Source organism: Mastigoproctus giganteus, chromosome 12 (genome assembly GCF_048544385.1).
Source record: "Mastigoproctus giganteus isolate SK-2022 chromosome 12, ASM4854438v1, whole genome shotgun sequence".
NCBI classification, from domain to species: domain Eukaryota; kingdom Metazoa; phylum Arthropoda; class Arachnida; order Uropygi; family Thelyphonidae; genus Mastigoproctus; species Mastigoproctus giganteus.
Window position 1 is genome coordinate 13,501,815 of NC_143586.1, and position 288,358 is coordinate 13,790,172.

A 288,358-nucleotide genomic window follows, 5' to 3' on the forward strand; every position below is an offset into this window, starting at 1 on the left:
AGGATGACCCAATAGAGGAGTTAAAGGAATAAGAAGAATGAATGAGGAAGATATTTTCATACTGGCAGATGAAACAAGAACAAGGGGACACAAATATAAAATTTTCAGAAGTAAAGAGATTAGATCTCATGAAGTTTACCTATGGGAAGCACATTGTTGATCGTTGGAATCAGTTGCCTCCCAAGATAGCTTGAGTAGAGAGGCTGATGAAGTTTAAGGCAGAATTGAATTGTTATTTTTTATAAATGAGAAAATGGAATGGGGATTGACTTAGGTTTTTTTGGCTGGTGTAGAATAAGTTGTGCAGTCAGATATGAAGTTTTCTGAGCAATGCAAAAAGGCTGCAAGAGTAGCTCATGGTTTCTTGTCAATGATATACAGGAATTTTTGTTAGCAGGGATAAGGAGGTGATTGTCCCCTTGTATAAGGAAATGGTCAGGCCTTGAGTACTTATACAGGTCTGGAGGGCTCATTTTAGGAAAGATATAGAGCTGCTGGAACGAGTTCACAGAGATTGGTGAGTGGAACAAAGGGTTGGTGTTACCAAGAAAGGCTTAATTTCTGCAAATTGCAGCTTCTGAGACTAGGCACCTGCGAGGTGATCTAAATGAGGTGTATAAGGCCTTGATTGGATTGAGCAAGCTCAGTGCTAATGAGATTCTTTCTCTTGCTCAGATTACCCACCTGAGGGGCATAAATTCAAATTGAGGAAAGACAATTGTAGAATAGATGTGTGGAAATTCTGACCCTTAATGAATAAAATAGCCAGTGGGTGGTTAATAATTGGAACAAACTTCCATATGTTGTAGTGGAGGTCAGCAACTTAAATAAGTTCAAGTCAGAACTAGACAAACATTTGGAATGAATGGATGGGTGAAATGGGAAGGGGTTTTTTTTGGCTGATGCTATATAAGCTTGCCTCTTTGCATCATATGCCTCTACTAATGCTAAGTTTGTTTCCTTGCAGCATTTGACCTCATTATTACTATTACTATATTTAATGATTATTGGCAAACATGATAGCTTTTTGAGAGCAGTCTAACAGCTAGTACAAAAACACTAATAATATTAACAATCTTATTAGTATGCAAAGCTAAATTTATTAGAAATGAGGACTTAATCACCTAAAAATATTATTTTCACAGGCTCCACTGATTGAAATAAAGATGGAATTGTATGATGATATAGTGTTTATTCCACCCATTTATATTGATGAAAATGGTAATCTTCTCAGTGAGTTTAAAGCAATAATTGAGGATATTTTCAAAATGGCTGCTCACATGAATCAACTGATTGTAAGTAAGGAAGAGGAGTCTCCTAGAGGTGAACAAGAAACAAAGCTTAATGTAGATATTCAAGATAGTAATGCAGGTCATCAGGATGATGAAAATAATGAAACGGCAAATAAAGAAGGTACTATAAGTTCTTCAGAAGAAACTGAAATGAAAGGAAATGCAAGTTCTGATATCAGTGATAAAGGAGAAAATGAAGGTGAACCTCCAAAAACTGATCTTCAGAATGCAGAAGAGCAACTGCCAGAAGAGATAATCACAGAAATAAGTGATTACCTGGTAAGTTTTCCATTTTTCCATATTATCTAAACAAGTATCAGCTCCTCTCTCTCACTCACATACAGAGTGAGAGAGAGAGAAGAGCACCATGCACATTAATCAATTTACCTGTAAATAATACTATAAATTGCTTCAATGTGTATATGTGTATTTATACAGGTGTAGCAGCTATATAATACACCTTAAAGATGCAAGCTTCTCTGGCAGTATGGCCATCCTTTCCCCAGAGTACAAATGGAAGAATAAAAATAACCCTTAATCTGACCCTTAATGAATAAAATAGCTTTACATGTCACAATTTAATAAGAAGGATTTCATTTGGTAATTGACTTACATTCAGGAGTGAGCAGGGTCACTCCAAAATGAACTGAGCCAGCACACTAAATTATTTGTAAATTTTTTAGAGGTTTATAGACCGATTGCTAAATATTACAGCATATTTCTAATTATCACAAAATAATCTCAACACAAAATTATAGGTAATGAACTTTGTTCTTTCACCCTTTATTTATCTGTCCTTCACTTGGAAAGGAGGTCTGCATCACAGCTGTTCTTTTTATTCAATGAGATGATGTAGAATTCCCCAGGGCTATTCCAGATTTATCAAACATGTTTTCTTACTTTTTAGCGTATATAAACTATGAACAATAAATTATTTTATACTTGTTTAGAAAAATTTTTTAATGCTTACTTTATAAAAATCCATTGATGTTGGTCATTTTTATGGTTTTACTGATTTCTCAAACAGGTGATTTGCCGAGTGGTGTCTGAATGGTGACTAACCCTAGGTACCCTTTTCCGAGAGTCAGACTACTTATTATACTTCCCTATGCAAAGAGGAAAACCCATGATTACTATATTTTCTTACCTGTCTTTTTTATATTTTATTTTATTGTTTACATCTTTCTTTATACTTTTTATTGTTATTTTTTATTTATTTATTATATATTTTTTATATATAATTATTATTATTTTATTTATTCTTTTATTAGTATTGCATTTGTCACTATTATTTTTTTTAAAAATATATTCTTGTTTTTTTTTTTTTTTTTTGGCTGTTGCAGTGAAAGCTTGCAGTTTCCTTGCACTATTATTACTAATACTACAAGCATGGTATCTGCATTTTAAAAACTGAATCAGTGTGGCTTTCTTCCTGGTATGCTGGAGCTGTCTCATGTGAGCCATTTGTTAATGATTTGCCAGCACACACAAAGTTCCAGAAAACAAAACATTCCAATTCTATTTTCTGGAACAGCCTTCTTTACATGCATTTCCTCACATCTGGTGAGTATGGGCTTGTCACACTCAGGATCCTGAGCTGGATATCATCATTCTTCTCTTTCTTGGTGATTCCCTTCTAGTTCTCTTTTTCTCTCTCTCAGGGTAACTCGGGAATTTTTTTTTTTTTTTTTGGCTGGTGCAGCATATAAGCCTCAGGCTTCCTTGCACCATATAGCTAATAATAATAATAATAATAAAAAATTCAGACCTATAGAAATTTAAATCTAATGTCAACAAGTGTCTTCTATCTTCTCAGCCTTCAATCCATGCTTGGTAGAAAGTACTACCAAGTATGTAACGGACATGGGATAGTATTAGATACCCCCAGCTGAAGTTGCAAATGAACTCAACAGTTACTTTGCATCAATATTTACAGAAGAAAAACCCTTTGTGTCAATAAGAAATTATGGGAGTGAAGTTGAAAAAAAATTTAATTAATGATGTTGAAATTTCACATGTTTATTTAATGAAAAAACTTTCAAGCCTACAGGCTAGTAACGTTCCAGGGATTGATGACATATACCCTATGTAGCCAAGTGGTCAGGAGCGGGAGTGCAGTAGCACGCATTCTTTGAGTAGATCAGGTTCAAGCCCCCTTACTGCTCAATATGGTCGATCTGCCAACCCGCACTGGACCAGCTTGGCAGATTATGGTCCATTTCCCTCAGCATGTATTGTTGAGGAGGCTTCCATCCTTCAATGGGTTGATAATGGCTGCAGTTTAACTTTTTTTTTTTTATCCCATAATTTTAAAGAAGGTGGCAAGTGAGTACATTAAACCATTGAAGCTAATTATGGGAGCATCATCTGGAATCCAGAGTTAGATTTTCCAATCTAACTCTGGATTCTGTTAGATTGGAAAAGTGCCAACATATCTCCAATACATAAGGGCAGTTCTAAGAGTGAAGTGGGAAATTACCAGCCAGTCAGTCTAACTTCAGTAGTAGGGAAAATCATGGAGACAATGATCAAGGGTGGAATTCAGGATCATTTAGATAGAAATAGAATTCTGAAGAATACTCAGCATGGCTTTGTAAAGGGAAAATCATGTTTAACTAATCTGGTTAGCTATTTTGACAGGGTCACTCAAGAGCTGGACTGAGGGAATAATTTCAACTTTGTTTATTTGGATTTCAGCAAAGCATTTGACTCAATCCCACATGAGCAGTTTCTTTATAAGTTGGAACAGGTTGGAATCACAGAGAAAATCCTTTGATGGATAACTGGATGGCTTCAGGGCAGGAGGCAGAGAGTTACGATAAATGGTTATTCCTCAGATTGGGTTGATGTAAGAAGTGGAGTTCCACAGTATTAGGACCACTGTTGTTTTTGATTTTCATAAATGATATCGATGAAGGAATAGAAGGCACGATGTTTAAATTTGCAGATGATGTAAAGATTAGTACAGTAGTTAATGATCACCACCAAGCAGAGCTTCTTCTGAATGACCTAGATAGACTTCAGGGATGGTCAGAAAAATGGCAGTAAGTGTAAGGTATTATATCTGGGGAACAGTAACCCCAAAATAACTTATACCACACTTGGAATACTGTGTTCAAGTATAGAGACCGCACCTAAGCAATGACATTGTGCTTCTTTAAAGGGTACAAATACGGGTAACTCGGCCGGTGAGATTGGCAAAAGGGCATCCTTGTGAGGAAAGACTTCGAATATGTGGTTTGCAGAGCTTGGAAACTCGACACCTTAGAGGGGATTTGACTGAGGTGTTAAAGGCTCTGAGAGGCATAAATAAAATGAATGAGGGCAAAATTTTCACAGTTATAAATTATTCTAGAACTAGGGGACATAATTTTAAGTTACGGTAGGAGATGTTTAGACTGGATTGCAAGAAGTTTCTTTTAGCCAGTGAGTTATAAATTACTGGAATAAATTACCTACATGGGTGGTAGAGGCTCACAGTTTGGGGAAATTCAAAGGTCAGCTGGATAATTACCTATGGGAAGAGAGAAACGCATAGGTTGTCTATTTCCTTTTCTCTTATTAATTATATATATTTTTTTAATTTTCTTATTATTATTATTTATTATATTATTTTATTTATTTTTTTTTTCTTGGATGGTGCAGCATAAGCTTCCTTGCACCATGTGGCCATTGCTAATACTAATACTATTTGGGAAATTTAAAAAAAAAGTTAGTGCAAAAATTAGATTTATACATAGCCATATAAAACCATATAAAAGCAGGTTTGCATGAAATGGCATCATTATATACAACAGTTCTATCTGGGTTGGTGCACATACTTTGCTACTTGGGAGGGGCTACTAATTCAAAATGCATGAATAGGCAATTTGTTGTGAAGAGGTGCACATATAAGATGTTGTATAATCATGCCTAAATAGAGAATTCTAAGGGAATTCTCTAAGCTTCAGAAGGGACCCAAGGTAGAGCCTGAAATGTCAGGCAATTTCCCTCCTCCACATTATCTTTTCTATGTAATTTGCTAATTCTTAGAAAATTTCACATGTGATAATGTATGCAGTTTGGTATTATTTTCTATGCTATTTCTACTCCTGTGAAACATGCATGCCCTTCCTGTGATACATATTGAACTTCAAGTTATTTGTTACTGAGTTTCATTATTCCAGTACACCACTTAGTTTGTTTTTTTTGACCGAATTTAGTACCCACTTTTCTTATAAACCCAAGAAAAACAGATGTTGACAGCTCACTGATAATTAATATAATATCTCTTATTAAAATTTGTATGCTATGTGCAGTGATAAATGGTTTTCTGTACCTTTAGTTAACTGACAAATCAACAAGTGCACCAAACCCCAGCAAAATTGTACTCCCACATTAAACAATGATTATATTAGCTGGTATGAATCAGAGGGTATAATTCATCAGTTTGAAAAAGGAAAAAAAGGTTACTTACATCCATGTACAGGGTCCAGTCACATCATTATGACCACCTACCTAGTATCCAGAATATGTGCTTTTTGCAGCATGTACCGCAGCCAGCCGCCATGGGAGGGACTCAATAAGTCCACAGAAGGTTGCTACTGGTATCTGTGACCATACAGACTGCAGTGCACCCTGGAGTTCCTGTAGTTTCCTTGGTGGAGGATCCGTCTGTCTGTCTGATTTGTCGATTGAGGTGGTCCCATAGATTTTCAATTGGGTTAAGATCCAAGGAATTTGGTGGGCAAGGGAGTAGCTTGAAGTCTTCATCGTTCTCCTCAAACCACTCGTGGACAATTCTGGTGTCATGGCATGGCACATTGTCTTGCTGATAAATACCTTCACCCCCAGGGAGCATGGTCAACATGTACGGGTGTACCAGATCGGTGACGATCGATAGGTAACCATTTGCATTCAGGGTATCAATGGATCCATCGATACCCTTCAGAGGTATCAATGGATCCAAGCCATGCCATGAAAACATTCCCCAGACCATAACGGCGTCCCCACCAGCCTGTCTTCAGCCAACAATCATGTCTGTTGTCAGAGGTTTCTCGCCTAATATGCCACTGTCAATCCACCCAGTAGAGCAGAAACCGTGACTCATCGGAGAAGGCCACTCGGCCGGGGTCCAGTGTCGATATTGCTGTGCAAACTGACGCCGTTGTTTGCAATAAATGGCCATCAGCATGGGTGCTGTCACCAAGCATCTGCTCCAGAGCTCAATGCACAACAGGGTTTGCTGCACTGTCATGTTGGAGACCTTTCTGGTGGCCCCATGGTTCATTTGGACAGCCAGTTGAGCAACAGTAGCACATTGATCGGTCCTGACCAACCGTTTCAGCTGACGCTCACCTCTGGGATCAATGGTACATGGGGCTCCACAATTGGCATGTTGGGTCGTCAAAACTATCCCATTCGTCCAGTCTTGATACACTTTCACCACTGCAGCACATGAGCATTTCACAAAGTCTGCTGTTTCGGAAATGCTGGCACCCCTGGCCCAATAAAAATTTTTTTTAATTTTTTTTATTTATTAATTATTATTATTTAGTTATTTATTTTATTTATTTATTTATTTTTTGTTTTTATCATTGTTTTGTTCGGATTTTTTTTTTTTTTTTTTTTTGGCTGGTATAAGCCATAGGCTTTCTTGCACCATGCAGCCGTTACTAATACTAATACTAATAGCCAGTGATCATGCCTTTTTCCAGGTCTGATAGGTCGCGTGCTTTGCCCATGCCAAAGGCTGTTACTGTGTTCACTGATGCCGAACGTCAAGCTTTATATGCTTGCAGTGTGTGAACTTGGCACATGCACTGTATGATTTGTTAGGGGTGTGTGTGTGTGTGTGATGTCTGCATTGGGAGGTGGTCATAATATTGTGACTGGACCTTATATTACTTAGCATTAGCATTAGTAGAGGCATATGATGCAAGAAAGCAAGCTTATGCAGCATCAGCCAAAAAAAAAAAAAAAACCTCCAATTTCACCCCTCCATTCATGCCTATCCAGCTCAGCCTTAAATTTATTTAGGCTATTAGCTTCCACAACAAAAGATGGAAGCCTGTTCCACCAATGAACTACCCGCTGGCTAAAGGCAAATTTCTGCACATCTATTCTATAACTATTTTTCCTCAATTTGAAACTGTTCCCCCTCAGGTTCTTACTCTGAGCAAGAGGAAGAATTCCATCAGCATTCAGCTTGCTCAACCCATTCAAGGCCTTATCCACCTCAATCAGATCACCTCGCAGGTGCCTACTCTCCAGGCGCTGAAATTTGCAGAACTTAAGCCTTTCTTGGTAAGAGCACACCTTTGTTTTCCTCACCAATCTTGTTGCCCTTCTTTGTACTCGTAGCAACTCTACATCCTACCTAAAATGAGGCCTCCAGACCTGTACACAGTATTCTAGGTATGGCCTCACCATTGCCTTATATAACAGGATAATCACTTCCCTGTTCCCGCTAGAAAAATTCCTATATATCATTGACAAGACTCCATGACCTGCCCTGGCAGCCCGTCTGCACTGTCAGCAAACTTCATATTTGACTGCACAGTTACCCCAGGTCTTTTTCACTTTCCACTTCCCTGAGTGTAGTACCACAGAGTTGGTATATTTCACTTTGGTTATCGCTATCCATATGCAGTACTTTGCATTTGTCAATGTTAAACTTCAGTTGCCACTTCTCAGCCCATTTTTCCAACTTATCTAGATCCAGGTGGAGTAGCATACTGTCTTTACTGTCGTTAACAACCATGCCAACCTTTGTATCATCCGCAAACTTGGACATTAAACCTGATATACCTTCATCAACATCACTGATAAATGTACAAAACAACAATGTGCCCAACACCAAACCCTGGGGAACTACACTAAGCTGTTGTCCATTGATTACCACTCTCTGTCATCTCCCACTCAACCATCCCTTTATCCATTGTAGCAACTTACCCTTAATGCTTCTCCAATTTGTACAGCAGTCTTCCAGCTTTGTGCAGCAGTATTAAAAGCTTTCCTGAAATCCAAGTATATGATATCAACATTATTTTTGGCAATCAGTTCCTTTGTAACCACATCATAGTATTCAATCAAATTGGTCAGACAAGACCTCCCTTTAACAAACTCATGTGTCTCAACTATTACTGCAGTCTTAGATGATCCTGCAGTGCTTCTTTAACCAGTGATTCCATTATTTTCCCCGGAACACAAGTTAAACTAACAGGTCTGTAGTTACTTTTGTCACCTTTTGAACCCCTTTGTGAATTGGTGATACATTTGCACACCTCCAGTCCATGGGAACCTTCCCTGAGTTCAAGGAAGCTCTTATAATTATGACTAAGGGTTTGCTTACTTCCTTTGCTGCCTCCTTTAATATAACTGGATAGATCCCATCCACCCCAGGTGCCTTCCTTATATTTAACTTCAACAATTTCTCCTCCACTTTGCGCTCAGTTATTATAAAATCACTCAGTTCCCTGTTAGCGTTTGATAAACTTCTGGCACTCCCCTCATTGAATGACTCCTCATGTATGAATGTAGATGCAAAATACTCATTCAGTTTATCAGCTACCTGAGCATGATCATCAACAGTCAACCCATCTATGTTAATTGTTCCAATCTGATTCATCCCTTTCCTTCTAGAGTCTACATAAGTAAATAACTCTTTGCTGTTTTTCTTTGCATCCTTTGCCAAAGATTTCTCATAATCTGCCTTCGCCTGCCTAACCTCCTTTTTGACTTGATTACAGACTAGTTTATACCTGCCATAGTCTTCTGTGTCACCTGATACTTTATATGCATCCAATACATTCTTCTTCTCTGCCCATGAGCCTCATTAATTCAGCTGACATGCATTTAGGCCTAAACCTTGAACAGTATTTCTTAGTTGGAATGAAAAGCCTAGTAGCCTCCAAAATTAAGTCCCTGAAGGCTTCCCATTTAGAATTTAATGTTGGTATCAGTTGATCCCACTGTTCAGAATTTAAAAACTCTCTGAGACCTCACCTTTACGAAAGCAAAAGCCCTTCCCTTTAGTCTTGATGGTAGTTACATCTTTAAGTAATTCTCACATCAGTACATTGTGATCACTGTCACCCAGTGGTTCCTTTTTCTGCAAATTCTTAATGCATGAATAATCACTGCTGATAATCAGATCAAGAGTATTACTCCCTCTGGTTGCCTCTCGAACATGTTGCTGTAGAAAACAGTCATTCAATAAATCCACAAAAGTCTTGCTAGTGTGTGAGTGACCATCCCACAAGTTCCAGTCAATATCTGGAAAGTTAAAATGTCCCATTATAATAAGACATTCTGATTTACTGGCCCACTCTATTTCTCTGCACAATTGCTCATTATACTCATCAGATTCATTAGGCCTGTAACATACATCTACTCTCATTTTTCCTTTCCCAGTGCTTATTTCACACTAAACAGACCCAACACTGCATTGTCCACCAACATCAATACAATGCACTTCCTTAGCTTAGATTTTATGTGTTTCTTATCTGACAGCATAACCCCTCCAACTTTCCTGTCCTGCCTATCCTTTCTGTCATTGTGTACAGAAAGGATAGACAGGACTTCCCAAATTCCAATTCTGCACTGCTTATTAGCATTAGCATTAGCATTAGTAGAGGCATATGATGCAAGAAAGCAAGCTTATTCAGCATCAGCCAAAAAAAAAAAAAAAAAAACACACCACTCCCATTTCACCCGTCCGTTCGTTCGAAATACCTGTCCAGTTGAGCCTTAAATTTGTTTAGGCTATCAACTTCAACAACAAATGATGGAAGTCGGTTCCACCAACCAACCACCCGCTGGCCAAAGGCAAATTTCTGCACATCTATCCGACATCCGTCCTTCCTCAATTTGAATTTATGCCCTCTGAGGTGATTATTCTGAGCAAGAGGAAGAATCCCATTGACATTGAGCATGCTCAAACCATTCAAAGCCTTATACACCTCTATCAGATCACCTCGCCGGTGCCTAGTCTCCAGACTCTGTAATTTGCAAAACTTAAGCCTTTCTTCTTAAGAGCAACCCTTTGTTCCATTCACTAATCTTGTTGCCCTTCTCTGTACCCGTTCCAGCAACTCTACATCCTTCTTGAAATGAGGCTTCCAGACCTGTATACAGTACTCAAGATGTGGCCTAACCATTGCCTTATACAAGGGAATAATCACCTCCTTATGCCTGCTAGAAAAATTCCTGTATATCATTGACAAGACACCATAAGCTACTCTTGCAGCTCGTCTGCACTGCTCAGAGAACTTCATATCTGCCTGCACAATTACCCCCAGGTCCTTTTCATTCTCCACCACTGTCAGTGTAGTACCGCAGAGTTGATACGTTGCTCTGGGGTTACTGTTTCCCATATGTAGTACTTTACATTTGTCAATGTTAAACTTCATTTGCCACCTCTCAGCCCATCTGTTCAACCTTTCCAGATCCTGTTGCAGCAGCATAGCGTCAGTAGTGTCCTTAACAACCCTGCCAACCTTTGTATCATCTGCAAACTTGGACATTAAACTTGATATCCCATCATCAATATCATTCATAAACACCGAAAACAACAACGGACCCAACACTGAACCCTGAGGAACTCCACTAATAACATTAGTCCACGTTGAGCAGTGTCCATTGATTACCACTCTCTGTCTTCTGCCACTCAACCATCCCCTTATCCATAGCAGCAATTTGCCTCCAATGCCACACTGCTCCAATTTGTGCAGCAGTCTTCCATGTGCAACAGTATCAAAAGCCTTTCTAAGATCCAAATATATAATATCAAAGTTATTCCCTGCATCCAGTTCTTTTGTGACTACATCATAGTATCCAATCAAATTGGTCAGGCAAGACTTCCCCTTAACAAAACCATGCTGCGTCTGAGCTATAACTGAATTCTTGTCTAGATGATCCTGCAGTGCTTCTTTAACCAGTGCCTCCATTAATTTTCCTGGAACAGAAGTTAAACTAACAGGTCTATAATTACTTGTGTCAGCCTTTGATCCTCCTTTGTCAATTAGGGTTACATTTGCACATCTCCAGTGTCTGTGTGACACTGGAGATATCTGTGGTTATATCTGTGTGACACCACATTTCTGATATCCTAACAATATCTGCCTTTGATGTCTTGACTAGCACTTCAAGCTCATCAAATTTATTAACTATACTACTAGTATTGGTGTACATGCAAGTATACATTCACCTGTTCCTACCCTAACACAGCCCATGTATTTACTTGTTCCACTATGACTCCCAGCAGTACTGGAAATCTCCATTACCTTGCTTTCCAGGCTGCTATTCATTATAATAGAAGCAGTGCAAGAATCACTTTTGCCTCTGCCTGCGGCCACTGTTAACCTTTTAGTCTGTGTATCCCCCAAAGCTAGCAGTTTTCCGACCCCCCAACACTGCCTTGATAGCATCAGCAAATATTCTGGCCCCCGTTTCTATTTAAGTGTACCCCATCCCTATAGAAGCAATCTCTCCTGTCAACACTTAATCTTGCTTCCTTTTATTTTGCATGTAAATTAGGTAATTATTTCCATGAGTGACCAAAGGGAGAAACACTTCATTATCATACTGAATGAATATTAGAAACTATTAAAAAATGATGTAAGTCGGTTCCAGTTTATGCTTACATCATGAAAAACAGTAGTTCTGATTTTTTGAGGAAATAACACTTACACATTACTATAATTATTTTGCAGAGGCAATTTTTAAAACTTTTAAAGTTTAGCAAACCAACTTTTTTAAGCTGCTACTAAGGAATATTTTTGGATTAACCCCAGGGGCACACATTTGGTGGGCACACATTTGGTGGGCTTGGCACACCCAGCGTCCTGTGCTGGATATCATCATTCTTCTCCTTCTTGGTGATTCCCTTTTTACTCACTCACTCTCTCTCTCTCTCTCTCAGGGTAACTTTGGCTGGTACAGCATAAGCCTCAGGCTTCCTTGTATCATATAGCTAGTAATAATAATAATAATAATAATAAAAATAATAACCTTAAGGTTAGTGGTATATATATTATTTCAAGTGTAGTGGTGTAGTTCAATAGTTTTGCTATTGTGGATACCTACCTATGTACAAAGTACTAAAATACAAACATGGCATCAGCTCATCACAAGTAAAAGTTTATTATCTGTAGAATGCAGTCTGAACAGTTTTTTCCTACAACATCTTTAGAAGAGCATTGCTAGGCAAAAAAAATAAATAAATAAAATTAATGGAAAATTTGTCAATCAACTTAGTGAAACTACAAATTCTGGGCACTCCCTCCAGATTGTTGAATGGTCCTCCATATAATCTTTAACAACCATAACAAACCAGTCATCCCCCCCCCCATAGTGGCAGACCTAGTAGTATGTTAGTTTTGCCACTGTTAAAGATTCAGTGGATTTGTTACAAAAAAAAAGTTGTTCCTTTGAAATTTGGTACAAGGAAAATAAGATTTTTATGGATTTTAAATTTTTGAATTTAAAAGTAAAATTTGAATTACCTTTTGAATATAAAAGCTAACTAAAATTGTTGTCAATTATTAGAAATGAGAAATTGTACTGAACAAAGCAACCAGTCACACAGTTGAAGAAAAAGAATATGATGAAACTCTTGCCATTTATTCCCCCTGTGTGCTACACCAACTGAGGAAGCAGATGAGAGGGGTCCCCTTTAGGTTTACATGATGAAGAATAGGTTTAAAAGACATCAGACAGAATTTAGTTATATTGTGTTTACCTTTCTGTTTTATTCAAAAATATTTTTCACTATTTCAGTGTTGTCTAATATGTTTTGCTTATCATCATATGTCACACAAAAATGAATATAAAATGTTATATTTTATTCATTGCTTTTTTTTATAAATTTAAACATGTAGTGGTGTAAGCCATAAAGATATAAAAAAACACATTTTTTAAATGTTTTTAATTTTAATCATAAGCTTCTATGATATTTTAGTCTTTTACTATAACAATGACAATTATTAAAAGATTTATCTTGTTTTTGATTTTGCTATGATGAGGTATTAAGAGAGTGTAAGAGTGGTACTTGAAAGAGTGTAAACTTGACTTGCATCACTCTGATTCTCACTTGCTCATATAGAAAGTATCAATTGGTATCTAAAACATGGTAGGATTAAACCTAAAGCTTCCATGTAGTGATGTTGGCAATAAATGTGTTAAATTGCCAATATTATGTGTGGAAATTATATAGTGAAAAATTTTGTTTTTATATCATATATCCTCTCCAACTAGGATGAAATGGAGAATGATTCTGAATTAATTCAACTGAAAAAAATATTACTCAATAGAGTTGAACAAGGAATTCATGAAATCGTAGAGTATTCTGAGAAATTCGATAAATATGCTGATTTGTGGACTACTGATAGAGATGAAGCAATTGAGGATTTTGTGTTGAATGGACCACCACCATCAACAGCAGATCAACCAGTAGTAGAAGAAGAAGATGATGACTTTTTGGCCATCAAACCAACAGTTGCTGAAAAAAAAACAGAACCAGCTACAGAAACTGATTTCAAAGATGCAGTAAGCTTGCATATGATATTATATATCCAAATAAATAAATTATGTACATATTTTTACTCATTTTAATGAAATCTGAAGCTTACCAAAATTTTTGTAAAACATCATATCTAACTTCGTATATTACATCTATTAACAGATTACACTAACCTCCAGCTTTTAATGGGGGAATGAGAGAAATGGAGACTGAGTTTAGAAAAACAAAATTTATTACCTGAGCGGCAAATATTCATTTTAATGATGCAGCAATTCTGTGGAATAAAAAGTTTTAAGTAAAAAGTTTTTTCTCTATATATATAGATCAAAATTTTGCTCCACTTATCTCTAATGGCAGTGAATTGTTTATTCACAGAAGTTGAGTATCTCAAGGTGCTTCAGTTGTTTACATAATAAAGATTATTTAATTGAATTAATATTAAAGATTATTTAATTGAATTAATATTAAAGATTATTTAATTGAATTAATCTTTGGAGACTGGTGGAGCAGCTCTTCTGTGGCATTGTCTTCAAACCCATCATTTACAGAATTCTCATAATGCAGTTATGCCAGAATGTCAGTATATGCACCAGAATTCATAGGTGCATTTACAAAATCCAATGAGCATAGGCTAAAACACATGAAACAGGCCAATGTCTATCATGTTATTATCTATCATGTTATAGTAGGGCACCCTGCATAAAATTGGCCTTTAGACTTATCTCAAGGTGCTTCAGTTGTTTACATATTAAAGATTATTTAATTGAATTAATATTAAAGATTATTTAATTTAAGATAATGTGAAGTGGTGAATCTGTTTGGACTGATTCACCACTTCACATTATCTTCTACTACTTCTACTAACCTTGGTGATTTCATTTGTTTAAAACTAGGATAAAACTCCCTTTTCAAGAGGAACTCACAGTTAAGGGATTTTGTCTTAAGTATTAAAACTATAGCATTGACATCACCAAGTTGGTTCTGTCTTCAGATAATAAAACAAATGCATTTATTCACCAAGTTTGTATCTTGAATATTAAGATTATAATGTTTAATCATGACAAATGAAAACCTGTTAGCTGCAAAATACATATGACTGTTGTTTAAAATCTAATGCAATGAATATTTTTTTAGAGAGAGCATACCCTCCCAAGTAGCAAAAAAACATCACATGAATAAACGCACATATGAGGTGTGGCTATTAAACAACAAGACTGTTACAAAAAAATAAATATAATGAAATATTTCAAACATTACAAGTTTTTGCCTTCAAAATAATTTCCTTGGGCTTGCACACACACACACACACACACACACCCACCCACCCACCCACCCACCCACCGGTGAAATACCACCACTTTGCTTATTGGAGACTTGAAGTGGTGAAACCCATGTTTAGTCTCTAGAGCAAAGTTTCCGGCATCCCTCTCCCCATACTTCTCCTTCAACCCATGCACGGTACTAAGTACTATAGGTTTTGATACCTTTCGTGTTTGGAGTTCCCATAAAAAAAAAAAAAAAAAAAAAACACACACACACACACACAGTTCATACATTTCTTCCAAGCACAGAAACATTTCTGTAAGCCCTTTTAACACTTTTTATTTTGTTTATGAATGTCTTCAATGGACTGAAAATGGATTCCCTTAAGTACACTTTTCAGTTTAGGGAAGAGAAAGTGACAAGGGGCTATATCTGACAAGTATGATGCCAGTATAGGGATTTGTTTCTTTAGCCAGAAACTAGCCAACAGAGAGTATGTTTTGTGCTGGAACATCCTTCTTTCCTTACGCAATTCAACTCTCTTCCTTCAAATTTTTTCAAGCATCCTTGCCAGAACTGTTATGGGCCTATATGACAGCTTGAAGGACAGGGTGGATGCCCTCAAAGGATCTAAATTGAGGGGCCCATCAAGCTCTCAGCTCCCAACTTCAACACCAGAGCTTGCACTTGATCATCATGCAACACAGTGGCAACCCCCAAGGCAGAATATGCTAGTCCCACAGGATCTAGTAGTTGTTGATGACTTTATTGTCAGGGAAATGGGGAACATGGGATGTAAAAAGGATAGGTGGAACAGGACTAGGGTATGTCTGCCAGGGGCAAAGGTTGATGATGATGTAGAGCGGATATCATCTTTTAAGTGCACAAAAAAAGGTGATATTGTTGTACACGTTGGCATTAATGATATTAAGAGTAGGATACCAGCGGAAGTACTTAACAAGTACAGGTCACTGTTGAAAAAAAGCCGTGAATTAGGGTTGAATTTGAAAGTATCTGCAATTCTGCCCAGACATGATAGGAGGGAGTATATGAAGAGAGCCTTGTTGATCAAGTCGGCCCTGGAAACATTGTGCAAGGCTCAAGGGGTAGAATTTTTTTCAGGCTGGTCTCTACTTGTTAACAGGAGAGACTGCTTCTACAGGGATGGGATACACTTAAATAGAAAGGGTGCAAGAATATTTGCTGATACTATTGAGGCAGTGTTAGGTGGGTCAGAAAACTGCTAGCTTGGAGGGATACATGGACTAATAGATTAACAGTAGCCACTGGCAGAGGTGAATGTGATTCTTGCACTGCTTCTATTGGAATGAGCAGCAGCCTGGAAAACAAGATGCAGGGTATTTCAGAGACCGTTGGGCGTCATTACAGTACAAGTAAACACATGGGTTGTGTTGGGTAGCTAAGAATAGGAACAGGTGCATGTATACTTGCGTATACACCAATGATAGGAATTTGGTAAATAAACTTGAAGAATTTGAGGTATTGCTCAAAACATCAAAGGCAGATATTATTGGGATCAGAGACGTGGGGTCACACAGATATAAGGAATGCAGAACTGGAATTTGGGGAGTACAATGTGTACAAGAAGGATAGGAAGGGAGGAGGGGTTATGCTATTAGTTAAGAAACACATAAAATCCAAGGAAGTGAAGCCAGTTGACATCGCTAGACAGTGCAATGTCGAGTCAGTTTGGTGTGACATAAACATTGGGACATCAAAATTGAGAGTAGAAGTGTATTATAGACCTAACGACTCTGATGAGTATAATAAGAAACTGTACAGGGAAATAGATTGGGCCAGTAAATCAGAGAGTCTTATAATAGGGAATTTTAATTTCCCAGATATTTACTGGGAAATTTGTGGGTTGGTCACTCACAAACTAGCATGGCTTTTGTGGATTTATTGGATGATTGTTTTCTACCTCAGCATGTTCGGGAGGCAATTAGAGGGAGTAATACTCTTGATCTGATTATCAGTAGTGATTAAGAATCTGCAGATAAAGGAACCACTAGGTGGCAGTGATAACACTATGCTGAAGTGGGATTTACTCAAAGAGGTAACTACAATCAGGGGTAAAGGGAAGGGTTTTTGCTTTCGTAAAGGCAACTATGGTGGTCTGAGACAGTATTTAAATTCTATACGGTGGGACCAACTGATGATGTTACCACCAGAATTCAAAATGGGAAGCATTCAAAGAATTTATCTTGGAAACTACCAGGCTTTACGTACCAACTAAAAAATATTGTTCAAGGTTTAAGCCTGAATAAATATCAGAAGAACTAATGAGACATATGGCAGAGAAGAAAAATGCATGGGATACATGTAAATAATGGGTTACATGGAAGCCTATGATAGATATAAGCTGGTCTGTAACCAAGTCACAAAGGGGATTAAGCAGGCAAAGGAAAATTATGAGAAATCTTTGGCAAAGGATGCAAAGAAAAACAGCAAAGAGTTGTTTCCCTATGTAAACTCTAGGAGGAAAGGGAAGAATCAGATTCATCCACTGAATATTGATAGTTCAACTGTTGATGATCCTGCTCCAGTGGCTAACAAACTAAATGAGTATTTTGCATCTACATTCACACATGAGGAGTTATTCAGGGAGGGGAATGTCAGAGGCGAGTTAAACTCTGGCAGTGAGCTAGATGATTTTGTAATAACTGAGAGGAAAGTGGAGGAGAAATTGTTGAACATAAATATAAAAAAGGCACCCGGGGTACATGGGATCCATCCAGTTATATTAAAGGAGGCAGCAATGAATAAGCAAACCCTTAGCCATAATTATTTGGACTCAGGGAAGGACCCAGTACCCATGGACTGGAGATATGCAAATATGACCCCAATTCACAAAGGAGGATCAAAGGGCGACACAAATAATTACAGACTTATTAGTTTAACATCTATTCCAGGGAAATTAATTGAGTCACTGGTTAAAGAAGCACTGCAGGGTCATCTAGACAAGACTTCAGTTATAGCTCTACACAGCATGGTTTTGTTAAGGGAAAGCCTTGCCTGACCAATTTGATTGGATACTATGATGTGGTCACAAAGGAACTGGATGCAGGGAATAACTTTGCTATCATATATTTGGATCTTAGAAATGCTTTTGATAATGTTGCACATGGAAGACTGCTGAACAAATTGAACTCATTGTGGACTAATGTTATTAGTGGAGTCTCTCAGGGTTCAGTGTTGGGTCCGTTTTTGTTATTTGGTTTTTTTTTTTTTAGGAGCATTAGCAACTAAGGCAATATTGCTCCAGGGATATGCGGTGGTCATTCCCTGACCTTTCCGCATCCTCCATATTTGGTGGTCACGGGCTCGAACCTCGGTGTAATCAAGAAGTGTGTGCTACGCACTGCTGCTCCTGCCCACCTGGCTACGGAGGCACCTCCATTTTTGTTTTCTGTATTTATAAATGATACTGATGATGGTATATCAATCTTAATGTCCAAGTTTGCAGACGATATGAAGGTTGTCAGAGTTGTTAAGGACACTAATGACAGCAGTACGCTGCTGCAACAGGATCTAGAAAAGTTCAGCACATGGACTGAGAGGTGGAAAATGAAGTTTAACATTGACAAATGTGAAATACTACATATGGGAAGCAGTAACGTATCAACTCTGGTACTACACTGACAGTAGTAGAGAAAGAAAAGGACTTGTGGGAAATTGTGCAGGCAGATATGAAGTTTTGTGAGCAGTGCAGATGGTCTGCAAGAGTAGCTCATGGTGTCTTGTCAATGATATACAGGAATTTTTCTATCAAGGATAAGGAGGTGATTATCCTCTTGTATAAAGCAATGGTCAGGCCACACCTTGAGTACTGTATACAGGTCTGGAGGCCTCATTTTAAGAAGGATGTAGAGCTGTTGGAACGAGTACAGAGAAGGGCAACAAGGTTAGCGAATGGAGCAAAGGGTTGCTCTTATGAAGAAAGGATTAAGGTTTGCAAATTACAGTGTCTGGAGACTAGGCACCTTCGAGGTGATCTGATTGAAGTGTATAAAGTCTTGAATGGTTTGTTCATGCTCAATTCTGATGGGATTCTTCCTCTTGCTCAGAATAATCACCCGAGAGGGCATAAATTCAAATTGAGGAAAGACAGATGTAGGATAAGTGTGCGGAAGTTTGCCTTTAGCCAGTGGGTAGTTGGTTGGTGGAACAGACTTCCTTTCTTTGTCGTGGAAGTTGATAGTCTAAATAAATTTAAGGTTGAGCTGGACAAGTATTTGGAACGAACGTAGAGGTGAAATCGGAAATGAGAGCTTTTATTTTTTCTGGCTAATGCTGCATAAGCTTGCTTTCTTGCATCATATACCTATGCTAATGCTAACTTCAGTGTTGTATGTTTGATTGATGATTTGGTGGGACGTATTCAGCCATAATAATTCCTTTAATATCAAAGAAAACAAGAAGCATGGTTTTCATTTTTGATTTTGACATTCTTGATGTTTTTTGGCCTGTTGGATTGTTTTGTCATCCATTGCACTGACTGTCAAAATTTTTTAGTACCATCTTGGCATACACTTTTTTCATGCCTAAATTGTCAAGTAAGGACTCTGAGACAAATTGTCTCAGAGTCCTTACTTGGTTCATATATTCATCAGTTTTCATGGATACCAGAAGACTTGGTCATTCATCCATTTTCTTCCACATTCTCTCTTTTTTCTAAAAATCTTTCATGCATTCAAACATGTGAGCTGTTGACATAGTATTTTCCCTATAAACTTGATGTAACAATTCATAACTTTCAGTTGGTGTTCTCTTTAGTTTTGTTAAAAATTTGAGGTTGATTCATTGTTTGATTCTTTTGTTTGTCATTTTTCCGGCAAACAACAAAAACACATGGTAATGAAACCCTCTCTCGTTGCAAAGTGAGTGAGCGTGTTGGAACATGACTTAGCAGACAACTAGGGACCTGCTCAAGATCAACTGCATGTGCTAAGATCAGCCACTAAACATCAAGCAGATGGTGCTTGGTGTTTAGTGGCTGCACATGCAGTCTCGTTAATAGCCACACCTTATATATAATGTTTCTTTTCTCGTTACAAAATGCTGTACACTTTTGTGACACTAGGTGATCATACCAAAATGGCTGCCCCACTTGAACTGTGGAAAAATGAAAAAATGCACACAGTTATCTAATTTCTCCATGCAAAAGGGCTAAGCTTACAGAAATTCATCAGAAACCGTGAGTTATATATGGCCCAAGGGAAAAAGGTCCATCTTTTGTGTAATCAGCAATGCAGCACCCCACAGTACAGTCTTCACTTGGAGTGAAGACTGTACAATTTTATTCAAACCCTTCATATTGGTCCCTCCATGAGGCTCTCCCATAAACTCAGGAAATAACTGATATTAAATAATAATTTTTAAAAACTTAACAAAAAAATTAATAACAAAACTGGCTAGTACAGAGTTTACTGAGAGGTCTGTTTTAACATAATTCCTTTTGTTTTTCTACTTCCTAGACTTCCTGCTCTTGGAAGTTTGGGAAATGGCAAAAAACAAAGAACATGGGGTAATTGAGTGGTGGGAGGTAAAGAAAACTCATCATCAGCTGTGAAAGATATGCTATAATCTGTTATAAATTTGCTCTCATAGCAGATACCTTTGAGGAATGAGGGTTTCCTGTAACTGGAGAGAAATGGAAGTGAAGCTTCAGGTCTGAAAAGAATTAGCTATTTAGAGGAGGTGGGGGAGAACTACTCTTATTGTGAAAATACAACAGAAATACCAGGCTGGGAAAGTGAAGTTGCCTCTCACACCTTCTTTGAAGGGTCACATTGTTGACTCTTAAAGGTGCAAGAAGCACCATCAATATTCCCAACCTTGTATTTCTGTTGTAGTTTCCTGTATTGTCTCAGTTTATTGTGCAGTTAACGTATTAAGTTTTATGGCACTCACATGTCAGCTTATAGATGGAATCCCTCATTTTTTTTTCAAGGGCAGAGGAAAGAAAGTGCCAAATCCTTCCTTGGGATTTATTTTAGTATTTGTAGTGGCATATGATGCAAGAAAGCAAGCTTATGCAACAGCCCAAAAAAAAAAAAAAAAAACCAGATAGGGGTCTATTCCAACAATCAGATACTTTCTGGCTGAAAGCAAAATTTCACACACACACATATGGCAACGATCCTTATTTATTTTCTCATTATGCGCATCATCACAAAGAATTGATCATGTCAATTCTCACCTATTTCTAGTAAAATATGTGAGAGTTTTGTCATCAGTACTGGCACAATAAGACACAGGTGATTTTCCCTATAAAGTATCTTCCCTATAAACTTCCCTATATGCAGGGTTATGAAACTCGATTAGAATTTTATTATAATAGGTATCTTAAAATGGTTTGCTGCAGTTATCAAAGCAACTCAATGAGTTTTTTCTCATGCAGTTGGAAAGCCTTGATCCCATCAAGCGTTGTGACAGTACGGCATTAAAATGGCAACGGTGCAGGAGAAGGCAGTGTGTGTGTGTGTGTTATGGCTATGGGGTACCAAATCTCCAGTGATTGTAAAGAGATGTTGTCAATGGGAATTCCAAAAAGATCCACCTACGGAACAATCAATGAGGTGAAAACAGTTTCGAGAAACTTCCAGTGTTCTGCACCAGAAAAGAGCAGGCTGGCCTAGGGTGCCTGCAGATAAAGTTTCAGCAATTCAGGAAGTGTCTACAAAATCTTTGAAGTGCTACAAAATCTACTTGCTGGGAAAGTCTGCAGCTGCAAATACTGCAAGCAACATTCCACAGGATGGTTCCCAAGAGATTGTTTACAAAGTGCAAATCGTCCAGGAAATTTTATATATTCAGGGTTTCAAAAGCGATGGTCAATAATTTAAAGGTGAACTGTACAGACTACAATATGCAAAAAAAAACCTAGTAAACATGGGTCCTTTAAGTGAATCGTTTTCAAGATATTGCACATTTCTGGTTGGGATCCACCACTGATAGGGTGAACTGTGCAGAGTTGGGATCCACCACTGACTTGTTTGTTTAGGTTAGGTTATGCTCATTCTCTTCCTTTTCCCTTTATCAATACTCTGAGACGTAGCAGGCATACTAGTACTTGTCAAAGGATAGTCAACCTGGAAAGAGGTTACAGCAACGAAGAGTATGCAGACATGCACTTCATGTATGGTAAAGCCAACAACAGTGCACTCGAGGCTTCACGTTTGTACAAAGAAGCATTTTCCTGCTAAAGACAGCTGAACAGGTGCACATTCATCAGGATACATCAGTGCCTTAGAGAACATGGGCACTTTGCACATGGAGTACAAACAGGTAGGTCCAGAAGCATAACACCTGATGTTGAGGAAAGGGTATTAGAAAGAATAGAACAAAATCCAGGAATTTCGACAAGGAGGGTTGCTCTGCAAGAATGTGTACTGAGTCATAGCAGTGTGTGGCAAATTTTACATTGGCAATTACTGTACCCCTACCATATCCAGCATGTACAAGGTCTCAGCACTACAGACTACTCTCCCAGAGTGCTCCCATAGTCAGTGGCAGATCTTAACAGAAAATGTCCATTATCCCCAAAATGGTTCATTTGCAGCACGATGTTCACTCAGACTTTTTTGCTTATTTTAGTTTGTACTTTTCGCCTTTAAATTATTGACCATCATTTTTGAAATTATTGACCATCATTTTTGAAACATCCTGTATATATGAAATTTCCTGGACATTTTACATCTATTTTATACATGTACATTGTAATTTTATAAATATACTGCTGAATAAATCCTTTTTTTAAATTATTATCATGTGATTATGCATAAAAGTTTTATTCAAATGCTGTTTGGAGTATTATATTAATGAATTTCTAAAGTGCTTACCATTTTTTTAAATGATGAAAGTTTTAATTACTGCTTTTTATTACTATTTGTAATTTATTTCATTATTTTGCATTGCAGTTTCTATAACTTTTGTAATTTTAAATTTAATACAGATCCAAGCACTCGACGGATTGATGCTAGATGTTGACGACATACCATCAGTTTATGTGATACAAAGATGGATTAAATTAGACTTGCTTATGTTTAAAGTAGCATTACGTAACTTGGTAAAAACATGGAGCAATGCATATAAACAGAAATATGGTGAGCTGAAACTTTTGGGTACATTTGATGTAATCAAAGAAGAGGAGTTTGACTAAATATCAATAAATACTATAATTTTATAAGTTAACAATTACCAAAACTTTTTCACTTAATTATTTTTTATGTGTGCTGTGTCATTATATAGTATCATATATATTAAATTTGGTATTTTTTGCTTTAAACATACAAAACTATTCTAAATAAAGTATTTTCATTACTTTTAAAGTATTTTAGATTTCTTTAATTATATTTTTTTTATTTATTTTTTTTCTTTATGAAAACTTCAAACATGAGAGGAATTAGAACTTATAGTACTCAGTATCTTCTGTAGACTGTAATTTTCAGGAAATGCAAATGAAGGAAGGTTGTTCCAGAAAACAGCAGTTGAATGAATAAATGAGGAAGATGAAAAGTTTTTGTTTTGTTTTTTTGTTATTTGGTTTTTAGGAGCATTAGCAACTAAGGCCATATTGCTCCGGGGATATGCGGTGGTCATTTCCTGACCTTTCCGCCTCCTCTGTATTTGGTGGTGACGGGCTCAAACCCCGGTCTGATCAAGAAGTGTGTGCTACGCACTGCTGCTCTTGCCCACCTGGCTACGGAGAAGATGAAAAGTGAAATCAGTATTATGAATGCATGTGGGCAAGCAAAATATATTCATTATAATGAAATTTTATTGCAGTGAAATCCAATAAAAGAAAATGTCAGACCAATAACGTACTCTTACAAAAAAGGTTTGTTTTCAACAGGAAGTAGTTGTGATAAAAAGTTGAAACAAGCACCATGCATTACTCTTTTTCAACAGTTGCTGGACAAAGAACTCAGGGGAGGTACTCATGGACTGGAAATGTGAAATTTTCACTCCGTGGCTGAGTTAGTCGGTCTCGGGCATAGATAGCAAGATTTTTTCCCAAGATACTGGGGTTTTTCGTCAAGCAAACAGAAATATCGACCATCGAACACACGCAATTAAAAGACATAAGACACAGCATCGCAGATGAATTTAATTATTCGAGTGGCCTAAATATATTAGTAGTATTCAACATTTGTCTGCGTGGGTAGCACAGTGGTATCGTCACCGTCCTCCCCACACCGGGTGGAAAAGGCCCGGGTTCGAATCCCGTCGATGATGCGAGGAACTTTAATGGGGTTTTTCCACTCAGTGGCTGAGTTAGTCGGTCTCAGATTAGAAATAGCATTTCTAATCTGCTCAGTTAATGATTCATTTGGGAAAATATTCTAAAAAAACATAGCTAGACCGAATAAAGCAATTCAAGAACCTGGAATTGAGTTATGTGTAATTGTGAAATTATATGTAATGCTCTTCTGGATTATTTGATTGATGTTCGAGACGAAGACAAATTTGATGATTTTGAAAAAATGGCAAAAGAATTCATTCCAAATTCTGATTACAAACAATATGAAGACTGAAAGTGGAAAAGGAAGAAACCATTTGATGAAACACCAGAGGAATTGGTACCAGCAGAACTGAGTGCAAAAGATACATTTCAAATTCAAGTTTTTTTATTAAAATTCCGTTTATTAGCCCTCGGCCATGAGTTTCTACAATGCAGAGAGGCAATACTCCAGACAAGCCAGTGGTTGCAGCTTTGTCCAAAAGGTATTCTTGACAAAGTGCCGGACCAGCGTGGCCGTATAGAGAAGTATCATCTATCTATACAGTATAGACAGAGCCGCCGTAATTGGGTAGGCGAGGTATGCGTTGCAATTCAAGAGGGCGGCGAAATTTTTTTTTGATATTCTTTTCTGATTGGTTAACACTTATCAGTATTCAACATTTGTCTGCGCATGTAGCACAGTGGTATCGTCACCGTCCTCCCCACACCAGGTGGAAAAGGTCCGGGTTCGAATCCCGTCGATGACGCGAGGAACTTTAATGGGTTTTTTCACTCCATGGCTGAGTTAGTCGGTCTCAGGCATAGATAGCAAGGTTTTTTCCCATGATACTGGGGTTTTTCGTCAAGCAAACAGAAAAATTTACCATCGCACACGCAATTAATAGACATAAGACACAGCATGGCAGATGAATTTAATTATTCAAGTGGCCTAAATATAATAGTAGTATTCAACATTTGTCTGTGTGGGTAGCACAGTGGTATCGTCACCGTCCTCCCCACACCAAGTGGAAAAGGCCCGGGTTTGAATCCTGTCAATGACGCGAGGAACTTTAATGGGCTTTTTTCATTCTGTGGCTGAGTTAGTCGGTCTCAGGCGTAGATAGCAAATTTTTCCACCAGAAACTAGGGTTTTTCGTCCAGCAAAACAGACATATCGACCGTAGAATACACACAATTAACAGACATAAGACACACAGCACAGCAGATGAATTTTATTATTCGGGTGGCCTAAATATAATAGTTTGGTTTTTTTAGTATTCAACATTTGCTCCTTCGCTGAGTTTGTCGGTTTCAGGTGTTGATAGCCTGGGGTTTTTTGTCCAGCAAAACAGACAAATCTGCCATAGAACACACGCAATTAACAGACATAAGACACACAGCATGGCAGATGAATTTAGTTATTTGAGTGGCCTAAAAATAATAGTAGTTAGTTTAGTATTCAATATTTAGGATGTCAAATTTTATTTTGCTTACTGGCGGCACATAGGAAGGCAGCGCTACTGAGTACAAGAAACATACTGACAATGCTGAGTTTGTCCAGGGACAACTAATGCAACAGCTATAGGGGCTTACAGTAAAGCATAAAGACACATGTTTAGAATAGAATACAATACAATTTTTGAATAGAATACAATACAATTTTTGAATAGAATAGAATAGAATACAATACAATTTTTGAATAGAATAGAATAGAATACAATACAATTAATAGGAAAGACAAAATTATTGACACCTGTAGTTTAAATTAAATATACATAACTGGTGTGACTTGGCTATCATTAAATTATCGAGATTAGCTAATGCATGAGAAACTGCAGTTCAATATATAAAGATTGGAGTTACCTGATGAGGTATGTGCTCCCCTAGACATCTAGACTCTAAAGTCATGGTGAAAGAAGAGGAAGGATGTAACATTGTGGTTATATTTTGTTAGGTGGAGATTCGTTAGTATGAGTTTAGCTGCGTGTGACAAGGGAGCTCTGTTATGGACTATTAAGACCGGGTCTATGTTCAAACAGTTGACAAAGAACAGAGTGTTGAATATGAAGTGCCTTTCGATTAAACAGAGTCGAGTTAGAAAAGGGGCTGGTGCACTAGCGTAGCTACCCTTTTTCGGGCCTGGAGGCAAAGAACATGTTGGGGCCCCTACTTAATTAATGAAAATTGCAAAAATAGGAGTCAGCCAAAGACGCCGGGCCCCTCAAGGCCCCGGAGGCAATTTCCATGCCTGCCTACACGGTAGTTATGCCACTGGGTTGGCATTGGTTTGGATCTTACTGCTTTCCTGTGGATTCTCCAAGCTATGACTTCCGAAATTTCCGGGAAATCAATGTCGGCGTTGTACAGCTTGGTAAAGAAAGAAAGGTTGTTGTACCAGATTGAAAGTGAGAAGTCAGAGTAGTTTAGGCAGTCGACCATGAAAGCTCGGGAAGAGACAGGTTCATAGCTAGACTTAAAGAAAGTCCATTTAAGAAACCGGTATTCAAGGGAAGAGATCCTTTTGAAGTTTGCATTGGCCACGCCGGCCCAGACAGGGGAAGAATAGAAAATTTTGGGTTTGATGATTTTTGTTTTGTCAGCCAAATGGCTCTTGTGAGTTTTTTGGACAGGTAGTTTAAATGAGTAGCGAAGTTGAATTTTGAATTGTAGAAAATTCCCAGATATTTATAGTCAGTTACTTACTTTTACGATAGGAATTGTTTGTGCATTCAGCGAGGTGGTTATCAGAAAGATGCTCTTTTTAAGTAAGATTTGGAGATGACTTGATTTTGACGGTTTGAGTGCTAGATTGAAGGAGTTGAGGTAGAAAAGGAACTCTTGGAGGGTGTTGCAGAGCAGCTCTTCAGTGCAGTTAGCTGATTGACTTGAGTCTGTGGTGGCAATGATTTTAACATCGCCTGCATAAGACATTACATGCTTATGGATTACTAAAAATGGTCGGAGGATTGAAGAGAACATTATTTCCGATAGCGTCTACCCTGTTGGGGGAGGGGATTCCAGATGAGCAAATGGCACAATAGAATTTATTTTTTGACCTTTACTGTTAGGACCATTTCTTTGTGGAGGTTGGCAAAGAGCTATAATAGATTACCGTTGAAGAGGTAAAACTGTTCGAGGAGGTTCTGGAGAGTGTGTGGAGACCGCATCGAACGCAGAGCTGATGGCTGTGTAAATTATGTCGATTTGATTTTTAGAATCAAGAGCTTTCAGTTTATTTGGTTTGTTGCGAAAAGATTGGTCGATGTGGATCTTCCGATAATTCCGTAGTGAATCTGATTATGATATATTGGGAAGAGTTGCTTCCTCACTGTTGGTAGCATATATCTTTCTAGGAGATTTAATACAGAAGATGAGATTGATATTGGCCTAATGTCTTTGCATTTCGGTAGTGGGAAAATTTTGTCATGAGCCCATTCTGAGGGAAAAATTTGTTATTTACGGCCAGATTGAAAAAATTGTGTTATTTAGCATTAGCATTAGTAGCGGCATTTGATGCAAGAAAGCAAGCTTATGCAGCATCAGCCAAAAAAAAAAAAAAAAAACCACTCCCACTTCACCCCTCTCTTCGTTCAAAATACCTGTCCAGCTGAGTCTTAAACTTATTTAGGCTATCAACTTCCACGACAAGGGATGGAAGTCTGTTTCACCAACCAACCACTCGCTGGCTAAAGGCAAATATCCGCACGTCTATCCTACATCTGTCTTTCCTCAATTTGAATTTGTGCTCTCTCAGGTGATTATTCTGAGCGAGAGGAAGAATCCCATCAGCATTGACCATGCTCAAACCATTCAATGCTTTATACACCTCTATCAGATCACCTCGATGGTGCCTAGTCTCCAGACACTGTAATTTGCAAAACTTAAGCCTTTCTTCGTAAGAGCACCCCTTTGTTCCATTCACTAATCTTGTTGCCCTTCTCTGTACTCGTTCCAGAAGCTCTACATCCTTCTTGAAATGAGGCCTCCAGGCCTGTATACAGTACTCTAGGTGTGGCCTGACCATTGCCTTATACAAGGGAATAATCACCTCCTTATCCCTGCTAGAAAAATTCCTATATATCATTGACAATACACCATGAGCTACTCTTGCAGCCCGTCTGCACTGCTCAGAGAACTTCATATCTGCCTGCACAACCACCCCCAGGTCCCTTTCATTCTCTAACACTGTCATCGAGAATGAGAAGCTAAAAGCTGTCAATGAAGAAATCAAGACAAGGTCTACAATACTGGAAAAGGCCTTAGACATCTGCGCTAAGCTTCCGCAGTCTTCACTCGAGCGGGAACTGGGCCTAACCAAAGAACCTGAATCAACTACAGTGCCCTCTTATGCCGGTGCTGTATTTAAGAACCTTCCAACCTCTAAACTGGGTGCCTCCATCCAAGGGCATCCACCAGAGACCAGTCAACAAAACCCCCAGCATATAAGAAAGAGAACCCTGATAAAACAGCAGAATCTGGTCGTTATCAGACCCATTAACTCCAAAGAATCACATACAAGTGAACAAATCAAGACCAAAATAATGACAGAGTTGAAAGATGATCTCAAAACTACGAAAATAAAAGCAATAAGAAAAACTAGAAATACAGGCATAGTGATCGAAACGGAAACTAAAAAAGAAGCTAACAAAATTATGACCAATGCAAAAATAATGACAATGGGTCTAAAGGCAGAGCCGCCAAAAAAGTTGGGGCCCTCTATCATCATTTTTGACCTCAGTGACAACCTGACCCCACAGCAACTCACTGAGGAACTATACTGTAGGAACTTGCAGGAGTACTTCCCAGACTTAGAGGCAGATGCCTTAATCACACCTAAATACTCAAAAAAAGTCAAAGGAGGAGGAGGCAAAAACTGGATTGTTCAAATCAACCCAATCGCCTGGAAGGTCCTTAACAATCAAGCAAGGGTCTACATAAACTGGGGCAGCCACCGCTTTCGCGAACATGTGGCTGTGCCTAAATGCTTCAAGTGTTGTAGGTTCGGCCACACCTCACACACTTGTATCCAGACAGTGCCAACGTGCGGCCATTGTGCTGAAAAAGGCCACGAATTTAGCAGCTGTCCTAACAAAACCAAAGATCCTATTTGTGTGAACTGTAAAAGTTTCAAAATCGACTCATAACATTCAATCAGAGACAGAATATGTCCAACATATATAAAAGCCAAGGGTCAGCACCAACAACGGATCGATTATGGGGAGACATCTTAAAAAATTTAACTTCGAAGAGGTAAAAATAATGCAAATTAACGCACAGCGGGCCCGGGCTGTGGTCGGCCAAATCAGGATTCGGGCAGAAGAGGACAACACGGATGTAATTATCCTGCAAGAGCCGTACACCCATAAGAACCAGGTCAGAGGCTATCCCTTGACCTACAAAGTCATCCAGGTGGAAGGGGAAACCCCCTGGGCAGCAATAGCTGTAAGAAACCCTGACATCACAGCCACAAAGATAACACAACTTTGCACAGCCTGGGCCGTATGTGCCCACATTATTACAGCGCTTGGAAACTTTTACGTCGTTGCCGTATACTGCCGTCCAGGAGAAGATATTATCAGGGCTATAAGATACCTTCAAAGTGTACTAAATACTCTTCCTGAAGGGAGAATTATCGTTGGGGCAGATGTAAACTGCAGGTCTCCCGCGTGGTACAGCACAACACCAGACCGTCGAGGAGCAACAAACGGCCAAAGACTGGAGAACTACCTGGGTAACTCCCCTTTCGGAATCCTCAATCAGCCAAACAACCTCCCCACTTTCAGCAGCACCCTTTGGGAAGCCACCATTGACATTTCTCTTGCTACAAGAACCACAGCCAGCTATATCTCCGACTGGAAGGTCCAAGATGATTGGACGACCTCGGACCACCGAGCCATTACATTCAGGATCACAAAAAACTGTAATAGACAACCAATTTCCAGAGTAATGCAACATAGATATGCAATAGAAAAAACAAACTGGGACACGTTCAGGGGTGCCCTGCTGGAAATGGTGGGAAAACAGCAGCAGAAACTCAGGCAAACTCAAAATCCAAACCTTCTTCAAAAAGAGATTACCACCCTATTAACACAAGTCTGCAATGCCACAATTAAAAGGAAAAAACCTTCTCCGGGAGCGGTGCCCTGGTGGAATGAGGAGCTTCGAAGGATGAGAAAGGAGGTACAAGCCAAACGAAAAGCGTTCCAAAGGGCGAGAAGATCTTGGCCTGATGTGGAGGTCGAAGAACTTAAACAAGTATATCGAACAGCAAGAAATGTGTATACGGAAAGAATAAAGAAATCAAAGCAGCAATCCTGGGAGCAACTTGTCTCTTACACGGGAAATTCTGATCCCTGGGGGGTGGTGTACAAAATCACCACGAACAAACTCCCCAGGGGGGAAGTGAACACCGCTACAGAAACCCCGCAGGGAAACCTAACCACCACCTGGAGGGACTCAGTCTCAAACATCTTAAACAACGTTTTTCCTCCAAACATTAATCCAACAACAACTGAGCAGCATGAGATCTGCAGAGAAAATGAAACCTATTGGACTGGACAAGTTGAACCGCAGTTCACACATGAAGAACTCCTAGCCGCAGCAGCTCTTATCAAAGGGAAAAAATGTCCAGGGCCTGACTTGTTCGAGCCTGAGATTGTGAAGAAGGTTGTGGAGCTTTCCCCGGAGCTATTGCTGCACCTATTCAATCTCTGCCTACACACTGGCACCTTCCCTGATGACTGGAAAGTTGCAAATATGAAACTTATCCTTAAAAATCCGACAAAACCACCACATCTACCAAGTTCGTACAGGCCCATAGCCCTATTGTCCGTATGCAGCAAGCTCCTAGAGCGTCTCCTCCATGTACGGATCCAAAGCCACTATGAGAAAGCAAACCTAATATCTCCAAACCAATATGGTTTCAGACCAGGGCGTTCCACACTTGATGCTCTACAGGCACTGCTCACTGAGGCCCACCAAGCAGACAGAAAATACTTCCTGATGATTACAATTGATTTCGCGGGAGCGTTCAACACCCTTTGGTGGCCGAGCGTCCTCCGCAGACTCAGGCAAGCAAATGTACCGCACAATTTGTTCAATATCATGAAAAGCTACCTCTCAAATAGGGTAATCACAGTAAATGCACCTTATCAGAAATTCACAAGACGGATACACCGTGGCTGCCCCCAGGGCTCGGTCCTGGGGCCGACCTTATGGAACATGGTGATGGACGAATTTCTATGCCTTGACCTCGGGGAGGTTCGTTCACAAGCCTTTGCTGATGATCTCATCCTGATGGTGACTGCAAATTCCAGGGCCCAGCTTGAGACATTGGCAAACCATGCACTCCAAATCCTCCAGGACTGGGCAAAAACACACTGCTTGACCATATCACCATCAAAAACAAACTCTCTGCTTCTTAAAGGAACTCTCTGTATTACAAGACCACCACAGATTAAAATTGGAAACAAGACCATAAAGTTGTCAGAGCAACTGAAATATCTTGGCATAGTACTAGATAGAAAACTCTCCTTCCAAGCTCATCTCAAATACATCAGAACCAAAGTGAGAAACTATACTGCCATGGTTGCTAGGATATCCCGTCGGGACTGGGGTCTCAGCAAGCGAACCCTCTCGTTGTACTACAAGGCTATCTTCATCCCTGTGATTACGTATGCAGCCGGAATTTGGTTTGGCAAGGCTACGACTGCAGTAAACAGACGAATCCTGGATTCCACTCAACGCACGGTCCTGCTCTCCATCTCTCGTGCCTGCTGCACTGTGAGTACTCACGCCCTCCAGGTCCTGGTGGGGGCCCTCCCCCTCGACCTGGAGGTGGTGAGAAATGGAATGTTGTATCATCTGTCTAAGGGCGTGTCTCAGACCTGCTTGGGATTCGAGCTGAATCTTACCAACAACCAAAAATTTGAGAAGAGGAGACTTCAAGCACACATGCAGTGGGTGTGGCAGGACCGCTGGACAAATTCAACCAAGGGGGAAATCACCAGGAGATTCATCCCAGATGTTAGCAGAATCTATCCAAAATCCCCATTATGGTTTTCTCCAGGCTTGTATGCCACGTATTTGCTTACTGGCCATGGTTCAATAAAGGCAAAACTAACAACCTTTGGCCTAGAAGAGGACTCAACATGCGCCTGTGGAGGAATTGAGGACTGGGATCACCTCATGCACGAGTGCCCCCTCTACGATGACCTCCGCTGCCAGCTTATCACAAAGTTGACTTATATACCAAAAGGCAAAGAAAACCACTTACTGGATACTAAGGAAGAGTATCAAGCTCTCACCAACTATGCACAGCAGCTTTTCTTGAGGAGAAGACAACTAATTGCAGCAACATGATAACCCTCTACTAAATGAACCCAGGGACCCTGATGGTACTGGAACCAGGCAGCTAAACTTAACCAGCATTACCATCATTGGTGTGAACTACTATACATTCTCCAAAATGTCACCCATCAAAGATAACTACCAAATAACTACCTTTGAATAGAGACAACCCACAAATTAAGACAATCTAAGAAAGACAAAAGGTTCTTATTCTTCTGGACTTGTCTCTCATGGATGTGACCAATAAGACAATCTCCTAGATAAAGACTGACAATGCCACCGGCATGCCATTGGATGTCAACTTCTTTTCTTGGCCAACTAGCATTCCGAACCATGTACCCTAACTTGTTTCACTTTAATACCCCCTCCCCTGGTAGGGAGAGGGAGGGGACGGGTTTCTGTCTCCTCCCCCTCCCTGCTACACCCTTTTTTTTTCTCCTGGTGGGGCCAGTCTCCACTGACCTTTCTGGGGTTGCCTTCCCTATCATCCCCATATTTCTATCTGTCCCCCCCCCTCCTCAGTCTTCACCCCTACTCTAACTAAATATGCATTTTATTCTATTTTATTTTTATTTTATTATAATTTTTTTTATTTATTTATTATTATTATTATTACTTTTTTTTTATTTATTTATTTTATTTTTTTATTTATTATTATTATTTTTTTATTTATTGATTTTTTTTTATTATTATTTTTATTTATTTTTTTTATTTATTTATTTATTATTATTATTATTATTTTTTTTTTTTTTATTTTTTATTTTATTTATTTTTTTTTTTATTTATTTATTTATTTTTTTTTTTTTTAGGCCCTTGCCACTGAAATCTTAGGAAATTAGGTGGCAGGGCCTGCCAGAGTAATTACTTCTAATGCGATCCCTCTATGCCTGACCTGCCTCCTCGGGGTTAAGTGTGGGCAACGGGGGGTCCCACTAGGGGCCCAACGGCTAAAAGGTCAGAGGAACAACACAACATGACACTACACAACATAAACATGTACCTTACACTTTTTAAAATCTCTGGCCTTCACAGTGTTCTGTGTTTCACAAACAGAGTACACAACACGGAGATGGGGGAAACCCCTTGGGCCGTTAGACAATGAACACTTTACACTTTACACTTTTGTCAGTGCAATACCACAGAGTTGATACGTTGCTCTGGGGTTGCTGTTTCCCATGTGTAGTACTTTACATTTGTCAATGTTAAACTTCATTTGCCACCTCCCAGCCCATCTGCTCAACCTTTCCAGATCCTGTTGCAGCAGCATAGTGTCAGTAGTGTCCTTTACAACCCTGTCAACCATTGTATCTTCTGCAAACTTGGACATTAAGCTTGATATACCATCATCAATATCATTTATGAATACAGAAAACAATAATGGACCCAACACTGAGCCCTGAGGGACTCAACTAATAACATTAGTCCACGACGAGCAGTGTCATTGATTACCACTCTCTGTCTTCTCCCCCTCAGCCACCCCTTTACCCACAGCAGCAATTTGCCTCCAATGTTACACTGCTCCAATTTGTGCAGCAGTCTTTTATGTGCAACAGTATCAAAAGCCTCTCTAAGATCCAAATATATAATATCAAAGTTATTCCCTGCATCCACATCCAGTTCCTTTGTGACTGCATCATAGTATCCAATCACATTGGTCAGGCAGGACTTTCCCTTAACAAAAGTGTCCGAGCTATAACTGAAGTCTTGTCTAAATGATCCTGCAGTGCTTCTTTAACTAGTGCCTCCATTAATTTTCCTGGAACAGAAGTTAAACTCACAGGTCTATAATTGCTTGTGTCAGCTTTTGATCCTCCTTTGTGAATTGGGGTCACATTTGCACATCTCCAGTCTATGGGTACCTCCCCTGAGTCCAAGGAAGCTCTCATAATTATGGCTAAGGGTTTGCTTACTTCCTTTGATGCCTCCTTTAATATAACTGGATAGATCCCATCCACCCCAGGTGCCTTTCTTGTGTTTATCTTCAACAATTTCTCCTCCACTTTACTCTCAGTTATTACAAGATTCTCTAGCTTACTGCTAGAGTTGAATACACCTCTGGCTTTCCCCTCGCTAAATAACTCCTCATGTGTGAATGTCGATGCAAAATATTCATTTAGTTTGTTAGCTACCTGAGCAGGATCATCAACAGTTGACCCATCGATATCAAGTGGACCAATCTGATTTAAGAGCAGAAGGTCTAAAATGTAGACATAGAAATTTTGATCATAAAGATCGATATGTTGTCGTGTCCTGCGGTACCTTTAGATGAGTGCAAAAGATAATTATTAGTATCTTTTGCACTAATCGGAAAACAAATTTGATCATTTTGTAAAAAATTACAGAAGAATTTCTTCCAAATTCTGATTACCGACAATATGAAAACCGAAAGCGGAAAAGGAAGAAACGATTCGACGAAGCACCAGAGCAATTGGTACCAGCAGAACTGAGTGCCAAAGATACTTTTAGAATTCAAGTTTTTTTATCATATTAGCATTATCATTAGTAGAGGCATTTGATGCAAGAAGCAAGCTTATGCAGCATCAGCCAAAAAAAAAAAAAAAACACTTCCACTTCACCCCTCTGTTCGTTCAAAATACCTGTCCAGCTGAGCCTTAAACTTATTTAGGCTATCAACTTCCACGACAACGAATGGAAGTCTGTTCCGCCAGCCAACCACCCGCTGGCTAAAGCAAATTTCCGCACGTCTATCCTACATCTATCTTTCCTCAGTTTGAATTTATGCCCTCTCGGGTGATTATTCTGAGCGAGAGGAAGAATCCCATCAGCATTGACCATGCTCAAACCATTCAAGGCTTTATACACCTCTATCAGATCACCTCGCTGGTGCCTAGTCTCCAGACACTGTAATTTGCAAAACTTAAGCCTTTCTTCGTAAGAGCACCCCTTTGTTCCATTCACTAATCTTGTTGCCCTTCTCTGTACTCATTCCAGCAGCTCTACATCCTTCTTGAAATGAGGCCTCCAGACCTGTATACAGTACTCTAGGTGTGGCCTGACCATTGCCTTATACAAGGGAATAATCACCTCCCTATCCCTGCTAGAAAAAGTCCTATATATCATTGACAATACACCATGAGCTACTCTTGCCGCACGTCTGCACTGCTCAGAAAACTTCATATCTGCCTACACAACCACCCACAGGTCCCTTTCATTCTCTACCACTGTCAGTGTAGTACCACAGAGTTGATACGTTGCTCTGGGATTGCTGTTTCCCATGTGTAGTACTTTACATTTGTCAATGTTAAACTTCATTTGCCACCTCTCAGCCCATCTGCTCAACCTTTCCAGATCCTGTTGCAGAAGCATAGTGTCCGTAGTACCCTTGACAACCCTGCCTACTTTTGTATCGTCTGCAAACTTGGACATTAAGCTTGATATACCATCATCAATATCATTTATGAATACAGAAAACAATAATGGACCCAACACTGAGCCCTGAGCGACTCCACTAATAACATTAGTCCACGAGGAGCAGTGTCCATTGATTAGCACTCTGTCTTCTCCCCCTCAGCCACCCGTTTATCCACAGCAGCAATTTGCCTCCAATGTCACACTGCTCGAAATTGTGCAGCAGTCTTCCATGTGCAACAGTATCAAAAGCCTTTCTAAGATCCAAGTATACAATATCAAAGTTATTCCCTGCATCCAGTTCCTTTGTGACTGCATCATAGTATCCAATCAAATTGGTCAGGCAAGACTTCCCCTTAACAAACCCATGCTGTGTCCGAGCTATAACTGAAGTCTTGTCTAAATGATTCTGCAGTGCTTCTTGAGCTAGTGCCTCTATTAATTTTCCTGGAACAGAAGTTAGCATTAGCATTAGCATTAGCATTAGTAGAGGCATTTGATGCAAGAAAGCAAGCTTATGCAGCATCAGCCAAAAAAAAAAAAAAAAACCCACTTCCACTTCACCCCTCTGTTCGTTCAAAATACCTGTTCAGCTGAGCCTTGAACTTATTGAGGCTATCAACCTCCACCACAAGGGATGGAAGTCTGTTCCACCAACCAACCACCCGCTGGCTAAAGGCAAATTTCCGCACGTCTATCCTACATCTGTCTTTCCTCAATTTGAATTTATGCCCTCTCTGGTGATCTTTCTGAGCTAGAGGAAGAATCCCATCAGCATTGAGCATGCTCAAACCATTCAAGACTTTACACACCTCTATCAGATCACCTCGCTGGTGCCTAGTCTCCAGACACTGTAATTTGCAAAACTTAAGCCTTTCTTCGTAAGAGCACCCCTTTGTTCCATTCACTAATCTTGTTGCCCTTCTCTGTACTCGTTCCAGCAGCTCTACATCCTTCTTGAAATGAGGCCTCCAGACCTGTATACAGTACTCTAGGTGTGGCCTGACCATTGCCTTATACAAGGGAATAATCACCTCCTTATCCCTGCTAGAAAAATTCCTATATATCATTGACATTACACCATGAGCTACTCTTGCAGCCCGTCTGCACTGCTCAGAAAACTTCATATCTGCCTGCACAACCACCGACAGTTCCCTTTCTTTCTCTACCACTGTCAGTGTAGTACCACAGAGTTGATACGTTGCTCTGGGATTGCTGTTTCCCATGTGTAGTACTTTACATTTGTCAATGTTAAACTTCATTTGCCACCTCTCAGCCCATCTGCTCTACCTTTCCAGTTGCAGCCGCATAGTGTCAGTAGTGTCCTTGACAACCCTGCCAATCTTTGTATCGTCTGCAAACTTGGACATTAAGCTTGATATACCATCATCAATATCATTTATAAATACAGAAACAATAATGGACCCAAAACTAAGCCCTGAGGGACTCCACTAATAACATTAGTCCACGATGAGCAGTGTCCATTGATTACCACTCTCTGTCTTCTCCCCCTCAACCACCCCTTTATCCATAGCAGCAATTTGCCTCCCATGTCACACTGCTCCAATTTGTGTAGCAGTCTTCCATGTGCAACAGTATCAAAAGCCTTTCTAAGATCCAAGTATATAATATCAAAGTTATTCCCTGCATCCAGTTCTTTTGTGACTGCATCATAGTATCCAATCAAGTTGGACAAGCAAGACTTCCCCTTAAGAAAACCATGCTGTGTCCGAGCTATAACTGAAGTCTTGTCTAAATGATCCTGCAGTGCTTCTTTAACCAGTGCCTCCATTAATTTTCCTGGAACAGAAGTGAAGCTCACAGGTCTATAATTACTTGTGTCAGCCTTTGATCCTCCTTTGTGAATTGGGGTCACATTTGCACATTTCCAGTCTATGGGTACCTCCCCTGAGTACAAGGAAGCTCTCATAATTATGGCTAAGGGTTTGTTTACTTCCTTTGCTGCCTCCTTTAATATAAATGGATAGATCCCATCCACCCTGGGTGCCTTTCTTGTGTTTATCTTCAACAGTTTCTCCTCCTCTTTACTCCCAGTTATTTCAAGATTCTGTAGCTTACTGCTAGAGTTGAATACACCTCTGGCATTCCCCTTGCTGAATAACTCCTCATGTGTGAATGTCGATGCAAAATATTCATTTAGTTTGTTAGCTACCTGAGCAGGATCATCAACAGTTGAACCATCAATATCAAGTGGACCAATCTGATTCATCCCCTTCCTTCTAGAGTTTACATAAGTAAAGAACTCTTTGCTGTTTTTCTTTGCATCCCTTGCCAAGGATTTCTCGTAATCTGCCTTCGCCTGCCCAACCTCCTTTGTAACTTGGTTGCATATCAACTTGTATCTATCATAGGCTTCTGTGTCATGTGTTAATTTGTAAGTATCCCATGCATTTTTCTTCTCTGCCATATGCCTCATTAGTTCATCTGACATCCATTTTGGCCTAAACCTTGAACAATATTTCTTAGTTGGTATGTAAAGCCTAGTAGCTTCCAAGATAAGTTCTTTGAATTCTTCCCATTTTGAATTTCCTGTTGGTAACATCATCAGTTGGTCCCACTGTATAGAATTTAAATACTGTCTCAGTCCATCGTAGTTGCCTTTACGAAAGCAATAACCCTTCCCTTTACCCTAATGGTAGTTACCTCTTTGAGTAAATCCCACTTCAGCACACTGTGATCACTGCCACCTAGTGGTTCATTTATCTGCAGATTCTTAATGCATGAAGAATCACTGCTGATAATCAAATCAAGAGTATTACCCTCTAGTTGCCTCCCGAACATGCTGATGTAGAAAACAATCATCCAATAAATCCACAAAAGCCTTGCTAGTGTGTGAGTGACCAGCCCCCAAATTCCAGTCAATATCTGGGAAATTAAAATCTCCCATTATAAGACTCTCTGATTTACTGACCCACTCTATTTCCCTGTACAGTTTCTTATTATACTCATCAGAGTCATTAGTGCTATCGCACACTCCTGCTCTCAATTTTGATCTTCCAATGCTTATGTCACGCCAAACTGACTCGACACTGCACTGTCCAGCGATGTCCACTGGCTTCACTTCCTTGGATTTTATGTATTTCTTAACTAATAGCATAACCCCTCATCCCTTCCTATCCAGTCTATCCTTTCTGTAGATGTTGTATTCCCCAAATTCCAGTTCTGCATTCCTTATATCTGTGTGACACCACGTCTCTGATATCCCAACAATATCTGCCTTTGATGTTTTGAGCAATACCTCAAATTCATCAAATTTATTTAATAAACTCCTAGCATTGGTGTATACGCAAGTATACATTCACCTTTTTCTATTCTTAGCTACCCTAACACAATCCATGTGTTTACTTGTACCGCAATGACTCCCAGCAGTCTCTGAAATATCCTGCATCTCATTTTTAGTCTGAAATATCCTGCATCTTGCATATTGTAGACTACTCACAAAAATGACCAAACGACCTGCTGCATACAGTGCATTGCATAATACCTTCAGTTTTCTTATATTGTAAATGTCAAAAGAAGAAACTCGATCCAAAGCCACAGCATTAGTCAACACCTACTCCGACTTAGAAATAGACTTCGTTGATGAATTCCTATTGTTTTCGGCACTATTCAAGGACAAAATGTCTGTGGCAGAATCAATAAAGGCACAAATAAAAGATAAACTGATTACTAGTTTCCCAAACATACACATAGCTTTAAGAATTTATCCATCCGTAATTGGATAGGAATGAACAAATATGCCACGGAAAGGGAAATAATGATTGAAGGAGCAGTAATTGAAAAGTTGGAGTCATATACTTATCTGGGACAAGTTATTAGCTGTAATAATGATAAATGGCTGGAAGTCAAGAGAAGAATAAATTTTGGATGGATAGCATTCAGGAAATATAGTCACATACTGAAGAGCAATATCCCAGTTTGTCTGAAACGTAAAATAATGAATCAATGTATACTCCCCACCATGACTTATGGAAGTGAAACTTGGGCACTCACCAAAAGAATGGAAGAGAAGCTAAGAACTACACAGCGAAGAATGGAACGAATTATATTGGGAATCAGACTGTTAGATAAGAAGAGAAACACATGGATTAGGCAGCAAACTCAAGTAAAGGACATTCTTATCAAAACTAAAGAACTAAAATGGTCTTGGGCAGGACACATAGCTCGAAGACATGATGACAGATGGACTAAGAAAATAACAGAATGGTACCCAAGAGGAGCTAGAAGAAAACCTGGAAGACAAAGGCGGAGATGGATAGATGAAATTCATGAGTTTTTGAGTAGTAAATGGATGGCCAGTGCTCAAAACAGAAGGAAATGGAAAGTTACTGGAGAGGCCTTCATCCTGCAGTGGATTGAAAATGACTGATGATGATGATGAATTGGATAGATAAATTATGATAAACTTTGAAAATCGCTTATCGTCGTCTATGTATCGAGAACGATATTACTCGTCATATGGACTTCGAGGACGTTATTACAGATTTTGCTACAACGAGAAACCAAAGCAAGAAACTTTTGTGATCTTTAGAAATGTTACAAGTAATCTAGATATTGACGATATTGTACAATTTGTTTCCTTTTAATTTCAAGTATAATGTTGAAGTTTTATAGTTACATTATTTTTAAATCTGAAACCTTTTCCTTCCTATTTTTTTTTTTTTTTTTTTTTTTTATACTTCTTTTCCTTCTTTCTTAAGCCCTAGGCACAGTGCCTAATGGGAAATGCGCTCCTGACAATCATTGTCACACACGTACATATGTCATTGTTCCTGTTAATCCATAACAGTTATCACGTCTTCCAGGCCAAACGTGCGACACTGTTTGAAGACATAAATTGCATATCCCTCCCCAGTTTTCTTCACTTGAATTTCCTCACCTCTAAGACCGCCCTTAATCTAGCGTTCGTAGAACTTTTTGCACACCTCATGACTTGGATGTTACACCGTTTTTCAGCATCTTTAGGGATGCCCATCACCAGGCTATCGCCATACATACTACCGTTTGATAGCCCTTTCGGCAGACACTCCTCAAACGTGTAAATCCACTACCCTAAAATGTGAGACAATTATGGGCTGCTTTAGAGATTGCCAGGGGCCAATTCCAGATTTCGATAACATATCTTCTCGGGCATAAATATTAAAAGTTAAAAAATTTACTTCTCTTAGACTGTTGGTTTAGTGGCTCTTATTATTATTATTAGCTATATGGTGCAAGGAAGCCTGAGGCTTATGCTGCACCAGCCAAAAAAGTTATCCTGAGAGAGAGAGAGAGAGAGAGAACTAGAAGGGAATCACCAAGAAAGAGAAGAATGATGATATCCAGCTCAGGACTTCCATGACTTTAGGTCAGCGTTTCCCAAGCAGATCCCTGGGGGTATATATATAGGGGTCCGCAAACATGTTTTCATTTTTGAAGGGGTCTGCAAACTGGTTTTTGATTTTTGAAGGGGTCCATAAATCTCAGTAGTTTGGGAACCGCTGCTTTAGGTCATCGAGCAACTATGCCCTCATAAATACAACTTTGTAAAGTGCACGGAATCAGACCCACTTTCTCTTAATTCCTCTGCAGATAATATGGCAATGGGTATGCCTAGATGAGCTTAAGGACTTTGTAACATCGATGTCATGACGTGCGTAAGCCATTCAACAACCCCCAGATTAAGGACAGTCTTAGAGGTCAGGGAGCAGCATGTAGGAATTAATATTATTTTGTTTTTGGATTTTGATCCTTTTCAGTCGAAAGCCAAGCCAAGTCTAAGTCTAAGTGGTTTTACTTAATATGTTTCAACATCAGCTTCTGACAGTAATCGGACCAAGGCCAGTTATGCAACAGCAGCGACGTTAACCGCTGAGCTATTCATGGGGAACGGATGAAGATTGTTCTTCGAATAGGTTGAAAACTAAAGAGAAATTACAAACAAAAAAAAATTAACTAAACTGCATAGTTAATCAGTATCAAAAATCTAAAGTAGAGATTAAAAAAAAAAAAAAAAAAAAAAGAAATAACGTACAGTACCGTCTCCAAAGTTTTGTCCCTAATAAACCTAGTGTTGCATTTCTTTGTTAGAGGGCGGCTGTTATACATTGATGGATTTGGGTTCAAGAATAGAATATAGGAAGAAGTCTTCATATGAAATAAGTATAGTACGGTGTGTCATTTTGTGTTTAATTTCGAATGTAAGCAAGCGTGTAACACCTAAAATGGCTCTTGCATCAGCACAAGCGCTTTTGGATGAGTTAATGGGACGTGATCGAAATCTTGATGCTAAAGAAAGAAAACAAGATATTGGATGGGATGAACCTGAAGTAAATTAAAACTTACTTGTCGTAGTGTTGCAGTATATTAGCATTGTTTGCGTGATGTCTAATTTTATTGGTTTGTCATAAGGCGAACAGATATTCTGAAGTATAAAATGTGACAACACTCTGTCTGCAAGTGCGTTTGCTTTATATCTTTATACGAATAATGACATAAAAATGAGATAACGTTCACATTCGTACTCGGTCATGTTAAATCCGTTGCAACTGAATTCCAATATTTGTTTTTCATTATATAACAAAGCTGTGTTATGGGGTCTGCGAACCTTTTTTATAACGATATCCCGTTATAAGGAATATACTTGTATTTCTAGTTTTTTTTTTTTTTTTTTTGAAGTGTGTTAATAATTGTTGTTTTCATTATTAAAATTTGAGAAGTTAGGCAAAATGGTTAATGATTAATATAACCTAAAAATAAAGATAAACCTTACTATAAATTACATACTGCTATATATATATATATATATATATTATAATAAATGACACTTATGCTATGTAATGCCCTTCCATTACTATATTATAAAATACACCTGTTACTGACAAATTATTTTCATTGCAAGTAAGCCCTCTGTAAAAAGTTTTGATTAAACTTTAAAATACAGGGTGCAATCCCCTGGACTTTTGCGATGAAAACTGATTAGCAAGTCTAACTTCACACCCTCTTTCATAGGGTGCTAATCACTGCAGTTGAAATATGATGCACAGGCTGGTGAACTGTGGTTAATATTCAGCTAGTGAAAAAAAGGTTAGTTTATGCCACTAATTCGGGACAGATTCAAGCAAAAAAGTCTGTCTGTATTATCTATGTTCATATTCCACAAGTGAAAAAAGGTCAGGTTGGTTTGTGCCCTAATTTTGGATAGAATTGAGCAAAAAACTGGCCGTACATGATACCACACACTAAACAGTTACTGACACTGTTTTTTTTTTCTTGAATCCAGCTCCCAAATTAATGGTGTAAACTAACATAACCTTTTTTCACTAGCTGAATATTAGAAATCCATTTAAAAAAAAACCACAGTTCATGGCCTGTAGATCATATATATATCTGCTGGCTCTAGTCCCCTATGTTGGAATGTGGTGTTTGATTCATGGCTTGTCAAGAAATTTCAAGCAACGAAGATGATTGCCTATGGAGACGATCTTACCATCCTTATCTGTGGCAATTCAAGGAAGAATATGTAAGACATAGCTAATTCCATCATACAAGAAGTTTCAACTTTGTCTGCAGTTCACAAACTGCAGGTTCAGCAGCTAAAATATTGCAGATGCTGTTTAAAGGAAAATTATATAGAGAACATCCACTGCTCGTAAAATGTACAGGACAGAAATGTACTGCCATAACAAAATATTTAGTTATTCAACTTGATGATGCCTTCTGCCACATGCAAGGTATGTGAAAGAGAAGTGTAAGTCTTTCTTATCCCAAATGAGACAGGTAACAAGGCAGGAATGGGGCCTGAGAGGTCATTCTCTCAGTTTATACTATAATTGTGTTTTTTTTTTACCTGCCATTATGCAGCTGGAGTGTGGGGGGCATAGGGCCAACAAGTCTGCAATTTTGAAACAGCTTCTGCAGGCCCAGTGTGCTGCCCTACATGTTACGGGCATGTAGAACCACTTCTACTATGGCTTTGCAGGTGTTGATGGAAAAATTACCTCTGCACTATGAAATACAGTATAGGTATATGATGTATCACCCGAAGAAATCAATAACTGTTACTTTGGATGATGTGCTTCTTTAACATCTGAGAAGAGAAGGCTTCGTTCTATTTATGTAGATGAATGGCAAAGAGACTGGTCAGCCTCGGAACTTCCCTTCTAACATCTGAATGTTACCTGCACTTCTAGCACGCAGTTCACCCTACACGACATTCTCTATATTTGTGCATTAATGGTCACAACTGATGAGGGATGCTCTCATGTCCAAAAGCTTTCCTGTGATGATGATGGCCTCTCCAGCAACTTTCCAGTTTCTTCTGTTTTGAGCACTGGCCATCTATTTACTACCCACAAACTCATGAATTTCATCTATCCATCTCTGCCTTTGTCTTCCATGTTTTCTTCTAGCTTCTCTTGGGTACCATTCTGTTATTTTCTTAGTCCATCTGTCATCATGTCTTTGAGCTATGTGTCCTGCCCAAGACCATTTTAGTTCTTTAGTTTTAATAGTTTTTGTTCATAGTAAGTAGTTTTTAGTTTTTTTTTTAGTTAATAGTTTTTGTTCATAGTAAGCACTAAGTGTGTTTTTACCTGCAGCCTGTTATTTTCTTTTTTTTCTGTTTTGCTCTGTGGCACAATACTTTATTGAATATGAATCCATAGCACATAGGCCTTTTTGCTTATATTGACCATATTATTTTTGACTGTCAATATTATCAAGACTTACAGGTATGAACTCCAGATTGTTTCAGATACCTTCACAATGGGAAATAAACCTGTACTTATTTGATCTCAAGCAGCATTTATAGCACTGGACACATTTGCTCCCATATGCTTTTAAATGAAGAAAGGAGCTTAGACTTGCTCATTTATGATAATTTTATCTGGAGTTGATGATGATTGGATACCATTGTAACCAAATATACCCTGCTGGACATTGATTCTGTTCTTGTATATAGTGCAAATTCTTGGTGTCTTCTGAAGATGCAGAACCTGTTTATAGTGTGATTGGAGTAAGAAAAAAAAAAAAAAAAAAAAAGTTACTTGTTTCAACGAGGAAGTGCCTGGAGCAATGTCTCATGAAATCTTGCTGATCCTAACTTCTAGGATGGGATCTTTCATGGGATTATTTCCCATTGCACCAGAAGTCAGTCCACTTCTATTTACTTTATTCTTGCTTTATTTCTTCTAGTTCTAACTATTGGAGGGTTCCTCTGTTTGATCTTGATCCCAAACTTCTCCTTCTGTAGCCTTTTCATTTCATCCTTATTTGGGCTCTCCTGGGTCCTTTGCCCTGAGTTAGGCCAGCAGGTGATAGTACAGGAGTTGGCAACCTTGTTTGAGTGAAGAGCCAAATTTGATCTAATTTTTAAAAAAAAAAGAGAATCCGAAGCTCAAGGTGGGGGGGGGGGTTAAGAAATGGAATAGAGTTGAGAAGGTGTTTTATTAAAAGTATATATATTTTGAAATATTATTTATTAATACTGAAAAAATGTAACAAACGATCCAATTAGGTACGAATTAATGTGACTTTTGCTTAATTAACGATCCAGTTAGGTATGAATTAATGTGACTTTTGCTGCTGAACTCCTTGAGCGAGTCTCTCAACATCAGACGAGTATGCCTTAATTTTCATCTTTAAAGATGCTGAGAGGCTCGCATTGTTCAGACGGTTTCTTGATTTATCTTTAATATAGTTCATGTTCGAAAATATTTGCGTGCAGAAATATGTTGAACAAAAAACTGAGAGAAGTCCAAATGCAAATATTTTCAAATTTATATACTTCTCCATGCATCGAACACAATCTGGTTTTGCTTTTAAACTTGTCTATCGCCGCCCATTTGTGTAGAATTGCAAGGGCAGCCTTTTGCCTTTCCAAATTCTTAGTTTCAGTTTTAAGGCATTTTAGTCTTGCACTCAGTGTTCTTGATTTTTAAGTCCTCTAACTCCATTTTAAATTGTGCTTCATGTGGGCTAAAAGTTAGAACCCTGCAGTTCTAACTTTTAGCCCATGTTCAAAGAGCCATGGGTTGCCGACCCCTGTGATAGTAGATCCTGGCTGCCTGCACATAGCAATAATGGGGGGGAATGTGGTGACCTGGTGTTGCTGCTTCCCATCTGCTAAGAGCCAGGTATCGGCCGACAGCATAACAACACGCTACATACAAATGGCCCGTTTTGGCGTAAGCTTCTACACAAGATGTACAGTGGTGGCTAATGTGGGAAACCCTTGAGTCTGCCACAACAACACATGAATATCCCCTGAATATAAATCCCTCAAACTCAAGTCATAAAAATAGCATCCAGTCTAACAAAAAACTGTGGTGATTACAAGTCTATAAGAGCAATCGGTGAGTGGAGCTAGACCCGCCAATTAGTTCGCATTGCAAAGATCCATGAAATTGCACCCTGTATTTTAAAAATTCTAAAGTTATGTACTTGTTTAATCTATATAGACATCAGTTGTTCTTTTATGTTTAGGGTGATTTCTCTGCATACTGTTATTCATGCTGCATGGCATCACTGTGCAAAAGGGACACTTTTATTCTAACTGGAAAAAAAGAACTCTGTCCAGAAAACTGGATGTTTGTCCATAGTATTATACACTTCACACATTGACTTATTTATTTTACCGTGACAAAAGTATGACTTCTGCCCCTCCCCGTGATGTGCCACATTATAACTGAAAAAAAATCCAACCAATTCCCCTCCACCCAAGAGGTTGCCAAACTGTTCCCATATGACTCTTATAATCATATTGTCATAAGAATGCAAAGTTACCATCAGACTCAGTCTACCTTAACAGTAAAGGGGTGATGGAGTGATTATAATTAATCTAAAAATCAAAGTACCATAATATTAAACTAAAGTAATCATTTATATATATGCATAACAAAATGTATAGAATCAATTCTGTTTCCATTTCAGTCTTTGTCTATGATAGAAATCTAATATCTGCATTCATCCCCCCCCCTTTTCCTGCTTGACTGACCCTTCCACTTCTTAAATAGACTGGACAATGGTGGCCTTGAGTTTATTCTGGTAATAGGAGTATAACAACCATACCAAGTCAGCCTGGTAGCAAACTTGGCAGTATGGTAGATTCACCACTGGAGTTTTATAATGTATTATGTATTTTCATCTTTAAATTCACCGCTGGAGTTTTATAGTGTATATGTAATTTTTGGGATCCTATTAATGCCCACATGGATTCATAGTTTGTATGTCATTGGTTTTGTTTCTGTTTTGTTTTTTGTTTAAAAGAAATATTGAAATAATAGCATTCTCTAAATATAAAATAACGATGTAAGCAAGAAATATCATAGAACATGATAGGGACTTTTTTTGAAGTGCTGGAAAGTTTGTACATGCTGTAATATCAGTCAATATAGTGCAACGAAGCCATGTGATTTTTCTGCACTAGCCAGAAAAAAAAATAATAATAGATAAATTAAAATAATTAAATAAAAATAAATTTATATTTTTTATAAATTTATAAAAAATATAAAAGAAAATAACCCGTTTCCTTTCTTACATCCAGCTAGCATTTAAATTTGACCAAGCTGTCAGCTTAAACTACACATGGAGATAACTTATTCCCATGTGGTCCATAATGATGAAAGGATTGGACTAATTTAAGGAACATTTAGGTGGCACATATAGTATATTGGTGTAGAATTTATTCAAAGAAATAACTCCTGTCAAGGGTAAAGTGAAGGGATTTTGTTTTGCAAAGGTGATTATAATGGATCTATACATTTTTAAAACTCTTCATTGTGATCAATTAATTTTACTAAACAGTATAAATGCTGACTGAGAAGTGGTCAGAAATGTAATTATAGAAGCTACTAAGTGTTTCATATCAATTAAGAGATAAGTGTTCAAGGTTTAGAATGAACTGGTTACCAGGTGAGCTTAGTGGCAGAGAAGAATGTATTGAATGATTGTCAGGTGATATAGAGTCCAATAGTAAAGGTAAACTAATAGTCTGTAATTACTCCAAGAAATCTTTGGCTTGGAATGAAATTAAAATATAAATTCTTTATAGGCATGCTAGAAAGAAATGGTTGAATCTCATTGGTCCATTGGATATATAATGGCAGAGCTATTGATGTTCTTATATAGCTTGCTGATAAACTGAATAAATATTTTGTCTACATTTATATATGAAGTTTTTAGAGACAGATTTAGCAGAATTTTAATATGGATTAGGAATAAATGATTTTATAACAGTGGAAAGGAAGTTGGAAACAAAACTATATAGTTAAATGTGAATAAAGCACCTGGGGCCAGTTGAATCTATCCAGTTATATTAAAATAGGTAGTTAAATCTTTAGAATGCTCTCATAATAATGAGAGCATTCTCAGATTCAGGAGAAATCCCTATAGATTGGAGATGTACAAATGTACATCTTATTCAAATGGGTGGCTCAAAGAGGGAACTACAGACCTATAAGTTTGACCACTGTGCCAGTGAAAATAACTAAAAGCATGGATTTGTTAAAGGTAGATTATGCCTGACCAATGTGATTAGTTATTACATATTTTAATTTATGAGGCCTGTGATATCACAATAACTGGATGAAAAGAATAATTTTGTCATCACATATTTAGATGTCAGTAAAGCCTCTTATACATGTATCACCTGTGATTGTTGTAAATTGGAGCAATGTGGCATTACGAGCAAATTACTACTATGAAAAATGGGATGGTTAAATAAGAGACAGAGGGGTTGTAAATGGTGCTAGTCATATAGGTTAGTGCAAAAGCATCATTTTAACGTAGCCATCTACCAAAGTAGTTAAATTAATTAAGTTGGCATCGTTTTGGTTATATCTCATATTGTGAATGCCTTCACAATGAGTTGCCATGGTATTGTACTACCTCGAATAAGTAACACTTCACCAGTGGAGAAGATTACTGTTACTTATTCTCAGCGGATACCACCACCCAGGCACCGTTTCAAAGCTTGTTGGCTTCTCCTCAGTGGGTGGGCAGGTACCCTGGTGTTGTAATAGTGACAACTCAGTTACGAAGTATAACTTTACAATATGAGAGATGCCTGATGGTGTGCAGTGATATAGACTATAAAATATTGTGAAGTTATACTTCATAACTGTTGTGAAACAAATGAAGCAAATCAACACCACAACCAGGTTACACTGTAAGGTGCTGGGAAAAAAATACCAATACTCAAAATAAAATCACAAAAATAAGAAACTTAAAACAGTGCCCACCCTCAGCAGTGCAAAAGTATGACTCAATAAGTAGAGGCACTCACACATCCACTGAAACATGAGTGCCACTCCACACAATAAAAATAGAATTAAACAGTCACAGGAAAAACAGGATCATATTTTAGCATTTGACTGACATTCATCCAGATGTCAATGTCCTAATATGACCAAACCACAGAAAGATAAGTATTCCAGATGTTGTCTGATCATTGTACAGGGCAATGGTTGGGACATATCTGAAATACTGTATATATGATTTTAAATGCTGTTCTGTCAGCCTTTAAATGGTAACAGAATAGCCAGCTGTTTCAATGCAAGCTGGCAGTTTCAGTCTAGTAAAAGCTGCTCTTCATGGACTAATGTTATTACTTCATGATTTGGTGTTTAGTCCTTAAATAAAGGACCCAAAGGGTGAAAGTAATCAGGGTATATTACTCCAACAAGACCTTGATAAATTAGATGGATGGAAAGGTAGCAAACAAGCTTTGATAAATGTAAGGTGCATCATTTGGGTAGCAATAATTCCAGAATAACGTAAAAGTTGTGTGGTACCAAACTCAAGGTAGTGGAGAATGAAAAAGAGCTGAGGGAGGTGTAATGGTAGAGCCCAACGTGAAGTTCTCTGAGCAATGCATGTAGGCAGCTAGGCCAGCTCGTGGGATTCTGTCAATGATATACAGGAATTTTGCCAGTAGAAAAAAGCAGTGATCATCTAGTTGGGTAAGGCAGTGGTTAGGCTACATTGTCAGTATTGCATATAGGTCTGAAACTGCATTTTAACAAGAATATTGGTCTTATGTGTACAAAGAAGAGCAGTGATATTAGTCGGGGGTACTGTTATCAAGAAAGACTTCAGCTCTGTAAATTGCAGCAGGTGGACACCTGATCGAATTTATTCACATGCTTTAAAGCATGCGAATAAGTTAATAAATTCAAATTGGAGGAAGAATGGTTGCAGGACAGATGTGCGGAGGTTTGTCTTCAGTCAACCGGGTGATTGATTGTTGGAAAAAAACTTGCATATTATTGGAGGAGATGGGAGGGTGGTTTTTTTTTTTTTGTTGGCTGATGCTTTATAAGCTTTTTTTTCTTACATCATATGCCATTACTACTAGTAATAAATAAATAAATTTTACAGCTTCAAAAGGATTGAGTAAATTAAATTCAGATAGCATCTGTACAATTTCTAATCTGATACATAGAAGGGGACATAAATTTGAAAAAGTTGACTGGAGGATAGATTTCAGAAATTCTCTTTCAGCCAGAGAGTACTAGTAGTGTAGATGGTCTGCAAGAAAGCAAACTTATACAGCATCAGCTAAAGTTAGTTGGTTCTCACATACACACACTTCTCACATCACCTGCCCATTACCTCTAATAATTTGTGTAGTTCTTTCCTAAATTTATTCAAACTACTCACTTCCACAAAACCAGAAGGAAGTTTGTTCACAAAGTCAACTAACTGCTGGTTGAATACAAATGTCTGCACATCCATTTCCTCAATTTAAAACTTATGTCTCAATCTGCTCAAAGCCTTATACATCTTAATCAGATCTATTCACATGTGCCTAGTTTCCAGATACTGCAATCAGTAGAACTGAAGCTCCTCCAAAGTGTACATTTTTGTTCTTGATAAGCTCATTGCCCTTCTCTGTACCTGTTCCAACAGATCAACTTCCTTACTAAAATGGGCTTTTCATACTTGTACGCAATACTCAAGATGTGGCCTAACCATTGCCTTATACAATGGGATAATCACCTTATCCCTGTTGGCAAAATTTCTGTATATTATTGACAGAACTCCATGGGCTGTCTTGGCAGCCTCTCTTCACAACTGGCCCCGAGTGCCAAGCGAATGTGATCGAGCGTTTTCTCTGTGCTGAAAAAGTGATTATCTAAAAGCGATTTAAAGTTATATTAAGTTCCTGTCCTTAATAAATTTATTTTTTATATCAGCTACTGTCACAAAAAGTACTTGTACAGAGCAAGAAAGAAAAGCTACCTTTCTTTATTTTTCATATTTCTTTTACTAACACTTAATACTCTACGCTTGGTCACACCGGGCACTGCTCCTGCCTCCCCGTGGCGGGGCCGGAAGTCTTGGCAGAAAAGCTCATCTGCCAAGGACTAAAAGGAGCAAACATGGATCAACATGCCTTTCCGCCTCTCGAGCCGACAAGCTCTCGGCCAGAGTTAGAAAATGAGCATAACACGTCGCAACCCAAGAGGATGAAAACCACTTCCTCAGCGACAAATTGTCCTGCATTTCTAATAATGCACTCTCTTGGAGATCAGCCTCTCAGTAAGCTCTCTCCATTTGTTATCCAAAAACACCTGGAAAGTCTGACAGGATTGCCTAAGACAGTCAAGAGACTGCAATCAGGCGACCTACTAGTGGAGACAATAAACCATGGACATTCGCAGAAACTACTAAACCTTGCCAACTTTGCTGGAATTCCAGTAAAGGTTTCTCCCCATGCTACCCTAAATACATCCAAAGGGATTATGTCCAGCTGGGATCTTTTGAATGTCACAGAGGAGGAGATAATGCAAGAACTTCAAGACCAAAATGTCATTGCAGTCAAAAGGATTATGACTAAAAAAGACAATATACTTGCACCGACAAGGAACATTATCCTCACTTTCAATACGCCAAATCTACCAACATCGATAAAAGCAGGCTATCTACATTGTCACATTAGGCCCTACATCCCTAATCCTTTGAGATGTTTTAAGTGCCAAAAGTATGGTCACTCTCAAATGGCATGCAGAGGAAATCAAGTTTGCCCCCATTGTGGGTCCACTGAGCACACTCAAAGTGATTGCTCAGCAAAAGAAATGGCCTGCCCCAACTGTAAAGGCAACCATCCTGCTTATTCCAGGTCATGCGAGAAATGGAAAACTGAAAAGAAAATTGTGACATATAAGATTGAAAATAAAGTAAGTTTTCAAGAAGCAAGGAAAGTAATTGCTCCCAGTATGACTAAGCGTACATACGCCAGTATTGCGCAAAAGTATCAATCAGTGGGCACCCAAACCGATGTTACAGTACCTACAAACACTTCAATCTCTGACTGGGCTCGGGCTGTTCTCTCCCAGCAACAGTCCAATACCCCTAAGCAGATGAACCAGGCAAATAATACTGCAATTACAGTACCAGCAACATCTCCTTCTCCTCCCACAGTGATTGCTTCTACATCAAATAATCGAAGCTCACATTTAAAAAAGAATATCCAAGAAACATCTATGGATACATTCGACTCATCTAGACAAGAAACTATATTAGAATTACATGCGGAAGAAGAAATGGACATCGGTCGACCATTCTTCTCAAAAAAAGACAAACCAAAGCCTGAACGTCACAAGCCAACCACATTAAAAAAGCAGTCAGATACAGCTTCTTCTACTAAACACCAATAATGCCTTATATTCTACAATGGAATTGCAGAGGATATTGTAGCAACCTTAATGATATTCAAGTCCTAATTCAGCTCTATTCTCCAGTTGGTTTCTGTCTACAGGAAACCTACCTAACTCCACAAATTTCCACCAACATAAAGAACTATGTCATCTATCGACAAGATCGTAATACTTCAAATGCTGCCCGTGGAGGTGTGGCCATCTTCATCAGCTCAAAGATCCCGACCAAACAAATTGTTTTGCAAACTGATATTGAAGTTGTTGCTGTACGTTTGATAACCCAGGTTGCGTTAACACTAGCATCAGTCTATCTCCCACCAAGTCATACTTTCTCTTACCAAGATCTTGAAAACTTGCTAATGCAATTGCCACCCCCGGTCTGTCTGTTGGGTGATTTCAATAGCCACCGTCCCTTATGGGGATCAACAAAAGTAGATGCACATGGCCGACTAATTGAAACTTTTCTAGACAAACAAAACCTTACTGTTCTTAATACTGGTGCACCCACTTACATACAATTACCAACTGGACAAACTTCTGCAATTGATCTATCAGTATGTTCCCCGATTCTGTTTCCAATCATAGAATGGTCTGTTTTAGATGATCCCTTGGGCAGTGATCATTTTCCGATTATTTGTGATCTGCTCACTGCACAACCACCATTATCCAATCCCTGCAGGAAATGGAAGTTCTCTCAAGCCAGCTGGATCAAATTTCAATCTTTTGTCACCCTGGACGAGCAATATATACGTACACAGTCGATAGATGAAGCCACATATTATATCACTTCACACATACTATCTGCAGCTAAGTGTTCAATTCCATTGTCGAATCCTCGGCCCCGATGGCACCATAACTATTGGTGGAATGAAGACTGCACTTAAGCAAAGAAGTTAAAAAATAAAGCATGGAATTTATTTCGCAGATCACCAACCACGACCAATCTTATCAATTACAAGAAGCTAAGAGCGAAAGCACGTCTCATTCAAAGGCAAGCCAAGAAGAATTCTTGGATTCATTTTGCATCTACCATAAACAGAAACACTAACTCCAGGTTAATATGGAAGAAAATCAGACAAATTTCTGGAAAATTCCCAACAACCCCCTCACCAATTCTTTCATGGAATGGGCAGGAACTCTCTGCTCCTGAGGACATAGCAAATGCTTTGGGCAAAACGTTTGCTAAAGTTTCAGTGGCCTCAAATTATTCTGCGGATTTTCAGAAAATAAAGACCAAGACCGAAGAACGAGCTATAAACTTTCAAACCTCAGTCTTCCTTCCGTATAACCAGCCTCTTCAATATCACGAACTTCTACATGCTATGAAAATGACACACAACGGTGCTGCTGGGCCAGATGGAATATCTTATATCATGTTACAAAACCTTGGAGACAAAAATTTACAAATACTACTGGTCTATTATAACAGAATATTTATGGAAAACATTTATCCCATCTCTTGGCATCATGCCACAGTTCTTGCCTTTTTGAAACCTGGAAAAGACCCTACAAGGCCATACAATTACCGACCAATTTCCCTCTCCAGTTGCCTCGGTAAATTACTTGAAAACATTATTCATAATCGACTTGTTTGGACCATCGAAACACAACACCTAATGAGTAATAATCAGCATGGCTTTCGTAAGAACAGGTCCGCCTTAGATCTCATGATTAAGGCAGAGTCTGCAATTCGCAATGCCTTCGTAAAAAATGAACATCTCGTTTTAGTCTCCATTGACATAGAGAAGGCATTTGACACCACCTGGCGTCATGGCATTCTCAGCGACCTCCATGCCCTTGGTCTACGAGGCAACCTTCCTATATTCATCAGAAACTTTTTCCAGAATCGTTCGTTCCAAGTTCGATACCACAACTCGCTTTCTATGACATTTTTACAGGAAGAAGGAGTGCCACAAGGTTCTGTATTGAGTGCAACCCTCTTCGCTCTTAGAATTGATTCTATAACAAAAGAACTCCCAAATACAGTTGAGACCTATCTTTATGCAGATGATCTATCCATTTCTTGCCATTCTCAGAATATGAGATCCATTGAACGGCAACTGCAGTTATCCTTGAATAAGGTGCAAAGGTGGGCAGGACTCAATGGCTATCGTCTATCTCAGCAGAAAACTGTTGCAGTCCACTTTTGTAATCAACGAAAAATGCATACAGATCCTGAACTTCAGATGTCAAATTTTACCATTCCAGTGACCAACAATATCAGATTCTTGGGATTAATCCTTGACAGAAAATTAAATTTCTTTGAGCACATTAAATCGCTACGTACTTCCTGCCTTAAAAAACTGAACATATTGAGAGCTTTATCTGCAATGTCTTGGGGAGCAGACCGTACATCTTTGCTTCTGCTATATAGAGCATTGATCAGATCCCGTTTGGACTACGGTGCTCCAATCTACGATTCTGCCCGAAAGAGTACACTACGCTGGTTAGACCCTATACAGCATAGTGCACTGCGGATTGCCCTTGGCGCATTCAGGACATCCCCTACCCAAAGTTTATATATTGAAGCGCATGAGCCCCCTCTTTGTCTCCGCAGGAAAACACTACTTCTTAAGTATGCAGCCCGAATACAAAACTGCTGTCAGCATCCTATTGAGCCGTATCTCTTTAATCCACCACTGCAAAACCTTTATAGAAACAAACCCAGTAAAATAAGACCGGCAGGCTTACGCCTAATTGAAATAACGCAGAGTTGGAATATTCCTAATGTCAACAGGCTAGACGTAGTGAAATGCCTTCGCCCACCTTGGACACCTCGTCCACAATTAACTTGTGATACTTATCTTAAAAAATGGGGAAAGAATCTTCTACCGTCACTCACCATGAAACAACTCCATGCAAGCCATATTCAGAAATATGCTAGTTTATTGCCAATATATACTGATGGGTCCAAATCACACTCAGCTGTTGGAGCAGCAGCAGTATTTCCCTCTACAATCATTTCTGCTTCCCTTCCACCTGTGTATAGCAGCTTCTCTGCAGAACTTCATGCAATAAAGTTAGCTTTAGAAAACCTGAATCTCTACCCATCTCTAAAATATATTGTATACACTGACTCTCTAAGTTCAATTACAGCAATACAAAACCTTTCTTATAAGGTTCATCCTATATTAAACCAAATCAGAAGCCTATTATTAAAAATTGAGGAACGTCATCAATCGGTGACCTTTTGCTGGATCCCAGCCCATTCGGGGATAAAAGGGAATGAACTCGCTGACAAAACTGCCAAAAATCCATCAACTTATGATTTAACCCTTGCTCCTATTCCAATCTATGACTATAATCATATGATACAAACAACATGTCTTGCGATGTGGAAAGAGTTATGGCACACCCAAACCAATAATAAACTTTATCAGTTGAAACAGGATCCACAGCTTTGGTGCTCTAGCACCAAAACAGTACGAAGAGAAGAAGTAGTGCTTGCATGAGCACGGATAGGACATACATATCTGATTCACCTTCACCTACTTACAGGAGAGGATCCTCCTCATTGTCCACACTATTCCTCGCACTTATCAGTCAAACACATTCTCGTTGACTGCCCTCACTATGATCAGGACAGAATATCCATCCTCCTTTCCCTAAAAAATCTTCCGGAACCGAAGACATTAAAAAATATTATAGGTGACGATGCAAACATCAACGAATTCTTCTCTTTTTTGAAAAAAATTGGATTGTATCATAAATTTTAAAACATCACTCTATTAAACCATAAATTGATTCTATCTGAAATTTGATTTTTACTATTTTCCTATGAATAGGCGCACTATAGCCTCAGCAGCTCGTGCGCCATTAAACCCCCATCACAACAACATCTTCACAACTTCATATTTGACTGCACAGTTGACTCCAACGAGTCGGTCACGATCTACCAGGCAATCGCGGATTTAATTTTGGTCGATCACGACGAATTTTAAATATACAGTCATCGCTCGATTTGTGCACCGTGTGCAATGAAATTTTTGAGATGGTAGATCGCGGCACATTTTGGAGGAAAAAAGTAGATCGCATCACAAATTAAGTTGGCCACTCCTGCTATAGAGTATTATTAAGTGTAACTGAATTATTAAGGTTTAGAGAATGAAAAACTATAGAGTATTATTAAGTGTTCTATAAAATTAATATTAATGATTAGTTGATAAGGAGATAACTATATTTGCTTTTCACATCTTTATTCACTGAAAGAAGGAAAAGAAAAATCAGTTAGATTAAGAAAAGAAATTTAACCTGCCTGAAATTTATTATGTATGTTAACTAAGTTGTTTACATTTAGCTAACTAATTTCTCTTCCACTTGTTTCTCAGTTATCAAAGATCATTTAGCTCCCTATAATTTGATATGCTTCCTAAAATATTCTCATGTGTAAACATAGATGCATCTATTGTTTGTCAGCAATCTGAGCAGGATCATCAACTGTTTTATCATTTGTCTCTGGTGGGCTAATGTGACTCAATCCTTCTTGTGTTTCATAATCTGCTGTAACTTTCCTGTTCCACTTTGTAACTCGATTTCAGACTAGTTTATTGGTCCTTGAGGCCTATCATTGACATTCTATGTAATTCTGATGGAATTGATGAAACACTTGTCAAGTGGACTGAATTTCGAAGAAGTCCAGTCATTCTGTCAACCAAATTCTCTCTGCACCTTCACATGGTGGGACTGTAAGTAACACTGAGTATAATCCCCCCCCTTCTTGTGTGACAATTCTAAAATACTGCACCTAGTATACTGGAGGTGATCACACTGGTGTGAACCAATGTATGCAGATGTTGAAGCGGGGTGTTCACACCACATATAAGAATGCCACACTTCTGTGTTACCAAGCAATATTAGGTGGTAGATGACTCATGCAGTACAGTACTACCACTTTGTTTATTGGAGTTTGAAGTAGTGAAACCCATGTTTAGTCACCAGAGAGAAGCTCCAGCTAACCACCCATTTGAGGATATGATGAGATTCTGTTCCAGCTGCCGGCCTGTGAACATTGCTACAGGCCAGCAGCTAGAGTCCACTGGACTGAACCTATTGGTAACTCTCCAGGAGGTATCCAGATCAGCCAGTGTATGATCTCGCTACCTCTACCCTGCCAGATAGTGACTGGAGGGAGTCTGAGTAGTGGATATGTGTGGGGCGGAATCATTGTTGAGGCCACGTTATGTCAAAGGAGCTGGATATATTCTTTGTGTGTATGCTATATCCAGAAATTTCATTATCTCATACATGTCCCCCTCTCCACCTTTTCTTTACTGTTGAATACATCATGAATATTGATTGTATTTAGCAGTAAAGACTTTTACAGAATAAACTTATCTGCAAAAAGATATAAACTTCCCAAATGCTTCTCATTCATTTCACAAATATACATGTCTCAGTTATAATCTGTGATTTCCATTTACAGTTCCCCAAGCCCTACTTATTTTTTCTTACTTCAACTTCTTGAATATCCACTGCCAATTTCTGAAATGCTGATCTTCAGGTAATTCTCTGGTGGGACAAATAACTTAATTAATTTCATTCCTTCTGAATCTCAGTTCTCTCTTATATTTTGCAAAAAGGATTCTTCTGCTCCTATGCTTATCTTCAGTAATGCTCAGATTTCTAGATAGACAAGATCACATATCTCTATTAGCAATTACCCTGATTTCTAATTTCTCAAATATTGCTTCCTCTGCTTCTAAAAAAAAAATTTTTTTTCCCCCTCTATTTCTTCTGGCATTACTTTTCCTCTAAACAGCCATGCCTCACCCTGTACAAATATCATTCTACCATGGAATATTTTTCCACTTGTGGGGCAGGTCCCCCATTACCCCCCCCCCTCTCTCTCTCTCTCTCAGGCCTCTAGACTCCACTTAAGAGGCCAGTTAAGTTGACTGATCACCCATCTCGCAAAGTCTCTACTCCCTGTCTCATAGACTTTGTTTCTGCTGCATGACTTTTCTATAGATACTTGGAAGTATCTGTAAAAAAAATGGACACTTCTGAATTGGCTTCTATAATTCCCCCCCTTCCAAACCATGCCAAATGTGCCACATCCTATCAGCATTCACTTCTTTCTCATTTGTCCCTTTAACGTCTTAACGATAAAGGGATAGATGTTAACGATACTTTGTACACAAAAAAAATCCTTTGTGCACATTTCCTGAAAATTATAATCTACAAAAATTCAAGTCTAATATCAACAGGTCTTTTTTCGTCTTCTCAACCTTCAACCCGCACACGGTTATGTTGTTGTTATTTGTTTTTTTAGGAGCATTAGCAACTAAGGCCATATTGCTCCGTGGATATGCGTTGGTCATTCCCTTACCTTTCCGCATCCTCCGTATTTGGTGGTGACGGGCTCGAACCCCGGTCTAATCAAGAAGCGTGTGCTACGCACTGCTGCTCCTTCCCACCTGGCTACGGAGGCGCCCCACACATGGTACTAAGTAGTATAGTTTCTAATATCTTTCCTGTTTGAAGTTTTTTATATATATATATAAAAAGAGAATAATAAGTTCTGATGCACATTTGAATTTGACATTCGAATCTGAACAACAGAAATAAAAATAAATAACCTCACATCAAATTAAAAATGAACTCCTTAACATCATTGGAGCACTAATGATGAAATGAAGCAGCTTAAAACCAGTAAATAAAGTAAAATTGGAGTTGAGAGACACTATTTAATGAAATTTTGGGATATAGTATACACAGAGCAGGAATATGTCCAGCTCTTTGACATAATGCCCACCCCACACAACTTTAATTAGTATTAGTAATGGCCACATGGTGCAAGGAAGCCTATAGCTTATGCTGCACCAGCCAAAAAAAAATAAATAAGAGAAAAGGAAATGAACAACCTATATATTTCCTTCCTCCCTTAGCTAATTATACGGCTCACCTTGGAATTTTCCCAGACTGTCAGATTATCACCCATATAGGTAACGTATTCCAGTAATTTATAACTTGCTGGCTAAAAAAAACTTCCTGCAATCCAGTCCTCCCCCATAAGTTGAAATTATGGCCCCTAGTTCTAGAATCATAACTGTGAAAATTTCAACCTTATTCATTTTGCTTATGCCTCTCAGAGCCTTAAACACCTCAATAAAGTCCCCCTCTAAGGTGCCTAGCTTCCAAGCTCTGCAACCCACATATTCGAAGTCTTTCCTAATATGGACGCCCTTTTGCTGATCTCACCTGGCGAGTTACCCATCTTTGGACCCTTTCAAGAAGAACAATGTCTTTCTTTAGGTGCGATCTCCATTCTTGGACACAGTATTCCCATTGTGATCTGACAATAGCCTTATATAATGCGATTATTAAGTCTTTATCTCTACTAGCGATTGTTCGATAAATCATCAATAGGACACCATGGGCCCTCCTTGCAACCAGTCTACAATGCATATAGAACTTCATATCTGACCATATCATAATACCCAAGTCCCTTTCCTCCACTATCGGCTTTAGTTCAACTCCGCCAAGTGTATAAGTTATTTTGGGGTTACTCTTCCCTAGGTACAATACCTTACACTTTGCTGGATTATTAAAGCATAGCTGCCATTTTTCTGACCATCTCTTAAGTCCATCATGGTCATTCTGAAGAAGCTCTGCTTGGTGGCATTCATTAACTGCTCTACCAATCTTTACATCTGGAAATTTAGACGTCACGCCCTATATCCCTTCATCGATGTCATTTATAAACATCAAAAACAATGATGGTCCCAATACTGATCCTTGGGGAACCCTACTTCTTACATCAACCCAACCTGAGGAATAACCATTTATCACAGCCCTCTGCCTCCTGCCCTGAAGCCACGCTGCTGTCCATCTAAGGATTTTCCCTGCGATTCAAACCTGTTCCAGTTTATAAAGTACCGTATTTTCCCACGTATAAGACGCACCCTTTTTTGAAAAATTTGGGGTCTAAAAACTGGGTGCGTTTTATACAGTGCTTGTAGATTTTTTTTTTCCTGCTTTTTCATGCTTGTTGTCTTTGCGCTCATTGTTTCACACTTGTTACCGGTATATTAGGTTACATTTTGCCACGTTCTGCCCAGAAATGGCTCAGAAAAGATTTTTGTACAGTGCTGAATTCAAGTTAAAAGTGATCCAGTTTGCAAAAGTGAATGGAAATCTTGCTGCTGAACATAAGTTTGGTTCTCCTCTAACTGAGAAAACAATCCGAGACTGGCTACGGGAAGAAGAAACCCTACTAAAAACGCCACGGCAGAAGAAGGCCATTAGAGGCAAGTCAGCAAAATGGCCTGATTTAGAGAGGGAATTGAAGATATGGATTAAGGAGCAAAGGGCAATTGGAATTCCTGTGTCCATAAAGATGGTTCAGCATGAGGCAAGAAGAATTGCTGATGAAAAAGAAGTTACTGATTTCAAAGGAGGACACAATTGGTGCTTCGGGTTCATGAAACGGAATGGACTAAGCATGCGTACACGCACCAGACTTGCCCAAAAGATGCCTGAAAGCTATGAGCAGAAGGTCCTTGAATTTCATCGTTTTGTCATTCAATGTCAGAAGATACATCAGTTTGAGTTGGGACAGATTGCAAATATTGATAAGAAGGGTATTGTAGTTTTAAATGTTTTTCACCAACCTTATGTAGAAATAAAACACAAAGAAAACGAAAACTGGAATCTTGATAACTATGTATTTATAATAAATAATATTTGCCTGTATTTACAATAAATTATATTTAACTTTACAACTAAAATATATGAAATATACATATAAAATATATATTAAAATATACTGGGTTAAGAACAATAAAATACATTAAAATATACTAAATTAAAAGCAATAAAACCATAGCTTTCGAAGGCTCCTGCCTTCTTCTTCGGCGGTATTTTCTTTGTTCTGCGGTGCGTCTTTAAATACCAGCAGGTTCACGGTACTCATCACGTGTTTCATTCCCACGTGTTCCGCTCTCTTGTGTTATGGAATCGGAAGTGGCTCGAGAGTGGGTCATGTGGAGCCGTTCATCCCTTCTGAGGATAGTAGCCTCAAAGAGGGGATGGATCCGCATTCCTCTATCTCTATTAATATTCACTGTGGAACAGATCCGCAAACTCTCAAGCCACTTGCGATCCCAGAACTTATTCGCTCGATCGGTGATGATATCCTCGTCCGGGGAGATCTGGTGCTGCATTCTCCCAAAAATGCTCGGCCACGCCGGACTTACCATAGTCCGAACTTCTTATTGCCTTAGTGTGCTCCCCCAGACGGTCTTTGAGACGGCATTTTGTTTCCTCTACATAACACTCCCCACAATCGGGGCATCTAATACTATATACGACCCCACTTGCATTTTCTTTTTGAATGGGTCCTTTACTTGTGACACGATTGTGTGCAGCCTTTGCCCCAGAAGCTGCACACAACGCGTCTGATAATTTCTTAGTATTCTAGTTATATGATCGGTTAGACCCGGATAGTAGGGAATATATGCAGTGGATACTGGCGTAAAAGATTCGCCTCTCCTCTGATTTCCTTTAATATATTTTTCTATAATCCTCTGGGGGTAGCCACATTTTGTAAGATCCGTCGTGACGCGTTCGTACTCTACCTTCCTATCCTCAGAGGTACTACAGTGTGATTTTGCCCTGTCAACTAATGTTCTAACCACGCTGTTCCTATGATGGTTGGCCTGAGCTGAATTGTAGTGCGAATATTGACCTTTACACATCGATTTCCTATAGACCTTAGTCTTTAGTTGTCGGTCTTCCCTACAGACCAACACATCTAGGAATGGCAAAACTCCTTCTTCTGCCTCCGAGGTAAATTGTATGAATGGGGAGAAGCCATTTAAAATATTCAACACCTGATCTTCACTCCCCTTTCGAATAATTGAAAACGTATCATCTACGTATCTTTTCCAGGGGCGCATAGGGAGAACACTAACATTAAATATTCTAGCCTCGAGCTCCTTCATAGCTAATTTAGCTATAATTGCGCTAATGGGGGAGCCCATGACTGTACCGTTAACCTGCTTATACATAGTATTATCAAACACCATAGTGGTGCTTGAGAGGCATAATTCTATACCTTTCTCAATATCCTCTAAATTTAATTGTGTTCTAGTATTTAGAGTAGTATCTCTCCGTAAGGCCATGTGTGCACAACGCACTCCATGGTCAATCGGAATACACGTAAATAGAGATTTCACGTCGAAAGATATCATAATTTCATTCTCTTCTATGCGTTGGCTTCTAATAAAATGCACAAAGTCTTTGCTGTCCTTAATACTAAATTCAGAAATGAATGCCATGGAAGAAAGTGTGTTGAATGCCGTCCAGAATAATCCTACTACCAGCACATGTGCCCGTTGCCTCTGCCTTAGGAGTGTCTTGTTGCAGTGTACAGCATGTCTGGCATGACGATTCCTTACACCCCTTTCATCTCCAAAGGGTTCAGTTACTGCTCCCCCAAGATCATCCTGCACGTGTGGCTTTTGCTCGGTGGTTTCTCCAAGAAAGTGTTCAAGATTTGAATTTTCCAGCCTATGTTTTGTTCACGGATGAGGCTTATTTCACTCTTGAAGGCTTATTCAATCAGCACAATGCTCATGTGTGGGCTTACGACAACCCACACGATGTGCGCCCCCATGCGGCACAACATCGCTTCGCAATAAATATGTGGGCAGGTATGATCAGTGATTGCTTAGTCGGTCCATTCCTGTTACCATCCCGCGCGAACTCCGCTAAATATCGGATTTTTCTTGAACAAGTTCTACCAGGGTTACTTGACGATGTTCCAGCAAATGTGAGACGCAACATTTGGTTTCAACGTGATGGGGCACCTGCCCATCATGGAAGGTGTGTTCGTGACCATTTGAACAGGCATTTTGGGCATCGATGGATTGGCCGGGGTGGACCCGTTGCCTGGCCCCCACGCTTACCTGATTTATCAAGCCTTGATTTATTTCTGTGGGGCCCTCAAATCTATCGTGTATGAATCACCTGTGGAGACGGAAATGGATCTCGTGACAAGACTCGTCTGCGCTGCTGCTGCTACTGTCAAAGAAACTCCAGGTGTGTTCGACCGTGTCCGCCAATCCATGCTGCGTCGGTGTCACGCATGCATCGTGTCTCCTGGTGGAAACTTCAAGCATCTGTTGTAACATCATGAAATGCATCCATCTCGTACTCCATTGTTAATATTATGTCAAATAAATGTTTGCCACTAATTACTGTCTTGTGTCATTTCTGCTTCTTGTGCATCTGCTACTACTTTCCCGTGACATTTCCAGTTATGGGTTGTTATGCGATTCACATTCCTTTAGATGTTACCTACCTCCCCTAAACATTTGCACCAATATTTTTGAGACACCCTGTATGTGCCAAATGGATATTTGTTATGTCAGACCCATCTGTCGAACTCTTACGTTATAATTGCAAAAAATACAGCCATTCATAAGCAACATGCCAAGGAGGTAATGCAATAGGCCTGTGGATCCAAAGAACATAACTAACAGACTGTACTACCACCTCCCCTGTCTGTGCAAACTGCAAAGGAAATCATCTGGCCTTCTCTAAGATGTAAATTATGGAAAAACCTGGTAAAAAAAATTCAAAAATATAAGGTGGAAAACGAAGTAACATATCCTGAAAGAAGAAAACAAATTGCATAAAGTATGCCTTCACTCTTGTATGCAGCTGTCAAAAGCTACAGAACAGCTTATGGCTAAAGAGATGTCTCAGTTTCTCTGAAGGTTTTAATTACTACTTGGGCCTTCAGGGACTTAAACTTGGAGGCTACTAGGCTCTTCGTGCCAACAAAGAAATACTATTCAAGGTTCAGGCCTAAATGGATGTCAGATGAATTAATGAGGCTTGTGGCACAGAAGAAAAATGTATAGGATGCATATAAATTATCAGGTGACACAGAAACCTAAGGCAAATATAAGCTAGTTTGTAATCAAGTCACAAAGGAGATTAAGCAGCCGAAGGCAGATTACAAGAAATCTTTGACATAGGATGCAAAGAGAAACAGGAAAGAGTTCTTTACTTATGTAAACTCTAGAAGGAAAGTGATGATTCAGATTGGTCCACTTAACATAGATTGTTTGACTGTTGATAATCCTGCTCAAGAAGCTGATAAACCGAATGAGTATTTTTCATCTACATTCACACATGAGGAGTTATTCAAGGTGGGGAATGTCAGAAGTTTATTAAACTGTAACAGGGAGCTAAGATATTTTGTGATAACTGGTAACAAAGTGGAGAATAAAATAGTTGAAGTTAAATATAAAAAAGGCACCTGGGGCAGATGGAATCTATCCAGTTATATTGAAGGAGGCAGTAAGGGAAGTAAGCAAATCCTTAGCCATAATTATGAGAGCATTCTTAGATTCAGGGGACGTCCCTATGGACTGGAGATGTGCAAATATATCCCCAATTCACAAGGTGGGTTCAAAGGGTGACACAAATAATTATAGACCTGTTAGTTTAACTTCTGTTTCGGGGAAATTAACGGAGTCACTGGTTAAATAGGCGATACAGGATCACTAGACAAGACAACAGCAATAGTTTAGACACAGCACGGGTTTGTTAAGGGGAAGTCTTGTCTGACCAATTTGATTGGATACTATGATGTGGTCACAAAGGAACTGGATGCAAAAAATAATTTTGATATCATATAACGTACTTTGATTTCAGGAAAACTTTTGATACTATTGCACATGGAAGGCTGCTGTACAAATTGGAGCTGTATGGCATTAAGGGAAAGTTGCTGCAATGGATAAAGGGGTGGTTGAGTGGGAGACTGCAGAGAGTGATAATAAATGGACACTGCTCTGCGTGGACTAATGTTATTAGTGGATTCTCCCAGGGTTCGGTGGTGGGCCCATTGTTGTTTTGTGTTTTTATCAGTGATATTGATGAAGGTATATCAGGCTTGATGTCCAAGTTTGCAGATGATACAAAGGTTGGCAGGGTTGTTAATGACAATGAAGACAGTATGCTACTGCAATAGGGTCTAGAAAAGTTAGGAAGATGGGCTGAGAAGTGGCAAATGAAGCTTAACATTGATAAATGCAAAGTTCTGCATATGGATAGCAATAACCCAAGGGAAACTTACCAACTGTGTGGTACTACACTCAGGGAGGTGGAGAATGAAAAAGACCTGAGAGTAATCGTGTAGTTATATATATTAAATTCTCTCTGCAGTGCTGCCAGTGCAGGTCATGGAGTTTTGTCAATGATATATAGGAATTTTGCTAGCAGAGACAAGACTTTGTATAAAGCAATGGTCAAGACACACTTTGAATACTGCCTACAGGTCTGGAGTCTGCATTTTAGGAAGGATATAGAGTTGCTGGAATGTGTACAGAGAAGGGCAACAAGATTGGTGAGAGAAAAAAACAGGGTGCGCTTACGAAGAAAGGCTTAAGTTCTATAAGTTGCAGCATCTGGAGACTTGGCACCTGTGAGGTGATCTGATCGAGGTGTATAAGGCCTTGAATGGTTGAGCAGGCTTAATGCTGACGGGATACTTCCACTTGCATAGATTAAGAACCTGGGGGGGCATAGATTCAGATTGAGGAAAGACAGTTGTAGAATAGATGTGCAGATGTTTGCCTTTAGCCAGCGGGTTGTTAATTGCCGGAACAGGTTTCCATCTGTTTGTTGTTGTGAAAGTTGATAGCTTAAATAAATTTAAGGCTGAACTAGACTAGATAAACATTTGGAGTGACCAGATGGATAAAATGGGAAGGGTTTTTTTTTAGGCTGATGCTCTATAAGCTTGCTTTCTTGCATCATATGCCTTTATTTTATTTGATGCTAACTTTCAAGAAAGTTACCTAAAACCTCAAGTGTCTCAAGTTTTTGGAATTGCGCCATTTATATTACAGTAAGTCCCCAACTTATGTAAGCCTGAGTTTCGTAACTTCAGACTTAATTTTTTTTTTCACTCAAAAAAAAATTTTTTTTTTTTTTTTTTTTTTTTTCGGATTGTAAAATTTAAAACAATAAAAAAAAAACAATCAATAACGACAAACACGGCATACATAAATTGCACAAGTGAGATACGGAGTAACAAGTTTAAGAGACCTAAATAATAGGAATTAGCATTAGCAAAGGCACATTATAGAAGAAAGCAAGCTTATATAGCATCAGCCAAAAAAAACCCACTCTTATTTCACCCATCCACTCGATCTAAATGTTTGTCGAGTTCTGCCTTGAATCTATTTAAGCTATGAACTTCTACAACAGATGGAAGTGTGTTCCAGCAATCAACCACCCGCTGGCTAAAGGCAAACTTTTCGCACATATATCCTACAACCGTCTTTCCTCAATTTGAATTTATTCCCTCTCAGGTGATTATTCTGAGCAAGAGGGAGAATCTCATCAGCATTGAGCATGCTCAAACCATTCAAGGCTTTACACACCTCAATCAGATTACCTTGCAGGTTCCTAGTCTCCAGACACTAATTTGCAAAACTTAAGCCTTTCTTCATAAGAGCAACCCTTTGTTCCATCACTAATCTTGTGTGTGGCACCTCCGTAGCCAGGTGGGCAGGAGACGCCACACACACAAGCCTCTTGATTAGACTGGGGTTTGAGCCCGTGACCACCAAATACGGATGATGCGGCAAGGTCAGGGAATGACCACCGCATATCCCCGTAGCAATATGGCCTTAATTGCTAATGCTCCTAAAAACCAAATAACAAAACAAACAAACAAACTAATCTTGTTGCCCTTCTCTGTACTCGTTCCAACAGCTCTACATCCTTCTTAAAATGAATTCTCCAGACCTGTATACAGTACTCAAGATGTGGCTTGACCATTGCTTTATACAAGGGGATAGTCACTTCCTTATCCCTGCTAGAAAAATTTCTGTATATCATTGACAAGACACCATGAGCTACTCTTGCAGATCCTCTGCACTGGTCAGAAAACTTCATATCTGCCTGCACAATTACCCCCAGGTCCTTTACATTCTCTACCTAACCTGCCTAACCTCCTTTGTGACTTGGTTACAGACCAGCTTATATCTAGCATAGGCTTCTGTGTCACCTGTTTTTTTATATGGATCCCATGCATTTTTCTTTTCTGTCACATGTCTAATTAGTTCATCTGACATCCATTTAGGCCTAAATCTTGAACAATATTTTTTTTAAATAGGAAAAATTATAGGCAACAGACATTGAAGAACTTTTTTATTTTATTTGATGCACTTGGATATACAAACTTTTATATACAGTTATAATGAAAAAAGGTTTTGTATACATAACAAACATAAATAAAATGTATTAGATATTACTTTTAGTAACAAACAAAAATGAAACAACAAATTCTCAGGTCAAGAATAAAGAGTAAGAAAAAAAACAAAAACAAAAATAATACTTATTCTTAAAAATAAAATAAATAAAACATTCTAGGAGTTATATAATGTAAGTATTTTTAATACATTAAAGACATTTAAAGAGTAACTCTTCTGCATTTTTGTGCTGCAAATTCTTTTATTTGATCATCACATTGTAATTTCTTTCGTTAAATCACAGTTTATGGAAAGAATTGATAAATAATTTAATCTTTCATTCGTCATTGTTGTCTTATGTTTGTTTTCTATATAAGACATCCTGGAGAAGGATCGCTCCGTCTCACAGCTGGTGATTGGCAACGCCAAAAAAATTAAGATTGTATAGCAATTCGAAAAACATCAACAAGTTTCTTTTCATAAATTAGCTTGAATATATCACCGCATGAGTCTGGCTTAAGTAGGATTTTAACTGAATGCATTCATTGACTAAATGTTCGTCTATGTCATCCGAATAATAATCAAAAACATTACGTGCACTTTCCAAGTCACTATTTTCGATATTAATGTCTTGCAAATCCATTAAAAATTTGAATCTTTTTCTAAATTCCCCATAGATATAGCCTCTTCTGTATAAATCCATAATCAGCTTATCTAATGCATGTTTAGCCTATCCCATTTAAATTTTTCTGCTCCATTTAGCAAAACTTTCTCTGTAGATTTATCCGAAAATTTTGAAGAAATTCATCTCTTTTTTTAAATCACTATTCTTTTTCTACACCAGTACTTAATTTTTTGGCTGTCTCCTCGTATTCATTTAGTTTCTGATCTGATTGTTCTCGTATGTTGCTCACGAACGCTTCTAATGACGTAATTAATTTCTCACTTTCACATGTCTGCACTTTTTTGTTAACTAAATTGAATCTCTAAAATTTCTTCTCAAAAAACAGTTAAAATCACAGTTTCAGATTTCGTCGAATTATTATATATATTCTGTGCCTCTCTTCGAAAATCAAGTTTCTCATTCCTATTGTGACTAAACGTTTAGTAGTGGCATGTGATGCAAGAAAGCAAGTGTATGAGCTTATGCAGCATCAGCCAAAAAAAAAAAAAAAAATCACACCATTCCCTCCAAATTCCTGTCCAGTTCCTCCTTAAATTTATTTAACCTATCAACTTCCACAACAACAGATGGAAGTCTGTTCTAGCAATTAACCACCCGCTGACTAAAGGCAAATTTCCACACATCTATTCTACATCTGTCTTTTCTTAATTTGAATTTATGCCCCCTTAGGTTCGTAATCTGAACAAGTGGAAGGATCCCATCAGAATTCAGCATGCTCAACCCATTCAAGGCCTTATACACCTCAATCAGATCACCGTGCAGGTGCCTAGTCTAGCCACTGCAATTTGCAGAAATTAAGCCTCTTTTGGTAAGAGGATCCCTTCATTCCCCTCACCAATCTTATTGCCCTTCTCTGTACACGCTCAAGCAAATCTACATCCTTTCTACAACGAGGCCTCCAGACCTGTACACAGTACTCAAGGTGTGGCCTGACCATTGCCTTATACAGAGGGACAATCACCTCCTTTTCCTTGCTAGCAAAATTCCTATGTATCATTGACAAAACCCCATGACCTGCCAAGGCAGCCTGTCTGCATTGCTCAGAGAACTTCATGTCTGCCTGCACAATTACCCCCAGGTCCTTTTCATTCTCTACCACTTTCAGTGTAGTACTACAGAGTTGATACGTTCACCTGGGGTTGCTGTTTCCCATAAGTAGTATTTTACATTTGTCAATGTTAAATTTCATTTGCCACCTCTCAGCCCATCTGCTCAATCTTTCCAGATCCTGTTGCAGCAGCATAGTGTCACTAGTGTCCTTAACAAACCTGCCAACCTTTGTATCGTCTGCAAACTTGGACATTAAGCTTGATATACCATCATCAATATTATTTATAAATGCAGAAAACAATAATGGACCCAACACTGAACCCTGAGCGACTCCACTAATAACATTAGTCCACGATGAGCAGTGTCTATTGATTACCACTCTGTCTTCTCCCCCTCAACCACCCCTTTATCCATAGCAGCAATTTGCCTCCAATGCCACGCTGCTCCAATTTGTGCAGCAGGCTTCCATGTGCAACAGTATCAAAAGCCTTTCTAAGATCCAAGTATATAATATCAAAGTTATTCCCTGCATCCAGTTCTTTTGTGACTGCATCATAGTATCCAATCAAATTGGTCAGGCAAGAGTTTCCCTTAACAAAACCATGCTGTGTCTGAGCTATAACGGAAGTCTTGTCTCGATGATCCTGCAGTGCTTCTTTAACCGGTGCCTCCATTAATTTTCCTGGAACAGAAGTTAAACTCATAGGTCTATAATTACTTGTCAGCCTTTGATCCTCCTTTGTGAAATGGGGTCACATTTGCACATCTCCAGTCTATGGGTACCTCCCCTGAGTCGAAGGAAGCTCATAATTATGGCTAAGGGTTTGCTTACTTCCTTTGCTGCTTCCTGTAATATAACTGGATAGGTCCCATCCACCCCAGGTGCCTTTCTTGTGTTTATTTTCAACAATTTCTCCTCCACTTTACTCTCAGTTATTATAAGATTATCTAGCTTACTGCCAGAGTTGAATACACCTCTGGCATTTCCCTCGCTGAATAACTCATGTGTGAATGTTGATGCAAAATATTCATTTAGTTTGTTAGCTACCTGAGCAGGATCATCAACAGTTGAACCATCAATATCAAGTCGACGAATCTGATTCATCCCCTTCCTTCTAGAGTTTACATAAGTAAAGAACTCTTTGCTGTTTTTCTTTGCATCCTTTGCCAAAGATTTCTCATAATCTGCCTAACCTCCTTTGTAACTTGGTTACAGATCAACTTATATCTGTCATAGGCTTCTGTGTCACATGTTAATTTATATTTGGAAAATTAAATGCACAGGGCATAATCCTTATGAGTTTTGATAATTAACTATATAGTATCGGTGTAAATACACCATAGTTAACCCATATGTTTGAACTACGTATGTAGCGTAGAGGGCATCATTTAAATTGTATCTCATAATGTTGGTGCTTTCACAACGAGATAGCTACTATTGCATTACTTCAAATAAATAACTCTTCTCTAGTAGAGAAGACTACTGTTATTTATTTTCAGTGGTACCACCACCCAGACGATTGTTTCGAAGCTGTGCAGCTTCATCATCAATGGGCGGGCAGGTACCCAGGTAATACAACAAGCCATCACAGTTGCGAAGTTATATCCACATTATGAGAGAAGCCAAATGGTGTGGTGGTAATGTAATGGAAAATTAAATGCACAGGGCATAATCCTTATGGGTTTTGATAATTAACTGTATAGTATCGCTGTAAATACTTCAAATAAATAGCGTTATTTATTTGAAGTAATGCAATAGTAGCTATCTCGTAAAGGCAACCACATTATGAGATACAATTTAAACGATGCTCTCTGCGCTACATAAGTAGTTCAAATATATGGCTTAACTATGGTGTATTTACACCGATACTATATATTTAATTTATATGTATCCCATGCATTTTTCTTCTCTGCCATATGTCTCATTAGTTCATGTGACATTCATTTAGGCCTAAACCTTGAACAATATTTCTTAGTTGGTATGTAAAGCCTAGTAGCTTCCAAGATAAGTTCTTTGAATGCTTCCCATTTTGAATTTGCTGTTGGTAACATCATCAGTTGGTCCCACTGTATAGAATTTAAGTACTGTCTTAGACCATCGTATTCGCTTTACGAAAGCAAAAACCCTTCCCTTTACCCCTGATGGTAGTTACCTCTTAGAGTAAATCACACTTCAGTACATTGTGATCACTGCCACCTAGTGGTTCCATTATCTGCAGATTCGTAATGCATGATGAATCACTACTGATAATCAGATCAAGAGTATTACTCCCTCTAGTTGCCTCCCAAACATGCTGATGTACAAAACAATCATCCAATAAATCCACAAAAGCCTTGCTAGTGTGTGAGTGACCAACCCACAAATTCCAGTCAATATCTGGGAAATTAAAATCCCCCATTATAAGACTCTGATTTACTGGCCCACTCTATTTCTCTGTAGAGTTGTTTATTATACTTATCAGAGTCATTAGGCTTATAGCACACTCCTACTCTCAATTTTGATCTCCCAATACTTATGTCACACCAAACTGACTCGACACTGCACTGTCCAGTGACGTTGACTGGTTTCACTTCCTCAGATTTTGTTTCTTAACTAATAGTATATCCCTTCCTGTACACATTGTACTCACCAAATTCCAGTTCTGCATTCCTTATATCTATGTGACACCATGTCTCTGATATCTCAACAATATCAAGTAGACCAATCAGATTCATCCCCTTCCTTTTGTTCATGATATCACCATAACTATTTTTTAAAGCCCTAACAGCATCATGGTGACAAGACCAAAATAGTGGGCATGAAAGGAGAGATTTTTATCAAAAACAGCTGCAAGATGTTTGTGAGCATAAACATTTAGGATTGGGACATCTGCAATTTTTGTTTCTATGTAGTTTGGGTTGTTTCTGAAGGGAATAAGTAATTTGAGAGATTTGCTTGCATTTATAGTCAGATTGAGATCTTTTCAGATACTTGATTTCACAAATCTGTGAATTCACATCATTGAATTGATAACTTTGCAAATATCATCACTGGCTTTGGAGATTATAAATAACTTTAAATCATCAGTATATGCCAGTAGATTTGGATTTTTTTGTAGAAGTGGTTGAAGAGATGCTGAAAATATAGTACTTGAGAGAACGGCTCCTTGAGGAATGCCTGTTGAGGTTGCAACAAGAATATTGTCGGTACTAGTGGGGAAGAGGAGAAATCTGCGATTTAGGCTGTACTGAAGATAGGAAATAATCATTTTGTCAACGAGAAAATGATTTTTTAGTCTGGATTAAACTTTTTATCAAAAATTTTAGTTTTGTTTCAGAAGCTCCCACCTATGGGTAGTTGCAGAAAATAAAACATTTGTTGCGCTACTCCAAAAAAGTTCACAATTTGAGTTGCAACTTTGACCGCTTCCCCACCAACTAGATTTAGGGAATGCGCAGCACAAGGCACACAATCAGCACATTTATTTTTTTTGTTTGAGATGTGCTTGCAAGCCATTGTATCGGCTGGACATATTTGCAGCGTTGTCAAAAGACTGTCCTCTACAATTATCCAGTGGCAGTCCATTTTTTTTCTAGAAATTCTTGTTAGGAATTGAATAAAGATAAGCCACTGTGACTACTAATTTTGATGAAAGATACACATATTTCATACACTTTTTCCTCAAAACAATATTGTACTATAATAGCTAGTTGGTCATTGTGGGACAAATCTGGTGTCGAGTCCATCACAATTGAGTAGTACTTTGCATTGTCACTATTTATTTCAGCTATAATTCTTTTTATTACTTGTTTTCCCATAATCTCTATTATTTGTTCATAAACTGTTTTTGATAAGTATGAAGTGAAAGGCTTTGGTTGCAGTTCTTGTTGTTGGATATGTTCGCGCATGAATGGATCGAACTCTGCTAGTAGTTCCAGAACCCCCATAAAATTACCATTGTGCGGAGAGCCAAATATTTCCTTGTGAACTCTGAATGCTAAGCTCCTTACACTTAAATATTTCACCACTGCAATAACATGTTTTAGGACATTGTGGTAATATTTCGTATCTTTTCTGAGTTGCTCCTGCAATTGCTTGTCAATAACAGACTTATTTTCTTTATGTGTTAACCATACTAACAATGACTTTTTATGTTCATTAGAATTTTCATGATTTTCTAAACAAGGTCCTATATGTTTCCAGTCAGAGAATCCGGTTGTGTATTGAGATGGGATTTTAGAGAAAAGTTTGCAGACTAGACAAAAAACACTTCCCATACTGGTAGAATAGCACAACCAAGATCTTTCCAGCAATTGACCATTTTTAATTTTTTTTGTAAAGTACTTATTTGAAAATTATCTGTTTTGTTCTTTTTAATTCCTTATTGAAACTGGATATATATTTTTTGGATCTTTTTATTTTGGAAATAAGTCATTTCATGTGAGAGACAGTGATTAATAAAATTATCATTTAACTGTGTAGGCCACAAGCCTACATCAACATATTTAGCAAGCAGCTCTGCATTTTCTAAAGCCTCTTCTGCCTCTTTATCACTATCTTCTTGCAAAACAGCAACAGAGACTTCAGAGAACTGGTCATCGTCTAGGTCTTGTGTATTTTTGTCTGGTACTGAATGTCCGTCAACATTGTTTTTAGAGGTTCTCGGTTGTGATTCTAGGTCTAGTAATTCTTCGTTATTGTTATATACATTTTGTTGTTTTTTCTGTTTCTCTTCGGTTAAGTTATTCTCTCTTTTGCTTATTACTGCACCTGTATCGTTTAAATTCTCATTTTTATTTTCCAATACAAAAAAATTTGAAATTTTGGCACATTTACTTCTTTCTTTTTCTCTGTTTAATTGTATTTTTCGTTTTTCAGCTCCACTTTTATATTTTCTACCAGATATTTTTTTAGATATTTATTTAATTTGAAAAGAAATAAAAAAAAAAAAACCTAAAAAAACAATCCACCACCATATTAGGTTAGTTGTCATTGTCAAGTAAAAAAAATAGCTAATAAGCAGGGTAAGCTTATAGCTTACGCCGCTTACTAGTGCCTACTGCTTACTTCAAATAAACTGTGTCCAGTTATTTTTATTATGGCTCATTTCGAGGAAATGCAAAAAACAATTGCATTTACATGCCGACAAAAGATTTCCGGAGAGTGATTTAGCTTATATGTATTTAGTAAACTTTGCCAATACTTACCAGTGAAGAAACGAAGCACCTGAACAGTACACTTCACCGAACGAATGACTATTTAATATTCAACTATATTGTACTATAAAAAAGTAAATTGCAGCCATTATCAACCTACTGCAGGATGGAAGCCTCCTCAACAATTCATGCTGAGGGAAAATGGACCATAATCTGCCACACTGGTCCAGTGCGGGTTGGCAGATCGATCGTATTCAGCAGTCAGGGGCATGAACCCTGGTCTACTCAAAGAGCATGTGCTACTGCACTCCCGCTCCTGACCACTCGGCTACGGATTACCTACTGTACTATACATAATCTCAAACGGTGAGAGCTACGCTATGCTAACACGCTTTAGAGGAGCTAGACTTGCACTCCCCATTCCATTGTCACATTATTTGCATAATTGGCAAATGACAAAGTATATTTTGATTTTACCGACTACTGACAGAGGCTTATTTACTGTCATTTAAAACATTGATATTTTATTCAAATCCAATAGTGTTACAAGCCGACGATTTAAACTTTATCTAGGTACGAAAAAATTTTGTATAATTTATTTTTCTTAAATTTTTTAATTTAAATTATTTTTATTTTTTTGACCGCGAAGGGGAGGCCCTTTGATTGAACGGGGCCCTGGGCTGCAGCCCATAAAGACCATGCCTAAATCCTGACTGTAGGTTACTAACAGTCCCGCTTGGGGATTTGTCCTTTATGGATGACAGTATGTATGGTAGTCTATGCTTGTTTTGCAGCTCTCAGTCACGTCCATGCTGTTGGATGCAATCAAGAGCTTATCATCGTTATTATTTATAACATTTTTCTTTGTAACCCTTTCCAAGTATAAATATAAGCTATGTATCTATAATAATTAATATTTTTTAATATCTAACTATTTGTTATCTGTTTATTATTATTATTATCCTGTGTATACAAAATATAAATGGATGCACGAGTGTGAATATATGTGCACAACTAGGTCTAAATGTAATTGTGTGTGTGAGAGAGAGAGAGAGAGAATGTCATGCGTGTGTTAGTATGTATGCAGATATATTAGTAAATGTATGTATGTCTTGTGTTGGGTGGGAAATGAGTCCAATTGACCTGCAAAAAAAAAAATCTGTGTGCTGTCCTATTCAGGGTACTGTATTGATCTATAGTCCAAGAATGGTGGCCTTTACACCAAGCTAGATGGCATCTGACATTAGTTGGAGTGGCTTGTGGAGGGCTGCATGACCATGATAACCTATATCATGCAGCATCCTGTACACTGACATGTACCCCCACTAGTCTCACTGAGGACCTCTGTTCAATAATAACATTATTGATCTCATTCTGAGCAGACAATTCTTTGCAGGGCTGTTTCGTTCTGTCAACTTTGGAGCTTTTCAGTTTGTTTCGTAACTTAGTTTCAACAACATTCTGCTTTTATTTGCACATCATATGTACCCAGGCATTGACCTAGAGATCCTTAGTACCACCAAAATTTCATTTACAGACTGATTACTTATTTGGCACCCTATTATCGCTCCTTTGCACTGGAAGAAATCTGTTAACTCCATAAGCACAACATCTTGCATTCACAATCATGTTATTGTCTACTCAAAGGCTTACAAGCATATTTATAGTTTTTTCTGACACTGGGGTATTTGGTTAAGATGTGACCGATTATTAACAGAGGTGTGTCCAGATATTAATGGTAAAGCAGTGTATGTCCAGTTATACTGAGAAAGTGGCATGTGTTTGTATAAAACTGTTAGTAATATAAAGGAGATCATCATTAGATTAAACACCAGGAAAAGACTGGAGAAGAACTGTTTCTTCATTCAGTTCCCCTTTCCTAAGGGTGAACCTAAGAGGTTTAATCGAACTGTGAACGAATTTGGCTTCTGTGGGCAATATTAAGAACATGGTATCTGTGGTTGAGAACATATGCAGGACCTGATTACAATGGAACCCTAATGGGATCAGTATCATTTTGTGATTGGGAGAGGGGGGTTTGCCTGACTAATCTGATTGACTACTGTGACACAGTCATAAAACAATTGAATGCACAAAACAAGTTTGGCATTCTATACCTAAACTGCAGTAAAAGTTTTGATAGTCCTCCATGAGAAATTGTAATGAACTAGTGCAAATTGGGAATACAGAAAAGATCCTTAGGTAGATCAGGGACTTGCTGAAGGGCAGTTTAGAATGAACTAGTGTGGTAGGTGGAGTCCTTTAAAGTTGCGGGAACTTGTATCTCTCCTGTTATTTCTAATGTAATCTTCATTAATAACATTGAAGTACAAGAGAAGCTTTGAGTTTGTTGATAATTCAAAGTTGTAGGTAGTTAATGGCCAGAATCAAGCTATGCCAGGGACTGATCTAAAAAAGTAGCAGCTAAGGTTTAACTCTACTAAATGATATGTTTTGCTTCTGTGGAACAGAAATTCTTCCACCTCTCTACTATTGCAAAGTGTGGAGAAGGAAGGAATTAAAGGCGATTAAAGGCAAAAAAAAAAAAAAAGAAAGAAAAAAAGATGAGTTACAATATAGACATGAAGACCACACATTGCAAACAGTTGGTCAGAGGAGGGCATGTGGTGATTTATTGGCCCTTTGCAAGTATGGAGAGGGACAATATTCCTCTTTATAAGAATGGTGAGATTGCATTTGGAGTATTGTATTTTTGATGTCTGGAGGCTGCACTAAAAAAAGAACTTTTGGAGATGATGCAAAGAAGGGTGGCTAGATTGGTGAGGATCACTAATTGTGTTCCTACGAAGAGCTGTAAAGCTTTGGGGGGTGGTGGGGGGGATGTGTAAGATCCTGAAAGGATAAGTAAAATGATTGAAGGAAGTACATTCTCACTGGTAAGAGAGACAAGAACCAAGGGTGTAAATATAAAATCCTAGGGAATAACAAAGGGCTGGTTCCTGGTTTCCATCAGTTTCAGGAAATTTGTTCAAAAAAATTTGAGTTGTTGTGCAAACAATTTTTTTATTTATTGTTATGAAAACTGTTGTTTATACAACAATAATTGCTCAATAGTTTGTGTCAGTAGTTAGCAGACACATTTAAACTTAATACAAATACAGAATTTGACTAAAATTAAATTCTAACCAAAACATTGAAATCACTGACTGGTGGTAGGTTTAAATTTTATAAGTAAGCCAGTTAATAAATTGGGGTGATAAGCCTGGCTGTATCTCATGTTTATCTTTGGGAAGTATATTTAAATCCCTGGAATCCCTTTCCAAAGTGTTTAAGGCAGAAAGTTTGAAGTTAGTATTCAGGGCAGAATTGGGTGGTTTCATATTTGAAAGCATGAAATGTGATTAGGAAAATTTATTTTTTTGGCAGACAGAAAAAGTTCTTCCTTCTCTCATTTGGTCATTCTAATACTGTTACTGAACCAGATTGGATAGTATCTAAATAGAAGTCTTTGAGGGCATGAGAGAATAAATTACTTTCTGGATTACTTCAGGAAATTTCTGTGTAGTTCAGGGATTTTTATCGGCCACAGTAGGTTTTCAGGCTTTCTCTTCCCCCCCCCCCCCACAGTTAGCAAGGTGGAATGATATTATTGAGAGTTATTATTATTAGCAGCCATATGGTGCAAGGAAGTCTGAGGCTTATGCTGCACCAGCCAAAAAAAAATTGTGTTACTCTGGGAGAGGACCCTGGGTGTGCCAAACCAATACCAGATGTGAGCCCCTGTGGTTAATAAGTCCTAGCATATTTGGAATTAAGAATGTTGTCCTGAAGAATTAGTGCATAAACACTTTATATTATATATTATTTAAGTATATGAAAAACTTATTCTAATATTTTATTTGTTTAGGTATGCAAACACTATCTTGTTCAATTTTGTCCACATCAGCTGTTTATCAATACCAGAGCAGATTTGGGTCCTTGTAATAAAATCCATGATGACAGACTAAAAAAGGAGTATGTATTTTAGTAACTTTATACTTGTGTTGATAGCTTTTAGTAATTATTTTTAATTTAAACAGAGCCAAAGTTAACTTTTATAGTTAGGATAAACTTCCATTTTTAACCAGTTGTTATAAAAACAGTCATGTGGAACTGACAGGTGGCCAACTTTGTTTTTTGTTTCTGGAAACAGTTTTTTTTTTTTTTTAAAATATTGCTTGCTCTGTGCCAATATTTCTTATTTTCTTAATGTTCTTATAATATGTAATTTTTAATATAAAAATTTAAATATTTAATAAAAGGTGTTTTTACACATTATTTAAAAAATTAATACTGAAAAAAATTAAAAAAACAAAAAAAAAGTTGTACTCATAAAATATAAACATGAAAGTAATTACTTCCAAAACGAGACTACACATGAGGATGCATAAATTCAAATTGAGGAAAGATTGTTGCAGGACATCTATGCAGAGGTGTGCATTCAGCCATCAGGTGCTCATTTTTGAAACAAACTTCCATCTGTTGTTGAAGTGGGTAGTTTGAATAAATTCAAGGAAGAACTAGACTAATTAATAAAGGGGATGGCCAATTGATGTGGGAGTTTTTTTTGGCACTTTTTGAGGTTACCTTCTTGCATCATATGCCACTACTAAATATCTTTGTATATATTAAAATAATTTTCCTCCTAGTGATATTTATTCAGCCAATGGGAGAAGAGGGATGTGGGTTACTTGGTAATATGTACAGTAGCTTGTTTTACTGTGGTAAAACAAGCTTCTGTTTAAGCGTGGTCATGCCTAGATAAACCTTGTGCACGTGCTTTGTTTATCTAACATGACCACGTGGACCATTCTTGATTTCCATATGTAACATACTTATGTATTCATAGCTGAGGAAGAGATATACACGGTGTCTAAAGCTTCTGTAAGTATTTTATTTTATCAAAAAAAGCGAGAGCAGCAAGCAGGGGGCAAAGCCCTAGTAATTATAATAATAATATTTTTCTGCATTTATAAATTCGCTTTCTAAAATCCGGGTGTATGTTATTTCAATTTTTGTACCCGCTGAATCTGTGCTTTTTTCTAGAAAAATATACAGGTGACTCCCACTTAACGCTGATAATTCTTCCGGAAAAACAGAGTGCTAAGTGAATCTGTGCTAAGTGAGCGCCGCATTCCCATAGGGTATAATATGTATATGTGGGTTGCAGTCGGTGCAATAGGATAATGGTAGTGAAAAGATGCACAAATGTTGGTCAAAATATTATAATATCAAATATTTGTACATATAAAATATTCTGCAGTACCTACTACATAATTGTGTTAACTACTTACTTATTAAACTTAAAATTCCAAATAAAATCACAAATTTAATTGATCTAAATTGATTTAATTTAATTGATGAATTTAATCATGAAAAATGTGTCGATTTTGGGTTGTATTTTGGCCCTCTTCCTGGTAAACTAAAAGGGGTTTTAATTTAAAATTCCCTGCAGTGTTTACCACCCAACAATAAAGTCAACCAATCCTTTGCTGCTTTGAAACCTGGCATGTTTTTTTCTTCTTTCAATATGAAACTTTTAGGCATTCGTTTCCAAAAAAGTCCTGCTTCATCTATGTTAAAAACTTTAGAAGTATAACACACAATAATTTTAATCAATAATTTGATAATTCAATAATTCATGAATAATCAATAATCATCATCAATAATTTTAACAAGTTCTTTTTTGAAAGTTTCGGCTCTGTGATCTGCACTTGCAGCTTCTCCCTGGATTTTAAATCTATTCAATTAGCCCTTACTAGTTTTAAATGGTTCCGCATTTTTCTTTTTTTAGGTGAGTTTTCTTCAGATCATCATAATCTCTCTCTCTCTCTCTTTTTTTTTTTTTTTTTTTTTGTTTATATAATATTTAACTTAACTGAATTCTGCATTGGATATTGTTAAGTCTCTCTATTTCAATCCTAATAGCCAGCCTAGCCCTAGTTGCTTGCAGTGGAACAACTGTCTTTCCTGCTGCTAAAATTAATTCTTTATTTTTATAATTGTTCTTACAGTTAAACCTGCCAGTCCTAAATTATGGCACACATTCGCTTGTCGTTGACCTGAATCGATTCGCTTCAAAACGTCTAATTTAATTTTCAAATTCAGTCTTTTTCTTACATTTGTAATCGTCATACTGCGTCCAGATGTTGTTGCTTTTTCATTCTTATCTGCCATTATTAACTTTTCGAAAATGTAAATGCATTGTTTGCATTAATTATGATTCAATGTTCGAGTAAACTGTTTGTTACGCATGATGTCTAATACTGCACTGAGTGATGACTAGACATTTGGATAAATGCATGTAATGCAAATATTATAAGCAATGTACTTGATCATTTTTTAAAATGTTGATCTCGGAACTGCGTAACTAGTCACTGTACTGTAATTAAATTAGTGTGTGAGAAAATTTTCGCTGAGTGTGGGAATATTTCTCAAGTTGGCATGAGAAACGTTTTAATGCTGTTTTGCTATTCATTTTCAAGCTATCAACTCCATCAGATAGTGAAATGTTTTTGTTAAATATGCCAAAACTGCAATCTGTACACTGGTAAAAGAGCGTTATAGTGATTTACGACAGTGTTATAGTCAGATGCTGGTTTATAATATGTGAACAGCGTTATAGCGAATCAGCATAAAGCGAACCGCATTATAATGAGGGCCTGCTGTATTACATTATAAAAACCCAAACGTGAAAAAGTATTAGAACCTTAGGTACTGCCTCTTGGTTGCAGGTTGAGAAGACAGAAGATATTTGTTGGCATTAATTTAAATTTCTCTTAGATTGTAACTTTTGGAAAACACATAAAAAGGATAGCTGTTCGAGAAGTAGAGGGATAAATGAGGATGAGAAAAGTTTATTCTCTGAGTTTGGGGTTAGAGTGAATACATGCTGACACATGTATTCACATGTTCAGACTGGTATGGAAGAGAGAAAGAGAATTAGATGCCAGTTTAGAAGAGCAGTGCTCTTAGAAATATCTATAGAAAAGGCATGCAGCAGAAATTTAACCTCTGTGAGACAAGGAGTGGAGAGACTATGAGAGACAGGTCATTAATTAATCTGATTGCCCCCTTCTGAAGCCTGTAAGCTTGAGAGGTTTGTTTGGGGGGAACTTCCCTAGATGCAGTAATAATATTGCGTGGTAGGAAATTTATTGGATGCATACAGAGTGAGTAGTTGTTTAGAAGAAAGATAAGTGAGTGCCTGGTTTTTCAATACAGAGGAAGCAGTATTTGTGATGTGCTTATGCCGAGAAAGAGTCAGTCAGTTAGTCGTGATAATTCTTATAGAGATATGTGACTGATCTTTTTTAGAAATCTGATTATCATTGAAACTAAGCATTGGGCTTTTTTTTCTCCCAAGAAGTAATACAGGGCCAAGTGTTAGAAGAGGGATTGAAGTGACTCAAATTTTGTTCCCCTGAAGAATTACCTGGAGTTTGGCATTTAAGGACTTTGTGAAGGAAATTCAAGAGGCTGAAGCTGTTAGTGCAGGAAAAGTTTCACAAATTGGAAGGTAGAATGCAGTGTCCCATTATGGATGATTTCCAGTCAGTGGAACTCCAGCATTAGCAGAGAAGTTAGAAGATAGAGCTTGTAGTGAGTGGTCAGAGAGAAACTGGATACCCAGTTGCAAAAAATAGTCACATACAAGCAGTTTATTGGCACTGAATGGAATCCATATTAGTGATTATTAATCAGATGGAAAGTTTCAAGATAATTTAAGAATGGGCAGTTGTATTTCTTCATTACTTTGAAAAAGTGTAGCGGTAAGTGCAATAGGTTGATGATTAGATGGGAGGGATTTGTCATTCTTTTTAAGGACTGGCATATGAGCAAATTTCCAAGCAGAAGGAAAAACAAGTGGAATAAGAAAGTATAAAAAGCTGACACAGAACAGGAACAGTTCAGAAACAGAGAGAAATGCCATCAGGACCTTGAACTTTCTTGGCACTAAGGTTGTTCAAAATCCTTTTGATGGAAGACCACAAGGGGCATCGAGTGCCATGTACTGGGAATGATAAGATGTGATTTACCAAGATTGTCAATGCAGGAGTTACAAGAAAAGTAGAATGTTAGTAAGTTGGCTTTTCCTTTAGCTGGGGAGGCAATAAACCATCAGGGTTTTAACAGAGGCAGGAGTACAGGTAAACAAAAGTTGTGGAAATGGCTTTGACAAGAGATCAGAATACCTGAATATCATTGAGCAAGAAGCAAGTTTTCTATTCTTGGCCTATTCAGAATACCTGAATGTCTCTGTTTATTAATAACTGTTATGAGCTTTAGTGTAAGCAGAAAATGAAACTGGAGATTTGGATCCAAGCCAATTGTGATGTGCAATTCTTGTCTTGAAGAGCCTTAGCACATTTATTGGAAAACCAAGGTTTAGATAAATGACAGAATTTAAGGTATTTATCTTTACTAAATTAATATTACTGGCGCAATCTGAGCAAACATTGGTATCAGAACATTTAAAACATTCCAACCAAGGAAAAGAAAAAATAGAAATCTTACAGATCATCCTAATTTGCATTCTTGTAATGCCAGACAACATGAGGGTGAGAATGTTCATGAGAGAAAGGCTTCACTTTGGGTTGGGTAGGGTTGTTTGTGAGAAAAAAATCAAGAGTGTAATGCTAAACAAAACAAGACTTTGAATGGCCATATGGGGGGGGCAACCTTTCTCTCATTGGAGAATGGACATCATACAAATTGTGATCTGTGGTGCCTAGATGAACATTAATGCTGAATGTGCACTTTGAAGGGTGGTTTGTGAGGAACAGATCAAGAGCATTGGCAGTGTGGTTAGACTATTCTGGTAGATAAATGAACAAGTTAAAAGAGGTAATTAGTAATGGCAGAAGCCTCGGATCTTGACTAGCTAGGTTCATGCAACTAGGAAACTGAAGCCCACTGGAGTTGTGAATGTTAAAATCATCAAGGAAAATTACATCATTGTTAAGAAGTTTAGGTTGGAGAAAGAAGGGGGAAAAAAAGTAGTTGGGATAATGATAGACACAATAAATGAATTTGTCTAAGTGGGATAGACAGATTTTAAGCCAGAGAAGATATTTTCGAAATGAAACAGAACATGGAGTGAATGATTAGGGAAATTCAGATTCTGAGTAGTAGTGGAAGCAACCTGTAATTGAGATTCTCTCAGAAAAAGCAAGTGATGCTTTGCAAACTGTAGGTGGAAGTGGACATGTGGACATCATTAAGAAGTACAGGGGTGGACAACCTTTTTTGAATAAAAGGCCATATTCATTTTCGGAATAGTGGAAAGGCCGCACCGATCCTTCGAACCACTACTTACAAAGTAAAACATACTTAATTATCAGTGTTAAATTTTATTACATATAACTATAGAAAAGGCAAATAAATTTCAATAAAACATACATATTTACAATATTCTCATTATAATACATCCACCTACATTTTATATGAACACAAAATTTAAAAATATATAATTATAAAGATAATAAATTATTTTCTAAATTGTTATTCAAATAAAAATTTATAACAATTATTTAACATTCTCTCTCTCTCTCTCTCTGTGTATTATACAAGAATAATTAGGAAAAACTGTACTATTGTAAAAAATAATTTAATGAGTTAACTAATGAGTTGGTGGTTGAATTGTTTACCAAAAAAGATGTCTTGGCTGAAACCACTTCGATTGCACATTTTTAATGAGCTAAACTCATCAGAATGCATTGGCTTCAGCCAAAACATCTTTTTTGATAATTAACTAATGAGATTTTTGGGTTTGTTTTTTTAGATAACAACTGGGTATTAGGCTCCATCTTAGTTGTACGCAACTTGAGTTGGTCTTCTAAATGAATAATCAGATATCTGAGTCTTTAAATGACTTAATTTGTGTAAGGTATGAAAAAGTTGATTCGCAACAATGTGTAGTTGCAAAGCAAGACAGCAGTCGATGAGCATGTTGACGTAAACGTGGGTATTCAACTGCATTTTTCCATATTTCAATAGGATCTTCTTTTGTATCAAAAAAAGTCTATCATATTATCTTTTCCTAATTCAATTAATTTCATCTGTAGTTCCGTGGGTGCCGTCAGGATATCGAAATCAGAAAATCTATCATTGCATTCTTCAATTATCATGTCCAATACGGTTATGTAGTCTTTGAAAGTATCACATACAACATATTTCTGCTCCTTTAACATAATTTTTTAATGAGGGAAATGGTCCCTAGATATTTCTGATTTAGAGAAAAGAGTTTTGTAAAAAATTAATTTTTTTCGAAATACCTAAATTTGTTTTTCCACATATCATATGTCTTGTTTTTCCCTGCAAATAAACATTTAATTCATTTTGCTTTTCCATAATATCACACAAAAACACAGCATTTCTACAAAATTCTTCATCTAATAAATCACATTCTTGTTATTCCTCGTAAAATTTTTAAATTTGTTCTCGCAAAGCCAAAACTTTTACTAAAATTTGTCCTTTTGATAACCAGCGCACTTTACAATAATATGGCAAGTCGACATTATATGTCTCATCATCCAATATAAGCATACTTCGAAATTGGCAATGTCTTAAAGCATTTACTCGAATAAAGTTAACAATTGCAATAATTTAGTCCAAAGTATTGCTCAATGTGGAGGATTGAGCACAAAGGTTTTGTTGGTGTAATATACAGTGGAATGAAATTAACTTTTCTAAATTGGGCTTTTCTTTTTTAACAATAAAACGAATATTTCTCGCTTTCCTCTCATAGAAGGTGCACCGTCTGTGCATACACTCACCAGGTTACCAAGGTTTAGTCCTCTCTCAAGACACATTTCTTTAAAGTTGTTAAAAATATCAATTCCACAAGTCCTTCCAATGAGCCTACCCAAAGCCAGTAGTTCCTTGTAACAATGAAAATCTTCAGTTATAACACGAATAAAATATAATATTTGAGCAGAGTCATTTCTATCAGTGGTTTCATCTAACGCTATTGAAAAATATACATCTTTAGAGTGAATTATTACCTGAAGTTGTTCTCCTACATTCTGAGCTAATTCATATTGTCTATTATATTTATAGTTTTTCTTGAGAGAGTTAATTGTTTGTATTTGTCAACTTTTTCTGGATCCAAACATCCTACTGCTTCAACAATACATTCTTTTATCATTTCAATGTCACTAAATGGTTTGCCTTTTTTTTCCAAGTACATGCACTATTTTGTATGTAAGGTGCCTCAGTAGCCAGGTGGGCAGGAGCAGCAGTGCATAGCACACGCTTCTTGATTAGACCGGGGTTCGAGCCCGTGCCCACCAAATACGGAGGATGCGGAAAGGTCAGGGAATGACCACTGCATATCCCTGGAGCAATATGGCCTTAGTTGCTAATGCTCCAAAAAAAAAAAAAAATTTGTATGTAACATCAGTTGCAGAAGTTCCTTGCTTAATAAAAGCACCAAAAGCCTTTTCCTGGTGCTGTTTTTCTTTCTTCATTTTTTGAAGTGCAGATTTTTGAGCTTCTCCTAATTTTACATATTTATGGTCCTTGTAAGATAGATAATGTTGATTTGCATTGTATTTTTTTAATGTTGTTAGTGCTGTATTACATATCAAACAAACCATTTTGTCTTTCACAGAAATAAGAAAATACTGCATCTCCCAATCTTCTTTAAATGTTCTGTTTTCTTCATTCAACTTCCTTTTAACTTTTTTGGACATGATGGACAATCTAAAGGTTAAGAAATTGTGAAATCAAACATAAGAAATTACAGGATTACAAAATTTAAGACAAGAATACATACGGTTGTCAAAATATTCAGTTACAAATATGCATGAAAGCAACAGATAAAAAATCACAATGTCACAATTTAAATTAAAAAAAAAAAAAAAAAAAACTATTTTCGTCAAATTATTAACTCTGTTAAAATATTTTTTTATTTTAACAAACTTAACAGAGGATTAGAATTTTTCTTTTATTAAATAGCTTTCGTTTTTTATCATTTGTGGTACATATAAACAATTTTTAAATAAATAGAAAAAGTTAAACATGTATTTTACTTTTTAGATCAAAAAATTTGTATTTTCCTTTTTTAATTATCTGAATAATGTTTCTATATTGTGAAAAAAAAAAAACACTTTTTATTATTAAAAAGTTTTGAATATTTAATTTTAAAAAATATTAGTTTAAAAGTAGTAGGATTATTTAATGATTTTATTTCATGTTTGTGTGATGCACATAAGATCTTAGAAGGCTGCGGGTTGCCCACCCCTGAGATATTTATTTTGCATCATCTGTCACTACTAATACTAAATAAATAAAATACTTCATATATCGTGTTTTTTTTTTTGTTTTGTTTTTGTTTTTATATATCCCCTGTAACACTTTGTCAAATTCTTTGAATTTATTCAAACTGCCCACCTCTACAACATCAGAGAAGTTTGTTCCAATAGTCAACTACCTGTTGGCTGAAAGCAAATCCCAAATCAGTAGTACAACCATCTTTCCTTTTCTTATACATAATTTATGCATGTTATCATACTGCATAAAGCAGGAGAATACACGTAAGATTTACTAGTGAACAGATTAGTGCCATTGCACAGTGTTTTGTTTGTAGTGAACTGCTGAAGTAGATAATTAGCATTGTTTTAATTGTATCTCATATTCTAAAAATATTTCTTGACTAAATGTCTAAGAGTATGAAGAGGTTGTTTATGTATGGGTAATGCACTTCCATCATTTCTACCACCCAAGTAGTATGCATGCATCATTTAATTATATCTCATATTGTGAATACCTTCACAACAAGTTGCCAAGGTATTGCACTGCTTTGAATAAGTAACCCTTCACCAGTGGAGAAGACTGTTAATTATTCTCAGTGGATGCCACCACCCAGACAGCACCGTTTCGAAGCTTGTTAGCTTACTCATCGATGGGTGGGGAGGTACCCTGTTGTTGCAATAGTGACAACCTGGTTATGAAGTGTAACTCCACAATATGAGACATGCTTGATGGTGTGCATGGTTTTATCTAAAAATATGGCAGAGTAGGAGTGTGTTATAGGCCTAATGACTGCGAGTACAACGAACAATTGTGCAGAGAAATAGTGAGCCAGTAAATCAGAATATCTTGTAATGGGAGGTTTTAACTTTCCAGATATTGACTGGAACTTGTAGGATGGTGACTCGCTCATTAGCAAGACTTTTGTGGATTTATTGGAGGATTGTTTTCTACAGCAACATGTCGAGGGGCAACCAGAGGGAGTAATACTTTTGATCTGATTATCAGCAGTGATTATTCATGCATTAAGAATTTGGCAGATAAAGGAACCACTAGATGAAAGTGATCACAGTGTACTGATGTGGAATTTACTTAAAGATGCAACTACCATCAAGGGTAAAGGGAATGGTTTTTGTTTTTGTAAAGGTGACTACAGTGGTCTCAGACAGTTTTTTTAAATTCTATAGAGTGGGATCAACTGATGATCTTAAAAACAGTGAATTCTAAATGGGAAGCCTTCAAGGAATTAATTTTGGAAGCTACTAGGGTTTTCATACCAACTAAGAAATACTGTTCAAAATTTTGACCTAAATGGACGTCAGATGAACTAATGAGACTTGTTGCAGAGAAGAAAAATGCATAAGATGCATACAAATTATTAGGTGATACAGAAGCTTATGGCAGATGTAAGCTAGTCTGTAATCAAGTCACAAAGGAGGTTAGGCAAGCAAAGGCCGATTACGAGAAATCCTTGGCAAAGGATGTAAAGGTAAACAACAACGACTTCTTTATGTAAACTCTAGAAGGAAGGGGAATCAGATTGGTCTCCTTGATGTTGGTGGTCCGACTGTTGATGCACTTGCTCAGATAGCATCAAACTGAAGAGTATTTTGCATCTACATTTACCCATGAGGAGTTATTCAAGGAGGGGAATGCCAGAAGTTTACTAAATGATTTTTAGGTAGGATTCTAACAGGTAGCTAAATGATTTTTTAATAATGGAGAGCAAAATGGAGGAGAAATTGTTGAAGTTAAACATAAAAAAGGCAACTGGGTCTGAATGAATCTATCCAGTTATATTGAAGGAGGCAATGAGGGAAGTAAGCAAACCCTTTGCCATAATTATGCAAGCATCCTTAGATTCAGGGGAGGCCCCCATGGACTGGAGATGTGTAAATGTATCCCCAATTCACAAAGGGGGTTTAAAGGGTGACACGAATAATTATAGACCTGTTAGTTTAACTTCTGTTTCGGGTAAAGTAATGGAGTCACTGGTTAAAGAGGTGATACAGGATCACCTAGACAAGACAGCAGCAATAGTTCAGACACAGCATGGGTTTGTTAAGGGGAAGTCTTGTCTCACCAATTTGATTGGATATTATGATGTGGTCACAAAGGAACTGGATGCCAAAAATAATTTTGATATCATATACTTGGATTTCAGGAAAGTTTTTGGTACTGTTGCACATGGAAGACTGCTGTACAAATTGGAGTGGTATGGCATTAAGGACTAATGTTATTGGTGGACTCCCCAGCGTTCAGTGCTGGGCCCATTGTTGTTTGTGTATTTATCAGTGATGTCGATGATGAAGGTATATCAGGCTTAATGTCCAAGTTTGCAGATGATACAAAGATTGGCATGGTTGTTACTGTATTCTACTGCAACAGGATCTAGAAAAGTTAGGCAGATGAGTTCAGAAGTGGCAACTGAAGTTTAACATTGACAAATGCGAAGTACTGCTTATGGGTAGCAGTAACTGAAGAGAAACGTACCAACTGGTACTACACTCAGGAAGGTGGAGAACGAAAAGTACTTGGAGATAATTGTACAGTCCAATATGAAGTTCTCTGAGCAGTGCAGATGGGCTGCCAGAGCAGTTTACGGAGTTTTGTAAATGATATATAGGAATTTTGCTAGTACAGACAAGCAGGTGATTATCCCTTTGTATAAGGTCAGTGATTTTCAACCTTTTTTTTTTTTAATAACGGCACCCCTAATTAATTAATTTTATTTTGTGGCAGCCCTACTCTATTTTATGCCTGATGATAGTCTCTCTCTCTCTCTCTCTCTCTCTCTCTCTCTCTCTCTCTCTCTCTCTCTCTATATATATATATATATATATATATATATATATATAGTGCTTTTTTTTGGGACGGTACAGTGTACCAGCATTTATTAACAGCGACGTGTGACATTTAGATGTAATGCACTTTGAAATTTGTAATATTCCCTAAATTTGCTATTCAAATAAGCTTAAAATTATTTAACTAAATTTGCATTTTTCATTGTTTATTGTTAAGATATTTTCAATATAAAATTGTATAATCATTTTTATAATTCTAATTACTCAGTCGCATTTCTGTTTAATGAAGTCCTTTTATAGCGAATTATTTTAAATTCCCTTTGGAAGTTACATTAAAATACTTTCCGTTGAGCGAGAAAATTTTCATATAGCGAACGGATTAGGAGAGAATTAACTCGGTATGCACTGTTCGCATTTCTGGCCTTCAGGCAATTTAGGCTATTAGTCCTGCTGCGAGAATTAAGAGAGCTAAAGCATTCTACAACTTAGTGGTATCTGGTAAAACTTATCCGACCACCTATCCCACATACTGAGAAGTCGCGCTGGTCAACAGTGAGCAGATCAAGGGGTATTCCCAATGGGCTCTGGCCCACCTTCTACTGCAGTGGTGTCCAAAGTTTTCCCCAGGGGCCATATTAAAAAAAAATTCGAAGTTAGATTTCTTTAGTGTGTTCCTTTTTTCCATATCTTGTTGCATGTAAAAGTAAAATTGAAAATATTGGAAAATTTTATTAAGTTTAATTTTTATTAAAATTACATTAACTGAACAAAACATTTAATGAGAAATTTTTTTGATAATTAACAAAATTTAAAATGCTGTTTTAGTTCACTTTCCTCACGGGTCATGATGTACAAACCATGATGGGTTTGTACATCATGATGTGGGGGGACAAAAATGTTTTCGACAACCTATAGCTTATTATACACCATTGGAAAGAGCTCAACTAGGTTTAAAATATAATTTTAAAGCATTTTTTAAATTAAAAATGGCGGCACCAAACAGGAAAATGTGAATAATTTTCGTGTCCCCTCCTTATTTACGTCGCTAATGGAGCTAAAAATTTTAAAATCACATTAGCTATGCGTTATTCAATGCTTAGCAAGGGAAAACTATTCCGATTGAAATATGTTATTTACTTTGTGTTAAAATTAAAAAAACAAAATTTTATTGCACTTTGATAGCGCGCTTCTTTGTGAAAGTAACTCTCCTTTTGGTGACAAAAAGGTTGCTAAATAGTTAGTTAATAATTCTATAAAGGTCATTTATAAATTTTGCGAAGAGAAGTATTTTTTAACAATTTTCAAAGCTGGAGTTGTCCCGGCAAGGAAGTACTCAGAGAGCCAGTGTTGAGGCGGCAGTGGTTGGGAGGAGCCGGCACGGAGTCTTGCACAGCCCTCACCTGCCAGTAGCTTTCCCTCCCCAAGACTTGAATCGCGCTTCTCCAGGAAGAAGTCAGAGTTGCTTCTCCCACCCTTGTCATTCAAAACAATTGCAAAGACTCAAATAGACAACGTTTTCATTAGGCACAATTTGAGATACTACACTAATGACCATTTGTGCCTACGGACCCCTTCATCCCGAGTGCCCGGCACTCAGTAGTTGACCGATTTATTTACTTATTTTACTCACATTTTACTTATTTTTTTTATATACTTGAATAAATCTATGCTTAATCAACTGTGTTAATATACTAAATTTATTGTTATTATTCACATTACCTCGAAAGTAACAATATCAGGAAAAAAAAACTTTCAGTACTTTTCCTGATAGTAAAAAAATGAGTACCGGCACCTATTTTTCTACAAAAAAAGGATTGTATATGTGTATATATATGTATGTATATATATATATATATATATTATTAAAAATATTTTATGATAGTTATTACAATAATATAGCTATAAACAAAATTACAATTCATAATACAAATTATATAATTATATCATTATCATCATTGGTAATTCAGTCTTGTGACTGGTCCGTCCGTTTTTCTGATGAGTTGTCGCTATCTTTGTCTCTCCTGTGCCCTTTTAGTTCCTCAAAGTTTTGAAGTCCTGCTGCATCCAGCAATGTCCAGCTGAAGGTCTTTTTTTAGTATACCCCTAGGGCATTTTCCCTCCATTGCATCCAGAAGCAAACCACCATGTCGAATCACATGGCCCACTCATTTTAGTCTAGTTGATCTTATTCTACATAATTTTCCTTTGTTCTTGGACACTCTTAATACTTCCACATTTGACACTTTTTCAGTCCGTTTAATTTTTTCTCTCCTGCACCAGCATCATATCTTGAAGGCCTCAAGTCTTTTTGTCTCTCTTTGTTAGGATCCATGTCTCTGCTGCATATAGTGCCACTGATCAGATATGTCTTTATTATCTTCCTAATTTCTTGTGACATCTGTGTAATCAAGGACAGTTTATTCTTGAAAGAGTTTTGCCATTGCAATTCTGGATTGAATCTCAGTTAGACATGAAATGTCTTGTGCAAATAACTGCCCCAGATACCTAAATTGCTCTACCTATTATATATATTTGTAAAATAATAAGAGAAGTTTACCTCAATATAGTATGTAGAACACTTCCGTATGATACTCTCCAGCGACCGGGCTAGCTGGGTGGGTAAAGTGCCTGCCTGGCAACCCAAAGGTCGCGGGTTCAATTCCTGCCTTGGGCTTGGATCAAAGTACTGCAAAAACCTTGGGAGGTGCATTATGGCCACAGAAGCCTTTGCGCCAACAACTACAAAAAAAAAAAAAAAAAGATACTCTCCACAAATTAAAACGAAAAAATCGAAAAATTTACATTAGAGTAATAAATAGTTTAACGCAATTAAAAATAAGAATTAATTTAAAGGAATTCAACAAAAAAAATTGCAAACAGATTTTCCTTCCTTTTAGCACTAAGCTGTTCAAAAAATCCCCCATAATTATGTGTATCGATAGGTTATACCTAGAGAGAAAGGAAATGAACGAAATAGTCAATAAGAGTTTAAAAAATGAATTAGTATGAACCAGAGCTGTAATGCTCAATACATTCTACGTTGATATCAATATTTGTAAAATAATAAGAGGAGTTTACCTCAATATAGTACATAGAACACTTCGGTACGATACTCTCCAGAAATTAAAATGAAATCGAAAAACTTACATTAGAGTAACAAAATAGTTTAAAAAATCAATTTAACACAATAAAACTCAATTTAACCCAATTAAAAATTAATTTAAAAGAATTTAACGAAAAAAATTTCCAACTGCCCACCGATTTTCCTTTTTTTTCGTTAAATTCTTTTAAATTAATTTTCTTATTTTTAATTCGTGTCACCGTGTGCGTGATGTGAATTAAAAGAGACAAGGTGATGTGAAAAGAAGTAAACAGTTTGAAAACATAGAAATGAAAATTGGCATTGTGTGCTATTGGTGCATAGAATCTTTGAAAATCCTAAGGACTGTATCAACTTTTGATATAAACCTATGAATCACACATCAGGTGGCAATTCAATAATTGACTTCTTTCCAGACTTGCTGGTATGTCTGCTGGAATTTAATGCTACACCTCAGTGATCTTGTATGTAACTGATCAGAAAATCATCACAAAGTCATTGAGCAAAAAGTGTCAGCTTCATTGCCTCTTTCTGTCTGTTGTCTAGTTATGATGGTTGACTTCCCCATTCAAGTGAAAAGTGGCTTCATTACTGGAAACAAACAGTGCTGCTGTTTCATTTTCTGGTGATAGTCAGCACAATTCATATCACTTGTATCTGTTATTTGTATTTAATGCTTGTGCTAACTGCATCTTGTAAACTCTCAAGAGTAAATTCTTTTAAAGAATATGTCACACTGTTGTTTAAGGCATGTTCAACTCAATACATCAGTAAGTGGACTTCTGGAGACTTGCTGAAGCTTTCTTGCATGTTGCATTAGTGGTGGTACAAGGTGACTTGGACCCTTTTCCCTTGAATATATCGTCCCCATCTTCAAATTACTTACACAAGTTGTAAATTAACTTGCATTGTGGTGGAACTTTTTTATAGTTTTTGCAAAAGTCACATCACACTATATACTGGTCACAATTTGTCTTTGCAGATTGTTTATTGTTTATTATTTGATAATTTGTCATGTGCAAGATTAATATTTGATGAAATCAAAGGTTTTACTTATTGAATCATCTTGTGTATATTACTTGTTTTGTATTTATTTTTTTTAAACAGTTTTGAGAAAGGCTGGCATGAGCAACAACAGATTTTTGAAGAAGAGTTTTTGCGTTTCTGCCAAGGAATTTTATCTGATGTTGAAAAAAAAATTAGGCGTGCTAGACATAGATTGGCTTTAGGAAGCTTGGATGGAGGGGTAGGTATTGAAGAAACTTTTTCCAATTTTATAGATATATGAATTTAATCAAGAATTACCTTATTTGAGAAAAAGCAATATACACTGCCTTTAGACAAAAAAAAAAAAGCTTTTATTGTGTCATTTAATATTTTTTGCTGAAACCTTTTGCTTTTACGACAGCCTTCAATCTTTATGGCATACTCTCAACCAGCATTTTTATAAATGTCAGATGATATGTTCCTTCACTCTGCCTTTAATGCAGCCACCACTTTGGCCTTGTTCTTTGGGCAATCTCGATGTGCATGTACCTGATGATCCAATACATCCCAAAGATGCCCGTTAGGGTTCAGATCAGCACTCCACTCTGGGCTGGCCAATCCAAGTTTTCCACACCCATGTCCTCAAATCAATCTGTTATGACTCAAGCAGTGTGACATGGCTTGTCTTGTTGATACAGGTATGGACCTTTCCCAAAGTATTGCCATAATGTTGGAAGTGCATAATTGTCTTGGATGCCCTGGTTTGCACAGCATTGATGGTTTTGTTCATAACGACTAATGGGCCCAAGCCAAACCATGAAAAGCAGCCCCATACCATGACACTGCCTCCACCAAACTTCATTGTTGGGAGGATACTATCAGGCAGGAATTGTTCCCCTGGCATTCGTCACACCCAGGAATGGCCATCTGACTGGTAGAGTGCGAACCTCAACTCGTCTGTCCATAGGACTGTTTTCCACTGCTATACAGTCCAGGATTCATGCTCATTACACCATGTTAATTGGCGTCTAGCATTTGTTGAGGTGATCAGTGACTTGTGAACAGCTGCACGACCATTGTAACCCAAATCATGGAGTGTCCTTCATAGTGTACTAGTGCTGACATTAGTCCCAATACTCTCACAGAGGGTTTGTGCGATTTGAGACAGTGACAGATAATGATTTGGCACACAGTTCTTCGCAGAATTCTCTTGTCCGGATATTAATGGTAGGGCAGTATATGTGTGAGCTTTTAATGTTATTTTGAATTTTACTAATAACAATTTAAAGTAATATTTAATATTGCACAAACCGCAATATTACTTTAAATATCTCTTTTCCCCCACTCCCAAAAAAAAATTATTTTTTTTAATTGTGCAATGTCTGTTTTTTTTTTTTTTTTTCCCAATTTTCAAATGATGGGCCATAATAATAATAAAAAAAATACTCTTAAGTTGTCATGGTCCATTAAAGAACAAGTATAATGCTTAGACTAAATGCATCTCTGAAATTCATTTGAAGAACTGTTGTCAGATATGCCATGTTAAATTAACAGATTAGCTGTTTGCTATTTATTTGATTGAAATTTAATGCAGAGACATTAGCATTAGTAGAGGCATTTGATGCAAGAAAGCAAGCTTATGCACCATCAGCCAAAAAAAAAAAAAAAAAAAAAGTAAAATAAATAAATAAAAAATAACACTTCCACTTCACCCCTCTGTTCGTTCGAAATACCTGTCCAGCTGAACCTTAAACTTATTTAGGCTATCCACGACAAGGGATGGAAGTCTGTTCCACCTACCAACCGCCCGCTGGCTAAAGGCAAATTTCCACACATCTATCCTACATCTGTCTTTCCTCAGTTTGAATTTATGCCCTCTCAGGTGATTATTCTGAGCAAGAGGCAGAATCCCATCAACACTGAGCATGCTCAAACCATTCAAGGCTTTATACACCTCTATTAGATCACCTCGCAGGTGCCTAGTCTCCAGACACTGTAATTCGCAAAACTTAAGCCTTTCTTCGTAAGAGCACCCCTTTGTTCCATTCACTAATCTTGTTGCCCTTCTCTGTACTCGTTCCAGCAGCTCTACATCCTTCTTGAAATGAGGCTTCCAGGCCTGTATACAGTACTCTAGGTGTGGTCTGACCATTGCCTTATACAAGGGAATAATCACCTCCTTATCCCTGCTAGAAAAATTCCTATATATCATTCACAATACACCATGAGCTACTCTTGCAGCCCGTCTGCACTGCTCAAAGAACTTCATATCTGCCTGCACAACCACCCCCAGGTCCCTTTCATTCTCTACCACTGTCAGTGTAGTACCACAGAGTTGATACGTTGCTCTGGGGTTGATGTTTCCCATATGTAGTACTTTACATTTGTCAATGTTAAACTTCATTTGCCACCTCTCAGCCCATTTGCTCATCCTTTCCAGATCCTGTTGCAGCAGCATAGTGTCAGTAGTGTCCTTGACAACCCTGCCAACCTTCGTATCATCTGCAAACTTGGACATTAAGCTTGATATGCCATCATCAATATCATTTATAAATACAGAACAAAGGACCCAATACTGAACCCTGAGGGACTCCACTAATAACATTAGTCCACGATGAGCAGTGTCCATTGATTACCACTCTGTGTCTTCTCCCCCTCAACCACCCCTTTATCCATAGCAGCAATTTGCCTCCAATGCCACACTGCTCCAATTTGTGCAGCAGTCTTCCATGTGCAACAGTATCAAAAGCCTTTCTAAGATCCAAGTATATAATATCAAAGTTATTCCCTGCATCCAGTTCTTTTGTGACTGCATCATAGTATCCAATCAAATTAGTCAGGCAAGACACTTCCCCTTAACAAAACCATGCTGTGTCCGAGCTATAACTGAAGTCTTGTCTAGATGATCCTGCAGTGCTTCTTTAACCAGTGCCTCCATTAATTTTCCTGGAACAGAAGTTAAATTCACAGGTCTATAATTACTTGTGTCAGCCTTTGATCCTCCTTTGTGAATTGGGGTCACATTTGCACATCTCCAGTCCATGGGTACTTCCCCTGAGTCCAAGGAAGCTCTCATAATTATGGCTAAGGGTTTGCGTACTTCCTTTGCTGCCTCCTTTAATATAACTGGATAGATCCCATCCACCCCAGGTGCCTTTCTTGTGTTTATCTTCAACAATTTCTCCTCCACTTTACTCTCAGTTATTACAAGATTCTCTAGCTTACTGCCAGAGTTGAATACACCTCTGGCATTCCCCTCGCTGAATAACTCCTCATGTGTGAATGTCAATGCAAAATATTCATTTAGTTTGTTAGCTACACGAGTAGGATCATCAACAGTTGGACCATTGATATCAAATGGACCAATCTGATTCATCCCCTTCCTTCTAGAGTTTACATAAGTAAAGAACTCTTTGCTGTTTTTTTTCGCATCCATTGCCAAGGATTTCTCGTAATCTGCCTTCGCCTGCCTAACCTCCTTTGTAACTTGGTTACAGATCAACTTGTATCTATCACAGGCTTCTGTGTCACTTGTTAATTTGTATGTATCCCGTGCATTTTTCTTCTCTGCCATATGCCTCATTAGTTCATCTGACATCCATTTAGGCCTAAACCTTGAACAATATTTCTTAGTTGGTATGTAAAGCCTAGTAGCTTCCAAGATAAGTTCTTTGAATGCTTCCCATTTTGAATTTGCTGTTGGTAACATCATCAGTTGATCCCACTGTATAGAATTTAAATACTGTCTCAGTCCATCGTAGTCGCCTTTACGAAAGCAATACCCCTTCCCTTTACCCCTAATGGTAGTTACCTCTTTGAGTAAATCCCACTTCAGAACACTGTGATCACTGCCACCTAGTGGTTCATTTATCTGCAGATTTTTAATGCATGAAGAATCACTACTGATAATCAAATCAAGAGTATTACTCCCTCTAGTTGCCTCCCGAACATGCTGATGTAGAAAACAATCATCCAGTAAATCCACAAAAGCCTTGCTAGTGTGTGAGTGACCAGCCCCCAAATTCCAGTCAATATCTGGGAAATTAAAATCCCCATTATAAGACTCTCTGATTTACTGGCCCACTGTATTTCTCTGTACAGTTTCTTATTATACTCATCAGAGTCATTAGGCCTATAGCACACTCCTACTCTCAATTTTGATCTCCCAATGCTTATGTCACACCAAACTGACTCGACACTGCACTGTCCAACGATGTCGACTGGCTTCACTTCCTTGGATTTTATGTGTTTCTTAACTAATAGCTTAACCCCTCCTTCCTTCCTATCCTGTCTATCTGTAGACATTGTACTCCCCAAATTCCAGTTCTGCATTCCTTATATCTGTGTGACACCACGTTTCTGAAATCCCCACAATATCTGCCTTTGATGTTTTGAGCAATACCTCAAATTCATCAAATTTATTTACTAAACTCCTAGCATTGGTGTACACGCAAGTATACATGCACCTGCTCTTCTTCTTAGCCACCCTAACACAACCCATGTGTTTACTTGTACCCCCATGATTCTCAGCAGTCTCTGAAATATCTTGCATCTTATTTTCCAGGCTGCTGCTCATTCCAATAGAAGCAGTGCAAGAATCACTTTCTCCTCAGCCAGTGGCTACTGTTAATCTATTAGTCCTTGTATCCCCCCAATCTAGCAGTTTTCCGACCCACCTAACACTGTCTCGATAGCATCAGCAAACATTCTTGCCCCCTTTCTATTTAAGTGTATCCCATCCCTGTAGAAGCAGTCTCTCCTGTTAACAAGTACAGACCAGGCTGAAAAAAATTCTACCCCTTGAGCCCTGCACAATCTTTCCAAGGCCGAATTGATCGACAGGGCTCTCATCATATACTCCCTCCTATCGTGTCTGGGCAGAATTGCAGACATGTTCTACATATTAACAAGGGAAACTTAAATATATGGAATTAAAGTTTTCCTATTCTGCTATACAGATACATCTGCAGAGAAAACTAATTGATGAAAATGTATCATATTTTATATACATTGTATCATGTAGTGTGCAGGTGATTCAGATGATTTATGCAACAAATGAAATTAGTTCCTAGTGTCACCTCCAGGAGAGGCCTGTTGTAAGGGTATATGTCCATTGACAGTGTTTGCAAATGGTGCGAGGAAGCAAGTTTATGTATCACCAGATCTAACTTCTCCCACTAGAATGAAGTTGAACACGTATGAAGTGTAGATCCAGGATTGAGTTTAAGTTAAAATTGAGTTTGCCAATTATTTGCTTTTGTGCACTTCAGAGTAGTTCCCTTCGGCAGCATCATACAAAACTATTCTTTTTGCCATGATTGGAAGTATATCTGGAAATTATTAAATGATATTAATTTTAGTACTTTTCAACATAATATGCTAGATTTCCTGAACAAGACAAAATGTGTCTTGTTCATGAAATAGAATTTGGAATAGAAAGAAGTCAGGTGGAGTTAAATTGGGGGGTAGAGAAGGATCTTCTATCTATGAAGGAAGGCTTAAGTTCTGCAAATTGCAGCATCTGGAGAATAGGCACCTGCAAGGTGATCTGATTGAAGTGTATAAGGCCCTGAATGGATCGAGCAGGTTCAGTGCTGATGGGATTCTTCCTCTTGCTTAGATTACAAACCTGAGGGGGCATAAAGTGAAATTGAGGAAAGACAGGGGGGGAGTTGTTGCTTCTGCAGAAAAGCTATTGTTGGTATTTTTTTGACATTCAAGGAATGGTTTACCAGCATGTTGTGCCATGTCATACAACTGTTATAGGATCTTTCATTGCAGATGATCACAACTGCATGCAATTGGGTGAAAGCTGCATTACAACAATGCAAGACCTCACATTGCTTATACTGTCATTGAGTACTTAGCTAGTAATAATATCAAATGTGTTCCTCATCTGCCCTACAGCCCTGACCTTGCAACTTGCAATTTTTTTATTTTCTAAAGTTAAAGAAGCAGCTGCAAGGAAAGCATTTGTTGTGAAAAAAAAATATATGATCATTCTTCATTGAACAGCCCTCGTACATCAAGTCTTAGATGAACTATCAAATTTAACCATCGATCTTGAGGGATGGTGCCAAAAAACTTGCCCTTAAGCAAGAACAGGTCTGCATTGACCATATGGACAAAATTCAAGCAAAACCAAACTTTCTGGATAAATTAGTCACAGATGAAACGCTGATATTCCAGGATTGCCTTGTGAAGATGGAACTTAATTTGGTATACAGCAATGGCAAGAAATAGCCATGGCAAGAATTCAATTTTAAAGTATCTAGAATTTTGTCACACACTGACATAAATAAATACCTGATGCAAACCTTGCCAATTAGTTTGGTGACAGAAAGTTTTGAGGTTCATGGGATAGAATTTTTCTGATATTGATTTGTACATGTTAACAGTAGATACTGTTTACAGTGATGGAATAACATTTAAATAAAAGAGGTTCAATAATATTTGCTAATGCTTCTGAGGTAATGATGTTGGAAATTGATAAGTTTTTTTGTGGAGGAGAGGTGCCTGTATTGAAACATTTTTATCAATCTTTGCTATCATTGCTTGACTAGATGCAACAATTGTCGTGGGTCATGTCTCTTCATAAAATTATAAATCTAATCTTTGGTGAAGTTTTCCCAATTTATCAGAAGCAGAACATCTGTGAGACAGAGAGAGGATAGAATGTTAGAGACAAGTCATTAACCTAACTTTCTTCTTTTGAATGGAATCTAGAAGCCTGAGAGGTTTCGGCGGCACCACCCGTTTTGCAATTTGTACAGAGTGAACAGTGTTTAGAAGAAAAGTAATGCTGAGAGTGAAAGAGAAAAACCTAGTTTTTTAGATGTAGAGGAAGCAATATTTGTAATGTGCTTATACCAACAGAGATTAGAAATCGGGGTAACCCCCAATAGAGTTATATCAACTTACCTAGAAATCGGAGTGTCACCAAAGATAAGCAGAGGAGCAAAAGAATCCTTTTTGCAAGATATAAGACAGGATTGAGTTTTAGAAGGATTGAAATAAACTAAGTTATCTTTTTCCCACTGGAGAATTACCTGGAGATTGGCATTTAAGGAATTGGTAGCGTATATTCGAGAAGTTGAAGCTGATTGAGCAGGGCGAGGTTTCTCAAACTGGAAAGTGAAATGCAATGTGCTATCATCAGAAAAACTATGGGTAAGATTTCTGGTCAATGGAAGAAAGTCATTAATATACAAGAGGAAAAGAATGGGAGAAGAACTGAACCTTGGGGAACACCACCATTAGTGGAGAAGTTAGAAGACAGAGCCATCTACCATAACTGGTTACCCAATTACAAAAAACAGTTGGCAAACCATAAGATGGAAGCTTATTTAGAAGACCTTTATGCCAGACACAGTCAAAAGCCTTTGAAATGTCAACAGCAATTTCTTGGGTTTCACCAAACTTTTCCATTGAAATTGTCCATAGATGGATAACATAAGCCAAAATATCACCAGTGGACATACACTGATGAAATCCATACTGGATGAGATTTTAAGGTGGAGTGTGTAATAAAGTATTTAATCCCTACAAGAATAATTTCACTGACACAATCTGAACAAACGTTGGCATCAGAATATTTGAAACAGTAATCTGACCAATGAAAAGAAATCTCACAGATTATCCCATTTTGCATTCTTGTAATGCCAAACAACACGAGATTGAGAATGGCCACAAGAGAAAGGCTCCATTGGAGAACAGACCATCAACAGGTTGTGAGGTGGCTAGTGGACCACTCACTTCAACCATGTACTTAGAAGGGCTGTTTGTGAGAAAAAGATCAAGCACGTTGGCTGCATGGTTAGGATTGTCTAGTATTCTGCTGGGTAAATGAACAATCTCTGCGAGGTCATTGGTAATTGTAAAAGCCTCAGCATCTTGACCAGCTGGATCTATGTGACTAGAAAACAGAAGCCAGCTAGAGTTGTGAACACTAAAATCACCAAGGAAAATTACCTCACTGTTAGGAAAGTTGGACTGGAGAAAGTCAGTTTTCAAGGAAATGAAGTGAAAGAGTTCCTCGTGATTAGTTGAGTTGGTAGAATGATAGAGGCAATGATGAATTTGATGGAATGCGGTAGAAAGATTTGAAGCCAGCGAAGATTGAAAAGAGGAGATTCCAAATTACTGTCTCTGACAAGAAATATCAGAACAGGCATATGCACAAGTACCACCTTCAAAGCAAAAGCAATTGTACAGCAAATAATTTGGACAACTGAAATGAGCAGTGGTTGAATCAATCTAACTGGGATTCTGTCAGAAAAAGTATGTGGGCTACTTTTTCAGACTGTAAGTGGAAATGGACATCATTGAGATTAGAACCGAGACCATGTATATTTGCAGAGCAAATGAAGTGTTTGGGAGGTTTAGATCTTTTCACAGATACGTTTGTTCTATTAGTTTGACAGTTCATGGTGTAGCAGAAGTAAGAAAAGGTGGCAAGGACATGCTGTATGAAGTAATGAAATTTTTGGATATCGTATACATGTGTTAAGAATATACCGAGCTCATTGACATAATGTGCCCTCAACAATGCCACTTGCACACACACACACACTACTCGGACTCAATTCATTGGATTGGATCTCACAATGTTCATCATAACCTCAAAAGATATCAGTCATACTGCATGATAGAAGAGATGGGTGGGGGGGGGGAGTTGCCCGAGTTTTGTTCTGGAGATTAAACATGGGTTTCACCATTTCAAGTCTCCAATAAGCAAAGTGGTGGTATTGCACCAGTTGATGAGTCATCTACCATCTAGTATTGCCTTGTAACATAGAGGGGGTAGCATTCCTTCATGTGGTGTGGGTGCCACACCCAGACCCCTGCTTACGTTGGTTCACACCTGGATCATCACCTCTAGTGCCGTATTTCAGGACTTGTACATGAGGGTTATACCCAGGTTTACTAACAGTCCCACCCATCATGAAGGTGCAAGTAGAGGATTTGGCTGTCAGACCAACTGGAATTTGCCAAAATTAGATCCACTTGACTTGAGTGTCATCCGAATATCAGTTCTGTCAGCATTTTAGACTCCCAGGTAGCAAGCACAGCTCCATGTAGTTCCATGTTCTTGTTGTCCAGGCAGAATTAATAATAATTTTGTTTTTTTGAAAATAACAAGTGCAAAAAACATGTTTTTAATTTATTGCTTGAATAAGTTATTAAATTTTTCATTTAAAAATTACTAAATGCAATTTAATAAGTAAGTTTCATTATAATGAATGAATATGTTTTGTTCATCCACATGAATTCAGACTGTAGTTGGAGGATAGTGTATGTCAGTATATATACAAAACCAAAGCAATTCAGGATTTAAAAACATAATTTGTTATTTGTGCAACTTTTGAATTTGTATGCACTGAACAAAAAGCTGTTATTGGCAGGAGCCTTGTTGTTCATGCCTTAGTGCCTTGGTTCCCAACCTGTGGGTCGCAACCCCCAAGGGGGTCACAAATTTCCTATAAAAATAATTGCAACTAAAAATAACACTTTGTGACCCCCAAGGGGGTCACAAAGCGTTATTTTTAGTTGCAATTATTTTTATAGGAAATTTCACCACAAAGGTTTTCAACACTTATTTATTTCAATATGGCATATGGCTACACTGCAATATTCTACTAGTTGTTTTTGATAAATGAAAGGAAGTGACTTAAAGTCCACTGCAGTGGATACTTAAAAAATATTAAAAGCCTGCTGCATTCATACATATTAAGCATTTTATATTTTAATAATTTGAAATGGCGGGACTTTAATATTTTTTCAAATTTCCGTCGCGGCAGACCTTGATTCACTCCCTAAAAATAAAATATACAAATGCAACATTATCATTAGAATAAAATTCTATGTTACAAGTAGTAAACTGAAAAAACATATTCACCATGATGCAAAATTCAATATCAAAATTCATTTTTAATCAGTGTCTCGATGTGTGAATAACAGACCATCGAATAAAGGTGAGTTGCTCTCTTAACGCAGTTGAAGATCACCCTCATTCCATATGTTTTGCTGATGCTGCCATGTTTGCAATGATGTAATTCAATAATGTCCGTGATGGGCTGTCTAATGCAAACTGGCACGAACCTAGTTCATCAATAGTCAACCACCTTTAGTTGGCACCATGATAGAAACCAGCCACTTGCTGTCAAGTGCGGGTTAGCTACTGCTTGCACTTTCTAAAATCTAAAGAGTGTCAGTAGGTTGTCATCAGTCTTTGCTGTCCGTGCTAAATCCATACCCATGGAGAAAAAACTTAAATATTCAGAAGACTATCTAAAATTTGGCTTTACCACCTTGATCAGCAATGGCATAGAGAAGCACCAGTGCATTTTGTGCAATGTCATTCTCAGTGCTGAATCTTTGAAACGTCACTTAGAGACAAAGCATTCAGAACATACTAAAAAGGATTTGGAGTTCTTTCGACCCCACTTGATCCCACAGGAAGTTTTCAGCAACAGAGCACAGCAGCAGTGCAAGCATCATATGAAGCTGCATTGGAAGTTGCCAAACAAAAAAACCTTACACGATTGGAGAAACGGTCATCAAACCCTGCATGTTTGAAAATGAAGTTAATTCTTGGGGAAGCCAGCGAGATAAAGATGCAACAAATATCTCTGTCCAATAACACTATTCAGAAGGCACATTTCAGATATGTCCATAGACATGAAAGAGCAGGTTTTGAATGAAATCAAAGTTTCTCCATTGTTTTCTTTTCAAGTTGATGAATCAACAGATATAAGTTCATGTTCCCAGTTGCTTGTCTTCGTGAAATATATTCATTCAGATGACATCAAAGAATAGTTCCTGTTTTGTAGTGCACTTTAAACTACTACAAAAGGTGAAGGTATTATGGAAAAGATAAATACCTTTTTTGAAACTGGGGGACTACAGTGGAAAAATGTCTGTGGGGCTTGTACAGATGGAGCACCAGCTATTCTAGGGTCAAAGTCGGGCTTTCAGACAAAAGTGAAAGATCTTGCTCCCCAAGCAAAGGGCATTCACTGCACGATTCACCAATATGCTCTTGCCAGTAAGACTCTTCCAACTCCTCTGCAAGAGGTACTTAATTCTCTGATCAAATTTGTGAATTACATCAAATCTGGATGACCACCTCAACACCCACCCACCCACCCACCCACCCACCCAAAGAAGTCTGTAAAGACATGAATTCTGATCACAAGGTTCTTCTTTTCTACGCTGCTATATGCTGGTTGTCAAAAGGAAATGTTGTCAAACATGTCTTTGAGTTTGAAAGATGAAATCAAGTTGTTCCTGAAAGTGCAAGGGAAACATGACCTTGTGGCTTTCTTTAATGATGAAGTTTGTAAGAAAAGAGTTGCTTACTTAGCAGATTTTAGACCAGCTAAATAAGCTGAACCTGAAACTTCAGGGAAAGGTAACACACATTATCTAATTTCAAGACAATCTTCAGGCATTTGTATCCAAGCTGCAAAACTGGTGTCGGAAAGTAAATCATGGAAACATTGCCATGTTTGAAAAACTCTGCAGTGTGGTAGAGGAAGCTGAAGGTGAACTGGATGAGAATCTGGAGGAGGAGATTACTGGGCACTTTGAATCCCTTGAAAAGGAATTTCGGCGCCTCCATAGCCAGGTGGGCAGGAGCAGCAGTGCATAGCACACGCTTCTTGATTAGACCGGGGTTCGAGCCCGTGCCCACCAAATACGGAGGATGCGGAAAGGTCAGGGAATGACCACCGCATATCCCCGGAGCAATATGGCCTTAGTTGCTAATGCTCCTAAAAAAAAAAAAAACCAAATAACAAATAACCAAAAAGGAATTTCAGCGGCACTTCCCCGAGCTTACAGAAGAAGCTGCACTGGTACGAAACCCATTCTCTGCTTTCCTGAATGTAGCCAGCATTCCCGATGAAGTACAGGACGAATTCTTGGATCTGCAGGACGATTCCTTGGCACGTAATTTGTTTTATGAAAAATTGCTGACTCAGTTCTGGTGTGCTATGTATCAGTCATATTCAAATGTCACCATGCTTGCCTTTCAAGTTTTACTTCCATTTGCCTCTACAGTGGATTTTCAACACTTCTTCATATCAAAATAAAGGCAAGAAATAGACTGAATGTTGAGGATGACATGAGGTTAGCTTTAACAAACACTCAGCTGCAAATTTTGAAGCTCTTTGCCCAGATGCAAGTACAACCATCGCATTAAATATTAGGTTAGAATTATATTCTGAAAAATTATTTTTAATGTTTTCTTTACCCTATTAAAAATGCCTTTTTATGCAAATGTGGTGGGAGTCGCAGGTTACTTGGCTATTATAAAAGGGGATCTCAACTCAAAAGGTTGGGAAACACTGCCTTAGTGTTTAATGTCTGGTCCAACTGTATACAGTAAAGTGCCCCATGATTCACCCAATTTTGTCTGGCTTTTGTGTTACAAAATGGTTTTGGTCATCCAATGGTTAAATAAGAAAAATTGCAACAATAGATATTATATCATTTTTTTTTTAAGATGTAAATAGAAAAAAATGGTTAGAAAAAATTTCAGATTGGTAAAAATTTATAAACTAAGAGGTAAGGAACATCAACTTTGTATATTTCTAAAGTTAGGTCCTCATCATCTGCTTTTGCGATGTAATTCCTATGAATTTATTATAGATTCCACCACCTGCTGCATTGAAAAACAATGAAGAAAAAGTTAATGTTATCACAGACAGAATCCATGACTTATTAAGCCAGGTGAGTATGAAAAGTTAGGTAAGTTGTTAGCATTATTTTCAATATATTCAGTCCTCCCTTTGGGGGGGGGGGTGAGGAAAGCTAGTGTTACTTTTCCAATATATATGAAATAATGGAGAGAGAGAGAGAGAGAGGGAGATTAAATGGATACATAATTTATAACTAATCTATGTAATACATTATAGTATAGTGTTTTCGTATTAATAATAATAATAGCAAATGGTTCTAGAAAGCAAGCTTATACAGCTTAAGCAAAAAAAAAAATTCCATTTCACATATCCATCCCCTCCAATAGTTTGTCCACCAGTTCTTTCTTAAATTTATTCAAACTATCCACTTCCACAACAACAGATGAAAGCTTGTTTCCCCAGTTGAATTTGTCCCCTTGTGTGTGCATAGTCAGAGCAAGAGGAGTCCCATCAGATTTGAGTTTGCTCGAATTTAAAAGCCTCAATCAGATCACCTCGCAGGTGCCTAGTCTCTAGATGCTATAATTTGCAGAAATGAAGCCTTTCTTGGTAAGAGCACCCCTTTGTTCTCTTTGCCAATCATATTGCCCTTCTCTGAATCTGTTTCAACAGCTCTGCATCCTTCCTAAAATGTGGCCTCCAGACCTGTATGCAGTACTCGAGGTGCGGCCTGATACAATGGGATAGTCGCCTCCTTATTCCTACTAGCAAAATTCCTGTATATCATCAACAAAACCCATTCAGCTGTCCTGGCAGCTTGTCTGTGCTGCTCAGAGAACTTCATACTGACTGCACAATTACCGGTCTTTTTCATTTTCCACTACTCTCCGTAACACCAACCTCAATTGATGCATTATTCTGGGATTGCTACTACCCAATGCAGTACCTTTCATTTGTCAGTGTTAAACTTCAACTGCCATTTCTGAGCCCATTGGCCTAATTTTCTAGATCTTGCTGTAGAAGCTTACCTTGATTACTTAATTATCTAGTCAACCTTTGTGCCATCTGCAAACTTAAACATTAAGCCTTATATACTTTCATTAATATCTTTAATAAATATTGAAAACAGCAGTGGGTCCGGTACCAAATTCTGTGGGACTCCACTACTAACATTAGCCCACAAAGAGCAGTGTTCATTATTGGCTGTAGTTCACAAATTTGCATCTCCAGGTGTAAATTTGTAAAAAAAAAAAAACTGAATTTATTTCTTTATGAATGATTCTTTTAGAAAGAAATTTGGTGGTTTGTTTTTGTATATACAATAATTTGTGTTAAAGTGATTTTTATTTTTTAAACCTCAGTAATGTAAAATTTTGCATTTGCCCTCTTTAGACTGCTGATTCCTCAATATCTATACTGTGTGTGTTTCTGGACATTAGTCGTTTAATGTCACTTAAAGTCAGGGGCCACATGGATTAAAATTAGAAACCTCTTCATGCATATGCACATGAAGAAGTTTTTAATATGTATGGCCCTGACTAAGAACTGTCTTCTTTGCCAGAAAAAAAACTATATTTTTGTCAAGCAACCTTCACCAGCAGCTGACTGATTAAGGCAGTGGTCTCCAAACTTTTTTGATAATGCACCCTTATTTTACTTAAAAGGACTAGTGTGCACCCTAGAATAAAAAAAACTTAAATATATATATGTTTAATATTTTTTTAAAATTTATAAATCATTTACATGGAAGGCATATCTAAAATCACATATAATTTTAAAAGATCACAAATAAAAAAATACAAAACAAAATTAAATTGAACTTCAAGTACATAATGATATGAAATTGTTAATGTAATGAGTGTAGCAAATGTAATGTAATACTATTTGTTTTATTTATAAATAATTTGCATGGTATGCATTGTATCTAGAATCACATATAATATGAAAAGATCACAATCTAATTCGATACAAAACAAAATTGAAATTAAAGTACAAATTAGTATAAAACAAATCAACAGCACTTTTTAGTGGGAACACAATGTGCTTGAATAATGATCAAACAAAGCCGCATATTGAAGTATTAAAAAAAGCATTTATTTATAATTTTTATTTTCAATTACTTTTCGAAAAACTAAAGTTTTCATAATTAATAAATATTGATTTATTGCAGATCATCTTGCACACCCCTAGAGGTGTGTGCACCCAACTTTGGAGATCACTGGATTAAGGCATAGTGAGCAGAAAGCCAAAAAATGGCTCTGCCCTCGCCAGTACAAATTGACTCAATCCCATAATTTTTGAATTTAGTTCATTAAGATCATAGGTCAAGCTGGCAGCAAACATGTCAGCCACACCCTTTGCTACCAGCAAATAGACAAGTGACAAAAATGCAGTTATCATTACAAAAGTACTATTTGAGGAGCAGTAGAGCATTTATTAGTGAATGCTTCATAACAGAATTTTGTTCTGAGAAGAAATCTATTTTGGTACATCATCTTTCTTCCAAGTAATTCTTGCAGTGTTAAGAGATTCATAATAAATTTCTAAACATGCCTAGCAAAGCAAAACATCAAAAACTGTATTCTCACCATTGACAAAAATATACTTTGTAGAATTTCATCAAACACCTAAAAGTCTGAGCAATACTTGTATACACAAGCAAGGTGGACACTTTCAGTACATTTTGTAACAGTTTTAATTACAGTACACTGTCGAAATAATGGCACGTTGAGATCAGATGTTTACATACAGCGCAGATGTCTTGCAGTGCTGAAAAAAGAAAATGGCAAATCACGTGATTACTGTATTTGTTTACGTTTTCCCTTTTGAAAATGAATTCTGTACTGATATCATTATACTGCTGTTTTATATTTATTTTAAATTAAAAACCTCTCACTATGGCTGCTGAAGTTAATAAACCTACAGACAAGAAAAGAAGAACAACATTAAAGCTTAGTGACAAACTTGATTTAATAAAGAATATAGAATGGGGCATAAGTATGAGTGTATTAATGGCAGAATATAACATTGGATCATCAACATTGTATGATATTAACCATTCAAAGCACAAACTTTGAGAATTAACTGCATGGTCAGAACCTAATAATAAGATAGCTGATAGAAAAAGTTTACACAAGCCAAAATTTGAAAACTTAGATAAAGTGCTGCATGAGTTGTTTTTATTAAAATGATCGGAAGGTATGACTATATCAGGGTCAATGATTATTGCCAAAGAAAAAGATTTTAAAGAAAAAATGGACATTGATACAATTGCTTTTACTGATGGATGGTTAACTAAATTTAAGATAAGACTCACAATTAGGAAATTAGACATTGCGGGAGAAAAACAGTCTGTTGACACAGAGGTGGCTAAAGAATACAGTGTGACATTTGAGAAGCTTGTTAGTGACACTAGCTAACCAAATATACAATGCTGACAAAACTGGTCTCTACTGGAAATGTTTACCACAAAAAGCATTGGCAAGGTTGCGAAGAAAAAAATGCAAGTGGTTTTAAACAAAATAAAGAAAGGGTGGACAGTTATGTGTACAGATGCATTGGGCCAACACAGAATTAAGCCTTTAGTAATTGGTAAATACCATCGTCCACGAGCCTTAAAGAGAATTATGCATTTGCCAGTGAACTTATAAAGCCCAAAAAAATGCTTGGATGGATTAGGAAATTTTTCTAGATTGGTTCACTCATGAATTCGTTCCAGCAGTTCAAAAGAATTTGTTATATGGTGAGGAATCCAAATTCTAAATGTGTCTTCTTGATAACTGTAGGGCTCATCTTCATGAATCCAAATTAACAGGAAAAATTTTTTCCTGTTATCTACCATCCAATGTCACTTCTCTCATTTAGCCCATGGATCAAGGAGTTATCCAAAATTTTAAATGCCGTTACAGAAGTGATTTTATGGAACAAATGCTAGCAAAGGGTATCTCCATTTTCAACTGGACTTCACAATTAAAGATGTAATATATTCGATAGTTTGGAATACTGTGAAACCCATCACTCATGTGAGAGTATGGAGGAAATTAGGTAAAGTGTCATGTCTACCAACTCGCCATCTGATGAAGATGATATTGATGATTTAATGTAAGGGCAAGGCAATGCAGTATTGAAGAAATAATGCAAACAATTCAGTCCATCACAACAGAAAATCCTTTACATAGCCTTGAAGTTGGAGATATTGATACATGGCTTGCTGTTGATAATGAGGTTGAATATCACAATCATTCTCAGATCAAGAAATCATTGATAGTGTCATTACTCCCAAGAAACAAGATGATGCACTTTGTTCAGATGTAGAAGAGGACATTGGCACAACTGAAAAGATAACTTGGGCTGTTACAGAATCAAGCATGGAAAATATTCCTTATTTTTTTTGAACAAAATCCAAGCTTTATTATGGAAGAAGTAATACAAGTGCACATGTTGCAAAACACCATGATAACAAAAAAAAAAAAAAAAAAGCATCAATGAAACAGAGTGATATAAGAAAAGTTTTGAAAAAAAGCAGTTACTATTCCTAAAGAAAACCATCAAGAAAATGTACCCTCTACTACAGATGAAGCATTAGAAGAAATGGCACCCTCTACATCTAAATCAGACATATTTGAAGGGGATCGGCTAGATTTATGTTTGCATATTACAGGATGTTTGTTTTTTATGTGCAATTTAATAAAATTGCATTCTTAATCTCTATTTCATATTTAGCTTCATTATTTCTGCATTAAATATATTAAAAATAAAACTTTCCAAATAATGGAAAAATCGAAATAACAGCACCTTTAATCCCAGAAGGTGCTGTTATTCTGAAAGTCTACTGTATATCTGTATTTGTTTAAAAAAAAAAAAAAAATAATAAAAAAAAAAAGATTGTATTGTAAATTGCATTCCATTGTAATTATATAAGCCTGTACTTATTTTAGGAAGGAGGGTTCCCTGAAATTTATAATCATCCAGTACATTTCTCTGCTCTTCCCCTGAGTTCATTATATCATGATTCACTTCCTGTTATCTAAAATACTTTATGTATAAAAAATAGAGAAAACCTGAAATTGAGGCCCTCGCCTTTTCAGTTATCTTTGCTTTTCTTGTGCAAACTCTCCATTTTCTCCTGATATAGTTAAAACTGAATAAAAAAAAAAAAAAAAAAAAAAAAAGAGAATAAATGTCTCTAAATTGTCTGACTTTGCATTACCCAAGGCATGATTTATGCTACTTTTTCATTTCTATGGAGTTTTAATTATTATTGACAAATGAAAACATACAAGAGGTGGTTGAATAATTTCTAGTCTCTCGTAGAAGGAATGCCGGAATGTTGTGAAAACCCATTTATTTTTCAACATAGTCCCCCCTCCCCCTAAGTGTGAACACACTTTCTGGTACGAACCATTAGTTTGAATTTCATTTGAGTGAGTTATGAAAACTAATAGTACTTGGCACTGATAGTGGTACTTTGTTCCAGGAATTTGCATCCTAGAAAACAGATGCCATGACTTTTCTAGCTGACTTCTGCTCTTAACTTTTTTTTGGGGGGGGGGGGAATAAGAGGGATACTTCCAAAACTGAACGTCATTAGCTTCAAATGCTACACCATATCATGACAACATCTCACTCTTTCCCACTTTTGATCTGCATTCAGTGCTTTAGGGACTCGCCCCTCAAAGAAACCTTCATTCCTAAAACATTTACCACTGTACATGGGAGATGTCGAATGTGTTTTAATGTTATTCTGCAGTCTACATGATCAGGTTGTGAATGGCATCCACGTTTTCAGGTGTCAATATGGTAATAGGCTTCCCACTGCTGTGTACATCTTCAACACTGTCTCCGTTGTGCTTAAATTCTGAGACCCAATTTTTGGCCATGACCTATGAATGACAAGATTCCCCCTAATGTTTGCTGTATATCTTCTTGAATTTCTTTCAGTAACATTCCCTATGAATGAAGGTGCTTGAATATGAATGAATGGTGCTTGATTCTCCCACAATTAGCATCATTCATCCACATTAGCATCCACACTTGACTCCCTCCATTAAGGAGAAGAATAGTTACAAATCTGAAATTTTCTGTGAACATGCAAGATCAGTCACAGTACAGATTGGCGATATTGTCTTTTATGAAAAATTTTGCAATCTATTTGGCTAAAATCTTTTCACCCCCCATATAATATTTGAAGTTTGAAAAGAAATATGAGTAATAACACTACTTTGCATTTTGAAAAAAATTTACTGTTGTTTTTTCAGAAAAGGGTGTTTCTGAATCATTTTCTAATGCTGATTTCAAAAATGACTTCTGTTTGTTTCCATCACATCAGGTTTCTTCAAAAATCATGAATAAAAATTTGATTTTTCACAAATTTTTATTAATTTTGGCAGAATTGTGCATTGAAATTATAACAACATGCTATTTTACCATACTTTTATATTTAAATACATCTTTAAAAATCATTTTTAACACTATTAAAGAGGGTAGTGTGATAAAAAGTCCACTAAACACTCAGCTCTCATTTTAAAAAACTGATCTACGTTGCATATCCAACAATAGCATTAGTAAAGGCATATGATGCAAGAAAGCAAGCTTATGCAGCATCAGCCAAAAAAAAAACATGCTCCCATTTCACTCCTCCGTTTGTTCTAAGTACCTGTCCAGCTCAGCATTAAATTTATTTATGCTATCAACTTCCGCACATCTATCCTACATCTGTCTTTCCTCAATTTGAATTTATGCCCTCTCAAATGATTATTCTGAGCAAGAGGAAAAATTCCATCAGCATTGAGCATGCTCAAACCATTCAAGGCTTTATACACCTCTATCAGATCACCTCGCTGGTGCCTAGTCTCCAGACAATGTAATCTGCAAAACTTAAGCCTTTCTTCGTAAGAGCAACCCATTGTTCCATTCACTAATCTTGCCCTTCTCTGTACTCGTTCCAGCAGCTCTACATCCTTCTTGAAATGAGGTCTCCAGACCTCTATACAGTACTCTAGGTGTGGCCTGACCATTGCTTTATACAGGGAATAATCACCTCCCTATCCCTGCTAGAAAAATTCCTGTATATCATTGACAAGACACTATGAGCTACTCTTGCAGACCGTCTGCACTGCTCAGAAAACTTCATATCTGCCTGCACAATTATCCTCAGGTCCTTTTCGTTCTCTACTACTGTCAGTGTAGCATAAGCTCATACACTTGCTTTCTTGCATCACATGCCACTACTACTACTACTTGTGTTGTCCTTTGATCCTCCTTTGTGAATTGGGGTCACATTTGCACATCTCCATTCCATGGGTACCTCCCCTGAGTCCAAAGAAGCTCTCATAATTATGGCTAAGGGTTTGCTTACTTCCTTTGCTGCCTCCTTTAATATAACTAGATAGATCCCGTAGAATTTTTTTCAGTCTGGTCTGTACTTGTTAACAGAAGAAACTGCTTCTACAGGGATGGGATACACTTAAATAGAAAGGGTGCAAGAATATTTCCTGATGCTATCGAGGCAGTGTTAGGTGGGTCGGAAAACTGTTAGCTTGGGGGGGGATAAAGGACTAATAGATTAACAGTAGCCACTGGCAGAGGTGAAAGTGATTCTTGCACTGCTTCTATTGGAATGAACAGCAGCCTGGAAAACAATATGCAGGTTATTTCAGAGACTGCTTGGAGTCATTGCAGTACAAGTAAACACATGGGTTGTGTTAGGATAGCTAAGAATAGGAACAGGTGCAGTACACCAATGCTAGGAGTTTGGTAAATAAATTTGAGGTATCACTCAGAACATCAAAGGCAGATATTGTTGGGATATCAGAGACATGGTGTCACACAGATATAAGGAATGCAGAACTGGAATTTAGGGAGTACAACATCTACAGAAAGAATAGACAGGATAGGAAGGGAGGAGGGGTTATGCTATTAGTTAAGAAACACATAAAATCCAATGAAGTGAAGCCAGTCGACATCGCTGGACAGTGCAGTGTCGAGTCAGTTTGGTGTGACATAAGCATTGGAAGAACAAAAATGAGAGTAGGAGTGTGCTATAGGCTTAATGACTCTGATAAGTATAATAAACAACTCTACAGGGAAATAGAGTAGACCAAGTAAATCAGAGATTCTGATAATGGGGGATTTTAATTTCCCAGATATTGACTGGAATTTGTGGGTTGGTCACTCACACACTAGCAAGGCTTTGGTGGATTTATTGGATGATTGTTTTCTACATCAGCATGTTTGGGAGGCAACTAGAGGGAGTAATACTCTTGATCTGATTATCAGTAGTGATTCTTCATGCATTACAAATCTGCAGATAAAGGAACCACTAGGTGGCAGTGATCACAATGTACGGAAGTGTGATTTACTCTAAGAGGTAACTATCATCAGGGGTAAAGGGAAGGGTTTTTGCTTTTGTAAAGGTGACTACAGTGGACTGAGACAGTATTTAAATTCTATACAGTGGGACCAACTGATGATGTTACCAACAGCAAATTCAAAATGGGAAGCATTCAAAGAACTTATCTTGGAAGCTACTAGGCTTTACATACCAACTAAGAAATATTGTTCAAGCTTTAGGCCAAAATGGATGTTAGATGAACTAATGAGACACATGGCAGAGAAGAAAAATGCATGGGATACATATAAATTAATGGGTGACACAGAAGCCTATGATAGATATAAGCTGGCCTGTAACCAAGTCACAAAGGAGATTAGGCAGGCAAAGACAGATTATGAGAAATCCTTGGCAAAGGATGCAAAGAAAAACAGAGTTCTTTACCTATGTAAACTCTAGAAGGAAAGGGATTAATCAGATTGGTCCACTGAATATTGATGGTTCAACTGTTGATGATCCTGCTCAGGTGGCTAACAAACTAAATGAGTATTTTGCATCTACATTCACCCGTGAAGGTGAATGTAGATGCGAAATACTCATTCAGGGAGGGGAATGCCAGAAGTGAGTTAAACTCTGGCAGTGGCTGGATGATTTTGTAATTGAGAGGAAAGTGGAGGAGAAATTGTTGAAGATAAACATAAAAAAGGCACCTGGGGTCAAAATAGTCAGCCATCATGTTGATATTCCACCTCCCTTGATTCTCCTCTACCCCATCTCCATGTCTTTAACTTCCTGGTGAAATCTCTCTCACCCTGTTCTTCCCTAACACCTAGATTTTCTGGAAAGTTGTCAATGTGAGAGTGTAAAAAATGTACCTTGACACTCACGTTCCAGCCAACATATTTTCAACTGTATTCTTGGAGTCTGGATCCTTGTTGTTCCCTAAGAAGTTCTCAGCAACAGATCTGAAGTTAATCTATGCCTGTTTTTCTCTTTTGTTCACATTTCCCTCAGAATCTTGGTCCCTCATCAGTTTGAAAATTTGAGGTCCAACAAAAGTACTGTTTTAGCTTCTCTTGGGTGATTGATGGGAATTTAGTACAAGCGGTAGTTGAAACAGGGACCTTCCTGAGGTAAAGCTTTCAAACTGTTTCATCAAACCCAGTTTGATGTTGAAGGAGGACAGTTTTGGGGTCTTCCAGTGGTTTATGAACTACGTTCTTTGATCAGGCAACAGGAAGACAGATGGAATATTAAGATACACAATTCCCTTCATACTCTTTGCATTGTATCCCTCTACATTAACTAAGCAAAAGTAACAGTGTAGGCTCCTGGCAAACCATTTTTTCATAATATCAATGCGTCAACACAGGTTTGGCAAACTTAGTGGAGCTCATTGTTTCTTGATTACAGACTTTCACTCCAAAATAAGCACAGTATACATTTTTTTTTTTTACAAATTCTGTAATATCTTGTCTTTGTTTGAAGATTACATAACTTCTGCAAATATAACAAAATAAGTTTGAATTGTTCAAGCACTTGTGTGAAGATATTTTACTCACTTTTCAGCACAAGTTTGAAACTCAAAAATAAACTGAGCTCACACTGATAAACACTGCTACATGGAGATCGCAAGGTCAAGAGACAAATAACTGAAACCAGTGTTGACAATATGTAAAGATTTAGTACAAATTCCCGGTATTTACTGTTATCTTAATACAGGTAGGACTCAGTTTATGCCACGGTTCCTGAGATTTCCGGCGTGAAATGAAGTGGCATAAATTGAAGCAAAAATATAATGGGAACATATGTAAATATATTAGGTTCCATTCCAAGATTTTCAGTAATCAACACAAAATACTTGAAAAATGTTTTATTTTATGAAAGTTTCATATTGAAAATTGTATAATGTTTAAGAAAAAGAAAGAAAATTTACTGCTTTAAAAATAATAGAATAGATGTCTGTTTGGTTTTCTTTTCTGATAATAAGTTATAGTATGGCTGTAGAACTGTCAATTCCTCTCTTAACAGTTGAGCTCTACTCCTAGTTGGGGTCATGCTACAGAAAATCTCACATTCCTTATTAATATAAGAGCAATAGCCCCTTGCATTGATTTCGCCATTACTGTCCTAAGCGGCATTGCAGAGTCAGCTTCACTTTCCTCTGTCTTCTTTGGACAGTTGTTCAGCTAACTGTTCTAAATCTTCCTTTGAAAGCTCTTCACTATGACTCTCAGTTAGCTCATTTATGTCACCAACTTCTACATCATCTAGTCTTTCTTTTGCTATCTCTGTCACATTCTCTGTTATTGACACAAAGGTAGTGTCGTGCTTTTCGAATCTGGAATGCAGTAAGGCCAAAGCTTACGCAAGACGCCATTCATACATGATTTTGACACTTCACTCCATGCCGCTGAAATGTTGGAGATACCTTTCTTGATGTCATATTACTTCCAGTAATCTCTCAATGTGACAGTATTGGACACTTGAATAGCCTCGGAAATTCCTTGAGTGTTGTCCATAAGTAATAAGCCTTGAAGGTGGAATTGCTCCTTGATCCATGGGCTATAAAAGTGAGGTTATGTTTTGTGGAAGGAAGACAGTTCTGATCTCTAGGCCATTTGTATTCAAATCACTCAGATCTGGAGGGTGACCAGGGGCATTGTCCAGCAGCAGCAGCAGCAGCAAAACCTTGAGGAAATCTATTTTTCGTACAGAACTTTACCGCTGGGCAAAAATACGACGTGTGCCAGTCACTAAAAATTGTCTAGTCACTAAAATTGCCAGTCACTAAAAAAACCCAAGCCTTTTTGTTGGAATGCCAGAACACAGGAAGCTGTGTTTTCATGATTCCCTTCATAGCACGTGGTGTTTCTGAATGATAAATTAACATAGGTTTTAATCTGAAAGTTCCTGAAGCATTGCCACCCAACAACAAAGTCAAACAGTCCTTGGCTGCCTTGAATCCAGGGGCAGAACATTCTTCACAAGCAGTGAAGGTACGGTTGGGCAGCTTTTTCCGGTAGTAGAGGCCCATTTCGTCTACATTAAAAACCAAGTCTGGGGTAAGCTGTTCTTCATCGACGAGTTTTTAAAAATAAATTGGAAATTCATTTGCAGCTGTAATATCAGCGCTAGCTGCTTCTCCTGACATTTTAACATTTTAGATTTTTGTTCTGTTCTTGAATCTAAAAAACCATCCTCTACTAGCAGTAAAATCATTAGAACCATCCTCTTCACCACTTAACTCATCAAATAATGATTTTGCTTAATACCTGATAAGTGATTCTGTTAGAGGAAGATGACGCTGAGTCATGTCATCAATCCACAGGGCAAGCAGCTTTTCCATTTTTTCGACTGTTTTATTCTGGTAATAGGTGTAGTAAGAGGGTCCCACACCAATATTGACCTCTGATTGGGAAGATTGCTTTGTGGTCTCAGCATTTTTCATTATAGTTGTTACAGTTGATGGTGCTAAATTGAAGGCACGATACACACATCTGACTGAGTTTCACCTTTCTCCATTTGCCGAATAACTCCCATTTTTTCTTCGATTGTCAATGATTTATGTTGTTTTTTTAGTCTCTTGTCCAGACACGTTTTGGTGGTAGATGTGTACGGTATCTATAATATTTGAAAATACATATTAATAAAAAGAAGATTGCAAGAGGACCATAAACACCTAGAAAAACTGAGAGCAACTAGGAGGGAAAAATAAATCACTTGTTAAAGGGACTGGAGAGTAAGAGTGGGAATAGAACCAATCAGACTTAACCTTTCGGCATCCTGTACTCTAGACACCAGTGCATGTTTGTTAGTTCACTTGCAGTTCTTAGTCCGTGGTTAATGTAATTTTTTTTGTTTAATTATTTAAATTTTAGGCCGTAGTTTATCATTTAGTATTATAGTTTTATTACAATGTCGGGACCATCTGTGTCTAGGAAGTCAGGCAGAGTCATGACTCATCACCCCCTCCAATTGTGATCTATGAGGTGCAAAAGTGAAGCGGGTGTAAATTGAAGCGGCATAAACAGGCCTACCTGCACATTGAATAGTACAACTCATGACATCAACTTAGCCAAGGATAAAACTGACCTGCTAGCATCCCATTTTTCTTCCAGCTCATGTATTAATGATCTTGGTAAAACACCTCCCACCATTCCTAACACGCTCCATTCAGTGCCTCCTGTGGTCTTCCATCAAAAGGATATCAGAAGGATTTTGATGAATCTTGATGCTAAGAAAGCTCCAGGTCCTGATGGTATTTCTCCACTTGTTCTCAAAACCTGTGCTCCTGAACTTACTCCTATTCTTTGCCGCCTTTTTTCACTTTCTTATTCCAAAGGTGTTTTTCCTTCTGCTTGGAAATTTGCTCATATCCAGCCAGTTCCTAAAAAGGGTGACAAATCCCTCCCATCCAATTATCGTCCCATTGCAATTACTTCTCCTCTTTCTAAAGTAATGGAGAAATCAATTAACCGCCAACTCTTAAACTACCTAGAAACCTTCTGTCTGATCAATGATCGCCAGTATGGATTCCGTCAGTGTCGATCCACTGGTGATATTCTGGCTTATGTTACCTATTTATGGACTAATTCAATGGAAAGGTTCGGCGAAACACAAGTAGTTGCTCTTGACATCTCAAAGGCTTTTGATCGTGTTTGGCATAAAGGTCTTCTAAACAAGCTTCCATCTTATGGTTTGCCAACTGTTTTTAGTAATTGGGTATCCAGTTTTCTCTCTGATCGCTCACTGAGGGTGATGGTAGATGGCTGTCTGTCTTCTAACTTCATCACTAATGCCGGTGTCCCCCAAGGTTCAGTTCTTTCCCCCACTCTTTTCCTCTTGTATATCAATGACCTTCTTCCATTGACTGGAAATCCTATCCATAGTTTTACCGATGATAGCACATTGCATTCAACTTTCCATTTTGAGAAACCTTGTCCTGCTCAATCAGCTTCAACTTCTCGAAAATCTGCTACCAATTCCTTAAATGCCGATCTCCAGTGGGGCAAAGACAACTTAGTTGATTTCAACCCTTCTGGAACTCAGTCTTGTCTTATATCTCGCAAAAAGGATTCTTCTGCTCCTATGCTTATCTTTAGTGACATTCTGATTTCCAGGCAAAATGATATATCTCTTTTGGGGATTACCCTGACTTCTAATCTCTCTTGGCACAAGCACATTACAAATATTGCTTCCTCTGCATCGAAAAAACTTGGTTTTCTCTTTCGCTCTCGGCGTTACTTTTCTTCCAAACAGCTGCTCACTCTGTATAAATCGCAAATCCACCCTGCCATGGAATATTGTTCCCACATCTGGGGTGGTGCCCCCAAAACCTCTCTCAGGCTTCTTGATTCCATTCAGAAGAGGGCAGTTAGGTTAATTAATGATTCATCTCTAACAGTCTCTCCACTCGCTTTCTCATAGACGCACTGTTTCTGCTGCATGCCTCTTCTACAGATACTTCCATGGGCACTGTTCTTCTGAATTGGCTTCTATAATTCTCTCTTTCAAAACAGTCCGAACACGTGCCGCCACCAGCCAACATCCATTTACTGTCCAACTTCAAACCCACAGAACCAACTTTTCATCTGGTTCTTTTCAACTGCCGACTTTTCAACTTTCCAACTTTTCAACTGCCGTTTTCTGGAACAACCTTCCTTCATACGCATTTCCTGAAAATTATAATCTACAGAAGTTCAAGTCCAATGTCAACAAATATCTTCTCAACCTCCAACACAAGCACGGTACTAAGTACTATAGGTTCTAATACCTCTCGTGTTTGGGGTTCACATAAAAAAAAAATAAATTAAAAAAAAAAGTGATTTATGAAAAAATGGTATGTGATTAAAAAAAAAAAAAAAAAACATTTCTGATATCAGTGTAAAAAAATTGATTAAAAACAGCTATTAGTTTACACACATTGAAAACCATGCAGAGTGGTGTAATGTTTAAACTGTTTTAAACTAGGTTGAACAACTTGGCTGTGAAGGGAAAGTTGAAGAAGCCCAGGGCATTATGAAACTTTGCGAAAAGTTGAAAGAAGATAAGGAAGCGCTTCAGAAGGCCACAGAATCAAATCATTGGCTACAGGTATGCATGCCATTTTTAAAGCTTTTTCTTTTAAAGTATGCATGTTTTAATAATTGAATTTTTAATCCATTTGTATAGTTAAGTGAGGCTGATACAGTCATTGTAGCAAAATTCTTTTCTTGTCAAAATGAAAATGAGCTCATTATGTTAAAACTACTTTCAGGAACAGTGGTGATTATGTTAATAAAATTCTACCTATAAAGGAAAAATGATGGCATTGGAATATTAATTGGATTAAATTCTTTACCAGCATGGAAAGTTTTGAAATATTTCAGTGTGGCTACCATTATCAAAAAATTTGCCAATTTTATAGATTGTAGTTTATTTTGTTTAATATAAACTTTCAAAAATAACAACACAGCATATTTATTACATTTATATTTGACCATTTTGATGCAAGCGTATCAGAACACTATCCTTACTCTTTAGCAACAAATTGCTCAATCATATTAAACAAGACACTGTATATTTAGATGGCTGAACATATTTTATTTCAGTCAGGATATACACAATACTAAGCCCATTTACTATGAGAAAGAGAAAGAGTGAAAAATTTAGTTAAAATTAACCCAATGATAAAGAGAAATTGAAAAAATACAACTTAGTGGAGAATGATAGTAAACCAGAAATATTACAGAGAAAATATCTTCAAGTCAATATACCCTTTTTAAAACTTACTATCTCGGCATACTGCCCGTGGGCGCTAGCCAAATATGCTTATAGCTAGTGGGTTGGTGTAATAGACCATGCCCAGCTGATTGGTTGTATGCTTCCGCAGAGATTGATTCTCTCTGATTCCAAACAATGTTTGAACCAGTAAAATTACGAGGACTGTTCAATAATAAAAAGGAATTAAAATCATCGTAATTTTTCATGAACAACCAAACTGCTTGCTATTTCTAGCTGAGCTGCAGAATTTAAGACCAAACCAAGCACCACACATAGCAACTGTGCAGTTGACTCGTGCACAGTGTGACCTTGGAAGTTGGTTAAGTTAATTCCAATTTTTTCTCAACATTGTTATTTAAATCCCAGTTTCCTATTCTTAATATCATTGTATACCAATGTTGTAACACTAACCACCTTTTGTGTCCTTAAAATATGTTAACTGCTCTGTCATCTTTAGCCACTGGTAAGCATATCCTAGTCTTATTCCACCTTTTCTTTTTGCACAATGTATTTCCCATTTTCCTGACAATTGAGTAGTCGCCACCTATGACTACTTCATGTGGGATCAATGATCTCTGCTGTAGATTGTCTTGATGCAGGACATGGCCTCAAGCATCAGAAAATGCAACAAGCCAAAGCAATCCCACTGTTTTGAGCACTTTGCTTTACTGCTGTAGTCTGAGACAGTTTTAGTCTATATTTAATTTAAAAAACAATACACAAAACTAAGAGATACAAAAATAATAATACTTCACTAACACTGCTTATTCGATGGCAGTATAAACTTCTCTCCCTGGCCATTCAGGCATTCCGGGAAATGAAAATGCTGACTTTGCCGCTAAACATCCCCAACCCGCTCTCTCACAACATCCTCAGGTTCCTTTCTCTGATTTTAAGTCGGTCATACGCAAAGCCTGCTATGATAAATGGTCACAGACTTGGAAAAGGGACACTAACAATAAACTTTATCAGATAAAAGAAGATCCAAAGCTGTGGCTGTCTGGCTTCCGAAGAAATAGACGAGAGGAAGTGGTACTGGCAAGACTCAGAATTGGACACACTCACTATACTCATCTCTTCCTATTATTGGGGGAAAGTCCACCACAGTGCTCATCCTGTCAGACGCAACTTACAGTCCATCATTTCCTGGTTGATTGTCCCTTACATTCAACAACCCGATCAAACCCTTTTCAGTCACTCTCTACATTGAATATATCACCTGATTTATCTCGCATCTTAGGAAATGAAGCAAATATTGAAGAACTTTTATTATATCTAAAACATATTGGTTTGTACAGAAGCATATAATTTAATCTCTCTAACAATACGCTTTTGTGAATTAACGATGAAGAGACACAATTTGGCCGTAGTAGCCCTTGTGTCGTTAAACCGAACAACAACAACAATATAAACTTCTCTTTTAGATTACATTACTTACTCTGTGACTAAATTTTAATAAAAGTCTGACTTTTATAAAAATTTATAGTCATATTTTTTTAGTAATTTTACTAAAAATACTTATTGATTACACTCCTTCAAAACTATATAGAAACCTTCCAAGTAGTGTCTATATCAATACTATAACAATGGCAGCATTAGTCAACTTTGCTTTTTTTAAGCAACTTTGTAGGCCAAATAATGAACAAATTCAAAAACTTAATCAGAGAAACAAATAATAACTACTGTAGTAATTAATTTTAAACCCAAAGTTAGAAAGAACAAAAATTTTTAAGCTATGAAGAAAATTCCACTCAGCAGCCCAGAAAGCGATTCTCTTCAAAGTAGCCTCAACAGTATGGGAAAAAAAAAAAAAAGGAACTCTTAGATTAAATGCCATTTTAATACAGTATTGTTAGCTTTGGACAAGCTGTGCATACTTCCCATATATAGTTATTTGAGGCTTATCACTCAAGGCTTATGAATATGATGTCATTGTAAAGAGATATATACACCGATGAGTGAAAATGTCATGACCACTTACCTAATATGGCGCCTCCATAGCCAGGTGGGCAGGAGCAGCAGTGCGTAGCACACGCCTCTTGATTAGACTGGGGTTCAAGCCCATGCCCACCAAATACGGAGGATGCGGAAAGGTCAGGGAATGACCACCGCGTATCTCTGGAGCAATATGGCCTGAGTTGCTAATGCTCCTAAAAACCAAATAACAAACAAACCACCTACCTAATATGATGTCGGTCCTCCAAATGTAGCCAAAACAGCTCATACCTGGTGAGGCATGGATGCTACAAGATTTCTAAATGTGTCTTGTGGTATCTGGTACCAACATGTAACCAGCAGATCCTTTAACTCCTGTAAGGTCCATGGTTGAGATGCCGCAGATCGGAATTGCTGTTCCAACACAAATTATAGATGCTCAATGATTTTTGGGGAATTTGGAGGCCAAGGCTTCCTCATGTTCCGCGAACCAGTCTCGAACAATCTGGGTGGTGTGGCATGGCACATTATCCTGCTCAAAGACTGCACTGCCAGAGGGGAAGACCATTACCACAAAAGGGTGTACCTGGTCAGCAATGATGTTTTTTAGGTAGGTGGTAGACGTTAATTACTGGTGGCACATGGATGACTGGACCCAGGGTATTCCAGTAGAACATCACCAAAAGCATGACACCACCGGCCTGTTTTTGTCCCATGGTGCATCCAGGTGCCATCACTTCCCCAGGTAAACGACGCACACTTACCCGGCCATCCACATGGCGCAACAGGAAATTGTGATTCATCGAACCAGACTACCTTCTTCCAATCACTCAAAGTCCAGTTTCGATGCTCACGTGCCCATTGTAGGCGCTGTCATCAGTGAACCGTGGTTAGCATGGGTACTCCGAGTAGCCTGCATCTACGCAGCCCCATTTTCCGCAGGGTTTGATGTACTCTATGTTACACATTACTCCCGGCACCAGCATTCCAATTACTGGTGAGTTGTCTCAGTCTCCCTTCTATTGTCACGTACCATCCGGGAGAGCATTGATGAGCCGTAGTTGTCGAACACCTTGCTGGTGGTTTCCTGGGTTTTCCCTCCTCGAACCACTTTCGGTAGGTGCTAACCACGGCTGACTGTGAGCATCCCACCAGTCATGCTGTTTCGGATATGCTCTGACCCAGTTGTCTGGCCATTACAATTTGGCCTTTGTCAAACTTGCTTAAGTCTGCTGCCTTTCACATCTGAAGAAGAAGAGTATCACTGATTAATGGAGCTCAGTATCAGGTGTTTTTTATACACTGTCCAGACCTGCCCATGTGCCATAGTTCACTTGCAGTTGCTTCAATTTGCATAACAACTCACTGGTCATAAAGTTTTGGCTCATGTGTGTGTGTAGTGAGAGAGAGGTGGGGAGGAAGAAGAGACATTAAAAAAATGTATATGGGAAAAGAGTAACATATTTTAATAAATACTAGGGGGCTTTGCTCACCCACTCTCCCGCACACTTTTCTGCGTAAATGTAGAGGTATATGGAGTAAGTCAAATCTTTTTCTATGTAAAAAAACACACCTGTCGAAATGCACTGGTTTAAATCTAATCAGAAAATGACCTATGTATTATTTACTGTGCACTATTAGTAGTGCACGGAATTCTCAAGGACAAAGAAATATCACAGTAAAACTCCAGAACGGTGTACACCCTCCAACATAGCGGCAAGCAAAACAGTGGGAAATCAAGTGATTGGCAGATGTCACTATTTTCTCTGCCCACTCTTTTCCTAGGTTGTTCTTCCCCACATTTGCTGCTGGTTTTAAATCGGAAATTCGTTTTCCCATTTTAAAACAGTGGGATGGAAGGATAAACACCCTACATAAGCTAAGCCCCCCCCCCCTTCCTTGACGGCACAAAATCAGAAAAGGGAGTTGCCTTCACCTGTCAGTTATCACCGCTGTCTTCACTTTCATCGAAGTAGAGTACCTCGATGTACAGTACAATACTTGCTGGTGTATTTTATTTTTTTTTTTTTTTATCAAAACCCCAAACACGAGAGGTATTAGAACATATAGTACTTAGTACTGTGCACGGGTTGGAGGTTGAAAAGACGAAAGAAGATATTTGTTGACATTAGACTTGAACTTCTGTAGACTGTAATTTTCAAGAAATACTTATGAAGGAAGATTGTTCCAGAAAACGGCAGTTGAATGAATAAACGATGATGAAAATTGTGTTCAATGAGTTTGAAGTTGGACAGTAACTATGAGACAGCGAGTGGAGAGACTGTGTTAGAGACCAGTCATTAATTAACCTAATTGCCTCTTCTCAATGGAATCTAGAAGCCTTAGAGAGGCTTTGGGGACACTGCCCCAGATGTGGGAACAATATTGCATGGTAGGTCAGATTTGCGATTTATACAGAGTGAACAGTTGTTTGGAAGAAAAGTAACGCCGAGAGCGAAAGAGAAAAAGTTTTTTAGATGCAGAAGAAGCAATATTTGTAATATGCTTGTGCCAAGAGAGAGAGAGAGATTAAAAGTCAGGATAATCCCCAAAAGAGATATATCATCTCGCCTAGAAATCGGAGTGTCACCAAAGAAAAGCATAGGAGCAGAAGAATCCTTTTTGAGATATATAAGACAAGACTTAGTTTTGAAAGGATTGAAATCGACTAAGTTGTCTTTGCCCCACTGGAGAATTACCTGGAGATCAGCATTTAAGGAACTGCTTAGGAGATATTCAAGAAGTTTTTTCCAAGTTTTTTCACCAAGTTTTTTAGATGCAGAGGAAGCAATATTTGTAATGTGCTTGTGCCAAGAGAGATTAGAAGTCAGGGTAATCCCCAAAAGAGATATATCATTTTGCCTAGAAATCGGAGTGTCACTAAAGATAAGCATAGGAGCAGAAGAATCCTTTTTGCGAGATATAAGACAAAATTGAGTTTTAGAAGGGTTGAAATCAACTAAGTTGTCTTTGCCCCACTGGAGAATTACCTGAAGATCAGCATTTAAGGAATTGGCAGCAGATTTTCAAGAACTTCAAGCTGATTGAGCTGGACAAGGTTTCTCAAAATAGAAAGTTGAATGCAATGTGCTATCATCGGCAAAACTATGGATAGGATTTCCAGTCAATGGAAGAAGGTCATTGATATACAAGAGGAAAAGAGTGGGGGAAAGAACTGAACCTTGGGGGACACCGGCATTAGTGGAGAAGTTAGAAGACAGAGAGCCATCTACCATCACCCTCAGTGAGCGATCAGAGAGAAAACTGGATAACCAATTACTAAAAACAGTTGGCAAACCATAAGATGGAAGCTTGTTTAGAAGACCTTTATGCCAAACACGATCAAAAGCCTTTGAGATGTCAAGAGCAACTACTTGTGTTTCACCGAACCTTTCCATTGAATTAGTCCATAAATGGGTAACATAAGCCAGAATATCACCAGTGGATCGACACTGACGGAATCCATACTGGCGATTGTTGGTCAGACGGAAGGTTTCTAGGTAGTTTAAGAGTTGGCGGTTAATTGATTTCTCCATTACTTTAGAAAGAGTAGAAGTAATTGCAATGGGACGATAATTGGATGGGAGGGAGTTGTCACCCTTTTTAGGAACTGGCTGGATATGAGCAAATTTCCAAGCAGAAGGAAAAACACCTTTGGAATAAGAAAGTGAAAAAAGGCGGCAAAGAATAGGAGTAAGTTCAGGAGCACAGGTTTTGAGAACAAGTGGAGAAATACCATCAGGACCTGGAGCTTTCTTAGCATCAAGATTCATCAAAATCCTTCTGATATCCTTTTGACGGAAGACCACAGGAGGCATTGAATGGAGCATGTTAGGAATGGTGGGAGGTGTTTTACCAAGATCATTAATACATGAGCTCAAAGAAAAATGGGATGCTAGCAGGTCAGCTTTATCCTTGGCTGAAGTGACAACAGAACTATCTGGTTTGGACAGAGGTGGGAGCAGAGCTGGGCAAAAGTTGCGGCCAATAGCTTTGGCAAGAGACCAGAAAGCTCGGCTACCATTAGGGCAAGAAGCAAGTTTTCTACTCTTAGCCTGTTCAAACTCTAGTTTGAACTGATTAATAACTGCTTTACAATTGTTGCGAGCTTTGGTGTAGGCAGAAAATGAAACTGAAGAATTAGAAACAAGCCAATCACGATATGCAACATTCTTCTCTTGGACAGCCTTAGCACATTTATTGGAAAACCAAGGTTTAGATAAAGGACAAGATTTTAAAGTGGAGTGTGGGATAAAGGATTCCATTCCTGCAAGAATAATTTCACTGACACGATCTGAGCAAACGTTGACATCAGAAGTTTTGAAACAGTAATCAGACCAAGGAAAAGAAGAAAAGAAGTCTCGCAAGTCATCCCATTTTGCATTCTTGTAATGCCAAACAATACGAGGTTGGGAACAGCCATGAGATAAAGGTTCCATTGGAGAAGAGACAATCACCAAGTTGTGATCTGAAGTGCCTAAAGGACCTCTCACTTCAACCTTGTACTTAGAAGGGTTGTTTGTGAGAAAAAGATCAAGTGTATTGGCTGTATGATTAGGATTGTCCGGTATTCTTGTAGGTAAATGAACAATCTGTGCTAGGTCATTAGTAATTGCAAAAGCCTCAGCATCTCGACCTGCTGGGTCGGTGTGACTAGAAAACGGAAGCCAGCTGGAGTTGTGAACGTTAAAATCACCAAGGAAAATTACCTCACTGTTAGGAAAGTTGGACTGGAGAAAGTCAAGTTGCAAAGAGAGGAAGTCAAAGAGCTCCAAGTGATTAGTTGAGTTGGGAGAACGGTAGAGACAACAGATGAATTTTACACAATGAGGTAGAGAGATTTTAAGCCAGAGAAGATCAAAGAGAGGAGATTCCAAATTGCCAAGTCTCTGACAGGGAATATCAGAACGGACATATGCACAAGTACCACCTTTGAGGCAAAAGGAATCATACAGCAAATAATTTGGACATCTGAGATGAGCAGTAGTTGAATCAACTGATAACTGAGATTCAGTCAGAAAAAGTACATGGGGTTTGGAAGACTGCAAGTGGAAATGGGCATCGTTGAGATTAGAATTGAGACCACGTATATTTGTGAAATGAATTAGGAAGTCCTTGGGAGGTTTAGATCTTTTCGCAGATAAGCTTGCTCTATTATTTTGACAATTCATGGTGTATTCAATAGTAAGAAAAAGTGTATGGGACATGCTGTATGAAGTAATGAAATTTTTGGAAATGGCGTACATGTGGTAAGAATATACCCAGATCCTTGACATAACGTGGCCTCGACAATGTTCCCCGCATACACACTACTCGGACTCCCTCCAGTCACTATCTGGCAGAGTAGAGGTAGCAAGATTATACACTAGCTGATCCGGAAGCCTCCTAGAGAGTTACCAATAGGTTCAGTCCGGTGTACTAACTAGCGGGCGGCCTGCGAACACCGTTTTAGAGCTGTACCCTCGAAATGTAAGGAATATTGGATCTCGCCACGACATTCATCATAACCTCAAAAATCATCAATCATACTGCATGATGGAAGAGATAGGGAAGGGTTGGCCGGAACTTAACAGTGTTAGGTGGGTCGGAAAACTGCTAGTTGGGGGGGATACAAGGACTAATAGATTAACAGTAGCCACTGGCAGAGGTGGAAGTGATTCTTGCACTGCTTCTATTGAAATGAGCAGAAGCCTGAAAAACAAGATGCAGGATATTTCAGAGACTGCTGGGAGTCACTGAGGTACAAGTAAACACATGGGTTGTGTTAGGGTAGCTAAGAATAGAAACAGGTGCATGTATGCCTGCGTGTACACCAATGCTAGGAGTTTGGTAAATAAATTTGATGAATTTGAGGTATTGCTCAAAACATCAAAGGCAGATATTGTTGGGATATCAGAGACGTGGTGTCACACAGATATAAGTAATGCGGAACTGGAATTTGGGGAATACAATGTGTATAGAAAGGATAGACAGGACAGGAGGGGAGGAGGGGTTATGCTATTAATTAAGAAACACATAAAGTCCAAGGAAGTGAAGCCAGTCGACATCGATGGACAGGGCAGTGTCGAGTCAGTTTAGTGTGACATAAGCATAGGGAAATCAAAATTGAGAGTAGGAGTGTGCTATAGGCCTAATGACTCTGATGAGTATAATAAGATATTGTACAGGGAAATAGTGGGCCAGTAAATCAGAGTCTTATAATGGGGGATTTTAATTTCCCAGATATTGACTGGAATTTGTGGGTTGGTCACTCGCACACTAGCAAGGCTTTTGTGGATTTATTGGATGATTGTTTTCTACATCAGCATGTTCGTGAGGCAACAAGAGGGAGCAATACTCTTGATCTGATTATCAGTAGTGATTCTTCATGCATTAAGAATCTGCAGATAAATGAACCACTAGGTGGCAGTAATCACAGTGTGTTGAAGTGGGATTTACTCAAGGAGGTAACTACCATCAGAGGTAAAGGGAAGGGTTTTTGTTTTCGTAAAGGTGACTATGATGGTCTGAGACAGTATTTATATTCTATACAGTGGGACCAACTGATGATGTTACCAACAGCAAACTCAAAATGGGAAGCATCAAGGAACTAATCTTGGAGGCTACCAGGCTTTACATACCAACTAAGAAATATTGTTCAAGGTTTAGGCCTAAATGGTTGTCAGATGAACTAATGAGACATGTGGCAGAGAAGAAAAATGCATGGGATACATACAAATTAATGGGTGACATGGAAGCCTATGATAGATATAAGTTGGTCTGTAACCAAGTCACAAAGGAGATTAGGCAGGCAAAGGCAGACTACGAAAAATCCTTGGCAAAGGATGCAAAGAAAAACAGAAAAGAGTTCTTTACATATTTAAACTCAAGAATGAAAGGGATGAATCAGATTGGTCCACTGGATATTGATGGTTCAACAGTATGAGGATCCTGCTCAGGTGGCTAACAATCTAAACGAGTATTTTGCATCTACATTCACGCATGAGGAGTTATTCAGGAAGGAGAATGATGTAGGTAAAGTAAACATTGGCAGTGAGCTGGATGATTTTGTAATAACTGAGAGGAAAGTGGAGGAGAGATTGTTGAGGATAAACATAAAAAAGGCACCTGGGGTGGATGGGATCTATCCAGTTATATTAAAGGAGGCAGCAAAGGAAGTAAGCAAACCCCTAGCCATAATTATGAGAGCTTCTTTGGACTCAGGGGAGGTACCCAAGGACTGGAGATGTGCAAATGTAACCCCCAATTCACAAAGGAGGATCAAAGGCTGACACAAGTAATTATAGACCTGTTAGTTTAACTTCTGTTCCAGGTAAATTAATGGAGGCACTGGTTAAAGAAGCACTGCAGGATCATCTAGACAAGAATTCAGTTATAGCTCAGACGCAGCATGGTTTTGTTAAGGGCAGGTCTTGCCTGACCAATTTGATTGGATACTATGATGTAGTCACAAAAGAACTGGATGCAGGGAATAACTTTGATATTATATATTTGGATCTTAGAAAGGCTTTTGATACTGTTGCACATGGAAGACTGCTGCACAAATTGGAGCAGTGTGGCATTGGAGGCAAATTGCTGCTATGGATAAGGGGATGGTTGAGTGGCAGAAGACAGAGAGTGGTAATCAGTGGACACTGCTCAACGTGGACTAATGTTATTAGTGGAGTTCCTCAGGGTTCAGTGTTGGGTCCGTTGTTGTTTTCGGTGTTTATGAATGATATTGATGATGGGATATCAAGTTTAATGTCCAAGTTTGCAGATGATACAAAGGTTGGCAGGGTTGTTAAGGACACTACTGACGCTATGCTGCTGCAACAGGATCTGGAAAGGTTGAACAGATGGGCTGAGACGTGGCAAATGAAGTTTAACATTGACAAATGTAAAGTACTACATATGGGAAACAGTAACCCCAGAGCAACGTATCAACTCTGCAGTACTACACTGACAGTGGTGGAGAATGAAAAGGACCTGGGGGTAATTGTGCAGGCAGATATGAAGTTCTCTGAGCAGTGCAGACGAGCTGCAAGAGTAGCTTATGGTGTCTTGTCAATGATATACAGGAATTTTTCTAGCAGGGATAAGGAGGTGATTATTCCCTTGTATAAGGCAATGGTTAGGCCACATCTTGAGTACTGTATACAGGTCTGGAAGCCTCATTTCAAGAAGGATGTAGAGCTGCTGGAACGGGTACAGAGAAGGGCAACAAGATTAGTGAATGGAACAAAGGGTTGCTCTTACGAAGAAAGGCTTAAGTTTTGCAAATTACAGAGTCTGGAGACTAGGCACCGGCGAGGTGATCTGATAGAGGTGTATAAGGCTTTGAATGGTTTGAGCATGCTCAATGCCAATGGGATTCTTCATCTTGCTCAGAATAATCAGCTCAGAGGGCATAAATTCAAATTGAGGAAGGACGGATGTCGGATAGATGTGCGGAAATTTGCCTTTGGCCAGCGGGTGGTTGGTTGGTGGAACCGACTTCCATCACTTGTTGTTGAAGTTGATAGCCTAAACAAATTTAAAGCTCAACTGGACAGGTATTTCGAACGAACGGAGGGGTGAAATGGGAGTGGTGTGTGTTTTTTTTTTTTTTTTTTTTTGGCTGATGCTGAATAAGCTTGCTTTCTTGCATCATATGCCTCTACTAATGCTAATGCTAAAGTTGAAGCTTATTGAGCAGGGCAAGATTTCTCAAACTGGAAAGTGGAATGCAATGTGCTATCATCAGCAAAACTAAGGATAGGATTTCCAGTCAATGGAAGGTCATTAATATACATGATGAAAAGAGTTGGGGAAAGAACTGAACCTTCGGGGACACTAGCATTAGTGGAGAAGTTAGAAAACAGAGAGCCATCTGCTATCACTCTCAGTGAGCGGTCAGAGAGAAAACTGGATAACCAATTATAAAAAACTGTTGACAAACCATAAGATGAAAGCTTGTTTAGAAAACCTTTATGCCAAATATAATGGGTGCCTCCGTAGCCAGGTGGGAAGGAGCAGCACTGCGTAGCACACACTTCTTGATTAGACCGGGGTTCGAGCCCGTCACCACCAAATACGGAGGATGCGGAAAGGTCAGGGAATGACCACCGCATATCCCAGAGCAATATGACCTTAGTTGCTAATGCTCCTAAAACCAAATAACAACAACAACAGCCAAATACAATCGAAAGCCTTTGAGATGTTAAGAGCAGCTGCTTGTGTTTCACCAAACTTTTCCATAAGTGGGTAATATAAGCCAGAATATCACCAGTGAATCAACACTGGCAGAACCCATACTGGCAATCGTTGATCAGGCGGAAGGTTTCTGGATAGTTTTTAAGAGTTGGCGGTTAATTGATTTCTCCATTACTTTAGAAAGAGTAGAAGTAATTGCAATGGGACGATAATTGATTAGGAGGGATTTGTCACTCTTTTTAGAAACTGGCTGGATATGAGCAAATTTCCAAGCAGAATGAAAAACGCCTTTGGAATAAGAAAGTGAAAAAAGGCAGCAAAGAATAGGAGTAAGTTCAGAAGCACAAGTTTTGAGAACAAATGGAAAAATACCATCAGGATCTGGAGCTTTCTTAGCATCAAGAAAATCCTTCTGACATCCTTTTGACAGAAACCCACAGGAGGCATTGAATGGAGCGTGTTGGGAATGGTGGGAAGTGTTTTACCAAGTTCATTAATACATGAGTTGGAAGAAAAATGGGATGCTAGCAGGTCAGCTTTATCCTTGGCTGAAGTGACAATAGAACCATCTGGTTTTGACAGAGGTGGGAGCAGAGATGGGCAAAAGTTGCAGTAAATAGCTTTGGCAAGAGACCAGAATGCTTGACTACTATTAGGGCAAGCAAGTTTTCTACTCATAGCTCATTTAAAATCTCATTTTAACTGATTAATAACTGCTTTACAATTGTTGTGAGCTCTGGTGTAGGCAGAAAATGAAACTGCAGAATTGGAAACAAGCCAATTATGATATGCAACATTCTTCTCTTGAACAGCCTTTGCACATTTATTGGAAAACCAACTTTTAGATAAAGGATGGGAATTTAAAATGGAGTGTGGAATAAAGAATTCCATTCCTACTAGAATAATTTCACTGACACGATCTGAGCAAAAGTTGACATCAGAAGTTTTGAAACAGTAATCTGACCAAGGAAAAAGAAGAAAAGAAATCTCACAGGTCATCCCATTTTGCATTCTTGTAATGCCAAACAACATAAGGTTGGGAATAGCCATGAGATAAAGGCTCCATTGGAGAAGATACACTCACCAAGTTGTGATCCGAGGTGCCTAAAGGACCACTCACTTCGACAGTGTACTTAGAAGGGTTGTTTATGAGAAAAAGATTGTGTGTTGGCTGTATGGTTAGGATTGTCTGGTATTCTGGTAGGTAAATAAACAATCTTTACAAGGTCATTAGTAATTGCAAAAGCCTTGTCATCTCGATAAGCTGGTTCTGTGTGACAAGAAAACAGAAGCCAGCTGGAGTTGTGAATGTTACAATCACCAAGTAAAATTACCTCACTGTTAGGAAAGTATGATCGTAGAAAGTCAAGTTGCAAAGCCAGAGAAGATAAAAAAAGGAGATTCCAAATTACATGTTCAAAAACCAAATGGTCATCATTGAGATTAGAACTGAGACCACGTATATTTGTGAAATGAACTAGGAAGTGTTTGGGAGGTTTAGATCTTTTCGCAGGTAAGTTTGCTCTATTAGTTTGACAATTCATGGTGTATTCAATAGAAGAAAAGGTGGGAGAGGGAAATGCCGTATGAAGTAATGAAATTTTTGGATATGGTGTACACATGGTAAAAATATACCCAGATCCTTGACATAATGTGGATCACAATGCTCCCCCACCTACACACTACTTGGACTCCCCCCCCCCCCCAGTCAGTATCTGGCAGAGTAGAGGCAGCAAGATTATACACTAGATGATCCAGAAGCCTCCCAGAGTTACCAATAGGTTCGGTCCGGTGTATTAACTAGTGGCTGGCACGCGAATACTATTTTAGAGCTGAGCTGTAACCTCAAAATGTAAATTGGTTTTTATTTCTCCATGGTGTTCCTCATAACCTCAAAAGACATCAATCATACTGCAAGATGGAATTGATGGGGGGGGGGGGTTGACCGGAACTATACTGGACTTCAGCCAATATCACTATGTAATTATTTAACTGCATTTACATAGGTAACCTAGGAAAAGGCCTTTTTCTTTGGGTTTCATAATGAATTAGGAATATTGTTGCATCCGAAAGAGCAGGACTAAAATATTTATGAAATACTAAACCACAGTATTTACAAATATACATTAGTAAAATAATTATTTTACTAATATTATTATCAATGTAGAACATATTGAGTAGTACAGCTCTGATTCATACTATCTTACAAATATACAATATTCATTAATAGACAAAAAAAAACGTTACAATGGAACATCAAATGTTAGACAGTGAATCACATGCACGAGGTTGGTGGCAGTTGTCAATAATTAATTACATTTGTAGTGATGTAATTTCCTTGCCCTTTTCTCCCATTGGCTCGAATAGTCACTAGGAGGAAAACTTTTTTAATGTATAGATAGGTATTACTATAATAAATAACATTTATTTAATTAGTTGTAGTTAACCTGAGCAGTTAATTTTAGAGAACATGTTCAATGAAGTTATAATCATAGTAATTAATTGATAAGAAGGTAAATAATTTACGTTTTACTTTTTTAATCACGAAAAAAAAAAAAGCATTGCATACCTTGCCTAACTTGTTAATATGTTAAATAAAGGATCTATACAAAACATGTTCACAGCATTGCATTGCATGACTTGAATGGTGTGTGCCACATCATGAGTCTAAACTTTGAAATGCTGTGCCTTTTGTTGTTAAACAGTGACAACTAAATGTTTTGCTTTTATGATAAAGCAATGAAACCAACTGATTTAGTCACAGTATGGGGGGGTGGGAGTCCACAAAAATTCCTACCATCTTGGAAAAGGATTCAAACTCAGGGGGTTTTTTTTTTTTTTTTTTTTTTTACAATATGAAAGGCAATGACCATCATAGTTACTATGCTACTCCTGAGGATGTGTTTACTGGAACTAGCACTAAGTAAATAAATTTATAATGAGCAGTACCAAATTTAAATGAATTGATTTTGGTACTGCTCATTCAAAGTTTTTATTTAAAAAAAATAAAGGTTCTGCTCCTAAAAAAGATTATGTACTGTATATGCCAGTGTACTTTTTTTTACTTTTATTATTATTTGTCCATATTGATTGTTTCATGCATTAAATGTTATTTTAAAGTATATGTTGCATATTATGCTAATATAGTTAAAAGTGCAGTTAAGTGAATTAAAGTAATCAAAAAATCACATAGCACTTTTATATGCACCTCCCCTAGAAACAGTGAATAGTTATATAGAAATATGCTTTTAAGGTTATTCCATAAGTGTTTTCATTTTAGCAGACTGCAGAGATTGCAGCAGCCCAGGAAAAACAAATGGAAGTTTGTGGTGTATGTGGTGCTTTTCTTATTGTGGGAGATGCTCAACAGAGAGTTGATGATCATTTAATGGGAAAGCAGCATGTTGGTTTTGCTAGGCTAAGGAGTGCAGTAGAGGAAATAATAGTATGTATATGTTTTTTTTTTTGTTATATTTCAATTGCTTTGATATTCTCATAAATTATAGTTATGATTTGTTGAGAGTGAAATTAATCTTAATGGTATGGGCTACCTGGAATAAATGGAGAGTTCCCCCGCACTTTGGGAATCACTGAGAAGAGGACCCATTTGCTTTCCATAAATCATTGGATGATCACTTTAATTTCATGGATGCTTTTTTTTTTACACTATATTTTCATCCTTAACCATCTTTAACTCATCCTCCAGTCTGTAAGTTATGTCTAGGTTTTTATTTCTTGAAAGACACTTCATTTAGAAGTGTTAAACTTAAGTTCTCTCCCCCCCCCCACAGCTGTATTTGTAAAAGGTCCAAATCTTTTTGAAGCTACATAGGAAGTGTGGGCTCTAGTGAGTATGTAGGTACGCTCGTGCCTAAAAGTTTATAATATATTTTTAAAATTTTTCTTAATTTTTAAAGTTTTGATTAAAATAGGCCAATTTGTTTATCAATTTTTATTCAAAATATTTTATTTTGAATAAAATTTTTTTTTTTTTTTATGTATAAAAAATCAAAAAACAATATTTAAGAAATTTCTGGAATATTCAAGAATGTTCCAGAAAGGTGTAGAATATTCTTGAATGTTATAGAATATTGTAGAAAATTCCTGAAGTGGGAGTTATTGTTTCAATATTATAGAAGATTGTGATGATTCTAAAGTGTTTTGCAATAATATAACTTGAAGAGTAAGAGCTGTAACTTATAAAATTGAACATCTGTCATTCAGAAAGTGTTTGGTGTAATTTGTAGAATTAGCAGTGGCAAATAATTCAAGAAAGCAAGCTTTATATAGCATCAGCCAAAAAAAAAAAAAAAAAGACTCCTCCCATTTCACCTATTCATTTTTTCCAGTAGTTTGTTTAGTTCTTCCTTGAATTTATTTAAGCTATCAACTTCCACAGCAACAACTCATGGAAGCTTGTTCCAGCAAACAATCACCTGCTGGCTAAAGGCAAACTTCTACACACCTGCAACCATCCTTTTTCTGTTTGAATTTGTGTTACCCTATATGTGCAGTCTGAATAAGAGGAAGAATTCCATCAGCATTGAGTTTCCTCAATCCATTCAAGGCCTTAAATACCTCAATCAAACACTTCCTGGTGCCTAGTCTCCAGAAGCTGCAATTTGCAGAACTTAAGCCTCTCTTGGTAACACCAACCCTTTGTTCCACTCGCCAATTTGGTTACCCTTCTCTGTACTTTGCCAGCAGCTCTACATCCTTCCTAACCACTGCCTTATACAATAGGGTAATCGCCACCTTACCCCTGCTAGCAAAATTCCTGTATATCATTGACAAAACTACATGAGCTGTCCTGGCCCCTGTGTGCACTGCTCAGAGAACTTCATATCCAATTGTAACCCCCAGGTCTTTTTCATTTTCCACTATGCTGGGTGTAGTACCACACAGTTGAGAACATTATTCTTGGATTACTGCTGTGATTATTACAAGTGAAAAGTGCTGTTCGTATGCAGTACCTTTCATTTGTCAATGTTAAACTTCAGTTGCCACTTCTCAGCCCATCTGCCTAACTTTTCTATTTCTTGATGCAGTAGCATACTGTCATTAACCACCCTGCCACCTTTGCATCGTCTAGAAACTTTAGCATTAGCATTAACTTGGATATTAAGCTTGATATAACTTCATCAATATCATTAATAATTATAGAAAACCACAATGGGCCCAACAACACCAAACCCTGGGGGACTCCACTAATGACATTAGTTCATGAAGAGCAATGTCTATTGATTACCACTCTGTCTTCTTCCATTCAGCCATCCCTTTATCCATAGCAGCAACTTATCCTTAATGCCACGCTGCCCCAATTTTTACAGCAGTCTTTATGCACAATAATATCAAAAGCTTTCCTGAAATCCAAGTATATGATATCAAAATTATTTTTCTGACCACTTCACAAAGTTCTCTGCAGGGTTAATTTGTCAAATCAAGTTGTCAGCTTTGTTGACAATTTGATTTGAAACTTTCAAGCTTTCTCACCCCTAGAATTTGAATTCTATCACTGCCTTCTGCTTGTCCACCTTCTGTGGATCAAACTGTTAACTACTTAACTGCAGAAATGAAATTGAATATTACAGTGAAAGTTATTATCATTCATATATGGCAAAAACCTAAGGGATAAAAAATAAAAAGGCATTACTCTCTGAGCCTTTGTAATTTACTGCCTTGAGTGTTTTATTTAGTGCTTATCCTATTGGCAAAAAATTCATTGAAAAATGTTGATACATGGCTCTATAAGCATCTGTGGGAATTCCCCTTGAGGCCAAATTTAAAAAAAAAAAAAAAATGAAATTCCGTATTTCTTCGATTCTAAGACGCACCTTTTCCGTCTCTAAAAATTGGAGAATAAAATGGCATGGGTGATTTCACACGCTTTCGAAATGTGAAGCGACTGTTATTTCATTATAGTGGAGTTCACTCAGCGAAAACTAGGAAGTTTTGTTTGTATCTTCGAAAGTATGTAAGAAGTGGAGTTACCGTATTTCGTTTATTTTGATCCCTTATTGCACATTAAAATGTCAAAAAGACTGCACTATGAAGCCGCATTGAAACGAAAAGTTGTGTTTGCAAAAGAACATGGAAATAGAGCTGTGGGTCGACATTTTGACATTAGTGAAGTAAATGTTCGTCGTTGGAGAGATGATCGCCATTCCATATTTTTGTGCAAAGCAACAACCAAGTGCTTTACAGGGCCTAAGAAAGGAAGATTTCCACAAGCGATGAAGCTGTGATACATTTTGTAACGGAGACAATCGCAAAAGGATTACCCATCACTCGACAAGCCATGCAATTGAAAGCCGGAGAAATTGCCAAGTCCCTCGGAATAGAGAAAATAATTTTTAAAGGCAGTCATGGCTGGTGCGACAGACTCGTAGGTCGTAGCGGATAATCGTTAAGGTGCCTATCTGTCAAAAAATTCCTGCAGACTTTCAACAGAAGCTGATTAACTTTCAGCGACAGGTAATGAAATTAAGGAAAAAAAGAAACTATGTTTATTCAAACTGGAAACTCCGGTCTTCTTTGATATGCCTCAAATTACACCATCAATGCTAAAGGTGCTAAAGAAATAAAGATTATAAGCATGGGCTACAAAAAGTAGCGTATCACTGTGGTACTATGCAGCACTGCTGATGGTCAAAAGTTGCCACCATATTTAATTTTAAATCGAAAAACCATACTGAAGAATAAAATTTTCCCCAAAGGTGTTATTGTGCGTGCACATAAAAATGGATGGATGTCGGCAGAGCTTATGGAAGACTGGCTAAATGTTGTGTGGAATAGACGTCCTGGGGAAGTCTTCGTAATCCACCTACATGCTAGTACTTGATGCATTTCATGGACATTTGTCTGAACGTGTCAAAAATAAAATTGTGCAAAAACGTGGTGACTTGATTGTGATTCCTGGTGGCATGCTAGCCAACTGCAGCCACTCGACGTTTCAGTCAACAGACCATTTAAGGATTACTTGAGAAAGGAATATGAATCCTGGTTGTTGACTGACAACCTTCTACTGACACCTTCTGTAAAAATTAAGTGCCGGCATTAAAATTGGCAGAATTGGTATCAATAGCTTGGAAGATTATCCCAGAAAGAATAGTGCAGCACTCATTTAAAAAATGCTGCATCACCAATGCTCTCAATGCCCCAGAATACAATATATTATGGGATAATGAAGATAACGATGGCTCAGAAGAATCTGACCCTGAATGCGAAGTAGATGCTGATATTGAATCAGATGCAGATATCGATGGCTCAGAAGATTCAGAAGGAAGTAATGAATAATATACCTACTGATAAATACTATTGTTAGTAAATTGAATTCTATTATAATAAAAATATTTGTTTGATTTATTTCAGTGTTTTATTTTATTTATTTATTTTTTCTTAGAATCAAAGCTTTTTTTTCTGTTGGTGGTACATCTGTTGGTTTTCTGTTGGTTAAGGTGCGTCTTACAATCGATGGCATCTTAAAATTCCCAGTTATGAATACTGTATTTCTTGAAGAAATACAGTATTCATAACTGGGAATACTGTAACCACTATAAACTATGTTTATATTAAATACTAATTTAATATTAATAGCAATAGTTGCAAATGATGCAAGAAAGCAACCTTATACATCATCAGGGGAAAAAAAATCTCCTGCCCATCCTTTAATAGTTTGTTTTTCCTTGAATTTACTTAAATTACCCACTTCTTCAACACCATATGGAAGTTTGTTTCAACAATCAAGTATCTACTGGATGGAAGCAAATTTCCATGTGTCTGTCCTACAACCATCCTTCCTCAGTTTAAATTTATATACCCTTGTGTGTGTTTTCTAGTTAAGAATAAGGATGCCAATATTTAGCTTTCTCATTCCATTCATAACTTTGAACACCTCAGTCACATCTCTCTCTCTCTCTCAGGTGCCAAATTTCCAGATGCTGCAATTTGCCCCCTCGATATGGGCACCTGTACGTGGTAAGAGGGCCCTCCCAGTTGACACTGCTGGACCTCCAATTAGCATCACTGAGTTCTAATGCCCACAGCTTATGTTCAGGCTAACGTAGGAATTCATGATGTCTTTCATGCGCTGTGACCCATGGAAACTTGGAAAGGGGGATCCTGGTGATTGAGGGGGCCCCGCTTCAACATGCTACTTTGGCTCCTGCTTTGAAAAGATGAAGGTCCTTGATGGCTTGACCAGGATCATTTGGCTAGTGGGTTCACCTGCAAAGGTCAAAAGTGTCAAAACCATGCCCCTACCCTCATGGTCTGAGAGATAGGATTCAGGCTGGTGGCGGCACGGGTATAGTGCCTAGGTACCCTGGCTTCCCACTCACTAGTGCATTTATTACTTGCTGGGTATTGGGCATCCCATTTGGGCTCTGCTGTGGTTAGTGAGCCTAGGAACTGAACCAAAACAAAATCTCCATGAATCCTGATAATTTCTTCTGGGGCCATCCCGGTCCCTATCTGAATATTTTAACTTTGACCCAGATGATGTCACTTCTGCTGAAAGACAGAAAACAGAAGTTAATCAGGTCCAACACCTGTTAGTGATAATCCACTTTAATAGTGAGAAGTCCTTAAGAAAAATACCACTCTTCTTTATCCCGAAGGGTTGCAGACTCCTAAATCTGTCAAATGGCTTTGCTCAGACGACATCCTTGCAGAGACAGTAATAAACATTTAGAGCAGCTCTTCTGAGCCACATGTATGAGGGATCCAATCAGTTACCCCCCCCCACACACACAAGACACTGAATTCGTCCTTTGGTGTAATTGCAGAGGGGACTTCCTCGAAGTGTCTGAACAGGAATCTGTTCTGAAATTAAAACCCCTGAGGAGTGACAGCTGTGAAATGAATATTCTTGCGTAGGGATGAGAAACTTCCCACTAGAAATGTCATCCTGAAATTTAATTCACAAATGTCTCCTAATGAGATCAAAGCGGCTATATTAGTTGTCCCGTGCATCCATATGTACCAAATCCTTTAATTTACTTTAAGTGCCAGAAATGTGGACACTCGCAAATGACCTGTCGTGGATCCCTTGCATGCACTCAATGTCCTGCAAAGGACCACGAAACTACTTCATATTCAGCTGCAAAACCTACCTGCATTAACTGCCAAGGAGAGCACTCTGCTTACTCACAAGCATGCTAGAGGTGGAAAAGAGAAAAGGTAATAATTCAAAGACTTACGGCAGAGCTGAATATATCATAAGGAGGCAAGAAAAGTGGTGAAACCACAAACCGATCTAAACTCAGAAGGTAGTAGGGAAATGTTCCATCGGAACGCAAACAGAAATGACTATCCTATCAAAAGAGTCATTCACTCCCATTGCATGCTACATGTTAAGCTCACAAAAAAACCACATAAGGATCAATCAGCTGCCACTCCCATATTGGTACCTCCTAACGTTCCACCAATAATAAAGGAAATTCCTAGAGAAAAGAATAAAAAAACCAAAAGCATCTTATAGTACTCAAGAAAAAATGGTTGTCAAGGTGAAGGAGGTACTACCAGACGATTCAGTCTTGGAACTCTTTGCAAAGAAATACACAGGACAGCATCCACACTTCACCAAAAAAGATAAATCCAAGTTTGAAAATAATAAGCCCTCAACATTTCGAAAGCCAACTGATAGATCCACCAAGCCAAAATAATGGCTAAATTCCTACAGTGGAATTGTCGTGTATTCCATTGAAATACCGATGACATCAAGGCCCTCCTACAAAAGCATGAGCCAGTTTGCTCCTGCTTGCAGGAGATAAATTTGAAAGCAAATGAAAACCTTTCCATTCATAATACTACTATTGTATCAGACAGGATCACCTCTTATCAATTCCATGCTGTGACTGTAGTGCCAAAGTTTTGCTCACCTCTTTTGCTGCCTCTCTCAATGTAATCAGATACATTTAGCTTCATAAATTTTTCTTCCATTTTCCTTTCAGTTGTCACAATCATTTAACTCTCTGTTAGAGTATCAACACTTTTAGTAAACCAGTCCCTAAAAAGAAGTCGTCATGTGTGAATGTAGATGTAACAATACCGATTCAGTTTGTCAGCAACTTGAGCAGAACCATTAACAGTCCATATGTTGTGAACCAATGGTCATGTTATACACATTCAGAGCTGGGTTCTTCTTGGCATTGTAGTGCTCAGTTCCTCTCACCATACAAATAATTTTATATTTGTTGTAAAAAGGGTGAAGTAATCATAGCATATACACAGTTTATAGCTGCTGAAGTTTTTCTTTCTGTATTTTCTGTTTTTGACACTAGTGCTATGATTATGTTTGTAAAAATTGTTCATATTATTAATGTAGTGCAGAATCATGTTTTGATATCTTTTTTTTTTTTTCATTAAGGCAAAACGAGAAAAAGAAAGGGAGGATTGGGAAAAGCAGAGGGATGAAGATAGAGATGAGCGAAGGAGACAAAGAAATTTTGAAAACAGGTTACAAGATGATTATAGAAAAAGAACAGGCAATGAACGAAGGCAGGACACCGATAGATTTAGGGAAAGAACAAGGAAAAGTACTGATAGTCGTGGAAGGAGCCGTTCTAGAAGTTGGGATAGAAGCCAAAACTATCCAAGAAATAGAGACAGATCTAAAAATAGTTTCAATAAGAGTAAAGACCAATTTAGGTAATTAGCGTATTTCTTTTATATAGTGGCAAAAGTATCCCAAAGATACTCCATATATCTTTGGGATACTTTCAGTTTGAAATCAGTGGTTCTCACTTAGCTTTTGCTCAACTTTCAATATTTGTTCAGTTTATAAAGAGTAAATTCATTTTGTGGATTGCTTAAGAAAATATGGTTCAAAAGTGTGTTTTTACATATTTTTAAAATCTGTGTGCGTGCAGGTGCCTTCTCAGATCATTTCCGGATGTGATACCAAAGTTCAGGAAGCAACAAGAGCATGTCAGAAGGGATAAACATGACCAGTGAATATTTCCCAAACAGATCTTTAACTAATTAAGACATCAGTTTTTATGGAGATGATATGATATGATATGAAATGGTGATTTGGGGGGGGGGGGGTGGATTGTAGCTGGTTGTAGGCAGTGCTTTTTTTGTAAAAAAAAAAAAAAAAATAGGTGCTGGTACTCATTCTTTGCTGTCAGGAAAAATTTAAAATTAAAAGGATATGAAAAGTACAGTACTCTAAAAATGTCCTAATATTGTTACTTTAGTAGTAATGTTTTTGGATTAAGAACAACAAATTAAGTATATTCACTCAGTTTATTAAGCATAAATTTATTAATTAAGTACAGTCGATTCCGGTTATTTGGGACACATCGAGACTAGTGCATTTTGGCCCAATTAAGCGGCTGCTCCAATTATCCAAAGTTTCACGTAAAAAAAGGTAAAAAATACAGTGGACTCCCACTTTGCAATTGGTTCACTGTACAATCAAATCACATTACAATGGAGTCACCATAGAAAGAGGTGCCTCCGTAGCCAGGTGGGAAGGAGCAGCAGTGCGTAGCACACGCTTCTTGATTAGACCAGGGTTCGAACCCGTCACCACCAAATACGGACGATGCGGAAAGGTCAGGGAAGGACCACTGCATATTCTCGGAGCAATATGGTCTTAGTTGCTAATGCTCCTAAAAACCAAACAACAACAACCATAGTAAAGTACCATTCACTATACGATGTGTAGTAAGCACTGGTCATTGTGATCACATTTGTGAATTGAATTTTAATTCTTTTAACAGCGATTCTAATTAGCAAAAACAGGAGGAATATTATCCACAGGCTATAAAAGTAAAGATATATTAAGCACAAATTTACCCTTTATTACCTTACCAATTAAAAAATTAAATATGCGAAAATCGGAAGAATATACATAATTGGAATAATTAATACATACTGTAATATGTACATACTACCTAATTTACATTTCTGTTCACTGACATTTGTGGATGGAGTTAAAATTTAAAACAATAAAAAGATAAGCAATCAATAACAAAGAACGCGACCCACACACAAATTGCAAGTAAGACGATACGTGCAAGTGAGAACGGAGTAAAAAGTTACAAAGCTTTAAAAATAGGAATGAAGAGAAGATTCTGAAAATAAATTTTTTTATATGATTGAAGATTTCATGGAAGTGTGACCACATTTCACCATAATAACCCACAGAATTCCAACTGTCGATATTATTGCAAATTCAATAAGATCGAGTTTACTATCAGTTTATGATAGATTGCACTAACAGAAAAGCCCAATAAACAGGTGACTGCTAATTGTTTTATGGTTGTGACCCCCCAGAAATCCGGCCGAACCACATGGTACGGTCGGAGACAGACAATCATAGGGTAATCTCCAGTGCAGGTCTCCTGCCCTGATTAAGCGAAGCTATTTGACTGCGGTCTCCTGCCCTGATTAAGCGAAGCTATTTGACTATTTTCTCAATTGGGTTGTTTTTTAAGATTTGCCCCAACTGACCGGTGGCCCAAATAACTGGAATCTGCTGTATAAAAAAAATCAGTAAAATGTGTAAGAAAAAAATCAGTAAAATAAGTAATAAGTAAAAATAATGTCATAATAAAGTTTTTGTAAAATATTCCAAATTTTTATTAAGTTCTCATCTGACACACTATGCCAACTTCTTTTCTTCTGTTTGTGTCTGTTGCTGAATGACGTTTCCGAAGCAGCCACGTATCAACATATTTGCTGGATCGAAGTGCGTCACCGGTGTGCCTACAATTTTAAGAAATAGTAGTGACGGAATTGTTTTTGTCATCAACGAAGCTCTGGTTGGGCTGACAATCGAAAATCCTTGTTCACATTCATCGAATTGGTATTTCTACTCAGTGTTCATCAAATGCTTCAATTCTTCCGAAACAGTCTTATCAATAAGGTACTCCCGAAATATGCGAATTGTATCTATTTCATTTAACTGTAACCTAATTGACAATTTTCTAACTTCATTTTCACCAAATGTCAACATTTCATGTCTAGAAGGTTTTAATACCTTTGTTGTCCTCATTTCTTTTTCCATCATTGATATTGTCACTAGTTCTTTGAACTAGCTGTTAAATTTGTATGTAAATGTGTATAACACACTTCTGCGAAACAACAGATGATCACTGTATTACTTTGATTCTAAGATGCACTTTTTTTCCCCTATAAACGTCTCTAAAAACAGAGTGTGTCTTAGAATCGATGGCATCTTACAATCGCGATTTTTTTTTTTTTTTTTTTTTTTTTTTTTTTTTACACGTGCAAACCCTGCCTCCAAGTTTGACCATTATTGCATTCTCCAATTCCATCGGAGAATAAAGTGGCGTGGGTGATTTCGTGTGCTTTCGAAATGTGAAGCCACCATTATTTCATTATAGTGGAGCTCACTCAGCGAAAATTAGGAAGTTTCAGTTTCGTTAATTTTGATCCCTTATTGCACATTAAAATGTCAAAAAGATTGCACTACGAAGCCGAATTGAAACGAAAAGTTATTGTGTATGCCAAAGAACATGGAAATAAAGCTGCGGGTTGACATTTTGACATTGGTGAAGTAAATGTTCGTCGTTGGAGAAATTATCGCAATTCCATATTTTCATGCAAAGCAATAACCAAGTGCTTTAAAGGGCCTAAGAATGGAAGATTTCCACAAGTCGATGAAGCTGTAATATGTTTTGTAACAGAGACACGCTCAAAAGGATTACCCATCACTCGACAAGCCATGCAATTGAAAGCCGGAGAAATTGCCAAGTCCCTCGGAATAGAGAAAATAATTTAAAGGCAGTCGCGTCTGGTGCGACAGACCCATGTGTCGTAGTGGATTATCGTTAAGGCACCGAACATCTATCTGTCAAAAAATTCCTGCAGACTTTCAACAGAAGCTGATTAACTTTCAGCGACAGGTGATTAAATTAAGGAAAAAAAGAAACCGAGTTTAGTCAAATTGGAAATGCTGATGAAATCCCAGTCTTCTTCGATATGCCTCAAAATTACACAGTCAACGCTAAAGGTGCTAAAGAAATCAAGATTATAAGCACACGGGCTACGAAAAACAGCATATCACTGCTGATGGTCGAAAGTTGCCACCATATTTAATTTTAAATAGAAAAACCATACCGAAGAATGAAATTTTCCCCAAAGATGTTATTGTGCGGGCACAAAAAAATGGATGGATGTCGGCAGAGCTTATGGAAGACTGGCTAAATGTTGTATGGAATAGATGTCCTGGAAGTCTTCGTAATCCACCTGCATGCTAGTACTTGATGCATTTCATGGACATTTGTCCGAACATGTCAAAAATAAAATTGTGCAAAAACGTGGTGACTTGGTTGTGATTCCTGGTGGCATGACTAGCCAACTGCAGCCACTCGATGTTTCAGTCAACAAATCATTTAAGGATTACTTGAGGAAGGAATATGAATCCTGGCTGTTGACCGACAACCTTCCGCTGACACTTTCCGGAAAAATTAAGAAAGCACCGGCATCAAATTTGCAGAATGGGTATCAACAGCTTGGAAGCTGATCCCAGAAAGAATAGTAAAGCACTCATTTAAAAAATGTTGCATTACTAACGCTCTCGATGGCTCAGAAGATGATATATTGTGGAATAATTGAAGATAATGACGGCTCAGAAGGACCCTGAATGTGAAGTAGATGCTGATGTTGATTCAGATACAGAAATCGACGGCTCAGAAGATTAAGAAGGAAGTGATGAATAACATACCTACTGATAAATACCGGTACTATTGTTGATAGTAAATTGAATTCTGTTATAATAAAAATATTTGTTAGCTTTATTTTAATGTTTTATTTATTATTTTTTTTTCTTTCTTAGAATCAAAGCTTTTTTTTTTTCTGAAATTAAGGTGCGTCTTACAATCGATGGCATCTTAGAATCGAACAAATACGGTACTTATTAGGGTAAAAGAAACCACTCTCTCCTAATTCTCGAACAGGGCACTTACAGTTGATTCACAGCAGTGTACAACTTACGGCTCGTGCGGAAATCACATGTATACTTAATTACTTTGATAGGTGCAATATGGCCTATGTAGCCCTTGCGCCAGAAATCCCATAACAACAACAACAACATCGTGCGGAAAGTCAACTAAAACAATTTTAAATTTTGTTAATTATCAAAAATTTTTCTCATTAAATGTTTTGTTCAGTAAATGTAATTGTGCATGTGCTTAATAAAATTAAAAATATATATAGAAACATGTTGCAGTAATTAAAGGTAAAGGCACTGTATGGCATCTGTGAACTGAGCAGATTGCCAAGAGATGGCAAATACATTTGAATTATGGAATACTTTTAAAGCAAAAATCACAGAAGCCATGAACGCATACATACATTCATAACTTTAAGAAAATATTCCAGGAGGAGGATGCTGAAATGGCTGACTGCGGAACTGGCTGGTAAAATAGAGCAGAAAAAGATTGCATGGGACAGTTACAGAGTGATGAAAGGTACTGAATACTTCAATGGGTACAACTTCAACAGGTACCACAAATTAGGTGATGGAGGCCAGGGCTGCGTATGAGAAAGCATTGGCTAAGAGAGCAAAGATTGGGGACAAGAAATTTTTCGTGTATGTGAATACAAAAAAGAAGAAAGGAAATAAGATTGGACCATTGTGCACCGGGTGTGGGAAAACCTTAAATAATCCAGCTGATGTTGCAAATGAACTGAATAGGTATTTTGCATCATTCTTTACTGATGAAAGATCTTTCATGCTAAGAAGAGGCTATGCAAGTGAGTCTGAGCCATATGAAATTAGTGAAGTTGTAATTACAGATGTTTATTAGAACAACTTTTGAGCATAAAACAAGTAATGCTCCTGGAGTTATTGATGGCATATACCCTGTAATTTTGAGGAGGAGGGCAAGAGAGTGTATTGAACTATTGAGGTTAATTATGAGGGCATCTTTGGACTTGGGAGAGATTCCTTTGGATTGAAGAAGTGCCAATGTATCACTAATACATAAAAGTGGTTCTAAGAGTGAAGTTGGTAAATGCAGACTAGTTGGTCTGAATTCAGTGGTAGGAAAAATCTTAGAGGCAGTGATAATGAGTGCAATCCAGGGACGTTTAGATAGATATGGCATTCTGAAGGACACACAACATGGCTTTAAGGGTAAATCATGCTTAACCAAATTAATAGACTGTTTTGACACAGTTACAGTTACTGATGAGCTGGATTTAGGGAAAATTTCGGCATAGCGTATTTGGATTTTAGCAAAGCATTTGACTCTGCCCCTCATGAGAGGTTACTATATAAGCTTGAACAGGTTGGGATTACTGGTAAGATTCTAAGATTGATTGCTGGGTGGCTGCATGGCAAAAGGCAGAGGGTTGTGATTGATGGATATTCTTCAGATTGTTGTAATGTCAGGAGTGGGGTCCCTTAAGGATTGGTTCTTGGACTACTGTTTCTCATTTCCATAAATGATATTGACAACGGGATAGAAGGTGTGATGTCAATTTGCAAATGGTGTAACAATTGGCAGTCATTAATAATCAATGCCAAGCAGCACTCCTTCAGGATGACTTGAACAGACTTCAGAGATGGTTGAAGTTTATGAGGCTCTGAGAGGAATTAGTAAAATTAATGACGGTGGAATTCTAACTGTTCTAATCAATTCCAGAACTAGGGGTCATAAATTCAAATTACAGGGCTTGAAGTTTAGATTAGATTGGAGGAAGTTTTCTTTTAGCCAGCGAGTCATTGATAGCTGGAAAAAGTTTTCCTCGCTGCAGGTAGTTGAGGCTGACAGTTGGAATAAATTCAAAGGTCAACTCAATAGTTACCTGTGTTAGGAGGGAAGCATATAATTTGTTTTCTAGTCAACTTTTTTTTTTTTTTTTTTTTTTAGTGCAACAAAAGCCTGTGGCTTCCTTTCACTACATGATGAATACTATTACTATTGACGTAATAGTATTCGAAAGAATACTGTTATATCAATATCAAAATTTAGGAAAATTGATGTTGAAAGAATACACAAAGGCAATTAACACCTTGTACCATTCATGGTAACAAAGTTCAAAAAATGAAATTAGATGTCTTTTAGTGAATTAGGAAGAGGATAGATACCAGTCCAACAAATGTTTATTGAAAATGCCACTAGTTTTCAGTGTGTTTTTACCATTGTAATTTTCAATATCTTTTTGTCACTGTAATAGGAGTTATAGGAACTGTACATGTGGGTTCACCAGTGCAGTGGAAGTGCAAAGACAACTGCTGGACATATCTCACTGTACAGTACAGAAAATATTTTTCAAAGGTTTGGATGTTTAAAAATAAACATAAAAAAAAACTCCAGACTTATGCATAAAGGAAATGCCATTATACGTCAGCATGAGAAATATTGTTACATCCCATATTTTTGGCATAATTAAGGTACACAAGCCAGTACAATCAATATGACCGGTAGTATCGTAGAAACATTTTTCACCATTGCGAATTAATCATCCTTTTTAGTCAAGATCATTTCACCTCTTAAGAAGGGATATAAATTTGGAGTTTCGAACACAGGTCATACTTGTGATTTAATTAGTAAAGTAAATTATCCAGTACTGATATTATGGCTTCATGATAGTTCCTTTGTATACAGATGTGGATATGAATATACATTAGATAAATTACAAGACCTATTCATACAGGACAGTACTTTAAAATCAGTGATTAATATAAATATAATAAAATTAACCTCTTTTAGTAATGGCAAAACAAAACATTTTAGATTTCAGATGGCGGTCATTTATAAATAAATGTGCGAATTACCTACAGGATTTCAGCTCCTCTCTCAGAAATGTAAGCAACCACCAAACATATTCTGAACAATTTATTTTGGCTGGTGCACCATAAGCCATAGGCTTCCTTGCACCATATGGCCATTGCTAATACTAACCCTTTTCCATGTAATGTCAAATTATTTATTTGCTGTGTACAAGGTATTTCTTCTGCATAGCAAATAAATGCCATGAAATATTGCTTTGAGGATGAAGCAATATTTCCTCGAAACTGAATTACAGTATCTAATTAAGGCCTTTTCTGATAGAAAATTCCCTCTCCAGTTAATACACAATACTGTATCAGAAGTAAAAATTAAGTTATCTTACCTTTAGTAATTGTTTACAAAAAAAAAAAAAAAAATAGTACAAAAATTTATTCTTCTGTATATTGTCTGTTGGCTTGTTGTCTTAAAGACATTTATGGCACTGACATTGTATTAATCTTTCTTAATACAATAAACTCTGAGTGTATTTCAATAGATAAAAAAACATTTGAATACAGTATTAAAGACATCAATAATATAGTGCATCTTATTCCATGCAGCAAAACTATAATGCTTTTATAATGGCATTACTAATGTGAAAGTTGGATCCACAACTGCAGCAAACACTAGAGCATATTATCACTAATTCAGTTTTAGTACTGATTTTAGTACATCATTCAAATACTGAACTCATCCAGCACATTTAGTTATCTTCCCATTGTTCCTATAATTCATTCTACAAGATTGCTCATTAAGTTGACATATAAATTTACTCAGATATGAAGCTGTTGCTCTTGGGTGGTTTTGTCAAACCAAGAATTAACATACTTAGTATAAAATTCCCAGCAAACCTTTTCCCAAATATTGGCAGCTTAATCACATTAAACTTTCAACTCATGCATACAGTGTGCATCATTGGGCTTGCCTCAATTTTAAAACTAAACTCTTCTTCATATGATATTTCAAACTAACTTTTTAAATCAACTAAATGATTGTTACTTGTGTCAGCATGTCACAAATAACAAAAAAGGGAAAATACTAGGTATTTTTTAATGATTCAAACTAAAATTTTATATAAACTATTCTCATTGGCCATAAAATTAGAAACCTTTATTCAGTACCAACAGAGCCACCTTTTTCTTGAATTACAGCCCATATATGCTATGGCAGAGATTCCATTAAGTGTCTGAGGGAGTCTAGCTCCAGATTTGCCATTCTTCCATCATGATATTTGTCAGTTGCTGTATTGTGGTCAGTAGAGAACTGTGAAGCCTAACTGCACTTTCCAATCTATTTCAGACATTCTCAGATGGATTCAGATCTGGAGAATTAATAAATATTGTTTTCAATATTTATTAATAATAATAATAAAATTCTTTATTAATAGAAATTTACAGGGACACAATTTCCACTACAGGCAACCAGAGGAAAATAATGATTCTGATGGAGACATTAAATTTAATATCCAATTTTGCAGATAATATGAATGGCTGCAGTGGTTTGTCTTAAAAATCAGAGTATGACATTGTAACAAGACCTAGAAAAATTTGCCGGATGGGCTAAGAAGCGGCAACTGAGGCTTAACAATGACAAATTCAAGGTTCTGCTTATGAGCAACATAGTATTGAGAAAGATAAAGTGAGTGAATGAGGGAGTGATTTTGGTTTTTATGGCACGTGGACAACTAAGGCACCATGTTCAGGAAAGATAAAGACATGACGTTTTTTGAGTAGTATGGATAGGCTGCTAGGAAAACTTGTTCTATTAATGACATACAGGAAAATCTTGCCAGCAGGAACAAGGAGATGATTATCCCTATTGTATAAGGCAGTGTGTTATGCCACATCTTCAGTACTTCATGCAGGTCTGGAAGCCTCATTTTAGGAATATAGATATGCTGGAATGGGTGCAGAGAAGAGCAACAAGTTTACTCAGGAACACAAAAGGGAACTCTCACCATAAAAGGTTTTAATTCTGCAAATTGCAGCAGCTGGAAACTAGGTGTGTGGAAACTAGGGGGACCTGATTGAAGTATTTAAGGCTTTAAGTGGATTAAGTAAATTAAATGCAGGTGGCATCCTAATTCTTGCTCAGAGAACAAGGGATTGGAAATTTAAATTGAAAAAGGATGGTTGTCTGATAGATGTGAAAATTTGCTTTCAGCTACAGATTGATTTTGGAAACAGATTCTGTTTGTTGTTGGGATGGTGTATAGTTTGAATGAATAAATTAAAGAAGTAGACAAATTATTAGAATGTATGGACAGATGAGGTAATTATTGTTATTGTTTTTTTTTGTTGTTGTTGTTTTTTTTGGCGAATACTATATAAGCTTGCTTCCTTACATTAATTGCTACTAGTAATACTAAAACCTCTAATACTATTTTAATAGCTACTCAATAATTTTGATATTGTTTATAGGATTTCAGCAATATATTTAATTCAGTGTCATATGGGAGATTACTATTATTGCAGGATGGCTGTGGGCCAGGAGGCAGGGGATGTCATAATGATTATTGTTCAGATTGGATTAACATAAGAAGTAGGGTTCCCCAAGAACTGGAACTGCTGCTGTTTTGGATTTTCTGAAATAACATTTGACAGAGGGGTAGAGGATACAATGCCAAAATTTACAGAAAATGTAAAGATCAGTAGGATAGTTAATGATCAATTCTTGATGATTTAGAAAGATTCGGGGATGGTCAGAAAAGTGGCAGCTATGTTTAAATTCAGCAAAATGCAAAGGGTCTTACATTTGGGGAATATCATCTCCAAACTAAAGACATAAAGGAAGAAAGGGATTTGAGATTTATGATTTGGTCAGACATGATGTTCCCTAATCAGTGTATGTAGGCAGTGAGGCTCATGTCTGTCGATGGTTTTTTGGACATTTGCTTGTAGAGATAGGGAAGTCATAATTCCACTGTATAAGACCACAAACACTGTGTGTTTGGGTATGGAGACTGCACCTGAAAAAGACATCAAGCTTCATCTGGTGATATCTGAAAGAGCATCCATATGAGGAAGGTCTTTGAATATATTGTTATAGAACTTAGAAACAAGGCATTAGAGGAGGCTTGATTGAGATGTATAAGGCTGTTAGAGGTGAAAGTAAATTGAATGAGGATGAATTTTTTGCTGTTGTAAATTATTTATAGTTTAACTCCATAGGTCAGGGGTTGGCAACCTGTTTTGAGTGAAGAGCCATTTTTGATCTAATTAAAGAGAATCAGAAGAGCCTCAGCTCAAGCTTGGAGGAGGGGGAGTTTTTAATAGATGGAATAGTGGAAGATGTTTTATTTAAAAAAAAATATATTTATTAATACTGAAAAAATGTAACAAACATCCAATTAGGTATGAATTAATGTGACTTTAATTGTTCAGATGGTTTCTTGATTTATTTTTAATATAGTTCACGTTCAAAAATATTTGCCTCCAGAATTACATCGAACCAAACACAGAAGTCCAAATACAAATATTTTCAAATTTATATACGTGTCCGGTAAGCTACTTCGCATATTGTCTTCCTTTTTTCAGCTCATCTATCACCGTCCATTTGTGTAGAATTACAAGGGCAGCCTTTTGCCTCTCCAAATCCTCAATTTCAGTTTTAAGGCATTTTAGTCTTGCACTCCACATGCCCTTGTTTTTAAGTCTTCTTAACTTCATTTCATATTGTGCTTCATGTGGGGAGGCGTCTACGTAGCCAGGTGGGAAGGAGCAGCAGTGCGTAGCACATGTTTCTTGATTAGACTGGGGTTCAAGCCCGTCACCACCAAATACGGAGGATGCGGAAAGGTCAGGGAATGACCACTGCATATTCCCAGAGCAATATGGCCTTAGTTGCTAATGCTCCTAAAAACCAAATAACAGCTTCATGTGGGCTAAAAGTTGGAGCCGCAAGTTGCCCCGACCCCTGCCATAGATTGTTGAGGCTAACACTTGGGGAGATTCTGTCAGCATTCAATAGACACCTGCATGAAGAGGGAATCAAATAGTTTATTTTATTATTTATTTTTTGCTGATGCAAAAAAAAAAAAAATAGTATTAGCCATACAGTGCAAGTGCTTGCCCCATATCAGTTAATACCAACTGATGGCATGTTAATGAAAATCTAATGTTCAGATGCTTGGTTCTGTTCTACTGTATAAGTTTAGAAGTGGTTGTTCGTTAATACAAACAACAAGTTTGCTTTTTTCCCACTGATTCAAAAGCTGTTTTAATTATTTCATGCCATTTTAGTTTCTTCGCTATCGTTATGGTCAGAAGGTGAGTTTGATTAAAAAAAAAAAAAAAAAAAACAGCTAATCCAGTGGTACCTCGGGTCACGAACAAATCGGCCCACGAACACAATTTCCGAACAAATTTTGACTTTACCCGCCAACAATGCCTCGGCGCACGAATGCACAAACATGGCTTTGGTGGCATGTTTTCGGCTCGCGAACAGCATCAGTTGTACTCAGGTTTGCGCGCTGTGAACATTGTTTGTCATTACATTGTTCTTGATACAATTTTTTTTTTTTTTTTTTTTTTTTGTCTTTTTGCTTTTTTGCATTAAATTAACCAATGAGGTCAATGAGGAGGATGTGGTGGAGCTGGTGGAGGACCACAGACAAGAACTCAACACAAAAGAACTTGTTGAGTTGCAACATGAACAGATGAAAGTTATGCAGGAGGAGCACTCAGGAGAGGAGGAGGAGGAAGAGGTGGTACATGTTTCAAGTGCTGAGATCAAAGAAATTTGTAGCAAGTGGAGTGAAGTACAGGTTTTCATTGAGAAGCATCACCCTAACAAAACTGTGGCCAGCAGAGCAGTGGACATTTTAAATGACAATGTGATGCCCCATTTTCAGAAAATTATCCAACAAAGAAAAAGACAAATGTCTCTGGATCGTTATCTTGTGAAAACACCAGCCACTGAGCCAGCAATTGAATCAGTTTCCAGGATACAAACAAGAGAAAAAACACCAGAAATGCCTGACGTTATTATGGAATGTGACTCTCCTTCAAAGGAGTAGTCTTCCTCCTCCTCCTGTGCCACAAAGGTAAAGTTATACTGTATATTTTATATTATATATTTTTGCCACATATAAATCCATAAAAAAGTCAAAAAAACAATGTTTCTGGGGCGGTCGAACGGATTAATTGGATTTGAATTAATTTCAATGGGAAAAATTGTTTCGGTTCGTGAACAGAGTCAAAGAACGAATTAAGTTTGTGACCCGAGGTACCACTGTATATCAAGCTATAAAAATAATTAATAATATCACTTTCATCTTGAATGTATTGACACAATTTTTTTTTTATTTTGCAGAATGAGTGTTTTTAAGGTTAAATGTTTTTTTTATGCAGCCTTAAAATAATAGAGAAGGCTTAAAAACTGTTTTAAAAAAGTGTCAGATGGGATAGGAGTGTTTCTGAGAGGGGGTTATATAACTAGTTTTTTTAACTTAATTTTTTTTATATGTACAGTATTTTTTTGTTATTTTAAAACAGTTTATGATCTAGTATGCATATAAATTTTTTAGCACTCATGCATCCATCACAATTTTACTTTTCCATTTCATTCTTCATTACAGTGGTGTCTGCTGTCCTCTTTCTATTGTTTATTTATTAGTTTCAAAATGTCAGCTAATCAACATTCTGAGCCTATGAATAAGTTTACAGGTATATTGCTTACTTATTGACAGTTTATTATAGATATATTATTTATAATATTATTTATATTAAATAATACAGTATATACTCATTAATTCAACATTAGGTTATTCAAAATGCATCACATTCCAAAGTCACAGCCATACAAAGAATGAGAGAGGGTTTTATTTTATTTTAGTATAGATTAGTCAGAATACACCTACAATGAAATTCAAAGTCTGAATTTAGGTCCCACAACTTAAAAGTAGCTTGTCTAATTAAAAAGACTGCTGAAACCAACTAAAACCAATGCAAACATCATTAAAACAAAATTGATTGGAGCTATAACTGAAATTTGCTGTTGTTTTATGTATAGGCTTATATGCTTATTCAATAAACTTTATTTTTATTTACTGAAGGCATTATTGTATTCAATAAACATGTAATCAAATAGAACTGAATTTTATGTGCTGTCAGCACTCACTGTTTATCTTTTATCAGCATAATTTCTTGCCACAGCTGTTATGACCTTGCTTCCCCTCAGTGATCCCCCCCAATAGCATACTGGTGGGGTTTATTGTGCAAATTTCTGCTGTCAGATCTGATTCTCCTTCCACACATGTTAATGGCTGTGTTTCACAGCATTTTTTCTGCCTACCTCAAGAATGGCAAGGTGACTTGTCTTCTAACAATGCATGAGAGGATTTATAGCTTTTAACAAGGGTTGTTATTAAAAATTCTTCTATGCATTACATGACTTTTTATTTTTGACCAGAGTTGGTTTTCCCTCCACATTCAGTATGGTTGTTTCATAGCAAATTTTTGCAGTCCACTATACTCATTGGTAATGTCAAATTTTTACCGATAAAAGGATACCCGACTTAACTTTTCTTCTGTGCAAGGTATATCTCCTTAGGCTGTTGGGAAAAAATTTTTAAGCAGTACATGACATTCCACTAGACATATTTTTTGGTGAAAAGGAAATTGCACTTTCCCATGACTGATATGACTATATTGCTGCAGTGATGAATTTTGACCAACAGCCCAAGAGGAATCCAGCATTAAAAAAAAAAAAAAAGTGAAAAGCAATCCAACAAAAAAATAACAGAATTTATTTGCTACCATTTTTTTTTAATTCCTTGTTGAACCTTATTCTGAAAAATAAGTGCTTCTAATTTACTTAGTTTTTTAAAGCATCGCTGAAAAGCAATTAAACAAAAATAGCAGAATTTGTGTAGTTTTTTTTTTTTCCCCTTCTCTTGAACACAATTGCATATTAAATAATTTCACTCTTCTTCATTCAAGAATATTTCTTCCTTATTTCTAAAGAGTCATTAATAATGGTAGGAAGGGTAACAACGAAAGTCATTGGGTGTAGTGAACATTAGTAGGAACTAACATATAGGTTAGTTATTTTAGTTATGTAATTGAGTATAATATTTTCCTTTTATGCCACTTCCATGGCTAATCTTTTCTGTAAATAGTGACTTATTTACACACACACAAAAAACATTTAATTCTGCACAGCTAAAGTAAAATTTCATAACTCTGATGAAACATTTGTTTTTCAGCTGTACTTAAAATGTTGGGAATTTTCTGTCTACCACTATCACCTGTTCTAAAGTGTTGTCAAGGTCAAGTTGATCACTTAACTTTTCTTCTGTGCAAGGTATCTCCTTAGGCTGTTGGGAAAAAATTTTTAAGCAGTATGTAGTGTAATTAGTAGGGTTCGGATTTTTATGTATTATCATATTCATTTTTCGTTTACATAAAGGTACGAAACAAAACTTAGTGTGTCCATGTTACATGGTCTGAGGATCGTAAAGAAGTGTGTTTATAATTCCATATTTCATCATATTTTACACATTAGGTCATAATTTCAAAAAAAAAAATGAAATATATTTAATAGCATATTTTATACTTGTTGACACAACTTTCATATTTCGTCTTACGATAATCAACAAATTATTTATCAAATTGATTTAAAATTTATTTCTAAAAAACCGTGGGAATTTACATTTAATCATTTCACATTCCAGCATGGGCAGGCACAAGCGGCTAAATCCCAAAGTTATTTTGATTGGCTCTTTCGTCACTCGCAACCACACCGTAGTGTCGTTTTAGCTATAATTTAAAACTTTACGATAGTTTTGCCTTATACTGAGTTCAACAAATTATTTGTTCAACTTATTTTATACAGTAGAAACTTCGGCTGTTGGCGAAATGAAGCCAAAATTGAGCTTTTTAGAAAATGGATTTCTTCTGTAGAAGTCTAAAGACACATATCAAATGGATGGATAAATAATATATTGCAACACGTGCAATAAAGACGTACGGAAATTAATTAATATATATAATATCGGTGTAGATATACCATAGATAACTCTTAAAGAAGAACTACGATAGTAGCGTGAAAGGCATCATTCCGTTTGTATCTCATATTGTGCTCTTCCTTCTCAACGAGTTGCCCATGTATTGCACTACCTCTAATAAGTAACGCTTCACTAATAGAGAAAACTATTCTTACTTATTCTCAACGAGTACCATCACCCAAACGACACCATTTTAAGGCTAGTTGGCTTTTCATTGGTGGGTAGTGGTAAGACAAGTAACAACAGTCTTCTCTATTATTGAAGCGTTACTTATTCGAGGTAGTGCAATAAATAGACAACTCGTTTTGAAGGAAGAGCACAGCATGAGATATAGACGAAATGATGCCTTTCACACTACTATCGTAGTTGTTCTTTAAGAGTTATCTATGGTGTGTCTACACTAATATTATATAGAATCTTAAACTCTTAAATATTATGAATTGTTGCATTTAGTTTATTTAAGTAAATTAATTAATTACCTGGTAATAGATCTATCATAATTTTTAATTTTGGATGCTTCCATATATGGACATTCCAAATTTAATGCCCATGCATATTTAGTTTTTTCATATAAATCGGAAAATAATAATAATTTTTATAAATAATCTTAAATAAATATATAAATACATTTTTAAGGTTCCGTGCGCGAAAGTATCCCAATTACAACAGCATAACGTTACTGCTTTGCATGAAGTGAATGTAAGGAGAAGGAGAATTTCAGCAGCTGATTACTGCAGAAAACTAAAAAACACCAGATCCATTCTTTGCTGATTTATGCCAAGCACTGGTTGCCACAAACATTCCTTGGAACAAAGTGAACAATCCTGTCTTCAAAAGCTTCTTGGAAAAATACTGCTTCTGAAAAATTCCTGACGAATCAACGTTACAGAAAAATTACCTTGAGGACCGCTATAAATCGGTATGCTCTCATTAATTTTATTAAATAATTTATTATTTAATAAAATCCAAAAGACTGAATGCTGTGCAGGCTATATTTTAATTAATTTATTTATTTACTTATTATTTGCAGTGTCTAAACAATATTCGTGAAGATATTAGAAGCAGCTGTATGTGGGGTTCAGTTGATGAAACCACAGATTGTGAAGGATATAGCTAATTTTATTGTCGGAAAGCTTGATTCAGATGAACCATCTAAATCGTATCTCCTTGCATCAAAGGTTCTGGATAAAACTAATGCAGCTGTTGCTAGATTCACTTTTCGCAGTGATGCATCTGTATCATGGCAGCTAGTGGTATGTTGCCATTTTTGAATAAAGTCCCTCTGTACTGTTTTGTTTCCGTTGTTGTGTCAGTGTTGTTTCCTTCATCATTTCTGTACCTCACGAGATTCCTTTGGTATGCTTTTCCCATATGCAAATATGCAAAATTTCCCCAGTTTTAGAGGATACAGCCATTGAAAGACTTCCTCTAGCTCCCGATGTTATTAAGCGTTTAATTTTGCCCCAATCACATCTTGTGATGTTGAGAGGTCCTTCTCTGCTTACAAGCAAATATTTGCAGATGATAGAAGGAGATTAACTCATAAACACTTGGAGTGGATGCAGGTATCGCAATGCGATGGAAAGTACTTAGAAACTTAAGTGTTAGTAGCCTTGTACCTTAGCCTATACATTTTTGTTTTTGTATGTTTTAAAAAAATTATTTTAATGTTTATATTTCAAAAAAACAAAACTTGCAAATTGTGATATTTTCATTATATTACTTATTAGAAATTTGTATAACAAGTCGTACAACTTTAAAAGAATAAAAAAAAGTAAATATCATTTATACAGTATGTAAAGGTAAATTATTTAGTCATATTTGGTTAAATTTAATGACATATTTTCATCATGTTTTGACATTTTTAAGGTGATAAAAATCCAAACCCTAGTAATTAGCAAGAGCAGCTAATGCTTGGTTATAAAGTTCACTGAAAGCAGTAATGCAAAAAAATTAAACTGCAAATAACATCCCAAGACATGAATTCTCTCTCTCTCTCTCTCTCTCTCTCTCTCTCTCTCTCTCTCTCTCTCTCTCTCTCTCTCTCTCTCTCAGGGATATACATTTGTAATAATAAACAAATAATATGCTTAGTATTGCTTGTATACATTGCACTGGTGATAACAAAAGTGAAACTTGAAAATTTTGTTATCATGTGAGAAATTTATTGAATTCTTCCACAGCACAGTCATTATCTGTCGCAGTGAAACTAAAAGATGATTAATATTTTAAATGAGAATTACAAGAATTACTCACATTATTAATAACAGTATTTGACTAAAAATTTCTCTTGGTTAATTAATAAAGATACATTCTGAACTTGTACAGATACTTTTAACCCATTTAAAGCCCTTTACAGTTACCAAGTTTGTATTATGAATAAAAGAACATTGTGGTTGCACTATTGTGTGCCTTTATAGCTGCACTTATTATTGGTATTTTTACCCATTTTAGGTGTTTTATGTTTTCTCAATCATTTGTCAGTAGATAAAAAAAATTTTTTTTTTTTTTTTTTTTTTTTTTTTGTCATCACTAACATCCTGTATACCAATGTTTTATTCAATAATTATTTTTAAACTTGAGTCCAGTTGCTTTAAAATTTCATACTTCTGTTTCTTCATTTTGTGCTTCCTCTTACTGCTGCTACACAGCATTAAACATGGCACCTCTATTACTCAACTAGGACAGCTCATGAGGTTTTGTCAATGATATATAGGAATTTTTCCAGGATGGATAAGGAGGTAGTTATCCCACTGTATAAGGCTGTGGTTATTATTATTAGTAAACTCTTTGTTGCAAGCATGTACAATAATATTGTACGTGCTTACAACACATGTACAATAATATTGTACAATACTCATACAGTAATAGCAGTGTCCCATGATGGCAGCATCAGGTGTAACTTTTCTTGAATAAAAAAGGATTAAAAAAACTAAATTAGGTTACATGTGAGCAGATTGCAAATCACTGAGTTATTCCCTAGAAATATATAAACCCAACTCCCTTAATGGGGCTATTGCATTGCATTGCAGTCATTCATTTTAAGAATTCAAGTCATCACCATATCAGTTGGTATGTATGATGTGCCATGATATGTATGATTGATAGGTAAGAATGTACCATGAAGTGTCTGATTCTCATCTGTGTATAATTTCCAGCACAAATAGATGTTATTGTGTAGGTTGAAGTGCTCTATTCTTCTTTTGACAAGTTTTACATTATCTACTCACTGTGCCACTCGAGCAACATCTAATGTGGTATATTTCTTTGAGGATGTTGGTCTTGTAACTTTTGTCGCTGCAAAGGGGCTCTGTTGTTATTTCCAAGACTGTCCAAAAAGCCAGTGGTGTTGGCAAGAAACATTCTCCACAGACCTTTGCTGCTGAAAGTTAAACCTTATAGGTACTGCTGCAAATCCTAGCATTCTTCTTTTTTATTGTGCAGGTGTAACGATCAGTGATATGTTTGGCAATCCCAGTCTAGCTGTGAGTAGTTCAGCCAGAGTTACAATATTATTTTGTTTAAAATTAGCTTCCGTGGTGTTCAGTCAGGTTTGATATATAGGATCCCTCTGGATATGGTAAATGGTTTTTTGGGATAGAAATCTTTATTGCAATAATAATTCTAATAGATAAAAAAAAAAAAAAAAGTTGCAATATTGCCCTTCACAGATGCCAGGGTAGAAACCTATCAGACAAATGAAGATAGCTGAGATGTGAGCACAAAATTCGGGGGTCATTCTAAGGGAAGGCTAAGGGACTCTTCAAGAGTACAAGTCCTAGAATGATGGTACAGTTATCAGTGATAATAAAGTTTGTGAAAGAAAAGTTAAAACAAATAATAATAATAACAGAAGACATTCAATAAATCAAATAAGGAAATACATATGTGGAAGCATAAAATGAGGTACAGAAAGTTCAGAATAAATATCACATATCACAATATACAAATATAATTACAGGTAAGTACAATTATGGGTAAGCAAAAATAATTTTACATTGCAATATGAAACATAAGGAACAGATGGTCATAAATCATTTTTCTGTCCGAAGAGAGAATGGATCTAACCCATATAAAAATGTTAGCAAAAGTACAAAGTTTATTATTATTCATCACCATACTAAATAAATTAGTAAGCCTCCTTTATGGCAGATAGTTTTGTTGGCTTGAAATGGCGTTAAGGTGAACTACAAGCAGGAGGAAGAGGATCAGGGACAGATTGTGACTCAAGGATGTGGCATCTTTAATTCCTGTCACAAGTAAACTTATTAAGGTTGGCATCCAATGACTGGGCATGTGAGATAATCTGAAAGGGTAGAAACCTATCAGACAAGTGAAGATGGCTGAGATGTGAGCACAAAGTTCGGGGGTCATTCTAAGGGAAGGCTGAGGGACTCTTCAAGAGTACAAGTCCCAGAATGATGGTACAGAAATCTGGTCATTGATCATTTTAACCGTCATGGTAAGACTTTACTGTAATCGGCTTGGGGAATCTTTGAATTTGTAATGAACTGGCCATTGCAGTCATCCTTAACTGTAGCGGAAATGTGTTTGTTTATGGCCCATTTTAAGAGCCAAAACTCAGTAGCAAAAAGTGGTTTCATTGTTCGGGGGGCAAAAGATGTCCATACCTCTCCAGCATATAAAAGTGGAGAGAATACCATGGTTATTATATAGCTTCTGGTAAGTTGTGACATCTGAAATATATTATAAATGACATTTGACAATCCATCAAAGTGCACAGATAGGCCACGGCCTCTCCGTGGCACTTCAGCATTAACGGAATCTTAAATGTAATGTAATAACTTCTATCTCAGTATCAATTAACACCTGCATAGATTATGTTGTACCATATATTAGATAGGAACAGATAGTCAACTTCCAGTGTTTGCAGTGCCATTTGTGTCAGTTGACAGAAATACTCATTTCTTTTGCATATTAGTCAAAGACGGTTGTATTCCAATAGCTGTTCAGGATTGTATTATTGTGGCACTGAAATATTACTAGAATATTATAATTTCAAAGTTGAGAAAGAATAATTTGTTAATGAAGGACAATAGGAAAAATGGCAAAATAACCCTGGTGACATTTTATTATAGCTAAAATTCTGAATATTTGAAGTTCTACTTTATATTTAGTGTTATAGTGTTGTAATTTTGTGTGGCTTTAGTATATTTAGTTCCATATATTTTAAAAAAAGATTAAATGTAATAATGCATATTTTGTTTCTTAAACCTTTAAACTCTATAAATGTGTTACGCTGTTTTCTGAATAAGCAGAATATTTATTAAAATTTCATTTTGCATATACCAATAAATTATGTCATCTTTCCTAAACAAGTTAGTGATATTTCTGAAACAACCAGCTGGTTTATGTGGTGGGAACTGTAAGTTCTCTGATTTTTACTGTTGCACTACCTTTAATCATCAGCGCACGCCTGTGTTATTACTTCATGTCAAGGCAATGGGCCCCATTTAGGTTAACAATTGCAAGTTTTAAAATGATGACCATTTGTTCTAGCAGTTGATAAATGTGAGCATTCAAAATTGCATCTGTGAAGAATCAGATCTAGTCAGAAATTTAACAACCATAAACATTAAATTTGAAAGTGCTCGCTGTTTTACACAGAACAAGTTTTACCAGTTAGATTGGAATGCGGCAAAAGGCTGACTTCCATTAGGTTATGTTGCACAACAGGACCTTGTCTGGCAATTTGAGTGCCCAGGGAAAATCATTCATACCATCTCCCTAGGTGTTAATATTAAATAAATAAATTAAAAAAAAAAACTATTAGTAGTATTATTATTATTTTAAAAAATTCCATCAAAGTCAAGCTGCCTGGGTGAGTTGTTGTTATTTGGTTTTTAGGAGCATTAGCAACTAAGGCCATATTGCTCCGGGAATATGCGGTGGTCATTCCCTGACCTTTCCGCACCTCCGTATTTGGTGGTGACTGGCTCGAACCCCGGTCTAATCAAGAAGTGTGTGCTACGCACTGCTGCTCCTTCCCACCTTGCTACGGAGGTGCCTGCCTGGGTGAGCAGCATATCTGATTGCTGAAGCAAAACTTTGGGTTAAACACAACCCCAAGATCTGAATGCTCATTAACAATAGTGGTAGGAGCATTACACAGCACTGGCCAAATACAGGAAGATATTTTATTTAAGGAGAATATCATAAATTCAGACTTTTCTGTATTTAGTTTTAGTCTGAACTGGTTGAGGTAGATTGCAAATTTTGGGATTTTATTAAGATGCAATTATGAAGAAAGATCATGTGGAGCAATCATTGTGAAGAGCATTTAACTTCAACTGAGAGATTGTGTTCCTCAATAAACATTCTTCTAATAGATTCAAGATGTATTCTAGGTCCAAATCAGGAGTCAAAAATATTGACCCTTGTCAATACATTATACTTCTCAGCCAGTGTCAGATGAGGTTTGGAGGCTATTACATGTCAGGATATGGAGTTCTGGTCAGGAATCAGAATTATGAGGAAGGCAGTCAGTGTTGGTATCATCCTGAGGTATTGCAGGCAGGACGGGCCATGGTAGTGAGGGTGTTTTGTATATCTCTAGAATGGATATAGGTATCAGCAGAAATGTTAGTAAGCACACTGGTATAGTATTAGTATGTGTGGAAATTTTCCTTTATCCAGCGGGTAGTCCTTTATTCAGCAGGTTTATTGCTGGAACAAACTTCCATCTGCCATTGTGGAAATTGACAATTTAAATAAATTCATGGGAGAAGTGAACGAAACTTTTGGAGTGAATGGTTGGGCAAAATAGGAAGAGGATTTTTTTTTTTTTTTGTTTTGTTAGTAAGCACACTGATATAGTATTAACAATGGCCATATGGTGCAAGGAAGCCTAAGGCTTATGGTGCACCAGCCAAAAAAAGAATAAAATAATAATAATAAAAATAAAATAAATAATTTATAAATATTAAAATAAATAAATAAATTTTCTGTTTATACTCTGGCACGACAACCAAATCAGTAGAGTTTACAATAAATCGTCAATACAAAAATATTTATAGTATTTAGTAGTCACGGGCTTGAGCCCTGGTCCACTCAAGGAACGCATGCTATGCACTCTCGCTCCTGACCGCTAGGCTAAAACAGGTGCCTCTGTAGCCAGGTGGGCAGGAGCAGCAGTGCGTAGCACACGCTTCTTGATTAGACCGGGGTTCGAGCCCGTGCCCACCAAATGTGGAGGATGCGGAAAGGTCAGGGAATGACCACCGCATATCCTCGGAGCAATATGGCCTTAGTTGCCAATGCTCCTAAAATCCAAATAACAAACAAACAATAAAAAAAAAACAAAATAGACAACCTATGCATTTCCCTCCTCCCATAGGCTAATTGTCCAGCTGACCTTTGAATTTCCCCAAACTGTCAGCCTCTAACACCCATGTAAGTAACTTATTCCAGTAATTTATAACTCACTTGCTAAAAGAAAACTTCCTGTAATCTAGTCTAAGCATTTCCCCCTGTAACTTGAAACTGTGTCCCCTATTTCTAGAATCATTTATAACTGTGAAAATTTCATCCTCATTCATTTTACTTTTGCCTCTCAGAGCCTTAAACACCTCAGTCAAGTCTCCTCTAAGGTGCCTACTTTCCAAGCTCTGCAACCCACATATTTGAAGTCTTTCCTTTTTAGTTCGGAGTTTAGTTCAACTCTGCCAAGTGTATAGGTTATTTTAGGATTACTGTTCCCTAGATGTTAAGACCTTCCACTTTTCTGACCATCCCTGAAGTTTATCTAGGTCACTCTGAAGAATATTTGAAGTCTTTCCTTACATGGACATTCTTTTGTTGATCTCACCCAGTGGAGGTGCCCATCTTTGGACCCTTTCAAGAAGCTCTGTCTTTTTTTAGATGTGATCTCCATATCTGAACACAGTATTCCAAGTGTGATCTAACAATAGCCTTATATAATGGGATTATGATGTCCTTATCTTTACTAGCAAATGTTTGATAAATCATCGATAGGACGCTATGGGCCTTCCTTGCAACCTGTCTACAATGCTCAGAGAACTTCATATCTGACCGTATCGTAACTTCTAAGTTTCTTTCTTCCACTACTGACTTTAGTTCAACTCCCCCAAGTTATAAGTTATTTTGGGATTACTGTTCCCTAGATGTTAAGACCTTCCACTTTTCTGACCATCCCTGAAGTTTATCTAGGTCACTGAAGAATAGCAGTGATTATTAACTACTTTACCAATATTTACATCTGCAAAGTTTGACATGACGCCCACTATCCCTTCATTGATGTTATTTCAGAAAATCAAAAGCAATAGTGGTCCCAATACTGATCCCTGAGTGATTCTACTGTGGTTATTATATAGCTTCTGGTAGTTGTGACATCTGAAATATATTATAAATTGTGTTTGGCAATCCATCAAAGTCAAGCTGCCTGGGCTCCACTTCTTACGCTAACCCAATCTGAGGAATAACCATTTATTACAACTTTCTGCCTCCTGTCCCGAAGCCATCCTTCTATATCTAAGGATTTTCACTAATTCCAACCTGTTCCAGCTTATAAAGTAACCTTATGTGGGACTGAGTCAAATGCTTTGCTGATATCTAAATAAACAATGTCAATTATTCCCTAAATCTAGCTCATGAATGACCCTGTCAAATTAGCTAATCAGATTTGTTAAACAGGATTTTCCGTTTACAAAACCATGCTGTCTATCTTTCAGAATTCCATTTCTACCGAAATGATCCTGAATTCCACCCTTGATCATAGCCTCCGTGATTTTCCCTACTACTGAAGTTAGACCACTACACTCTTAGAACTGCCCTTATGTATTGGAGATACATTTGCACTTTTCCAGCACAATGGAATCTCTCCTGAATCCAGTGATGGGAGGCAGCACTCAATTGCTGCCTCCCTTAAAGTTAGAGTATATGCAATCAACTCCAGCAGCCTTACTTTCCTGTAGTTCTTTCATTAAATAATCGTGAAATTTTAATATCATTAATTACATATTGTTCAATTTCACTCCTATAATTTCTCATTTGCATAAAGGGTTTCTTCTGTAAATATTCATGCAAAGTAACTATTGAATTCATCTGTAACATCAGTTAAGGTATCTAATACTATCTCATGCATTACGTAAGGGTCCAATCTGGTTTGTCCTTCTCTTCTTTGCATTTATATTTGAAGAATTCCTTATCCCTACTCTTTGCCAGCGATTTCTCTTAATCTTCCTTTGCCAACCTAACCTTTTCTGTGGCACTATTACAGATCTTCAGTACTTTTTATTGCTCTGTAACTTTTCCATGCTGGCTTTTTCTGCTAAAGTAATCTGGCAATTTCATTATTCATCCAAATTTGAATCCTCCTTGTGGAGTATTTTTTTAATGGTATTTATGCATTCAAGGCCATTTCTGTAATTAATATTTTAAAGGTATTCCCTCTCTGTGAGATATCTACCTAGTTAATAGAGGCCATGTAGCAAATTAAGCCATTTCCTTTTCTGAAATTATAATCCATTCCTTTGCCTTTAACTACTGTTACCTCTCTCTCTCTCTCTCTCTCTCTCTCTCTCTCTCTCTTCATCGTTCACCGTAGAACCGTAGAACTCCGTGATCACTTCTTACTATTGCTTCCTGTTACTGTCAGACCTATTATGTCATATGGTTCGTGGGTGATGATCTGGTCTATAATATTCTTTTTCTAGTACTTTCCCTGACATGTTTATGCAAATAACAATCATCTAGGTGATTTAAAAATTTTGTCCCCCATGTCAAGTTCCCTTCCCATTTGCTTCAATCAATTAGAGGCAAATTAAAATCACCCATAATTAGACATTCACGCTTACTTCCCCATTCTATTTGCATGTAGAAGCTCTCATCGTAATCTATGCAATCACCTGACATGTAGATTACTCCCACTCTCATTATACTTTTGCTTCTAACTATCTCATACCATACACATTCTATACTTGTATGCAAAACGTCAGAATCCAAAAATGCTTTCTTCGAACTTAGGTTGCTTTTTGATGAGATGCATGGCTCCACCTACCCTTCTATCTGCCCAATCATTCCCAAATGCATTGTATATACCATACTGAAATTCATCATCCACTGTCTGCAAGTGGCACCACGTTTTCATAAGTCCTATTGTTTGTGTTGCTTGTCCTAACCAGCAGTTTGAATTCACTCATTTTATTGACAACACTTCTGACATTACTGTATAAACAGTTAAGACTTAAGTGTTCTTGTATAGTTAACTACCCTGACACACCTCTTGAAGTTATTTAAGCTTGCTTCCCTGGCATTAGTTACCCACTCATTTGAAATGTTTCTGCCCTCAGAACATTTTGCTACTACGATCTGTTGCAGTAACAAACAAGTACAGTCAGTCCTCGTATAGCACGATAGTTGTGTTCCTAGAAACCCTCGTGCAATGCAAAATCGTGCAATATAAACAACAGACCCTATGGGAAAAATAGGGTTAGGTGCCGACCACCCAAGATTGAACACACATTTGTAACCAAAACATTACCAAACACAATAAATAATCGTAATAAAATACCTAAGTATTTTATTATGATTATTTATTGTGTTTGGTAATGTTTTGGTTACAAATAGTCGTAAGATATATAAAATACGTAAGTATTTTATTACAACTATTACGTAATAAAATATTGCTAATGCTTTTCCTTCTATCGTAGGCAAACTTGTTTTTTGTTTGATTTTCTGTCCAAACAGATGACAGCCGTTCCATCTCTTCCAATTCTTTGTGTCTTAATCTAATGGATTTTAATTACACTTTGAGTTGTTCCTGCTGTGAAAGTTGTTTTTATTTTCTCTGCATTCTTTGTAATTCTCGGCATTGCCTCATTTAGGTCTGTAGCACGTGCAATATTCACATGGTCTTTAATTTCGCTCAAAGCATTTCACAATTTCATATTTTTTCCTCTATCGACAGAGGCGGACTGGCTATAAGCCTTACCGGGGAAACCCTGGAGGCCAGTGTGATTTTGGCCATAAACGCTAGTGTGAGGCCACTATAAATTTTCCCGGGTAAGAATTTTTGACCCAGTCTGCCTCTGTTTATCGATATTGCTTTTCTTTTTCTCTCTGAATCTGCAGTGTCTTCACCAGGATGCTTCCTTTTCAAACCGTTTAAGTATTTTACTCATTTTTAGGAAATAAAGCACAATTACAAAACGAGGAGGCACGCTTGATACACATAAACAAAGCTGCGCGCGTGTAGAAACTGAATAAACAACACCGTAAAGGCAGAGATACACTATTAACACCTCACATTTTACTAAAGCACATTTCTAGGGGTTACTACCATAAAACAATAAAAACAATTTCCAGTTGCGTTTCTGCTAGTGGAATCTGTTATAAACTGGTAGTAAACTCGATCTAATTGCATTTGCAATTATACCGATAGCTGGAATTGTTTTTTTTTTTTTTTTACATTATTATGGTGAAATGTGTTTCCCCTTCACTGATATAAAAAACAAGTACATTTTCAGAATCTTCTCTTCATTCCTATCATGTTGCATTCGACTGCCATTTCTTGTAAACACAAAGGTGAATCGTGCATAAGTGAATTCGGTTCGTGTTATATAAGATATCGTTCCCCTATTTATAAATCGTGTATGATTGAATTCGTGTAGTGTAAACACGTGTTATTCGAGGACTGACTGTACTCTTGAGGTGTGTGCAAGCATTACTTTGAGCAGTATTATCAGATAAACGTGTATCTACATTACCCATGTTCCCCCCCCCCCTCCTCCAAACTAGCAGTTTCTTTGAACCTTTAAGGTATCCTCAATGATACTGGCAAAAACTCTTGCACCACCTTTGTTTAAATATATCCTGTCTCTACAAAAATGGATTCCTTCTACCTACAAGTGTGGACCAAACTGAATTTCTCCTCAAAAGCCTTGCAGAGTCCATGTCTTGAGTTAATCCACAAGGCTATATTTGTTTAACAGATGGTCAGATCATGTATGCTTAATATCATTTGTCCCCACATGAAGTATTATATTCTTTTTATCTTCCCATAAAATCTGACAATCTGTTGGTGACATCATTAATTGTTGCTCCTGGCAGACATACCAGGTTCTAGTCCACATATCCTTATTAAAAAAAATATATATTTCCTGTTTTTCTGACAACAGTCTCTCCTAATAGAACTAAGTCCTTCTGAACCACAGCAGCTTGCACTTGGTTATTCTACTCTGGGGCCAGAATCAGGAATGCATCACTTCGTAGGTTACTAGTCTTGGGTCCCTGACAAGCTCCCAGTTATTTATTCTCTATGGCAAGCACCCATTTTTTCAGTGACTCAAATTCTTCTAGCATTGCAACAAATTTTAATTTTAGATCAGTACACTCCATACAATGGTTACAAAGAAAAGAATTGCCAGGGAACTATGATTATCCACTAGTTCGACTTTGGAATACATGCCACAAGTTTTGCAAATGATGAAGTCATGATTCCCCCAGAAATCGCCATCGGCTATTTCTATATGAGTCATGATAGCCTCTGATGAAGTGTTCAAGGTGGATCTTGTAAATCTTGTATATAAGGTTGACAGAGCATGATGGCCATTAGTTGAAGTACTGTTTAGCTTTTGGGCTTATGGGGAGTCTGTTATTTCCCAGTGGGGTATCTGGTTGGGATACTTCTTCAAGAGTGTAGCCTTGGTTGAGGACATGACTGGTCTGAAGACACTCTGATCAGTCAGTGTCTTCAGACCTCTATACTAGTTAATTTGAATGTGTGTGTGGGGGAGTCTGGTTTTAAGGGTTTAAATGTTTGACAGAATGCATAGTTTTTGTTCATTTTGATATTACTGCTGGCTAGCATGATTTTGGCTTACCAAAGAACAGAGGTTGGATAGTGTATGGGTAATATGCTTATTTTGATTCCTCAGTGATTAGATCTCCTCCTTGAGATCCTTAATGTGTGACCTCAACTGGTAAATTATGGAGGTCAAGAAATCTACACTTTCATGCTGTTGAAGGAGGGATCAACGTGTAGCTTCAGCATTAATTCTTGGAAAATATCTGTTGTGACTAGTGACTGGTTTTAAATGGAGAATATGTTAATGTTCAAGGCATGATCTTGAAGATTAGTTTCCAATGAAAAATTGGGCCGGTTAGCACTGCATATGTGGTTGACAGTGTCAACAGTTGTTCTGTTGCCCTGTATTTCATCACAAGTGATGGGCATGGTGGAAGATTCAGCCAAACTGCTATTTAATTGAGAATATTAATTTGAATTAGTCTAGTCCAGTGGTTTTCAACCGGGGTGCCATGTAATTTGGGTTTAAGTTACTTAAAGTTATTATTATTTTTTTAAAATTTGTATATTTATTTAATTGTAAAAAGGTGTACATCCATTGTACCTGTATGCAGTACTCAAGATATGAAGGGTACAATATCCATTGTACCGTATCTTTTTAATTTTGTGGTGATCTATAATTGATCTTTATTTAGTACCTCTATATAAAGAATAAAATTATTATATATAGGTATATATTAAAAGGTCGAAAACCACTGTGTTAGGTATTTCTTTTGGCATAGGGGTGCCGTGAAAAAATAACCTGGACAGTAAGGGCGCTGTGAACCGAGAAAGGTTGGGAACCTCTGGTCTAGTCAGTAAGGCTAGATGCAATTTAGGGGAGAGGAAGATCAGATTTCTCACATACAAACCTTCTCCAACATTGCTTGGTTAAATGTGTGAACTGATTGGGCACAAAATGTTACTTTGCATACATGGCATTGAATGTTTGGTTCCTTCCCATCACTGCAAGCTGAGCAGATGCAAATTATTCTGTTTCTGTGACATTTCTGATTCCAGGTCTAAATCACTTGGATAGGTAATAAACAATGTATCAGGGGTAAGGGAGCCTTCTCAGCTATGTGCTTGTGGAGTATGACCAGGTTATGTGATGCCATAGGGCAGGGGTCGGCAACCTTTTTTGAGTGAAGAGCCATTTGATCTAATTAAAAAAAAAAAAAAAGAGAGAGAGAGAATCCAAAGAGAACCTCGGCTCAAGTTGGGGGGCGGTAGAAATGGAATAGAGTGGGAAGGTGTTTTATTTTAAAAAAATTTTTTTGAAATATTATTTATTAATACTGAAAAAACATCCAATTAGGTATGATTTAATGTGACTTTTGCTGCTGAGCTTATTGAGTGACTCTCAACATCAGGCGAATATGCTGTAATTTTTCATATTTAATATGCTGAGAGAGACTCATTATTCAGATGGTTTCTTAATTTATTTTTAATATAGTTCATGTTCAAAAATATATACCTGCAGAACAGAAATGCGTCGAACACAAAACTGAGAGAAAGTCCAAATGCAAATATTTTTAAATTTATATACTTGTCTGGTCAGCTACTCCACGCATCGAACACAATTTGTTCTTGCTTTTTCAACTCATCTATCACTGTCCATTTGTGTAGAATTACAAGGGCAGCCTTTTGCCTCTCCAAATCTTCAATTTCAGTTTTAAGGCATTTTAGTCTTGCACTTCACATGTCCTTGATTTTTAAGTCCTCTAACTCTATTTTAAGTTGTGTTTCATGGGAGCTAAAAGTTAGAGCTGCATACAGCTCGCAAGCTGCAGATTGCTAACCTCTGGCATAGGGGAATCCAGAAAAGTATTTTCTGCTTTTGAATAGATCGTGTGCCATGACAATGTTAATATTAGTTTTCAGAAAGATTTGCTGTGCTTTGGAAAATTTCCAAGGATTGCAGTTTCCATGACATTTCTGATTTCAGGTCTAAATCACTTTGGATAGGTAATAAACAATGCTTATGTTTAAGAATTAGTCTTTAATTTCAAGTTGTTTATTTGCTTTGGCTCTATTAACTTTGCAGATTTTGTATTTGTGTTTCTATAGAGATGGCTGACAGGAACACAAGAAACAAAAAACAAGACAGGTGTACTTAACACACAAGAAAAAAGAAATAGAATATCATTTATGACTCGATTAAAATTGGCACATTTAACCTTCAGGTAATGGGACATTTGTTTGAGCCTGTCTTGTCATTTAGGCAAAAGCAACTTTTTTTTTTTTTTTAATTGTTTTTTAGTACTTTTGCATTTGTGCTTTATATCATGCTTGAAATGCTTCTTGTTTGATAGAGAAAAAAAAAGGTCTGATTACTTGTTGGACCAGACCCGGGTTCAAAGGTCTAGTTCAACCATTTAAATACCAAAAAAAAAATCTTCAGTTCTGAAAGTTGCAACAGTCTAGAACATAGGCACCTGCGAGATCTGAATGAGGTTTTCAAGGTTTTGAATCAATTGAATAAGCTAAATGTTGATGACATTCATATTCTTGCTCACACAAACATTTAAATTGAGGAAGGAAAATGTGTGGAAATTTGTGTAGATGAATAGATGTGTAGAAATTTCCTTTCAGTCATAGGGTAATTGAATTGTTAAAACAAGCTTCCATCTGGTGTTGTAGAGTGGATAATTTTAATAAATTTAAGGAAGAACCAGACAGCTTATTTGAGGGGATGAACATGTAATGATGGAAGTGTTTTTTTTTTTTTTGCTGATGCTGTCCAGTATAAGCTTGCTTTCTTGCATTATTTAGCACTAATAACTGTCCTTGTAGACATTATTAGGTGGTCCCTCATGGTTCACTCTGCACCTTCCTGTTTCAATTCAATAGCAACATTGATGAAAACATTGTTTAATTTCTGAGTTTGTTGATGATACAATGGTTGGCAAAGTAGTTAATGGCAGGAATGAGGATATGCGACTCCAACAAAACAACCCATCTGTCTAGACAGATGGGTTGAGAAATGGCAATTGGGGTTAAAAATTGATAAATGCTTGGTACTGTATCTGGGTAGTAGTAATCCCAGAATAATGTACCATTTTGTGTTATACTATGCTCAAGGTGAGAAGGAAAAAAACCTAGGACAGTTCATGAACTTTTGTCATTGTCAACAATGTTATACGGGTGTTTTTGCTATGGCCAAGGAGAGTTGATTATCTCATTGTTAGATCACATCTTGCATACTTTTATATCAGGCGTAGAAGCCTCATTTTAGGTAGGATATGAATTTATTGGTTGCACAGAAGAAGAAAATTATTAGTTAGGGACACAAAAGGGTATGCCGACCGGGCTAGCCAGGTGGGTAAGGTGCCTGCCTGGCAACCCAAAGGTCGCGGGTTCGAATCCCGCCTCGGGCTTGGATCAAAGTACTGCAAAAACCTTGGGAGGTGCACTATGGCCACAGAAGCCGATGTGCCAACAACTACCAAAAAAAAAAAAAAAAAGGGTACTCTCACAAGAAAGATTTTGGGTCTGTAAACTGTAGCTTGAAACTAGGCACACTGTTTTTGTTGTTTGGTTTTAGGCACATCAGCAACTTGGACTACATTGTTCCATTGTTAGTAAAATAATAAGAGGAGTTTACCTCAATATAGTACGTAGAACACTTCCGTATGATACCCTCCAGAAATTAAAAAATCGACAACTTACCGGTACATTAATTGCGTTAATTTGATTTTTAATTGTTTTAAATTGATTTGAATTGTGTTAAATTGATTATTTAATTATTTATATTTTACTCTAATGTACCGGTAAGTTGTCGGTTTTTTTTCGTTTTTTCCGTTTTAATTTCTGGAGTGTATCATACGGAAGTGTTCTACGTACTATATTGAGGTAAACTCCTCTTATTATTTTACTAATATTGTTATCAACGTAGATCATATTAAGTAGTACAGCTCTGATTCATACTATCTAATTGTTCCATTGTATATAGTGTATATTATTGGGGTAAGTGTGTATTCATGGGCTAATTTGTATATTGAGCAGGCTGAAAAACTCAAAATAATTCAGCGGGAAGGGGGAGTGCTTCTTCTTCTGCTTGAGATCAGCCAACTACATTGGAACTCAATTGAAAAGAACTCAGTTACTAATAGAAATCAAATCCGGACCTTTCCAAACAAGTGACAAGTGGTGAAACCATTTGTCACTTGTTTGGAGAGGTTCCTAGTTCCTCAAGTTCCTAGCACCCTCCATAGTTGGGTCAACTATGCAGGGTGCTAGGAACTTGAGGGGAGATCTGAAATGCTTAATAGCTTAAACGGATTTAAGTAAACTAAATGTTGTCATCCTTACTCTTTATCAGGTGATGCTTGTAGACATAAATTTAAATTGAAAAAAGGATGATTGTAGGATAGAAATGATGAATTATATCCTGCAACAATCAATAATTGAAGAATATAATAATGTACAAAAATTTGCTTTCAGCCAGAAAGTAATAAGTTGTTGGAACTACCATCTGGTGTTGTAGCGGTGCATATTATTATTATTTTATTTTTATTTTTTAATTTGAATTAATTTAAGGAATGATTAGGCAAATTATTAGGGGGTGGACAAATGATGTGAGTAAACCTTTATGCAGCATCAGCCAAAAAGTTGTATCATGCTCTGCTACTACTACTGCTAATAACCTTATAATTGAAAACCAGTTGATTCCATAGGTGGTGCCTCCGTAGCCAGGTGGGAAAGAGCAGCAGTGCATAACACACGCTTCTTGATTAGACCAGGGTTCAAGCCTATCACCACCAAATACAGAGGATGCAGAAAGGTCAGGGAATGACCACTGCATATTCCCAGAGCAATATGGCCTTAGTTACTAATGCTCCTAAAAACCAAATAACAAACATAACAAACGATTCAATAGGCTTTTGAAGCTAAACATATCAGTGAAGCACAATGGATTGGTGAAACCACTGGGACAGTGAGTGAGTGGCTAGTAATATAATACCAGTAGCACAGCTTATTGGTGGAATAGTTCTGTAATTATAGGAACTGTTCCCATCACGCATTGCATTGTTTATATTTATTTATCCAATAATGTAAATAATGCATTATTGGATAAATAAATGCTAAGCGAATACTTAGCAGCTAAACAGTGGACATGGTCCACCAAATATAATGAGAACAATAATTATAATTAACTGCAATGATAATTACAACTTTTTTTTTAACCCTCTGATTAAATGTTGGTATTGTTTTTGTTTTTTAATTGTTGTGTTATATTAAAACTTTTAAACTTGACTGAAAAAAATGTTAAAATATTTTTGTAGTAGTTTAAAAAATCACTAATGGCTACCAATAAAGTAGTCATTGGGTAATTCTAGTTGATAAAAGCATAATGACTTTCATTATGTGAAAGTTTATTTTATTTTCATATGGTTGTTTATTCTCCCTTTGGATACTAGTTTTTGCAGTTCTTAATATAAATTTACATTTAACTCTTAATATTTAAAAAAAAAAAAGAATATGCAGTATACGAGAAATATCTTATTAATCATCAGTTATCATCATAATAAATAATATAGAATTTGAAAGATGTCATAGTATTTAGAGAAATTATCTCAATTTGTAGTCTGACATGTTGATTATAATTTCTCAGTTGTTGATGATATACTGACTATAGTTGTTTGAAATTATTTTATATTCTTTATAGGCCCAGGCATAGATCCCAAAGCAATGACCAAAAACACTTCCAAAGCCATTATAAATCATATCATGCACATTCAAGACAATCTCCAAGTCAAATTTCAGATAAAAGAAAAGGTTTGAATTTTTGGAAAAAGGATAGAAATGGCAAAGGAGCAGAGCAGAGTAATAAAAGAAAATATGAAAGGTCATCCTTTAAAAAATCTGGTAATAACTCTTTTCATATCTGTAACTAATTGTTAGCATTTAAGGATTTATGCATTAACACTGATGTACATATATAACACTGATGATGCAAAAATATAATTTTGTACATAGAAAATAAAAAGAAAAGCAAACTGTCAGATATTTCATATGTGAAACATATTACAAGTTATCTAACTCTTACATTACAAATAAATAGCACTTTTCCCTAAGGAGAAATACACTACTATTTATTTGTAATGCATGCCATTGAAAAGATGGCCATTCGAGATATTGTTAACTATTCATTTGTGAGTGATATATTTCCATCAGTTCAGCTTGACAATAGTGATATATTTTCCACAAATAAGATTATAAGAAGTGTGGATATTGTCTCTGAACTGTTCTGAGTTTATGCCTTTAATATTCTAACATAGTTAGTAGACATTGCTACTATTAATTTCTTAAAATAGTATAATTAATGAAAGGGGGACTGTTTCAAACAGTGGCTGTTGCAGTATTTTAAACAACTTAAATATAATGCTTCTGTGGTTTCTCCAGTGACAGTGCTTATGATCTTTTAGAAATGACTACAAATGTCCATGAAATTAACCCAAAATAACTAATATCACTTTTAATCGGATAACATTACCCATTAGATGGATCTGTTATCCATTAAAAACTCAAGTCACTGCTGTGACTGGGTTCAGAATTTGTTAGTTCCATCATCAGACTGCAAGTAGCACTGTTAACATCTGTTAATAGGGTTACTTGCAGTGACCCTATTAACAGTCTGACAGGTAGCTTTCTCTATGCATCTGCCACACCAAGGCATGACTCTAAGACTGTTAAGCCATGTACTCATCATTCCAAAGCTTAGCTTACCGTTGGTCTACAGTCCAAAAATGACAATCCCTACACAGAGCTCAATGGTGTCTCTCATTAGTTGGGAGCGATGAGTGGCTTGTGGATGGCTACATGTCCATGGTAACCCATATCATGCAGCAACCTATGCGCTATACTGGTGCGGAAATGTGTCCCAGTCGTAATACTGACGACTTGTATGTGCTGCGTTCCGAGCAGATGATTCTTTGTATGGCTCTCCTGTTTTGTTCCATCAATGTTGTAGATTTTTCCAGTTGTTTCGTGATGATTTCAACACCACTCTGTTTTCATTTTCAAATCACATCACCAGCCAACCTGCTGTTTTACAGACCAATTGCTTATGTGATATATTATTATCATTCCATACCAGAAGTTTGTTAATTCCATCAGTTCTAACGTCTTGCATTCACAGCCATACTACTGTCAGCGCCTCCGTAGCCGGGTAGGCAGGAGCAGCAGTCATAGCACACGCTTCTTGATTAGACCGGGGTTCGAGCCTGTGACCACCAAATATGGAAGATGTGGAAAGGTCAGGGAATGACCCTGGAGCAATATGGCCTTAATTGCTAATGCTCCTAAAAACCAAATAACAACAACATACTACTGTCTCCTTGAAGGCCTATGAACATATTTATAGTTGTTTGATGTGTGATGCTGGCATAGTATGCGACCACTGTCAGCAGAGGGATGTTTAATGGTAGGGCAGTTTAAACCCTGTGTTAACAGATGTTGCAATCAGTTAAGTACTAGAGTAAAACAAAATCCTGTGGACGATAATGAATATGGAATACCACAAATTGTAAAAAGGTATATTGGCTTCTGAAATTTCTCATGTTTAGATAACATTAAGTTTTCTGATGTCATGAAGCATGTTTGCCCAGATTGGTACACTTTGGTTCTGTTCAGCCTGTTTTCTTTTTTGGATAACCTCTGTATATTTTGAAGAAGTTGGAGTGTGCAGCCAAAAAAAAAACAGGAGGGAAAAAAAATCATTAAATATTTATTAAAAGCAACCAGATAGATGCTTCATTTTCTGCTTTTCATACATAATCATCTGTAATTATGTAAAGTTATATAGAAAATATGGGCAGTTTTCCATGCAAAAATGTCAAACTTGGTAGAATTTTAATTTATTAAATGAACTTCAATTTACTCTGTTTATTAAATTTGCTCGTGCAAATTTATGAAATAGTTTGAATTTTATTATTTTCAATAATTTCAGACATTATTTTAGTAGTACAAGCTAAAGAAAGAGGGGAAATTTTAATGCTTAAAAAAAATATTTAATTTTGTTTCAGAATGATTAATATCTGATGCTTGCATCCTAGAATTTCCTCCAAACACACATTCTCAGGAAAGGTGGTTGCCTATTTGCAGGCACTGCATTGGACAGTCTTGGTGTGCCAGATAAAATGGATTTTCTTAAACTTGATTGTAAGGTATGATGAAAAGGAAAAGCAGTGTAATTTAGATGAATCGTTTATTAAAAAAATAGGCAATTTTGAACACACCAATTCAGTTATGTTTACTTGATACTTTTTTTTTTTTTTTTTAACTTAGTTCTGTACTTCATTTCATCTGTTTTCAAGTTATTTTATGAAAAATATATGGAAACAATGTTTTCATCAATCCCTGTCAAGTTTATTAAGCAGGTTCACTTATATATGGAGATGCTTTTCTCTCTCTCTCTCTCTGAAAAACAGTGAATACCTAGTTATGTTTTACATTGGAGATGTTTACCTGTACAGTGCCATTAAAAATGGGAGTTGGAATTAGAGATGGCTGCTATAGCTGAGCAGTCAGGCACAAGAGTACATAAGTATACGTTCTTTGAGTGACCGGGTGTCAAGCCAGTGACTGCTAAATATGGTGCTGTTTCTTGTATTCTCTCGATCTTGTGAACTCCTCTGACCATGTGATTGTCCCGGGGTATAAGCAGAAAATTTTTATATCCGATTACCCTTTGTTCTCATAAGATCTGTGAATATTCTATTAAGTGGCAATAACGGGCAACCCATGAAATAACCTATTAATTAATTTTATGGGTTGCCTGTTAATGCAGTCATGTAAAAAGGATACCAATCTTTCTTAGGTCCAGCAAAGTGAAGCAGTTTTTCACTCGAATCACAGAGGTAACACTGGCATTTTTCTAAATTGTTGTGATTGGATTATAATGTGAGTTGAACTGTCAGAAAATTAAATTGTATTTAAATATGGTTAATGTTTGGTGATAAATTGTTTAACAAATTGGATTCTCAGATTTTCCTCTGTAAAGAAATCTGAAGAAAAGGTTTTCTTGGATGGAAACCATTTACGTAAAGGCTTTTACATCCTTTTAAGCCAATTGAGAGAGAATGTTCATTCCATATACTTCGCAAGGTGTGGATTACTAAGTTGTCTGATGTTTCAGTCAACTTAACAATCAGAAGTATATATCTTATTCATCCAAAGCAGGTAGGGTCCATTCTTTCAGATTTTATTAGTGAATTTGAACTCTTGTAGAGAAGGATAGATGACAAGGTTCTAAACCATACTGAATATTGCTAAGGCTGGTTTCTTAAAAAAAAAAAAAAAAAAAAAAATTCAGTATATTACATTGTTGCAGTAGGTCTGTTATTACATGGCACAACACTTGCCAATTATTGTGCTCTCACGACTAGCACAGTCACGCTGTCCTCCCCACACTGGATTTGATTCTTGTCAATGATGTTTGGAATTTTTATAGACTTTTTCATGGCATGGCTGAGATGGCCACTCTCAGGCAAGGGTTGCATTGCTTTCCCTCCCATAAACTGAGTTTTCTTTCCTTCAACACCCACCCCCCAATATGTAGACCTAAAATCTGTTTTCTTGCAATTATCCATGACCATTATATAGAATTTTTATTGTTATTTATTATTTTATATTATGACTTTTAACAGAAAGTGAGGAAATGAGTTCAGATTCAGATAAAGAAGGACTTAACAATGGATATCTCCAAACAGGTGATTGTGACTAGTATAACCAAATGCTGTGTAAGTATTTCTGTTTGTTATTTTATTTCTAGATTAACAAATATGTTTGCATTGTTAGAATATGGCACATTCAAAATAGGGTCAGTGATACCTGGAAAGAAGACATTACAGTAAATTTTGAAATTTAATATAATATAATTTTTTAATTTGTATAAACAGTTATCAGATACTAATTTCAGATTTTTACTAATTTATCTTTATAAAAATTAAATGTTTCTTATTAATTTCTTTGTATTATCTGATATTCATATTGCTAGACATAGAATACACAAAATGCCATTGGACTAGAAAATACCTAGAATTAATGATAATACAAAAAATAATTTCTATTCACACTGTTCTTTAACCTCTCTACCATATATCATTTCTCATTAGTAACTAGGTATGCAACAATCATTCTCAATTCCACAATACTGGCATTGCTTTCTGGAGATTCTGTAAAAAGGTGACCTAATATTAAGGTGCTCTTTCTTTTAATCTACTAGTAATTGGTACATTTTATAAGCAGCCTTTTTCTCAACTATTAATTCATCTTGGTATTTGAAGAAATTTACCTTAAATCTTTCAAAATGTGTTATGAAATTTCTAGATTACTATTGTGGTGTACAGCAGATCTTAGTGTGACTTGCTCTTTTTATGTAGATCATATAATATTGTTTTATAGAATATAAGCTTTCCTAAAATAGGTTATAAATGGATGGTTAAATAGGTGGGTAAAGACATGTTTTTTTTTTTTTTCACAGTTATGATCAGGTGTAAAAAAACACTTCTGTGTCTTGCAAATTACATATTTCTTTATATATGTCCATTGCTTGGGTAAGACACCTCTCGTGAATTCCTCACGTGTGAAGAATTCAGCTGACATGTAACTTGATTTTAATTTTTTCAGCTAGTATAAACTTTTTCAAACTCATCTTGAATGCAAAATAAAGATTTTCTTACAGTTCATACAATAATTTGGCAGGTGAATTCAAAAAGGTGTATCTTCAGCAACCATAAAAACTAAGCAGAAAACAGATTACTTATAGTTGCCTTAATAACTACTTCATTTTTATTTGTAATTTTCATATTTGGATATATAAAGTTACACGCTTTGTGGAAGAATTTCTAATGCTCTGACCAAATCAGATAGGTGGTTTTTTTGAATTGTTGATACTGTACAGAGATATACACTATTCCCCAAAAAAGTATATGGACACCCATACTAGCAACGATAATTTTAAATGTTGTTTTAATAACCAAGTAACTCAGACTAGTATATACAAGGAAAGCATATGAATCATGCAAGTTAGTTGTTCTGATTGTGGCACATAGAGCCAACCTTACTTTTTGTGAGGGATGTTATTGGCTAATATCACATTGCTGGCTTGTCAATTTGTGCAATTATTAACATCCTATACTATCCAGAGTTTACCATCAGTGATTTTATCATGAAATGGAAGAGTGACAGTGCCCCCAACCATCCAGCAACACTCAGAGAAAGACCACACCACTGAAGCTCACTCCATGTGACCAGTGGTACTCAATAGGATATTATCACTATCTCATCAAACATCCTGCAATGCACAAACTATGAGTTTAAGGCATCAGCACATAAGTTGAGGTTTGTATGAACAGATTATCTATCGAGCTCGACAGCTTTGGTTTTTGTGGCACAGAGACATTAGTAGTAGTAGTAGTAATGGCAAATTATGCAAGAAAGTAAGCTTATATAGCATCAGCCAAAACAAAAAAAAAAAACCCACAATTCATCCATCCGTACCTTCCAAGAATTTTTCTAGTTCCTTGAATTTATTTGGCCCATTCACTTTCACAACAGATGGAAGCCTGTTCCAACTTGCTGGCTGAAGGCAAACTCCTGCAACCATCCTTCCTCAACTTATATTTATGCCCCCTCATGCTTGTAGTCTCAGCAAGTTGAAGAATGCCATTAAAATTTAACATACTCAATCCATTGAAGGCTTTAAACACCTCAATCAGATTTCCCCACAGGTGCCTAGTCTCCAGATATTGCAGTGTGCAGAAATTTAGCCTTTCTAGGTAAGAGCACCCTTTTGTTCCCTTCACCAGTCAGGTTACCCATCTCTGCACCAGTTCCAGCAGATCTATATCCTTCCTGAAGTGAGGCCTCCAGACCTGTATACAGTACTCAAGATGCAGCCTAACCATGACCTTATATAAAGAATCGCCTCCTTATCCCTGCTAGCAAAGTTTCTATATATCATTGAAAAAACCTTGTGCACTGTTCAAAGAATTGCATGTCTGATGCACAATTACCCCCAGGTCTTTTTCATTCTCCACTACCCTGAGTGGAGAATGAAAAAGACCTGGGGTTTGATAAGTTACTCTGGGGTTACTGCTACCCATACGCAGTACCTACCTTGCGTTTGTTAAACTTCAACTGCCATTCCTCAGTCAATCGACCCAATTTTCCTAGATTTTCTCGAGTAACTCACTTTGATGACTGTCCTTAACCATCCTGCCAACCTTTGTATCATCTGCAAACTTCAACATTAAACCTGATATAGCTTCATCAGTGTAAATAATCATCAGTGTACTGAAAACAACAATGGGAACTTTGAACCCTGGGAAACTCCACTAATAAGATTAGTCCACAAGGATCACTGATAACTACTGTCTTCTTCCACTGAACCATCCCTGTATCCATAGCAGTAATTTGCCCTTAATGCCACATTGCTCCAGCTTGTATAGCAGTCGTTTATGTGGAACAGTATTAAAAGCCTTTCTGAAATCCAAGTATGTGATGTCAAAATTATTTTTTGCATCCAGTTCCTTGGTCACTGCATCATAGTAACCTATCAGATTGGTTAGACAAGACTGCCCAACCATGAGCTTCTGTATCACCTGATAATTTATATGCAACACTTGCACTTTTCTTCTCTACCATGTGTTTCAATAGTTCATCTGATATCCATTTAGATCTAACCCTTGAACAGTATTTCTTCATTGGTAGGAGTACTTACTAGTTTCTTTGATTACTTTCCTGAATACTTCCCATTTAGAATTTGCTGTTGGTAACATCATCAGTTGACCTTACTGCACAGAATTTAAATCTGCCTGAGACTACTGTAGTAGCACTTAATTAAAGACAACTACTTGACAGTAGTTGTCTTTAATTAAATTCCACATTAGTACACTGTGATAGCTGTCACTCAGTGGGTCTTTTATCTGCAGATTCTTAATGCATGAGCTACCTTTTCTGCGTAGGTTGCTGGGCGTGGAAGATCACTGGAGATCCAAGAAGCTGAACATGTTGTTCAGAGAAACCAAGGCCCCGTCCATAGTTGTCAATGATTGATTGAACAATAATGGAAATATACAGAAGCAAATAATTTCATCAGCAGAGCTTTTGCAGATGAGTTGTCATCCATGAACCTTTAACTCAAAAATTAATACATGGTGATATGAGTGTGTGGTGTTATGCTTGGAATAACTAGCATTCATTGTTGTATAGTGCTCTTCTAACACTATACAACAATGCAGATCCTTCGTTTTTCTACAGGACCATACTCGTCACAAAGTTCAGTATGGGAAAGCTCAGTGTAACCCTTGATCTGGGTCTAATAGAATGATTTGGTGGTTGAATGGAAAAGGTCTGAAGGATTCATTCATGGAGATTAATATTGTTTGTCTAATTTAAAAAATTTGCTGGAGGATTGGAAAAATAATTCTGTCTACCTGTCATAAATTGATCAAAATCATCATGGTTTTCATGGAAAGTATTCCATGAAGAGTATGCTGGTTTACAGGCCTGAAAAATCTCTGCACCACATTAAAATCTGATATATAAATCGCAGCAAGTTTATAATGAATTTTTTTTTTTTTTAAACCCCAGGTTCCTTTGGTAACATTATACACTACATAGGCAAATATAGCTCTCACCTTTTCATACACAAAATATCAGTTATGTATTTTTGATTTCTTACAGTTTTTTTTATTAAATCAGGGCCCCCAAGACACTGCATATGGATTGACATTCTTATTCAACAGTTTATAGAAAAATGTTCTCTGCTTTGTTATTCAGTCAATAAAAATACAGGCATAAATCATTTTTAAAAAGTTATTCTAAAATTGTTTTACTAATAAATTTTCTATGTATTGTAAGACAAAAAGTACTGTGTTAAGACAATCACTGGGTGCACATTGCGATCTGCTTATTTTCCATGCCACTTGTCACTCATTTGGAGAGAGAGAGAGGAAGGTTCATCTCCTGTCAGAGACTAGAGGAATCCTTAAAGACCTCTTCAGTTAGGACTGTAATTAGCAGACTTTATGCAGTAATGGAGTTTCCTTTGAGTTTTCTGATCAGATGGGGGGGATATGGAAGATGTCTGGAGATTCAAGCAGTTGAACATGTCCAAAAAAAAAAAAAAAAAAAAAAAAAGTTCATAATTGTCAATGATTGGTTGAAGAATCATGGGAATATACAGAAGCAGCATTCGAATTGGCTATGACCACAATACTGGAGATATGATACATAACAAACTGCATAAACTATAAGAAACTTGCTTACCTATTACCTGGCACATGGTAGTCTGTGCAGCAATTACTAAAAAAAAAGCAATGTTTTGTCAGTAAGTAATTACTTACTGACAAAATATAAAATCCCTACACTCCTTTTAGCAGTAATTACTTACTGCTAAAAGGAGTGTAGGGATTTTATATTTGTCGGAAAAAATTATGGAAAACAGTTTATTTTTATATACTAACAGCAATAATTTTAAATCTGTAAATTTTAAGTATAAAATATAATTCCTGATAAATGGCTGCTTTTGGATGCTATACATTTATGTGCTCATAAAATAACATTTTCCATAATCGCAGTTACTGTTTCATGTGGTATGACATTGATTTCAGTCCTTATGCCATCTTTGAGTTCATTAAGTGTTTCTTGGTTTTAAATGTTATATTCTCTCATGACAAGAGAAAGTCAGATGCTGTCAAATCTGGAGATTGGACAAGACAGTTAGTGTCTCCAGAGCGTGAAATTAATCTGCTTTGGAACATATAACTTGTTAATTGTGGCTTCCTCTTGAAATCACAGCTCAGCCAGGTTAATGTTCTCAAATTCTGATTAAAGAAAATTTTTGATCATGTGCTATCTTTTACCATTCACTGTTACTGCCATACCTTAATCATTAACTACCTTCAGTGCTATATTTTTAATGTTGACAGGTTTAACAGTCCATTCTAGAAGGCTACCCCCAGCCTTTTTTTTTTTTTTTTTTTTTTTCAATCTACTATTCTTTTACAATGGTATGGTTAATCCAGATATCTTAGATGTGTGTAATTTTTTTTCACTGTGTTTTATTTATTTTTCCATCCAGATTTGTTTTTCATTTTGCACTTATCAGAAGTTTTCTATACAACTGGTAGAAGAGACTAGAATCTCCCAGCAAATTCATTGTATATCTTGTTAGTGCAGTTTTACAAATTTTGTGATTCTATATGTAATTGCATTTTATTTTCTCTCTTCATCTTCCCGATTTATTAGTTAAGTTTTCATTTATGATGGCTTCCTAAGTAACTGTAAAATCACTAAGTTGTGGTAGCAGTTAGGTCAATATTTTGTTAGTGTATCTAAACATTACAGGCATACCTCGGTTAACGTTACCTCTGATAACGAAGCCTCGATATAACGAAGTCGGCAATTTCAAGCCCCATTTAACATAAAAAAATATTCCAATTTAAGACCAACGCCCGACAATCATTCGATTGGTGACTGACGGCGACTCGTTACGTATTCCCGAGTGCTCCCGAGCTGCGGGCGTGTCTGTTATAACAGTTTTGCGCGTCAATCGCATAATTTAGTTGTTGTTTACATGATTGACGTTGTTTCAGTGTGGCGCATTGCAATAATCGACGTAGGTTCTTTGTAGCATTACATAACGTAGATTTTGTAAATTTTAATAGAAATATTTTTGTTTTAGTTAATTAAAATGTCAGAATCAAAGAAAAGAAAAGCAATTTCTTTGGAAACTAAACTAAATATCGTACGACGTGTTGAAAGCGGCGAAAGAAAATCCGATGTGGCACATTCTTTAGGATTAGCGCAATCAACTTTAACAACCATACTAAGTCAATCAGAAAAAATAAAAGTCTGCTCAGAATTGTACAGATGTTACAGCGGCAAAATTAACTCGCTTAAGGAATCCAATTTTAGAAAAAATGGAGAAAATGTTAAGTTTGTGGATAGATGATATGTCACAACGTCATATGCCTTTAAGTCAAATGGTGATTCAAGAAAAAGCATTATTTTTGTTTAATCACCTGAAATCTAAACAAACTGAAGAAATTACGGAAACCTTTAGGGCTTCTCGTGGTTGGTTCGAGAAATTTAAAAAAACGGGCCAGGATTCATAGTGTAAAATTAACAGGAGAAGCTGCAAATAAGTTTCCAGAAAAACTAAAGGAAATAATTGAACTTGAAAATTTTCCACCAAATTTGGTGTTCAATGTTGACGAAAGCGGTTTGTTCTGGAAACGGCTACCAACAAAAAGCTTCATTTCTATTGAAGAAAAATCAGCTGCTGGGTTCAAAGCAGCCAAAGACCGTTTAACGTTACTCTTTGGATCAAATGCCTCTGGCGATTATAAATTAAAATTGTTATTAGTTTACCATTCAGAAAATCCGAGGGCGTTAAAAGGTAACATAAAAATGAATTTACCTGTAATATGGAAAGCAAATAGAAAAGCGTGGGTTACCAAGGAGTTATTTACTGATTGGTTTGTTAACCACTTTTGTCCTGGAGTAAAACGGTATTGTCAAAAAAAACAACTTTGAAGAAAAAGCTCGTTTGTTGTTAGACAATGCTCCGGGACATCCTACTGATCTTAATACGTTGGACACATGCATTCCTGTCAAAGTTGTATTTCTTCCAGCAAACACAACTTTCCTGATTCAACCATTGGATCAGGGAGTAATAGCATCATTTAAAGCTTATTATCTGCGTCGAATTTTAAGCAATTTACCTGAACTAGAGGATAAAGAGGAAATGACAGTTAAAACTTTTTGGAAAAACTACACCATTAAAAACGCAATTGAAAACATTGATAGTTCTTGGAAAGAAGTCACTAAGAAATGTTTAAATGGAGTTTGGCGCAAAATATGGCCAGAAGTTGTACTAGAAGAAGAAAATAACATCCAAGAAATTAGAAATGAAGTTATCCAGATGGCTCAATCAATAGGTTTCGAAAATGTCGATGAAGAGGATGTTAGAAATTTATTGAATGCAGAAGATGATGGTTTTTCAGTGGAAGATTTAGAAAACCTCGTTAGCAACGAAGACAAAGATAATGAAGGCGAAGTTAAAGAAGTTCCTGCCGAAAAAGTGTTAACAACCAAAGATTTAAAAAGGTGCTTAAATGACATTGAAAACGTTTTAAATTTTTTTAGTGAAAATGATCCTGATTTAGGAAGAAGTGTTATAGTTAAGCGATCAGTGTTAAATGCAATAACTCTGTATAGGCAATTGTTAAATGAAAGAGAAAAAAAGCATAAACAATCAACTTTAACCTCATATTTTAAAATGTGATTTCACTTTGTATGTAAGTTGACTGTTTATTTAATAAAACTTTTCTTTGTTCGAAAAAAAGCTTTTCATTTTCTTTAAGTAGGAACGTATCCCTATTCTGGCCATAGTATTTTTACCTCTGAAAATGAAGTTTCGCTTAACGAAGTAATTTCGTGGAACGCATCCTATTCGTTAATCGAGGTATGCCTGTATTTATATTTCATCCTTTCATTTTTAGAGAATAGGTTTCACTTTCAGATAGTGGCTATCAATGGAGCCCTAAAATATTTGAGATTAGAAAATTTGGGCCATTGCAGTTTCGATATTCTGTTAGATTATTATTTTATTAAGGAATACCTGTTGAGAATTTATTTGGCTTTGGTCAGACCAGTACCAGTAGCTTTCAAGGTCTGTACTGTCTGGGCCCTTGTTTTGGCCTCAGAAGCACAGAATTAAGTTTTATTTCTGTTCTGACCTTAAAATGTTGTTGTTTCAGGTTTCATTCAGGTTGGTCCTGAATGAATCCTGAATTCTTTGCCCGTTCTTTGATTATGAGTGTATTTGTACCTATAATAAAAGAACATGAAACACCTGTTTAAACTCTTTCCCACCTCCCTTATAAATAATTCATTATATCAAATTTTTGTTCCAGTATTTCTGAATCAAGTTTCCATTAAAAGATGTTCATCTTGGGTTGAGTAGTGGTATGTTTTCAAGTTTGATTTTTTTTTTGGCTATGAAATCTTTATCCTTCTAGCACTTCACAGTTGAGGGTATCATTACATATGGATACAGCCTTTCAAATCCAGCCCATCAGTAGGGTATAAATACTATTAACATTTTTATTAGCAAGTGTGCTTAATGTGTACGGGTTCTTGCTTTCAAGGTTTTTACTATGGCTTGGCTCTGTGCAGTGAAATTTTTTAAAAAATTACCAAATCGAAAATTTTACACCTAAATGCTTAAATTTTAATTTTTTCTTATTTTAACCTGATTGCCTAATGTTGATTTTCTGTAATATCCTCTATTTATCATTTAATTCAATTTCATCAGTTTCTAAATCTGAATTTGAGAAAATTCCAGCTTTTTTCTTAAAATCCACATCGGACAATAGTAGCCAATAGATGCAATGCCCTCCTTTGATTTTCAGTTATTTTTCATGCTGCCATTGTTATTTTCTGTTAAAACTAAGTCTTAGTTGGAAACACAAATGAGAGATGACAGCGTGTACTGGAAGATTTCAAAACAGTTTGTATATTTAATGGATTCTTTATTTCAATTTACAGTTGGACCTCCATATAATTAAATCGATCTTTCCCTTGAAAAAATTCATTATAAAGAAATATAACCTTTTCAATGAAAAATACTGTAAATTCAGAAATACAGGGTGTCTCAAAAATATTGGTACAAACGTTTAGGGGAGGTAGGTAACATCTAAAGGAATGTGAATCGCATAAGAACCCATAACTGGAAACGTCACGGGAAAGTAGTAGCAGAGGCACAAGAAGCAGAAATGACACAAGACAGTAATTAGTGGCAAACATTTATTTGACATAATATTAACAATGGAGTACAAGATGGATGCATTTCATGATGTTACAACAGATGCTCGAAGGTTCCACCATGAGATGCGATGCATGCGTGACAACGATGCAGCATGGATTGGCGGACACGGTTGAACACACCTGGAGTTTCTTTGACAGTAGCAGCAGCGCAGGCGAGTCAGGCGCCTCTTTAGCCAGGTGGGAAGGAACAGCAGTGCGTAGCACACGCTTCTTGATTAGACTGGGGTTCGAGCCCGTCACCACCAAATACGGTGGATGCGGAAAGGTTAGGAAATGACCACCGCATATTCCTGGAGCAAAATGGCCTTAGTTGCTAATGCTCCTAAAAAAAAAAACCAAATAACAATAGCAGGCGAGTCTCGCCACGAGATCCATTTCCGTCTCCACAGGCGATTCATACACGATAGATTTGAAGACCCCCCCCACAGAAAGAAATCAAGGCTCGATAAATCAGGTGAGTGTGGGGGCTAGGCAACGGGTCCACCACAGCCAAATCCATTGACGCCCAAAACGCCTGTTCAAATGGTCACAAACACACCTTCCATAATGGGCAGGCACCCCCGTCGTGTTGAAACCAAATGTTGTGTCTAACAATTGCTGGAACATCGTCAAGTAACCCTGGTAGAACTTGTTCAAGAAAGATCCGATATTTAGCGGAGTTCATGCGGGATGGTAACAGGTATGGGCCGACTAAGCAGTCACCGACCATACCTGCGCCCACACATTTATTGTGAAGCGATGTTGTGCCGCATGGGGCACACACCGTGTGGGTTGTTGTGAGCCCACACATGAGCATTGTGCTGATTGAATAAGCCTCATCCATGAACAAAACATAAGCTGGAAATTTTAAGTCTTGAACACTTTCTTGGAGAAACCACTGTGCAAAAGCCACACGTGCAGGATGATCTTGAGGGAGCAGTAACTGAACCCTTTGGAGATGAAAGGGGTGTAAGGAATCGTCATGCCAGACATGCTGTACACTGCAACGAGACACTCCAAAGGCAGAGGCAATGGCACGTGTGCTGGTAGTAGGATTATTCTGGACGACATTCAATACACTTTCTTCCATGGTAGGAGTTCGTGTCAAACGTGGTCTGCTCGCTCTACTCCTGTTACCTCTAAATGACCCATAATCGCACAAATTTTGATGCACACGCGCAACGGGTGGTCCGGTACATGTTTGTCTGGGAAGTGTTCTCCATAAATTCGTTGAGCGGCTTGCCCATTGCCCTCTGCTAATCCATACACTAGGTGCATGTCTGCCAGCTCACAGTTCTTATATCGATGCATGCTCTTCATGTGGCGACTACTGCTTGAATGAGTAAACCAGAATTTTTCCCTCTCGCGAACTGATGAACAGCGCAGTGTACCGACTTATGGTGACGTTTCAGGTTATGGGTTCCTATGTGATTCACATTCCTTTAGATGTTACCTACCTCCCCTAAACGTTTGTACCAATATTTTTGAGACACCCTGTATAGTAAAAGATGGGAAAGAAGTGGAAATGAATAAATTTTCTAACATTCTAAAACAGTTAATTTATTAATACACGCCTATTAAGAAATGACTACTTACATGATGTGCACAATATTTGTTCACTTTTAAGAAATATGTCATAAAAAATGGTTATTTTTTGTTGTACACTGGATTCTACTATACACCGTTCAAATGTTTGCATTTGTTTAAACACTCAGATATATTTTTTGGCACATTTTCTTCCCACTGAAGGCCTCGATGCAAAGTTTCAAATGCTACCAACATTTCATGTTTGGAAGGTTTAATATTGCCCTCATTTTCATCCAACTCATCATTGATATTGTCACTAGCTCTTTAAATATGCTCCAAAATGTTGGAGTCACTCGGATATTTAGCTACTATGACATCATTATCAACGCCTAAAAATTCGTTAAGAACAATTTCTCCACTGATCAAACCTCGCTTGGAACTCTTCCCAAGATTGCTCAATGTCTTCTAGTAGTTCATCCCTCTCATCTCTGTTAATTAGCATTTTAGCAAAACCTGCTTTTGCGAAACAATTCTTAATCATTGTTTCCATCACATCTTGACTCCACACTTTTGCCAACTCTGATATGCACATCCGCAAATCTATAGGTTGCTTGGTTTCTATTCTCAGTATAATTTTTTTCAGTATGTGCATTCAGTAGTGCATTTTCAAATACTTGATAATGCCTTGGTAAATTGGCTGCAGTTTAGATGAGGTATTCAAAGGGAAGAAAACAAGGTTCACACTTGTAAGTTTCGAAATTACCGAGTGAAGGTTGAGCTGGGCAGTTGTAGACAATCAACGTCATTTTACTTTTTGCTTTTGTCATCTTTCTATTGAAATTTAAAATCCACTGTTCAGAAATTTTTCAAAACCATTTCTTTTCAATGGGTATAGTCTTCTTCAATTGCAACTCCACTTTCATCAGAAATAACTTTTTTGAGTAAGCCACGGTGCTTTTAAATTTGTCTAGCGAACCAGAACTGGTTTGGAATGTTTTATGCCCCAGAAACGATGCATACTCCATAGCCTTTTCTTTTAATGGCCCTGATATCGGCACGTTTTGGTCTTGGATCAACTTTGTCCGCTTAAAAACTGCTTCATCTACATCTTCATACAGGCATAATTTTGCATACTTCCGACTGGGTACCATTGCCTCCTGCAATTTGAGAATCTAAACACGGTTTTTTAGAATGGTGAACACACTACTGGCAGGAATACCAAATTTTAAAGAAATTTCTTTGTTTTTTTTAATGCCCTCAATCTAGTTTCCACCAGTTTCCTCCCACTTTTACACACTACACTCAAGGATTTCCTTTTATATACTGTAAGGTTACTTGCACAGCAGCTAAAACAAAACTAATTTAGGAACCACTTGTACCTACCATGTAAAAATAGACAGGTGAAATTTAGTGAAAGTGTGGAGGACTCATTTCTTCGAAACAGATGAATTTCCGTAAAATCACTCTCTCCTAATTCTCTAATAGGATGCTTACAGTGGAAAACAGGTTGATCAGACCCATTGTCCACATCGGGAATATGCCTTAATCTTTGCCGATGGCTGAGGACCCATAGATAGCAGTTGACCAGTGCGACTTCTCGGTACAGTAGTGTATAAGTTTTACTTTTTTTTCGCCATTGCTGACCCACTGCCAGGCAAAGGCCTCTCCCAAAATCTTCCATCTTTTTATATCCTGTGCTGTGGTTGGCCAGTTTCCCCCTGCAGGGTTTTACAGGCACCACTAAATTGTAGAATGTTTTAGCTCTTAATTTGTGAAATTAATCCCTTAGTTGTTAAAAGAGCTAAAGAGCTAAAAGGATTAATTCTTAATCCTTTTAGCTCTTAATTCATGCTTTCTACAACATCAGCTCTATTGCCTAAAGGCCAGAGGTGGGAACAATGCATACCTGAGTCTCTCAAAATCAGTTTGTTATGTGGAAATTTTCAATGTCATGACCAAGGGGAAATCAAAAAAGTTTGCTATATGGAAGTTCATTAAAGAGAGGTCTGACTGCATATGTAAAATATAAATTTAACATACTCCTGAACAGGTTAATAAAGAAGTTTGTCCAGAATCTGGAACTGTTTTTGTTATAGTGAAATTTTTATTAAAATATTCATTCTAATGGATATTTTGATGTATAATGTTATAGTAAAATTCAAATTATACAAAGATAAATTATGATTTGGTGATTTATTTTATTATTTTTTTTTATGCAAGATTCCTCTTCAAGTAATTTATAACATATATTGGCTATGTTATATATCAATCAATGTATATCATAATTTATACTAATATGTACAAATATAACTGGAATAACTTAGATTCTATATGAAGTAAAAAAAAACAACAATCTGTAAAATACATCGAAAGGTAATTTATTCTAGTTTTTATGTTCAGAAATAATTACTTAATGTATTCTAATTTTGTTTTTAATTTTTTCAGGTAATCTGCCCTATAAGAGATGGCTTCAGTAGAAGAAAGCATGAACTGTGTCCTCTGACTAGCTGAGTATAAGTCCATATTAGGTTAGAAGAAAATTTGCAATGTATTATGCAAAGGAAGCACTGCACAGAAATTCAGTTTCAAACTGGATGAAGTTCAAAAATATTGGTTTCGTCAATGATAAGCCATGAACTGGAAGGCTCAGATTAAACATCTGTGGAATCTATCAAGGAAGCTTTTCGGCAACGCCCACAAAAATCACTAAATTGGGCATGTGAAACTTGATGTTCCTAAAGCAAAAGTGCACAAAATTCTTAGAGTGAAATTGCAGAATTGCAAAAGTGAACTTACAAGATTCAAGTGCATGAAATATTACTGGAAGAGGTCCACCATGTGAGATTAGCTTTCTGTCATGAGTTTAATGAAAATTTTGGAAATGGCATCTTATCTCTTGACAATCTAATGTTTAATGATGAAACAATGTTTCAAATTAGTAGTTTCACCAAGATCTCTCTCTCCTCCTCCCCCACCAAATATGGCAAATATTCTATCACCATATTTGGTGGGGGGGGGAGCACAAGAAATCTGGAAACATGAAAGATTCCATAAAGTCGGTGTCTGGTAAGCCTTTAGAAAAACACGTATAATTGGTCCTTTCTTTTATGAAGAAACAATGGTTAGCAGTGATAGTTATCTTGCAGTGCTACAGGATTTTTTTTTATTCCTGGACTAAGACAATTAAGAATTGAAGCCAATACAGTTTTTTCAGCAGTTTTATCACATCACTCACAGTGTTGGACAGCTTTTAAATGAAGTCTTCCCAAACAGATGGCTTGACAGGGATTGATCAGTTGCTTGCCACAAAAGAGTAATTGGACTTTTTTTCTATAACCCCCCATAGAAAAAAGTCTGATTACTTGGACTTATTTCTGTAGGGGCATATTAAAAGTATGGTTTACTCCTCAAAACTTTGCACTTTAAATGATCTTTGTACCAGTATCATAAATGCAAGTAATGCCATAAATGAAAGAGAACTGGGGAGAACATATTTATGGAATTGCAACATCACATTGCATTTTGTATCAGTAATGATGGAGGTTATGTTGTATTTATTATCTTAACAATATTATGATTACATACCCTAAGATGTAGAATAAATTAACTTTCCAATGCATTTTACAGATTGTTTTTATCTCATATAGTACGTAAGTTATTTCAGTTTTAGAGTGCACAAGGACTTTATGGACACTATAAACATGTTTATGACATCCATGTTAGGAAAGTGTGGACTACCTGAAAATGCTGAGCAGAAAATGTTAATAATACTTTATATTATTAATTAGAACATAGATATATCACTTTATGAGAACCTATTCAAAGATGTATGTGATATCTAGTGGCACTAAAAAATTATTTAATCTTAAGTCTCTAAAAATATTTCCTTTTTAAATGTATTATTTTGCTAAATAAATTTGCATAAGTTTAACTGCCCTGGTTTACTGATGTTTAAGAACCTGCAATTGTCATTTATATGTCCTTATTTACACACATTTCAAGGTCATATTGTGAGATTCTGTCTCATCTAGAACAGCGATGGATTCGGTCCTGGTCCTATGTAATGATTAACTCTGACTTAGATCTTATTGAGAGTTGGTGGTACTTCCTTCATCATTGCAGATGGGACCAATTTATTCTCACACTATGACCCCCTCAACTAAAGGTCAACCTTGAAAGGTTGAACTTTGGTTGAGAGATACAGGACTTCTGTGGTCTTGAGGTGCAGTTGAATTTTGTATGCATTAGAAGAGATCTGGAGAACCAGTACATCCCATAATTATTCTAGAAACAGATCCTGTGTAATTTTTACTTTTAAAATTAGCAAACTAAATTGTGCATATTATCAGTGTAAGTTTACGGTGATATTCAAGGTGCTGTTTATAACATAGGAATTTTATGAAAAGCCTTTGTTTCCTCAGTTAATTGTGTATGGTTTTTGTTTGAGGAATACCATATTCTAATGTGGATAATATTAGGATTTTATAGATTTTTATTATAAATTAAGTATCACTAAAATCTCCCATTTCTTTTTAACAACTATTTTTTTATTTTATTTTATTTACTTTTTTTTTTGTGTGTTTTTTTTTTAATACAAACTTCTTTATACATAACATTTGCATACCTGTTGAATTGTACATCTAGATCTTTAATACAGTCGATTCCGGTTATTTGGGACACATCAGGACTAGTGCATTTTGGCCCAGTTATGCCAAGTTTCACATAAATAAAGATACAGTGGATCCCCGCTTCACAATTGGTACAATCAAGTCACGTTACGATGGACTCACCATAGTAAAGTACTGTTCACTATACATGTGTAGTAAGCGCTGGTCATTGTGATCACGTTTGTGAATTGAATTTTAATTCTATTAAACAGTGATTCTAATTAGCAGAAATAGGAGGAATATTATCTACAGGCTATAAAATTAAAGATATATTAAGCACAAATTTACCCTTTATTACCTTAGCAATTAAAAAATTAAATGATACATGAAAATTGGAAGAATATACATGATAATCGGAATAATTAATACATACTGTAATATGTACGTACTAACTAGTTGACATTTGTGGGTGGGGGTTAAAATTTAAAACAGTAAAAAGATCAGCAATCAGTAACAAAGAAAACAGCACACAAAAATTGCAAGTGAGAACGGAGTAACAAGTTACAAAGCTTTGAAAAAAGGAATGAAGAGAAGATTCTGAAAATTAATTTTTTTATATGATTGAAGATTTCGTGGAAGTGTAAATACATTTCACCATAATAACCCACAGAATTCCAGCTGTCAGTATTATTGCAAATTCAATAAGATCGAGTTTACTATCCTTTTATGATAGATTGCACTAACTGAAAAGCCCAATAAGCAGGTGACTGCTACTTGTTTTATGGTTGTGACCGCCAGAAATCTGACCGAACCATGAGGTATGGTCGGAGACACTTGTATACAGTAATCTCCATTGCTGCGGTCTCCTGCCCCGATTAAGCAGCATGTTGTCCCAATTAAGGAAAGTAAGCCCTGGCTATTTTCTCGATTGGGTTCTGTTCTTTAAGATTTGTCCCAAATAAACGGCTGCTCCGATTAACCGGTCGCCCAAATAACCGGAATCCACTGTATTTTGTTATCTTATTGTTTCGTTATTATATTTTAATGGTGGTCTGTAATGAGAGCATAGTGCTTATTTTTTTCCTGGGTTAATTTTAAATTTATTATCATTTAAACTACCTTACTAGTTTTTCCTCTGTTGTGAATAATTTAAATCGTGATATGTTCATATTAGTATTAATAGTTCTAAGGAAGCAAGCTTATACAGCATCAGTCAGGAAAGGGGAGGAGAACTATTTTATCTGCCCAGCATCTCCATTAATTTGTCTAGTTCATTCTTTCTAAAAATTTATTCAAACTTTCCACAATACCAGACAGTAGTTTATTCCAATAATTTATTACCCAATGGCTGAAAGCAAATTTTTACAAATCTGTCTTAACAGCCATCCTTTTTTGAATTTAAGTTTATGTCCCATCCTTATGTATATTGCCCGAGAAAGAGTAAAAATGCCATCCACATTTAGTTTTACTTAATATATTTAAAACCTTAAACACTTCATTCAGGTTTCCTGACAGTTGCCTAGTTTTGTAATGCTGCAATATGTAGAAACTGAAGTCTTTTGTGATGAGTACCCTTTTGTGGCCTTGATTAATTTGGTTGCTCTTCTCTACATTGAGAGGAATTATAAAGTAGTGTTGAAAGGTTCCTCCTCTTTGAGGAATGCCAGTTGAGATATTTCTCTGATGATAGTTTTGCCCATTGACTAGTAAATGACCAGTCAACAAGGTTTGATGTTTTAATAAAATGTAGGTTTTTAATAGATTACATGAAATTCCATAGAAATTGTTAAAGAGGAAGAGAAAGCTGGGAAACATTTTAACAGCATCAAAAGCAGGCAGCAGTATCAAATAGGTCTCCTTTTTTTCAATCAAGTGGCAGGAAAGGGGGTTCGAAGTTGATAATAGTGGAGACCTCTCTTTTTCCTCATAATGTGTATTTTAAAACTACTAGAAGAAACTGCAGGGTTAGAATAGAAAGTACAACTTTCTTTTTGCATGAACTTGAAAAATGAAGATGAAATAGAATGGGGTGGAAATCGTTCGGACCCCAAGGGATTTTTATGGAAAGGAGAATTATCTCATATTATAGCCAGGGCTGGGAAAGAACCTTTAGTGTGAACATGCCTATTAAAAATGGAAGTGACACAATCCAAAATGTAAACACTTGTCAACTTGATTATGTAATTAAGTAATGGTGTCAGGGCCTATGACACAAGATGAAGTGTGTGGGGGGGGGACAATTATTATTATTTTATTTATTTATTATTATTTATTTTATTTTTTTTATTATTATTTTATTTATTTATTATTTATTTTATTATTATTTTATTTTATTTATTTATTTTTTTTTTTTTTCAAATTTTGTAGTTGAAATGTGAAGGCACTGATCAGGGTATTTTGATAGCTATTATGTGGCCAATAAGGTGTGTTCAGTTCTGGAGCAGTATTGGCTTTATAAATGTAATAAAGCCAAACAGTCTACTTCTGCAACATTATTACCTAAATGATAGATTTCTTGTTCATAGGCTCTTGCTAACATTAACACTGCAGGAGAAGATGATTTCTGTTTTTGCCCTTTAAGCCCTTACAAAAACAATCTGTCTTATAACTGTTAACATTTATTATAGAGGGAAATTTCATTTTAAATAACTCCTCTTGTTTGGGCCTGAACAGTTAAGTGAGATGGATATCCCACTTTAATTTAAAGGAATTAGGTTTTGATAAATTTTGAAGATGAATTTGTTGCTATACAGTAAATACATTTAGATAAAAGTGAAACATCCATGATTGGACAGGAATCAAGCATATGACAAAAAGATTGCTAATAGCTTAGGTACATTATTAATAATTAGAAATTCAAGTGAAGATAATTCTTGTTTTATCTTTGTTACACAAAGGATATATGTAAATGTTGGATAAAGTAAAGATGAAGGGAATATGGTGATGAATGGAGCAAAAGATCATATCAAAAACAGAAGAGCATAACCTTGCATATTGTAAATACAAGTGGAGAGTGTACGGTTTGAATCATACCTAATATTTGTCATTTCCATAGCCCGATTATGTAGATTAAAAATAGCTAAAAATAGCCTTTAGCCAAGTGTGGTCAACTGTTGGAACAAACTTCTGTTGTTGTGGAAGTTGATAGTTTAAATAAATTCAAGGAAAACTAGACAATCTATTGGAGGGAATGAATAGGTGAAATGAGGTGGGTTTTTTTTTTTTTTTTTTGTTGCCGATGGCAAACTTCCACACAGTTTTTTACCGGGATGGGATATACAGTGGATTCCGGTTATTTGGGCCACTGGTTAATCGGAGCAGCCGTTTATTTGGGACAAATCTTAAAGAACAGAACTCAATCGAGAAAATAGCCAGGGTTTACTTCACTTAATTGGGACAACATGCTGTTTAATTGGGGCAGGAGACCACAGCACTGGAGATTACCCTACGATTGTCTCCGACCGTACACGTGGTTCAGTCAGATTTCTGGAGGTCACAACCATAAAACAATTAGCAGTCACCTGTTTATTGTGCTTTTCTGTTAGTGCAATCTATCATAAATGGATAGTAAAGTCGATCTTATTGAATTTGCAATAATATCGACAGTTGGAATTCTGTGGGTTATTGTGGTGAAATGTGGTCACACTTCCATGAAATCTTCAATCATATAAAAAAATTTATTTTCAGAATCTTCTCTTCATTCCTATTTTTAAGGCTTTGTAACTTTTTACTCCGTTCTTCTTGCACGTATCGTCTTACTTGCAATTTGTGTGTGTGTGTCGCGTTCTTTGTTATTGATTGCTTATCTTTTTACTGTTTTAAATTTTAACTCCATCCACAAATGTCAGTGAACAGAAATGTAAATTAGGTAGTATGTACATATTACAGTATGCATTAATTATTCCAGTTATGTATATTCTTCCGATTTTCACATATTTAATTTTTTAATTGGTAAGGTAATAAAGGGTAAATTTGTGCTTAATATATCTTTACTTTTATAGCCTGTGGATAAATTTCCTCCTGTTTTTGCTAATTAGAATTGCTGTTGAAGAGAATTAAAATTCAATTCACAAATGTTGATCACGATGACGGCGCTTACTACATATCGCATATGAAGGGTATTTTACTATGGTGAGTCCATAGTAACGTGATTTGATTGTACAGTGAATCAAATGTAAAGTGGGGATCCATTGTATTTTTAACTATTTACGTGAAATTTTGGATAATTGGGGCAGCCGCTTAATTGGGCCAAAATGCACTAGTCCTGATGTGTCCCAAATAACCGGAATCGACTGTACTTAAAAAGAAGGGGTCCTTCTGTACACTCATATAAAAGAAAAACTACTGGTTTGGGAGGGGGGGGGGATACACAGACCAATAGATTAACTAGATAGGCAGAGGTTAAGGTGATTTTTGCACTGCTTCTATTGGAAAGCAAGGAATTGGGGATTTCAGGCCCTGCTGTGGGTCATCATAGAACTCATGAAATACATGGGCTGTAAAAGGGTAAATAAGAGTAAGAATGTGTGCATGTACACTAATGCTAGGAGCATTATAAATAAATTTTATGTATTTGAAGTACTGATTAAATCATCAAGTGCAAATATTGTAGGGATAGTAGAGACATTTTCTGCTATCCTAAGGCAATGCATCCAATCAAAATGGGTGCAATGTTGAGTCAATTTCATGTGATATAAGAACTGGAAAACCAAAATTGAGGGGAGGAGTGTGTTATAAGCCTAATGGCTATGATGAGTACAACGAAAAACCATACAGAGAAATAGTGTGGGCCTGTAAATCGAAATGTCTTATAATGGGGGATTTTAACTTTTTAGATGTTGACTGGAATTTGGGTTGGTCACACATGCACTAGCAAGACCTTTTTTTTTTTGGATTTCTTGGATGATTGTTTTCTACAGCAGCATGTTAGAAGGCAACAAAAGCAATACTCTTGATTTGCTTATCAGCAGTGATTCTACATGCATTAAGAATCTCCAGGTGAAAGACCACTGGTTTGCAGCAATTAGTGTACTAATGTGGGATTTAATTAAAGACATAACTACTGTCAAGGGTAATGGGAAAGGCTTTTGCTTTCGTAGGGATGACTACAGTGGAACCAACTGATGATGTTACCAACAGCAGATTCTAAATGGGAAGCATTCATAAACTGGAGCAATGTGGCATTAAGGGCAAGTTACTATTGATAAAGGGATAGTTAAGTAGAAAAAGACAGAGTAATTATCAATGGGCACTGCTCTTTGTGGACTAATGTTATTAGTGGAGTTTCCCCGGGGTTCAGTGTTGGGCCCATTGTTGTTTTCAATATTTATTAATGATACTGATGAAGGTATCTCAGGCTTAAAGGCCGACCGGGCTAGCTGGGTGGGTAAAGTGCCTGCCTGGCAACCCAAAGGTCGCGGGTTCGAATCCCACCTCTGGCTTGGATCAAAGTACTGCAAAAACGTTAGGGGGTGCATTATGGCCACAGAAGCCGATGTGCCAACAACTACCAAAAAAAAAAAAAAAAAAATCAGGCTTAAAGTCAATTTTGCAGAGGATACAAAGGCTGGCAGGATGGTTAACAGTAATGACAGTATGCTACTGCAACAAGATTTAGAAAAATTAGGTCGATGGGCTGAGAAATGGCAGTTGAAGTTTAACATTGACAAATGCAAGGTACTACATATGGATAGCAGTAATCTTACAGTAACTTATCAACTGTGTGAAACTGCACTCAGAGTAATAGAAAAAAAAAGGACCTGGGGTGGGGGGGGTCATTGTGCAGTCATATGAAATTCTCTGAGCAGTGAAGACGTGTTGTCAGGACAGCACATAGGGTTTTGTCAATGATATACAGAAACTTTGCTAGTAGGGATAAGATGATTATTCCTTAGTACAAGGCTATGGTTAGGCCACATCCAGAAAATTGTATACATCTCTGGAGGCCTCACTTTAGGAAGGATGTAGATCTGCTGTAATGGGTGCAGAGAAGGCAGTCAAATTGGTGAAGGGAATAAAAGGGTGCTCTTACCTAGAAAGGCTTCAGTTCTGCAAATTGCAACATGTGAATACTAGGCATTTGCAGGATGATATGGAGGTGTTTAAGGCATTGAAAATATTAAGCAAGCTGAATGTGAATGGACTCTTGCTTAGACTACAGATATAAGAGGGCACAAATTTAAGGAAGGATGGTTGCTGCAGTGTGAAATTTGCTTTCACCCAACAAGTGGTTGATTGTTGGAATAGGCTTCCATTTGTTGTTGTGGAAGTGGACGGTTTGAATAAATTCCAGGAAGAACTAGACAAATTCTTAGATGATATGGATGGGGTGAAGTGTGTTTTGGCTGATTCTATATTAACTTGCTTTCTTGCATCATTTTCCACTACTACTATATTTCTACTATTTTTCAAGTGGTCCATCATATTTGATTGGATTCCTTGAATTGGTTTATTTTTCTTTTATTTCCTTGTTCTATAATTTTGGAAATAGCCAAAAGTTCATCATCGTCAGCCATTTTCAATCCTCTGCAGGATGAAGACCTCTCCAGCAACTTTCCAGTAACTTCTGTTTTTGTGCAATAGCCATCCATTTATTACTCATGAATATCATCCGTCCATCTCCATTGTTGTCTTCCAGGTTTTCTTTTGGGTACCATTGTTATTTTCTTAGTCCATCTGTCATCATGTCTTCAAGCTGTGTGTCCTGCCCAAGACCATTTCAGTTCTTTAGTTTTGATAAGAATGCCCTTTATTTTTGTTTGCTGTGTTCTCCTGTGTAATCCTGTGTGTTCTCTTCTTATCTAACAGTCTGATTCCTAATATAATTCGTTCCATTCTTCACTATATAGTTTCTAGCTTCTCTTCCATTCTTTTTGAATTGAATTTGAATCTCGGTATCATTGAAGTTTCACTTCCATGAATCATGGTGGGCAGTATACATTGGTTCATTATTTCACGTTTCAGACAAATTGGGATATTGCTGCTCAGTATGTGACAATTTCCTGAATGTTGTCCATCTGAAATTTATTCTTCTCTTGATATCCAGCAATTTATCATTATTACAGTTAATGACTTATCCCAGATAAGTATATGAAGCATATGAATTTCAATTACTGCTCCTTCAATGGTTATATCCCTTTCTGTGACATACTTTTTCATCATTACTTTTGTTTTAGCCATATTCATATTTAGTCCGAAATCCTTACTAACTCTGCATAAATTAAGATTTTCCTCTAATTCTTTGAGATCATGGCTTATGATTACAATGTCATCTGAAAATCCTAAATAGTTTAGGTACTCCATTCACATTGTATATGAATTTTTTTGTGTGACCAGTCCAATCTTCTGAAAGCTTCTTCAAGGGTAGCAGTAAACAAGTTCAGAGATATATGTGGTGTCTACGCCTTGTCTTTCTAGTGCCTGAAACATTGCCTTATGCTGTATGGAGTCAAATGCCTTTTCATAATCCACAAGTGTCAGGCTTAACAGCATTTTATATTCATTTGCTTTCTTCATTAGCTGTAATATTACTTGAAGGTGATCCATAGTTGAGAATCCTGTCCTAAAGCCAAATTGCTCTTTTGGTTGATTCTCATCAAGTATTCTTTCTAATCTGTTAGTATTGACCCTTGTGAACAATTTGTAGATGTGGGAGATGCTAATTTGTCTGTAATTTTCAGTTTCTGATTTATCTCCTTTCTTGTGCAGCAAAATTATGATTGCATTATTCCACCCCTCAGGCGTGATGCCTTTCCTAATGTATTTTGTGAAGTCTTGCACATTTCTGTGTCATGTCTCTTCCTTCTAATTTTAACATTTCTACAGTAACTTCACCTTCTCTTAGGGCTTTCTGATTCTTCATTTTCTTCATTGCATGTTCTACCTCATCAGGAAGGATATTGGGTATGTCGTAGGTTTTGCTGATTTGTGATCCATCTTCCCCACTGCTTGCATCATTCCTTTGCTCCCTATATAATTCTTTATAGTAGTGTTCTGCTATTTGAATTATGCCTTCTCTGCTATTTATAAGTACACCATCAGTATTCTTCAGTTTCGGTATCATTTGTCTTTCTGTTACTGTTCATGACTGCTGATTTAAGTCCTTTGTTTTTCCCTTAATGCTTGTTCTACTTTTCTTGTGTTAAATCTTATGTCCTCTCTGGGTCTCTTTAATGGCTTTGCATAACTCAGTATACTCAATTTTGTCAGTGTTTATCTTGCCCTTCATTTGTCACTTTGGTTTTTCATGACTAATTTTTTCTTCTTTGGATTTCTTTTTACCTATAGGTTTCTTGGGCTTTATCGCTTTCAGAAAGTTGTATTCCTCGTCAATGTCTTGGTCCTGAAAGGTCTCCAGAAGCTCAAACTTGTTAAGTTCCAGCACATACCACTTTTCCTCCTGTTCTGTTATCTCAAAGTCCTTCATATTATTTACTCGAGTCAGTTTTTTTTTCCTTTCTTTTCCTACATCTATATCAAATGAACGGAAACATCTTTCACAGTATATCTTCTGTTCTAAAAATATTTCTTGACTAAATGCCTAAGAATATGAATAAGTTGGTTTATGCATAGGTACTGCATGTACATCATTTCTACTACCAAATCAGAGGAATCTGGCAAACTAATTTTATAACTGAAGTCAAACTGCTAGAGAATGAGTGAAAATATGTCAGCATAGTGAAGGAGCCAACCGTTTTTCTGCTTTTCGAGCCACTTCCAGCAAATTGCATCTCTCATCTATTTGACACAAACATTAGAGGGGGTACTAATTGAACATATCTGGATTAAATGATTCTAGAATCAGGGGACTTAAATTCAGACTGAGAGATTAGAATTTAGACTGGATTGTAGGAAAACTTCTTAGTCTGTCTAGTGAGTTGGTATTAGAATAGGTTAACTTCATGGAGTTCAGTGGGTTAGGTTAGGAAATATAACAATTCCCCCCCCCCCACCCCAAATCAATCCCTAATGGTGGTGGAGGGAAATGCGTAGGGGTTCCCCCCCTCAAATGGTGAAATAAAAGCTGGCTTTTTTAAGTCAACTTCTTTAAGCTTGCTTGAAGAGAATTCACAGAAAATAAGAACTTTGTACTGTCTTGGATTTCAAGTAAGAATGAATGGAATGAACAACTTGTTTTGCTCACTTATCTCTTACTCAAATTCTCAGTTAAAATGGCCTGTACCAAATGAAAGTCACATCTCAACAATTTCAAATGGTCAGTCATTGATCAGATTGAATAATGGTGTGGACCTTTTTGGAATGTTCATCATCTTAAAGCAAAAGATTTTCCTCGCAAAAAAACTTTTTTGGCTCCCCCCCCCACTTCCCCCAAAATTGTAATATCTTCTCTATAAACTGTAATAAGAATTTCTTGGGTTTCTTCAAGTTTATATCAAAATTTAATGTTCAGATTAAATGTCAAAGTTTACTTAAAGCAGCTTTCCATTAGACTGGCACATACAACAAATTAAAAACAAGTCATAGCATCAAATTAAATCTTGATGTGCACACATTCAGAAGATGTTATGATTCTCACTCATAATCTTTCAACCTCCACTGTGCTTTCAACAGTTTCCTAAACGTGATCAAACATTTTGATGTGTGTGTATGCAAAATAGTTAGTTAATGCTCATGTTCCATTGAAATTTCTACCTTATAGCATCTTGACAATATTAAATTTCCTGGTGAAAAATCCAGGAAGAATTTAATGGTTAATTTATATTACTTTAATTCAACTCTGCAGTCTTATTATCCAATAGAGCAAAAAAAACCAGAACCTTTTTAATTTCTGGAAAAACTTTTTGGAATTTTAAATTCTTCTTGAAGTATGCAATATTTCATCTTTTGTTAATGAATTACAATACTTATTGTATATAATTTTTAGTTTTTAATAAAAAAAAAGTTTTTTATATACCTTCCATTAAAAAAACATTATAGCTATGAATCAAAGCCGATAAAGTCTCCATAGCTGGGTAATCAGGTGCAAGAGTGCAATAGCACAAGCTCTTTGAGTTGGCTGGGGTCCAAGCCCCTGACTGCTAAATATAGTTGATCCAGTGTGGCAGATCAAGGTCCATTTTCTTCAATGTGACTTGTTGAGGAATCCTCCATTCTGTGTTATTGAGAATGGCTGCAGATTTATCTTTACATTAATATAAAAATAATATGTATATAAAATATAAATCAGCAACCATTGTCAATCCACTGCAGGATGGAGACTCCTCCATCCTGCAATGGATTGAATAGACCATAATCTGCCATGCTGTTCCAGTGTGGCTTGGAAGATCAGCTATATTTAGCAGCCAGGGGCTTGAATTCCCCATCTACTCAAAGAGCATATGCAATTGCATTCCTGCTCCTGACCATTCACCTATGAAGGTCTTATATATGTATGCATTAGTTACTGTTATTCACTTCAGTTTTCAAATTTATTCAAATTAATCATTCAAATTTCGCAAAATTTGATTATTACACATTGCTCTGTGGTGATAAATATCACTTTCTTGTGTTAATGATAACACGGTCATTATTATTCAAAAATTGTCATTCAAATGAATTGTTCAAAAATACCTGATCTATGACTTTTAAAACTGTTGCCATCCAAAGTGGGTAAGTCCCATTGTTATATCATATGGGAGAGTTCTGTAAATAACTTGAACTTAGAAACAAACAAATTCTGTATTTAGTAGCATCAGTGGGAACCTGTCTGTCTGGTTTCCACACTAGTGATACGTGTAAAAGTAGAATAGATGTGGTAGTGGTGAACCTGATTGGTTTTCTCATGCTGTATATCTATGGGTAAGAGGGGGGGGTGCAAAAGTCATGCCAGGTAAAACTGATTATGTTTAGGTAGGTGCAGAAAATCACAGATTATCTTCAGTGAACAATCAGTATGGGCCCATCATAATCTCACAGGTCCAGCACCAACATTGCAGGGTTAATCTAGTTTAATGAGATTACAAGAAGCCACCTCTGACATGTGACCTTCCAGGCATAAATTCACTTCCATTATCTCCACTCTCCTTTTGATGCAGGCTGATTAAGAACATGTTGAGATTTACAGTTTTGGACGTCCTTGGTTTTTACTTTCCTTTTTACAATGAGCCAAGCATGTGCACATTTCTTTGGAGATTTTTATTTATTTAGTCTTCTAAAATGTTAAGTTTAAGTTTTTAATTACACATTCCATCATTTTGAAAGCAAATATAAATATCTTTTTAGTTGAATATTTTGTGATGCTTTGGCTTCCCAACCATCTCAGCTTAGTTGGTAAAAATGATTGTTATTCAATGTGTATATGAAGAGGAAATTATTTCGGTACACCTGGAAAATAGGTAAGCAGATAATGTGTTGATAGATAAATAGCACTTTTTGCAGTGTCATGGTTAATGAATAGAAGAATTTGCATTGACCTACAAGAAAAGAAGAGAATGAGTTTGGAGGGGAGAGAAAAAGACAATGTAGCATTTATTGTTCAGAACTCTTTGGATTCAATCTTGGGGAAAGCTGTGAGAGGAAAGGATTTTTTTTTTTTTTGTTTATAAATTATCATCACAGTTACGTTTCATATTTATATTATAAATAACAGCTGAACTGCTATTTAACAAATATGTATAAATATGGAGTAACATGATGATAATGCAGCAAAGCAGCTAGAAACTGACAGTTTGTCATACTTATATATTTATAAATTAAATGTTTAGTTTAAGAAAAAAATTTTTTTGTTTTCACATCATTGAAAGATGAACAGCATTGCTGGTTGAGAAACATGAAGTAAATAAATTATAGGTAATTAAATAAATAGAATACTTATCAAAGTATGAATAACATAAGGAAAAGATAATATATAATGCTAAATTTGAATTTATACAATAAAAAGGAAAAAGGGAACAGTTTTTTATTGTAAAAATTTAGTATTTTGTTAACTTTTTTTTCTGAATTTTTTTTATGTTAGTGTGATAACTAATGGAGTTGACTGAATATACTATTATCACAGTAATTCTGAAGTGCTTAAGGTTCATCCATATGCCAGTTATTTCTGAAATTCCTCATGTGGATTATTGAATTAGCTAGAACCTTCAATCGGAGTATCTTACTACCTTTTATAAAAATAAGAAGGTGCATTTAGAGTCAAAATAAGGTAATAGCTTTTTTTTTTTTTAAATGGGCTCAAAATCTGAAGTAGTGAATGATATTCAGAAATATTTTGGATGTTATGATTCATAATAATCGAATTTTATGTTAACAGAATGCCATGAACTGCTTTCTGTTCAAGCAGTTGCTATAATGGAAGTTTATAAGTGCCATTGATTTTTTTAACATCTAATTTTGGACCTTCAGCATCTAAATGCATAACTATCTCAACAGTTCTACAATAACCGTGAAAGACTTCAGTGATTAACATCTGATTTCAGGTACACTTTTAAGTTTCAACTTTTATTATTTTTAGTCCATGGTATTTCATGCCAAATGTGGAATTTTATATTTTTTTAAGTATTAAAAAGTACAAAAAAATTCACATATAAAATTTTATATTAATTGATTTGTAATAAAAGCATAAATATAAGTATTTGAAATGTGTAACTTTTTTGATGGGTTATCTATAGTTCTTAAATTTACCTTCCACTCTTTGCGTGCAGTATTTTCTGCATCCATTTCTCTTTAAACCCTCACATCAGTTCACATCATTATACTCATTATTACTATAATTTCACATGTATATTGCATGTCCATTCTGAAAACAAGGGAAATGACTAGGAACATAAGAGTTCAGTATGAAATCTGATATTTGTAGATGAATAAGAGAAATTTACCTCAATATTGATACACTCCAGAAATTAAAACAAATAAAAGATTAAAATGATTACAGTAAAAAATCAATTGAAACAATTCAAAAACGAATTGTTTTGCATATCATCTTTTGAGACAAAATATATAAACAAATTTTTGCAAATGGGATTGAGTCTAAGTGGCTTAATATCGGAGGTCTATCTCTCGACGATTGAGCGATACATTTGACGCCTTTTCTACCTTGTATCACATAATAAGAGGTATTTAGACGATGTTCTGGTTATTACTGATAGTAGCACTATTCAAGACATTTTACATTCGTTTAATAATATTCATCCTAGACTAAAGTTTACATTGGAAAGGGAAAATACAGATACTAAGACATTAAATTTTCTAAATTTCACACTTACTTGGGATGCTAATAAATTCCACTTTAACATCTATCTTAAACCAGCAAACACCAGTATGCTTCTACATTATAACAGCTATCATCCGTTCACCTACAAAAGGTCTGTTATCTTTAATCAGTTTCTCAATGCCTATAAATATTCAACAATGGAATCAGAAATACAGATATTAACCAGCAGATTCTTAAACATGGGTACCACCTTGCTACAATAAACCAAATTAGGGTACAAGTTAAGGATAGGATACAAAAAAACTACAACCAACCAACAATAGTAATATCAAAAAATACTTTATTTCTGTTCCATACGTTTAACAGTGGTACAAGTAGCTTAACAGATTCTTTAAAGATACTGAATTTAAGATTGTGGCCAGACTAATATGGAAATTACACACTACACTGAACAATCGCTCAATACTTTCCTCTTTTGCAACACAAATAAGTGACTTGGTATAAAATATTTCTTGCAGTGATTTCGTGTTACCAAGGTTCTGCGAGATTTCCTCTGAATATTCAAGTAAAACAGCATGCATCCTTAGTTCACTTCTCATTCAGCAGCGTCAGAATTAGCCTTTCATGCTGTTAACGAAAAGCATACATTTTTATTTAATGAGGCCAAAATACTTAGCATCCAACATAATTATGAGACTATTAATTGCGGAAACCATTGAAATTAAATTACATGTGAATTCCATTAACGTTTGCCGTCCATATCTAATCTCCGATTCGTGGTCTTTTGTGTGCATGTGTGAAGACAAATAATCACTGCCTTTTACATGCATGTACCAGGAAAAATAATCTCTATTTAAGATTCAAGCTCACACACTCCGTAATTTTCATTCCTGTGATCGTGACATACGGTTGAAAAGTACTGTTTGCTTCAGGAAGGAAAATCATTTTTCAAAATTTTTGTTAATTAATTTTTTATTAATTTAATTATTTTTTGAATTTTTAATTAATTTTTGAATTGTTTTCAATTGATTTTTTTTACTGTAATCATTTTGCTTTTATCTTTTAATTTCTGGAGAGTATCATACAGAAGTGTTGTTTTTTTATTCTTCTACAAAAATTGATATCAATGTAGAACGTATTAAACATCATAGCTCTGTTATATACTCTGAAATCTGATATTAAATATTGTCATTCCAAACTTCAGTTGTTTAGTGTTCTGCATGCTTTTAATGAAACATTATTTATAATTGCACTTATTATTTAGTCTACACAAGCAAAACTAACAAAAGTATTAGTATATGTGAATTCAAAAATTGAATCGTACATTTTCAGCCTGCACGATTCACTTTTCCCACTTGCAATATTTTACATATAATCCCTATCTTACACATCAAAAACTCACAAAACTAATTTGGTATGTCTTCTCTCAACATGCTTTGTAACCTTGGAATTTCCTGATGTAAATTTTGCTGCTTTACATCAAAGAATAGTATACAATGAAAGGACATGATGCAGAAATATTACATAAATCCTATTAAAATGCCATATACAAAAACAGTATTTGGTAGAGTGGGGTTTCGCTGTTGGTTTTTATCTGTGGTGTGTTGGAAAAATAACTGTCTGGATTTCTTTTTGGCATAAAATTAAGAAAATATCAAACGAATACTGTAATAACATATATTTCTTTTTATTAATTATTACAGAATGCTTAAAGATATTTATAATTATTGCAAATATATACATTAAGATATTTGAGAAAAATCAAAACTTATTGTAGTTCATAGGAATTTACTTAATTAAAAAGTGTCATGTGTTCACAGAAAATTTCAGTGAACCATGTCTATTGGCAGACTGTTAAACTGGTGTGAGTTGCTTAGAATCATTCCAAATCTATATACAGCATGGGGGCAGGGGAAATGGGCTGGCTTTCAAAAATGGTTTTCTGGATACTAATGGTGGTGGAAATCATTGTCACCTGATGCATAATGTGCATTTGCCATCAAAGTGTCTTACAAAACTGACAGTGAGGCCCATTAATTTTATTTCTCATTCACTTTTTAGCTTAAGCATCAAGATCCTGTTACCATCTGCTCATGTTATTTAAACATGGGTAGGTAATTTGTAGAAACTGGTTCTGCTCTCAAAAAATGCCTCCAGGTGGAATAAGAAGCAGCCTAACACAAAAAAGCATTGCAGCTGTAAAGACTCTTTGCATATATAAGTCAAAGTATTTTGCATGTCAGTATACACTGTTGTTGAACTTGTCCAATAGGAGTGTACGATGAAATTATTGAGCAATTAGACTTCACACTAGCCGGTATTTAAGTAAATAAATTTCAGTACTGCAACTAAAACACTTTATTTACAATAAAATAAAATTAAAAGTATATAGAATAAAAATGGAAATATAAGCTAAAACTGATGTATTTAATTTACAATAAAATATGAAATGAAAAATAAAATATAATGATAAAAGCGATTCCCCAGAGGATTCTGTCATCACGGATCATGCACAGGGGGTTCGGTTCTGGGACCATAAATGGCTTGAGAGTTTACGTATTGGGGCAGCTAGCAATACCATTAATAGAGATGGGTGTACGCTTACATCCCCCCTCTTTGAAACCATTGTTCTTGGACGAGATGAATGGTTTCAGCTAGCGCACTCCCGAGCCATTTCCGGTGCACAAATGGGAAATTCCAACCATATTCCTGAGGAACCATGTGACGATTGCTGTGGATCTGCTATTTAAGAATGTGCCACATAGCAGAAATATGCTGTTGAGAAAGGAGACCGCTGTCTCCGAAAGCTACAGTGATTTCGTGCGGTATTTTATTATATTATTTTGTTTTTATTGCTTTTATCATTATTTTATTGTAAATTAAACACATCAGTTTTAGCTTATATTTCCATTTTTATTTTTATTCTATATACTGGTTATTTTATTTTATTGTAAATAAAGTGTTTTAGTTGCAGTATTGAAATTTATTTACTTAAATACTTGCTGATGTGAAGTCTAATTGCTCAATATGAATTGTCCCAGCCTTGTAGGCCTATTTGAAGATATGATGAAATTGCATCAGAACTTTCCATCTTTACAAGGTACAGGTACTACAAGAATTAAAACCTTGTGATCTCCTTGCCAATAAATTTTTGTCAAGAAATGGCAACTCAGATGGCTCATGATGAAGACTTTATAGACAATCTGTGAATGTCTGATGCTCACTATCATCTAAACAGTTTTGTGAAGAAACAAAAATTTCATTATTGGTCAGAAGAAAACCTTTGTCATTCCACCAGCAATCATTGCACAGTGAATGTAATTCAATTTCATCTGACAGCATTATCAGCCCATATTTTTTGAAGACTATAGTGGAAGAATAACAACTATGACATTAGGCTGCTACTATGATTGCTACTTTTTTTTTTGACTGATGAACTAGCTACTAGGTTTCCTAAAGTTAATGAGGCCAGTTAGTTTCAGCAAGACTTTTTGTTGGGGTCACTTAAAAAGCAAAGTATACTCTTGTCACCCACACAATATTGAAAAGCTGAAAAAATTTTCAGAAGAAATTTCCAGCATTCCTTGGTTACAATACGTCATGGGAAACAGAGGCAGAGGTCGCCTCAAGGATATCATCTTCACAAAATAAATGGCATATATGTAATTTGGCACATAAGATTCTTTATTTAATTACAGAGTTTTAAAAATTGTCCATTTCTCTGCCTTCCCCTGTACACCATTTGCTATATCATGCTTGTTAGACACTGCTAATCGATGTATAGCCAGCCCTTCATGGGGTAAGGGTTACTCTGTGCACTCTAATAGTTATTAATTTAATATTGAATTCTATTATAAAATGAAATTGTTTCAGAAGTTTTATGACTTCAGCAATTCAAAGAAAGCATCCAGCATAATGTATGATCAGTTTTTTGAATATAAGACAGTGAATTAAGGTAACTTACAAAAAATGCAAAATTAATATAATTACTTTGCAAATTACTGACATAGTTCATGTCACTCACAGTCCATGGAAAATCAGTGGTGTACTGGATAGAGTTTATGGTCCATCGGTTGGATGACCCTTGTGATAGAGCCTTTACCTTTGAGGAAAAGGTTTGAAAGCATCTCATGTGTACAAGTATTTTTGGTTACTATTTTCTTTTTAAGTAACAACATTACATTTTGATATTCTTTTTAATTTGGAAGAATTTACATTAAATATGGAATAGTCATAGCTTAGGCTATTCTTCTACCCCATTTTTAATTATAGTGGCTTACACTGTTATAGCTGAATAGGCCATTTAAATTTTTAGCTCTGCCTCAGTTGCCACCAAAAAAAAAAAGGGGGGGGGGGTAGATAAATAGCCTGAGGCATATGGATATTCTGTATTTATTATAAATTTTTTCAAATTCCAAACTAACAAACTTAGAAGTTTATTTGTAATAGCACCCCAAATAAGGATAGGGAGGCCAAGGCTGCATATAAGAAAGCATTGGCCAAGAGAGCAAAGATCGGGGACAAGGAATTTTTTATGTATGTGAATACAACAAAGATCTTCCGTCTGATCAACGATCGTCAGTATGGATTCCGTCAGTGTCGATCCACTGGTGATATTCTGGCTTATGTTACCCATTTATGGACTAATTCAATGGAAAGGTTCGGTGAAACACAAGTAGTTGCTCTTGACATCTCAAAGGCTTTTGATCGTGTTTGACATAAAGGTCTTCTAAACAAGCTTCCATTTTATGGTTTGCCAACTGTTTTTAGTAATTGGTTATCCAGTTTTCTCTCTGATCACTCACTGAGGGTGATGGTAGACGACTCTGTCTTCTAACTTCTCCACTAATGCCGGTGTCCCCCAAGGTTCAGTTCTTTCTCCCACTCTTTTAATCTTGTATATTAATGACCTTCTTCCATTGACTGGAAATCCTATCCATAGTTTTGCCGATGATAGCACATTGCATTCTACTTTCCATTTTGAGAAACCTTGTCCTGCTCAATCAGCTTCAACTTCTCGAAAATCTGCTACCAATTCCTTAAATGGCGATCTTCAGGTAATTCTCTAGTGGGGCAAAGACAACTTAGTTGATTTCAACCCTTCTAAAACTCAGTCTTGTCTTATATCTCGCAAAAAGGATTCTTCTGCTCCTATGCTTATCTTCAGTGACACTCCGATTTCTAGGCAAAATGATTTTTTTTTCTTCTTTTGGGGATTACCCTGACTTCTGATCTCTCGGCACAAGCACATTACAAATATTGCTTCCTCTGCATCTAAAAAACTTGGTTTTCTCTTTTGCTCTCGGCGTTACTTTTCTTCCAAACAGCTGCTCACTGTATAAATCGCAAATCCGCCCTGCAATGGAATATTGTTCCCACATCTGGGGTTGGTGCCCCCAAAATCTCTCTCAGGCTTCTTGATTCCATTCCGAAGAGGGCAGTTAGGTTAATTAATGATTCATCTCTAACAGAGTCTCTCCACTCGCTTTCTCATAGATGTACTGTTTCTGCTGCATGCCTCTTCTACAGATACTTCCATGGGCACTGTTCTTCTGAATTGGCTTCTATAATTCTCTCTTTCAAAACAGTCCGAACATGTGCCGCCACCAGCCAACATCCATTTACTGTCCAACTTCAAACCCACAGAACCAACTTTTCATCTTCCTCATTTATTCATTCAACTGCCATTTTCTGGAACACCCTTCCTTCACACGTATTCCTGAAAATTACAATCTACAGAAGTTCAAGTCCATGTCAACAAATATCTTCTTTCGTCTTCTCAACCTCCAACCCAAGCATGGTACTAAGTACTATAGGTTAGAGAGAGAGAGAGATAATAGGTTCTAATACCTCTCGTGTTTGGGGTTCACATAAAAAAAAAAAAAAAAAAAAGAAAGCCAATCGGATCAGACCTTTATGCACCGGATCTGGGAAATTCCGATGTTGCGGTTGAATTGAATAGGTACTTTGCATTAGCCTTTACTGATGAAAGACCCTTCATGATGAGAAGAGGCTGTGCAAGTGAGACCGAGTCATATTAAATTAGAGATTTTGTAATTACTGATGACTGTTTATTAGAAAACCTTTTGAGCATAAAGACAAGTAAGGCTTGCAGAGTTTATTGCATATACCCGGTAGTTTTGAGGGAGAGTGCCAAGGAGTGTATTGAACCATTGAAGTTAATTATGACGGCATCTTTAGAACTTAGGAAAGATTCCTTTGAATTGGAGAAGTGCCAATACATAAAGGCAGTTCTAAGAGTGAAGTTTGTACCTACGGACCAGTTAGTCTGACTTCAATGGTAGGAAAAATCTTACAGGAAATGAATAAGAGTGATATCCATGAACATTTAGATAGATATGGAATTCTGAAGGACACACAACATGGTTTTGTTAAGGGAAAATCATGTTTAACTAACTTATTAGGCTATTTTGACACAGTTACTTATGAGCTGGCTCTAGGGAACAATTTTGATAGTATTTGAATTTTAGCAAAACATTGAACCTGGTCCCTCATGAAAGGTTATTGTATAAGCTTGAACAGGTGGTTGGGATTACTGGTAAGATGGATTGCTGGGTGGCTGCAGTGAAGAAAGCAGAGGGTTGTGATTAATAATGGATATTCTCCAGATTAGTGTAATGTCAGGAGTGGGGTCCCTCAAAGATTGGTTCTTGGACCACTGTTGTTTCTCATTTTCATAAATGACATCAATGAAGGAATAGAAGGCATGTCAAAATTTGCAGATGACAAAGGTTGGCAGAGAGAAAAAAGAGCTGGGAGTTGCAATGGGCAGATATGAAGTTTCCTGAACAGTGTAAACAGGCATCCAGGAAAGCCCAGGTGTCTTATCGATGATTTATTAAATGCTATCCTGTAGAGATAATAGGTCATAATCCCACTGTATAAGCAATTGTAAGAACACATTTGAAATACTGTGTTCAAGCATTGAGTTCCTTTAAAGGGTTCAAAGACTAGCAACAGTGGGATGGCCGTATGAGGAATAATGGTGATTATGTGGGCTACAGAGCTTGGCCACCAGGCACCATAGAGGTGACCTGATTGGGGTTTTGCAAGTCTCTGAGAGGATTAGTAAAATGGATGAAGGTAGAATTTTCACTGTTATAAAGAATTCCAGAAATAGGGGAACATAAATTCAAATTACAGGTGTTGAGGTTTAGATTAGATTGTAGGAAGTTTTTTTTTTTTTAGCCAGCAAGTCATTGATTGCTGGAACAAGTTGCCCTCACAGGTAGTTGAGGCTGACAGGCTGAATAAATTCAAAAGTCAACTGGATAGTTATCTGTATGTGGATGGAAGCATATAATTTCTATTTTCTTATCTGCTTGGTGGGTATATTTTTTTTTTTTTTGGACAGTGTAGCAAAAGCATGGCTTCCTTGCACTATGTGGTGAATACTGTTAATACAGGGTTGTTAAAATTAAAGTATCCCTATGTAGAGGGCTCTGGAGCGAGTTCTAAGGCTCGTACTGAAGAGAAATTTGGACAACAGGTACAATAAAGAATACTTTCGCCTTTATTGGGGAAAAAAATTAGTTACAAAATTTGTCACCGTTTTTTTTTGTTTTTTTTTTTTGTTAGTTGACGCATCGGCTTCTGTGGCCATAAAACACCTCCCAAAGTTTTTGCATTTTACTCTGATCCAAGCCCGAGGCAGGATTTGAACCCACGACCTTTGGGTTGCCCTGGCAGGCACTTTACCCACCTGGCTAGCCTGGTCAGCATTTGTCACTGTGTGGTACGTAACTATCTTAGTTATGATTATGAAAATAACTTACGTTATTTGCATAATCGTAAGTTATTGCCACAGTGCCACTACTCAGCTCTACTGTACTGTATAAAAGCAAAGCAGTCTCTTCAAAATCATACAGTAGATGTTTGCCTGCACTACAGCAGCAATGCCAACAACGTTGCAGGAAAAGGCACTATTAGTGAAGCTGTACTATCAGAACAGCAATAATTCAGCTGTGGCTATTAGAGAATTCCAGCATCAGAAGCGCATAAGCCTTGGACCTGTGACTGTTTGTGCTGTCTGCAAAATTATTGCAAAATTTGAAGCGACAGGACATCTTGGTGTTCATCCAGGTAGAGGTCGAAAACGAGTGGACTCCTTGTGTTGATGTGGCTATGGCTGTCATTGATTTATCAAGTCAATCTCCGCGTGGTAGCACAAGTGGGCCAGCTGTTTCTCATGAAGTGGACATGCCATATTAAGGCTAGTAATGCATCAGGTGTTGTGGTTCTATCCTTACAAGATGCACATGCTAAAGCATGGTGATGCAGATATTCGTTTCACATATGCACTTCAGTTTCTGGCACGAATGACAGTGGATCACTTGGCCATGGAACATCCTTTGAAGTGATGAAGCCCACTTCTGCTTAAATCAGGGGTGGGCAACAGCCGGCCCGCGGGCCACATCCGGCCCACGATGATGTTGAATCCGGCCCCCTCGGTAAATGCATAAATATGGAAAATCCATACCTGACTACACTCGCCGTAAACGTTCGGCTTAATTCGGTTCAATCGGGAATCGCGGCCAGTACAACAGTAACCAAGTGATTCTACGCAGCGTCAAAGAGTTATTTCCTAATTATTATTGTAGCATCGATCGAACGAAGTTCCTTTGGGTTTGACTTCTTATTGAAAAAAATAATATTGGTGCGAGATATTTTATGTTTTATGCCTTTTCTAATTATTACAATTTTTAATTTAATATAATTTATAGCCCATAAAATGAGCCAATTAAAAAAAAAAAAGAAAAATTGATGCCGAATGCCGCATTTTCAATGATAATTGGACATTCAGATATTTTTTTTAAAAATACATTAATAATTTGGTAATTCAAGTAATATAACATTTTTTAGGTTCTGATTTTTTTTTATTAAATCGTTCAATCTATTCCGGCCCGCACATGATGCGAAAATTTCATTCGGCGCGCTGAGGAAAAAAGTTGCCCACCCCTGGCTTAAATGGACAAGTGAATACGCACAACTGTCGCATTTGGGCAACAGAAAACCCTTGGGTTATCCAAGAGGTCCCATTGCATTCTCCAAAAGTGACAGTGTGTGGTATGGATTTACGGCCATATTTTTTTGAACATGTAACACTGACTGGACCCCCACACCTGTTCCGTCACTGGACAGCGATATTATGAAATGTTGGCAAATTTCGCAATACCACAGCTGCAACAACATGGGTGCCTTCAGGATACCAAGATGGTGCACCACCCCACATCCACCGTTGTGTCCGAAGATTGCTAAGGCAACACTTTACAGATGAATGGGTCATCAGCCATTGTTTCCAGACATCTTGGCCACCCCAATCACCGGATCTCACCAAATGCAACTTTTGGTTGTGGGGTTTTTTTGAAGAACCAGGTGTATCGGGAAGGATGTTAAACTCTAGCAGATCTGAAGGACAGCATTAGACATCATATGCTGGCTATTCCAGTTGACATGTTACATTCTGCTGTAGAAAATGTTCTTCTTTGAATGGAAACTTTATTGACCAAAATGGAAGATACGTTGAACAATTGTTGCGCTGTTCAAGTGATTTTTGTATTTCTATAGCGCCACATAATGACAAATTTTGTAACTAACTTTTTTTTTTTTTTTTTCAAAAAATGGCAAGTGCATTCTTTATTGTACCTGTTGTCCAAATTTCTCTTCAGTACAAGCCTTAGAACTTGCTCCAGAGCCCTCCACATAGGGATACTTTAATTTTAACAACCCTGTATGTTAGAATACAGTGAAATACTTTGCTTCTCTCGATTTTAAAGCTAATTAGTCCAAGTTTTTCAGACATTCCAATGTTTTGCACTTCAGGTTTGAAGGAAGCAAATGTGCATTAATGAAAGTTGAATAATGTGGAGAAACCAGTTCTGAATCAGTGAGTTTGTTTTACTGCTGTAAGTGAATAGGATAGTTCATTCTATGAATGGGAACATAATAGTTAAGTTAGTTTAACCTATTTACTTCACTTATAGGAACTAATGTGAAAGTGACTGATTCATTCAGCTAGTTACTTTTGTATTACTGGTAATCAAGATATTGATTTCTGACATTCTAGAATAAGGTATATTTTGTATAGCTATTTCTGGATAAAAAGATCATTTCAGTTCATGCTTAATACAAGTGAGTAAAATTGATCTAGATCACAGATTTCTTCAGAAGTGATATTAAATATATAGCATTTCAAGAACAAAAAAGCAATGTGAAATCCTATATGAAAAAATCAAGCCTTTCTACAGTAATCTCCATAGCAACATCAGTCTATTTAATCTGAATGATTATGCAAAAAATTGCATCTAAAGAATTATTTCAAATTCCGAAAACTGGAGAAAATAAGAAATAGAAGGTTACCATAGATGATTTTTACAAATGTTTTGGCTAATTAGTCAAAAAAATACAATAATTCCATGCTACAAAGACAAGTACCATTAGAAAATGGCTCTGCTCCTAAAATAATATCAGTAAATACTTATGTAAATTAAAATGTATAATTAAATTAAATATTTGCAAATAATGAATCGTGGAATTTCCAGGCATTTTCTGCATGAGTAGGGATCACATCACTAACACGTGTTGTTGATCCCTGTTCATGCATACAGACTAAAAAAACATTGCTGCATGGAACTCACTCAGCTATTTCACCAGTGGAACAATAGTTTTAATGTGATTCTTGATCTTAAGTTAAAGAAGTAACAAGGCACTTCTTGTGTTAAATGAACCTGTAACAATTATGTCTATAAAGACAGTGAAAATCATAATGAAAATCTATAATTTCATATAATTTTAATATAATTTGGTTTATTTTAATTTTATTTTTAGTTTAATTTTTAAAGATTAAAACTTTCTCAGTTGCTTACAAACTCACCAATCTGAAGAATATCCATTAATCACAACCCTCTCTGCCTGCAGGCCATCTTAGAATCTTACTAGTAACATCAACCTGTTCAGGCTTATACAGTAACCTCTCATGAGGAACAGAGTCAAATGCTTTGCTAAAATGCAAATAAACTATGTTGAAATTGTTCCTAAATCCAGCTAACTCTGTTAAAATAGATTATTGTTAGTTAAACATGGTTTTCCCTTAACAAAGCCATGTTGTTTGTCCTGAATGCCATCTCTCTCTAAATGTCCCTGGATTGCATCTTAATCGTTGCCTCTAAGATTTTTCCTAACATTGAAGTCAGACTAACTGGTCTGTAGTTAACAACTTTGCTCATAGGACTGCCTTTATGTATTGGCATACTGCCAATACATAAAGTATACAATACATAAAGTACAATAAACCCTCAATTTAACAGACTAATAGGGGAGAAGGGATGTCCGTTAAATCGAATATAACCTGGGGGGGAGGCATTTTTTATTGTTCTTAATGTAAAAAAAAAAGCTTTTAAATTATAATAAAGAATATGTAACATAAGCTTTTATCTTGTGCAACTTTCATGTGTTTTCTATTCCACTATGTAGAACAACATTAAAGCTATCAACACTGTATTTTAAGGAAAAATGTTGCAATTTGGCCTTTGATTTACGGATATCAGAAACAGTTTTTTTTTTTTTTTTTACGCCGTAAAATTCATAGACACATGCTACTGAGATGACTTGTTCTAATTTCTCAATTAAGTTCACTTAAATGTGGCACAGAAACTGATGTCATTTTAAATTGTAAGGATTGCAAAATTTTTTAATAAATAAAGTCACAATTCAGAAACCACAGAAACAGTCTGTATACAACCTGACAATACGATAGCTTGAGGCAGACTGAGACCAAAACAAAGCAAGTCGGTAGACCTGCAGTTTAGTGTCCTGAGCCACGTTCAGCTCACAAGTCACCGCCTGCTCTTATCTGTAATCTGGGAAAACAGCTATTTGAATACTTTTTCAGAAAGCATAAAAAACAATTTCCTGAATTTGATTATAAAAATAAAAGTAGGTAATTATCAAAACAATAATGGAAATTGGTAATTATTATTAATTTTTAATTAATAATAATAGACTTGCCAAATTAATTTTTAATTAATAATAACGCTGAAGTTTTGTATAACCTAAAAAAAATATGGTTGAGATTAATACGTATATTACTGTATTATTATTTGTTTTGTCTGGTCCGTTAAATCGAGGGTTTACTGTATTTAAATATGGTTCGTGAAAAATTATGATCATTGTTTATTGAACAGCCTTCATAAAAGCTAATTCAGTGAAGTTCAGGAAAGGAAAGAACTGATAAACTGAATGGGAAGAGGTTACAGATTTAATTATGAAAAAATGAAAATGGTTTCAAATTCTAGACCACTAGTAAAATTATCATCTTACTACAAGATGGAATTGCCCAAATGAATGTTGTGAAACATCAATTTATTGTCTTAAAATGTATTGAATGGGGGTACAGGAAATGACATAATAGTTCACTAGGTTTTGTTTTTACTCAAAACATGTTTAAGTATAAAACAAAATCTGTCTCTCGTCTAAAATGTTTACAGAAGTAAACATAGAGAAGACAAAGAAGTAAACATACAGAAGTAAGCATTTTAGAGAAGACCAAGAAACTAATATGATTTCTTTGTGAAAAAGAATACTTAATATTGTATATGAATATGAATTATTTATGTAAATTGATTTCTTATGGATGGGTGCAGAGAATAGCAACCAAATTAGTCAAGAACATAAAGGGATACTCCTACCACAGAAGACTTCCATTCTGCAAATTACAGTAATTTGGAACCCAGACATTTGCCAGAAGACCTGATAGAAATGTTTAAGATTTTAAATGGATTGAATAAACTTAGTGGAGATGACGATATTATAACTCTTTCTTGGACAACACACAAGGCAAATACTTGAAAAGCAATGATGGCTGCAGAAGAAAGCAAGCTTATAAAGCATTAACAAAAAAAAAAAAAAACTTCCCATATTGCCTGTCCAAGTTCTTCCTGGACAAAAACTACCCATGTCTATAACACCAAATTAAGTTGTTCCAACTTAATTTGGTGTTTTGGTGTTCCAACAAAGGAAAATTTCTGGATATCTATCCTGTAACCATCCTTTGTCAATTTGAATTTATGACCATTTATTTGTGTAGTCTGAGTAAGGGAAAAATTCCATTGGCATTGAGCTCACTTGGATCCATTAGCATTAGTAGAGGCATACAATGCAAGAAATCAAGCTTGTACAGCATCAGCAAAAAAACAAAACAAAAAAAACACTTCTTATTCATTTGCTCCAAAAGTTTTATCCAATTCTTTAAATTTATTTAAGCTATCGACTTCCACAATAATATATGGAAGTTTGTTCCAATCAACCACCACTAGCTAAAGGCAAATTTCTGCACAGTCAGAACTGCAGTTGTCCTTCGTCAGTTTGAATTTATGCCTCCTCAAGTGTGTAATCTGAGCAAGAGGAAGAATCTGATCAGCATTGAGCTTGCTCAAACCATTCAAAACATTATACATCTCAGTCGGACACCTCGCAGGTGCCTAGACTCCAGATGCTGCAATTTGAAGAACTTAAGCCTTTCTTGGTAAGAGCAACCCTTTGTTGCCCTCACCAATTTCCTTGCCCTTCTCTGTATTCATTCCAGCAGCTCTACATCCTTCCTAAAATGAGGCCTCCAGACCTGTAAGCCGTATTCAAGGAGTGGCCTCACCATTGCCTTATACAAGGCGATAATCACCTTCTTATCCTTTCTAGCAAAATTTCAGTATATCATTGACAAGACCTCTTGAGACACTCTGGCAGCCTGTCTGCACTGCTCAGAAAACTCCTTATCTGACTGCACAAGTATTCCCAGAATAGATGCCTCTGTAGCCAAGTGGGAAGGAGCAGCAATGCGTAGCACACGCTTTTTGATTAAACCGGGGTTTGAACCCGTCACCACCAAATACGGAGGAGGCGGAAAGGTCAGGGAATGACCACCACATATCCCGGAGCAATATGGCCTTAGTTGCTAATGCTCCTAAAAACCAAATAACTAACTAACTGTTCCCAGATCTTATTCATTCTCCACTACATTCCGTGTAGTACTGCAAAGTTGGTACGTTACTCTAGGGTTACTTCTACCCATCTGCAGTACTTTGCATTTGTTAATGTTAAACTTCAGTTGAAACCCTCAGCCCATCTACCCAACTTTTCTAGATCCTGTTATAGTAGCATACTGTCATTGCCAACCTTCAAATAGTCTGCAAACTTGGACATTAAGCCTGATATACCCTCATCATTAGTAAATATGAAAACAACAATGGGCCCAACACTAAACCCTAGGGGACTCCACTGATAACATTAGTCTACGAAGAGCAGAGTCCGTTGATTACCACTCTCTGTCCCCCTCCCACTCAACCATACCTCTGTTCATTAGCAGCAACTTGCCCTTAATGCCATACTGCTCCAATTTGTACAGCAGTCTGCCATGTGCAACAGTATCAAAAGCTTTCCTGAAATCCAAGTACAAGAACTCCCCGACTTACGTAAAGGTTGCATTCGCGGAACGTACGTAAGTCAGAATTTCCCCCATGCTTGTGCAGCACTCGCAACTGTGCTCGCTGAATTGATTTAATCAAAAAAATGTTCGACAAACATGTAAATAGAATTATTTATTGTATTTATTCAATTTTTTATCTCATGTGCAGGAAAAATTACAAAAGCGAGCAATTTATAAAATTACAAAAAAAGAGAGGAGACGGGTATTACGTTAGTAAGTTTTACCTCTCGAACATCATTTCCAGAATCAACGTCTTCAGCTGATAAGTACGCTGCTGCGGAGGTCGAGGGTTGTGGAGATTTAAAGGTCAGGCCACACCTAGAGTACTGTGTACAGGTCTGGAGGCCTCATTTTAGGAAGGATGTAGAGTTGCTAGAACGAGTACAAAGAAGGAGGACAACAAGGTTGGTGAGGGCAACAAAGGGGTGCTCTTACCAAGAAAGGCTTAAGTTCTGTAAATTGCAGTGCCTGGAGAGTAAGCACCTATGAGGTGATCTGATTGAGGTGTCTAAAGGCCTTGAATGGGTTGAGCAAGCTGAATGCTGATGGGATTCTTCCTCTTGCTCAGATTAAGAACCTGAGGGGGCATAGATTCAAATTAAGGAGACAGTTGTAGAATAGATGTTCGGAAATTTGAGTTTAGCCAGCAGGTAGTTGATTGGTGGAACAGACTTCCATCTTTTTCTTGTGGAAGTTGATAGTCTAAATAAATTTAAGGCTGAGCTGGACAGGTATTTGGAACGAATGGAGTGGTAAAATAGAGGGGTTTTTTTTGGCTGATGCTGCATGAGCTTGCTTTCTTGCATCGTATGCCTCTATTAATGCTAATTCCATCCATGCTGTGACTGCAGTTTAGCTGTGTTCCTGTCTAGATGGTGATTTTTGGAACAAATTATCTGGTATGAATAAATTCAAGGATGAATTAGACACATTGTTAAAGAGGATGGATAGATGAGGTGGGTAGTGTGTTTTTTTTTTTTTTTTTTTTTTCTGGTGCTGTATAAGTTGGCTTCCTTGCATAATTTCTTACTACTACTAATAATAATGATATTAATAAAAAGATGAATTTAAAGCTGAATTTTTGAATTGTTGGAAGTAGGCCATCTAAATGTAAATTAAAGCCCACAATTGTGAATCTTTAAAAAATCCTTAAGTATTCACACCACAAAATTTGGACTTGGAGTTTCCTTGTAGAAGTGTTTCAAATAATCTGTACTAAAATTTGTCTAAAACTATATCATTTGGTTGGGAAACCACAGTGACTTTGAAATACATCAATATTTGAATAATTGGATTAATGAGAATATACTATAGCAACTCTCTAAGAGGCATCCAGATCGGCTGGGCTACTGGTGACTGGAAGGGAATCAAAGTAGTTTGTACATGTGTAAAAAGTGCTGTTGGAGACCATGATATATTAAAGAGCTTGGTATATTCTTGATATACAAAGGGTACTAGGAAAGTTTTGCAATATGACGCAACAATGAATCATAGGAAGCTGCTTGTTGCTGCATGTTGAGACATGTTCATACGTGCATAGTAGCCGCCGCGCCAAGTCGATGGGCTCAGTTATTCATTAGTAGTGAGAGTGTAAAGTGCTTGCGATGGCATCGTGGTCACGAAATGAGATAAGGACAGTTTTGCGGTATAATTTCGTGCGTGGTTTAACCATAGACCAGTGCTTAGAAGAAATGACTCTTGCACTAGATGATGATTGTCCACATCGTACAACGATATTCAGGTGGTATAGAGAATTCCAAAGGGGAAATTTCACTCTGGAGGATTCTGAGAGGCCGGGAAGGCCACGAACGTCAGTTACGGAGGAAAATGTTACTGCTGTGAGGAAAATGCTTGACGAAAACAGGCGAGTGACCTACCAACAGATAGAGGATACTTTGGGCCTAAATGCACCAGCAATTCATTCGATTCTGCAAGATCATTTGCACGTGAAGAAACTTTGTTCTCTCTGGGTGCCGCATCAACTGACTGAAGAACAGATGACACGACATGTGACTTGGTGCCGGGAGATGTTAAAAAAGTTTGATAAGGGACAATCTCGGTATGTGAACAACATCGTGACAGGTGACGAGACTTGGCTGTACTATTACGATCTGCCGACCAAGGCTCAAAACAAAGTTTGGGTCTTTGATGATGACGACACACCCGTAATTGTCAGAAAATCCCGATCTGTAAAGAAGAAAATGATAGCTGTATTTTTCAAATCGAGTGGAATTGTGGAACGTGTCGTTTTGGACACGCAGAAGACAGTCACTGCTAAGTGGTATACTGAACAATGCCTGCCTAAAGTCATTGGATCTATGAAGAACCTGTGGCCAAAGTCAAGAATGGACACCTGGTACCTCCATCACGATAATGCTCCAGCTAACCGCGCCAAAGCCTGCACCGAATATTTGACCACGACAGGACTGAAACTTCTCGAGCACCCTCCCTACAGTCCAGACCTTGCTCCCTGCGACTTTGCACTGTTCCCGCATGTGAAAATGAAGCTAAAAGGGAGGCAGTTTTCCAGTGATGAGGACCTTCTACGGGCTTGGGACAACGAGTGCGCTTTACTCCCTAGTGAAACTTGGCAGAACTGGTTTAAAGATTGGTTTCGGAGGATGGAGAGGTGTATTGAACATAGAGGAAATTACTTTGAAAAAATTAAATAAACAAAGCTGTATTGCAAAACTTTCCTAGTACCCTTTGTATATACAAGATATTAAAGAATTTCATTAATTTATATACGTATCCCTCTGATGAAAAAGAATACTTTACTTAAAGACAGTTAGCTTATAAAGCATCAGCCAAAAAAAAAACTATAGGCTTTATCTATTCAAACCTTCCAAGAATTTGTCTAGTTCTTCCTTGAATTTATTCATACTACCCATTTCCACAACAACAGATGGAAGTTTTTTGCCAACGCTCAACCACCTGCTTAATGAAGGCAGACTTCTGCACATCTGTCCTGCTTCTGTCTTTATTTCTAAAAATCCTTCCTTAATTTGAATTTATGCCCCCTCTTCATGCACAGTCAGAGAAAGGGAAAGAATCCCAACAGCATTGAGCTCGCTGTCTTCAAAGCCTTTAACACCTCAATCATCTCACTTCGTAGGTGCCTAGTCTCCAGATACTGCAGTTTGCAGAACTGAAGCCTTTCTTATTAAGAGCAATGCTTTATTCCCTTCCCCAATCTGTTTGCCCTTCTCTGTACCCATTCCAGCAGATCTACATCCTTCCTATAGTGAGGCCTCCAGACCTGCATATAATAATATTTGAGATGCGGCCTAACCAAGGTCTTATACAAAGGGATAATCACCTCCTTATTCCTGCTAGCAGAGTTTCTGTATATCATTGACAAAACTGCATGGTCTGGGCTGGCAGCATTTTTGCATTGCTCAGAGAATTTCATGTCTGGCTGTACAATTATCCCCAGGCCTTTTTCATATTCTCCTACCATGAGTGTAGGGGAAAATAAAAGTTGGTACATTAATCTAGAGTTGTTAACCTGGGATTACTAGATAATCCTGGGTTTTTGATAAATAGAACAAACTTATCTGCTAAATAATCTAAATCTCCCAAAAACCTTTCATTTCACAAATATATGACTTCAGTTCTCATCTCAGTAATGTTCATTTCTCTTACCTACAATCTGCCACACCATTTACTTTTTGTGACAAAATGTCAATTATTGGTTGCATCAATTGCCACTCATCTTTGTTGCAGTAATTATTTGCTCTATAATTTCTCTTGCTTTAAGCGTGGTCTTTGTGCATATGTTTGATCTGGTATTTCATGTCATCTTAAGCTGGAGTGTGTTTTTCTCTGGCTTAAAATCTTTTTAAATTCTATCAACATCATATGTTGTCTCTATTGCTCTCCCAATTCTACAAATCAAATTTTTTTACTTCCTTTCTTTGAAAACTTCACTTTCTCCAGATAAACTTGCCTAACAGGAAGGTAATTTTCCTTAGTGGTTTTAGCATTCACAAGTCCAACTGGCATTAATGTTTTAGTTATACAGACCCAGCTAGTCAAGATGTTGAAGCTTTTGAAATTACTAATGATCTTACTAAATTTGTTCATATATATGCCAGAATACTAGATGAACATCACCATTCACCCAACACTCTTGAGATGTTCAAAGTACACAGTCAGTGTTGGTAGACCTCTAGATACCTGAGTAGTTTTTCTCACAAACAACCCTTCGATGTCCAGGGTTGAGGTTAGTAGTCCTCTGGGTACCACAGGTGTTCTCTTCTCCAGTGGGGGACTCTTATGGTCACTCTCAACCTTGTGTGTGTGTGTGTTTTTTTTTTTTTTTGACATTTCAAGAATGCAAAATGGAATGACTTGCAAGATTTCTATTCTTCTTTTCCTTGGTTGGATTACTGTTTTAAATCTGATGTAAATGTTTGCACAGGTCATGTCAGTGAAATTATCTTTGTAGGGATGAAATTGTATAATTCACACTCCACCTTAAAATCTCATCCTTTATCTAAACTTTGGTTTTCCAATAAGTGAGATAAGACTGTTCAAGATAAGAATGTTGCATTTTGCAATTGGCTTGTTGCATCCAAATCTCAAGGTTCATTTTCTGTCTACAGCAAAGCATGCAACAATTGTAAATCAGTTATTAATCAGTCGAGATTATATTTTGAACAGTCTATGAGTAGAAAACTTGCTTCTTGTATCCAAATGGTAGTCGCATTCTGAACTCTTACCAAAGCTATTTGCTGAAACTTTGCCCACCTGTACTCCCACTTCTGTTAAAACCTGATGGTTCTGTTGCTACGCCAAAGATGTCCTGCTTGCATCCTACTTTTCTTCTAATTATTGTATTGACAATCTTGGTAAACCACTTCCTACCATTCCCAGTACACTCCGCTCAATGCCCCCTGTGGTCTTCTGTCAAAAGGATGTCAGAAGAATTTTGAACAGTTTCTTGGTGGCATGAAAGTTCCAGGTCCTAATGGCATTTCTCCACTTGTTCTCAAAACTTGTGCTCCTAAGCTTACTCCTGTTCTGTGTCACCTTTTTATACTTTCTTATTCTACCAATGTTAAGTAGTGGAGAAATCTATGATTGCCAAGATGCTTATACTACCCATCTATGGAAATGGAAAAGTTTGCTGAAACTTAAAGCAGTTACTTGGCATTTCTCAGGCTTTTTATGATGTTTGGTATAAAGCTATTCTTAACAAGCTACTATCTTATGGAATGCTGCCTGTTTTTTTTTTTTTTTTTGCAATTTGTCCAGTTTTACTCTCTGACTGCTCTCTGTGAGTAATGGTTGATGGTTCTCTGTATTTTAGCTGCTCCCTTAAACTGGTGCACCCCAAGGTTCTGTTCTTTTTCCCACTATTTTCCTTTTGTATATTAATGATCCTGTTTCACTGACTGGAAATAGTGTCCATAGCATTTGCTGATGTGAGCACATGCATTCTACCTTCCAGTTTGAGAAACCTTGCTCAGTAAAAACAGCTGGAACTTCTTGCGGTTCCACCATCAATTCTCTAAATTCTGAACTTGAGGTAATTCTTCAGTGTGACAAAGAAAACTTAGTTAATTTTAGTCTTTCTAAAACTTGGTCCTGTCTCATATCATAAAAAGAATTCTTCTGCTCCTATGCTTATCTTTTGTGAAAGATTTCTAGACTAGATCACATATCTCTTTTAGGGATTATCCCAACTTCTAATCTCTCCTGCCACAAGCATATCACAAATATTGCTTCCTCTGCATCTAAAAAACTGGAATTTTCTCTTTTCTCTTGGCATTACTTTGCTTTTAAAAGCTACTTGCTCTGTACAAATCTCAAATCTGTCCTACCATGGGATATTGTTCCCACAATGGTATTCCATGGTATAGGACAGGGAATACCCCACATCTGGGGCAGTGTTCCCATATTCTCTCTCAGACTTTGACTATTCAGAAGAGCAGTTAAGCTAATTAATGATCCATCTCTTTCCACTCTGTCTCATAGAAATTCTGTTTCTGCTGCATGCCTTTTTCTGTAGATACTTCCATGGGCACTGTTCTTCTGAATTGGCTTCTATAATTTCCACCCTCTCTCTTCCAAACCAGTTTGAACACGTGCCACAAGTAGTCGGCATCCTTTTACTGTCCAACTTCAAACTCAGAGACCAACTTTCTTCTTCCTCATTTATTCCTTCAGCGTCTGTTTTCTGGAACAACCACTCTTCATGTATTTCCTGAAAATTACAATCTAATAAATTCAAGTCAACAAATTTCTATCTTCTCAACCTTCAACCCATGCACAGTACTATGTACTCTAGGTTCTAATGCCTTTCATGTTTGGGGGTGTTCGTATTAAAATAGAAATCTTGCTACTTGTCCAAGTGCGAGCTGAGCCTTCTCTTGCTAAAGCTGTTGGTTGCAACTTCTGTCCATGTATATGCCCACTTCTGTTACAATCTGTTGGTTCTTTAGCATTCACCTGTTTTGTGCCACCTTTCTTTACACTTTCTTATTCTACTGGTTCTTTTCTTTCAGCATAGAAATTTTCTCACATCCAGACTAGTTTCTTGAAAAGTGGGGCTAGTAATTTCCCTTCCAATTATTGTTTCATCATGCTTACTTCTACTCTCTTTCTACTGAAATGGAGAATTCTATAAATTACCATTTCTTACACTCAACCTTCCATCTGATCACTTAGCCAGCGTGGATTCCATCAATGTGAATCTCCTAGTGACATATTGGCTTATGTTGTTTATCTTTGAACGAATTCAGTGGAAAAGTTTTGGTGAAACTTTTGCTTGACATATTTCTGCTTTTGAAGGTGACAATATTTTGATTATGTTTAGCAATAAAGGTCTTCCAAACAAGCTTCTGGGTTATTATTAATAAGACCAAATAATGCAAAGAAGCAGACTTTTTGCATTAACCAAAAAATAAAGTAATCAGAATAAAATAAAAAAAAAAAAAAATCTTCATACTATTCCCATTTCCACAAGGTAACATCCAATTCAGCTTTGAATTTATCCAAACTTGCTGTCCCCCCCCCCCCCCGAGTCAGGGGTAGTGAACCTATGGCACATGTGCTGAAAGTGGCATGCATATAAATTTTTTGGGCACTCAGAATTCAGAGCTTCCCAAATAATGTTCAAACTTCGAAACAATATCACTTCAGGAATCCACCTTGAGTCATTTCCTGTGCATGCCCGTTCTCTCTGCCAGGCATTTAGTGATGTCACACCATTCAGTAAATAGTGATTCGTGCAGTGATTTGTTTGAAGTTGGAATGGCGAGATGTACTAACGAAATTGTGTAAATAAACGTCTTGATTATTGCCTTCAGAGGGGCCCACAAAAAAATTCCAATGGGTATGTGAGGGCAATTTTTTAAAAAATTTAGCCAATTTTGGCATGCACCCTTAAACAGTTGTGCCACCCCTGCCCTAGGTAAACTTCATGAGATGTGATATTTTGTTGTTCTCCCTGACATTTTGTTTATATCTCCTAGTTCTTTTCTCACTTATGAAAGAGAACAGACCTTCCTTATTGATTTTAATCAGACGTGCTTAGTTGTCTAAACTTGAAATTTTGTAGCATTACATTTTTAGCCATTCTTCATATGTATTGATTTGCACTCATCACTAATCTGGTAACCCTTCTTAGCACTCTACAGAAGTTCTATGTATTTTTTTTAGGTGTGTCCTCCAGAATTTGGAATATAGTGTTCCAAATGCAGTCTGACCATCATCTTGTATAGTGGGTTAGCACACGCACTTCCTTCTACCTTCTGGTTTGAGAAACCTTGCCTTGTACAAGCAGTTTCAACTTCTCAAATATCCATACCAAATGTTTTATGTGCTGATCTTCAGTGACATTCAGATTTCAGACAAGATCACATATCTCTATTGGGGATTGTCATGACTTTTAATCTTCCTTGGCATGAATACATCACAAATGTTTCTTGTACATCAAATTTTTTTTTTTTTTTTAATCTTAGCATTACTTTTTTCTGTTTTTTTTTTTTTTAATCTTGGCATTGCGTTTTTTTTTTTTATTTTTTTCTAAATGGAATATTTTTTTCAAGATAATTCCTTGAAACCTTTCTCAGACTCCTAGACCTCTATTCAAAAGCTGTCAAGTTTATTAATGCCCCATCTCTTACAAAGTTTCTTCACACTATCTCATTACTGTTCAGTTTTGGCTGCATGCCTTTTCTATACTTTCATGAATTGGCATCTGTTAATTCTTGCACTCTCTTCTAAACCAGTCGGAACTCGTACAACATTCAGCAATGAATATTCATTCCCTGTCCATCTCCAAACCTCACAGAACTAACTTTTCCTCTTCCATCTCTTCTATTTCTATTCTCTAGGACAATCTTCCTTCACATACAATCAAAGAAATTCAAGTCTGATATTAGCAGATATTTTCTGTCCTTGTCATACTTTAACCCATACATGGTACTTAGTACTATAGGTTCTAATATCGTTGGCGCCTCTGTAGCCAGGTGGGAAGGAGCAGTAGCGCGTACCACATGCTTCTTGATTAGACCGGGGGTTCGAGCCCGTCACCACTAAATACGAAAGATGCAGAAAGGTCAGGGAATGACCACCGCATATCCCGGAGCAATATGGCCTCAGTTGCTAATGCTCCTAAAAAAAAAAAAATCTAATATCTTTTATATTTCTTCTGGCCATGGCCATTAGATGCTGCCTTCTTTAGAAAGGTAACATCTGCATTGAATTTGATTGCAGTATTAGCCTTAGAGAATTTGAGAAAACTTAAGTAGCGAACATATTTTCCCTTTATGTGATCACACACCAACAGGGGGCCATAGGTTCAAATTAAGGAAGGATTATTATAGACTTGAAAAAAAAAAACTTGCTTTTAGTCAAGAGTAATCAGTCTTAGAATATAACCAGCTAACCTTGAGTCGGAACTTGTAGATTAATTAGGGATTAGAAAATATTGGAAGAAATACATAAAATATAAAACTTATTTGGCATTTTATGTTTATATTTATTTGTTTATTGTTATTTATTTATTTTTATTTTTTTGATAGTGGCTGCCACAGAAGCTTTGCTTCCCTGCACTGTTCTGCCATTTTAATACTAATAATTTCCTATGTTAATGATTCCACTTTTGTTCACAATTCATGAGTTGGGTTCAGTTTCATTACCTCTGTGAAAAAAAATAAATTATTTTAAGTATTGTTATTATTTTTATGTATTTATTTATAAAATAAACATGGACCATCTGAAAGAAACCTCATGAGTTTCTTTCACATGGTCCACAGTGTTGTGTACATATCACATACTGCCAAATTCCATGATTATTTGTTGCTTTTCCACATTTGCTTGAGTAAGCATAGTTTAATTCAGGTCACACCCTGTGTGTGTGCATGTGCCTGTGCACACTTGCTTGTTTCGTTCTGGTTAATGCTTTAAAATGCTTACGTAGACTCGTCATTGCTGAACTTAGGTAAGTCAATTTTATTAGTGAGTAGTTCATGCTTTGTGGAATTTACTTCTATTGACAATTTTCATAAAGTTTCTAAGGATGATTTAGTAGTTTTTAAGAGATAAAATAGTAAACAACATGCTTTGTTGTTATAATGCTAATTTTCCTTGAAAAAGAAAAACTGATGAATAATTTGTCTACATACTTAAAGTTGGATTGTGTTAAAAATAAGAACTGTGCAAAACTATGCACAGTAAAAAATAAATGTTTAAAACTGGTTAAAAGTTAAAATTTCATTGTATGCTGTACAAATAATGTCATTCTTGTTTATATTTGGGCTATCACAAAATATTTCTCTGCATTTTTGCAAAATCTTTCCTATGTTGAGAGAAAATAAAAATGATGCAAGTCAACCATAAAAATTTGTAATAGGTATTTTTTGTATTTGAGAAAAGAAAATATAATTTTAGTTGTAGTTGATAGGTTTTATATTTTAAATTAAATTAATATAGCTTCTGAATCTTTATAGAGATAGTGATATAACAGGTAATTACATCTTAGCAAACAGTTTCTTTGTTTGCAGTGCTGCATAAAAAGAAGATGGAGCTGAACACAAGATGTTCCAGAAATGCAGAATATTTTCAAGGTGACAATTTTATGTGATCTGAATGAGCAGTCTGTATTGCACAGTAAATTGCTATACTGAAATACGGATAGATTAACTGTACAGTATCTTTAGATATATTTCATGAAACACACGCACTCTTCCCACCCTCTTCAGAATTTTCATATGAGTTGATGTTGCACATTATTTTTAAGCATTACTTGTTATTCTCCATATTACCTTTACAGCATATATATAATTATTAAATTTTAGTTTGTGTTTTTTTTTTATTTCCTAAAATTAATATAAAATTTGGATACATAAAAAATAAGATACACCTATAAAAAAACATGTTTTTTTATAATATGAAACCGTTATGCCTTTATTATTTTTTTAAGTTCTATATATGCATACCTGTTAACAACACATTTTTAATAGACATTTATGTTCAGCCACTAAATACTTGGCTGCTTAATTTCTGTCCAGAGTTACATCATATATGGTTTAAGTTAATGTAATTTTTCTAAATAAAATCATTATTATATATTGGTTTGATTTTTTTTTCCTCAAAAAAAAAATAATAATAATAATAATAACTGCCACAAATGTAAATCTCTCTGTACTTGGATAATAGACTGCAACCATGCAGCTATATATATATATATATTTGATATTACATTTCTGTCTAATAATAATGTGCATGGTTTCAAGAGTTGCTGTAAAAAAATTTACAGCAACTTTTGGTAGAAAACAGTTTTTCTTTTTGTGCATCCAGACATTTTAATGTTTGGACACACAAAAAGTGGAATGGTTGTGAAGTATACATTGTTTTCAGGTTGATACTTTCTGTAAGCTCTTGGGAAAAAAAAAAAAAGCTTTCAGCTTGAAACAAAAGAAATCTAGAAATCAATATAAAAGTTATAAGCATTGTCTAATATACAAACAAGATTTGAGTCCATTGCATCTATTTCAGCACATGAGACCATTATGCACTGGTGTGGTGTTTTAGAAACTGGTCTGTACAAGTGCTTTGCTCTCCAGGGTTATTTGTCATCTACATGCAGTCAGGACTATTAATTCAAGGCATTTTCATTTGAATAAATTTATTTTTCAAGTTAGGTAAAAGTGCAAATGAAACCTAAAAATTGGTAAAAACAAGGGTATGGTAATGATTCTCTATCTTGCTTATGTATTTTTCACATTTGCATGACTTTGGAATGGCTATGAGGATCTGGAAGCCTATTTTGACTGCTTCAGACATCCAAAACAATAACAAACCAAAGTTCGCATATTGGTTTTGTCTGATTGTCAAATGATTTTTTGAATGATGGAAGAACGACTTCACATTGAGAGAAATAACGAGAAATTAGAAATAATCCTGACAGACAGTTTGGGTTTGCTGCACTATTTAGCTCCCGAACAAAAGCTGCTCAGGCTTAACCATGCAAGAAGCTCATCCATGCTATTGATGATGATTTCTCCTTTTCCTGTTAATCATGATAAGTGATTAGCTATGTTTATAATACAGTCCACAGATAGAGGCAAAGTGTGCTAAATTCAAAGTGATATTAATTGGTTAAAAGAATTCAAATAGGCCTGTTTGAAGAAAATGAAAGCTAGATCTGTCATACCAAAACTCTAGATTGCATTCTTTATCAAGGAGTTTTTTTTCAAAAAGTGGATTGTAATGTTGATTTCCCCCCCATATTCCTTTCATGTGTCTTCCCTCTCCCAGATCACTTGTATCTCCAAAATCAGATATATAGTGAGAGACAACAATTTGACAGTGACAAGAGTATTAAAAGAAAAGTGACAAAGGGATTGCTGGTGTTCAGTTCAAATACATTTAAAAATTAAGTCCCAACAGCTCTACAGTGATCTCACAAAATTTATAGCTGCTCAAGGTGATTACTTCAAAAAATATTAACTTTTTTTGACACCTGAGTCAATTTTAATTAAAATTGACTCAGTCAACTTAATTGTCAAATATTATATAAAACAATGTTTACAACTACCCAATGGTATGCTAATATTGTAGAGGACTATTAGAGAATGGATTTTTAGATAATAAAAAAAAAAAAAGAAATTTTATGTTCTGTAAAATTTGAAATGTTTTGAAAAAGTATAAATTATTTAGTTTTTTCAAATAGCATTTCTAATATGGCAAAAAAACCAATTGTTAAATCATTACTCTGGTATTGTAAATATAATACTTTAGTAATATATCAACTAGATGGACAGAAAGAAATAATCAGCTGAATTTACTTTGGGATGGGTGGGGAGAATATCAGATTTTCTGATATTCCCCCCCACCTGCTGAAAGAATAATTTCTTGGAGCCAATAATAATTCTAATATTCACCCTATCAAGGTGTCCTCTGGGGGATCATATGTTTGCAAAAGACTATCCAGGGAATTCTACAGAAATTAAATGAATGGAATACTATCAATGGCTCTTACAGCAATACTTGTTTTGTTTGTTATGTCATTGACACAATAAACCAAGCCATTGGTCGTATTGGTAACAGGATGATATTCCATAGGGTGATAACTAACACAAGTAACCGTAGGTTATAAGGTGTGTTTATGGTTTTTCTTTTTGTTGAAGTTATAACTGATGATACTGAATAAAGACAAGTGGAAGTAATTCTGTTACTTCCACTTGTAGAAGTCATAAGTTAGCAAGGTGTTTCAAATGCATTTCAATGCACATCACTCAGAATGGCCCCTAGTTACCCTTTCCTATGTGTATACAAAATGTCAAAATTCAAGTATGTGGCATTAGTGTTGATAGGAACATTCAGTAGACCTTCACAAAACATTTCTGTTGAAGCAACAATCTCATCAGTGCTTGGAAGCTCTTCACTCAGCCCAAACAAATTTCTGCATTGCATATCTAACTGGAGTGGAAACTGGGATATTAAAATCTGATATTCACCATATCCTGAAGAGAAATCAGCAGTAGCAGTATTCTTTAAACACTAAATTGAGAATGACTCTAATCAAAACAGAGTTCTATCAATGGGCATGGAACAAGAAAATCCTGTTTTCAGGGATGAGGATAATTTTTTGTAACATTAAAAATTAGTTACAGTTAGATTGCTGTTTAAGTAATTTTTATTACTTAATCAGTAACCCTAACTGGTTAAGAAATTAACTAGTTTTATTAGTGAGTTCCGTTAGGATTACTGGTCCAAAGAGTAATCCTAACTGGATTGGATCCACTCAGGTGGACCACACCACATCATGGTATGGTATGATATGTGGTGTGGTCTCTGGAAAGATCAAATAAATACCTTTTTCAACTGAAATGGTGAAAGTAAAGCTGTTGCTTCACTGAACTGTTGCAGAGCTGAGATTTTCCAAGTGTCCTCAATAAGCAGTCTGCTGCTCATTGAGGACTCCTCATTTTTAAAATGTGTTTTATGAAATATTTTAAAAGGACTGCATATCATTATCGTTAATACAATGATCTTAATGCTCACAGCAGAACAAACTTCCTTCTTGAATTGCTCTGTTATTGCCTTACTCTCAAAACATTCATCTGAATGTACTGCAGTCGGCAGTTGCATTATTTTCAAATAAATGCCATTTATCTGCTGCCTCAAAATTATAAATTGCGGATTAACCTTTTGAAGATATCATGTATTCTTAAATGCTCAGGTGTTACTACTCTTAAGTAGCAATACCTGAACAACTCATGAAGGCAAAGTTTGTTCTGCTGTGAATATTAAGATCATTGCATTAACTAAGCAGTTTAAATCGTACTGGCAAAAAAAAAGATTAAGAAGTCCTAACTGCATACAATTTAATAATTATTTTAATAAATATAATTTGATCTGTTTAATTATTATTTAATTTTGTCCCTGAAAACACAGAATGGTATATTTTTATTTTAATCAAATTTTAAAGGGGGAAAATGGTAACTCTGCAGGGTTATTTCACCTTTAACAGTATTGGACTATTGTGATTGCCACAGGATGGCAATCCCAATACACTTAGCATTAGTTGAAGCATATCATGTAAGAAAGCAAGCTTATACAGCATCAGCCAAAAAAAAAAAAAAAAAAAAAAAAAAACTCTCCCATTTCACCCATCCGGTCACTCCAAATGTTTGTCTAGTTCAGCCTTAAATTTATTTAAGCTATCAACTTCCACAATGACAGATGGAAGTCTGTTGCAGCAATCAACTACCTGTTGGCTAAAGGCAAACTTCTGCACATCTATTCTACAACTGTCTTTCTTCAATTTGAATCTATGCCCCCTCAGGTTCTTATTCTGAGCAAGCGGAAGTATCCTGTCAGCATTGAGCCTGCTCAAACCATTCAAGGCCTTATACACCTCAATCAGATCACCTCGCAGGTGCCTAGTCTCCAGATGCTGCAACTTGCAGAACTTAAGCCTTTCTGCATAAGCGCACTGCTTTGTTCCTCTCTCACCAATCTTGTTGCCCTTCTCTGTACTTGTTCTATCAACTCTACATGCTTCCTAAAATGAGGCCTCCAGACCTATATACAGTACTCAAGGTGTGGCCTGACCGTTGCCTTATACAAAGAGATGAAAGTGTTGAATTTGAAAGTGTCTGTAATTCTGCCCTGTCACGATAGGAGGGAGTATATGATGAGAGCCTTGTCGATCAATTCGGCCCTGGAGAGATTGTGCAAGGCTCAAGGCGTGGAATTTTTCTCAGCCTGGTCTGTGCTTGTTGACAGGAGAGTGCTTCTACGGGGATGGGATGCACTTAAATAGAAAGGGTGTAAGAATATTTGCTGATGCTATCGAGGAAGAGTTAGGTGTGTCGGAAAACTGCTAGCTTGTGGAATACACGGACTAATAGATCAACAGTAGCTGCTGGCAGAGGTAAAAGTGATTCTTGCACTACTTCTATCGAAATGCAATTGAGCAGCAGCCTGGAAAGCAAGGCAATGGGAATTTCCAGGATTGCTGGGAGTCACAGTGGAACAAGTAAATACATGGACTGTGTTATGGTAAGTAAGAGTAGAAACAGGTGCATGTATACTTGCATGTTCACCAATGCTGGGAGTATAGTTAATAAATTCAGCAGCAGCAGCAGCCGCCTGGAAAGCAAGGCAATGGGAATTTCCAGGATTGATGGGAGTAACAGTGGAACAAGTAAATACATGGGCTGTGTTTGGGTAACTAAGAGTAGAAACAGGTGCATGTATACTTGCATGTTCACCAATGATGGGAGTATAGTTAATAAATTGAATGAGCTTGAAGTGACGCACCTTAAGAAGTGCTGGTCAAGACATCAAAGGCAGATATTGTTGGGACATCGACATGGTGTCACACAGATATAAGCATTGCAGAACTGAAATTTGGGGAGTACAACATGAACAGAAAGGATAGACAGGACAGAAAGGGAGGAGAGGTTATACTATTAGTTAAGAAACACACAAAATCTAAGGAAGTGCATCCAGTTGATGTTGGTGGACAATGCAATGTTGAGTCTGTTTGGTGTGACACAAGCACTGGGAAAAGAAAAAATGAGAGTAGGTGTGTGTTATAGGCCAAATGAATTTGATGAGTATAATGAGCAATTGTGCAGAGAAATAGTGGTCCAATAAATAAGTGTCTTATAATGGGGGATTTTAATTTCCCAGAGATTGACTGGAATTTGTGGGTTGGTCACTCACACACTAGCAGGGCTTTTGTGGATTTATTGGATGATTGTTTTCTATGGCAGCATGTTCGGGAGGCAACTAGAGGGAGTAATACTCTTGATACTGATTATCAGTAGTGATTCTTCAAGCATCAAGAATCTGCAGATAAAGGAACCACTAGGTGGCAGTGATCAGTGTGCTGAAGTGGGATTTACTCAAAGAGGTAACTACCATCGAGGGTAAAGGGAAGGGTTTTTGCTTTCGTAAAGGTCACTACGGTGGTCTGAGACAGTATTTAAATTCTATACAGTGGGACCAACTGATGATGTTACCAACAGCAAATTCAAAATGGGAAGCATTCAAAGAATTAATCTTGGAAGCTATTAGGCTTTTCATACCAACAAAGAAATATTGTTCAAGATTTAGGACTAAGTGGATGTCAGATGAACTAATTAGACATGTGACACAGAAGCCTATGGTAAATATGAGTAACCAAGTTACAAAGTAGGTTATGCAGGCGAAGACAGATTACGAGAAATCTTCGGCAAATGATGCAAAGAAAAACAGCAAAGAATTCTTTGTGTGTGTGTAAACTCTAGAAGGAAGGGGATGAATCAGCTTGGTCCACTTGATATTGATGGTTCAACTGTTGATGATCCTGCTCAGGTAGCTAACAAACTAAATGAATATTTGGCATCTACATTCACACATGAGTTATTCAGGGAGGGGAATGCCCGAGGTGTATTCAACTCTGGCAGTTAGCTAGATAATCTTGTAATAACTGAGAGTAAAGTGGAGGAGAAATTGTTGAAGATAAAAAAGGCACCTGGGGTGGATGGAATCTATCCAATTATATTAAAGGTGGTGTCAAAGGAAGTAAGCCAACCCTTAGCCATAATTATGAGAGCTTCCCTGGACTGGGGGAGGTACCCGTGGACTGGAGATGTGTAAATGTGACCCCAATCCACAGAGAACAATCAAAGGGAGACAGGTAATTACAGACCTGTTAGTTTAACTTCTGTTCCAGGGAAATTAATGGAGGCACTGGTTAAAGAAGGACTGCAGGATCATCTAGACAAGACTTCAGTTATAGCTCAGACACAGCATGGGTTTGTTAAGGGGAAGTCTTGTCAGACTAATTTGATTGGATACTATGATGTAGTCACAAAGGAACTGGATGCAAAGAATAACTTTGATATCATATATTTGGATCTTAGAAAGGCCTTTGATACTGTTACACATGGAAGACTGCTGCACAAATTGGAGCAGTGTGGCATTGGGAGCAAATGGCCGCTATGGATAAAGGGATGGCCGAGTGAGAGAAGACAGAGTGGTAATCAATGGACACTGCTCTTTGTGGACTAATTTTATCAGTGGAGTCCCTCAGAGTACAGTGTTGGGTTTATTGTTGTTTTCTGTATTTATAAATATTAATGATGGTATATCAGGCTTAATGTCGAAGTTTGCAGACGATACGAAGGTTGGCAGGGTTGTTAATGACAGTACACTGCTGCAACAGTATCTAGAAAAGTTGAGCACATGTGCTTGAGAGGTGGCAAATGAAGTTTAACATTCACAAATGTAAAGTGCTGCATATGGGAAGCAGTAATCCCAGAGTAATGTATCAACTCTTTGGTACCACACTGACAGTGGTAGAGAATGAAAAGGACCCGGGGGTAATTGTTCAGGCAGATATGAAGTTTTCTGAGCAGTGCAGAAGGTCTGCAAGAGTAGCTCATGGTGTCTTGTCAATGAATTTTTCTACCAGGGATAAGGAGGTGATTATCCCCTTGTATAAGGCAATGGTCAGGCCACACCTTGAATACTGTATACAGCTCTGGAGGCCTCATTTTAAGAAGGATGTAGAGTTGCAACAAGTACAGAGAAGGGCAGCAAGATTAGTGAACAGAACAAAGGGTTGCTCTTACGAAGAAAGGCTTAACTTTTGAAAATTACAGTGTCTGGAGACTAGGCATCTGCGAGGTGATCTGATTGAGGTGTATAAAGCCTTGAATGGTTTGAGCATGCCCAATGCTGATGGGCTTCTTCCTATTGCTCAGAATAATCACCTGATAGGGCATAAATTCAAATTGAGGAAAGACGGTTGTAGGATAGATGTGCGGAAGTTTGCCTTTAGCCAGCGGGTGGTTGATTGCTGGAATAAACTTCCATCTGTCGTAGAAGTTGATAGCTTAAATAGATTCAAGACTGAGCTTGACAAACATTTGGAGTGAGGAGATGGGTGAAAAAAGGGGTTTTTTTGTTTGTTTTTTTTTGTGGCTGATGCTATATAAGCTTGCTTTCTTGCATCATGTGCCCTTGCTAATGCTAATGATCACCTCCTTGTATCTGCTTGCAAAATTCCTATATATCATTGACAAAACTCGATGACCTGCTCTGGCAGCCCATCTGCACTGCTTAAAAAACATATGACTGCACCCCCCAGGTCTTTTTCATTCTCCACCTCCCTCAGTGTAGTACCCAAGAGAAATATACACAAGTGGTACATTTCTCTTGGGTTACTGCTACCCATATGCAGCACTTTGCATTTGTCAATGTTAAATTTCAGTTTCCACTTCTCAGCCCATTTGCCCAACTTTTCTAGATCCTGTTGCTATAGCATACAGTCTTTACTGTCATTAACAAACCTGCCAACCTTTGTATCACCTGTAAACTTGGACATTAAGCCTGATATACCTTCATCAAGATCGTTGATAAACACACAAAACAACAATGGGCCCAGCATAGAACCCTGGGAGCAACCCTTCACTAAAAACAATAGTCCACATAGAGCAGTGTCCATTTATTACCACTCTCTGCCGTCCCTTTATCCATTGCAGTAACTTACCGCTCCAATTTCTACAGCAGTCTTCCATGTGCAACAGTATCAAAAGCTTTCCAGAAATCAAGTATATGATATCAAAATTATTTTTTGCATCCAGTTCCTTTGTGACCACATCATAGTATCAAATCAGATTGGTCAGACAAGCCTTCTCCTTAACAAATCCATGCTGTCTGAACTATTACTGCAGTCTTGTCTAGATGATCCTGTATCACCTCTTTAACCAGTGACTCCATTACTTTCCCCTGAACAGAGGTTAAACTAACAGGTCTATAATTATTTTTGAATTGGGGGTACATTTGCACATCTCCAGTCCATGAGGACCTCCCGTGGCTCTAAGGACGCTCTCATAATTATGGCTAGGGGATTGCTTACTTCTCTTGCTTGGCGCCTCCGTAGCCAGGTGGGAAGGAGCAGCAGTGCGTAACACGTGCTTCTTGATTAGACCGGGGTTTGATCCCGTCACCATCAGATGCAGAAAGGTCAGGGAATGACCACCGCATATTCCCGGAGCAATATGGCCTTGGTTGCTAATGCTCCTAAAAACCAAATAACAAACAAACAACTTCCCTTGCTGCCTCCTTCATTATAATTGGATAGGTTCCATCTGCCCCAGGTGCCTTTTTATGTTTAACTTCAACAATTTCACCTCCACTTTGCTCTCAGTTATCACAAAATCACTTGGCTTTCTGTTAATTTAATAAACTTCTGGCATTCCCCCTCCTTGAATAAATCCTCGTGTGAATATAGATGCAAAATACTCATTCAGTTTATCAGCTACTTGAGCAGGATCATGAATAGTTGAACCATCAATGTTAAGTGGATCAATCTGATTCATCTCCTTCCTTCTAGAGTTTACATAAGTAAAGAACTCTTTGCTGTTTTTCTTTGCATCTTTGCCAAAGATTTCTCGTAATCTGCCTTCACCTGCCTTACCTCCTTTGTGACTTGATTACAGACTAGCTTATATCTGTCGTAGGCTTCTCTGTTGCCTGATAATTTATATGCATCCCATGCATTTTTCTTCTCTGCCGCGAGCCTCATTATTTCATCCGACATCCATTTAGGCTCAAAGCTTGAACAGTATTTCTTAGTTGGTATGAAAAGCCTCGTAGCCTCCAAGATGAAGTCCCTGAAGGCTTCCCATTTAAAATTCACTGTTGGTAACATCAGTTGATCCCACTCTAAAGAATTTTAAAACTGTCTGAGACCTCTGTAGTCACCTTTACAAAAACAAAAACCCTTTCCTTTACTCTTGATGGTAGTTACATCTTTAAGTAAATCCCAAATCAATGCACTGTGATCACTGCTGATAATCAAATCAAGGGTATTCCTCCCTCTGCTTGCCCCTCGAACATTTTGCTGTAGAAAGCAATCCTCCAGTAAATCCATAAAAGTCTTGCTTGCGTGCAAATTACCAAACCACAAGTTCCAGTCATTATCTGGAAAGTTAAAATCCCCCATTACAAGACCTCTTGTCAGAAATATTCCTTTCAGGTCTGGACCTTATGTCTAGAAATTTTTTTTGCTATATTTTTCCCGGTGCATTCTATTTTATCGCAGAAAGCAACATGCTGATCTAAATGGAATTTCCCTGTAATGAGTTGGGCAGGAGGTGTTGATATGGTATTATAAGATTTAGATGTGCACAAGAGGAAGAGACGAATTTTTCCCAGCCTCTCAGTGATGGTCCTCTTGTCCACAAAAAACCAGATCTAGGCTCTATAAGATGGATATATGCTGGTTTAGCATGTGTTGGATTGGTAGGTTTCACAATCCTGAAAAATGAAAGGGGCTGCAAAACTTATTTTTCATACATGCTTGAGAAATACCCCAGTGCTGGCATGACCGAATCAGTTGATTGAAAAAAAGTTTGATTTCTTTTAGGTTAATATTTTGATAAAAATTATGTGGTAGTTGTAACTGGTGGTTATCGCTGTCCTCCCAACACCATGTGGAAAGGTGACAGGAATTTTATGGGCTGGACTTTTTTTCATTCCAAGGCTGTTAGTGATTTTTTTTTTTACACAGAATATACACAATTTATGGACAAAATACACCTGGGCGGATTGAGATTTTTTTTTTATTGCTGACAATTATATGTTGGTGTACTTTGGAAGTGTAAATGACACTCAGTTTCTACCTAGCATGCATGAAGGTCAGTAAAATAGTGAAAAAGAAATGGTAGTTATTTGAACATGTTTATTTATGGGCATAAACTGAGAACAAACACTACATAAGACATGCACAGCATTTATAGAAGATTCAGTGAGTACCTGCAAAGAGCAGTGTCAAAAAATGATTCAAAATTTTATTGAGGTGATGGGTCACTTGATGGTGACAAACTGAAGACTGCTACTGAGTTGGATTCAAGACCCATACCAGGTGCTTGCAAAATGATTCAGTGTGAATGATGAAACCATTTTCATTTACATCATCGGGGAAAAGGTGTACAAACTGAGCAAATAAGTTCCACATAAATTCTCAGCTGACTCCAGTGATTTAATTTACTTGTCATATTGCAATAATGAGCCATTTTCTTTTTGGACCAGCTGTTGATGTGTGACAAGAAAGTGGCTCTTGTTACCAACAATGTACAATCAAAATGGTTATCATCCTGTGAATCTGCACTCACACGGAATTCCCCACATCAACAATAAAAGATTTTGCTGTCTTGTGGATTACAGTGTTATTGTCCATTGCAAGCATCTATCCTCTGGTCAAATCAGGTAACATCAAGCATTGTCATTTTTTAACATTTATTTTACATTTTGTTCTAAGAACCATGAACTTTTTTTTGGTTATCTGATAATTTAAACATGTATTTAATAGGTTTTTTTTTTATGAAAACCCCAAGCACGATATTTGCAGCCCAGTACCATGCATGGGGTGAAGGTTGATATGAAAGAAGATACTTGTTGACAATATACTTCAATTTCTGTAGATTGTAATTTTCAGAAAATATGTATGAAAGGTGGTTGTTCCAGAAAAGGGAAGTTGAAGGAATAAATGAAGAAAAAAAAGTTGATTACTGTGCTGTGGGTTTGAAGTTGTAAAAGGATGCTGGCTGGTTGCACCATGTGTTCAGACCAGTTTGAAAGAGAGAAATCATAGAAGGAAATTCAGAAGAATTTAGAAAAGGCATTTGGCAGAAACAGAACATCTATAAGACAGATGTTCTGTTTCTGTTGGATACGGTTCATTAATTAACCTAACTGCCCTCTTTTGAATAGAGTCTAGAAGAGCCTGAAGGAGGTTATGGGGGCAGCAATCCAGATGTGGAAACAATATTCCATGGTAGAGTGAATGAGATTTGTACAGAGTGACTAGGACTTTTAGATAGACAAATAAACTAAGTTAACTTTGTTCCACTGAAGAATTACCTGAAGATCAGCATTTAAGGAATGGACTGTAGATATTCAAGAAGTTAAAGCTATTTGTGTAGGGCAAGGTTTCTCAAATTGGGAGGTGGAATGCAATGAACTATCTGTATATAAGATTTCTGGTCAATGGAACATCTTTAATATACAAGAGGAAAAGGGTGGGAGAAAGGACTGAATCTTGGGGGAGCATTAGTTGTGTTAGAAGACAGCGCTCCGCCATCGTCAGCAGTCAGATAAAACTGGATACCCCATTACAAAACACAGTTGGTAAAACTAAATTGATTGAAGCTTATTTAGAAGACCTTTATGCCAAATAAAATCAAAAACCATTGAAATGTTAAGAGCAACTTCTTGATTTTCAATAAAATTTTCCATAGATGGAGAGCAAGTCATGTATCACCATTGGATCCAACACTGATGAAATCCATACCAGTAATCATTGAGTAGATGGAAGGTTTCGAGATGGTTTAGGAGTTGGCAGTTAACTAATTTCTCCATGCCGTAGCCTAGTGGTCAGGCGCGCGAGTGCATAAGTACACGTGCCTTGAGTGACTGGGGTTCAAGCCAGTGACTGCTGAATACGGTGCTGTTTCTTGTATTCTGTCTATCTTGTGAACTCCCTGACCGTTTGGTCGTCCCGGAGTATAAATAGAAAATTTATTTTTAAGGCCGCCGTAGTCTAGTGGTCAGGCACGTGGGTGCATAAGTACACGTGCCTTGAGTGACTGGGGTTCAAGCCCGTGACTGCTGAATACGGTGCTGTTTCTTGTATTGTGTGTATCTTGTAAAACTCCTGTGACAGTTTGGTCGTTCCGGAGTATAAACAGAAAATTTATTTATTTATTTTTTACTTTAGAAAGAGGAAGTAAGTGCACTTGAATGAAGAATGGATGGGATAGGTTTTTTTGCCATTTTTAAGCTGCTGGATATGAGGAAATACCAAGCAGAAGGGAAAACAGCAGTGGAATGTGTGAGAGGGCAACACAATGAGAGTGAGCACAGGTTTTGAGAACAGTTAGAGAAATACCATGGGGAACTTTGCTTTCTTGGCATCAAAGTTCAAATTTCTGACATTCTTTTGATGGAAGATCACAGAAGGCATTGAAGGTAGCATACTGGCAATGGTAGCTGATGGTATACCCAGGTCATCAATGCAGGATTAGAAGAAAAGTAGGATGCTAGCAGTTGGCTTTATATTTATCTGAGGTGGCAATAGAACCAACCAAAAGTTCAGTCAATAGCTTTAGTAAGAGACCAGAATGCTTGACTAATTGCACAAGAAGCAAAATTTCAACTTATTCTATACAAAATCTAGTTTGGACTTGATTGATAACTGCTTTACAATTGTTGCAAGCTTTTGTGTAAGTAGAAAATGAATTTGGAGATTTGAATGCAAGCCAATTGTGATATGTGACATTCTTGAACAGCCTTAACATTTGGAAAATCAGGGTTTAGATGGAGGAAGAGATTTTTTCAGGTGGAGTGTGGAATAAAGAATTTCATGTCTACAATAATAAATTCACTTGTACTTGGGATGTCTATCACAGATATATTCACTTTAATGATATTCTTAGGGGTGGTGGTGGGGGATTGCATTGGTTTTCGGGGGCAGTAGTGCTTGGCTGATCATTGTTAAGACCCTGGAATCATAATCTGAGCAGATGTTGACAGAAGAATTTAAACTAATCCAAACAAGGAAAAGAAATCTCAGATCATCCCATTTTCCTTTCTTGTAAAGCCAAACAACAAGAGGTTGAGATTGGCCATGAGAGGCTTCCATCAACAAACAAGGTGAGAAGAACATGCATGAAGTAACGAAATTTTTGGATATGGTGTACACTTAAGAATATACCCAGCTACTTGACTTATTGTTGGTTCGACAGTGACCCCATACACATGCTAGTGTACGCTGAAAGGACAATTTATGGGATACCTGGTTCCTAGGCAATGTGACACTGTCGCCCCTCTCACTAGCGTAGAAACCGACTGCTTGGCAGGTATATAGGTACGTTGTGTTAACCTAGATGGCAATTCAATGTCAATATGGATAAACGTGAGTTAACCGACTGAAAGAGGGATGACAGTGGGTGCCCGACGCATGGGTCACTATCGTGGAGGAGGTGGTGGTGGTGGTGGTGCAGAATTTGCACTGTCGCTGTTCGATAGCATCAAAAGTGAATCGGGAACACACCAGTTCCAGAATAACATCTCATCGTGGATGGTGCTGTGGGTGGAAAAAGGTGGTGGATGAATGTGGCTGTCATCTATCTCATTGTTTCAGCCAACCGGAAAGCCAGTGGCACAACTTCAATGAAGGTGCCAGAAATGTTTACACCAAAATCATTAGGTGCAATAGGTTATTGGAGCTGCTGATCCACCAGAGTTCCATTGCTAACTCTACACCTCAACTGGGCAGAAGAACATCAGCACTGAACCTTGGATGATTGACGACGACTCCTAGTCTGATGAGTCCCATTTCCAGTTATTTCAAGAGGACGGGAGGGTGCGTATCTGACAAAAACTACACGAAACTATCCACTCGTCATATCAATAAGGAACTGTTCTGGTATGTCTAGATGCAGCTCTGAACAGTCCAGGTTACGCATCCATCATTGAAGACCATCTGTATCCCTTTATGGTCATTGTGCACCCACAGGGAAATGGACTCTTCCAGCAGAACAATGTGCCACCCACAGCCGTGGTGTCAAGAACACAGTTTGAAGAGAATTCCGAAAAGACCATGGAATGGCCTTGTTCACTGAATATGAACCCTGTTAATCTTTGGGATGCTGCAGAAAGGTCTGAACTTGGGATCCTCCATTAGGAAATGTGACTGGATTATGGACAGTGGTGCAGCAGGCAAGGAAATACCTATGGAAAGCTTTTGTGAACTAGACTCAATTCGTTGCCACAACGAATTGAGCCTACCCGTTACTAGGTAGTTATCCCATGATTTCTGTCCACTCAGTGTGTGTGGGGCACTGTTGGTGGGCTATCTAGCAGCTGGCCTGCGAACATAGTTTTAGATCTTAACCTTCAAAATGTAAGAAAGATCCATAACCTCAAAAAAGATATTCATCATATTGCATGGTGGAAGAGGAAATTTCTGGAGCTTTGCCCTAAAGACAACATGGGTTCCACCACTTCAAGCCTCCAATGTTCAAAGTGACAACATTGCACCTGTTGATGAGAATCCTCTACCATTTATTGCCTGGTGAAACAGGAGTGGCATTTCTCCTTGTTGCATTGGCACTATACATCAACACCTTACATTGTTTCAAGATCACCTTCAGTATTTCAAGTCAACTCAATTCTGGTTGGGAACAAGTGTTTTGTAAACGATAGTTGTGGACTGATGTACTTTTGAGGACTTTAGTGCAACTCTCTGAAATTGATCCTGCATGCTATTTATAGGTGAAAACAATTGACACTTCCTCGAAAGCGGTTAATAATACGATTTTGAAAAGGTTTGTCTCCAGTGGTGAGGCGATAATTCATTCGTTGGTTAAACTCGGTAAATCAGCACAATTTTCAATTTAACATTCAGTAAACTCTTAATTGAAAATAAAAGGGACAAATTGCAAGATGTATAGCAATAAAATTAACCTATGGGCTTAATTAAAAGCAATGTCAATTAAGTTTTTACAGTCTAATAGATTCTCTAGCCGAGTGCTACTCAAAGTGTGGTCTGCGAACTGTTTGTTACCAGTCCCGAACGATTCGTCCGTTACAGGTCCGCGAGATTTGTATTTTACAAAAGTAGTGGTCTGCGACGGATTGAAAATAAAAGAACTGATCCTTCACTACAGATAGTTTGAGAAACACTGCTGAGTCTAGCCTATTTGAAATGGAGGGTTTTGGTAGTCTGGGACGTGGTGCACAAATATTAAATGCAAATTTTTTTTTACTCCCTACAGTAATTGCATTGGTCAAGTAGGCTTCTTTATCCTTCAGGTGAAAGTGCAACTGAAACGTGACAAAATCTGGTCTTTCCCATTTGCAAATCGCCAGGCTATTTAGCAGATTTCTGTATTTTTAATACACACTAAAACTATCTGTGTGTTCATGTTTCTGTAATCCTCACGATACGAGCATTAGTTTAGCTGTAGCTTTTCCACGCCTCATACAACCTATTATACTTCCTCACATATACCACTTAGCACCAATTATTCTCCTAATACAATTCGAATTAAAATAACAGTTTCCCTTCCTTGCCAGCAGGGAGGTGGGGTTTCTTTTCTAAAATTAACCTGAATTTGCTCTAAAACATATAAAATTGGTCTTTATATTATATTCGCTCTCTGATATCTATACAATATATACGGACGAAGCTCCTTGAAGCTCTTGGAACAGAGGTTTTTCCTGATTTATTTTCTGATTTATTAGCTTAAATTGTCATATTAACTTATTTTCTAGAGTAGCTTTATATTCCTAGTTACGATACTTAGTTTAAAGTTTAACTTAGACAGAGATTTTGTAGGTATTACTTAGTATCGGTAACGGTATCAAATCCACGTGTTACAAATTGAACGAGAGGTCTTTTTTTTTTAACCAAATTTAGTCGATTTATTAACCAATTGTTATATCAAATTATCTCCTATAAGTAGATTATAGACCTAGTGAGGATCCTTAGTTTATTCTAAATTGAGATAGCGAGATTTGGAAGCTAATCAATACTTACGAGTCCGTAGAAGTACCGTTCGAGAATTCCCGCCATTTTTACACGATAGCATAAGCTTAGTGTAGTATAGTGCATAATATAATATTGTCAATTAATCAGTAAATCTATTAATCTTGATAAACTTTATTGTCAATTAAATTGTATTTTTAACTCTGTATATATATAACGACTTAATCGTAACAAATAATTAATACATAACTATAGTGGTACACGTGATAGGGAAGTTGTATAAAGGGAACTCGTAGAAAACACTAGATACCGAAAAAAAATATATAACATAACTGTTTCGGGATATAACTTAGGGATTTAATTTTTGTTTTGAAATTTTATTGAATTAAATCGGAATCATGACTCTGCCCAGAGCAGCAAAGCAAAAGGCTCAAGCTAATGGGAGTGCTGTGGTTCAGGGGAGAACTGAGGGGGGCAGTTGCCCTCTGAATCACAGTCTTTTAAAATGCACTGTTTGCTTGATGTTTGCGGAGCAGTCGGGTACCCGGACATGATGCTGCCAAGGGGGATGTCTTTGTGTGTGTACGATGTAAGGAGTGCAAGGAAATCAGGCGACAACTCAGCGTTGTTATGGGCCTTTATGAGAGCTTGAAGGACAGAGTGGATGCCCTCGAAGGAAATAAATTGAGGGACCCATCAAGCTCTCAGCTGCCCACATCAACGCCAGAGCTTGCACTGGATCATCAGGCAACACAGGCAGCCCCCTAGGCAGAATGCGCTGGTCCCACAGGAACTAGTAGTTGTTGGTGACTCTATTGTCAGGGAAACGGGGAACAAACGGCGGAATTACTTAACAAGTACAGGTCACTGTTGAAAAAAAGCTGTGAATTAGGGTTGAATTTGAAAGTGTCTGCAATTCTGCCCAGACACGATAGGAGGGAGTATATGATGAGAGCCTTGTCGATCAATTCGGCCCTGGAGGGATTGTACAAGGTTCAAGGGGTAGAATTTTTTTCAGCCTGGACTGTACTTATTAACAGGAGAGATTGCTTCTACAGGGATGGGATACACTTAAATAGAAAGGGTGCAAGAATTTTTGCTGATGCTGTCGAGGCAGTGTTAGGTGGGTCGGAAAACTGCTAGTTGGAGGGGGGATACAAGGACTAATAGATTAACAGTAGCCACTGGCAGAGGTGGAAGTGATTCTTGCACTGCTATTGAAATGAGCAGAAGCCTGAAAAACAAGATGCAGGATATTTCAGAGACTGCTGGGAGTCACTGGGGTACAAGTAAACACATGGGTTGTGTTAGGGTAGCTAAGAATAGAAACAGGTGCATGTATACCTGCGTGTACACCAATGCTAGGAGTTTGGTAAATAAATTTGATGAATTTGAGGTATTGCCCAAAACATCAAAGGCAGATATTATTGGGATATCACAGACATGGTGTCACACAGATATAAGTAATGCGGAACTGGAATTTGGGGAATACAATGTGTATAGAAAGGATAGACAGGACAGGAGGGGAGGAGGGGTTATGCTATTAGTTAAGAAACACAAAGTCCAAGGAAGTGAAGCCAGTCGACATCGATGGACAGGGCAGTGTCGAGTCAGTTTGGTGTGACATAAGCATAGGGAAATCAAAATTGAGAGTAGGAGTGTGCTATAGGCCTAATGACTCTGATGAGTATAATAAGATATTGTACAGGGAAATAGAGTAGGCCAGTAAATCAGGGAGTCTTATAATGGGGGATTTTAATTTCCCAGATATTGACTGGAATTTGTGGGTTGGTCACTCACACACTAGCAAGGCTTTTGTGGATTTATTGGATGATTGTTTTCTACATCAGCATGTTCGTGTGGCAACAAGAGGGAGCAATACTCTTGATCTGATTATCAGTAGTGATTCTTCGTGCATTAAGAATCTGCAGATAAATGAACCACTAGGTGGCAGTGATCACTGTGTTGAAGTGGGATTTACTCGAGGTAACTACCATCAGAGGTAAAGGGAAGGGTTTTTGTTTTCGTAAAGGCGACTATGATGGTCTGAGACAGTATTTAAATTCTATACAGTGGGACCAAGTGATGATGTTACCAACAGCAAACTCAAAATGGGAAGCATTCAAGGAACTAATCTTGGAGGCTACCAGGCTTTACATACCAACTAAGAAATATTGTTCAAGGTTTAGGCCTAAATGGTTGTCAGATGAACTAATGAGACATGTGGCAGAGAAGAAAAATGCATGGGATACATACAAATTAATGGGTGACATGGAAGCCTATGATAGATATAAGTTAATCTGTAACCAAGTCACAAAGGAGATTAGGCAGGCAAAGGCAGACTACGAAAAATCCTTGGCAAAGGATGCAAAGAAAAACAGAAAAGAGTTCTTTACATATTTAAACTCAAGAAGGAAAGGGATGAATCAGATTGGTCCACTGGATATTGATGGTTCAACAGTTGAGGATCCTGCTCAGGTGGCTAACAATCTAAACGAGTATTTTGCATCTACATTCACGCATGAGGAGTTATTCAGGAAGGAGAATGATGTAGGTAAAGTAACCATTGGCAGTGAGCTGGATGATTTTGTAATAACTGAGAGGAAAGTGGAGGAGAGATTGTTGAGGATAAACATAAAAAAGGCACCTGGGGTGGATGGGATCTATCCAGTTATATTAAAGGAGGCAGCAAAGGAAGTAAGCAAACCCCTAGCCATAATTATGAGAGCTTCTTTGGACTCAGGGGATGGTACCCATAGACTGGAGATGTGCAAATGTTACCCCAATTCACAAAGGAGGATCAAAGGCTGACACAAGTAATTATAGACCTGTTAGTTTAACTTCTGTTCCAGGTAAATTAATGGAGGCACTGGTTAAAGAAGCACTGCAGGATCATCTAGACAAAAATTCAGTTATAGCTCAGACGCAGCATGGTTTTGTTAAGGGCAGGTTAGCCGAGTGGGTAAAGTACCTGCCCGGCAACCCAAAGGTCGCGGGTTCGATTCCCGCCTCGGGCTTGGATCAAAGTACTGCAAAAACCTTGGGAGGTGCAATATGGCCACAGAAGCCGATGCGCCAACAACTACCAAATCAAAAAAAAAAAAAAAAAAAAAAGGGCAGGTCTTGCCTGACCAATTTGATTGGATACTATGATGTAGTCACAAAAGAACTGGATGCAGGGAATAACTTTGATATTATATATTTGGATCTTAGAAAGGCTTTTGATACTGTTGCACATGCAAGACTGCTGCACAAATTGGAGCAGTGTGGCATTGGAGGCAAGTTGCTGCTATGGATAAGAGGATGGTTGAGTGGCAGAAGACAGAGAGTGGTAATCAATGGACACTGCTCAACGTGGACTAATGTTATTAGTGGAGTTACTCAGGGTTCAGTGTTGGGTCCGTTGTTGTTTTCGGTGTTTATGAATGATATTGATGATGGGATATCAAGTTTAATGTCCAAGTTTGCAGATGATACAAAGGTTGGCAGGGTTGTTAAGGACACTACTGACGCTATGCTGCTGCAACAGGATCTGGAAAGGTTGAACAGATGGGCTGAGAGGTGGCAAATAAAGTTTAACATTGACAAATGTAAAGTGTTACATATGGGAAACAGTAACCCCAGAGCAACGTATCAACTCTGCGGTACTACACTGACAGTGGAGAATGAAAAGGACCTGGGGGTAATTGTGCAGGCAGATATGAAGTTCTCTGAGCAGTGCAGACGAGCTGCAAGAGTAGCTAATGGTGTCTTGTCAATGATATACAGGAATTTTTCTAGCAGGGATAAGGAGGTGATTATTCCATTGTATAAGGCAATGGTTAGGCCACATCTTGAGTACTGTATACTGGTCCTGAGGCCTCATTTCAAGAAGGATGTAGAGCTGCTGGAACGGGTACAGAGAAGGGCAACAAGATTAGTGAATGGAACAAAGGGTTGCTCTTACGAAGAAAGGCTTAAGTTTTGCAAATTACAGAGTCTGGAGACTAGGCACCGGCGAGCTGATCTGATAGAGGTGTATAAGGTTTTGAATGGTTTGAGCATGCTCAATGCCAATGGGATTCTTTATCTTGCTCAGAATAATCACCTGAGAGGGCATAAATTCAAATTGAGGAAGGACGGATGTCGGATAGATGTGCGGAAATTTGCCTTTGGCCAGCGGGTGGTTGGTTGGTGGAACCGACTTCCATCACTTGTTGTTGAAGTTGATAGCCTAAACAAATTTAAAGCTCAACTGGACAGGTATTTCGAACAAACGGAGGGGTGAAATGGGAGTGGTGTGTTTTTTTTTTGTTTTTTTTGGCTGATGCTGAATAAGGTTGCTTTCTTGCATCATATGCCTCTACTAATGCTCATGCTAATATATTTATGTATAGTATTACTGCTAATTTAAATGTATTTTATTATTATATATTTTTATTGCTTTTACTGAGCTAATTTGGTATAAGTTAAGTGCTTTTTTCGTTTTCTAACAAGTATCTGCTGGCAGCTTAATTAGCACGGTTTTTCAGAACGCAAGCATACATCAAATGGAGATAAAAATACTTATAAAGCATATTGCAGAGTGTTAAAGCCTCCTAATTTATAAATTACGAGGGATATTCAATAAAGAATGATCATAATTTTTCATAAATAACGAAACTGCTTGCTATTTCTAGCTGAGCTGCTGGATATAAGACCAAACCGAGCTGCATCACATAGCAACTGCGAAGTTGACTTGTGCACACAAGTCAACTGCAGTAAGGTTTCTGCAATAAGTAGTTTGTAGTAGTTGTGTTGAATATACTACAAACTCCTTATTGCAGAAACCTTAGAGATGAAACTACATGCAACTTCAATCAATATCTGTAGGCCATTCCTATTGTCCGACGATTGGTCACTTATACGCATGCGTGAAGAACAAACACTACAACATAAGACAAAAGTTTCGGATTAATTGTGAGTAGCTCTCTTCCTGTGAACATGACACGCCGAAAGGTTTTAGTCCGACTTAAGGAATGTAGAGAATAACCCCCCCCCCCCCCATATCCAATTATTAGACCCCTAAATTTAACTCAAAATTCCTGCCACAGCACCAAAAAGAAAAAATCGATCCTTAATTATTAGCCAGTTTAGACCTCCAAAATCTAACTTTATGACAATGTCTTGCAAAATTGATATCGCCTTCCCCATGAATTATTAGCGAGTTGGACAAGGAGAGTTGGAAAAGAAGCTTCCTATATCAAAAATAAAGGTAAGCCCTGTTGATTCATAAAGTAAATAAAAAGCAAACACTTATCGTTTTTTTTTTTTTCGGAGCCTGTAATTCGCAGCTGTATTTTCTAAAGAGAGTCAGCGCCCTCCAATCCATCTTAGAACCTTACCAGCCATCTCAATCTGTTCAAGCTTATACAGAAACCTTTCATGTGGGACCGAGTCAAATGGTTTGCTAAAATCCATTTAAACTACATATGTTGCATTGAAATTGTTCCCTAAATCCAGGTCATGCGTACAAACTAACCTACTAAGTTAATTAAACATTACTTTTCCCTTAACAAAGCCATGTTGTGTCCTTCAGAATGCCATCTCTATCTAAATGTTCCTTTACTATACTCTTAATCATTTCCTCTCCAAGGTTTTTCCTACCCCTGAAGTCAGACTAACCAGTCTATAGTTACCAACTTAATTCCTAGAACAGTTTATGTATTGGAGATACATTGGCAGTTCTCCAATCCAAAGGAATTTCCCCCGAGTCCAAAGATGCCCATAATTAACTTAAATGATTGAATACAATCCCTCGCGGCGCCTCCGTAGCCAGGTGGGAAGGAGCAGCAGTGCGTAGCACACGCTTCTTGATTAGACTGGGGTTCGAACCCGTCACCACCAAATACGGAGGATGCGGAAAGGTCAAGGGAATGACCACCGCGTATTCCCGGAGCAATATGGCCTTAGTTGCTAATGCTCCTAAAAACCAAAACTACAAACAACAACAATCCCTCGCGCTCTTCTTCAAAACTACCGGATATATGTCATCAACTCCGGGAACATTACTTGCTTTTAAGTTTTTGTAATAGTTAATTACGACATCACTTATTTCATATGGCTGAGCCACGCTCTGCATCATCATCTCGGCGTGAAAGTTCTTTCGTCAGTGAAAACCGATGCAAAGTACCTATTCAATTAATCTGTAGCGTCAGGTTCTTATCTAAGACCATCCCACACCCAGTGCATAAGGGTCCGATCTAAATTCTTTTTGTTGTATTCACAAATATGAAAAATTCCTAGTCCCCATTCTATGGTCTCTAAGCCAATGCTTTCTCATATTTAAAAGCTATTAACATGTCTATTTTATAAGTAATGTGCAGTATGTTTAGTGAAAGAATTTTTTTTAATGTAAACCCCAAACACGAGAGGTATTAGAACCTATAACACTTAGTACCGTGCTTGGGTTGGAGGTTGAGAAGACGAAAGAAGATATTTGTTGACATTGGACTTGAACCTCTGTAGATTGTAATTTTCAAGAAATACGTAAGAAGGAAGGTTGTTCCAGGAAATGGCAGTTCAATGAATAAACGAGGAAGATGAAAAGTTGGTTCTGTGAGTTTGAAGTTGCACAGAAAATAGATGTTGGCTGGTGGCGGCACGTGTTCGGACTGTTTTGAAAGAGAGAGAGTGGGAATTATAAAGCCAATTCAGAAGAACAGTGCCCATGGAAGTATCTGCAGCAGAAACAGTACGTCTCTGAGACAGCTAGTGGAGAGACTCTGTTAGAGATGAATCATTAATTAACCGAACTGCCCTCTTCGGAATGGAATCAAGACGCCTGAGAGAGGTTTTGGGAGCACCACCCCAGATTTGGGAACAATATTCCATAGTAGGGCGGATTTGCAATTTATACAAATTTGCGATTTGTATAGAGTGAGCAGCTGTTTGGAAGAAAACTAACGCAGAGAGCGAAAGCGAAAACAAAGTTTTTTTTTAGATGCAGAGCAAGCAATATTTGTAATGTGCTTGTGCCAAGAGAGATTAGAAGTCAGGGTAATCCCCAAAAGAAGAAAAAAATCATTTTGCCTAGAAATCGGAGTGTCACTGAAGATAAGCATAGGAGCACAAGAATCCTTTTTGGGAGCTATAAGACAAGACTGAGTTTTAGAAGGGTTGAAATCAACTAAGTTGTCTTTGCCCCACTAGAATTACCCGAAGATCGGCATTTAAGAAATTGGTAGCAGACTTTCGAGTAGTTGAAGCTGATTGAGCAGGGTAAGGCTTCTCAAAATGGAAAGCGGAATGCAATGTGCTATTATAGGTACTATGGATAGGATTTCAGTCAATGGAAGAAGGTCATTAATATACAAGAGGAAAAGAGTGGGAAAGAACTGGACCTTGGGGGAAACCGGCATTAGTGGAGAAGTTAGAAGACAGACAGCCATCTACCATCACCCTCAGTGAGAGATCAGAGAGAAAACTGGATAACCAATTACAAAAAACAGTAGGCAAACCATAAGATGGAAGCTTGTTTAGAAGACCTTTATGCCAAACACGATCGAAAGTCTTTGAGATTTCTAGAGAAACTACTTGTGTTCCACCAAACCTTTCCATTGAATTAGTCCATAAATGGGTAACATAAGCCATAAGCCAGTGGATCGACACTGACGGAATCCATACTGGCGATCGTTGATCAGACGGAAGATTTCTAGGTATTTTAAGAGTTGGCGGTTAATTGATTTCTCCATTACTTTAAAAAGAGTAGAAGTAATTGCAATGGGACGAAAACTTGATGGAAGGGATTTTTCACCCTTTTTAGGAGTGACTGGATATGAGCAAATTTCCAAGCAGAAGGAAAAACACCTTTGGAATAAGAAAGTGAAAAAAGGCGCCAAAACAATACGAGTAAGTTCGGGAGTACAGGTTTTGAGAACAAGTGGAGAAATACCATCGGTTTATGAGCTTTCTTAGCATCAAGATTCGTAAAAATCCTGACATACTTTTGACGGAAGACAACAGGAAGCATTGATTGGAGCGTGTTGGGAATGGTGGGAGGTGTTTTACCAAGATCATTAATACATGACTTAGAAGAAAAATGGGATACTAGCAGGTCAGATTTATCCTTGGCTGAAGTGACAACAGAACCATCTGTTTTGGACAGAGGTGGGAGCAGAGATGGGCAAAAGTTGTGGCCAATAGCTTTGGCAAGAGACTAGAATGCTCGGCTACCATTAGGGCAAGAAGCAAGTTTTCTACTCTTATCCTGTTCAAACTCTAGTTTGGACTGATTGATGACTGCTTTACAATTGTTTCGAACTTTGGTGTAGGCAGAAAATGAAACTGAGGAATTAGAAACAAGCCAATTACGATATGCAACGTTCTTCTCTTGAGCAGCCTTTGCACATTTATTGGAAAACCAAGGTTTAGATAAAGGACGAGATTCTGAAATGGAGTGTGGGATAAAGGATTCCATTCCTGCAAGAATAATTTCACTGACACGATCTGAGCAAACGTTGACATCAGAAGTTTTGAAACAGTAATCCGAATAAGGAAAAGAAGAAACGAAATCTCACAGGCCATCCGATTTTGCATTCTTGTAATGCCAAACAACACGAGGTTGGGAATAGGCATGAGATAAAAGCTCCACTGGAGAAGAGATAATCACCAAGTTGTGATCTGAAGTGCCTAAAGGACCTCTCACTTCGACCGTGTACTTAGAAGGGTTGTTTGTGTGAAAAAGATCAAGCGTGTTGGCTGAAGATTAGGATTGTCCGGTATTTTTGTAGGTAAATGAAAAATCTGTGCATGGTCATTAGTAATTGCAAAAGCCTCAGCATCTCGACCAGATGGGTCAGTGTAAGTAGAAAACGGAAGCAGTTGGAGTTGTGAACATAAAAATCAACAAGGAAAATTACCTCACTGTTAGGAAAGTTGGACTGGAGAAAGTCAAGTTGCAAAGAGAGGAAGTCAAAGAGCTCCAAGTGATTAGTAAAGTTGGGAGAACGGTAGAGACAACAGATGAATTTGAGACAATGAGGTAGAGAGATTTTAAGCCAGAGAAGATGGAAGAGAGGAGATTCCAAATTGCCAAGTCTCTAAAGGGAATATCAGAACGGACATATGCACAATTACCACCTTTGAGGCAAAAGGAATCATACAACGAATAATCTGGGCATCTGAGTTGAATTAACCGATAACTGAGATTCTCTCAGAAAACGTACATGGGGTTTGGAAGACTGCAAGTGGAAATGGACAATATGTAATAATTTGAGGTTTAATGGGCTGCAAGCGTAGCTCATGGTGTATTGTCAAAGATATACAGGAATTTTTCTAGCAGGGATAAGGTGGTGATTATTCCCTTGTATAAGGCAATGGTCAGGCCACACCTTGAGTACTGTATACAGGTCTGGAGGTGCTGTCTGGAGACTAGGCACCAGCGAGGTGATCTGATAGAGGTGTATAAAGCCTTGAATGGTTTCAGCATGCTTAATGCCAATGGGATTCTTCCTCTTGGTTAGAATAATAACCTGAGAGGGCATAAATTCAAATTGAGGAAAGACAGATGTCGGATATATGTGAGGAAATTTGCTTTAGCCAGTGGGGTAGTTGGTTGGTGGAACAGACTGCCATCCCTTGTTGTGGAAGTTGATAGCCTAAACAAGTTTAAGGCTCAGCTGAACAGGTATTTCGAACGAACAGAGGGGTGAAGTGGAAGCGTTGTTTTTTTTTTTTTTTTTTTTTGGCTGATGCTGCATAAGCTTGCTTTCTTGCATCATATGCCTTTACTAATGCTAATATAGTGTGTTTATATATATATATATAAACACATATTACTTGATACCCCTTCTGAACATTTTGAGGGCCCACTGAAACAGGTCAACGGACACCAGTTTGGGAAATGCTGAACTAAGAGAGAACATTTTCTGAATCTGTGGAAAACTCTCCTCGTCAAGAGCAGAAAGTATCGCATTTTCATTAGATTAACAATCAATTCATATCTAAGTAATACACCTGCATATTCTGTTCAATAATTAATTTATCTTCAAGCCCAGCTTTATCTACAATGTTTTCATGTTATTAGCATTAGTAAAGGCGCACAATTCAAGAAAGCAAGCTTATATCAGCAAGCATCAGAAAAAAAAACATTTTCCCATTTCCCTCATCCACTCGCTCCAAATGTTTATCTACTTCTGCCTTGAATCTATTTGAGCTATCAACGATACGATAAATGGAAGTTTGTTCCAGAAATCATCCACACACTCGCTGAAGTTAAAACTTCCACATTTATCCTACAACTGTCTTTCCTCAATCTGAAGCTATGTGCTCTCAGGCTATTATTCTGAGCAAGAGAAAGAATCTCATCAGCATTGGGCATGCTCAAATCATTCAAGGTTTTATATACATCTCAATCAGATCACCTTGCAGGTGCCTAATCTCTAGACACTGTAATTTGCAAAACTTAAGCCTATCTTCGTAAGAGCAACCCTTTGTTCCATTTGAACCGAGTTCCATTCATTAATTTTGTTGCCATTCTCTGTACTCGTAACATGCTCTCAACGTCTTCCTTAAAATGAGGCCTCCAGACCTGTATACAGTACTCAAGATGTGGCCTGACCATTGCCTAATACAAGGGAATAATCACCTCCTTATCCCTGCTAGAAAAATTCCTGTATATCATTGACAAAACACCATGAGTTACTCTTGCAGACTATCTGCACTGCTCAGAAAACTTCATATCTGCCTGCATAATTACCCCCAGGTCCTCTTCATTCTCTACTACTGTCAGTGTAGTCCCACACAGTTGATGTTACTCTGGGGTTACTGCTTCCCATATGTATTACTATACATTTGTCCATGTTAAACTTAAGTCGTCACCTCTCAGCCCATCTGCTCAATTTTTTCTAGATCCTGTTCCAGCAGCGTACTGTCATTAGTGTCATTAACAACCCTGCCGACATTCGTATCGTCTGCAAACTTGGACATTAAGCCTGATGTAACATCATATATATTATTAATAAACACAGAAAACAACGTACCCAACACTGAACCCAAAGAACTCCACGAAGAGCAGTGTCCATTGATTACCACTCTATCTTCTCCCCCTCAAACATCCCTTTATCTATAGCAGCAATTTGCGCCCAATGCCACACAGCTCCAATTTGTACAGCGGTATTCCATGTGCAATAGTATCAAAAGCCTTTTCTAAGATTCAAATATATGATAACAAACTTATTCCCCGCATTCAGTTACTTTGTGACCACATCATAGTATCTAATCAAACTGGTCAGACGACTTCCCCTTAACAAACCCACGCTGTGTGTGAGCTATAACTGAAGTCTAGTGCAAATGATACTGCAGTGGTTCTTTAACCAGTGCCTCCATTAATTTCCTTGGAACAGAAGTTAAATTAACATGTCTGTAATTACTTGTCATCCTTTGTGAATTGGGGTCATTCGGCACATATCGAGTCTATGGCTACCTCCCCTGAGTCCAAGGAAATCGAAATCATAACTAAGACCAGAGAAGCAAAACAAAAGGCTCAAGCTAATGGGAGTGCTGTGGCTCAGAGGAGAACTGAGGGGGGGGGGGGGGGCAGCTGCCGTCTGAATCAGCTGCCTTTTAAAATGCACTGCTTGCATGATGTTTTCTGAGCATTCGGGTACGGGACATGATATTGCCATGGGGGAGGTCTTTGTTTGTGCGCGATGCAAGGAGTGTAACGAAATCCAGCGACAACTCAGCGTTGTTATACGCCTATATGAGAGCAGGACAGGGTGCATGCTCTCGAATGATCTAAAGTGAGAGGCCCATCAAGCTCTCAGCTGCCCACATCAACGCCAGAGCTTGCACTTGGTCATCACGCAACACAGCGGCAACCCCTAAGGCCGAATGCGCTGGTCAGACAGGAACTAGTTGTTGGTGGCTATTGTCAGGGAAACGGGGAAAAATAGTTTGTAAAAAAGATAGGTGGAACAGGAACAGGATATGTCTGCCAGGGGCGAAGGTTGATGACGTTGTAGAGCGGATATCATCTTTTAAGGGCACAAAAGGTGATATAGTTGTACAGGTGGGCACTAATGATATTAAGAGTAGGAGACCGGCGGAATTTCTTAACAAGTACAGGTCACTGTTGAAAAAAAGCCATGAATTAGGGTTGAATTTGAAAGTGTCTGCAATTCTGCCCAGACACGATAGGAGGGAGTATACGATGAGAGCGTTGTCGATCAATTCGGCCCTGGAAAGATTGTGCATGGCTCAAGGGGTAGAATTTTTTCACCCTCGTCTGTACTTTTAGCATTACCATTAGTAGAGGCATTTGATGCAAGAAAGCAAGCTTATGCAGCATCAGCCAAAAAAAAAAAAAAAAAACCACTTCCACTTCACCCCTCTGTTCGTTCAGAATACCTGTCCAGCTGAGCCTTAAACTTATTTAGGCTATCAACCTCCACCACAAGGGATGGCAGTCTGTTCCACCAACCAACCACCCGCTGGCTAAAGGCAAATTTCCGCACGTCTATCCTACATCTGTCTTTCCTCAATTTGAATTTATGCCCTCTCAGGTGATTCTTCTGAGCTAGAGGAAGAATCCCATCAGCATTGAGCATACTTAAACCATTCAAGGCTTTATACACCTCTATCAGATCACCTCGCTGGTGCCTAGTCTCCAGACACTGTAATTTGCAAAACTTAAGCCTTTCTTTGTAAGAGCACCCCTTTGTTCCATACACTAATCTTGTTGCCCTTCTCTGTACTCGTTCCAGCAGCTCTACATCCTTCTTGAAATGAGGCCTCCAGACCTGTATACAGTACTCTAGGTGTGGCCTGACCATCGCCTTATACAATGGAATAATCACGTCCTTATCCCTGCTGGAAACATTCCTGTATATCATTGACAATACTCCATGAGCTACTCTTGCAGCCCGTCTGCACTGCTCAGAGAACTTCATATCTGCCTGCACAACCACCCCCAAGTCCCTTTCATTCTCTACCACTGTCAGTGTAGTACCACAGAGTTGATACATTGCTCTGGGGTTGCTGTTTCCCATGTGTAGTACTTTACATTTGTCAATGTTAAACTTCATTTGCCACCTCTCAGCCCATCTGCTCAACCTTTCCAGATCCTGTTGCAGCAGCATAGTGTCAGTAGTGTCCTTGACAACCCTGCCAACCTTTGTATCGTCTGCAAACTTGGACATTAAGCCCGATATACCATCATCAATATCATTTATAAATACAGAAAACAATAATGGACCCAACACTGAGCCCTGAGGGACTCCACTAATAACTTCAGTCCACGATGAGCAGTGTCCATTGATTACCACTCTCTGTCTTCTCCCCCTCAACCACCCCTTTATCCATAGCAGCAATTTGCCTCCAATGTCACACTGCTCCAATTTGTGTAGCAGTCTTCCATGTGCAACAGTATCAAAAGCCTTTCTAAGATCCAAGTATATAATATAAAAGTTATTCCCTGCATCCAGTTCCTTTGTGACTGCATCATAGTATCCAATCAAGTTGGTCAGGCAAGACTTCCCCTTAACAAAACCATGCTGTGTCTGAGCTATAACTGAAGTCTTGTCTAAATGATCCTGCAGTGCTTCTTTAACCAGTGCCTCCATTACTTTTCCTGGAACAGAAGTTAGGCTCACAGGTCTATAATTACTTGTGTCAGCCTTTGATCCTCCTTTGTGAATTGGGGTCACATTTGCACATTTCCAGTCTATGGGTACCTCCCGAGTCCAAGGAAGCTCTCATAATTATGGCTAAGGGTTTGCTTACTTCCTTTGCTGCCTCCTTTAATATAACTGGATAGATCCCATCCACCCCGGGTGCCTTTCTTGTGTTTATCTTCAACAGTTTCTCCTCCACTTTACTCCCAGTTATTTCAAGATTCTGTAGCTTACTGCTAGAGTTGAATACATCTCTGGCATTCCCCTCGCTGAACAACTCCTCATGTGTGAATGTCGATGCAAAATATTCATTTAGTTTGTTAGCTACCTGAGCAGGATCATCAACACTTGACCCATCAATATCAAGTGGACCAATCTGATTCATCCCCTTCCTTCTAGAGTTTACATAAGTAAAGAACTCTTTGCTGTTTTTCTTTGCATCCCTTGCCAAGGATTTCTCGTAATCTGCCTTCGCCTGCCTAACCTCCTTTGTAACTTGGTTGCATATCAACTTGTATCTATCATAGCCTTCTGTGTCATGTGTTAATTTGTATGTATCCCATGCATTTTTCTTCTCTGCCATATGCCTCATTAGTTCATCTGTCATCCATTTTGGCCTAAACCTTGAACAATATTTCTTAGTTGGTATGTAAAGCCTAGTAGCTTCCATGATACGTTCTTTGAATGCTTCCTGTTTTGAATTTGCTGTTGGTAACATCATCAGTTGGTCCCACTGTATAGAATTTAAATACAGTCTCAGTCCATTGTAGTCGCCTTTACGAAAGCAATAACCCTTCCCTTTACCCCTAATGGTAGTTACCTCTTTGAGTAAATCCCACTTCAGCACACTGTGATCACTGCCACCTAGTGGTTCATTTATCTGCACATTCTTAATGCATGAAGAATCACTGCTGATAATCAAATCAAGAGTATTACTCCCTCTAGTTGCCTCCCGAACATGCTGATGTAGAAAACAATCATCGAATAAATCCACAAAAGCCCTGCTAGTGTGTGAGTAACCAGCCCCCAAATTCCAGTCAATATCTGGGAAATTAAAATCTCCCATTATAAGACTCTCTGATTTACTGGCCCACTCTATTTCCCTGTACAGTTCCTTATTATACTCATCAGAGTCATTAGGCCTATAGCACACTCCTACTCTCAATTTTGATCTCCCAATGCTTATGTCACACCAAACTGACTCCACACTGGACTGTCCAGCAATGTCGACTGGCTTCACTTCCTTGGTTTTTATGTGTTTCTTAACTAATAGCATAACCCCTTCCCCCCTTCCTATCCTGTCTATCCTTTCTGTAGACGTTGTACTCCCCAAATTGCAGTTCTGCATCCCTTATATCTGTGTGACACCACGTCTCTGATATTCCAACAATATCTGCCTTCGATGTTTTGAGTAATACCTCAAATTCATCAAATTTATTTACTAAACTCCTACCATTGGTGTACACGCAAGTATACCTGCACCTGTTTCTATTCTTAGGTACCCTAACACAACCCGTGTGTTTACTTGTACCGCAATGGCTCCCAGCAGTCTCTGAAATACCATGCATCTTGTTTTTCAGGCTTCTGTTCATTCTAATAGAAGCAGTGCAAGAATCTCTTTCACCTCTGCCAGTGGCTACTGTCAATCTATTGGTCTTTGTCTCCCCCCAAGCTAGCAGTTTTCCGACCCACCTAACACTGCCTCGATAGCATCAGCAAATATTCTTGCACCCTTTCTATTTAAGTGTATCCCATCCCTGTAGAAGCAATCTCTCATGTTAACAAGTACAGTCCAGGCTGAAAAAAATTCTACCCCTTGAGCCTTGCACAATCTTTCCAGGGCCGAATTGATCGACAAGGCTCTCATCATATACTCCCTCCTATCGTGTCTGGGCAGAATTGCAGACACTTTCAAATTCAACCCTAATTCTCGGCTTTTGTTCAACAGTGACCTGTACTTGTTAAGTAATTCTGCCGGTCTCCTACTCTTAATATTTTTAGTTATTATTAATATTATAATTATTACTTGTTAACATGAGGGACTGCTTCTACAGGGATGGGATACACTTAAATAGAAAGGGTGCAAGAATATTTGCTGATGCTATCGAGGCAGTGTTAGGTGCGTCGGAAAACTGCTAGCTTGGGAGGGATACAAGAACTAATACATTAACAGTAGCCAGTGGCAGAAGTGAAAGTGATTCTTGCACTGCTTCTATTGGAATGAGCAGCAGCCTTGAAAATAAGATGCAGGATATTTCAGAGACTGCGGGGAGTCATTGCGATACAAGTAAACACATGGGTGGTGTTAGCGTAGCTAAGAAAAAGAACAGGTGCATGTATACTTGCGTGTACACCAAATCTAGAAGTTTAGTAAATAAATTTGAGGTATTGCTCAAAGCATCAAAGGCGGATATTGTTGGGATAACAGTAACGTGGTGTCACACAAATATAAGGAATGCAGAACTGGAATTTGGGAAGTACAACGTCAACAGAAAGCATAGACAGGATAGGAAGGGAGGAGGGGTTATCCTAGTAGTTAAGAAACACATAAAATCCAAGGAAGTGAAGCCAGTCGACATCGCTGGACAGTGCAGTGTCGAGTCAGTTTGGTATGACATAAGCATTGGGAGATCAAAATTGAGAGTAGGAGTGTGTTGTAGGCCTACTGACGCTGATGAGTATAAGAAACTGTACAGGGAAATAGAGTGGACCAGTAAATCAGAGTCTTATAATGGGGGATTTTAATTTCCCAGATATTGACTGGAATTTGTGGGTTGGTCACTGACACACTAGCAAGGCTTTTGTGGATTTACTGGATGATTGTTTTCTACATCAGCATGTTCGGGAGGCAACTAGAGGGAGTAATACTCTTGATTTGATTATCAGCAGTGATTCTTCATGCATTAAGAATCTGCAGATAAATGAACCACTAGGTGGCAGTGATCACAGTGTGCTGAAGTGGGATTTACTCAAAGAGGTAACTACCATTAGGGGTAAAGGGAAGGGTTATTGCTTTCGTAAAGGCGACTACAATGGACTGAGACAGTATTTAAATTCTATACAGTGGGACCAACTGATGATGTTACCAACAGCAAATTCAAAACGGGAAGCATTCAAAGAACGTATCTTGGAAGCTACTAGGCTTTACATACCAACTAAGAAATATTGTTCAAGGTTTAGGCCAAAATGGATGACAGATGAACTAATGAGGCATATGGCAGAGAAGAAAAATGCATGGGATACATATAAATTAACACGTGACACAGGAGCCTATAATAGATATAAGTTGATCTGCAACCAAGTTACAAAGGAGGTCAGGCAGGCGAAGGCAGATTACGAGAAATCTTTGGCAAAGGATGCAAAGAGTTCTTTACTTATGTAAACTCTAGAAGGAAGGGGATGAATCAGATTGGTCCACTTGATATCGTTGGTTCAACTGTTGATGATCCTGCTCAGGTAGGTAACAAACTAAATGAATATTTTGCCCCATCATTCAAACATGAGAAGTTATTCAGCGAGGGGAATGCAAGTGATGTATTCAACTCTGGCAGTAAGCTAGATAATCTTGTAATAACTGAGAGTAAAGTGGAGAAATTGTTGAAGGTAAACACAAGAAAGGAAACTGGGGTGGATGGGATCTATCCATTTATATTAAAGGAGGCAGCAAAGGAAGTAAGCAAACCCTTAGCCATAATTATGAGAGCTTCCTTGGACTCAGGGGAGGTACCCATAGACTGGAGATGTGCAAATGTGACCCTAATTCACAAAGGAGGATCAAAGGCTGACACAAATAATTATAGACCTGTGAGTTTAACTTCTGTTCCAGGAAAATTAATGGAGGCACTGGTTAAAGCAGCACTGCAGTATCATCTAGACAAGCATAACCCCTTCCCCCCTTCCTATCCTGTCTATCCTTTCTGTAGACGTTGTACTCCCCAAATTGCAGTTCTGCATCCCTTATATCTGTGTGACACCACGTCTCTGATATTCCAACAATATCTGCCTTCGATGTTTTGAGTAATAGCTCGGACACAGCATGGCTTTGTTAAGGGGAAGTCTTGCCTGACCAATTTGATTGGATACTATGATGCAGTCACAAAAGAACTGGATGCAGGGAATAACTCTGATATTATATACTTGGATCTTAGAAAGGCTTTTGATACTGTTGCACATGGAAGACTGCTGCACAAATTGGAGCAGTGTGGCATTGGAGGCAAATTACTGCTATGGATAAAGGGGTGGTTGAGGGGGAAAAGTGGTAATCAATGGACACTGCTCATCGTGGACTAATGTTATTAGTGGAGTCCCTCAGTGTTGGGGCCATTGTTTTCTGTATTTATAAATAATACTGATGATGGTATATCAAGCTTAATGTACAAGTTTGCAGACGATACAAAGGTTGGCAGGGTTTTTAAGGACACTATGCTGCTGCAACGGGATCTGGAAAGGTCGAGCAGATGGGCTGAGATGTGGCAAATGAAGTTTAACCTCGACAAATGTAAAGTACTACATATGGGAAACAGCAACCCCAGAGTAGCGTATCAACTCTCTGGTACTACACTGACAGTGGTAGAGAATGGAAAGCACCTGGGGCTGGTTGTGCACGCAGATATGAAGTTCTCTGAGCAGTTCAGATGGGCTGCAAGAGTAGCTCATGGTGTCTTATCAATGATATACAGGAATTTTTCTAGCAGGGATAAGGTGGTGATTATTCCCTTGTATAAGGCAATGGTCAGGCTACACAGAATAATCATTTGAGAGGGCATAAATTGAAATTGAGAAAAGACAGACGTAGGATAGATGTGCAGAAATTTGCCTTTAGCCAGCAGGTGGTTGGTTGGGACGTCCATCCCTTGTTGTGGAAGTTGATAGCCTAAATAAATTTTAGGCTCAGCTGTACATTTATTTCGAACAAACAGAGGGCTGAAGTGGAAGTTTTTTTTTTTTTTTTGGCTGATGCTGCATAAGCTTGCTTTGTTGCATCATATTCCTCTACTAATGCTAATGATTTCACGAGACACTATTTCCATATCATATATTTCTATTAATGTTTTCAGATATTCGAGACATTTGGGGCATAAATGACAGTTTATGACCTCAAATTATTTTCTTTCTTATAAAATATGAGAAAGAAAATGATTTGATGCACTTTACATTACTGATTAACATTATATATCTTTTACCATCCCCCTTCATCAACTTCTTCCCATATTTTCATAAACTTCAGGTTTCTTTCAACGGCAGTTAACATTGCAATGCTTTACAACTTTGGAACACATTCACATATACCTCACTCTAACAAATAGAATACACTTATGACAAATATATAAATCTTTATATATATATATATATATATATATATATATATGTAATATTAATATATAATAAAAAGAGTTTGGATTTTAGGATATCGTTCGATTATTACAATAAATGATGAAGTAGCATCGCCAATTAAGCCAAACCTGTGTAAAAAACTTGTGTATTAAATTACTCGGCCATTTGAGCATCGTGATTTGCTCCCATATTTTAAATCCATATCGTATCATTCTGCTTTCCGCAAGGTGGCTTGAATGCATATTTTTGTGCTTCTTCATTGCTCTGAAGTAGTGAGATGTAAAATTTACAATTATGAAACATTTTCTGTTCATAAAAAGTAATTACTTGCTACATTGGTAGCATAAAAACGATCACCGCCCATATTAGCTGTAATGCAACGTTTAGTATTTCTGTATTTCGGTTCTCAAAACCAAAGGGAATATAGCAAACTGATTGTATCTGTTTGAATATCGAAATTTATGACATAATGGACCAAATCTCTTTGTTAAAATTACGGAAAATAGAAACCTAAAAGTGTATCAAGAAATAGTGGCTACCTTTTCTCCTGAAATTGGCACATTTTGTAGGCAGAAAACAAAGGTGTTGTCACGTGCATGAACATTCTCAATGACCACTGAAGAGCTCACCATATGATTATAGCTAACATCCCTAGCAGTTCAGCATCCTTGGTAAACTGCAGCGGCGTGCTGCTTCGTAGTCTCATCCATATGCTTCGACTAATTTCCCAGATCAATTGATGTATAGACAATTACTTATTCAGCATTTATGATATTCAATAGTGATCTTATTTCCCTTTTTGGGATGATTTAGGTTTTGACATTGTCAGGAAATTTTGGTCTTTTATGGTGTGTTTATTCACTATAGTTCAACATGCTAAAATTTGGCCTTTTCGCACCTTATGTTAATTTGGATAAAAATAGGTAAAGTGCAGCCATTATCAACCCACTGCAGGATGGAAGCCTCCTCAACAATTCATGCCAAGGGAAATGGACCATAATCAGCCACGCTGGTCCAGTGCAGGTTGGCAGATCGACTGTAATCAGCAGTCAGGGGCTTGAACCCCAGTCTACTCAAAGAGCATGTGCTACTGCACTCTCGCTCCTGACCACTCGAGATAAAGGTCTATTAAAAATTGCCAAAGCTTTTTCTCTGACAAAGATCTTTAGATTGCCTCATTTTACTCTCTCATGGAGTGTTATCACCTTCACTTTACTGAATAATCTGTATAATTCAGTTGTTTAATAATAGGTCAGCAAAGGTTGTTCTAAAAGGAGTTTCATCCTTTGTTTCTTTCCTCTTGTGGAGTGTCACAGGGCTCTCCTCTGCGCCCACTGTTCATATATTTCACCGACATTTCCAGTTCTCCAAACTCTGTCAAATGGCAAACATTTGCTTATGACTTCAGTCTGTTACAGGGCTATGACTCAATTTCTGATGCTCATATTTTAGTGTTGTCTGGAATTCACGTAATATTGTCTTTAAATATAAGCTATGTGGGTTTTTCCCATGTCAGCTTTAAGCCTTTAATACTACTGAATTATGTTGATTAGGATGAAAGAGTTCAGGGTTGTTGATCTCACCAGAGACCTTGGTGTTCCATGCATCACGATCTTCATCCATTGGCTCACATAAGTAATGTTCCCAACGCTTTTTGGTCCCATTACGCACACTACTTCAGCTATCAGTTGTGAGGTTATGATCCTTTTAAAGAAACTAATTTACCTCTCATTAACTGTCATTTGATCTCCATCCCATTTGAACCTCAAACATTCAAAATCAAATTTATTCATTTTTCTTTATTTCAGAAAAGTTCTATGATAGAGATTACAATGCTGTAGGCAACAGGTTTTGCCTACGTCCTCAATTTATAATGTAGCTGTGCAAGAGAAGTTGTGCAAGTAAGCCTGATATGATATTAGTGATTTTGCAATTACAAGTGATTTTTTATTAGAAAAACTTGAGCCTAAAGACAAGGCTCCTAGAGTTGATGGCATATACACAGTAATTCTGAGGAAGATGGCCAGAGCACACATTAAACCATTAAGTTTAATTATCAGGATATCAATGGACTTGAGGAAGATTCCTTTCGATTGGAGAATTGACAGTGTCCCCAAAGAGGTTTTAAGAGTGAAGTAAGAAACTCTAGAATGGTCTGTTGAACCTCAATGGCAGATAAAATCTTGGAGCAAATGGTGCATTGCAGGAACAATTAGACAGAGATGGCATCCTGAAAGACACATACATTGTTTTATTAAAGGAAAATCATATTTAACCTGATCAGTTATTTTGATTTACTCATGAGCTGATGTAGGGAATAATTTTGAGAGTTTATTTAGATTTTAGCAAGCCATTTGACTCAGTCTCTCAGAAGCTGGGAACATATGTTGGGATTATGGGCAAGATTCTAAGATCAACTGCAGGATGGCTTGTGTTAATTGATATTCTTCAGATTGATGTGTAAAAAGTGGGCTTCCCCAAGGACATAAAGCGGATAGAAGAGGGCATAATATCAAAATTTGCAGATGAGCTAGACTGAGATAGTCATTAATGATCATTGTCAAGCCTTCAGGATAACTTGGACAAGCTTCAAGGATGGTTGGAAAAGTGTAATGTTTTAACGTAGCAAATGCAAGGTCTTGCACTTCTTTAAGAGCAACTTCAAAATAGCTTATAATACACTTGCTGTGGTGAATTAAAAACAGCAGAGAAGAAAAGGATCCAAGAATTACAGCCCACTGTGTCCTATAAATTTATTGAATAGCCTGTAGAAAGATAGGGAGATCATAATCACACTCTATAAGACAATTGCAAGACTGTACTTGGAATAGTGTATTCAAGTACAGAGACAATCTAAAAAAAAGACAGAGCTTCTTGAAATGGTCCAAAGATGGGCACAGCCTGCATTGTGAGATCTGCAAAAGGGTGCCCATAAGAGGAAATACTTACACAAGCTGCAAAGCTTGGAAACCAATCATCTTAGAAGGAACATGATTGAGATCTACAAAGCTCTTCATAGTAAAATAAAGGCAAAATTTCAGTGTTATAAAGGATTCAAAAACCAGGGTTCATAAATTCAAATTACAGGGAAAGAGGTCTAAACTGAATGTAGGAAGTTTTCTTTTAGCCACTGAGTGAAATTAAAACATTCTAGTAATCCAATTGTAACGTTCCAATAATCCACTAAGTTGTGGATTACTAGAACGTTACCTCTGCAGTTTGTTTGTGAAACAAATTCAATGGTCAACTGGATAGTTAACTATGACGAGGAAAGCACATAACTAGTCTATCTTCTTTCTATGTCTTTTTTTTTTATAATTTTATTTTTATTCATTAATATTTTATTGTTTGTTTATTTATTTATTGTTTTGATTACAGCAAAAGTCTGGTTTCTCTGTACAGGCTTTTGTTTGCTATGTGGCTAACACTAATTTTCAGTCAATGTTTTATTTACAATCACTCACAATTTTATTGACTCTCCTGCTCTTCCAACTCATTTCTTAGCACGTTCCTTGTGCAAATTTCTGTCTTCATTACACATTCTGCTTACCCCTTCCTAGAATGAACTATTCATCTGGGAGTCTTGGTATGAAGGTTTTCATGGTATGAAACTAATTTATCTTCACAGCATTTTATATTCCCAAATTTTGTTCAGGAAGCTGAAAAAAAGTTTCATGGTATGCTAAAGTAACTTTTTTCCCCTATATTTGCCTAACCAAGGGCAAATAACAGCAAAAAAAAAAAAAAAAAAAGGGGGGGGGGGTATTTAGCCTCAATCAAAGCTGTTAACAGTTGCTATGATTGTATATTCATGCATACAGGTGAACTAGTTTATCACTCCCGAGTTTACTAACAGTGGGTAGTATGCAATTCCCCAGTCCAGATTTCAATCCAAGAAAACCTGTAGGAGGTCTCAGTCAACATGGATTACTAGAATGTTACCATAAGACATCCGTGGAACACTTTCAATACCCCTCTATTTCAAGTCCTTAAATCTATGCCACAAGGAATACAGGCTGTTCTGGGCACTTTACAGGTGGGACCACTTGCTGTTAGGTGAGTGTACCCAAGTGGCCACTCAGCGTACGTGTGTGTGTTTGATTATATCTGTTCTGAAATTGCAAATTTTGTTGATTAAACAGTGTAAGAAAAAATCAAAGCAATTTGCAATATAACAGACACTGTGAAAAGGATCTTAACCACACTATATGTTAATTGTGGAATAAAGACAAACTAAAACCTAAAACTCCATGAAAACTAAAGCGTTTTGTATTAACAAAATTAATTTGATAGTATATAACAGAGCTATAATGCTCAATATGTTCTACATTGATTTCAATATTTGTAGAAGAATAAGAGAAATTTACCTCAGTATGATAAGTAGAACACTTCTTTATGATACTCTCCAGAAATTAAAACAAATAAAAGATTCAATGCAAAATTATTCCAGTAAAAAATCAATTGAAAACAATCGTGACATACGGTCGAAAAGCTCTGTCAGCTTCAGGAAGGAAAATAGTTTTTAAAAATTTACGTTAAACTTTTTAATTAATTTTTTAATTGTTTTTTTACTGTACTCATTTTGCGTTAATCTTTTGTTTTAATTTTTGAAGAGTATCATATGGAAGTGTTCTACGTATCATATTGAGGTAAACTTCTCTTATTCTTCTATAAGTATTAACAAAATATAATGTAAGAATTTCATCAAGAATGATAAAAATGTGTTTTATACATATTTTATTGGCAGTTGTAAAATTAAAGTGTCACTGTATATTTTCAGAACAGACAAGACTATGTACACATCTATACAAACTTTAATCAAGATTAATTTATTTACAACTACATTTTAACATGAGGCATGAGAAACATCTTCAGCACTGCAGATGATATGCTTTTACATACAGCTTTGGAGATTGCATTTCATAGTGAATAGATGGTTCCTATTTCAGGTAGGTATTTGACAACCTGCATGAGTTTTAAAACTTCCAAATTCTTCTTTGATATATTTAAATGGCCTTTTCAGTTTCTTCAAAAAATGGAACTGAAAAGAAAGTTTTATTGCTAGAAAAACTCATAAATATTAAATATCATTTTTATCCAAATAAATATACACTGCTCTACAGAGTTCAGAGATTTATTTGATTAACCATTAGTACTGGCAAAATTTGCAGATGAGCTAGACTGGGATAGTCATTAATGATCACTGTCAAGCCTTCAGGATAACTTGGACAAGCTTCAAGGATGGTTAGAAAAGTGTAATGTTTTAACGTAGCAAATGCAAAGTCTTGCACTTCTTTAAGAGCAACTTCAAAATAGCTTATACACTTGCTTCAATAGCTTATACACTGTGTCTAATGGCGTATTATAGCCTTAGTTGCTAATGCGCCAATAAAACCCAACAACCAACCACTGTGTCTAATACTATTTTAAATTTATTTAAACTTTTTACCTGAAGAACACTAGGTGGAAAGTTAATTCCATTAATAAGTTACTCTATAGTCATAAGCAAATTTCTGCAGCCATCCTTTTCCAATTTATATTTGTTTATGTGTGTGTATGCATGAACATGCATTCTATGAGAAAAAATACAGATTCCATTAGTATTTAGTTTGCTTAACCCTTTTCAAACTTTACACACTTCAATTAGGCTTCCAAAAACACCTAGACAGTCACTCTGTCTATCAGTGTATTCATCATTAAAAACTTTGAAATTAAGATAGAAATAATATTACATCCGATAGATCACTCAGCAAAATATAAACTGCATTAACTACTGGTTAAATGTGGTTCTTTTTTTACCTTACTAATTATATGTAGAGAACACACACACACACACACACACACACACACACACACACACACACACACACACACACACACACACACACACACACACAGTTTTAAAAGTCACATTACTGTTTATACATAATAAATAAAGTGAAATGTGCTGACAGATGAAATGTCATTCTTTTACGATATTTTTATCTTCTACTTTCTCTTGCTACTTTTGATTTTACTATAATATAAACAAATACACCAAATTTTATTTTATTGTTCATGCTGGCCACCATGAAATATGTTTTGAGAACTAGTCAAAATAAGCGAAGGACGTGAGAGAAGAATTTTATGGACTATTTAAAACAAGGTCTTATGAATATAACAAATATATAAATAGATAAAGCTGTAAAAGAAGGCTGTATAGATAAAGTGGTATAGATAAATAGATAAAGTGGTAATAAAAAAAAAAAAAAAGGCAAATCTGCTATACACAAAAGAAGAAAAAAAAAAAAAAAAATATAACATACAACCTCAGTGTCACTATCAAGAGGCAACCACTGAAATAGTGAGAAAAGATGGCACCATCTGTTTCTGTAGTAAATGTTATGCAAGTAAATAGCAATTACATTTTGAATTAAAAATAATGAATTTTGAATTATAAATAAAAATACAGAAGAGTAAAAAGTAAAGGAAAAAGTAGAAAAATAGATTGGCTCAGATAGTTCAGAGTTGCAATACCCATTCCTATAGATATGACCCATTTTTTATACAGTCTTCTTCTACAGTTGTTTGATTTATATATAATTCTTATTTCTCAGACTATATATAACTGTGTGTGTGTGTGTAAAGTTAGAGAAATAAGAAACTGGTTCTTGAAGAAATCAAATCAGTTCCTATTTAAGTCAAAACATAATTAATGATAAAAGGGGAAAACTTCCATTGGTCAAAGTTATATATTTCTATAAAATAGTCTATTTCATTTAAATTTTACATACCTGTGGGCCTTCTTTGATATTCTGGTCTCTTTGTCTGGATATTTCGACTCTGGTATCTTGGTCCCGGTACCCTAGTATGATATCTTGATCTGGTCTTAAAGTTATGTCGTGCACTCATCATATCCAATAATTCAGGGTTTACTTCTTGTTTAGCCTCCTTAAGGATGTCTATCAGTTCTCTTGCTTGAGATGCATTTTCATAAGTGAAAAGAGTATAAGCTGTTCCAGACTTATTATATCGTCCTGTTCGTCCAATACGGTGTATATAGTCTGATGTTTGTTGGGGGAAATCATAGTTGATCACATATTTAATGTCATTAACATCTGTAAAACAAATGAATGTATATTTTATATAGACATATACATCTAGTTGTGAATGCATTAGAGAGAGATCAATGATGGCAGTAAATGGTAAGCATACAGTGATGCAAATTTTTTTTTCTATAAACATTTTAACTTGTTTTGTCTATAACACCTAAAATGCTTCCAACTTTGACGAAGTGACATTGCATGTTTGAATAGTTTAGACGTTCGCCTGTGAACAATTGGAGTCGGACCACAAACTTTTTGAATGGATGGATGTTCACAGATGAGGGGTCATTCTGTGCCAGTTGAAGGCATGGAATGACCATGGAATGCATGCTAATGTAAGTACAGGGTTGTTAAAATTAAAGTATTCCTATGAAGAGGGCTCTGTAGCAAGATCTAAAAGCAAAGCAGTCTCTTCAAAAATCATACAGTAGATGTTTGTCTGATATACAGCAGCAATGCCAACAACGTTGCAGGAAAAGGTGCTATTAGTGAAGCTGTACTATCAGAACAGCAACAATGCAACTGCGGCTATCAGAGAATTCCGGCTTCAGAAACGCATAAGGCATGGACCTATGATTGTTTGTGCTGTCTGCAAAATGATTGCGAAATTTGAAGTGACAGGACATCTTGGTGTTCAACCAGGTAAAGGTCAAAAACGAGTGGACTTGTCTCGTGTTGAAGATTTGGCTATGGCTGTGTGGATTTATCAAGTCAACCTCCATGTGGTAGTGCAAGTGTGCCAGTTGTTTCTCATAAAGTGGACATGCCATATTCCACTGTAAGGCTAGTAATGCGTCGGGTGTTGCGGTACTTTCCTTACATGACATTATAATTATTAATCTAACATTTCTCTATCTCAGAACATTGTGATTCTTCACATATTTCCTTCTTTTTATGCTAAGATATGTAAGCAATTATATATTGGTAATTTTTCGATTTATATGAGATGATAAAATAGATTGCACCCATATCACTTGGTCTACCATCTATTAATTTGGATCTGCATTCTTTTTATCACCACTTTGTTCAATACTTTTTATTTATCTATGAACTATTATATGTTTATTTTTGTAAATCTTATGACTTTATTACGGTAAAGTCCTATTATTCCAACCACATTTCTTTTTTCCAATGCTAATCTTATTTATCTCCATGCATTTCTTTGTTCAAAACATGACAATAGAGAACTATTTCTCTATCTTTTTCCATTTCTTCACAGCTCCCTATTAAGTCTGTTTTATGCTGCTATAAATTGCTTCATCACGTAGCTATGTTACTAATGTGGTTATGGTTGACATGCATTCATCTACTCTACTAAATATGTGTGCTGTATTTACCCGCCTTTTTCCTTCAGCTACGTATTATTTTCCTGCCAGCTTACTTCTGCTATGCATTACTTGAAAGCTCCAAGTATCGTTCACTTTCTTATTATACTTTTGGTTTCGTTTTCGGTTCATTTCTTGGCATGTTTCTACTTACATATTTTTTTTGCAGCTGCTTTTTCCTTACAATAAGCATTTGGTATTAGCTCCCTTTTATACTAATGCTTACAAAGCCAGGGCGCTTACTATAAGGTTGGGCTTCACAACCCCAGCTAGCTCAGTGTGATTTAATAACTTTTTGCTTTTTGTCTTTCTACTATCTATTTCTACCTTTCTTCCCATTCGTAAAATTATTAGCGTATACGAGGGTGATACGAACGTTCCAACTATCCTCCTTCTATCGCTATTTTCATCTTTATTTACTAAACTACTCCTTTTTCCCTTCCCTATCCTCAATTTAATACCTCACCCTATACCACGTGCTTGTTCCAAATTATTTAATTATAATTTCTACAAAATTACAACATTTAAATCCTACACAAAACTCTAGATATTTTTATAAAAAACACCTTTTCCCATTCTGAAAACACTTAAATATATTTTATTCTAACTTGATCCTTATTTTTACCTTAATAATTGACACTGTTTGGGACTACCTTGTCCATACTGTATAAGAATGTGCTAATTTCATTTTTTTTGCTTTTTGGCCTTTCACTTTTCTTCTACTACTATGGACAAGTATAGAAACTAAATTCCTGATACATGGTCAGGTGTAGTCCACTGATGAAATACCTGACCATGTATCAATATTTACTTCAGCTGACATCAGATTCTGCATATTTACCTTACCTGTATTCGACTTTTATCTAAATATGTTTCCCCCATATCTGATGACAGCTTTACCACTTTTTATTTCATCTTATTTTATTTTTATTTTATCTTATTTAGATTGTATTTTACCTTATTTTTAATAATTTTACTTTACAGTTTACTCATCTCCTATTGACTTTTTAATTCAGCCCATAATTTTATTAATTTATCATAACTTTTAGGATATTAACATTCTTTCACCTTTACATATCTACTATACTTCTTTTTCTACTATCCTTACCCTTCTAGTCACTGGCACTCTGTGTAATTTCCACCTCCATCTATGCATACTTTATCTAATGTATCTGTTCATATATATATATATATACCAATGAGCCAAAACATTATTACTACCTACTTAATATGATGTTGGTCCTCCATGTGCAGCCAAAACACAGCTCATACCTGGCAAAGCATGGGCATTACAAGATTTCTAAATGTGTCATGTGGTATCTGGTACCAACACAACCAGCAGAACCTGTAAGGTCCGTGGTTGAGATGCCACAGATCAGAGTTGCTGTTCCAACACAAACCACAGATGTTCAATGGGATTGATGTCTGGTGGAATTTGGATTCCAGGGCAATATCTGGAAGTCTTCCTCATGTTCCGTGAACCAGTCTTGAACATTCCGAGCAGTGTGGCATGGTGCATTATCCTGCTGAAAGACAGCACCACCAGAGGGGAAGACCACTGCCACAAAAGGGTGTACCTGGTCAGCAATGATGTTTAGGTAGGTGGTAGATGTCAGAGTGCCAGGCACACATGGATGACTGGACCCAGGATATCCCAGCAGAACATTGTCCAAAGCATAATACCACTACCACCAGCCTGTTCTTGTCCAATAGTGCATCTAGGCGGCATCACTTCTCCAGGTAAACGATGCACACGTACCCAACCGTCCACAAGGTGCAACAGGAAACATGATTCATTGGACCAGACGACCTTCTTCCAATCATTCAAGATCTGGTTTTGATGCTTGCGTGCCCATTGTAAGTGCTATCGCCGGTGAACCATGGTTAGCATGGGCACTCAGAGCGGCCTGCGGCTACACAGCCCCATTTTCAGCAGGGTTCGATGTACTGTGTGTTGTGACACATTACTCCTGTCACCAGCGAGTTGCACCAAAGTTGCCCTTCTGTTGCTGCGTACCATCTGGGAGAGCCTTTGCTTACCACGAGCATCGATGAGCCGTGGTCATCCAACACCTCGCCAGCGGTTCAAGGGTTCCCCCCCTCCTCAGACCACTTTCGGTAGGTACTAAGCATGGCTGACCATGAGCATCCCACCAGCCATACTGTTTTGGATATGCTCTGATGCAGTCACCTGGCCATTACAACTTTTAGCATTAGCATTAGCATTAGTAGAGGCATTTGATGCAAGAAAGCAAGCTTATGCAGCATCAGCCAAAAAAAAAAAAAAAAACCCACTTCCACTTCACCCCTCTGTTCGTTCAAAATACCTGTCCAGCTGAGCCTTAAACTTATTTAGGCTATCAACCTCCACCACAAGGGATGGCAGTCTGTTCCACCAACCAACCACCCGCTGGCTAAAGGCAAATTTCCGCACGTCTATCCTACATCTGTCTTTCCTCAATTTGAATTTATGCCCTCTCAGGTGATTTTTCTGAGCTAGAGGAAGAATCCCATCAGCATTGAGCATGCTTAAACCATTCAAGGCTTTATACACCTCTATCAGATCACCTCGCTGGTGCCTAGTCTCCAGACACTGTAATTTGCAAAACTTAAGCCTTTCTTCGTAAGAGCACCCCTTTGTTCCATTCACTAATCTTGTTGCCCTTCTCTGTACTCGTTCCAGCAGCTCCTCATCCTTCTTGAAATGAGGCCTCCAGACCTGTATACAGTACTCTAGGTGTGGCCTGACCATTGCCTTGTACAATGGAATAATCACCTCCTTATCCCTGCTGGAAAAATTCCTGTATATCATTGACAATACTCCATGAGCTACTCTTGCAGCCTGTCTGCACTGCTCAGAGAACTTCATATCTGCCTGCACAATCACCCCCAAGTCCCTTTCATTCTCTACCACTGTCAGTGTAGTACCACAGAGTTGATACGTTGCTCTGGGTTGCTGTTTCCCATGTGTAGTACTTTACATTTGTCAATGTTAAACTTCATTTGCCACCTCTCAGCCCATCTGCTCAACCTTTCCAGATCCTGTTGCAGCAGTGTAGTGTCAGTAGTGTCCTTGACAACCCTGCCAACCTTTGTATCATCTGCAAACTTGGACATTAAGCTTGATATACCATCATCAATATCATTTATAAATACAGAAAACAATAATGGACCCAACACTGAGCCCTGAGGGACTCCACTAATAACATTAGTCCACGATGAGCAGTGTCCATTGATTACCACTCTGTCTTCTCCCACTCAACCACCCCTTTATCCATAGCAACAATTTGCCTCCAATGTCACACTGCTCCAATTTGTGTAGCAGTCTTCCATGTGCAACAGTATCAAAAGCCTTTCTAAGATCCAAGTATATAATATCAAAGTTATTCCTTGCATCCAGTTCTTTTGTGACTGCATCATAGTATCCAATCAAGTTGGTCAGGCAAGACTTCCCCTTAACAAAACCATGCTGTGTCTGAGCTATAACTGAAGTCTTGTCTAAATGATCCTGCAGTGCTTCTTTAACCAGTGCCTCCATTAATTTTCCTGGAACAGAAGTTAAGCTCACAGGTCTATAGTTACTTGTGTCAGCCTTTGATCCTCCTTTGTGAATTGGGGTCACATTTGCACATTTCCAGTCTATGGGTACCTCCCCTGAGTCCAAGGAAGCTCTCATAATTATGGCTAAGGGTTTGCTTACTTCCTTTGCTGCCTCCTTTAATATAACTGGATAGATCCCATCCACCCCGGGTACCTTTCTTGTGTTTATCTTCAACAGTTTCTCCTCCACTTTACTCCCAGTTATTTCAAGATTCTGTAGCTTACTGCTAGAGTTGAATACACCTCTGGCATTCCCCTCGCTGAATAACTCCTCATGTGTGAATATCGATGCAAAATATTCATTTAGTTTGTTAGCTACCTGAGCAGGATCATCAACAGTTGACCCATCAATATCAAGTGGACCAATCTGATTCATCCCCTTCCTTCTAGAGTTTACATTAGTAAAGAACTCTTTGCTGTTTTTCTTTGCATCCCTTGCCAAGGAATTCTCATAATCTGCCTTCGCCTGCCTAACCTCCTTTGTAACTTGGTTGCATATCAACTTGTATCTATCATAGGCTTCTGTGTCATGTGTTAATTTGTAAGTATCCCATGCATTTTTCTTCTCTGCCATATGCCTCATTAGTTCATCTGACATCCATTTTGGCCTAAACCTTGAACAATATTTCTTAGTTGGTATGTAAAGCCTAGTAGCTTCCAAGATAAGTTCTTTGAATGCTTCCCATTTTGAATTTGCTGTTGGTAACATCATCAGTTGGTCCCACTGTATAGAATTTAAATACTGTCTCAGTCCATCGTAGTCGCCTTTACGGAAGCAATAACCCTTCCCTTTACCCCTAATGGTAGTTACCTCTTTCAGTAAATCCCACTTCAGCACACTGTGATCACTGCCACCTAGTGGTTCGTTTATCTGCAGATTCTTAATGCATGAAGAATCACTGCTGATAATCAAATCAAGAGTATTACTCCCTCTAGTTGCCTCCTGAACATGCTGATGTAGAAAATGATCATCCAATAAATCCACAAAAGCCCTGCTAGTGTGTGAGTAACCAGCCCCCAAATTCCAGTCAATATCTGGGAAATTAAAATCTCCCATTATAAGACTCTCTGTTTTACTAGCCCACTCTATTTCCCTGTACAGTTCCTTATTATACTCATCAGAGTCATTAGGCCTATAGCACACTCCTACTCTCAATTTTGATCTCCCAATGCTTATGTCACACCAATCTGACTCAACACTGCACTGTCCAGCGATGTCGACTGGCTTCACTTCCTTGGTTTTTATGTGTTTCTTAACTAATAGAATAACCCCTCCCCCCTTCCTATCCTGTCTATCCTTTCTGTAGACGTTGTACTCCCCAAATTGCAGTTCTGCATCCCTTATATCTGTGTGACACCACGTCTCTGATATCCCAACAATATCTGCCTTTGATGTTTTGAGCAATACCTCAAATTCATCAAATTTATTTACTAAACTCCTAGCATTGGTGTACACGCAAGTATACCTGCACCTGTTTCTATTCTTAGCTACCCTAACACAACCCATGTGTTTATTTGTACCGCAATGGCTCCCAGCAGTCTCTGAAATACCATGCATCTTGTTTTTCAGGCTTCTGCTCATTCTAATAGAAGCAGTGCAAGAATCTCTTTCACCTCTGCCAGTGGCTACTGTCAATCTATTGGTCTTTGTCTCCCCCCAAGCTAGCAGTTTTCCGACCCACCTAACACTGCCTCGATAGCATCAGCAAATATTCTTGCACCCTTTCTATTTAAGTGTATCCCATCCCTGTAGAAGCAATCTCTCCTGTTAACAAGTACAGTCCAGGCTGAAAAAAATTCTACCCCTTGAGCCTTGCACAATCTTTCCAGGGCCGAATTGATCGACAAGGCTCTCATCATATACTCCCTCCTATCGTGTCTGGGCAGAATTGCAGACACTTTCAAATTCAACCCTAATTCTCGGCTTTTGTTCAACAGTGACCTGTACTTGTTAAGTAATTCTGCCGGTCTCCTACTCTTAATATTATTAGTGCCAACGTGTACAACTATATCACCTTTTGTGCCCTTAAAAGATGATATTCGCTCTACAACATCATCAACCTTTGCCCCTGGCAGACATACCCTGGTCCTGTTCCACCTATCAACTTGGCCTTTGTCAAACTCACTTAAGTCCACTGCCTTTCCCATCCAAAGAACAAGAGTAACACTGATTAACAGAGCTCAGAATCAGGTGTTTTTTTTATACCACGTCTCGACCCACATCATAGTTCACCTGCAGTTGCTTTGATTTGCACAATGACTTGCTGGTCATAATATTTTGTCTCATCAGTGTATATGTATCTCTTCACAAGCAACACCGCTTTCATGACTATATATGTAAAACGTGCATGGACTATTTAAAGCTAGCAATACTGCATTTAATCTATGAATTTCTTTTTTCATACAAATTATATGAAAATAATAATAATAATAATAATTGCCAAATTTTAATGAAATTTGGGATGGCTTGACAAATCTTTTATATGAATCACACATAACATTTCATGACAATCCATCCACTGGGAAGTCAAGTTGTTACATGTAGATGGAGAGACAAGGGACAAGGTATTCTTGTATTGATTGCAGCCTCCAGGGTTACCCCTATATACCGCTGTAGCATCTGTAGGTTATTTATAGCCGGCAAGTGTGTGTGTGTGTGTGTGTGTGTGTGTGTGTGTGTGTGTGTGTGTGTTGCGATGGTTGTTGTTTGCCGGCCCTGGAGTCTTTAGCAGCCGGGAGGCAGGGAGCAAGCTACCTGCATCCCGACTCCCGTCCCTAGCCACGTGGAGGCGCTCCAGGAACTATCTAAATTACACTAAGTGGGATTCCAACAAGTGGAATCCCGGTTATAATAAATAAGAAATAGGGAGGAGAAAAGAAAGTTGAAGAAGAAAAGAGAGCAAAACACTCTCGCAGGAAAAAGAAGAAAGAGACAAAAGGAAAGATGGAAGACAAAAGAAAATTTGTTGAGAAGGAATTTCTACATTACATGGTTTGTTGTAATCTCTGTCTCTCAGAATCTTCAGGTAGAAGATAAGCTGTTTGTTTTTTTTTTATTTGAGAAGAATCTAGCAAAGAAGTTCCTTAGAAAGGATACAAGTGGTTCATATAAAAGAACTGAAATTCCACAAGTTTAAAAGGGAATGAACAGCCTCAAAGGGAAACACTTGTTGCCAAATAATTTTGTTTAGGTTTTAAAATTTAGAGTTACCTAACAGAAAACTGATTAGACAATTTATGATTAACTTGTTTCCTATATATAATAAGTAAATATGAAATTGAAAATAAATTTAATTTTTTATGTGTCAAGGAGTGTGTTTATTATTAGACAGTCTACATGTTAGTCACTATCATTCATTAGGACACCAATGTCCCCTTGTCTTAGACTTAAAGGGTATTTCTTTAAAAATTGTCTTTGACTGCTGAGTTCGGGCAGTCTAATTGAAATTTAAAATTGAGAAAGGAGTTCAACAAGGAGACAATATCTCTGAAGTTGTTTACTGCTGCCCTTGAGGAAGCTTTCAGAAGATTAGACCGGTCGCAGAAAGGAATGGAGAGTACCTAAACCATTTATGATTTGCAGATGACATTGTGGTCATAAGCCATGATCCCAAAGAATTAGAAGAAAATCTTAATCAGTTATGCAGAGTTAGTAAGAATTTTGGACTAAAGATGAATATGGCTAAAACAAAAGTAATGATGAATAAGTATGCCATAAAAAGGAATAAAATGACTGACGGAGCAGTAATTGAGAAGGTGGAGTCATATACTTATCTGGGACAAGTCATCAGCTGTAATAACGATAAATGGCTGGAAGTAAAGAGAAGAAAAAATTTTGGATGGATAGCATTCAGGAAATATGGTCACATACTGAGGAGCAATATCCCAATTTGTCTGAAACGAAAAATAACGAACCAATGTATACTACCCACCATGACTTATGGAAGTGAAACTTGTGCACTCACCAAAAGAATGGAAGAGAAGCTGAGAACTACACAGTGAAGAATGGAACAAATTATATTGGGAATCAGACTGTTAGATAAGAAGAGAAACACATGGATTAGGCAGCAAACTCAAGTAAAGGACATTCTTATCAAAACTAAAGAACTAGAATGGTCTTGGGCAGGCACATAGCTCAAAGACACGACAGATGGACTAAGAGAATAACAGAATGGTACCCAAGAGGAGCTAGAAGAAAACCTAGAAGACAACGACAGAGATGGACAGATGAAATTCATGAATTTATGAGTAGTAAATGGATGTCCATTGCACAAAACAGAAGGAACTGGAAAGTTGCTGGAGAGGCCTTCAATCTGCAGTGGATTGAAAATGGCCGATGATGATGACAATAATTGTCTCGGACTTCTGAGCTAGAATTCCCTTAAGTACCTTAGACTGACTGCTCTAAGCTGATTTAAGTACCTTAAGTCAGCTTAGAGCAGCCCGTCTAAGACAATTTTTAAAGAAATGCCTTTTGTTTCAGTGGAAAGTAAAAAGGAGCACAGTGCGACAGGGAATTGCCTTTAATGACTTGCAGTCAAGTATCTGCACAATTAAATTATTCCTTGACTCAGACTGAAACCCACCTGACTACAGTATCCTGAAAAATCAAATATGGTGCATAGAAAATCCTCACACTATATTAGAAAGCACATTAAACTCACAAAAGGTTGGTATGTGAAGTACAGTGTGCCATTTCACACAGGAAGATTAACTGACCAATTTTTTCTAATTAGATGGTGAACACAGAGGTGTACCAGGACATTATTCAACAAAGCATCTGAATGGTATATAGAGATAACTCAAATAATATTGAATATTTGAATAGTCTGAGACAACCATCTCTTAGCTGAAATATGCAAATGGGGCTGGAAATAAACTTTTTAAATAAGTGGCTGTTTACAGTTGAAGCACAATTTCATTTCATTATGAGGAGCAGCACCCATTACATCATATGGCTTTCTAGAAAACTCCATATCACCTATAAACAAACTTGAAAATGTTAGTCAAAAAGTTGTTCACAACTTTTGGACTAACATATCTTTTGGACACATCAATGAATCAATTAATGGAATTCTATGATGACTGTCTTATTTTTTGTTGTTGAATTGTCAAGCATAAGGAAGGACATGCACTGTTTTTTGGATCTATCCTGTGAACTTCTCTGACCTTATCTGGTCATGCTGGACCGCAAAAAGATTTATTTATTATTATTAATATTTTTTAATTGGCAAGGTTTTTTTCTGGATTTTTGTGGATTTTTTATTATTTTATTTGCCATATTATCATATTTTTATCTGTTCACTGATTTTTATCTGTGGGGTACATTCAAGAATAAGGCTCATGCAAGTAATCAACATGCTCTAAATGAACTGAAGCAAAACAATAAGAACAAAGAGTAGAAAGGGTGAAAGGCAAAAAACTGTCAAAAACAGCAAGGGGAAAGTGAACTAGCCACATTTCTCAGGCTGCACAAAAGAAGCTAAAAATTTAGAAAGTACTGGCACTGTGGCATAAAAGCAGAGTAGCAAGACTTTTCTTGCACAGAAAATATAACTTGTTACTAAAGGTAGTCATGGGAATGGAGAATGTTTATTGCTTCTGTGTGTGATAATTCTTAGCAATTGGGGACTTGGGTAACTGGGAGTTGTAGTATTCCCTAAGGTGGGGGGGTCATCATCTGGCAGAACAAGGAGAGCATTCATGTGAAACAATAACGCTTACACTACAGTTATCACAGAAGGAAAAAAAGATAAATACATTTTTCACCTAAATATCTTTTTCTAGAATGGAATGGATAGAAATATGTCAGAATTATAGTATACTTTTAAAGTTATAGTCCTGGAAGCCACAAATGCACATACACCATAAGAAAATATAGCACAAGATGCATAATGAGATAGCCAGTTTAATAAAACAGAAAAAGAAGTAATTGAATTGTAGTAAATTAGTAGCTTGAAGGTTCTAATCATGTAGGCTGGCATTTTCTTTTTTTTTTTTTTTCTGTAGCAAAGAAATTAGAAAGGCAGTAGCATTATTTAAAAACATAATAGTGTAGCATGTAATATAATCTGGTAATAACTTGCATTGTTATAATATTATTGCTTAGTTCATGTGCGGCAATTTTAATTTTTAATTAAATTTAGAATTGTGCCTCAAATAAGAGAAGCAAGGTGAAAAACTCAAAGTCGTTAGTTCTCTCTCTGCACACACCAGGTGATGCCTCTGTCATCATCCCCCCCACCTTACCTGTTCTTTTCTATCCTGTGTGTCTTATTCCTCTTTTTAGGTCGCCTCTGCTTTTATCCAGAAGAGCCAGCTTTGTAAATGTCCCTCTTCTGTCCTGGCTGCTCATGCTGTGGACAGATGCTGGGAGCTGCCTTCCTTTGTGACAGTAACTAAGTGGTCAGATGAACAACACAAACAACATGCGAACACACAACTCACAATATGGCTTTGCAGTCTTGCATCTCTTCAGTGATACTAAATGTGGATTTGTGGGAAACCGCTGGCACTGCATTAAAAACACATTATCCCCTATTTTGAAGTTACTCCACTTCCTTTAGCTCTATTATGTCAGTGTTAGTTGTCTAATTTTTCCAGTGACTCAAATTCTTAGAGCATGGCACCAAGTTTTAATTTGCAATCAGTACACGCCTTACATCAGAAACACAGAAAAGAGTTGTCAGTTGAGCAATGGTTATCATTTAGACAGTGATGAATCTGTGGCTCATATGGGAATTGCCTATTTGTCTGAATCACGATAGCCTTGGATGAAGCGTTCACTGCAGAAGTAAAACATAATACATACATATATTTACTTACCTGGGAGAAGGGACAAAAAGCAGACCAAATCTGGAAGGAAAGAACTTGTACGAAAACAGCATAACACGTGAATACCAGAGAA

General features: G+C 37.2%; 3 protein-coding genes across 7 annotated transcripts in view; 2 read left to right on the plus strand and 1 right to left on the minus strand.

The window, feature by feature from the left end:
• Positions 1 to 1,233: 1,233 nt before the first annotated feature.
• On the plus strand, positions 1,234 to 23,226 carry LOC150076715 (uncharacterized). 2 transcript variants are annotated; one of them, XR_016547726.1, is made up of 3 exons: positions 1,234 to 1,571; positions 13,586 to 13,820; positions 23,036 to 23,226. XR_016547726.1 is itself a non-coding variant. In XM_090386725.1 (2 exons), exons 1-2 carry the CDS (start codon positions 1,269 to 1,271, stop codon positions 12,825 to 12,827), a joined length of 309 nt encoding a protein of 102 aa, XP_090242851.1. In that variant the 5' UTR covers positions 1,234 to 1,268; the 3' UTR covers positions 12,828 to 12,851. The 2 variants fall into 2 exon arrangements, 1 of the variants encoding a protein (XP_090242851.1); XM_090386725.1 differs by lacking the exons at positions 13,586 to 13,820; positions 23,036 to 23,226 and adding an exon at positions 12,822 to 12,851.
• Positions 23,227 to 42,157: 18,931 nt separating this feature from the next.
• Positions 42,158 to 234,228, plus strand: LOC150076716 (luc7-like protein 3). 4 transcript variants are annotated; one of them, XM_090386953.1, is made up of 10 exons: positions 42,158 to 42,351; positions 78,638 to 78,744; positions 94,036 to 94,174; positions 106,570 to 106,650; positions 120,862 to 120,984; positions 136,043 to 136,207; positions 143,132 to 143,412; positions 177,024 to 177,223; positions 181,006 to 181,098; positions 233,975 to 234,228. In XM_090386953.1, the coding sequence occupies exons 1-9, from the start codon at positions 42,247 to 42,249 to the stop codon at positions 181,080 to 181,082; spliced, it is 1,278 nt and encodes a 425-aa protein (XP_090243079.1). In that variant the 5' UTR covers positions 42,158 to 42,246; the 3' UTR covers positions 181,083 to 181,098; positions 233,975 to 234,228. The 4 variants fall into 4 exon arrangements, with proteins under 4 accessions (XP_090243079.1, XP_090243082.1, XP_090243080.1 ...); XM_090386956.1 differs by having other exon boundaries at positions 136,046 to 136,207; XM_090386954.1 differs by lacking the exon at positions 233,975 to 234,228 and adding an exon at positions 208,678 to 208,697.
• Positions 234,229 to 274,237: 40,009 nt separating this feature from the next.
• LOC150076717 (putative ATP-dependent RNA helicase DDX17) overlaps positions 274,238 to 288,358 on the minus strand; it is a 141,055-nt gene continuing 126,934 nt past the window's right edge. The window contains exons 14-15 of the mRNA XM_090386635.1: positions 276,215 to 276,538; positions 274,238 to 274,482 (exon numbers count right to left, since the gene is read on the minus strand). Of these exons, the coding sequence (XP_090242761.1) occupies positions 274,448 to 274,482; positions 276,215 to 276,538 (359 nt within the window). The 3' untranslated portion in view covers positions 274,238 to 274,447. The remainder of the gene's footprint in view (positions 274,483 to 276,214; positions 276,539 to 288,358) is intronic.

What these genes read in the sequence shown, in the direction of transcription:
- LOC150076716 (XM_090386953.1), top strand. Translation starts at nt 42,247, where the DNA reads ATGGCTCTTGCATCAGCACAAGCGCTTTTGGATGAGTTAATGGGACGT. An exon ending in TTGGATGGGATGAACCTGAA is followed by an intron (nt 42,352 to 78,637) that starts GTAAATTAAAAC and finishes TTATTTGTTTAG; the next exon opens with GTATGCAAACACTATCTTGT. An exon ending in AATCAAATCATTGGCTACAG is followed by an intron (nt 120,985 to 136,042) that starts GTATGCATGCCA and finishes TTTTCATTTTAG; the next exon opens with CAGACTGCAGAGATTGCAGC.
- LOC150076715 (XM_090386725.1), top strand. Translation starts at nt 1,269, where the DNA reads ATGGCTGCTCACATGAATCAACTGATTGTAAGTAAGGAAGAGGAGTCT.